The sequence below is a fragment of the Salvelinus fontinalis genome, chromosome 18 (assembly GCF_029448725.1).
Source record: "Salvelinus fontinalis isolate EN_2023a chromosome 18, ASM2944872v1, whole genome shotgun sequence".
Classification (NCBI taxonomy): domain Eukaryota; kingdom Metazoa; phylum Chordata; class Actinopteri; order Salmoniformes; family Salmonidae; genus Salvelinus; species Salvelinus fontinalis.
In genome coordinates this window covers 16,469,694-16,711,647 of record NC_074682.1, presented here as the reverse complement: position 1 = coordinate 16,711,647, position 241,954 = coordinate 16,469,694, and the positions used below count along the sequence as shown (strand labels likewise).

Sequence of the window (241,954 nt, the reverse complement as noted above, 5' to 3'; positions counted from 1 at the left end):
GGGACTCCCAACAAAATAATCCGTTTTTTTTTCACTACATTAATTTATCTGCATGTCTCACCCTTATATTTAGCCTCACAATGAAGTGTTTCACCATTTTATTTTCAGGACAACCAGGGCTACAAGTAGAACACAAAACGATTTAACATTAACATTGCCCTTCATGAGTTTTATTGACAAATGTGACCGACTGCCTTGATTTGGTCTTATGTAGCAACATTTGAAATTGTGTTTTTTTTTAATTTTTTACAATGTATAAAAGCAGACACACAGAGCTACAAAATGGTATATCATACACTGCATTTGAGGAACAATGGGAAAGTAATTCTGCTTTGAAAGTTGATAAACTTGTAACCTCAAACCTCAAAATGGCACACTTAGATGAGAGTGCTCTGAAATCGGAGTAGATGGCCAGACTGAATTTACGAACTAACCCGAAATGGTTACTTGCATAGTGGAGTCTTTTGTTAAGACATGTAGCTAGCTAGCTAGGTAAACAATTTACTATCATCCCAACTCAGATGTTACTACCCTGCATGAATCTGCAGGTAGCTAACCAATCAGGTTAAATGTTAGCTAGCTAACATTAGACTATAACTAGCAAAGCAAATGGCTCTGCGATACGAATAATAAGATCGTACACGTAGCGTTAGCTAGCGAGCCAGCCAGCTAACGTTAGCTAGCTAACAGTACACTAACTTGAAATGAGACCACTTTCTGTCAAAATTAGAAACGTGTAATCTCTGAAAATGTAGCTCGCTAGACTATCTTACACATATACATCAAGGATGGACGCATCTCCCTGTCACGGATGCCATGGTTGCCCTTAGTTTGAAGATGTAATCCAGAGACTGGTGTTTTCTCCATCTCCTTAGCTATGATACTTAAATTCCACTGATTTCAAAACTCGGTCCTCCAGAAAGTGAAGAGCAACACATCCAGTTTTACTACGCGATACATTTTTATAAAAAGCCACGTTAAACATGATTTCCTAGACATACTGACCAGCTCAAATAGACAGAAGTATGCTATATGGCAGACCAATCCAAATTCATCTCTCGGCATGTCCAGCCCACTCATTATCTCAGCCAATCATGGCTAGGGGGAAGGTTGCTAACTTTTCTGTGGCTAAACCAACTAGGCTCGTAATTTAACAATGCTATTAGTATTTACATATGGCATACTAGTTTGTTATTAAGGCACATGAAAGGTCACATGCATTTTTATTTAAAAAAATGGCTCTCCTGTGAAGTAGTGACCTGCGACATACACCTAGGTTCTTGAAACGAGTCACAAATGTCAAACAAAAACCAAATATAAAATGAATTTATAAGAATGCTGTAAGTACAGAAAAAGTTTGCTCAGTAGAAAATGAATATCCAACTAGTTAGTGACAACTGTGTGGTGTTTGTAACAGCACCTATGATATTCTATGTAGAAGAAACCTTACCTTCTAATGACTTGTTTGACTTGTGAACGTCATCGAACAAAACATTGAGCAAACATGCGCATTTGTGAGAGTCTCCGCTATTCATAGTGGGCTCATAATAGTATGTAGCTCAAACCATATGGATTTTACAGACATTTTTGTGAGAAGAACCGTTTTCGGGATCCGGCCTTATCTCACAATCCGCTCTAGCTCATCCCCTGTTAATCACACATAATAATGGTTGGTATCAGCTGAAGCAGAAGAACAGAAATAGACAAAACCAATGCGAAAAAAGAAGTCTGTAGCTCAAACACACACTGTTTAAGGGGTTGGAAGAACTAAATCACGCCGGTGTGATTGTGGGACTCAAAGTGTGCAGGCCAGGGCCACAGGAACTGTTTGCCAATATATCAAAGTAGCCTAACCCTTGAAGAAACCGAAGTAACCCTCCATTTGCACCATCATCTGAAGACAATTATTACTTTTTAATAGTTACTTGTGCAAAAGCAATGCCATTCACAGGTGATGGAATCTTCTTGTTAGTATGGTTGCTGTGCTTCACCGTATGAATGGAAGGATTCCTTATTAAATATCTCTCTCTCTCTTCTCTCTCTCTAGGGTTGGGTCTGAGTGGACCTGGGTCTAAAACAGGTTAAAAGAATAATATATATATATATCATTTCTCTCTCTGGGTGTCTCATTAAAGGCTCTCTATCTAATGAGATTAGGTCCTGGGGATTAATGGTGTGGCTAATTGATAGACACACAGCCGGGGAGGATTAAAATCCTTCCATTCCCCCGCCGCTTTTTGGGGCCTCAGCTGACTAATTGAAATCACAGGGATGGACCCAAATACACGTTGTGACCCAGCTCTGCAGTGTACAGGGAGTTAGAACCGTCAGGCCTTGACATCCAGCAAAAACACAAACAGAGAATAGTACAGTCAGTCATTTAGCGAGGGTGCAAAATAACCAATGGCCAAGTTTAAGATAAAAATAGTATCAAGAGTATATATTCCAGGAGGGTGTAATCTCAGAAAGTTGGAGTGAAGAACACTGATGGTTGAACAGGGTAGAAATAAGTAAGGTGCCACATTTTTAAAACATGTCTCATTTATTTTCTAAAGCACATATCCAGATCAATGAAGAAAATAATTCAGATACACTGAATAATAGAACAACTATCAGCAGGCTTGGCTGTTTAACCCTTGAACAGTTCCAACTTCAGAGGCCGACAGAAATGCGTTCATCAAAGACACATGAGAAGAGGGAGGGCTGCATTTGACATATTAAAAAAACTGAACTATAACAAAGCTTTCTTAATTCTTAAAAAAGAACCAACAATTTTTTTGTGTGAAAAAGATAAAGATAAACTGAAAGAAACCTACAGCATCTTGACCAAAATTAGAAAAGAAACACACGCACAAATTGAAAATGGCCGGGCTAAAATGTCATTCAGCCCATTGAAGAGCATCAACCTTTTGGTTGTTAATACTTCAAAAAATAGGTATCTTACAGCATTTTCTTTTTTGAATGTCTTTTTACAGAGTATATTCATATATTTTCAGCTTACTATTTTTTACATTCTCACCACATAAGAACAAGTGCGTTGAGTAAAACATTTTGGAAAAAAATCATGCACCTTTTAATAGTTTTGTTGACCTAAAAAATGGGAATGTTCAAGGCAAAAAAATCCTTATAACGCTTATTTTTCAGTGCCTTCTTTCCAAGCCATTTAAAGTCGTACTGTCTCATACTGTCTCACTACTCAGATCATGCCTATATAAGTTTTACAGTGTGGAAAGCAACACAAAACCGTACAGGGCAGGCAAGCGTCCAAACGTAAATGCTCCTAGACTGAGTTCACAGAGGAAAGGCAGGCATTCTCTGTTTGTTAGAAAACCCCCACATTTATAAAAACAACCACATACACTCACACACCCAATGTCAGTGTGTTGTTGTGTTGACCGGATGATGCTTGGGAAAGTCTTCGATCACCCTAGTGTGTATCAGGTCTCACTGACAGAGGGTTGCTTTAGTCGTACTTCCCCAAAATGCTCCAAAAGGTCAGAATTCAACTGATCTTAACCTGCAGCCAGCCCTCGTTGTGAGGATCACTTCTCTGTGTTGCTGCTGGGCACAGTAGTTCTTTCTACACCAGAGAGAAGAGGAGAGGGAGCCATATGAAGGTTGGGGGCATGGGGGTTACAAGGGAGTGTGCCGCTCGAAACCACTCCAATGGCAAACAACCCTGAGATAGCAGGAGTCCAATACAAAACACACCACAAAAGGCACTTTATAAAACGACAGTGCTTCTGTTCTAAGGAAATTCAAGTTGAGAGAGAAAGTGTCTTTCTGTACACTCTGTTCAGCGTTAAGCCAAAAAGAGACGGGTTTGTCCTGTTCCTTTTTATCATCCAAGCCAAACGAGCGTAATCACTCCTGTCTCTCAGAAGTGCCTTGTGTCCCCAGATAGCTTGAGGTTCAGTAGAGTGAGAAGCAAAACACACTAAAAACTTGCCACTAAAAAAGCCAGAATAGAGTAGCAGCAGAACCTGGTGAGGTCACAGGCCGTGTTCTAGAACAGTCTCTAACGTCCGTTCTGTCCTCACTGGTCTACTATGGAAATATCTAATGTGGTACTGCTTGGGCCCTGCCTGTGGTTTCGAGGAGCATCTGACCCCATCCCCAAACCCTCCCCCCGGACCCCCTCCGTACCCCACCCCTTTCTCAGTCGTCGTCTCCTCCGCCGTAGAGGTCTGCCAGCTTCTTGAAGCGGGGGCCCCAGTCGTTGAGGTAGTCGTAGTCCTGGTCCCCTGAGCTTGAGGAGTTGAGGGAGCTGACGGAGCCGGCCGTGGAGCCGCTGCCCTCGTAGTCAAACACCAGCAGGGAGTCATAGGGCGGAGCTGTGGGGTCGTTGTCTGCTGCCCTCAGACCCTGAGAGAGAAAGACAGAGGATTAGTTAACACTGAGGAGAGAAAACAGTGATAGCTTTTCAAAAGTTAAGTACAGGGACGTGAACATTAACACACTTGTATGATCTTTCGAGATGAACAATGTCTAATAGTTAACATACGTCGTTGATGAAGTCTCCGATATCTCCGGGATGAGGCAGGCTGGGTCTGACAGGGTACTGGGACTCAGCGATGACAGGCCTCTCGTCCACTCTGCGCACCCCCGTTGGTTTACAGATGATGTGGTCCAGAGCCTCGGGCTGCTGCAGCTGGCTTAGGTCATAGTCCTGCAACACCAGACAAGGAAGGGGACTCAGTGTAAGTGTAAGAATGGCGGAGAAAGTGTCTGGGTCCAATCACAGTATTTTTAAACATTACATCTTCATCATTGTTGTCGTCATCATCATTATCGTCGGCTTCATCATCCTCGGTGTGGTCATCATCAGGCTATAAGTATGGCTGCGTTGTTAAACGAAATCCTAGTGCATGTGTAATGTGTATATCACTGACCTGGTCCTCCTCTCCTCCTCCCTCCTCATCGTATTTCAGGATGTTGTCTCTGACGTCGTCCTCTGGGTCAATCAGCAGGGGCTTGGCCTGACGCTCCTTCTCCCTCCGCTTCATCCACATCACAAACACCAGTACCATTGCTGCAACAGACACAGCACATCAGCAGGGTAGACAGAGGAGGGCTGGGAGTAGTATGTTGACACAGACAATGACACCTACAGCACAGGTATGTGTGTGTATAAGTGTGTATTATACTCACTAAGCAGTATGATGATACAGATGAGTATGGCTATGATCGCTCCGGTCCCCAGTCCAGCGGCAGCTACAGCTCCGGTGGTAGTACAGTCTCCGTTGTCGTCACACGGACACACCTTGACCTTTATCATAGACCTGTTAGAGAGGGGCGGGTTCCCAGAGTCCGACACTATGATGGGAACATCATACACCCCTGCATCCAGGTAGGGAATCCTCAGTCTCAGCTGGGCATAGTCACCTGCACATAATCACAGAGACACAATGTCCCGTCACTGCGTGAAGCTCCCAGTATCCGATAGCAGTGGTGTAAAATATAAACAGTTGACCATTCTGGAGTTTTACTGTAGTCATCTATGGCCATGTGAGCAGTACTGCAGAGATACAATACATGCAAATGCATACTGAATAATACACAGGCAGTTACTGTAGCTAAATACACACGCAGCTACAGCACAGGATATCCAGTCAACCTAAAAGCAGAGTATCAGTTATGTTTTTTAATTGTTTTTCCACAGCACCCCACAACACAAAACGCACACTATACAACACATTCCCCGAGGTGATCAACATATGGTTTCCAAATTTCGTCAAATACTTCTGGTTTTTATTTCGCTTTATAATATATAAAATCCAACAGTATGTAGCCAGGTAGTTCAGTCCTCCAGTTTCTTATTGAGGGTGAATATGAGGCTTACTAATTCATGGCTATACATTTTCTTGCAGCAATTAGACCTAGATTACAAAACTTTCTCTGATATTGATCACCAATATTTACATTTCCCAACAGACATAAATGTATATAAATTCCTAGACACAATGAAATGATAGCACATACATTATCCCAAAACGGTGTCAGTTTATCACAGAACCACAGCATATGTAATAGGGTTCCTTTGTGCTTTTTGCATCTCCAACCAAAATGTGTCATTACATGAGTGCAGTCCTATGAATTATCTTAAATAATCATATGGTATTACATTTTTGTTTCAATACTCCTCCATACACAAGGATAGTCTGCTGTCCATTGTTTAAGTGAATACAGATGTGTTGCACAGTAATACATTTTCATATGAGGTAGTCCAAGACCCCCAGGCCATTTCATTTATTAAAAAGGTTGGATGAAATTGAAACTGTCAGGGCCTGGAATAAATACATCAATCTTGGTAATATATACATTTTTATTGTGTTGACTCTACCTACATGTAACATAGATATTGGGAGAGATTTCCATCTCTGAACATTGAATTCAATCGTATCTATTAAAGGAAAGTAATTGATTTTATATTTGCATGGTATCAGTACACCCAGGTATTTCATATGTGTCTTTGTATATTTCCACTTAAATGTACTTTCTAAGCTTGAGAAGTATAATCAGAAATGGGCATTATTTCAGTTTTCTCCCAATTCACTTTAAATAGAACACCATATGTGTCCAACAGTAGTAAAACAAAAGACAGATAAATAAAGTGAAATGTAATCCGCATACAATGACATTACATGTTGATCTCCACCAATCTCTATGCCCCAGATTGAGCCATGAGTTCTAATTACAGATGCTAGGGGTTCTGTGACTAAAGAAAATAAATAACTAGACAAAGGGCATCCTTGTCCCTCTTGATAACGGAAATGATGCATAGATCTGTAAATTTGTTCATATAGTTGCTTTGGGGGATTTGTACAATAGTTCAATCCAGGAAATAAATAATAGATCAAAATCAAACTATTTTTAAGACAGTCACCAAATATGCCCATTCCACTCTATCGGCTGCTTTTTCAGCATCTATTGATACTGCCACTTTTGGAGCATTCAAGTTCTTGGTATGATGAATTGTATAGAAAAAATATTGGAGATTGTCTAAAGAAATCCTGTTCTGTATACCCCCTGAGTAAATCAACTTGTGTGTTACTGTTTCTATGCGAAAACCCAATACTTTAGCAATGATTTTGTGATCCACATTCATGAGTGATAATAGGCAGACAGATCCACATGACAATGGATCCTTATCTTTCTGTTTAAATAGGGTAAATGTGGCCAAACATAGAGACTGGGGAAGTATGTTTTTCTCTAGATCTGCTGTGAGCATAAGTAATATAGGCTTTAGTCATTTGGAACGGAAGTGTCGAAATATTTCACTGGGAATCCATCATTACCAGGAGATTTCCTATTTTTTAGATTATTGATGGACTCCAACAATTCACCTGGGGTAATGTTTCTATCCATATTCATTTTCTCTGATTCACTTATAATTGGTAAAATGGCCTTATTAAGGAAATTGTCTATATCCTCCTTTTAACTTTTGTTTTAGGATTGATACAGTTTGTGATCAAATGTTTTAAAGACTGAGTGGATTTCAGAAGGATCCATTGTTATGCTACCTGGGGTTTGAATGCTATGGATGAAGCCTATTCCCCCTCAGGAAACTAAAAAGATTTGGCATGGATCCTGAGATCCTCAAAAGGTTCTACAGCTGCAACATCGAGAGCATCCTGACTGGTTGCATCACTGCCTGGTACGGCAATTGCTCGGCCTCCGATCGCAAGGCACTACAGAGGGTAGTGTGTACGGCCCAGTACATCACTGGGGCTAAGCTGCCTGCCATCCAGGACCTCTATACCAGGCGGTGTCAGAGGAAGGGCCTACAAATTGTCAAAGACCCCAGCCACCCCAGTCATAGACTGTTCTCTCTACTACCGCATGGCAAGCGGTATCGGAGTGCCAAGTCTAGGACAAAAAGTTTTTTACCCCCAAGCCATAAGACTCCTGAACAGGTAATCAAATGGCTACCCGGACTATTTACATTGTGTGCCCCCCCGACCCCTCTTTTTACGCTGCTGCTACTCTCTGTTTATTATATATGCATAGTTACTTTAACTATACATTCATGTACATACTACCTCAATTGGGCCGACCAACCAGTGCTCCCACACATCGGCTAACCGGGCTATCTGCATTGTGTCCCGCCACCCACCACACACCAACCCCTCTTTTACACTACTGCTACTCTCTGTTCATCATATATGCATAGTTACTTTAACCATATCTACATGTACATACTACCTCAATCAGCCTTACTAACCGGTGTCTGTATGTAGCCTCGCTACTTTTATAGCCTCACTACTGTATATAGCCTGTCTTTTTACTGTTGTTTTATTTCTCTACTATTGTTCACCTAATAACTTTTTTGCACTATTGGTTAAAGCCTGTAAGTAAGCATTTCACTGTAAGGTGAACTTTGTTTTGATACTGTATGTATCTCTTCCTCTTACTTAATTTACCAACAAGTATTTTCCCTGCACTTTCATCTTGCTCAACATATTGTTGCTTGGATTTCATGGCAGCAATCTCTGCAGATCAGGTGTTTATTGTGTTACATTCGAGCTTCAAAGTATTCAACTGTTGAATGGTGTTAAAATTTTGTGTTAAAATGTTTCTGTTCTCGTATTTCTAATTATTTTTCTTATGTGAAGAGTAAGACATGATACAACCTCTCGTATATGCTTTAAGAGCTTCCCAGACAACAGTTGGGCATACTTCATTATTTAAATGTATTTCCAAAAACAAGTATATCTGTGTGTTGAGCTATGAGGTAAACTTCTTATCTCCAAGTAACATTGTGTTGAATTGGGCATCCCGGGTGGCGCAGTGGTCTAGGGCACTGCATCGCAGTGCTAGCTGCGCCACCAGAGTCTCTGGGTTTGCGCCCAGGCTCTGTCGCAGCCGGCCGCGACCGGGAGGTCTGTGGGGCGACGCAAAATTGGGCTAGCGTTGTCCGGGTTAGGGAGGGTTTGGCCGGTAGGGATATCCTTGTCTCATCGCACTCCAGCGACTCCTGTGGTGGGTCGGGCGCAGTACGCGCTAACCAAGGGGGCCAGGTGCACGGTGTTTCCTCCGACACATTGGTGCGGCTGGCTTCCGGGTTGGAGGCGCGCTGTGTTAAGAAGCAGTGCGGCTTGGTTAGGTTGTGCTTCGGAGGACGCGTGGCTTTCGACCTTCGTCTCTCCCGAGCCCATACGGGAGTTGTAGCAATGAGACAAGATAGTAATTACTAGCGATTGGATACCACGAAAATTGGGGAGAAAAGGGGATAAAATGTATTTAAAAAAATAAAAATAAACATTGTGTTGAATTTCCATGTTTTTGCTATTGGCATAGGAGGTTTGAGCTTTAACGTAATTATTAATAGGAAGGTACTTTAGGTATATTAACCGTAATTATTCTAGGAAGGTATTTACATCCAGAAACACACGCAATTAAAGTAAAGTTAACTATAAAAAAAGTCAATTCTTGAATATGAGTTGTGGACGTGAGAGTATTCTCTTTCAGTTGGATGTTTATATCTCCACAGTTCACATAGACCCATCTCTTTGATGCTGTGGTTTAATACCTTACACATGTTAGAAAGAGGATATAGTTTAGTTGATGACATTTAAATAGTTTTAGTATAAGGTCATTAATGAACTTTGGGTCGTCTTCATGTGGGCAATAACAATTCAGTAAAGTGAATTTCCTTTTACCATAAAACATCCATCTGGTCTGTAATCATTTCTGTAGAGGTAAATGGGACTTTTTTAGCAATGAGAATTGATACCACTCTGGATCTTGCGAAGGAGGTGGAGGAGAATGCCAACCCATCCCAAGCTCGCTGTCACGCCCTGGCCTTAGTATTCTTTGTTTTCTTTATTATTTTAGTTAGGTCAGGGTGTGACATGGGGAATGTTTGTGTTTTGTCGGTTTTGGGTGGTTATATGGAAAAGGGGGTGTTGGGTGTAGTGTATGGGTTTGTGTTGAGTGAATGTGTCTAGCTGTGTCTATGGTTGAGTGGAGGTTCTAGGAAAGTCTATGGTTGCCTGAATTGGGTCTCAATTAGAGACAGCTGGTTATTGTTGTCTCTGACTGGGAGTCATATTTAAGGCAACCATAGGCTTTAGCTGTTTGTGGGGAATTGTCTATGTCGATGTTCTATGTTGCATGTATGCACTAGTTCATGCTTAGCTTCACGTTCGTCAGTTTTGTTATTTTGTTAAAGTGGTTTCGTTTTGTGTTTGTTCTCTTCTAAATAAAAGAAGATGTTCTTTTCACGCGCTGCGCCTTGGTCCTCACTCAGTCCATTTGACGATCGTGACACTCGCACAAACCTTTCACTTCCTTTTGCTGATAGGTGAGTTTCTTGTAAAAAACTGATGTTGGCGTTATTCTTTTTCAAATATGAAAGTAACTTAATTATTTTGGCTGGCTGCACAATTACATTGACATTCCATGTCACACATGTTAAGTATCATCCACAACACGTGATATTGAGATGGGTCTTTACATATTTTTGGTCTCATAGTGACTCCATACATTATGTAAGGTGTTGATACATAAACAGCTACAATGATAATATTGTTAAACAATCCTCAAGCTTCTTAATGGGCATGTATTCACAAGACATCATTATTTTTTTATATATATTTCTACAATAAATCCCGCATGATGCTTTTTCCCCTCCTCCCCTTTCCCCTTTGATGCTTCCCACATGAATCTGTCCTGTACTGTTGCTCAGGTGAGAGAGCGACCTTATTGGTGCCGCCATAATGGCCATTTCCTTTAATGCAGGTTATTGGTCAGTGACTATGTCTCTATGCATTACAAAAAAAATATATCAAATCACATCAAACCAAATTTTATTTGTGAAATTTTACCGTGAAATGCTTTCTTACAAGCCCTTAACCAACAACGCTGTTTTAAGAAAATAAGAGTTAAACTGAAGTAAAAAAAGTAACACAATAAAAGAACATTAACGAGACTATATACAGGGGGTACCGGTACAGAGTCAATGTGTGGGGGTACAAGTTAGTTGAGGTACTTGAGGTAATATGTACATGTAGATAGAGGTAAAGTGACAATGCATTGATAATAAACAGTGAGTAAAACGTGTAAAAACAAGAGAGGGGGGGGGGGGGGGTCAATGTAAATAGTCCGGGTGGCCATTTGATTAATTGTTCAGCAGTCTTATGGCTTGGGGGTAGAAGCTGTTAAGGAGCCTTTTGGATTTAGACTTGGCGCTCTGGTACCTCTTGCCGTGTGAGAAGTCTATGACTTGGGTGGCTGGAGTCATTGACAATTGACAATACAGTGGCATGTATTCATGGATGCCAAGGTAAGCCACGTTTACCCCAAAATATTGATCAATAAAAAAAGATATCTTTCTTATCTCTGTATCTCTCAATAACAAGAGAAAAACAACATAAAAAGCACTCTGTTAATTGAGAATAAAATTAATTTGATTATTTAGGCATTAGGCATCATTATAGTATATTAAATAGAAAAATGTGTTAAACTCCAATTAAATAAATGCAGGCCTATAACCACTGGAGTAGCCTGCAGTTCCGTTGTACTGCACAGAACCACATGTGGGGCTCACATGTCTTGACCCACCGGGGCACAGAGCTCTGGGCACTGGTAGAGGCAAAGCGAGTGCCAATTATTCACTTGTTTTTTCAGAGTTTATCAGCTACATGTTCAGTTGGCCTAGCTATATTTCTTGTACATTCTAGTTAATGAATTCATTTCGATATAATTGTCCAACAAAGAGCTGGAAATAATGATTGAAAGGTGCATAATTGTGGGCTTGGTGCACATAGCCTGCTTGTTTGTCACTCTCTTTTATAATCTCAGTAATTGTCCATGTTTCTTCAACATTCATTCAACCAATTCATTAACATTATTCATTGCACTTTCTATGGGAAAAGAAAAAAAGAAAAGGATAATCGACACGTGATGGTATCACGTTGCCCACATTGATAAGACATTTTCCAAATTTGCATATCAACTTCCCCGTTATGATGCCTAAATTCGGGCAAAAGTAAATTAAACGTGTTAAAAAAAAGGAAGGGAGAGTTAAAATAAAAGTATTGTGCGCTTACAATTTCAGTGTCTTCGGCTATATGATATTTAATCTCTCCCAGTCTTTTTTCCACATACGGGACATTTAATTTCTTCCCACCCACTCAGCCTATCGGCTGGGGACGAAAAATAAGTGTCCAGATCATAGCAATCATCATGTTGCCTTGTTCCCTTGTCAGTTCCTTTTTTAAACAAATAGTTCATGGCTACAGCCTACCAATTAATGGTTTGCCATTCATGCTGCGTAGTCAATTGTCATAAAAGTGTTATTCATTTAGACAGATGGTCTGAGCGGTGCTGTGCTTTGCTTTCCAATAGGCATGTGAGTGAAGGCCTTAACAACACATACTGTTCTCTTTTGTGTCTTTGATGTGGTGGGGTGTAAAAGTCCATCGTTCACCTCATTTCAGTAGCATCAAAAGTTCAATAGTCCCAGTGCCCCATCTGTCATACATCGTCTGTTGTAGAGGCTGTCCTGTAGTCCATACATTTCATTCATTGCCATTTCCACTGTTCTCCTTGTCCAGGTTATCCAGGAATCAGGTAGCTTCTTTTGCTGATTTCAGTGTGATGTCTCGTTCCTTCCGTTTTACCCGTAGTTGTGCGGGGTCATCGTTTTTCCCATAGCTTTTCTTTATAGGGTCAAATTCTCTGCGTTTGATGTAGAGGTGTCTGCTCATGTCGGCGTTGATAAAGGTTCGACTACTACTTTTGGCTTGGATGGTCAGCCGTACAGCTTTATCTTTGACCCTATAGTTAAGGAACTTTGTGATGATGCCCCTTGGTTTGCTGCTCGTGTCCTCTCTCGGGCCGCCTGTTCGATGTGCTCAATTGTGGGAGCCCGTGTGTAGTTCTCCTGGCCCAGTAGTTGTGGTATTACCTTTTCCAGGAATTCTTCCATTTCGGTTGTTGCACGACTTTCGGGGAAATATACGAAACAAAGACTTGAACGGCGTCTGAAGTCCTCCGTCCTGTTCATTAAGCCCCATAATTATGATTTTCTCCAGGGCTAACCCGGTTTCGGCATTCGCCACACATTGGCCAGTTAAGTCATATCAGCTCAGAGTTTTTGACATCATCTGATATTTTCTTCATCTTCTTGGACAGTTTGCCATTGCCGGTGCGAATTTCTGTTAGTAGTGTCTCTAAGCTCACTTAAGTCGAGTCGTCAGCTACTTGGTCCACGGTCACGTTGTTTCACTGTGTTTGTTTGTCGCCATTTCTTGATCTCGTATTTACCATAACATGCAGTTATTTCTTGACTTCAGAGTCGAGTTATTTTCTATTTAAGAGGCATATTTTGTGTAAAGAAAGGGAATGCCAAACGGATCACCTAGACCTCACGGTCGCATACTGGAAAACATAGCCCTCAGTAGTATCGGATTGTTAAAATAAATAGTGTCATAGATTAATCTGTAGGGGTGGCATCTTGTCTATCAGTGCAGAGAAATGAATGGATGTGATCTGTCACAAAGCACACAGCTCATACGTCAACATGAGACAGAGCCATTCTGGGAGAATAGTGTCATTTACTGTAAGACCTCCATTATACCACAGTCCATCAGCCTGAGACCACACCATTGTCATCTGTCACACAGCAGCAAACACACAGGGAGCGAGCATCCGCACACACACACACACACACACACATTAGACAATATAAAACAACAGAAAGCATTATACTGGGACTGTGTGGAGAAGGGGCTTCAGTATTTGAACTCTGACACATTACACCTCTGGTGGAGATCTCTTAATAGTGACCCAGGCTAGCCGTGTCTTACCGCTTATGCGGGAGGCGGTCCAGTTGCGTCGGACGCTAGGAGGGTAGGAGGGCAGCTCGAACACAAAAGGCCCCACGTGAGGGTCAGCGTCGGCGTCGGAGGCTGTGATGTTGACCCTGGAGCGGGGGCTGGCCCGTTCACACACCTGGGCCTCCTTGGGCAACAGCACTGGAGCGTTGTCATTCACATCTATCAGATGTATCTGTAGAGTACCTGTCCCACTGGCTGGGGGAGAGCCTGAGAGAGGGTGAAGGGGGTGGCAGAGGAGAGAGAAAGAGAGACAGATAGGGGAGGGGTGGGTGAGTGGGAGGAGAGAAATAGAGAGGGGAGAAGGGAGAGACAAATGTAATCAATCCGAGGAAGAGGGTAACTTCATGCGTATACAGTACCTAAAAACACTTTCATCTGAAGGGAGGAAATCTAATAAAAATGGAATACAGCAAAGGGACAGAGGGATGGGAAATGAAGGAGCTGAGAGAATATTGAGGGAGGGTTTGAGAGTGATGGAAGAATACAGCATACATTTGTTGTGAATGCTCCCAGTGATGACAGCCATAACAAATGAAACGGCACATAAATATTCCACTCTGTGTGAGTCTAGAGCTCAGCACTCTCAAAGGACACAGTTATGAAATGACTTTACTGGAAAGCACCACATATCCCCCTCACACAGCACACAGGGGCTGTTGTTAAAATGAGGAGAAACATACCTAAAACCTACGATATACTATGACAACAAACACATCCTAATGTACAGTCAGACTCTGACACTATAACAACGCACCCTAACCAACAGTCCGTGACCAACAGACTAACAGTCTTGTATAGCTGACTGATTACAATAGAGTATTTTCTGCTAAGTAACGGATGCTGCACTGTCTGCATGAATGGAGTTCAGCCAACAGATCCAACTGTTTCTCCTATTAGAGAGTAACACAATGCACGAGTTACAGCTCCAGTATGTGAAGCTCTACTGCCTCAGCACAGCAGAGCACCCCAATCGACTGCTTGTCTGTAATGATTGGCTTGGCGCTTTGTTGAGCTCCCTCCTTGGTGGAGCAGAATAAATAAAAGCAAAACTCAATCAAAGTGGAATATATCCCAGTGTCGACTGGTGTTTGAAATCAATAGGCCATCAACAGCTTGTTGGCCGAAACTCTGCATGCTCGAGAGCAACCCACCTCATTCCCGCAATCCAATCCTTCATATCTCTGAGGTACAACACCACCTGGGCCCTCCCTCTCAAACAGAGAGAGCACACACACCTCTATTTGTAATGGTTTGGGTCGATTGGTTTTAGAGTACTTCACCGATCGCTACAGCAGCTTTGAGAGCACACACCTTTGGCACATTTAGACAGATATTTCACTTCTCTCCACAGTACACAAGGGATGCATTGAGCAGGCAACACACTCACTCACTCACTCACTCACTCACTCACTCACTCACTCACTCACTTACCAGACTTACCATTGTCGGCAGCCAGGAAGGTGGCCTCATAGATGTTGTTCCTGACGTACATGGACTCCCTGTCCAGCACGGCCATGGTGGTGATCTGACCGTTGGTCCTGTTGATCCTCAGCCAGTTAGCTGGGTCAGACAGCTTCGAGTACCTGGAGACACACAGTAGAAACTGTTACAACATATATCATAGTGATAACCAATGTTACATCTAATTATTTCGGCACTAAGCAAATTTCAGGTCTGCTGAGAGCAAACTTGAATGTTGTGAAAATTCTGTGCAACTTCCAGCACGAGTTTACTGTGAACACTGAGGCTGTACCCGCTTTAACTTACAGTTTGAACAGTGGCCAAGTAAACTACTGTGACTATTTGATCACAATGCAGGCCTACCAAAAATGCACCCTATAAAATGTTAACATGGAAATAGCTGTTCTATCATTCAGCCTGCAGTAACAGCCAATGTGTGGTGTTCAATGTACGCCAACATTCCATGAGACTTTTGAAAAAAACATGCAGGGCTTGACATGAACCTGTTTATCCACTTGTTCTTCAGACAAGGAGGTGACTGAAAATGTTGTTGTGTTGTTTGATGCAAGAAACCACTTTACAAAATAAAATGCTTTATTATTCTCATACCATTATTACAGAGAAACAGACAAATTATGCTACCCTCTGCCTATTGGCTACTTAACTTATTCAAGCCTGTCTCAAAATACAACACTGCCCCTTTAAGACAAAAAAAAGCTCTTTACCTGACTGGCTTTTTTAAAGATGTCTAGAAATGTATGTTTTGTATACTTGTAGGAAGCAACCACTCCCCAATAGCTAACTACAAATCATCTATAACTGGGCTAATAACTCAATAACTAGCAAAGGATATTAACAAAATGTGCACACGTGGCTACATGCAGCTGTCGCTTTGATCTCAAAACAAGCACATCTACTCACGACCACAGCTGTAAACACAGTGCAATTCAAAGTAAATGGCACAGATCCATATATGGTAATGGCTATTTGCATATAAGCCTACTGCAGCTCTGATTGGTTATGCCGCACAGGTCTGTGAAGAGTATGGGCTGAGTCATGCATAATAGAATCCTACTCCAATGTGTTCTGCCTACAACAAAATCTCTTGCATAGTTTGTTTTGTTACGGTACTGTATGTTGCATTGAAAGTGGCTAATATTGCGTTAATTCGATCACAATTGCCACAGTAAAGGGAAACATTGACAGTGTTGTTAACTAACAGGGAAAAATCTAGAAAGTTCAATCTCGTGCTTCTCTCCATGGGCTGATAGTTGTTCTGCGCTCTGCGCGGCAGTCCCGGGGAGCTGCAAGGCAGTCCTGGGGCTACAGCACACCCCCACATGCACGCAGATTAGAGGGAACATTGGTAATAACGCCTTAATACCCTGTATTTAATCTTAACTTCCAGATAGGGTCACCTTTGCAACCATCTCCCCTGCAACAAGAAACAGTATGGTATTCTTGCAGCTTGGTTTTGTCATGTAAACAGTTGACAAGAGTAAACTGATCCAAATGAAATGCAATTTGCAGAAAGGAAACAAATGAGTATTTAAGTGGAGAGTGGAGAGGTTAATTACAGGTAAAGGACCTAACCTTCATGCAGGCAACACTGACACGCGAATGCAACTTAAGGTGTTCCTAAGTTTTGGTGTATATTCTTCTCAATAAAACAATGTAAATCAACATGATTAATCAGTTAAAATGTGTTTGTCACTGTGTGGAGAGATGGATATACAGCATATATGTATATACATATATATATAGAGAGAGAGCGAGAGCGAGCGAGAGAGTGACAGAGGTATAGCGAGATCAGATGCCTGGTGGGAGGAGGTTTGATGCTGCTGCTGATGATGATGAGAATAGGTCTAATTAGAGAACACGCTGGAGGATGACACAAGTTAGCGAGTGCCAATGAGATGTGTGGGAGATAATGGCAGCTAAGCAGCTAAATCTATCTCCCCTTAATGAAACACTCTGCCACATTTAGACTCCAAGGGACGGAGGGAGGTAAAGACTGAGAAATATATTGAGGTATCGATGTGGCGTTTCGTCGTGGGGAAATCAACCGATTAGAAGACAAAATAACAAGAAAGTGAGAGTCAGAACGTCACGCCAACAGACTTGGGTGTCAGTTTGGATTTGATGTCCCTTGGCAGGTGAAACAGAGGTCTCTAGTTGTTGTGAGAGGCTCTGTCATCTCTCTCCATGCCACGGTGGCAGCCCGGGGGCACTCACGCCTCTCTCTGACACCCAGCTGGCAAAGGCTGGCACATGGAGAAGGGCACACAGCTTGTGGTGCAGTTCTACGATCCACCCATGCACGCTACCACTTCCCCCAAGTCTGACAGTAAAACCAGCTGGCAAATCAGACCCTGTCTACCCCCTTTCTTCTCCTCTCTCCTCTCCACCGCTCTTCTTCCCCCTCCACATGAGAAAGCAGGGGGGAGGAGTGACAGGGAAGGAAGAGCAGTCTTCTGGTACACACACACTGCAGCTTCTCACGTCATCTGTCGGCAAGGTCACTAAAGTGAATCAGCCAGTGGTGATCAGGCTGTCCAAACATGAGCTGCCTGTCGGCCGCCATGACATCTCTGGAGAAGACGAAAGGGCTGAATTCCCATCAATGAAGGAGAAAAGAGACAGAGAGAGTGAAAGGAGTGAGAGAGAGGCTAGTGAGAGAGAAAGAGCAGTTCTGTGGCTCTCAGAAGACAAAACAACAGTGAAAGAGGAAGTTTGAGTGAATCCATTTATGAGAAGAACTTCTGTTTTTAGAGTTTATTTGTTTGCCTGCACTGCATCGATTCTTTAACGGGTGTCCGACTGAATTGAGAGTGGAATTGATTGGTGCTGAATCTGGGGATGGAGTGGCTCAATGACCTTTGACCCAGTGAGTATGTGGGAGAGGGGGAGAGAGGGAAAGAGTAGTTGGACACACAGTCCAGCTTATTACGATGTAACCTTTCCTCCTTCGTCGCTAGGCAACAGGGAAGTTAATGGACTTTGGTTTTGGGAGCAGGTCAGTTAAGAATGTCACAGAAGGCAGTTCAGCCTTATGACGGCGCAAATCCATGCAAAATACAATCAGCGTCTATCTGAAATGAAGCCTGTAGTTCCTAACAGTCTGTAGTTCCTAACATACCGGACAGTCTGATGGATGAAGAGGTCAGGGTCTTGGGCAGCAAACACGGTGAGTGTGGTGCCTGCAGGGACACCCTCCTCGAAACGGATGGACTTGGGGTTGGAAGGGAAGACAGGGGGTTCGTTGACATCCTGTACGGAGATGGTGACCCCCGCTGAAGACTGGAGAGAAGACTGGATCCCACTGGCCAGAGGGGCCTTGTTAGAGACTATCACCGTCAGCATGAAGGCCCTGTTCTGCTCATAGTCCACTGGCTGCAGGGAGGAGGAAGATATATAGTGAGGGAGGGAGGGAGGGAGAAAGAGGGAGAGAGAGAGACAGAGAGAGAGAAAGATGAAAGAGAAAGGAAAGAGAAATGAAACAACTCAAATGCACCCATATCAATATGGAACAAAAGTTAATCATAATTTAGCACTTGGAGTTGTTTATTTAAACAGTAAAGTAGTCCCCTACCTTGACCACAGTGACCATGCCGTCATTGTTGACAGGATTGGTGCGGATGAGGAAGTGACCCTGGGGGTCTCCGCTGGCGATGCGGTACTGGGCAGCCCAGTTGGGGCTGTGAGGCTGATCCCTGTCAATCACTGTCAGATTGGCCACCACCACATTCACCCTGTTCTCTGGGACCTCTCCCGAAAACTAGAGAGAGCGGGAGGGAGGGAAGGAAGGCAGGAAGGAGAGAGAGAAGGAGGGAGGGACGGAGGGAGTGAGAGAAGGTGAGATATTTCTATGACTTTAGATAATAGAGAAACCGTTTTTATAATAGTAATGCCTTTCCTTATACTGCTGAATGTCAATGTGTGGAAGTCTTTATACAAACCAGTGGATTTGTTCAATGAAGTGTTTATCCATTTACATCTAATGCTGCACATTTACCAATTAAGAAATTAAATAAGTACTGTAATTAAATGGATGGCACGAACCATCTTTGGGTAATGATCTTCATTATATTCCAATCTAAAACTATTCAGTCTCACTCAATGATACAGAAAACTCAGAGGTATAGTCAGAGCAAAAGCGGCATACACAAAAACCTACTGTACAGGAATTTAGTCCAAACAAAGTGAACACATTCTGCAGCGGTCTCTTTCATATTCAAGAGACACACACACACACACACACACAATACACACACACACACACAATACACACACACCACAGCTTTTATTGTCAGACAGTAATCCCTGCTTCCTCTTGTGATGCGTTAACCGGTTTATGGTGTGTGTCTGCCAGCTGCTGTTCACTCTAATGGCTTCATCATGGTGCTGGGGCTGTATCCAAACCCCCCTCTCCTCCTCCTCCTTCTCCTCCCCAGCCCCTGTCCCCTGCAGCATCGCCACGCCGATAAGCACAGAACAAATTAAATATGCACATTCTCTGTGGTGTGTCGGCTCCTCTATTTTATTTTCACTCCGAGCTTCAACACAGACAGGAAAAAAAAACTTCCAAGCTTGTATGGCAACGTTGGGAGAGAGGGGGAGAGAGGCAGAATGAGGTTTTTTAAAAACCTTATGGAACGGTTCTAACTGGATAATGGGCTCTGGGAAGATGTCCCCACCCTTGAAAGTAACAGGTAGTCCGTCTGATAAGCAACAAGAGAGCCTGATGGGAGCCTACGCTGGTTACTGGTTAGGGAGCTGGAGTGCCCATCAATGGGTTCTGATTGAAAAATGACCAAGGACAGGTTCAATTCAGAATATGGTCAACTCCAATTTCATTAATGCATCAACGTTTGACTTTGAAAGTCAAGAGGACTCAGATCCAGATCCTTACTGTGAATTCATTCCACTGAACTGCTACTAACCACCGAATTGGAGATTATATTGAGACTAACGGAATAGTATAAGAATTGAGCCTTGTGATGATGCAGCGTTTTAGATAGCCCTGCATTGTGTTTTCCCTCTCTCACGACGAGCGAGAGGGAAAGAGAATCAGCTACACAACTCAACATGGCTCTATGGGATATTTTACTGTTCTCAATAGAAGCATAGTCTTGGTTGAAAACAACAACAACAACAACAAAAGGGCAATAATGTTAGCAAGAAGTGGAAATAAAAATGCCCTTAAAAATAACTCTCACAATGTTTCTCTCTGAGTAGAAGGGTGAACAGTTAAATCAGTTTTAAGGGTGTTATTATATCCTCTTTGTGATGGTGATGGAGCCCTAGGCATTGGCAACCCACATCATTTCAGCCTTTTACATGTCACACTAGTGCCACATGCAGTGGCACATCTACTATCACTTACAGCTAATGAAGTCTGCTGTGCCAACAGATATAGCATCTTAATTTGATCACTAAATTGTTGCTGAGAATTTTCCTGCACCGCAGGAAATGCAGATGACCTTTGCGATTGACATAAATTCACTGAAAACCCACACTAAAACATGGTTATATTAACTGTATGGCACTTTTCATGTAGCCTACTTTTGGCCAACTAATAGTCTAACCACCGACCAAGAAACATTATGGACTAAACGTTCAAATCCTGTTGCTACAGGAGTATTTTGCTGTGACAATATACGTAGGTCAAATTAAGATCCTACATCTGTATGTCCCTGACTGTTCTTCAGTAATAAGCCTCAGCAAAACTCTACAATGTATGAGAGACAACTAGTCTGCTACAAACAGACGCTCTTCAGGTAGACCAGGAATAGCATGCTATTAAGGCCTACTGGAATCCAGCTGGCTGATATTTGAACATATGAAACTACAGACTACTGCTCCAAACACCGATCAATGTGGATGTGAATTGAAAACGTCGGCAGGAGTATAGAGTTTAGTTTGAGTGTGATGCACTTGATTAGATCTCATTACCATAACCCTAGGAGAGTGAGATTATACAGTCACTGAATGCAGCCTAATGAGTTGTGGCAAGTACCATTGTCTTTTTGTTTTTCACATAATGACGAACATCACACTCTCATATTCATGCCCATGTTCTCAAATGAATAAAACATTTGGCTTTTTTAATTTTTGGAAAATTAGAAGCAATATATCTGCTTGGTTTACACCCCTGCAAGCAATTTTACTTAATTAGTGTGCTTATGTTTTCTCTCCATCTCCCGTTGAGAGATGCACATGCTTTCCTGCGTCTGTCATACACAAATAATTACTGAACTGCTCCGAGTGGAGTTTGCTGTGTGGCAAAAGAAGAAAAGGAATTGACAAACAAAGCAACAGAGAAACTGGATAATACTGCAATCTTATAGGATAATGTGTATGTGTGCGCCTGCGGGTAAAGCTGTATGTGTGTGTGTGTGTGTCGAATACACAGCAGTAAGATACTAAGACAGCTGCCTCAATATGACTAACATGTCCTCTCCTTTCCCCATTCATCATCTCTTCCTCCCTCTCCTGTCCTCTGCACCACCATAACCACTGTCCCTCCACAACAGAGGCCCATCCATCTGTTACTGTTGGAACACGTAGTTTGACTCTTGTGTTCCAAACCATGTGTTCCAAACCATGTGTTCCAAACCATGTTGCCAGAGCTTTTCTCTTCTCCTTCTGTCATCCTGGTTGTTCTATAGCTGGTATAATTCATTATCTCTCCTCAAATGCCACATGGTTCTAAACTAAGTGAGGCAGTGAGGATACTCAACACTCTCCCTCCACACCAGTGCCTTAAAGTATTTAAGTAAAAATACATTAAAGTACTATTTATATTTTGTCAAATTTTACTTTTTCTTCACAAATTCCAGAAGAAAATATTGTACTTTTTACTCCATAAATTTTCCCTGACAACCAAAAGTACTCTTTTACTGTTTCCAATAGAAGCATAGTTTTGGTTGATAATAACAACAACAACAACAAAAGGGCAATAATGTTAGCAAGAAGTGGGAATAAAAAAGCAACTCTTACATTTGAATGCTTAGCAGGACAGGAAAATGGTCCAATTCACACACTTATCAATAAAACATCCTACTGCCTCTGATCTGGTTGACTCACTAAACACAAATGCTTCATTTGTAAATTATGTCTAAGTGTTGGAGTGTGCCCCTGGCTATCCGTAAATAAAGAAAAAAGTAAAACTGTGCCGTCTGGTTTGCTTGAAATAAGGAATTTGAAATGATTTATACTTTTACATTTAAAACCACATACAGTTGAAGTCGGAAGTTTACATTCACTTAGGTTGGAGTCATTAAAACACATTTTTTCAACCACTCCACAAATTTCTTGTTAACAAACTATAGTTTTGACAAGTCTGTTAGGACATCTACTTTGTGCATGACACAAGTCATTTTTACAACAATTGTTTACAGACAGATTATTTCACTTATAATTCACTGTGTCACACGTCCAGGGGGTCAGAAGTTTACATACACTAAGTTGACTGTGCCTTTAAACAGCTTGTAAAAATTCCAGAAAATTATGTCATGGCTTTAGCAGCTTCTGATAGGCTAATTGACATAATTTGAGTCAATTGGAGGTGTACATGTGGATGCATTTCAAGGCCTACCTTCAAACTCAGTGCCTCTTTGCTTGACATCATGGGAAGATCAAAAGAAATCAGCCAAGACCTCAGAAAAAATATTGTAGACTTCCACAAGTCTGGTTCATCCTTGGGAGCAATTTCCAAACGCCTGAAGGTACCACGTTCATCAGTACAAACAATAGTACGCAAGTATAAACACCATGGGACCACGCAGCCGTCATACCGCCCAGGAAGGAGACACGTTCTGTCTCCTAGAGATAAACATACTTTGGTGCGAAAAGTGCAAATCAATCCCAGAACAGTGTAACGGATGTGAAATGGCTAGCTAGTTAGCGGGTACGCGCTAATAGCGTTTCAATCAGTTACGTCACTTGCTCTGAAACCTAGAAGTAGTGTTTCTCCTTGCTCTGCAAGGGCCGCGGCTTTTGTGGAGCGATGGGTAACGATGCTTCGTGGGCGTCAGTTGTGGATGTGTGCAGAAGGTCCCTGGTTCGTGCCCGGGTCGGGGCGAGGGGAAGTACTAAAGTTATACTGTTACAACAGCAGCAAAGGACATTGTGAAGATGCTGGAAGAAACAGGTACAAAAGTATCTATATCCACAGTAAAACAAGTCCTATATTGACCTGAAAGGCCGCTCAGAAAGGAGGAAGCCACTGCTCCAAAACCGCCATAAAAAAGCCAGACTATGGTTTGCAACTACACATAGGGACAAATATTGTACTTTTTGGAGAAATGTCCTCTGGTCTGATGAAACAAAAATAGGACTGTTTGGCCATAGTGACTATCGTTATGTTTGGTGGAAAAAGGGAGATGCTTGCAAGCCGAAGAACACCATCCCAACCGTGAAGCACGAAGGTGGCAGCATCATGTTGTGGGGGTACTTTGCTGCAGGAGGGACTGGTGCACTTCACAAAATAGATGGCATGAAGAGGCAGGAAAATGATGTGGATATATTGAAGCAACATCTCAAGACATCAGTCAGAAATTTAAAGCTTGGTTGCAAATGGGTCTTCCAAATGGACAATGACCCCAAGCATACTTCCAAAGTTGGCAAAATGGCTTAAGGACAACAAAGTCAAGGTATTGGCCATAACAAAGCCCTGACCTCAATCCTATAGAAAATCTGTTGGCAGAACTGAAAAAGCGTGTGCGAGCAAGGAGGCCTACAAACCTGACTCAGTTACACCAGCTCTGTCAGGAGGAATGGACCAAAATTCACCCAACTTATTGTGGGAAGCTTGTGGAAGACTACCCAAAACGTTTGACCCAAGTCAAACAATTGAAAGGCAATGCTACCAAATACCAATTGAGTGTATATAAACATCTGACCCACTGGGAATGTGATGAAAGAAATAAAAGCTGAAATAAATAATTCTCTCAACTATTATTCTGACATTTCACATTCTTAAAATAAAGTGGTGATCCTAACTAACCTAAAACAGGGAATTTTTACGAGGATGAAATGTCAGGAATTGTGAAAAACTGAATTTAAATGTATTTGGCTAAGGTGTATGTAAACTTCCGACTTCAACTGTACCTTTAGACTTTTACTCAAGTAGTATTTTACCCTGGTGACTTTAACTTGAGTAATTTTCTATTAAGGTATCTTTACTTTAACTCAAGTATGACAATTGGGTACTTTTCCCACCACTGCCCAACACCATGTCTGATACACCAGCAAACAGCATACGGAGACTGAACAGTGGAGAGAGTAGAGACAGAGTAGAGCAGAGAGGAGTGTGGCTGTGTGGAGGTTTGAGTGTTCCCCTGTGAGAGAGGAGTGACAGAGACAGGACAGAGCAGTCTGAGGAGAGGCGTTGTTCAGTGGGTTAGTCTCTGACAGCTGGGGCCTCTTATCAGAGCAACCGGCTGGAACTACACAGCTGCCTGCCTGGCACACACAGTGATGATACCGCCGTGCCACCAAGAGATGGATCACACATCAGAGGAGGCAGCGTGTGACGTGGACACACTCCTCTCTCTGCAGATGGATGGACATACAGAAAAAGGAGAGAGGGAGAGAGAGAGAAGGAAAGACCAATGAAGGGAGAGACTACTCCTCCCTCGTGATGCACGCCCACACGCACTAAAGTGGGCCAGAAGAAGTCAGGCTGCCTCCAGTGCGGATGTGTATGGGACTGGGGCCAGATGCCTGCAGACAAACCATGGTCACCAGAGAGGCTGCTGGCAGAAAGAGTGGAGGGAGGGCTGCTCCCATCACCAAACAGCATGCCTATGATCTTTCTCTCTCATCCCTCTTTTTCTGTCCCTCCATATGTCGCTCCGACACACTCTCCCTTTACTTCAGTAGCTCCCTGTTTCCCTCTGACCCCTTTCTTCTCCGTGTTTTTGGTCCTCCTATTTGTCCTCGCCTGCTGTTTATCTCTCCACATGTCTCTGTCCCGCTCCTCTGTCCAGCTCTCTAGCCTCCTGTCAAAGAGCCATGAAATCGTGTTCTCTAAGATAGCATCAGACACATGGACTGCATCTACAACAGAGTTGGGGCACTGCCCTGGTGAATATCCATCAGCTCATGTTATCCTGTCATGAATACAGATGTGTGGCCCTACAGTAGAGGTCAGTCCTGGAGTGGAGAGGAGACTCACCGTCCTGGCGGTCAGCTCGGGAGGGTTGTCGTTGATGTCGGTCACAGAGATGAGGGCGGTGGCCGTGTTGGACAGGCCAAAGTTCAGGTTCCCCTCCATGTCCGTGGCCTGGACGATGATGGTGTACTGGGACACTTTCTGGAAAGACAAACCACATTCACGTTAGTTAAATAAGACGTCATAGAGGGTGAAGGTAGGTCTGAGCATACTATAGCTAGGTGGGCTGACTGACAAACAAACAAATGAATAACTAGCACAAATAGCTCTGAACCTGACACACACACTTATGTGCAAACTCATGAACACACACACACACACACACACACACACACACACAAAGGCTTAGGAAGTGAGGGCGCAACGGGTGCGAGTGAAAGGCTCATCCATTATAGCCTACAAGTCCCTGCTTTTAGCTCTCCGAGCAACCCTCATCATCACTCACTCTAATGGAGGTGCCATCACTTTAAGAAGAACCACTATGCTGCAAATATTAAAGAGAGTGAATGGACATTATTTAGGCCAGTTAGATGGGAGAGAATAGCTAGAGGCGGTGCTGCCGTACAGACCACCATTGAAAGAACAGTCAATCATGACGTCAGACAGTATAACATGCATTCACACTGAGAAGATACGGCAGAGATACTGTCTTCTCCTCTCTTTTCATCTCTCCCTCCTTCCCTCTCACAACAAGCACAGATGCACACACTGCACACACTGCACACACACTGCACACAGATGCACACACTGCACACACACTGCACACAGATGCACACACTGCATTATATATTATTTTTGACACTTTGCTGCTGTCCATGGTGTTGAAAGTTCACTGTGTCCAAACAGTGCAGCGATAGATTCGCCCCTCTCGCCAGTCCATCTCTCTCTCTCCAGTCTCACAGGCTCTCCCCTGGTCTCTCCCGGTAAGCCTCTCAGAGTCGCCGCTCCTCTCTGCTCTCATTAATCCGTTTGGCTAAACCTCCTATTGTGCTGGTGTCAAAAATGGACGTCAAGGACAGGTCAGTCAGTGTGAAGAGGAGAGGGAAGCCCAGCCTAGTCTCCTGCCATGTTCGGTCACACCATATTTGGATAGTCTGGATTTTCCATCGGTAGATGCTCTACAGATGGTCATAATATCAACAAACTATCTGTTGATAAGCAACTGCTTGCTATGGTTATGGCTACGGTTAGGTTTAGAATAAGGGTAGGAGTTAAGGTTAGGGCGAGGTTTAAAATAACGGGTAGGGTAAGGGCTAAGTTTATGGTTAGGATAAGGTTAGAGCCAGGGTTAGGGTTAGTAGTTACCTGAAATGGGCTGATTTCAAGGTTTTACTGCTAACCTACAAAGCATTACATGGGCTTCCTCCTACCTATCTTTCCGATTTGGTCCTGCCGTACATACCTACACGTACGCTACAGTCACAAGACGCAGGCCTCCTAACTGCCCCTAGAATTTCTAAGCAAACAGCTGGAGGCAGGGTTTTCTCCTATAGAGGTCCAGTTTTATGGAATAAAACATGCCTACCCATGTGAGAGACGCAGACTCGGTCTCAACCTTTAAGTCTTTATTGAAGACTCATCTCTTCAGTAGGTCCTATGATTGAGTGTAGTCTGGCCCAGGAGTGTGAAGGTGAACGGAAAGGCACTGGAGCAAGAACCGCCCTTGCTGTCTCTGCCTGGCCGGTTCCCCTCTCTCCACTGGGATTCTCTGCCTCTAACCCTATTACAGGGGCTGAGTCACTGGCTTACTGGTGCTCTTCCATGCCGTCCCTAAGAGGGGTGCATCACTTGAGTGGGTTGAGTCACTGATGTGATCTTCCTGTCTGGGTTGGCGCCCCCCCTTGGGTTGTGCCATGGCGGAGATCTCTGTGGGCTATACTCGGCCTTGTCTCAGGATGGTAAGTTGCTGGTTGAAGATATTCCTCTAGTGGTGTGGGGGCTGTATCCTGCCTGTTTGGCCCTGTCCAGGGATACCGTCGGATGGGGCCACAGTGTCTCCCGACCCCTCATGTCTCAGCCTCCAGTATTTATGCGTCGGGGGGGGGCTATGCTCTCTCTCTCTCTCTTTCTATCTCTCTTTCTACCTCTCTCTCTACCTCTCTCTCTACCTGAGCACGAGGACCATGCCTCAGGACTACCTGGCTCCTTGCTGTCCCCAGTCCAGTTTCAACTGTTCTGCCTGCGGCTATGGAACCCTGACCTGTTCACCGGACGTGCTACCTGTCCCAGACCTGCTGTTTTCAACTCTCTAGAGACAGCAGGAGCGGTAGAGATACTCTGAATGATCAGCTATGAAAAGCCAACTGACATTTACTCCTGAGGTGGTGACCTGTTGCACCCTCTTCCTAGGTTCTGGCCTTTCTAGGGAGTTTTTCCTAGCCACCGTGCTCCTACACCTGCATTGCCTGCTGGGCTGGGTTGGGCTTCTGTATAGCACTTTGAAATATCAGCTGATGTAAGAAGGGCTTTATAAATAAATTAGATTTGAAATGTTACTGATATTCTGTAGGTAGACTATTCAAATAAAGTGTTACCCTGTGTTCAGCTGAAAGGGCCTCTTTTCAAGCCTTTTACCATTCAGCAGCCCTGCTATCTGCTATGCCTGGGCCAGTTCTGCACGGTTGACCTCGATAACACGGCCTATAACAGCTCTGAGGTCAGGACCTGAATCTCAGACGCATTTAGGGTGGAACCCAGGTAGCTGACTAATGAACCTTGATGGAGGCCAGTAAAATGCTGGGGAAAGATCAGTGCTCTTTCTATTTTTCTTTCTCCATCTCGCTCTCTCTCCGTCTCTCTCTCTCCGTCTCTCTCTCTCTCCGTCTCTCTCTCTCTCCCTCTCTCCGTCTCTCTCTCTCTCTCTGTCTCTCTCTCTCTGTCTCTCTCTCTCTCCGTCTCTCTCTCTCTGTCTCTCTCTCCGTCTCTCTCTCTCTCCGTCTCTCTCTCTCTCCGTCTCTCTCTCTCTCCGTCTCTCTCTCTCTGTCTCTCTCTCTCTCTGCTCAAGGAGCAGTGTGTTTAATAGTCAGGTCAGTTGATCCAGCGAGGCTTTTTAAAACACTTGAACTCACCCAGAGTCATTTAAAGTTCTGCAGAGTCATTAGAACTCGCTCCACATGTTCATTTGAACTAGACCAGCTCTATGAATGAAAACTCAATATGGGCTGCGCTTTATTACAGTCATAATGAAATATCAATACCATCTCTTCTCATAGTGCACTGTAGTAAATATACCCTTTATTCAGCTACATCAGGGTAACATTAGTCCTGGATAGTTGCTGACCTGTGGCTAGCCTGACTCTGAGTAGCAGACGTGCATAGTCTGATCAAGCATGGAAAGGTGTGTTAAGCCCAACAGCAGGTGGCACTCTGACACAGTAGGGGGAAGGAGACATGCTGTCCTGCAGCACTTTGTTCCAATCCTGAGAGTTGATAGAAGTTTAACCCAGCACACACATACACACACTCTTCTAGCTACTTCCTCCCGTCAGTGTGTCTGCCCTAACAAGCCATTAATGGTGTCTCTAATGAGTCCTATAGATCTTTGAAAAGAAGTATCTCTGTTAGATTAGAGCCCAACTCTAGAAAGGAAATACGCCTTCTTCTTTCACCAAACAGAACAAAAGCAGCGCTTTTCCCACGGGCCTAAGCTCTTGGACTTTAATGGGAAGGGTTGAAAGGCATCTAGGGCCATAAGAACAGAACACTGCTGCAAACTCTGAGGTAAAATGAGATCCTTTACACAGGAACTGAACGAGACCAGAGAGGACAGAAAGCACAAAAGGCTACAGGCTAACAGAACTCTATAGCCAGTACTCCTTTTAAACCAAAAAGGTCAAATTACATCTTGAAATGGTTGCCTAATAGTCACTGTTTGGAGTTTGGAGTGGAGTTTGTTTTCAAATCTTAGTTAAAAAAAAGATGGGGAAAGACATTACTGACATTGATAGGAAAAATGCAAGGTACATTTTTTACTTACAAAACATTAAAGACATGCTCCGGAACGTTGGTGTTTTTTAAACCTCCCACTTTGGGCTGGATGTGTCAATGTGTAGTTCATACAAGCATAATCTATGAGTAGAATTACTGTCTTACCTCAATTAGCCACAAAATCCCTAGTTTGAAAGCAACAGTTTTTCTGTAAGCTGTGCTGCGCCATTTCCCATTACTTATTTATTATTTTCCCCCACGTGGGCCAACACCCTAGCAATTCGAGTTCAAACAATGAGCTCCAGCGCCTCGCCATATGAGTGACAGCTAGCAAGAAGCACATGATGCATTCACAGCAGAGCGAGAGAGAGAGCAATGATGTGTTGCACACACTGTATGTGACATAGTACGCAATTTTCGGGGACCACTACTGGCAAATAAAATATACAAAACTACCGGAGAATCCCTTTAATGGAGAATGCATTGAATCCGAGCTGTGTGTGTTTGTGCTTCGTGTGTTGGGCAGACTGAACATGTGACGAAGACAAAGCAAGCGTGAATGAGCACTGAACTAGCACTTTCCGTATTTGCTCTGTGGTTTGTGTTCCGGCCTGTCAGTTTGGTACTGACCACAGTGATTACCCTGTCACAAACAATCTACCTCAAACAGCCACTGACTCACATTTAACCCAGAGAGACTCCCTCTCTCCCATTCACTGCAGCTTTCTGAGGAAGATGGAGCACAGCGCTCCTGCTAAATACACTGTATGAAACACAAAGGCACATGGACATACAATATACATACACACCCAGACCAATATGATATACTCATGACACATGAAATACTGTCACACAAACACTCAGATACACCCATATGCACAAACACTTGCCCCCCAGACATGCCAAAAACAAACTTTTCTCCAGAGGGAGCCCATAATGGTTAACCACTTCCCCAGCTTGAAGGAGTAATACTCAGTCCCCTGGAGATGGCACCTCCAAGCCCCTGTAGATGCCCAGTGCCCTCCCTTATCCCCTGCCCAGCCTCTCCTCCCCCATGTGGACAGTCTGTAGCCACTCAGAAACACCGACTACAGTGTCAGATCAATGCCCTAATCAGGCAGAGCAGAGCTTACATGGTTCAACCTGGAGCTGACACGAGTCAGCCACGCCGCCCAGCATCGTGCCCAGCACCGTGCACAGCCAGGCTCCAGAGGGGCTGCAGTAGCCTGGGGGAATGAAAAGCAATGGAGCTGCCACTCCAGCCAGGCCTAGAGAGCACTGAGACAGCCCAGTCCATCTGTGGCACACAGTACAGGACACCATGACTCTTACACTCAGCAGCTCTGACACCCAGCAGGCTACCTCATACTGTACCTCACCGCTACACGCTCAGGACCAGGAATAACAAATGCTGCCCATTAGCCACCAGCACAAGAGAAAGACACAGTGGCTTGTTTATGTACAGTACCTCTGTTTCTCAGGCAGAGAACGAGGGACCCAGAGACAGCTTAGCCCTGCTTGTTAACCAGTGTGCTGAAACATGCAGTGGCACGAGGGCACAGAAGAGGTGAGGTCAGGGATGCAGTGAGTGGCAGGGTAATTGGCATTCAGGAGTGTTCAGGGCTGGGTGACACTGAAGTGCCCTTGCTGTTCCCCTGCTCTTCTCCACACTGAAGAGGCTCACTCACCCCTTAATTAACACATGAATATTCCATTTAGTCTCCAGTGCAACTGATGAAGAGGATTAGCTGCTGCATCGCAGTGTGCGTGTGTGTGTGTGTGTGTGCGTGTGTGTGTGTGCATGCAAACATGTGTGTTAATGCCTGAGAGTGTACTTATGCACGTGACCTTGAGCGTAGGTGGGTGAACACCCAGGTGTATCCCAGTTTTAGGGGAAGGAGCAGAGGGAGAGAGGCAGGTGGGACTGGGCTGCTGGAGTTGTTGCTCTACCTAGATTAATGAGGTTGACTCCCATCCATTCAGCTGTGGGGGAGACCAGGGGACAGTGAAACAGGCCCCTGCATTAACTGCAGATGATTACTACTGTCAACCCTTTACTGTTTAACATGCATACTTGAATGAGTAAAGTGCATGCATACATGCATACAGAACCTGGATGCAATTGTGATTGTTTATTTTCCTCAATATTCACACACAAATCAGATATTAAACAACTAAACCTGGTAGCCATACCAGTCTTTTGTTTCCAATATAGGTCAAATCCGTCTGGTTTCCACAGGATGGTCAGGATGAAGCTATTGCCAAGTGGGACTATTGGGAAATCTGCGAATATAAATGTTATGAGACTGACTCGTGTTGCCAGAGCTCAAAGGTTTAGACTCAGCACTTGTGCTTTTATGTCTGTGGTAAAATCACCAGACTAATAATATCATAATGATACAGTATGTTATAAATGTGTGTCTTTGGAACAATAGGAGTAGGACTGGCGGTCGTATTTCCCTCTGAATGTCAGGCCACAGAGGACTGTTAGGAGTGTGAGTCTGAGAGGCTGACTGTAAGAGGCTGACTGCAGGGTGAGCACAGCTTCTCATAAGACTCTGTTGGCAGCTTACTAATGCATTATGGGATAAACAGAGTTGACTCACCGTGACCTCCCTCATTAGTGATCTAAGAAGGGGGGGGGGGGCACAACACCTGCGGGAGTGCGACACAAGGAGGGTAGAGGATAAACCAGGTGAAATCCATTCCCATGACCCCCTTAAGGAGGGCCAGAACGTGTTGGTATTTTATAGCCATTAGCAGTGCTGTTCGCAGGGTCAGGGTTGGTTCCATTTCAACTCCTGTCAACTGAATTGGACATGAAAAGTCTCTACACATGAATAATTCAATTCAGTTCCTGAATAGACTGGAATATAGATAGGAATCAACCCTATATGACTATGTTGCTCATAAGGTTTAGTCTAGGGAGAGAGGGAATCCTGAGTTCGTTATTAAGGGCAGAAGGTGACTGACTGGTGTACAGGAGTGGTGACCTATAGGAATGGGAACAACACCCAGTGTCAGACTATATTTAATATAACGACTTAGTTTGACATGGTACCCCTGCCATGAGATGTGAGGTGACACAGTAGACACCATCAACATACCATAACCCTGTGGATGTGCAGTAACAGGCTGACATGAACACTGATCCAACAGGATGTCAATGCCCCTTCCTCCCCACTGTTCCCCCCCTGTGCCCCCTGACAGACAGTGTGACCTTGTTGTGTTACTGACCTCCCTGTCCAAGCCGGCGGCCACCGTGAAGATGTCTCCCGTCTCGCTGTTGATGGTGAACATATTGGGGATTGGCATGTGGGGGGTCTGGGATAGGATCCGGTACCGCACCATCCCATTGGCTGTGGTGTCGTCATCTGAGTCGTTGGCGGTCACCTGCATCACTAACGTGCCTGCCAACAGGGAGGAGGCAGAGCCAGCAACAGTTACAGAAACACAATGTGAATCACACAGCACAGGAAACACCTCCTCCTGGCAAAGACAGAGCCATGAACAGGCACACAAACACCAAGAGAGTTAACATATGTGTCCCACCATCATACACAAACACCAGGAGAGTTAACATATGTGTCCCACCATCATACACAAACACCAAGAGAGTTAACATATGTGTCCCACCATCATACACAAACACCAGGAGAGTTAACATATGTGTCCCACCATCATACACAAACACCAAGAGAGTTAACATATGTGTCCCACCATCATACACAAACACCAAGAGAGTTAACATATGTGTCCCACCATCATACACAAACACCAAGAGAGTTAACATATGTCCCACCATCATACACAAACACCAAGAGAGTTAACATATGTGTCCCACCATCATACACAAACACCAGGAGAGTTAACATATGTGTCCCACCATCATACACAAACACCAGGAGAGTTAACATATGTGTCCCACCATCATACATAAACACCAAGAGAGTTAACATATGTGTCCCACCATCATACACAAACACCAAGAGAGTTAACATATGTGTCCCACCATCATACACAAACACCAAGAGAGTTAACATATGTCCCACCATCATACACAAACACCAAGAGAGTTAACATATGTGTCCCACCATCATACACAAACACCAGGAGAGTTAACATATGTGTCCCACCATCATACACAAACACCAGGAGAGTTAACATATGTGTCCCACCATCATACATAAACACCAAGAGAGTTAACACATGTCCCACCATCATACACAAACACCAGGAGAGTTAACATATGTGTCCCACCATCATACACAAACGCATATTTAACATACAGTACACAGTATACACACACACTTCAAAACGTATTTCAAACCCATTCCCTGCATCTATGTCTTCAGCTAAGGGAAAATTCAAGGGGAAAATAAGCAGACAACAAACTCTGTGAAAAAGCCCCCATTCATCCCATCCCTGTATATACTAGGCTGGCAGGCTGGCAGGCTGGCAGGCAGGGTAAAGTTCCCCCCTACAGAGTCCATTTAGTAATGAGCAGCACTGGCTCTTCTGCCATTTCCACCATCCATTATTTCAGCCTTCAGCGGAACGGCTGCTGCCCTTAATGCTCCGATGCTCTCTCCCTATTTGTCTTGGAATCATGGGCAAAAAACACAGCCATTTAAGAATGATGGTGGGGGTGGTGTGTGACTGTGTACGTGTGTATAGAGGTAGAGGGGATGGGGGGGTGAAAGGCCTGTGCCCCCATCTCCCCTAGCAGAATTATTGATTTGTAAGAGCTTGTCAGCCAGGCTCACAAATGTGACCAGGCAATTAGGAGCACTCTGTCCAGGAAAAGGGAGAGATCTCCTCGTTCCTCTCCCCAGCTCAGGGAAAATGTCACTCTCCATCAGGCGACCATTTAAAGGCTGCTACTGCTGCTGCAGCAGGAAAGCTAGGGTCTTGTCAGCTTAGGGGGAGAGACGCAGGAGAACACACATGCTAGGGTTGTTGTACTGTATAAGGAGGTAGAAACAAAGAGAAAGAGACAGGGGGAGAGAGGAAGAGGAGAAGAGAGAAGCATATATAGAGAGACAGAGAGGAGTGTAGAGAGAGAGAGAGAGGGAGAGAGAGGGAGAGAGAGGGAGACAGAGAGAGAGAGAGAGAGAGAGAGAGAGAGAGACAGAGAGACAGAGAGACAGAGAGACAGAGAGACAGAGACAGAGAGAGAGAGACAGAGAGAGAGAGAGAGAGAGAGAGAGAGAGAGAGAGAGAGAGAGAGAGAGAGAGAGAAAACAGGGAGGAGTGAGAGACATTAGAGTTGATCTAGGGTCAGTTTTGCTGTAGATCAGAAGAAGGCGCATGGATAGTATTAGCTAGTATAGAAACATGTTGAATTTCAGACAGACAGGAGAAGAGACACAGAGTGGGTCCTCGCAGCTACAGGTGTCTGTTCTGCTGGCTCTCATAATTGGGCAGAGATAGCACCATAATTCCCGTGACAGCCAGAATCAACAGAATAATTGTAGCTGAGAATTCTATTTCAAACTTCATTAAGTTTCAAAGCAGGAGTTGTCACTTTGCCCATGGAGAGAAAACAACAGGGAGAGAGAGAGAGCCATGGAAGGGAGCGAGGAGAAAAACAATGACCCTTATTACAGAGAAGAGCATCAACATTTGATCAAATTTTCAGTCCGATGGGGGGGGGGGGGGGGGGGGGGGGGGATGTAGAGAATCATATGTCAACTCTGCCACTTTTAATTTCAATAATAGGGAATCCTTAATACGCTTAAAGAGTGCTCTTTGTCTAAGAGTGTGGGCATGCCTGAAAGAGTTAACCTCTGAGCCTGTTTAATTCTTCTTTAATTTGAAAATGAATTCTAAATCCTAATTGCTTTTCCGCCAAAACCGCTGGAGCTGAAAATTTCACTGGTGGCAGGCAAGGCAGGCATGTTGGCCATTTGGTTACATGGGAAAGAGAGCGGAAAGTTGAGATCCCTGCTGGGCTCCATCCACTGACTAAACATTACTGAGCTGGGGGTCAACACCTCCCAGCTAGCACATGTGGTTCCTTGGAAGTTGTGGGAACTTAAGTTTGAGATTTTCCATTGGTTCTGGGAACGAAGCCATACACTTCCTGACCAGTAAAACGGAATGTTTTTCAAACATTCTGAGAATGGAAGTGAACATTTCACATGTTCTGGGAAGGTTAATTATTAGGTTACAGGGTGGTTCTGAGAACATTTTGCTATGGTTCCTGAAAGTTTTCCTGGGAGGTTTTATTAACTTCTTATGGCTGAAGGGGCAGTATTGAGTAGCTTGGATGAAAGGTGCCCATATCAAACGGCCTGCTCCTCAGTCATAGTTCCTAATATTTGCATATTATTATTAGTATTGGATAGAAAACACTCTAAAGTTTCTAAAACTGTTTGAATTATGTCTGTAAGATTAACATAACTCATATTGGCAGGCAAAATCCTAAGTTGAAATCAAAACAGGAAGTCAGAAATCTGAGCCTGTATGTATTCACCAGAGTCCCTTAAGAAATCCACTTGAGTTATGAATGATGTTGCACTGCCTAGGGGTTCCACTAGATGTCAACCATCAATATAAATTACAATGAGACTTCTATGATGTTGTGGGAGAGAATGAGAGCAGAATCAGTCAGGTGTCCATCAAGCAGCCATTTTCTGATCATGCTTTTTTTTCATGTAAGTCACCTACGTTCCATTGCTCACGCAGACAAGAACGAATACTCTGGTTGGAACTATTGAAGCTATATGTTAAAAACATCCTAATGATTGATTCAGTACTTAGTTTGAAATGTTTCTTCGACCGGTAATATCACTTTTTTAAGTTTTTGTCTGATATAAAGCTGACCAGAATTAGCGTTTGGACATGTTTACCAAACGCGCTAACAATTGGACATAAATAACGGATTTTTTCGAACAAAACAAACATTTATTGTAGACCTGGGATTCCTGGTGTACTTTCTGATGTGGATCATCAAAGGTAAGGGAATATTTATCATGTATTTTCTTGTTTATGGTGACGCCATCTTTGCAGCTGTGGTACGTTACTTTTGAGCGCCGTCTCAGATTATCGCGTGCATTTCTTTTTCCGTAAAGTTTTTTTTAAATCTGACACAGCGGTTGCATTAAGGAGAGGTATATCTATAATTCAATGTGTATAACTTGTATTATAATCTATATTTATGATGAGTATTTCTGTTGAAACGATGTGCTATGCAAAGTCACTTGATGTTTTTGCAACTAGTGAATCTAGTCGCCTCAATGTAAACTCAGATTTTTTTATATAAATATGAATTTTAATCAAACAAAACATGCATGTATTGTGTAACATGAAGTCCTATGAGTGTCATCTGATGAAAATAATCGAAGGTTAGTGATGAATTTTATCTCTATTCTGGTTTTTGTGAAGCTATCTTTAGCTGGAAAAAATGGCTATGCTTATTGTGGTTTTGTGGTGACCTAACATAATCGTTTGTAGTGCTTTCGCTGTAAAGCCTATTTGAAATCGGACACTTTGGTGGGATTAACAACAAGATTACCTTTATGATTACCTAAATGATATAAGACACATGAATGTCTAAGGAATTTTAATTATGAGATTTCTGTTTTTTGAATTTGGCGCCCTGCACTTCAGCCATAAGAAGTTAACGTTCATAGAACAGAAATTATAGGTGATTTTGAGGTTTTGAAGAACTTCCTTAAAATTTCACTGAATGTTTCAATAAGACTTTTAATAACACTGCTAGCTTAGTTTGGGTTAACTGTTTTGAACTCCAAGCACAGATTGGACACATGGAAATTAATTTGCTTAGGTGTTAATCATGCAAACACATTTGTTTTTTATTTTGGCACGGCGTCAGTGAGATTCAAACCTACAATCTTCTGATCTCTAGTCATTAAATTAGTCCACTGCGTCACCAGAATTGAGCTAGCACACCATGTTTGTTTTACTCATTCAAAGCTGTTCAAAACAGACACTGAGAACGAAATAACAATCTTACAAAAATTATTTGAACGTTACTAATGTTTTCTTGTGGTTTTTATGGAATGTTTTCTTAATGTTTCCACGTTGTGGAAAGGTTTTATGCAGAATAACCATAGGACAAACACGCTCTCACCAAGCTCTAAGAAACATATGGTTTTCAGAACGTTATGTGCTAGCTGGGCTGCCTTCCAATTACAGATGAATTACAGATTATAGTAGCGGTGTGAGGGTAAAATCACTGGGGAAACCAAGCCAGAAAAAAAAATATATATTACAACCACTGTGTTGTGATAATTGCATTTTTTGCTCTATAACCTGTTAGTTCATTTGCCTTGACACCGTGATACTGTATATAAGCCTAAGGCCGAGACAATAAGGCGGCACAGTTGCAGAATAAATTCAACCACACCTTTGTTTCATCATAAAACCAGAGAGCAACCTCTGTCCAGTGAGGTCCACAAAACATATTGCATGTAACAAACAGTTATATGACCTACAGCATGGTCAAGCACATTTTTGGACTACTAAACAACTATTGATTTAGAGTCACCGCAAGTCGCAAAGAAAACAGGCGCTGCCTCCACTATTCCAGCACCATTTCAACGTCAACATTATCTAATCACATATGCTTAGTCAAAAACATTTATTGAACCTTTATTTAACTAGGCAAGTCAGTTAAGAACACATTCTTATTTACAATGACGGCATACCCCGGCCAAACCCAAACGACGCTGGGCCAATTGTGTGCCGCCCTATGGGACTCCCAATCACGGCCGGATGTGATAAAGCCTGGATTTCAACCAGGGACTCTTGCACTGAGATGCAGTGCCTTACACCGTTGCGACACTCGTGAGCCCTAATAGAGGGACAACTAAAAGATACCAAAAACGATTTAGTCCAATCAACATAAGGTAAATATGATGTGTCTGTCCATGGTACTGATTTCTCTGTGTGTGTGTGTGTGTGTGTGTGTGTGTGTGTGTGTGTGTGTGTGTGTGTGTGTGTGTGTGTGTGTGCGTGCGTGCGTGCGTGCGTGCGTGCGTGCGTGCGTGCGTGCGTGCGTGCGTGCGTGCGTGCGTGCGTGCGGGCGTGCGTGCGTGCGGGCGTATGTGCATGCAAGTAGGAAAAACATGTCGACTAACCCTACTTGTAGAGAAATGCCAATGCCATTCTCCTCTTTAATGTTGCCTGAATGGTCTATGACTGTCATACAGTACAAGCTTTTTGCTTTTGTCCTAGGCTACCTGGCTAAAATGCTTGCTTGCTAGCTTAATTTCCTTTCATGGGCAACGATGCGCCAGGCCAGCTTTTTAACATTAGCCAGTCAACTATATCTAGCTACATGTTGAACTTCCATCCTCTCAGTCCAGGGGCACAATGTATGAATTTATGGTTGGCTTAGAATTGCCGTTATAATCATTGGCCAGCACGGAGATTGAAGTAAAACCAAATCCCTATCTCCATCCATGGCTACTTTAGGAAAGGGACAATTTTAGCTAGCTAGCCACCGGAGAACAACGACACAATGAGATGCAACAAATCAAGTTCTGTCAATGATGTTTGGCTTCTAATGTGATATGACTGGTTTGAAGGCAAATCCACACTGGCTTCCCTTGACACTTTTTTTGGGGGGTGCAAGGACCATTCACAGCTGTGTTCTGTTTAGCTCAACGCTGATTGGCTATTATTATTTTATTTTTTTAATCAAGGGAAGCCAAATGCTCCCTGGCTTCCCTTTCATTCTATTATACGGGCGGCAATAATGTCATACTCTTTTTGACCAGACAGCATCAGATAGATGGGCTACAAATACAGAGACAGAGGGCGGTGTTTTGTTCACTTGGTTGCTTTCTCCAGTGAGATATTTTCAGCCTCATACAAATTGAACGACATTTATGATACACAGAAAGATGAAACATAAATGATTTTGTATGTTTTTTTCTTGGGGGAAGCCTGGCAGCCATGAATACACACCACTGGAGGATGTGGAAGAGAGGAAAAGGGGCAGAACAAGAGAGAGATGGACACAAGTATTATTACTGTTGGAGCTCAGAGCATAAGAATTTCACTGTCCTTGTGACTACATCTGCGACGCTGTGCATGTGATTAATAAACTCATCGAATCATCTAATCTAAAGCACAGATGCAGAAAGATAGCATGGCAAGACATTTCCGTGGATGAAAAGGGAAGGGAGAGAGAAGACAAGGCTGGAAAGGGCACTAAAATGGGTGTCAAGAGGGAGTGAGACAGGGGTAGGAAGAGGAAAGGACAAGAAAATGGGTGTCAAGAGGGAGTGAGATAGGGGTTGGAAGAGGAAAGGGCACTAAAATGGGTGTCAAGAGGGAGTGAGATAGGGGTAGGAAGAGGAAAGGACAAGAAAATGGGTGTCAAGAGGGAGTGAGATAGGGGTTGGAAGAGGAAAGGGCACTAAAATGGGTGTCAAGAGGGAGTGAGATAGGGGTTGGAAGAGGAAAGGGCACTAAAATGGGTGTCAAGAGGGAGTGAGATAGGGGTTGGAAGAGGAAAGGACAAGAAAATGAGGGCAAGAGGAGGATAAAAACAGGCATTGAGAGAGGGACAGGTAAAGTAGAGTACAATATTAATATGGGGATGCAGTAGTGGGTGAGAGACTGTGTGGAAGGGCAGGAGGAGAAGTATGAGGCCAAGGAGGAGAGGTGAGAAGGAGAGGGATGTGGCAGTCACTGTGTGTGTGTGTGTGTGTGTGTCTGGGGACACAAAGTGTGATAGTGATAAAGGGGACACAAATCACTGCGGTCACACAAAGTTGGCTCTAATGGCACTACTGGCTTTTAACAGACCACACTGCAGCTCCACCCACCACCATACACCACCCTGCCATGCCCGGAAGGGACCAATGAAAACCAGCCGCCAGAAAATTACCTCCAAATCTGAGCGCATTCACACCTAAATGCATGGGCAATCAGAACAATTTACTGCAATGTCTCTTCACATGTCTTCACAACTTCACATGCTGAAGGAATTATTAGAGAAGGACAGACTTGAGGGAGAAGAAATCTATTTTATACACTACATGAACAAAAGTATGTGGACACATCTCATTCCAAAATCATGGGCATTAATATAGAGTTGGTCCCCCCCTTTGATGCTATAACAGCCTCCACTCTTCTGGGAAGTTGGATGGATGTTGGAGTTGGATGGGTGTTGGCTGGATGTTGGAATATTCCTGCGGGGACTTTCTTCCATTCAGCCACCAGAGCATTAGTGAGGTGGGACACTGATGTTGGGCGATTAGGCCTGCCTCGCAGTTGGCGTTCCAATTCATCACAAAGGTGTTTGATGAGGTCAGGGCTCTGTGCAGGCCAGTCAAGTTCTTCCACACCGATCTCGATAAACCATTACTGTATGGACTCGCTTTGTGCACAGGGGAATTGTCATGCTGAAACAGAAAAGGGCCTTCCCCAAACTGTTGCCACAAAGTTTGTTAATAATGTCATTGTATGCTGTAGCATTAAGATTTCCCTTCACTGGAACTAAGGGGCCTAGTCCAAACCATGAAAAACAGCCCCAGACCATTATTCATCCTCCACCAAACTTTACAGTTGGCACTATGCATTGGGGCAGGTAGTGTTTTCCTGGCATCCGCCAAACCCAGATTCATCCGTCGGACTGCCAGATGGTGAAGCGTGATTCATCACTCCAGAGACCGCGTTAACTGATTCAGAGTCCAATGGCAGCGAACTTTACACCCCTCCAGCCAATGCTTGGCATTGTGCATGGTGATCTTCCTATGCTTGTGTGCGGCTGCTCGGCCATGGAAACACATTTTATGAAGCTCCCGACGTTCTTGTGCTTACGTTGCTTCCAGAGTCAGTTTGGAACTCGGTATTGAGCGTTACAGACGATTTTTACGCGCTACATGCTTCAGCACTCTGCGGTCCTGTTCTGTGAGCTTGTGTGGCCTACCACTTTGCGACTGAGCCGTTGTTGCTCCTAGATGTTTCCACTTCACAATAACAGCACTTACAGTTGACCGGGGCAGCTCTAGCAGGGCAAAAAATTGACGAATTGACTTGTTGGAAAGGTGGCATCCTATGACGGTGCCACGTTGAAAGTCACTAAGCTCTTCAGTACAGCCCATTCTACTGCCAATGTTTGTCTATGGACATTGCATGGCTGTTTGCTTGATTTTATACACCTGTCAGAAATGGGTGTGGCTGAAATAGCTGAATCCACTCATTTGAAAGGGTGTCCACATACTTTTGTATATACAGTGCATTCGGAAAGTATTCAGATGCCTTGACTTTTCTCACATTTTGTTACGTTACAGCCTTATTCTAAATTGGATTAAATAGTTTTTTCCCCCTCATGAATCTACACAAAATACCCCATTATGACAATGCAAAGACAGGTTTTTAGATTTTTTTAGGATAAAAATTACTGAAATATAACATTTACATAAGTATTCAGAGCCTTTACTAAGTAATTTGTTGATTCCCCTTTAGTAGCGATTACAGCCTCGAATCTTCTTGGGTATGGCGCTACAAGCTTGGAACACGTGTATTTGGGGAGTTTCTCCCATTGTTCTCTACAGATCCTCTCAAGCTCTATCAGGTTGGATGGGGAGAGTCGCTGCACAGCTATTTTTAGGTATCTCCAGAGATGTTCAATCGGGTTCAGGTCCGGGCTCTGGCTGGGAGACTCAAGGACATTCAGACACTTGTCCCAAAGCCACTCCTACTTTGTCTTGGCTGTGTGCTTAAGGTTGTTGTCCTGTTGGAAGGTGAACCTTCACCCCAGTCTGAGGTCCTGAGCACTCGAGCAGGTTTTCATCAAGGATCTCTTTGTACTTTGCTCCATTCATCTTTCCCTCGATCGTGACTATTCTCCCAGTCCGCTGCCGCTGAAAAACATCCCCACAGCATGATGCTGCCACCACCATGCTTCACCGTAGGGATGCTGCCAGGTTTCCTCCAGATGTGACGCTTGGCATTCAGGCCAAAGAGTTCAATCTTGGTTTCATCAGACCAGAGAATCTTGTTTCTCATGGTATGAGAGTCCTTTAGGTGCCTTTTGGCAAACTCCAAGCGGGCTGTCATGTGCCTTTTACTGAGAAGAGGCTTCCATCTGGCAACTCCCATAATGGCCTGATTGGTGGAGTGCTGCAGAGATGGTTGTCCTTCTGGAAAGTTCTCCCATCTCCACAGAGGAACCCTGGAGCTCTGTCAGAGTGAACATCCCCTGATTGTTCAGTTTGGCTGGGTGGACAGCTCTTGAAAGAGTCTTGATGGTTCAAAACTTCTACCATTTAAGAATGATGGAGGCCACTGTGTTCTTGGGGACCTTCAATGCTGCAGACATTTTGGTACCCTTCCTCAAATCTGTGCCTCGACACAATCCTGTCTCGGAGCTCTACGGACAATTCCTTTGACCTCATGGCTTGGTTTTTGCTCTGACATGCACTGTCAACTGTGGCACCTTATATAGACAGGAGTGTGGCTTACCAAAATCATGTCCAATCATTTGAATTTACCACAGTTGGACTCCAATGAAGTTGTAGAAAGTTATCAAGGATGATCAACGGAAACAGGATAAACCTGAGCTCAATGTCAAGTCTCTTAGCAAAGGGTCTGAATACTTATATAAATAAGTTATTTCTGTTTTTGTTTTTTAATAACTTTTCAAACGTTTCTAAAAACTGTTTTCACTTCGTCATTATGGGGTATTGTGTGTAGATTAATGAGGATGTTTATTTATTTAATCCATTTTAGAATATAGCTGTAAGGTAACAAAGTGTGTAAAAGGGTATACTGTATCTCTGGCTTGCAAACTTGATGAAGTCCCTAAGGAACCACAACTTGTTTACGATATTCATACCCGGGTGTGTATTTGTGAATGTAAGGCAGCAGAGTTTGTAACCAACCAAAGCACTCACTGCTGTCTGAAGGTCCTCCATCTCTGGGTGGCCTTTCCTGCTAAATACCCTCCCCAGCTCTGAGACTCCATCTATTTGGTCTTAAATCCTCTGTAAAGTATCACCCAGGAAAATGTATTCTCCTGCACACAGCACAGAACGAGCAGTCAGTCACAAATTCTGGGTCCATTACACTGATTGAAACATCCCTGCGTTCCTCCATCCCTCCATCTCTCCTCACCTGTGTACAGACGTTGGGGTCTAATAAGCCCCCCAGGCCAGGAGGAAGTGGAAACTCTTTTAAATCTTTCTATGACTGTTAGCAAACTCTTCAGGACAGACCCCCCCCCCCCCCCCTTGAGATGACAAATTGAGTGTATGAGAAAGCACTCCGCTGGATTTGTCTTTCGCTCTCATTTCAGAGTGTCTCTCTAAAAGGGCCATGAAAAGGAACTACTTCCTGTCTGTCCGCCACAGAGGGAGAAAGAGGGATAGAGTATAGAACTACGCTCTGAGGAAGGAGGGCTTCATTATACAATAAAATAGAGAAATCTTTTTACATCCCCGGCTCCATCACGTGGGTGTTTTCTCTGTGATCTCTTATGCACAAGGAGAGAGGGGTGGTGGTGAGGGTTCGGGGGTTCTTCTTCATCTCCTTCTTTTAAATACAATTCATGGGTTCACCAATTTGTCAATGAAACTTATCAGTTTACAATAACCATCCAATAACTTGAAGTGTCCAGCAAGCTCCCAGAATACCCTAATGATGACACGTGGATGGATACAACACTGGTCAGATCCCATTTGTTCCCTGTCTGAATCACAATAACAATTGGATTAGTTCATTCTCTAATTGCATCATTACTTACATGTAAGACCGATCCAATTCAATTCCATGCTTGTCTCTGTGTCTCCCGATGGAAGAACGCCAGTGGTGGCGGATGGCTAGCGTGACATTTCAAACCCAGTTCCACTGATGGATTGATTTGATACACAATGTTGCATCTGGCAACAGCGATAAGGGCAACTCCCCGCAGGTCTGTCTCTTTCAATGCTTTTATATAGCAACCAGAGTAGATGGAGGATAAGCCGCAATACTTCAGAGACACATTGATATCAGAGTCTTCTAGATACACTAGAGATGAACACATCACATCTCCCTTTGCTCTGAGCAGTTATAAAAACATTCAGTCTGATGGAACCAAAAGAGTTACGGGAGGCCCATTCTCATTACCAGCCTAAAGAAAGCAGCTTAGAGTTTAAGTGATAAGTTGGATAAAAATGGCGCTGAACTTCTTTGTGTCTTAAATGGCCCAGAAAAGTAAAACCGTCCCACGGAACATACACCAGTGATGAAAAATGGCCCCACTCTCATCTCCTTAAATAGCCAATTAGGCAACCATAGCTAAGCGGCACACTCTCTCATTTAAAATTCATGATTGCATACAATAGAGGGGAATAGATAGACAGAGAAGGGAGAGAGAAAAGCTCTATGGTCTATGTAAAAGTACTTGTCAGTGTGTTAACTCCATCATACAATAGTGGGACATTGGGTTCATATTCCACTAGCTAGCTATATGAGACAATTTCAGAATAATTAGCTAATAAGCTGTGCGACCTACGTTTTCTTCTTCAACACAATTGACAGTGTCGTAACCCCAACACACACTTTGTCCTCGTATACTAAAAATAACAGGTTTTTATAAGAGAGTACCAGTCAGTTGAAAAGGCAGACTTTTCAAATATGTTTGGTTCTTCTCGTTAATTAGCAGAGTTTGGTCTAAAACAGACAACAGATCCACGCTCCACTGAGGAGAGACCATTGTTGCAATGTGTGTGTGTGTGGGTGTGTGTGCTCTTCTCCCTCTCTCTGTCTCTCGCCTGCGTTGTTTCAAAATTCTCCTGAGATTAAACTTTGCAGCAGAACATTGTCTGAACACAAAGTAAACAAACATCGATGTCTGACTGGTAAAACAAGTGTTCCTCCAACAATGATACGTTGCTCCCTCTGCCTTTAAAATGACCATGCTTCTGTTCACTAGGTGTTCTCAGATACACTTGAAGAAGCAATACACTGTATTCAGTCATAGTGAATGTACCTGGTTTAGAGCCTTCAGCCACAGAGCCGTTGTAGACCTGGTTTTGGAACTCTGGCCGGTTGTCATTCATGTCGATGACGTAGATGTACAGGTCTATGGGGCTTTCCACCTTGTTCCCGTTCATGTCCACAGCATGGGCCCGCAGCTGCAAACAAAACAACGAAACCATACGAGCATTGTACGTCCTGTATATGCCACAGTAACTTTGACGATATATAATGCAGCACTGATCGACATGAAACATCACATAAGGCAAATTGACACAAACATGACAGCAGACAACGCATACAGGCTGGAATTCATCCTGTAACTGCAATTATTTCTGTCATTGCAGATCTCTTTCACAAGTATGTTTACTGTAATTGCACACTAGAGAGTCCATGAAAATCCACTATCTCTGACCATTGAATTCCTGCCATGCAACCTTGATTTTGATTGCTGGTTGTGAGAGGTTTGTTAATTGGAAGCTCCACGACTGAAGCAGTAATTCCAGTCTTTTATTTGTCGTGACAGAGAGAGCCTGCTGGAGTGCCTGTGCTGATAATTGCCAATAAGAGAAAGAGAATATAAGGTGTTGTCCAAACACAGATACAGCCTGAGGTGTGTACTGCTCAGCTCACACAGCAAGAGCCCCAGAGAACACCTATAGGCTCTATTCTATTCAACACAACTCATGTGGTGTCTGGCTTTTGTTCTCCTAGGGAAAATGACTGTCCTGGTTGGTTTGTGCAACAACGCCACTGATTGGCCACAATGTCTTTTACTGAGATAAGCAGATAAGCCATTCCACAAAAATTCCCTGTGAATCACAGTGTGAGAAAAGGAGAGCGAGAGAGATGGAAGGAGCATGCCTCGTGTAATACCAGTAATGAGTCAGATACACAGAGAGAATCACAAAGAAACAGTGGGGGACCCTAAGAGGAAAGAGTGACAATCAATACATACACTGCTAGGACTTCTTCTCCAACCCGGCTGTAACAATCCCATGTCTGAATATACCCATGTTGACTAAAGATGTCTCACAGCTCCAGACAACATTATGTTGGAGAGAAGCTTTGAAAGGCAAAGAACACCATCATTGTCTCTCCCAATAGCTCTGTAAAAACATAACAACATAAAAACCTGGACAGAGAGCCTGGAGTTGGAGGTTGTCGTTCTCAAACACCTTCACAGACATGTGGGCAGTGGACCCTTATATTACACTGAGTACAACATTGACTAATAGAATCTCTGTACTATTCACAGGAAGAGGCAATGTTCATTCGAGGACTGAATGGTACAGAGGAGCCTCAAGCTACAGCATCGATACCTGCCTTCCTGAAAAAAATGACTCATTTCGCTTCCGTATAGTGTGGAAACACACACACACACACACACACACACACACACACACACACACACACACACACACACACACACACACACACACACACACACACACACACGTACTCACACACATACACGTACTCACACACACACACACACACGTACTCACACACACACACACGTACTCACACTGTATAAACGCATTCAAACCCTGTTGCTTCAACCACTTAATATTCCCCCAGACGATGAGTTTCCATAGGCCAGAGCACAACAAACAAACATAGAGAGAAACACAAACAAACAAACAAGCCCAATCTGTTTTCTCAGCTGTGGGCTCTGCATGGTGAGTGGGGAAAGGGGGGGTGGGGGCTGACAGAGCCAATGGAAATTTGATCTGAGAGCCTGGAGGAGTGTGTGAAGAGTGTGTGAGCAGTGTGTGTGGACTGCTAATGTGTGGTTTTGGGCCTGTCATTAGCATGCTTGAGGGCGGGCCTGAAAAACACAACCACGGGGAGAAAACTCTACCAGAACCACAACAGCAACCACTGATGGGGTCTGTCCAGACACACACACAAACCCGCATGTAGCAACATGTTACGTACGCACACACACAGCTACCGGGTTGCAAAGCTACTGGTAATTTACCAAAGTTATCAGAATCTTTGGTAATTTAGGTAACTATTTACCAAATAATATTTTAGTGGATAGACCATATGGTTCAAGAGAAACTAGCCGAACTAATGAAAAAAGCATCTAATCAACAATGGCTTTCTTTTTAAATAACACTAAACTTTTTAACAACTGCCAACAGTTTGTCGCCAAAAACATTTACAACAAAGACAAATTGACGTAGTCAAATAAATTAAAGTGTGTAAAAACTATGAAGGATATGTCATGCTGTAACCCTCGTATTAAACACCAACGGTATTCACTAAGTTGCTGATTTATATTTAGGATAATGTTTCACAGCTTTATCATTATATACACTACAGTTCAAAAGTTTGGGGTCACTTAGAAATGTCTTTGAAAGCAGAACGCATTTTCTGTCCATTAAAATAACATCAAATTGATCAGAAATACAGTGTAGACATTGTTAATGTTATAAATGACTATTGTAGCTGGAAATGGCAGATATTATATGGAATATCTACATAGACGTACCGATGCCCATTATCAGCAACCATCACTCCTGTGTTCCAATGACACGTTGTGTTAGCTATAGCAAGTTTATCATTTTAAAAGGCTAATTGATCATTAGAAAACTCTTTTGCAATTATGTTAGCACAGCTGAAAACTGTTTTTCTGTTTAAAGAAGCAATAAAACGGGCCTTCTTTAGACTAGTTGAGTATCTTGAGCATCAGCATATGTGGGTTCGATTACATGCTCAAAATGTCCAGAAACAAAGAACTTTCTTCTGAAACTTGTCAGTCTATTCCTGTACTGAGAAATGAAGGCTATTCCATGCGAGAAATTGCCAATAAACTGAAAATCAGCATCCCGGAATCGCCTCTTCACTGTTGACGTTGAGACTGGTGTTTTGCGGGTACTATTTAATGAAGCTGCCAGTTGAGGACTTGTGAGGCGTCTGTTTCTCAAACTAGACACTCTAATGTACTTGTTGTCTTGCTCAGTTGTGCACCGGGGCCTCCCTCTCTTCTGGTTAGAGCCAGTTTGCACTGTTCTATGAAGGGAGTAGTACACAGCATTGTACGAGATCTTCAGTTTCTTGGCAATTTTTCTCATGGATTAGCCTTAATTTCTCAGATCAAGAATAGACTGACGAGTTTCAGAAGAAAGGTCTTTGATTCTGGCCTGTAATCGAACCCACAAATGCTGATGCTCAAGATACTCAACTAGTCTAAAGGACAGTTTTATTGCTTCTTTAATCAGCACAACAGTTTTCAGCTGTGCTAACATAATTGCAAAAGGGTTTTATAATGGTCAATTAGCCTTTTAAAATAATAAACCTGGATTAGCTAACACAACTTGCAATTGGAACACAGGAGTGATGGTTGCTGATAATGGGCCTCTGTACGCCTATGTAGATATTCCATAAAACATCTGCCGTTTCCAGGTACAATAGTAATTTACAACATTAACAATGTCTACACTGTATTTCTGATCAATTTGATGTTATTTTAATGGACAGAAAATGTGCTTTTCTTTCAAAAACAAGGATGTGACCCAAAACTTTTTAACGGTAGTGTATTTAAAAAATATATATAAATATATATATATACATATATCTTATTTGATTACTTTTTATAGTCTCCATGTGATAAGGCCACACAGATGGACGGATATAACTACAGACACCTTTTATAATCTGAAATACCCCAAAAGGCCACTAGACGTCATGTTATCATTTTTTTACTTCTAAGTTACCAACATTCTGGTAGTTTACTGGTAAACTTCAAAAGATTCCAGTAATATACCCTTCATCACACATGCACACATACACTTCTCCAGGCTGGCTCCCAGCTGCTCTCTCCTTACAGCTGTCTGTGGAGAAAAACTCAACTTCACCCACACGCTAACCTCAGAGTTCATCTTCCTCTGGTGGAAGTCTGTCAAAAACACCAGTCATGTCTTTCTTGTTGAATAACAGACCAGTTCATATAAAGTTATCTTCGTCAACCATGAGCAGTAAAACCCAAGAGCAGAGAAGGTTCTCAACAGGTAACTCATCAAGTGAGAGTCTAGTGCTAATTGACTTAACACTGACTGTGAGTGAAGATGCTCTCTCTATCTTAGCGGGTAGGTGACTAACACAAGGATCTTCTCAGGTTCCAACACCAGGATCCAACACCAGGCTCCAACGTCAGGTTCTAACGTCAGGTTCTAATGTCAGGTTCTAACACCAGGATCCAACGCCAGGATCTAACGCCAGGATCCACTCAGGCTCTAACACCAGTCTCTAACACCAGGCTCCTCTCAGGCCCTAATACCAGACTCTAACACCAAGCTCCTCTCAGACGTTAACATCAGGCTCTAACACAAGGCTCTTACACCAGGTTCTAACACCAGGCTCCTCTCAGGCTTTAACACCAGGCTCCTCTCAGGCTCTAATACCAGGTTCTAACACTACGCTCCTCTCAGACTTTAACAGCAGGCTCCTCTCAGGCTCGAACACCAGGCTCTAACACCAAGCTCCTCTCAGACTTTAACATCAGGCTCGTTTCAGGCTCTAACCCCAGGCTCCAATACCAGGTTCTAACACCAAGCTCCTCTCAGGCTCTAACAACAGGCTCTAACATTAGGCTCTAACATTAGGCTCCTCTCAGGCTTAATACCAGGTTCTAACGCTACTCTACTCTCAGGCTCTAACAACAGGCTCTAACATTAGGCTCCTCTCAGGCTTTAAAACCAGGCTCCTCTCAGGCTAACACCAGGCTCTAACATTAGGCTCCTCTCAGGTTCTAACACCAGGCTCTAACATTAGGCTCCTCTCAGGTTCTAACACCAGGCTCTTACACCAGGTTCTAATACCAGGTTCTAACACCACGCTCCTCTCAGACTTTAACACCAGGCTCCTCTCAGCCTCCAACACCAGGCTCCAACACCAGGCTCCAACACCAGGTTCCAACACCAGGTTCCAACACCAGGTTCCAACACCAGGTTCCAACGCCAGGTTCTAACGCCAGCATCTAATCAGGCTCTAACACCAGTCTCTAACACCAGTCTCTAACACCAGGCTCCTCTCAGGCCCTAATACCAGACTCTAACACCAAGCTCCTCTCAGACTTTAACACCAGGCTCCTCTCAGGCTCCAATACCAGGATCTAACACCAAGCTCCTCTCAGATTCTAACACCAGGCTCTAACATTAGGCTCCTCTCAGGCTCTAACACCAGGCTCTTACACCAGGTTCTAACACCAGGCTCTAACATTAGGCTCCTCTCAGGCTCTAACACCAGGCACCTCTCAGGCTTTAACATCAGGCTCCTCTCAGGCTTTAACACCAGGCTCGAACATTAGGCTCCTCTCAGGCCCTAAAACCAGGCTCTAACATTAGGCTCCTCTCAGGCTCTTACACCAGGTTCTAACACCAGGCTCTAACATTAGGCTCCTCTCAGGCTCTAACACCAGGCTCTTCTCAGGCTTTAACATCAGTCTCCTCTCAGGCTTTAACACCAGGCTCTTCTCAGGCTCGAACATTAGGCTCCTCTCAGGCCCTAAAACCAGGCTCTAACATTAGGCTCCTCTCAGACTTTAACACCAGGCTCCTCTCAGGCTCTAATACCAGGCTCCTCTCAGGTTCTAACACCAGGCTCTAACATTAGGCTCCTCTCAGGCTTTAACACCAGGCTCCAACACCAGGCTCCAACACCAGGCTCTAACATTAGGCTCTAACATTAGGCTCTAATATTAGGCTCCTCTCAGGCTTTAACACCAGGCTCCTCTCAGGCTCTAACACCAGGTTCTAACACCAGGCTCCTCTCAGGCTCTAACACCAGGTTCTAACACCAGGCTCCTCTCAGGCTCTAACACCAGGTTCTAACACCAGGCTCCTCTCAGGCTCTAACACCAGGTTCTAACACCAGGCTCCTCTCAGATTCTAACACCAGGCTCTAACATTAGGCTCCTATCAGGCTTTAACACCAGGCTCCTCTCAGGCTAACATCAGGCTCTAACACCAGGTTCTAACACCAGGTTTTAACACCAGGATCCTCTCAGGCTCTAACACCAGGCTCCACTCATGCTCTAATACCAGGTTCTAACATTAGGCTCCTCTCAGGCTCTAACACCAGGATCCTCTCAGGCTTTAACACCAGGCTCCTCTCTGGCTCTAATACCAGGTTCTAACATTAGGCTCCTCTCAGGCTCTAACACCAGGCTCTAACATTAGGCTCTAACATTAGGCTCCTCTCAGGCTCTAACATTAGGCTCCTCTCAGGCTCTAACACCAGGCTCCTCTCTGGCTCTAATACCAGGTTCTAACATTAGGCTCCTCTCAGGCTCTAACACCAGGCTCTAACATTAGGCTCCTCTCAGGCTCTAACATTAGGCTCCTCTCATGCTCTAACACCAGGCTCTAACACCAGGCTTCTCTCAGGCTTTAACACCAGGCTCTAACATTAGGCTCCTCTCAGGCTCTAACACCAGACTCCTCGCAGGCTCTATCACCAGGATCAAACACCAGGATCCTCTCAGGCACTAACACCAGGCTCTAACACTAGGCTCCTCTCAGGCTTTAACACCAGGCTCCTCACAGGCTCTAACACCAGGATCTAACACCAGGCTCCTCTCAGGTTCTAACACCAGGCTCCAACATTAGGCTCTAACATTAGGCTCCTCTCAGGCTTAATACCAGGTTCTAACGCTACTCTACTCTCAGGCTCTAACACCAGGCTCTAACATTAGGCTCCTCAGGCTTTAACACCAGGCTCCTCTCAGGCTCTAATACCAGGTTCTAACGCTACGCTTCTCTCAGACTTTAACATCAGGCTCCTCTCAGGATCTAACACCAGGTTCTAACACCAGGCTCTTCTCAGGTTCTAACACCAGGTTCCTCTCAGATTCTAATACCAGGCTCCTCTCAGGCTCTAACCAGGCTCCTCTCAAGCTCTAACACCAGGCTCTTCTCAAGCTCTAATACCAAGCTCTAACATTAGGCTCCTCTCAGGCTCTAACACCAGGCTCCTCTCAGGTTCTAACACCAGGTTCCTCTCAGGTTCTAACACCAGGTTCCTCTCAGGTTCTAACACCAGGCTCCTCTCAGGCTCTAACCAGGCTCCTCTCAAGCTCTAACATTAGGCTCCTCTCAGGCACTAACATTAGGCTCTAACATTAGGCTCCTCTCAGGCTTAATACCAGGTTCTAACACTACTCTACTCTCAGGCTCTAACACCAGGCTCTAACATTAGGCTCCTCAGGCTTTAACACCAGGCTCCTCTCAGGCTCTAATACCAGGTTCTAACGCTACGCTTCTCTCAGACTTTAACATCAGGCTCCTCTCAGGCTCTAACACCAGGCTCTTCTCAGGTTCTAACACCAGGTTCCTCTCAGATTCTAATACCAGGCTCCTCTCAGGCTCTAACCAGGTTCTAACCAGGCTCCTCTCAAGCTCTAACACCAGGCTCTTCTCAAGCTCTAATACCAAGCTCTAACATTAGGCTCCTCTCAGGCTCTAACACCAGGTTCTAACACCAGGCTCCTCTCAGGTTCTAACACCAGGTTCCTCTCAGGTTCTAACACCAGGTTCCTCTCATATTCTAATACCAGGCTCCTCTCAGGCTCTAACCAGGCTCCTCTCAAGCTCTAACATTAGGCTCCTCTCAGGCACTAACACCAGGCTCTAACATTAGGCTCCTCTCAGGCACTAACACCAGGCTCCTCTCAGGTTCTAACACCAGGTTCCTCTCAGGTTCTAATACCAGGCTCCATTCAGGCTCTAACCAGGCTCCTCTCAAGCTCTAACACCAGGTTCCAACACCAGGCTCCTCGCAGGTTCTAACACCAGGCTCCTCTCATGCTCTAACACCAGGCTCTAACACCTGGCACCTCTCAGGTTCTAACAACAGGCTCTAACACCAGGTTGTAACACCAGGCTCTAACACCAGGCGCCTCTCAGGGTCTAACACCAGGCTCCTCTCAGGGTCTAACACCAGGCTCCTCTCAGGGTCTAACACCAGGCGCCTCTCAGGGTCTAACACCAGGCTCCTCTCAGGGTCTAACACCAGGCTCCTCTCAGGGTCTAACACCAGGCTCCTCTCAAGTGGTAACACCAGGCTCTAACACCAGGCTCCTCTCAAGTGGTAACACCAGGCTCTAACACCAGGCTCCTCTCAAGTGGTAACACCAGGCTCTAACACCAGGCTCCTCTCAGGGTCTAACACCAGGCTCCTCTCAAGTGGTAACACCAGGCTCTAACACCAGGCTCCTCTCAGGCTCAGGGTTGTTTATAGTTGTTTACAGTTGCCAGTCCAGTCCACTAGACCTTAACAAGCACCCAAGGACATGTATGCCTTATAGATCCCTCCCATGCCAAGAGGTGTAGCAGCAGGTGTACTAACATCCACCAGCCTCATAAAGAGACCAGACACCACGGGGCCAGCCTGGCCAGGTTAGACCTCCACCTCCAACAGATGAGAGGCTCTGGAATAGTGACTGATACTGTCGGAGTAATGACAGACAGGACCTCATCTGGAACTAAGTGGACCAACAGGAACCCTGAGAGATGAGTGAGTCAGGCCAAGGAGAGATGAGAGAGAGCTGCAAAAAGCAGGGAGGGCCTTGGACTTACTGACTGACAGTATCTTAGAGTTGGCTGCTAATCTGTTATGGAGAACTGTGTGTTTTAAGTGTTTGTTATACAGCTAAATCTGTATTTAGGATTAACACATTTTTTTATGAGCTGGTTTACTAAGGTAACACAAACTTGATATTGTGTTATATAGGGTGGCAGGTAGCCTAGTGGTTAGAGCGTTGGGCCAGTTACCGAAAGGTTGCTAGATCAAATCTCGAGCTGACAAGATAAAAATCTGTCGTTCTGCCCCTGAACAAGGCACTGTTCCCCGGTAGGCTGTCATTGTAAATAAGAATTTGTTCTTAACTGACTTGCCTGGTTAAATAAATAAATAAGCCCATACGGACTGGGAACAAACAAAAATGTAAATCAAATCATGTAATATAATCATGTTTACAGTAGGGCTATCAGAACGTGATGTGGTAGTGGCATTGTTATGAGATGTTGTGAGCATGTCTGAATTGTGCAGTAAGAGTTCACGGGGTACATGTTCCAGTCTGATGGGGGTAAACAGGCAACTGTAGACAATCTGTTGATCCTCAAACAGAACACCCAGAACACCGCCTGTTCATTAGCAGTGGAAGACAAACACACTACTTTTCCAAGCCGTCTCTCTCTCTGCTGAAAAACCTCAATCTAGCCTAATTGACAGCTTGAGTGGCTGCAGAAATCTGTGCTTTGTCAAGGCAATTTTTCTTTCATTTCGCACAGAAAGGAAAGTCTGGCCCAAACAAGACTGTGTTGGTAAAGGGCAGTACTCAGAATCTGAGACAGCAGTACTCGTGATTCCCAGTCTTTTGCTGAGAATATGCACTTCGCGACTTCTAAAACCGCTCACATTTCGCGATTTCCTTGTCCCAAATCTTTCATTCCGTCCTCAACCACAGGAAGTGGGTGCTCACATTACACGATGATGCCCTAGTTGATCCTGCCCTGCATTTCCTGGTTGCTGTAGGAAAGAAATTCCGGTACGCAAACAGTGAGCTGCTTCATTAGTGTTTACATTATTATGTGTCGAAACATCAAAAAAGAGACGGAGGCGCAGAATATGGACTTAATATGAAATAATAATGATAACATGAAATTATCTTTTTGGTTTCTGTCATGGTAGGAGTTCTGGTAGGATGCAGATGTAATATTGGTGGAGTTTGTTTTGCATGGCCCGGTGCCCCAGGTGTGTGGCGATTTCAATTAAGGACCAATGGAATGGTCTAAAATATTCAAAAAGGAACTCGCCCATTGAAAAGGCAGCTGCGTTCTCTCCACAGCACCACCAATATGTCTTCCATCCCCTCGGTCCACACGGTGCATGTTGTTGTCACTTTCCTCTTCGCCATCATTGTTTTGGTCTAACGTGCTGAACCCTCATTGGCTATTGGCAGCAGTCCTTGCCCAATTGCGTGGTAGAACTGCTCATACTACAAGATGCATGACCAAAATATCAAAATATTGGACATGTCAGATATCCGACAGGAGTCTGGAGAACGGAACAGCCATCATCGGTGTGTCCTTGACCCGCTAAAACTACATGAGTCCCGACGTACTGATCCTAGCCCAAGTTCATAGAACATTTGTTGGAACATTTGTTTTGCAGTGGCAAAAATGTTGTCAATTCGTGGCAAAACTGTGTCGTGTTTGCCTGCCATTACTGTGTCACTGTGAATTACGGCTGCCACCCTGCACAGAAAGACGGACGGACAGACAGATGTGTGGAGGGACAGTAACAAGCACTGTAACTCACATGGTAGGAGGCCCTCTCCTCTCTGTCCAGGGGTCTGGTGACAAACATCTTGCCGTGCACAGGGTCGATGTTGTACACGTCAATGGGAGGCTGGTCCGCCCCTGCTCCAGTGATGCTGTAGCGGATCCCTTTCTCCAGGTCCTGGTCCGAGCGGATCTGGCAGAGGGAGATATAAACACTATGTATTACACGTTGTATGAGACAAGCACGGCTCAGAAAGGGTACAGGGCGATATTTGTGGTCCTTTGTAGCTCAGTTGGCAGAGCCTTTTGCTTGTAATGCCAGGGTAGTGGGATCGATTCCCGGGACAACCCATACGTAGAATGTTTGCACACATGACTGTAAGTCACATTGGATAAAAGCATCTGCAGCACGTCATAGAATATCACCCTGTGTTGTTTTGACTTATCCGACAGTTTAGATTGAATGAGAGCCTTAAGGTTCCAAGGTTGGTCATGAAGATTCAAGTGAGTCACAATCTAAAACTGTCAAGAGCACTTGACAGGGAATATGATGAAATGTATGATACTAAAGAAGATGTACGGTGACGCACATGCATCTGCTCTGATCAGCCTAACACTTCCTTACAAAGAAGCCCTTTGAGGACTGAACTCAAAGGAAGAGTTGGTAAATGTGCAAGTTAGAGCTAAAGTGCAAAAGAGAAATCTGTCTGCTTGTGATAATTGGTTCTGAGAGGTGTAGCGCAAGTGAGATGGCAGATTGAAGATTAGATTTCATTTACTTTTAAGTGGTGGAAAGTTTAGACAATTTTCTCTCAATTTGCATATGTTTTTTTTTAGGGCAAACTGTTTGTGTTTTTACCTTTAGAGAATCATTTTTTGTCTCTGAGGGGATTGAACCATCTCCACGGTAACAAGTCGGGAGGAGTAATCACACATTCAAATTGTAAAAATAAATCCTCTCTCTCCCTCCTATGCAATTTTCCTGGTCTGTGGGGCTGGAAATCATGCGTGAAAATGAAATTACTTCATCCGACGACCGGCAACTGGCTTTTGCATAAAACATTTCTCTGTTTGAACATGATACCCTTCTCTTAATTTCCTACACATCCATCCTAAACTCACTCACTACCTGCCACAGCAATCTCTTTTCCATGAGCTTCGACTGTCGTCTTTCCCATTTGCAATCAATTCAAATAGGAGACATAATGGCTAATATACAGGTAACTGCCAAAATAAAGGAAACACCAACATAAAGTGTCTTAATAGGGCGTTGGGCCACCACGAGCCAGAACATCTTCAATGCTCCTTGGTATAGATTCTACAAGTGTCTGGAACTCTATTGGAGGGATGTGACACCATTCTTCCAATATAAATTCCAACATTTGGTGTTTAACGGTGGTGGAAAACGCTGTTCCATAGAATCTCCTATAAGTGTTCCATTTGGTTGAGATCTGGTGACTGAGACGGCCATTGGCATATGGTTTACATTGTTTTCATGCTCATCCGGCATGTTTATACATGATGGGATGTTAATTGCTTACTAACTCAGGAACCACACCTGTGTGGAAGCATCTGCTTTCAATATACCTTGCATCCCACATTTACTCAAGTGTTTCCATTATTTTGGCAGTTACCTGTACATGTGTTGTGTGTAACACTTCAATCTTTCTGAGATCGTGTGTGGGCAGTAGGGCATTTTATCGCAGACGCTATCTATCAAAGCACTCAGGCAACTCTGATCAGTGTGACTGACTGACTGGAAGCACTGTTCTGTGATGATTACTCTCTCCATCTAATCAGACGTATTCCTCTCCACCCACAGACCCACATCTCTAGTCACACTGACTGGATGTGGCTACGCAACACTGGAATTTCAATCTCAAATGCGTTTCAGAGAGAGGATATGTAGAATAACAGATTGCTCACACATACTGCTTCCTTGAATTAATATCACCTCTATTAAGAGTTGAGCAATATGTGGAGGCTGTATATTCTTCCCTATCCCAAAAAATGTAAAGTCAAATATATTAGTAAAACACACATTCTAGTTGCGGAAAGGTACAGAATTCTTTAACAGAGCGGGAATGTCTACATACAACAGTATTTTCCCCCTGTGTACAAATGAGGCAGCTCTGTAGGCACCCATGTCTGTGTGTACTGAAATGTTTGACAGGTAAAGGATTCACTCTGCGGGCTCTAACGTGTGCATCAAAATGACTATTTCAGTTGAATCATTCAGGAGGCCGCCATGTGGAAAATACACATCTGAAATTTCCCCATGCCTTGGATCCGCATCCACAGATTCCACACCCAGGCATGCGGTCTCTTCATAGAACATCAAAGCCACGCTGTGTTGATGACATGTTAAGTTTAATAGACCCAAGAGGAAGGAAGCTTTCACATGTCACTTCGCCTCTGCTTCTAGCTGCTTAGAATTCCACTTTAAGGCCACTTGAGACCAGATGTCACATTCTTGGAGTGTCTCTTAATGAACACTCGTTGTATCGATAAATTGAATAAATGAAGAGGTGCGGAATCTCAGAGTCCTGGGACTCCCCTGAGTGACGACTGCTCAATTGAGTTGTTTGAATGGAGTGCTAATGATGAAAGGCAGCTTTCCTATCCTTCCGTCTCTCTCCCTCCCTCCCCTAGATGGGGTAGACTAGAAGATGTAAAGGACGGGTTGGTTCTGTGTCTGACAGAACAGATATCTGATAAGTGACACATTTGTAGTTCTTTAAGAGTGGCTGCCTTAATTACTGTCAACCGTGGACAGATGAAGAATCAGATGATAAATTAGCATTCTGTTTAACTCTCCGGGGAGAAAGAGAGGGAGAGGCAGCAAAACACAGACAGAATCTAAAGGAATACATTTCCATTTATTTAGCACTGCTGTGCCTCTAATTATTTCACTAGTGGGAACTTTCAGTCGGTCCATTTAATTGATTCAAGTGTTTATGATTGCGCCTGTCCATTTGATGTCTACACTGATAGGGAGTAGTTTGATGTCTACACTGATAGGGAGTAGTTTGATGTCTACACTGATAGGGAGTCATTTGATGTCTACATTGATAGGGAGTAGTTTGATGTCTACACTGATAGGGAGTAGTTTTATGTCTACACTGATAGGGAGTCATTTGATGTCTACATTGATAGGGAGTCATTTGATGTTTACACTGATAGGGAGTAGTTTGATGTCTACACTGATAGGGAGTCATTTGATGTCTACATTGATAGGGAGTAGTTTGATGTCTACACTGATAGGGAGTAGTTTGATGTCTACACTGATAGGGAGTCATTTGATGTCTATATTGATAGGGAGTAATTTGATGTCTACACTGATAGGGAGTAGTTTGATGTCTACACTGATAGGGAGTCATTTGATGTCTACACTGATAGGGAGTAATTTGATGTCTACACTGATAGGGAGTCATTTGATGTCTACACTGATAGGGAGTAATTTGATGTCTACACTGATAGGGAGTAGTTTGATGTCTACACTGATAGGGAGTCATTTGATGTCTACACTGATAGGGAGTAATTTGATGTCTACACTGATAGGGAGTAGTTTGATGTCTACACTGATAGGGAGTCATTTGATGTCTACATTGATAGGGAGTAATTTGATGTCTACACTGATAGGGAGTAGTTTGATGTCTACACTGATAGGGAGTCATTTGATGTCTACATTGATAGGGAGTAGTTTGATGTCTACATTGATAGGGAGTAGTTTGATGTCTACACTGATAGGGAGTAATTTGATGTCTACATTGATAGGGAGTCATTTGATGTCTACATTGATAGGGAGTAGTTTGATGTCTACACTGATAGGGAGTAGTTTGATGTCTACACTGATAGGGAGTAATTTGATGTCTACATTGATAGGGAGTAATTTGATGTCTACACTGATAGGGAGTAATTTGATGTTTAGTTGATGTTGGTCATCTTATTTCTTTCTCGTTCAACATTGGATTTTTCCATCCTCAAATTATTCGCAAGAACCCAGAAATAAATAAATCAACAAAGAAAGACCTTGTGGACAGATATATTTAGTAAGGTGTGCTACAGGCTCATATATAAATGGGAATCTGAGGTTCACACACTTTGATAGTTAAAAAAAAAAATGGTTGAAGGCCAGGCCGCACAAATTCCTTCATTCTATGACGGGGGGGGGGGGGGGGGGGGCAGAACCGAGTTTGGGAAACCCTGGTGTAAAGTGTAAATAGAAGGGAGATCGTTGTAACCCTTACTAGCTAACATTGTCATTAAAAGGCCACTACTTTGTACCACTCTCTATCGTGGAGAAAGATGAAGTAGCACTAGTCTGAGGTGGCACCTCAACAGTACATGTAGAGAGAGTCAGAGGGATAAGAAACAGTTACCATCAGCCCTGAGACATTGTGACCGTGCGTTGGATAGTAAGAGGGGGTGATGACAGACAGATCGGGCAATGCCAGCCAATCAGGAGACAGGAGATGACTAAGCCTTCTGGGAACCTCTCTGCCACACTGCAGCCGTCACAACTGTCACCCCTAATTAAGAGCTCTCTGCAAATATCTGCATGGCTTTAATGGGAATTATATGCGACCCCACCATTTATTCTCAATGTCTGACTGGTAAGTTAACGCTCTCTTTCCCTTTTCCCCCTTATTTTCTCAACTCCCCTCTGTCTCTCTGCAAGACTCTGCCTCTCTCTTAGATGCACATGCACACACAAACCAATGTCTAAAGTACTTGCTAAATAGATAGTTGTGTCAGCAGTCAGAATAGTGAGAATAAGATTGCTGTTCACAGGCTTTCCTTTAGGGGGCGCTACAGGCGATCATACAGGGCAGTGATCAGGATGGATACTTCCTCATAGGGGCGTTTAGTGTCTTTGATAACAAGAGGCTACATGATTGAAGTGATATTCAAAGACAGTATAGAGTATGAGAAAAATGAAATCCCAGAGAAGCACAGGAATCCCTGAATCATCTCTGTTTTGTGCGAAGCCAATTCATTCTGATGATGCATCCTTTTTTCATTCAGTATCTTTGTTCCTTTTGTTCAACATCAGGGAAATGGCAAAAGTACATGCTTTGTTTGACTCCCCCTAAATGTAAGTGTTGTCTTGCTGTGATCTTTTCTGCTGTATGCTTGTCTGTCTTCAAAGAGCTGACAGAAAATATATATCTGGTTTTGATGATAGAGAAATTCAGATTCTAGCATAGGGCATTTATTACAAACAAAGAGAGTGAGAGAGAGAGAGAGAGAGATCGAGAGAGAGAGGGATCGAGAGAGATCGAGAGAGAGATCGAGAGAGAGATCGAGAGAGAGATATCGAGAGAGAGAGAGAGAGATCGAGAGAGAGATATCGAGAGAGAGATCGAGAGAGAGAGAGATCGAGAGAGAGATCGAGAGAGAGATCGAGAGAGAGAGAGAGTGAGGTTGAGAGTGAGGTTGAGAGTGAGGTCGAGAGTGAGGTCGAGAGAGAGAGACTGAACAGACTGAAATAAAATACCAACTAGGCGATATTCAAAGCTCAAGTTTTTCCAGCCTTCAAAGTTTTCCGTCCTCATACAAAATAAAATAACAACCTTACATGCAAGAATGCAAGCATATAAAAACATGCCAGTTTAGTGGCACTGGAAAACAAAATGAATTGTTGAGATATTTTTTTAAATAGTCACAGTGGAGGTATGCCTGGAGAAGAAGCTGCACTGAGCTCAGGTTTAATATCTCTCAAGTGAAAGCCACTGACAGCCACAGTCGCACACAGTTATCCCTGATCCCATAAAGAACAGCTGTGTCTGCGGCTCTGCACACAGGGTACTCCATTATGGATCGGAAGCTGAATGGGAAATGAACAAAGCACAGTGCCAGGGCACTGAAATATGGATTTTAGTTTCTGCTCCCTCTCCTTCGTTACCCCCTCTCCTCTCTCTCCCCTCTGTTCCCTCTCTGCCCCCGCTCTCTCTCCCTCCCGCGCTGTCATTCCCTGAACAGGTACCACAGAGAGGAGCTCCATCAATATAAATGAGCAGTAGTAGCCACCTGAGGAGGAAGTATTCCTGGGCTGCTATTGACATTCACACTTAGACATTCTACTCCATTCTACTCCACACACAATGTCCTATTGAGCTAAATCCTCTCAGCCCACGGAGCAACTTGGCCTAATCCTCTACTGCAATAATTGGCCAAATATCCATTACTTTATCTCAGTGAAAAGTTGAAGAATATGTGAAAGATATGTGGGGACATGATGCATAGGTCTACTTCTTTGTGTGTTCAACTGCTCTCCCTAAGAGATGCTTTGATCTGGGGTAAGAGAAGAGAAGAAATACCCCAAAATACAGCAACAAATATGTATTGTCACAAACACCAGATGGGTGCAGTGAAATGTGTTGTTTTACAGGGTCAGCCATAGTAGTACGGCGTCCTTGGAACAAATTAGGGTTAAGTGCCTTGCTCAATGGCACATCAACAGGTTTTTCTACTTGTCGGCTCGGGTATTGAAACCAGTGACATTTCGGTTACTGACCCAACACACTAACCACTAGGGAGATAGTGTTAGGTAAGAAAACAAAGAGGTGAAGCAACAGGAGAGAAAACAACTTCAGAGAAAATAAATATACATCTGCAGAGACACATCTCCAACCTCATAGTCATATCACATAAACAGGCTACATTTACGCTTTACAGCGCCAGCAGCACTTTCCCAATACAAACAGCATCACATTAAAGACATGCTTTCAGAGAGACTTCATGTCTTCACCGAGAGGCTCTGAGCTTGAGAGTAACCTTGTTGCAAACAGATTTCTTGACACATACATTTTTTTCCACACCTGGTCTTACTCTGAAATATTCGACAAATTGGTGGTTTGGCCATTGTATCGCAGGCACAAACACACACGGACACACATATGCACGCAAGCACATGCACACAAACATATTATTACCCTGACGGAGGTGCAGCACGTGGGGTAGAGGGGATAATTAGAAAGAGTACAAATATTAATGGAAATTAAAAACAGACTAACAACCCCAGTTATTACATTAGCCGGCCAATTTAGATCAAAGCTCAGAGAAGCCAGCAAGCATTTGTTGAAATAGACCAGTGGCCTCTCTGCATTAACAATCATCCCCATCCAGGAAGAATAGAGTAGAAACAGCCACACATTCTGCCTGCAAGTCAGACTGCAGTATAACGCCAGCCACATTCCCTTGCTCTCCAGGCTGAATGGATGAGGCAGAGGGCAACACTGCTTTTTTCTCCACCCCATAAAGACAGAGGGCCCTGGAGACAGATGACTCGTTAAATGGCTGCTTTCTTCCCGGTCCCTGAGGTTTCTTAACACAAGGACAATAGGCAGATCCCAGGAGACGGCCGTACAGGGAAACACACTATGTATAATTAGAGTAAAGATGTTGCTGCTGCCGTTTGGTGGGGGAGGAGGAGGAAGAAGGGGAAGAGGAGTGGGGGGGGGGGGGGGCAGGTTGGGTTTGTGCTGCTGCTGCAGTTTTCCTCCACCGCTGCTTGCTAACCTCCCTCCCTTCTATTGCCCAATCTACTTCCACGACTCAATCTGCTTCCTCTAGCCTATTCCTGGGAGACCTGCAGAATGCACCAACACTTCCAATCCGGCCAATCACCAACACCCTGAGGCTACATTAGCGCCCTATTGGCAAGCTGTGGGCAACCATAGCCTGGCGAATCAGGTGGAGCCAGGAGCTGAATGGATTTTTTGGTTTGGCTGTGGGAGGTGCGAGGCCTGCCAATGAGGGCTCAGGAGTGGCATTGTGTGTCTCTGAGGGAGGCTGCCAGAGGGGTCAAGGCTGAGGACTGCAGGCTGACAGTTATTTAGTGAGGGGCAGAGCTCTCTGTCAGTCAGTGGAGGCAATGCCTTTGTACAGCTAGGTCCGCTGTAATGGGACTGTCACCCTCTAATTGTCCAACTGGGATGCTGCAAATACAGGCACAAGCACTTAGGACACAAACGTGCGGGCTCAAGCGGACACACACACACACACACACACACACACACACACACACACACACACACACACACACACACACACACACACACACACACACACACACACACACAGATCCTATACAAGTTTCCTAATGCATTTTAATGTTACGTTTTTAATAAAAACTAGCGGTAACATAGAGACATTATGCTCGACTAAAATAACAGTGGAATATGAATGTATTAATAAACCAATAAAGTGTTCCCATCTAGTTCTAAATAAACAGCATTACCATGCCACAGAGATGATTCTCTCCCACACATACACCAACTCCAGCTGCTGAACTGAACACCGGGTTTATTGAGGCGAGAGACAACAGGGTTTCATTTAGTGCCAAAAACGGGTTCCTGGAAATGGTGCACAGTTGTGTACAACGTCATCCATTTCTCATGATATGTTACGTCCTGCAAAGACGTACATTTTAGTTTCCTGCATTTCTCATGATATGTTACGTCCTGCAAAGACGTACATTTTAGTTTCCTGCATTTCTCATGATATGTTACGTCCTGCAAAGACGTACATTTTAGTTTCCTGCATTTCTCATGATATGTTACGTCCTGCAAAGACGTACATTTTAGTTTCCTGCATTTCTCTTGATATGTTACGTCCTGCAAAGACGTACATTTTAGTTTCCTGCATTTCTCATGATATGTTACGTCCTGCAAAGACGTACATTTTAGTTTCCTGCATTTCTCATGATATGTTACGTCCTGCAAAGACGTACATTTTAGTTTCCTGCATTTCTCATGATATGTTACGTCCTGCAAAGACGTACATTTTAGTTTCCTGCATTTCTCATGATATGTTACGTCCTGCAAAGACGTACATTTTAGTTTCCTGCATTTCTCATGATATGTTACGTCCTGCAAAGACGTACATTTTAGTTTCCTGCATTTCTCATGATATGTTACGTCCTGCAAAGACGTACATTTTAGTTTCCTGCATTTCTCATGATATGTTACGTCCTGCAAAGACGTACATTTTAGTTTCCTGCATTTCTCATGATATGTTACGTCCTGCAAAGACGCACATTTTAGTTTCCTGCATTTCTCATGATATGTTACGTCCTGCAAAGACGTACATTTTAGTTTCCTGCATTTCTCATGATATGTTACGTCCTGCAAAGACGTACATTTTAGTTTCCTGCATTTCTCATGATATGTTACGTCCTGCAAAGACGTACATTTTAGTTTCCTGCATTTCTCATGATATGTTACGTCCTGCAAAGACATACATTTTAGTTTCCTGCATTTCTCATGATATGTTACGTCCTGCAAAGACGTACATTTTAGTTTCCTGCATTTCTCATGATATGTTACGTCCTGCAAAGACGTACATTTTAGTTTCCTGCATTTCTCATGATATGTTACGTCCTGCAAAGACGTACATTTTAGTTTCCTGCATTTCTCATGATATGTTACGTCCTGCAAAGACGTACATTTTAGTTTCCTGCATTTCTCATGATATGTTACGTCCTGCAAAGACGTACATTTTAGTTTCCTGCATTTCTCATGATATGTTACGTCCTGCAAAGACGTACATTTTAGTTTCCTGCATTTCTCATGATATGTTACGTCCTGCAAAGACGTACATTTTAGTTTCCTGCATTTCTCATGATATGTTACGTCCTGCAAAGACGTACATTTTAGTTTCCTGCATTTCTCATGATATGTTACGTCCTGCAAAGACGTACATTTTAGTTTCCTGCATTTCTCATGATATGTTACGTCCTGCAAAGACGTACATTTTAGTTTCCTGCATTTCTCATGATATGTTACGTCCTGCAAAGACGTACATTTTAGTTTCCTGCATTTCTCATGATATGTTACGTCCTGCAAAGACGCACATTTTAGTTTCCTGCATTTCTCATGATATGTTACGTCCTGCAAAGACGTACATTTTAGTTTCCTGCATTTCTCATGATATGTTACGTCCTGCAAAGACGTACATTTTAGTTTCCTGCATTTCTCATGATATGTTACGTCCTGCAAAGACGTACATTTTAGTTTCCTGCATTTCTCATGATATGTTACGTCCTGCAAAGACGTACATTTTAGTTTCCTGCATTTCTCATGATATGTTACGTCCTGCAAAGACGTACATTTTAGTTTCCTGCATTTCTCATGATATGTTACGTCCTGCAAAGACGTACATTTTAGTTTCCTGCATTTCTCATGATATGTTACGTCCTGCAAAGACGTACATTTTAGTTTCCTGCAATTCGTATGATATGTTACAAATTCAAATTTCGTACAATATGTTACGAATTTGGAAGTGCTGAATCTCACCGGAGAAATCATCAGAGCGAGGGAAACAGCGCCCCCTGTCTCAGTATGTGTAGCCCATGTATCTGTTGCTGTCTGGACCAAAAGAGTACAACATGTTGCCGCCGTAGCATTTGATTGATCGATCCCAGCAAGCATTTGGCCAGTTTGGATTTGGCTTCAGATCACTCAACTCACTTCCTTTGCAAAACATCATTTTCAGAAAAACTTCTCAGTTTCTGGTCTGCTTGTGTTGATGTCCTGCAGTAGCTAGTGTGCTAAATCGTCCCTTTCCTAAGCCATGGATGGAGATGGGGATTTGGACTTGTAGTTTTGATGGCGATTCTGATCTAACCATAAATGAATATGTTGTGCCACTGGTCTGAGACGATTGAAGTTCAATATGTAGCCTAGTAGGCTCACATTAACCAGCTAGCTAGCTAATTTGGCTAACTAACGTTCCCATGGTTCATTGTTGACCATGGGAGGAAGTCAGTCTAGCAAGCATTTTAGCTAGGTAGCCTATGACAACAAAAACTAAAATTGTACTGTATGACAGAGTCATAGACCCATTGTGCCAACATAAAAGAGAGGAGGATGGCATTGACGTTCAACTAGTCTACAAGCAGGATGAAGCTCTACACCTGTTGTATTCGGCGCATGTGACAAATAACGTTTGATTTGTCATATGGCTTTTTACTGGCTTTGCTTGGCTTCCTCAGGGATTTTACCCACGCACCGCTACTGAACTTGATAACTCCATAACACCTATCCTGAGGTGAGGTCTCATATTAGGGATCATTGGTTGTCTTTAGTAAAGGAACTTCATGAGCCTAGTCTGATTGGTGTCTGCCTCATTGTCCTTGACATGGTGAAAAGAATGCCATAACTTTCCAAAGCACACCGTCCAGATTACAGCTCCAACCCACTTCAGAGTGGGCGTTCGCCTTCACATACCAGGACTTCAATCAAAGGCCCTCTCATTCCATTCTTCTGCTTTGCCCAAGGACTGTGTTTTTACAACCTTACCTCCTATTTCCATCCCTTCTTTTATCATGATTTTGTTCTTTGGTGTGTCTGTCTGACTGGCAGTCAGTGGTGAGGCTTGGTGGAGAGGAGAGAGCGAAGCAGAGAGGCTCATCTTACCTCGTTTGGACTGGTTTCCATCAGATGTGGCTCATTGGGTCCAGTCTTAGGTGCTGGAGGAGACAGTTGAGACGTGACTGCCACAAATGGCCTGAAACTAATGCTGCTCTCTCTCACCTCACAGATTTACTATGCTCTTCAAATGGCTTATATCTCCCTCTCTCCTCCTATCTCAACTGTCCCCTTTTCTCTCTTTCATTTATCTGCTCCCTCTATCTGCTATCTATTTAGGCCTAGCTGTTTTTCAATCTCTATTTCTATTCCTCTTCCCTCTGTCATGAGCAAAAATGTATTTGACAGTGAAGGCATCGGAAGCATATTGCATTCTACCACAATGGTAAACCATTGCCACCAAAGCAACACTTCTTGAGATTGATCATGAGTGAATTGCACATAAAACCTCTGCAGTGGAATGCTGGGGCTGTTAGTTTCACTCTGATAATTTCCCCTCTGTTCATAAGGGGAAGGGGTTTACTCAATGTGTCATGCAGTAATGTCCCTTATAAACGTGTTTAATAAACCGATCCTGGACCAACACACCACTGCAGCAGCAGCTGGACTGTCTAGGATTTTCAGCACTGCACAAAGGAGAGAGAGAAAGAGAGGAGATGGTGAATGGTGATGGTGGGCAGTGGTGGTGGTGGGTGGTGGAGGTGATGGGTGGCGGTGGTGGGATGTGGTGGTGGTGTGTGGTGGAGGTGGTGGATGGTGGATTGTGAGGGTGGTGATGGGTGGTGGAGGTGATGGGTGGCGGTGGTGGGATGTGGTGGTGGGTGGTGGTGTGTGGTGGAGGTGGTGGCTGGTGTGTGGTGGAGGTGGTGGTGGCTGGTGGGTGGCGGAGGTGGTGATGGTAGTGGTGGTGATGGTGGTGGGTGGCGGAGGTGGTGATGGTGGTGGTAGTGGGGGTGGTGGGTGGTGGTTGGTGGGATGTGATGGTGGTGGTGAGTGGTGGTGTGTGGTGGAGGTGGTGATGGTGGTGGTAGTGGTGGGTTGTAATGGTGGTGGTATTTGGTATTTTATTAGGATCCCCATTAGCTGTTGCAAAAGCAGCAGCTACTCTTCCTGGGGTCCACACAAAACATGACATAATACAGAATGACATAATACAGAACATCAATAGACAAGAACAGCTCAAGGACATAACTACAGTTGAAGTTGGAAGTTTACATAAACTTAGGTTGGAGTCATTAAAACTCGTTTTTCAACCACTCCACCAATTTGGGTGGATGGTGGTGGTGGTGGTGGTGGTGGTAGGTGAGGATAATGAGGATATGGCCGGAGCCAGACATCCCTGGAAAGAACAGTAAAATCAGATGATTAAAGTGAACATCAGACTCCCTCCACTCCAAGCCAGCACTAATGGACTTAAAACAGAGAACAGTCCCTCATTGGAAACCAACTGGCTGATCATGAATGTTGTGTGTTTATTGTTTATTATCCAGACTCTGTTTTAGATGTAATTGGGGTTAAACAAACCACAAACAATAACTCAGGCACATTTACCTCCTGCGGCCTCATATGACTTGTGTTGATGGAAACATTTCTCCATGTGTTCAACTAAATCAAACCGGCCAACCTGGTGAAGGTTTCTCAGATGAAAACAGGGAATTACTTTAAAGTTGTGAACCCTGGTGAATCTGGCTGTGTGGGACTTTCTCACCTCATAAAAGAGGTAGAGAGATAGTCTGAGAGTTTCTACAGCTCTGGACGTATGGGGGAATCAGTGTGCTGCTGTAGCCACAGAGGTTGTTCTCGGCCACCTCTAAGGCTGTTTTCACACTTGGTCCAGAGCACACTCAACTAATTTTTGTGCAGTGTGAACACTCCAAAGGAACTCAGACCCTTCAAAACGGCCACCGAAGCGAACCAAACTGAAGTGGTTTGAGTTCAGTTCGCTTGAATTCCTTAGTCCGGTTCCGTTTTTTAAGGCAATGTGAACACAAGGCTTGGGGACTGCAACACCGTTTCCCCTCCCATAACCCTCATATTGGTGCCACAAAAGAGAAATTATGATAATGTTCAGGTTTGCGGAAAAAACGTTTTGGGATATTGATTTAGAGATTGTCAAGCATTCACAGAAATTTTCAAATATGTGTGCATTTTATGTTCATATTATTTGTTTGCAATATGTGATCTACAGGCTAAGAGCACTTCATAAGCAGTTTATTTGATAGTGGGGTTTGAATAGTGTGAGAAGACACCAACATGTTGGGTGAGAATCATAACATAGGGTAGAAAATCTATTCTAGGTCTTAAAGGGGCAGTAGCCTCGTTGGGAGTACAATATTCAATTACAGCATTATTTAATCTGTAGTTCTTCTTCTGCTATTTATTCTGTTACCAATAATATTGATGTACATGTTAATAGTATCTTCTGATTACAATTATTAGGTCAAATCTTTTAACTAAATGCAATCTATTAGCTTCCAAAACGTAAGTACACTCCTAGAAAAAAAGGTTTCCAAAAGGATCCGCATAGGAGAACCCTTTTGGTTCCAGGTAGAATCATTTTTGGATTCAGGTTGAACCCTTTTGGGTTCCATATAGAACCCTCTGTGCAAAGGGTTATACATGGAACCTAAAAGAGTTCTACCTGGAACCAAAGGGGTTCGACCTGGAACCAAAAATGCTTCTTCAAAGGGAACCTTTTAGGTTGTAGATAGCAATTTTTTACTAAGTGTGTAGGTATATATAGCTGTTCTGATAAGTAATGGCTTGTCCTGTACTTTGTAAAAACCCAGAGTACATTGAATGAATGTTGGAAAAATATCCTGGATCCTTTCTAAACAGAGAAATGCGAATGCAAAGAGAACGCAGACCACAAAATAGGTGAAGTGAACTGGCAAAAGAGCTGAGTCCTAATTCAAATGCAAGGGCAGTGTGAATACAAAGATAACTGAGTTATTTAGCTTTTTTTTACCCCAGAGTTCACTTTAAAGAGGACTGAGATCGGTTATTTTAAAGAGGACTATATGTGAAAACCCCCTAAGACAAGAGAGATAAAGAACTAAATCCCTTCTTCTCTCTTCAAGGCTAGCTGTCACAATGGAACGGCCTAGTAGGCCAAGCGGTGTTGCAGGGAGAAGAGGGCATTTAATACCGCACTGGGCCACAGATGTGATGCACCCCTCCCCATGGTTAAGGAACAGAGCTATTTTACTACAGCTAAAGGCTATAACCGAAGCATGCACTTGCACACACGCACACGCACACACACACACACACACACACACACACACACACACACACACAAAGGAACCGCCGGGGTGTCAGTAAACCCAACCATCTGACGCTGAATATGAAGGAGATAAAAGGAGATGAAGGGGTGTTCATTTCTCCAGCAGGGTGGTACAATCCTACGCCTCCCCTCATCCACCCTGCTCCTGTAGTCTGTGTGTTTGTGTGGGTGAGTGAATGAGTGTTTTTTGCTTTGGTGGAAAATCTGCCCTCTTGCCGACTCGTTGGTGAAAGGCGATTTCAGTAATCCGGGAGTGTAAGCCGCGCGATACAAATGGGCGTGAGGGAGCTCTGTGTTGGCCCAGAGAAAGCTATCCCTGGCCTGGTCTGAACAGAGGCAGCACAGTTTCCAGGAGCATCTTGGAACCATGGAGCTAACAGAAAACTAACCACACTGGCAGAGCTGCCATATAATGCCAACAGGAATGGAGTTGGTTTGTCACTTCTAAGACAGTTATAGTAAAATCCCTGCTGTCTAATGAGCTAGTTTACGTCATTTAAACAACTCCTGCATGGCTGCATACATAAACACAAGCAACTGAAAGTGTGCTAAACACTCCTAAATTCATTAAACAACTGGTGAAGCAGCGCTGTGTGTGTGTCCATCTGTCTGTATCCTCTTGTCTGGGTTTCTGTCTGTGTAGAGTTTTAAGGCGTACCAGACCAATCACTTGGCGCTGCATCACCACTCAAATCATTCTCTTTACCTGCTGAAGGTCCTTGATAGAAACTACCAGTGTGGTGTTCTGTTCAGCCCTTCATAGTGATTGTATGAGATCTATTCTACCCTTCTCTTCAGTTGCCTAGGTGAGTGACCCTTAGACAAACGTGGGATGTCTGGCTTGAAGATGTCTCCGGCTTTGGCTCAAATAAAAGTTAAAAGCCTTATGATCCGCGGGAGCGAAAACAGAGCAAGATCGAGTTGTTGTTATCAGAATTGACGATTAACTAATTTCTAGTTTACAACACAGGCATAAGCAACTACCAACTGAGAATAGGATGATATATACAGTAGCTTTTTAACATTTCAAAAAGAGAACTTCAACTTAACTGCACATCAGTAGTTCTTGATAAGTGTGATAACTGTCACTCACTCTGACAAGCATTTGTGGGAAGGGTCCTCTAGAGTTTTCGGGCACATTGATTGGTGGGATGACCCAGTCTCGCTTCTGTCGTCTCAGACCATTGGCAGAAGAGCTTCTTTGATGTTTCCGTGGAAACTTGATAACCCTGGGATTAGAGTCCCAGGCCCTTGCAATCATATCCTCCACTCCAATCTGAAAAGACAAGAAATCAACACATACTGTACATTGGCTGACCTACCGTATTCAACAATAACTTGAGAGCCAACTACACAATGTAAAGTCTCAATAGAAAGGAGTAGTGTGTCAATTATTTGTAGTGTGTTAATTATTTGTTCATCTTCTAAAAGTCTAGAGTATGGAAAGTACAGGTGACTAATCCGTCATGAAAATCAACCTTGTCAGATGACAAGGAACAGAATAAAACACCTATTCACTGTTTATTGAAGATAATACAAAAATTAATGAAAATAAAAAGATTTCCAATTCAAATATAATCCACGCTTTTGACTCTTCACCTTAACACACTTGGCGTTAATCACCTAAGAGGACCCAGCCTTAGCATCAATTTCAGGCATTAGTCTTGCAGAAAGCTTACCAATTGCCTCTGCACAGTCCACAGAGGTTGACTTCTATGTCTTTATCCAGCAAAAACCTTCTCAGTCTGAAAAATCACAGTTGGATGTCTCCAACTTGACCTTCTGAGTCTCAGAACTATGCTGCTCCGTGTGACGCATTCCGTGACACATCCCCCTGAAAGAGGCCTTACTCCAAATGAAAAGGGATTGATGAAATATCACTTCAATAACAGCAAGATCAGAATGTTAGGAGGACCAACAGTGATCCTGCAGTGTGAGATCATTGCCATTCACTGCTATTATAAGCAAAGACTAGTTTCCCAGAGCATGTACGTATGTAAATACTGTTAGACAAAAGAGGAGAATAAAATACAAAAACTGAAAACATAAACATGTTTTTAATTATACTGAACAAAAATATAAACGCAACGTGCAACATTTTTAATTATTCTACTGAGTTACAGATCATATGAGCAAATCAGTCAATTTAAATTCATTAGGCCCTAATCTGTGGATTTTGCATGCATGGATGGGAGCACAGTTATGGTTGGGCCTGGGAGGGCAAAGGCCAAGCACACTCACTGGGGAGCAAGGCCCAGCCAATCAAAATGAGTTTTCCACCACAAAAGAGCTTTATTACAGACAGAAATACTCCTCAGTTTCATCAGCTGTCCGGGTGGCTGGTCTCAGATGATCCCACAGGTGAAGAAGCTGGATGTGGAGGTCCTGGGCTGGCGTGGTTACACCTGGTCTGCGGTTGTGAGGTCGGTTGGACGTACTAACAAATTCTCTAAAACGACGTTGGAGGTGGCTTATGGTAGAGAAAGTATCATTAAATTCTCTGGCAACAGCTCTGGTGGACATTCCTGCAGTAAGCATGCCAATTGGGGCGGCAGGTAGCCTAGTGGTTAGAGCGTTGGGCCAGTAACCGAAAGGTTGCTGGATCAAATCCGCCGAGCTGACAAGGTGAAATGTGTCGTTCTGCCCCTGAACAAGGCAGTTAACCCACTGTTCCCCAGTAGGCCACCATTGTAAATAAGAATTTGTTCTTAACTGACTTGTCTAGTTAAAAATAGGTTACATTTAAAAAATAATAATAATTGCACGCTCCCACAAAACTTAAGACATCTGTGGCAGTGTGTTGTGTGACAAAACTCCACATTTTAGAATGGCCTTTTACTGTCCCCAGCACAAGGGGGGATGACCATGCTGTTTAATCAGATTCTTGATATTCCACACCTGTCAGATGGATGGATTATCTTGGCATAGAAAGGCTCATTAACAGGGATGTAAACACATTTCTGCACAACATTTGAGAGACATAAGGTTTTTGGGTATGAAACATTTCTGGGATCTTTGATTTCAGATCATGAAACATTGGACCACGACTTTACATGTTGCGTTCATATTTTTGTTCAGTATACATTACCCCTTGCCATATTTCCCTAATCTTAATCCCTCATTTGACTTTCTTTCATGTTTTATCTCCTCATGTTAACAGGTACATCGCACACTGGTGTAAACACTTTGTAAATCTGTCCCTATGTGTTTATAAGACATACTGCATACATTGGTAGACCTCTGGAAAGTGTAAATGGTATCTATCCAGTGAGGGTTGATGTGTCCTCATGCCTGAGATGGTAGTGTTTGTGTAATCCAGTGATCCTGCTGTTTCTCCTGCTCCCCACAAACAGAGACATGCATGCTGCTGTAGACTTGAATCCAAGCAGAAATCCTTCTGTTAAACCTACTCAGAGGACACGCACATACCAAACTCAAACTTTAATCACCGGCGGGCAGGTTAGCCTATCCATACACATACGGTTTGTCAGACAGAGACACAGATGCAAGCTTAACCAGAGCAAACATACTGTATATTTCCCCCCCTTTGTTTTAATTCTTCACGGCTTAGTGGATTTGACTACAGGGCTTTACAGCAGGCCTCCTGATAGCAGCAGTGATGAAGGTAGCCGGGCAGGAGAGAGAGGGGAGAGAGTGAGGGATAGGGGACCAGATGTGGTGCCCAGATAAGATAACTCTCGCTTCAGCTCCGCTCATCCACAACACTCACAGGTACCAGCACAGGGGCAGTGGTGCGAGATGGGAGAGTGCCAGTACTTCCATGGGTGGCAGGTGGAAGTAGTATGTGCGCGTGCATGCGTGAATTTGTGTGTTTGACATAAACAAAGAGAAAGGAAATAGGGGGAAGAGAAAAACAGAGAAAAAGGAAATAAAATGTGAGATCCTATATTGATAGAAAGCAGACAGGGTGGAGTTGATATGTAAAGATGCTGATATGTGAGGATGAGTAAGGATGGTACCCATGATGCTCAAAAGCTTCCCTGCCTCTGCACAGAACCTCTGTTTCTACCCCATGTGCTCCCTCCCTGATAAAGTCCTTATCGGCACCTCTGATATCTGTTGAATAACTCACACAGTACTGCTGCTCGCCATCATTATCAGAACCGTAGTCTGCTGACGAATGCAGGACATCGGGGCCGCTGATAATGGGGTCGATGCATCCGATCGCTGTTGCATTGGCAAACTCCCACATTCCTCCAAACGCTGTGCCAGGCAGCCACAACAGAGCAAAGAGCCTGTCTATGGATGATACCACTGCAGTGTGTCCACGTGACTCACACTCCAAACAGCATGGCAAATTATAGCCCTGCGAAGCTGGCACAATGACAAACATCACCACAATTACAAAGAAAAAACGGGAAACTGGAACAGGCTCTTTGTGCTGTGAGAAAGGTGTGTGTGTGTGTGTGTGTGTGTGTGTGTGTGTGTGTGTGTGTGTGTGTGTGTGTGTGTGTGTGTGTGTGTGTGTGTGTGTGTGCGTGCGTGCGTGTAAAAGCAGGGATCTTTGAGTGTGAAATCAGTCCCAGAACCACCCGGAGCTCCCTAGGCCCAGAGCTAGCGGGCTGGCCAGCTGGCTGCTCTCTCCTCCCAGCCAGGCTGCATGTCGCTGGGGCATCAGTCAGCCTCGTAGCCCTGGAGCTGACATCTGGAGGTTGTCATTCTGAAGAGCAGGAGGCAACACTAAACAGGGCCTTTCAATTACACAATATCAAGTATGTGATTGTTTCCCATCCTCCATTCACTGTTGATCTTGAGCTGTTCTATCGCTCCGACATTCTCCCACGCTTATTCTCACCGACGAGGCCTGATCAGAGCAGTGGTCTGTGGTGAACGGGGGGGGGGGGGGGGGGCGACGGGCAGAACAATCAAGAGAGGACAGGTATCACAAATCTGACCTCTTATAGAATCAAGGGAATTAAAGAAGGCTGCTATGACTATTGATACACTCCTCTTGTGGATGTAGAACTGGGCCGCAATCACAACATAGACTAGTCATCATGACCTCACTCTCAGACCCTGTATTTCCACCTCACCGACCAATAAGACCCTAGGTCCTAAACCCCTCCCCACTACTGTATGGGTCTCTGCTCTCTAATCTAACACAAACAGGTATTCTGGTGAAGGGGGGATAAAAGTAAGACTCAGTGTACTGGTGCATAACGGACTCTCTGCCTCTAAGCTGCAGGAGAAGGCAGAGCAGAGCAGCATGAAATTAGCAGGGGGTATGTGCATACAGACTCAGTGGACATGTAGGGCACCATAGCCTGAGTACCTGGCAGCCAGAGTGACACTACTAATGCCTCATACTCTTAAACAGGAGGTAGACAAACTATGTTCACAGATATAAATGTACATCCAATATAAATAGATACGCTCTAATGCACACACCAACACATACCAAGCACGATGCACAGTTCATCTAGGAAGAGGTAAATCAAGCCAACTATTAATAGAACATAATAATAGGAGTCCAATGAGTCCCTGTACATATGTCTGCTCTGAAACGTAATATATGCAATTACCTGGTAATGGAGCCGCCTATCTTTTAAATCACCTAATATCTTTTGGCTGGTTAAGCACCTTTTAAAATTGTACTGTTGTCATTACATGTTGATTATATTTTGGTGTAATCTGATTGTTCTTCCCTCTCCATTTCAACACTATTGACTCAGAGATAGTGGCTCAAATGACACAACTCCGCCACAGCATTTCACACATTTCAATGTCTGTGCCCTCACAACATTCCTCTGTTTCAGTCAATACTTTTATAACCTCAATCTGCTCCTCACTGAGTAGGAGACATCTATTTTTGAAACTGGGAGCAAGCAATTCTGTATTATCGTTCCGTATACAATAATCTTTTAATCAATACTACAGAACCCTCAAACTCACCTCTGGACCTCGAAGCCAGTTCCACTCATTTCGTTTTTTCTTTGTTCCCCTCTCAGCAGTGACTGATTTAGACATAGGACACCAGGTGGGTGTAATTCATTATCAGGAAGAACAGAAAACCAGCAGGCTCTGGACCTCATAGGGTAATAGTTGAATACCCCTGCTATTGAACAACAGCATCCCCAAATGAAATGAGAAAACAGTTGGGTAGAATGCTGTTCCACAGTGGCTTTGTTGTTGTTGGTGAATTTGAGTTTTGAGAATTGCTTTACCTCTCCAAAGGAAACAGAGGAGGGAGTGAGGGATGTGAGGACAGGACATTAGGAGGGCCAGGGATGTGAGGACAGGACATTAGGAGGAACAGGGATGTGAGGACAGGACATTAGGAGGGCCAGGGATGTGAGGACAGGACATTAGGAGGGCCAGGGATGTGAGGACAGGACATTAGGAGGGCCAGGGATGTGAGGACAGGACATTAGGAGGGCCAGGGATGTGAGGACAGGACATTAGGAGGGCCAGGGATGTGAGGACAGGACATTAGGAGGGCCAGGGATGTGAGGACAGGACATTAGGAGGGCCAGGGATGTGAGGACAGGACATTAGGAGGGCCAGGGATGTGAGGACAGGACATTAGGAGGGCCAGGGATGTGAGGACAGGACATTAGGAGGGCCAGGGATGTGAGGACAGGACATTAGGAGGAACAGGGATGTGAGGACAGGACATTAGGACGGCCAGGGACATGCACGGCGCTACATCGGGGCTAGGACGGCTTTAGCCCCGTCACATCTGCGTAGCCCCAGTTAAGCCACCTCAAGCTTTAGTATTTTTACATTTTTACATAAAGAAATATGAAAAAGTTAATAACCAGCCATTTTGTTCCCAATCAGATCCCTGGCTGCGTGGGTGTGTACCCTATGATGTGTGTGTGTGTTTGTGGTGGGAGGGAGGGAGGGAAGTCTGGTGTGTGTGCTCGCGCACGTTAGGCTATGTTATGTGAGCTAACTTCTAGATAGCTAGTCGCCCATCTCGCCCAGTTGCAATGGACCGTTTTCTGATCAAGGGAAGAGTGCGGGTAGGAATTGAAAATCCAGACCCTGTCTCCGAGGGGGCCAAAGAAGAAGAGGAAGATAAGAAAGATGAGTCGGAGAGAGAAACTCGTGAGCCACGACGTGAGGGAGCACCAGAGCAGTTTGTCGCTGCTAGCTGCTCCACAGCCACCGTTAGCTGCACTGTTAGCACAGCCACCTCTCCCTCTGATTTAAGCCAGTCACATGTTGAAGAACCAAGGCGCCTTCTTCTTCGCCGTTATCCAGCCACAAAAGTTGGACAGCAAGATCGCTACTTCAATCGTAGATGGTATGAGGATTACAAATGGCTGGAATATTCTATTTCAAAGGACCGTGCTTTCTGCTTTGCATGCTGCCACTTTCAACGTCCAGAAAATCATGGCGGAGAGAAGGCGGTATTTACCCACGATGGCTACCAGAACTGGAAGAAGGCGACAAGTTCGTTCAAGACACACAATGCTAGTGTGGATTATAAATATACAATGACAGCGTGGAATGAGTGGACTATTCAGAAAGAGTCTGGCTCAACAATATGCAACACTCTAAGTGATGGACATTCAAAAATTAGTCTGAGAGAACAGAGAGTATATGAGAGTAGTTGTGGAGTCATTGTGTTACACTGCATACCAGGGACTTTCACAGAGAGGAGACATAGAAAACGACACGGCTGTCAACCAGGGAAACTTCCTTGAACTTTTACAGGTCATAGGAAAACTCGATAAAACAGTTGCACAGACAATCTCAGATGATACTAGAAACGCTAAGTACACGCATCATGATATACAGACCGAAACACTGGGCAAACTCTCAACTCAGCAACCTTTCCTTCCTGTCTACACACACAGAAAGAACCAAGGCCCTGGATGTCCAGAAGATTATAGACTAATTTGCACTGAACCACAACAGACGCATCGTCCTTCTATAAAACTACACTTGGTGAGTAACTGAAAGGCCTTATATTTATTGACAGAGCGCCTGTCCGGTGGTGGGAACATGAATCAATCTCGCTGATGTGGACGGAACAAGAAGACGCATGCATATTGTCGGCCTACAAGTATTTTTGCAATTGAAATATAATGGCTAAGATTGTGATGATAGCCAGCTCGTTTTACACCATGTGTGCACAGGTGACAGGCATATGGTAAACGCACTTCTCGATGTGGCTGCAGTGTAGATATTATTCCTTTCATTTCTGACGTTGTGATAAGACATTTCATGCGTAACATTATAACCAATGCACAGCAGGACGCATGTATATCGCCGGCCTACAAGTTATTTTTGTTTGCAATAGAAATATAATCACTAAGATTGTGATGATAGCCAGTTCGTTTTACAAGTGGGTGCGCAGTTAACAGGCATAGGCTAAATGCATTGCACTTCTCGTTGTGGCTGCACTTAGGATATTAATAATGTCATTTCTGACGTTGTGATAGCTATTTCTTTTTTTTTGTTGAAAAAATGGTCAAGCCCCCCCTTAGCCCCAGGAGAAAAAACATCCTGGCGCCGTGCCTGGACAGGTGTGTGAAGACAGGACATTAGGAGGGCCAGGTGTGTGAAGACAGGACATTAGGAGGGCCAGGGATGTGAGGACAGGACATTAGGAGGTCCAGGTGTGTGAAGACAGGACATTAGGAGGGCCAGGGATGTGAGGACAGGACATTAGGAGGAACAGGGATGTGAGGACAGGACATTAGGACGGCCAGGGATGTGAGGACAGGACATTAGGAGGGCCAGGGATGTGAGGACAGGACATTAGGAGGGCCAGGTGTGTGAGGACAGGACATTAGGAGGGCCAGGGATGTGAGGACAGGACATTAGGAGGAACATGGATGTGAGGACAGGACATTAGGACGGCCAGAGATGTGAGGACAGGACATTAGGAGGGCCAGGGATGTGAGGACAGGACATTAGGAGGGCCAGGGATGTGAGGACAGGACATTAGGAGGGCCAGGGATGTGAGGACAGGACATTAGGAGGGCCAGGGATGTGAGGACAGGACATTAGGAGGGCCAGGTGTGTGAAGACAGGACATTAGGAGGGCCAGGGATGTGAGGACAGGACATTAGGAGGGCCAGGTGTGTGAGGACAGGACATTAGGAGGGCCAGGGATGTGAGGACAGGACATTAGGAGGGCCAGGGATGTGAGGACAGGACATTAGGAGGGCCAGGGAAGTGAGGACAGGACATTAGGAGGGCCAGGGATGTGAGGACAGGACATTAGGAGGGCCAGGGATGTGAGGACAGGACATTAGGAGGGCCAGGGATGTGAGGACAGGACAATTGGAGGGCCAGGGATGTGAGGACAGGACAATTGGAGGGCCCTGTCTAGGAGGACAGGACATTAGGAGGGCCCTGTCTAGGAGTACAGGACATTAGGAGGGCCCTGTCTAGGAGGACAGGACATTAGGAGGGTCCTGTCTAGGAGGACAGGACATTAGGAGGGCCCTGTATAGGAGGACAGGACATTAGGAGGGCCCTGTATAGGAGGACAGGACATTAGGAGGGCCCTGTATAGGAGGACAGGACATTAGGAGGGTCCTGTCTAGGAGGACAGGACATTAGGAGGGCCCTGTATAAGAGGACAGGACATTAGGAGGGCCCTGTATAAGAGGACAGGACATTAGGAGGGCCCTGTATAGGAGGACAGGACATTAGGAGGGTCCTGTCTAGGAGGACAGGACATTAGGATGGTCCTGTATAGGAGGACAGGACATTTGGAGGGCCCTGTATAAGAGGACAGGACATTAGGAGGGCCCTGTATAAGAGGACAGGACATTAGGAGGGCCCTGTATAGGAGGACAGGACATTAGGAGGGTCCTGTCTAGAAGGACAGGACATTAGGAGGGCCCTGTATAAGAGGACAGGACATTAGGAGGGTCCTGTCTAGGAGGACAGGACATTAGGAGGGTCCTGTCTAGGAGGACAGGACATTAGGAGGGCCCTGTCTAGGAGGACAGGACATTAGGATGGCCCTGTATAAGAGGACAGGACATTAAGAGGGTCCTGTCTAGGAGGACAGGACATTCGGAGGGCCCTGTATAGGAGGACAGGACATTAGGAGGGCCCTGTATAGGAGGACAGGACATTAGGAGGGCCCTGTATAAGAGGACAGGACATTAGGAGGGTCCTGTCTAGGAGGACAGGACATTAGGAGGGCCCTGTATAGGAGGACAGGACATTAGGAGGGCCCTGTATAGGAGGACAGGACATTAGGAAGGCCCTGTATAGGAGGACAGGACATTAGGAGGGCCCTGTATAGGAGGACAGGACAGGGCTCTTCTAGGCCACATCCGTGTGTCCCGTGAGCCCCTGCCTGTCTGCAGTGCTGTTTGGGTCACACGGTAGGAGGAGGAAAGACTAATGCCAGCAGGAAGGACAAGCACACATACATGCTCTCTCTCTACCCTTCAGTAACCATTCACCTAGCTTTTCTTGGAATTAGAGTCTGTATGACCAAATACAGTGGCTAACCGACATCAAATAGCCATGGGTTTAGGGTTGTAAAGGGTTCTAATATATGGAGCAGACCAGAAAAAGAAGGAGTAGGACCATTTACTGCATGTCTTTTTTTGTTTCTGAAAACATTTTAGTGTTGGAGAAATCCCTTATCCTGAATTATACATTTCCACAAATTAGTTTTTCATGGCTACACATTTAATGAAACAATTTAAATTACTTATGACAACTTTTCTACAGGGGATACCAGCAATTTTCCACTTCGGAATCACCTGCTGACCAAAATTACACACTGCTGCCGGGAAGAAAAGTGTCCGGAAAGTACCTAACATAAGTTGTAAGCGATTCCCAACAAAAATGTATCAATTTAAAACATGTAACTGGTTTTAACATTTTCATTTGATTGCTCAAACATAATTATTTCTTGTTCTATTATTGAATCTCTTGCTCCCACGACGTGGGAACATAATTACAAAGTGCTGTTACCACATCACCTGGTTCCTGCATGCCTCCCTCAGAGTGGAACATTAGCTCAATCAATGTCAATTATTTCATGCCCTCCATTATTGTGCTGGGAGGAGTGGGCAGAATTTTAATCCCAGCTCTGCAATTGCTTTACACAATTCTTGGACGTTTTCTATGATTAAAAGCATGACCTGGAGGAAGCATTAAGCCTCCTACTATTCAACATCTTATTTGAAAAGCAGAACCTAACATGTGGTTTTATATAATGTACTTGAGGATCATTGAAAACTGATCTTACCTGAGAGGCTAGAGGTTTTCAAGTGTATAAATAATGTACGTGTCTCCATGCAATTGTACAACTGAGGTTCAGTACAGTCTGTCAGTAGCAGGGGTGTGTTGGTGTGTCTATACCTAAGGCAAACTTTATAACTTTAGCAGTGTATATATGTTTACCTGACTCACAGGAACAGAAGGCGGGTGGCCAGCCAAGGCCAGCTTGACCGTGGTCTCCCAGATATGAGGGTCATGACCTCCGCGGGCGGTCACCATGAACTGGACTGGTTCAGACAGGTTGGCCACCTCCTGCTCCACGTACACCGAGCCGTCAGGACGCACACTGAAGTTAGGGTCACTGCTCTCGAAGTCCACAGCCTTGCTGTGCTGACAGTCATCAAACTTCACTAGAGAGACACAGAGAGAGAGAGACAGAGAGAGAGAGGGAGCGAGAGAGAGAGGGAGGTAGGTAGGGATAAAGAGAAAGAGGATGAGGTGACAAATCTGGTGACGTGACTGCTGTGAAATACTGGCATAGCTTTTCCACCTCCCTAAAGACACATCTCTCCTCATCTTGTCCTCTGAGGTGAAGGCAACTTTTAATCTCCAGCGAAACCAAAATAGATGTATGAAACAAATCCTTATTTCCTTGCGTTTTTGAGGAGAGACAGGGGTACATGGAAGCTATGTCAAATTAGTGCAGCACACTCTGAAGCGCTTTGTCTCTCAGTCAAGTTTCCCCATTCAAGCAATTACAATGAGCAATAGCTCCTCCCGCCAGCCTCCACTGATTCCGAGAGAGAAAGAGAGAGAGAGAGAGAGAGAGAGAGAGAGAGAGAGAGAGAGAGAGAGAGAGAGAGAGAGAGAGAGAGAGGGAGAGAAGGGGTGGAGATGCCATGCAGCACTTTGATATAGACACTGCAATGACAGATGACATCAAGTTGCCAGCTCAACCACATCAAATCTGAGGGAAAACTCCAAAGCTATGCAGACTGAACATTCACTATCAATACCTTATCTTTTCATTCAGAGGAATAATCAAAGGTTTTATACTTTATTTTAGATTTGAGAATTTCAGGCAAAACACTCGGACATTAATGTCAAGTATCTTTACTTTTCAACAAGTTGTTGCTGCTCACACGGACTTGGCATATGCCACCTCCAGAATTGAGTGCTGAAGCATTCTGTCATCGCCAAGTGTCCCAACAGAGTGAGTCATGTGGGTAGTGGCTTGTCAGAGATGGAGGGAATGAAAACATTCTCTCCTGTGGCCGTGCCACTGACGAATGTCTAGGCGACTCTAGTTAGCAGATGGTGCCATCACTGACACCTGAGGGATGCTTCTAGAGCCCAGGTCTGTTTAGTGGAGCCCAGAGAGGGATAAGAAGCAAGCAGGAAAAGAAACCGGGTCTCACAGCAGCATTCATCGTATGGTATGACCAATCTGTAGCACTTTGTCTGAGAATGGAGGTGTGAACGCTGCCGAAGTAACTGATATAACACCAACAGAAAAGACACGCACACATACACACACAATAAATGCAATAACAAGGTCTTAAGAAGGGAATTAAGTGTCTGTAAATCACCAAGGTTAACCAGGCTCTGACTTATAATTACTGTTGGGCCAAATAACTGGTTGTCTTTATTTACTACTGTAACATTACTCCTGGTGGAATGGCTTTTATGATCATTATGATGTCTGCACATTGCTGGGGATAATAAGCAGCATTTTAGAAACTGTGGACTCTGGATGAATCAATTTAGACATTTCATTTTCTGTTGTATTTCCCTACTCAGTCCTAGTGCTGCGTTGTTGCAGGGTTATCTCAAGTTATCATATAGGAAAAATATACGTGCACACACAGGGCGCACACACAGGGCGCACACACAGGGCGCACACACAGGGCGCACACACAGGGCGCACACACAGGGCGCACACAGCTTCCATCCCCTTCTCCTTATGTTTAAAAAGGCTGTGCACCGATCTTATCTCTCAGTCACACTCCTGCTGCTGATAACAAGACACATTGATTTCATAAATCACCCAGGGAACAAATCGTCTGTTATGAGCTGGGGAGATGTCATTTTTCTAAATCCACCGTGAAGGATTCTGCACAACAAGGTTTTTATCAAGCCATCTATCCAATTTATCGCCCAGCTTCCTGTCAAAAGATGCACCAAACAACAGACTAATACAGCACAAAATATTTTAAACAACTGCGGCACCCATCACACAAATTAGGCTGCTATTTCACCCAGAGAGTAATTGTACGTGTAATGGAGGAACGGCAAACATCATTTTGACAATGTGTGCATCAATCTTACAGTAACAGACAAACATAATCCAATCCACCTTCTCTACCCTGGAAGGAAGCTATGCAGAGCACAGCAAGTCTCTTCCATGTGGAGAAATTCATATCCAACCAAGAAATGATTAACTGTTCACTCCTTCACTATTTTGAGGTTTCAAATGTAAGATCAGTCATGAGCAACGTCTCACAGTTTGCAGTAACACTCAGACAGAAACAACATGGTTCTATGTGAAAAACAACCAGTTTGGTGCCACAGCAAAGAACAGGCTGTATTGTGCCAATGGATGCAATGTGCTTAAACAGAACAGACTAAATGTTGTCATTTAAGCGAGTTTCTTGTGGCGTGTGACTTGTGAGGCTCACTGTAGGGGTGTGTGTTCTGAGGCTGTGTGTGTGCGCTAGTATAAGAAAAGGCACAGGGTTCTGAGGGCACGTCTGTACCCGTGGCCCTGTGCCCCTGTGACAGCGGGGTGGTTGGCATGGGAACACACGCATGGCCTTGGCGGTGGCGCTGTGGCGTGTCGTTGTGACAGGCAGGCTTGGTCTCTGAGGGCACTGGGCCAGCTCTCTGCCCACCTGCTGACATACCAGAGAGGAGGGGACACGCTGTGTTTACTGACACATCCAGTTAGCAGGGAACGCTACAAATACCATCCATTCAACTGTGACGGAAATAATCCAGGTACAGTGTAACAGATCTGGAACACAGTCAGATACAATGGAATAACCACCAATGCGCCTCATGCCATCACACCATAGTGGAGACAGTGCTAATTTACTAATACATCAAGCTGTGGGGGGAAAAGAGATAAAAGGATGATGAGAGAAATAAAACAGTGAAAAAAGTGAGCTTGAGAGACAAAGAGTGAGAGAGAGAGGGAGGAGGAGAGAGAGAAAGATGAGGAGAGAGAAAGATAGAGAGAGAGTAATGGAGCAAGAGAGAGAGGATGGGGAGAGTGGGGAGGGGGGAGAGAAAGAGAAAGAGAGAGAGAAAGCGAGCGAGAGGAGTGGAGAGAGAGAGGGTGGGGAGAGTGAGGAGGGGGGAGAGGGAGAGAGAGAGGGGGAGAGAGAGAAAGAGGGGAGAGAGAGATAGAGAGGAGGGGAGAGAGAGAGAGATAGAGAGGAGGGGAGAGAGAAAGAGGAGGAGAGAGGAGGGGAGAGAGGAGGGGAGAGAGAGAGAGATAGAGAGGAGGGGAGAGAGAAAGAGGAGGAGAGAGGAGGGGAGAGAGAAAGAGGGGAGAGAGAAAGAGGGGAGAGAGAAATAGAGAGGAGGGGAGAGAGAAAGAGATAGAGAGGAGGGGAGAGAGAAAGAGATAGAGAGGAGAGAGAAAGAGGAGGGGAGAGAGAGTTGGTGCATGAGAGGCAAAAGCATCTGTGGCTGGCCTAGCCAAGGTGTGAATTGAGCTGCTGCCAGGTGTGCTTTAAAACCTTTCAGAGCGTTCACGTTCAGAATGAATGAAGACAGGACTCAAGTGTTTGTTTTCTCAGCAGACGTCCCTGAAGGTCAGTGAACCCCATGCTCTCCAGAGGCCGGAGCTGCCTTTATTAAAACCCTGCCGTCCCTCAGGTTTAATCAATGCTGCCTCCGGCCCCACTTTATCACGCACACTGTTAATCTGATTAAAGAGGGAGAATGACTTAGCCAGAAGCTGAGGGGCATGAACTCACTGTGTGGAACCTATACAACAGCATAAAAGCCAACGAGATGAGATATACCATAGTCCATGTCTGCCCATTCTGCAGGGCTCTGTTATCTCAGTATGTAGGGCCTACTGTATGCACCTGGTGCTTTGATGTTGATCTCAGTGAGTTCCCAGCTGGCTGCTGTCAGGGTTGTTCTTCTCTATCAGTATGACATGTACAGTACAGTATGCATCTGAGGACGAAGGGCATCGCCATGGTTGCTGCTCCGCTAAGCCCCGGTAGACATCATGGTGTATGTCCAAGTCTCCACCAGTCACCTCACACTTGACAGGCTCCACCTGCACTGGCTACGTTTGGCTCGGGTCGATGGAGCAGGGCCTTTAGGGCTATTGAGCCACGGTCTGCTCAGATTTGGACGTGTTCGCACGCACATGTGAGCGTGTAGAGGTTCATTGGGTTGGCGCCAAGTATAACTCCTGGGCACAGTGCAGCATCTACATGTATATTTGTGTGTGTGTGTGTGTCTTCACATAGACTAGGACGTTTGGCAGGGTATGGAGGGCTGGTGCTGCGGGGGCAGTGCCATTCTGCTCTGATGCTCACGGTGTGTACCGGCACTGAACATTCTGTCCGACAGACAGAGCGGCCAGTGTGTCACAACGGCAGGACAGGACAGAGGGCGCAGGCAGCCGTGACCCCCCAAACCCCCCTGACCTCTGGAGTAGTCTGTCACCACTGACAATGGCAGTCACGCTCTGTGGAGCAATCCGTTCTATACCACACTGAAACACTGTTATGCACTACCTGATATACACTACCGTTCAAAGGTTTGGGGTCCCTTAGAAATGTCCTTGTTTTCAAAGCAACCATCACTCCTGTGTTCCAATGGCACGTTGTGTTAGCTAACTCAAGTTGATCATTATAAAAGGCTAATTGATAATTAGAAAACCACTTTGCAAATATGTTAGCACAGCTGAAAACTGTTAAAGAGGAAACTGGCCTTCTTTAGACTAGTTGAGTATCTGGAGCGTCAACATTTGTGGTTTCGATTACAGGCTCAAAATGACCAGAAACAAATAACTTTATTCTGAAACTCGTCAGTCGATTCTTGTTCTGAGAAATGAAGGCTTTCCATGCGAGAAATTGCCAAGAAACTAAAGATCTCGTACAACGCTGTGTACTACTCCCTTCACAGAACAGCGCAAACTGGCACTAACCAGAATAGAAAGAGGAATGGGAGGCCCCGGTGCACAACTGAGCAAGAGGACAAGTACATTAGAATGTCTAGTTTGAGAAACAGACGCCTCACAAGTCCTCAACTGGCAGCTTCATTAAACTGTAACCACAAATCACCAGTCTCAACATCAACGGTGAAGAAGCGACTCCGTGATGCTGGCCTTTTGCCCATCTTAAAATTTTTATTTTATTGGCCAGTCTGAGATATTGCTTTTTCTTTGTAACTCTGCCTAGAAAACCAGCATCCTGGAGTTGCCTCTTCACTGTTGACGTTGAGACTGGTTTCTGCCAGTTGAGGACTTGTAGAGTGTCTGTTTCTCAAACTAGACACTATTGTACTTGTCCTCTTGCTCAGTTGTGCACCAGGGCCTCCCACTCATCTTTCTCGCATGGAATAGCCTTCATTTCTCAGAATAAGAATAGACTGTTGAGTTTCAGAAGAAAGTACTTTGTTTCTGGCCATTTTGAGCCTGTAATCAAACAAACAAATGCTGATGCTCCAGATACTCAAATAGTCTAAAGAAGGCCCGTTTTATTGCTTCTTTAAATCAGGACAACAGTTTTCAGCTGTGCTAACATAATTGCAAAATGGCTTTCTAATGATCAATTAGCCTTTTAAAATGATAAACTTGGATTAGCTAACACAACGTGCCACTAGAACACAGGAGTTATGGTTGGTGATAATGGGCCTCTGTACTCCTACGTAGATATTCCATTAAAAATCTGCCATTTCCAGCTGCAATAGTCATTTACAACATTAACAATGTCTACACTGTATTTCTGATCAATTTGATGTTATTTTAATGGACTTTTTTTTTCTTCTGCCCCTGTATGGAATATTAGACGTACATAATATTAGATGTACATAATGTCAGATGTACATAATATTATATGTACATAATATTATATGTACATAATATTATATGTACATAATGTTAGATGTACATAATATTAGACATACATAATGTTAGACGTACATAATATTAGACGTACATAATATTAGACGTACATAATATTAGACGTACATAATGTTAGACGTACATAATGTTAGACGTACACAATGTTAGACGTACATAATATATGTACATAATATTAGACGTAGATAATATATGTACATAATATTAGACGTACATAATATATGTACATAATATTAGACGTACATAATGTTAGACGTACATAATGTTAGACGTACATAATATATGTACATAATGTTAGACGTACATAATATTAGACGTACATAATATATGTACATAATATTAGACGTACATAATATTAGACGTACATAATATATGTACATAATGTTAGACATACATCATATATGTACATAATATTAGACGTACATAATATTAGACGTACATAATGTTAGACGTACATAATGTTAGACGTACATAATGTTAGATGTACATAATGTTAGACGTACATAATATATGTACATAATGTTAGACGTACATCATATATGTACATAATATTAGACGTACATAATATTAGACGTACATAATATATGTACATAATGTTAGACGTACATAATGTTAGACGTACATCATGTATATACATAATATTAGACGTACATAATATTAGACGTACATAATATATGTACATAATATTAGACATACATAGTATATGTACATAATGTTAGACGTACATAATATATGTACATAATATTAGACATACATTATATATGTACATAATGTTAGACGTACATAATGTTAGACGTACATAATATATGTACATAATATTAGACGTACATAATATATGTACATAATATTAGACGTGCATAATATATGTACATAATATTAGACGTACATAATATTAGATGTACATAACATTAAATGCACATACTATTAGATGTACATAATATTAGACGTACATCATATTAGACGTACATAGACGTACAAAATATTAGACGTACATAATATTAGATGTACATAATAGATGTACATAATATTAGACTTACATTATATTAGATGTACATAATAGATGTACATTATATTAGATGTACATAATAGATGTACATAATATTAGATGTACATAATAGATGTACATAATATTAGACGTACATAATACACTGCTCAAAAAAATAAAGGGAACACTTAAACAACACAATGTAACTCCAAGTCAATCACACTTCTGTAAAATCAAACTGTCCACTTAGGAAGCAACACTGATTGACAATAAATTTCACATGCTGTTGTGCAAATGGAATAGACAAAAGGTGGAAATTATAGGCAATTAGCAAGACACCCCCCAAAACAGGAGTGATTCTGCAGGTGGTGACCACAGACCACTTCTCAGTTCCTATGCTTCCTGGCTGATGTTTTGGTCACTTTTGAATGCTGGCGGTGCTCTCACTCTAGTGGTAGCATGAGACGGAGTCTAAAACCCACACAAGTGGCTCAGGTAGTGCAGTTCATCCAGGATGGCACATCAATGCGAACTGTGGCAAAAAGGTTTGCTGTGTCTGTCTGCGTAGTGTCCAGAGCATGCAGGCGCTACCAGGAGACAGGCCAGTACATCAGGAGACGTGGAGGAAGCCGTAGGAGGGCAACAACCAAGTAGAAGGACCGCTACCTCCGCCTTAGTGCAAGGAGGTGCACTGCCAGAGCCCTGCAAAATGACCTCCAGCAGGCCACAAATGTGCATTTTGAATTTTAGACATACATAATATATGTACTTAATATTAGACGTACATAATATATGTACTTAATATTAGACGTACATAATAGATGTACATACTATTAGACGTACATAATGGATGTACATAATATTAGATATACATAATATTAGACATACATAATATTAGATGTACATATGTACATAATATTAGACGTACATAATGTTAGACGTACATAATGTTAGATGTACATATTAGATGTACATAATATTAGATGTAATTAATAGATGTACATAATATTAGATGTACATAATATTAGACATACATCATATTAGACGTACATAATGTTAGTGGCATGTGCTAACACTGCTCAGGCTGCTGTTGTGTGTTTGTTTTCACCTCAACACAACCTTCCCTGTCCTCCCTCTCCCTCATCCACTCTGCTGCATTCTGCTATACCCTCCCTCGCTTTTTTCTCCTCTCCTATTCCCTTCTCTTAGCCACATCTCCCTCTCCTATCCCTCGCCTACATAATTAACCCCACATCCCCCTATCCTCCTCTCCTTTTCCCCACAGACTGACTGTCACTGCCGCTCAGACATGCTTTAATGCAAACAGGCTGGCAGGACAAAGGCATTAGCCAGCCACAAACGGCAGCTACGTTAGATTCTCTCTTCACAGCTCACACCCAACCACTAACACACAAATAGGTCCCTTTCCATCTCAATGTACTAGAGGGCATCTTATCCCAGAGATGTAACAGGATCCTTCCTGTGTCTCCCAGTCCTTCAGATGTTAGATGGTAAAGCAGGGTCCCTTTCCATCGCAATGTACTAGAGGGCATCTTATCCCAGAGATGTAACAGGATCCTTCCTGTGTCTCCCAGTCCTTCAGATGTTAGATGGTAAACCAGGGTCACACAGGAAGCAGGGTGAGACCAGTGTGATGCTGCAGCCAGACGGTAGTCCCAGGTTGCAGCCCTAGTTGAGCCAACCATGGCATGTTCTGGTGTCTGAGGGGTATAGAGAAGGCCTGAGAAAAGCCTCAGATCCAGCCTTGCGCTCCTTTGTTTGGGCTGTGTTTATCTCGGCGGTGGAGCGGAGCTAAGTTAACATTTCGACTGCCACCCTGCCGCTTCCTTCAACCCAACAGGCCAATCAGCGCCTCCCACTAAATGTGCAAATAACAGTGTTTGACTGGCTGAGAACAGAGGAGAAGGAGAACAACACAGGGCCTGGTGATAAATCAGACACACTGTGACCAATGCAACACATTAACAGTAGTGGGATTAGTAGAACTGGGAGGGCGGAGTTGCAGGTTAACACCATCAGGCTTGTACTGGAGCTACAGCACTTAGTATGGTCAGACTTGAAGAGGGAAAGTGCATGGCTGGAGACACAACATATCTATCTGTCCTCCCGCAGTGTTTGGCACTGTGTTTGATGGCAGAGTTGGTGCATCCTGAAGAATGCATCTCATGAAATAATGTTTCTAGATCCTTCGCCTCCCTTCTACAACCCACCAGAGTTGAATCCATCTGGATCTACTTTGATCAGAATGATGTATTGTGCTAAAGGGGAGGTTAAATCCCTCCATTTACATGCTGCTGTGTTTAGGCACTGCAGGTACCTTTGCAATGTGACTTTTCTCAAAGTGTTTTGCGTTGCCTTAGGAAATGAAATAAATTCCTCTGCCTCTCGTTCCCTATTGCTTAACTAAAAGCTCACACTTTCCCCTCTGACAGCTCTGCCCATGACAATGGAACCAACTGTGACTCAAGAGCTTTGGCAAGCTGATATGTGTGTGCATGTATGTATGTATGTATGTATGTATGTATGTATGTATGTATGTATGTATGTATGTATGTATGTATGTATGTATGTATGTATGTATCTGTGTATGTATGTGTGTGTATATGTATGTATGTATGTGTATATGTATGTATGTATGTATGTATGTGTATATGTATGTATGTATGTGTATATGTATGTATGTATGTATGTATGTACCTGTGTATGTATGTATGTACCTGTGTATGTATGTGTGTGTATATGTATGTATGTGTGTGTATGCTTGAGTGCAGTATTGTTATGGGAGATGTACAGTATGTGATATAACCAGAACTTTCTGTCAACAGCACCTTTAACAGAAATGGAATGTAGAGAGCAGACAGAAAGTTTAAAGCATCTGAGATCATATCCCATATTGCTCCCAATCGAACATGTTATTCATATTGGCAAGATTCCAGAGTGTTCTATGAAGGCACCAGAACCATTGTGTCACCATACTGAGTGTCAGGATTGACACAGTGCCTGAGTGGACACAGACGGTGTCATTAATCAAAGTGTGTTTCAGCAGAGTCCGTTCAGTCTGTGCTGCCGGCCTATCAGGAGGTGTCTTCACCGGGCCCGCGGGTAGAGTGGTAAAGGTCCACAGATCTAGTCTCCTCTCTTATCTCTGCATTAGAGCCTCTCATGGGTACGGCTGGACGGAATTCGGGGAACGAGGTAAAGAATGAGTATGGGAGGAAGGCAGAACGGATGCAATTAAAAGACTGGGTCACAGATCACAGTGCGAAGCGTCAATGTGATTTATACACCTCCATCCAGCCCAGGGAGCTTTCTGAGTGTGTGATTGTGTTTGTGTGTGTGTGTGTGTGTGTGTGTGATTGTGTTTGTGTGTGTGTGTGTGTGTGTGTGTGTGTGTGTGTGTGTGTGTGTGTGTGTGTGTGTGTGTGTGTGTGTGCGTGCGTGTGTTTGTGTGTGTTGTCTCTTATGAGCCATCCACAGCTAGGGGGCGTCAGTGTGTCTCCTGGGCCCATACACACACTATCCATCAGGCGCATTAGTGACATCTTCAAGGTTATGCTAAGAACTACTGATGCCCCACACCCAGCCCGACAGTTCAAAAGAATGATCTACCTCTGCCTGGACCAACTTCAAGCACTGCAAAATCCAACTTGAACCTGACCCCAACCTGCTGAAAATACACACACCGTTTATCAATCCCATTCGCTGGTATTTATGGTCCAATTAAGATAGAACCAGAAGGGAATCTTAGGAAAATAGATGCACAGTAGTACCAGTATTATCCCCCCCCCCCACCCCACCCCCCCAAGTCCCTAACGAACATGATGACAATATTAACCTGCACCCACTGGATCCTACATCCATGAATTATCTACATTTGTGAGACTCGTATAGCTCTCAGGTCAGACTGAGCATCACAACTGAGAATTAACACTAGATATAACTGAATGTGGTTTTACAAACTCCACCCTAATTTCAGTCTGTGTCAAGTGAATTTGGCATCGTATTTGCATTAGGGAAGTAACCAACGGAAAGAGCTGCCCTGATTGGACTGAGAGTCCCTTTAAAATGCTATCTTAAGACATGCATTCCCCTCTGACACAGTGCATACTGGACAAACAGAACTGTTCTTTTATTCCTTTCATCTGACTCCCACAGAACTTGCCTCCAAGGCTTCCCCTTCAATTCAGCAGCACAGAGAAGTGCTTTATCAGAGCAATATCTTCCTTAAGAAGACAGAGCACATAACTACCTCAAGGCTACATCACACTGTCTGTTATCTCAAAGTACAATATAATAATATCACATAGCCATCAGCTATACACTAGGAACAGACTGGGAGGGGGAGGGGGGGGGGGGGGGGTGATCAGGGGAAACAGAGAGAGGAACTGAGATACATTTACAGATAAAAAGTTGACTATCTGTAGTGCAAACAGCCACCAATGTGACGACACCTTTCTAAACGTAAGATGCAGATACAGTGTACAAAAAGGTACAATCAGCATTTAACTTTCCTTACTGGCTATAAAGATGTTGGCCAATGTGCATGAAGGAAGACATCAGGAAGACATCAGCACAGACTAGAACGTGTATAGTGTTATTGTCTAGTCCTCCTCCAATGGGTATTTTTAGCCAATCCTGATTACCCTGGAGGCAGGCTTAATAAATACTAGAAGACTAAAAATGGTCTCTTCTCCCTCCCTGGAGGGGAACTGGAACAGTCTTTAGAAGGTAATCAGCATCTCTGTGTTTCTCTTTCATTTTCTCTCCATCCCTCTCTTCCTAGCGTAGCGCTTAACCCCCTCCTCTCCCTGAAACCCAACAGCCTTTTCTCACTCTCTGATTATTAGCATGACGTGTTCCCAGACATCCCTGGTGATTGTTTAGCTGCCGTGTTCAGCATCTTGATTTGATTTTGTACAATTAGCCTAATTAGCATTACAAATACCCACTGAGACAGAGAAACAAAAATGTCTGTATTCATTGAAGAACATATTAAAATGAAAGGCAAATAACGTAGAGAGGAAATGAATAAATACATAACCGATGAATCATGATGTGTGCAACTACGGTGGTGCATTAATCTAGAAACAACAGCAACATACAGGTGGGGTATACCTAACATGACCGCAATAGCAGATTGCAATGCCATGGGTGGGACTATGTCCTCAGCAACACTAACCCCTCAAAATATTGATGTTTGAGTGAATTGTAGAATATCTGAGCACCTACAGTATGTACTAGGAAGTGGGTTCCTATGTTGAGCTGTAGAATATCTACTGGGTATCACTGTTACGATGTACAGTACCTGTGCAGTATCTGATGAATAGTGACTGGCTGTGAGTAGAGTAATCAGACCAGGCAGACAGCCCCCTCTCTCTCTCTCTCTCTCTCTCTCTCTCTGACCAGATCATGTCTCCTTAAACCAGTGATTAGACTTAAGACAGATCTCCTTCATTATCCCTCACTCTCATCCATTATGCTCTAATCCTCCACTGGTCCCCCAGGGCAACCCATAGACACGGGCCAACTATTTGTTTGAAACCCCTCGCTCTGGACTGGACGAGGAGAGACAGTCGTTTGTATTCTGCATTCAAGGAGATCAAGGCCACCTGGAGTCACCTACAGCAAATTGACTACTTGTCATTGACATCTACCTACAACTGTCCCCATTGTATGTTTTTATGTCTTAAGGATGTTACTGATGATATTACATCAAGGGGACTCAATTTGCTTTGTGTCACTCTCTCCCAGCGGAAGTGCATCAGGTCTGTGGAGGAAAATGACACTTGTGTAAATGAATGTCAAAGTAATATTTCCCTGCGATTCACACGTCCTTTTGTCATTTGGAGTTCCCATCTAGATGCTCACAATACATGTCAGCCCATTGATTCAGTGTATCATTATTATCCTCATGATCCTGGTACAGTCTTTAATGGGCACACAAAGAGGTCCCCCCCCCAGGATGCCAAGTCTACAAACAACCATTACATGTGCTTATGTAGGCACCACAAATATACAGAGACAATATGGACATAGATTGTTGGAAGCCGGTTGCAGACGTTGCCATTATAAGGATAATTACGCTCTAACCAGTGGTATTGAACCGGTAAGCTTTGTTCAAGTAAAAGCAGGAATCGATGCGGACTGATCTTCACCCGATGAAAAGGTTTTTTTACATTCAGAGCCAGCCTTGTAGTGTATACATTAAAGTGGACAAAGACATGCAGTCATGCACGTGCACACACATAACACCGAATGAAATGGACCAGATTATGGTCTAAACAAATAGAACTATGTACAATGTCACAGCCAGGGACAAGGTAACAACATACAAGTTTGTGATCACTTAGAAATGTCCTTGTTTTTGAAAGAAAAACACATTTTTTGTCCATTAAAATAACATCAAATTGATCAGAAATACAGTGTAGACATTGTTAATGTTGTAAATGACTATTGTAGCTAGAAATGGCAGATTTTTTATGGAATATCTACATATGCATACATAGGCCCATTATCAGCAACCATCACTCCTGTGTTCCAATGGCACGTTGTGTTAGCTAATCCAAGTTTATCATTTTAAAAGCCTAATTGATCACTAGAAAAATATTTTTCAATTATGTTAGCACTGCTGAAAACTGTTGTCCTGATTAAAGAAGCATTAAAACTGGACTTCTTTAGACTATTTGAGTATCTAGAGCATCAGCATTTGTGGGTTGGATTACAGGCTCAAAATGGCCAGAAACAAAGACCTTTCTTCTGAAACTCATCAGTCTATTCTTGTTCTGAGAAATGAAGGCTATTTTGAAGTTTGAAAGAAGTTGCTAAGTTGCGTTAGTGCAATTGCTAACTAGCATTAGCATAATGACTGGAAGTCTATGGGAACAGCTAGCATGGTGTTAGCATTGTCTTGCAAAACTACCTCTACTACCTCACTTCCTTTATACCGGACTGGACGCAGAGACATACAAATGGAATCCACGAGGTTATCTGACTCTGCCAAAATCCCAAACTACCCTTTTAATGTGATGGCTAGATGAATCTAAGAACATTCAATAGAGTCATACCATTTTACTCTTAACACTAGCTGACTGTCTAAACTACCCTTAAACAACCCTTAATCTCGGTCTGTATAAGCAGATATTTGATCACGTAAACCGACATTTTAAGAAAAGAAAAAAAGGTCATACAAAGTACTTGACTCGCAGCAAAAAATCAGAATTTATTTTTACATCAATTTACTTTGAAGTCAATGAGGACCGTTCCATAAAATCCAGACTAATACATTTGCAGCGTGCTTTCTACATATCTTCTTCAGAGTGTTTGATCTCTCCCTCTGACAAACACTGAGAAAATGTTGAGATCACAGAGATAATGAAAGGAGAGGATTTCGACAAGGCCCTCTTCTAAGTTCACTTTGGTGTCTCAAGTGAAAGTTATCAATGGAATGCAATGTTACACTGCTCTTTTAGCCATTCACATATCACGGGCCATCTCAGACCAGCTTTAAAAGCATAGAACCCAGGTACTGAATTTAATGCAGTACAGAAAGCATAGTCTTTAATATATTCCTATGCATGTCTTTATTATGCATGTCATGGCTATGGAGGCAAACCAATTTCCCTGTGACATTAATAGAGTATGATCTCCTCCAATCATTCCTTACCCTCCAAACCCGGTTCCCCTTCTCTCCCATGAGAGCCAACCCACCTCCCAGTCTATTATCATAATGATCTGATACACTCCTGTGTGCTGGTGTGTGTTTTCCCCTCAGTGCTCTGGTCTACAGTGTGGCTTATTTTCTTCTTCAAATGCACAGGCACAATAGGAGGGGCTTGGCTGCTCTGGTCAGCTATCTCCTGCCTGGGAATAGGAGACCTGTCTCCCTGGGCTATGGCGCCAAAACCAATATTCTTATCACCACTGGACTCTTACCGCAGTATGGAAAACCCTTCAAAAGGTCAAACGTGTGTATCTGTGTGCATGTTTACCCCGCCTCTCTCTCTCTCTCTGTATTTTTTATTAACTGATAAGAAATCACTTTTGTAGACCTTCTGAAAAAAATATATTAGCTACTAATGATTGGTGAAGTCAAAGGGATCAGGTCAAGTTCGGAAGGTTATGCTTGTTCTGCTATCATACGACCAATACTGAGCAATTGCTTGGTGTTTTTGTATCTGATGGTACATAGTCATGAACTTAGAATGCTCATTACTGTAGTGTCATGGCTTTAATATCAACATGCACTTTGAACCGTTACCAAAACTACGGCCGTAATCTGAAAGAACAAATACAGCCATACAGCATTGAGCATCGCAATAGGCAATAAGTCTGCCTCAGCTCCATCTGCAGTATGTCTCATGTAGAATGGCTATGCATAAATCTTTCTCCTGCATCGGGCCGAGATTTGACAGAGAGGTAGATGAGGACATAGAGTACGTTATGAGGGATGGTGGCAGCAGTTCCCGCAGGCCATGCCGCCGTGGTACTGCATCGATCCAGCCACCCGAGTGCACAGCCTTTTGGCTTTGTCAGCACTGTTCAGCACACCTCAAACTCTGAACGCTTCAAAAGCTCAAAGGAGAGAACGTTTAGGAAAGAAATGCAGTCAGGGTGTGGATTCACACACCACCTATCTCACATAGGCTCTCATTTTGTTTTACTGTAAAAGTAGCCTTGTTTTGAGGGTTCAAAAGGAAGGCAGTATTCAGAACCTCTCCTTTCCCTCCAGACATCCCATCTGAATCTGCTAATCAACTGAGCTCACCAAATGAGCTTCCAGGGGAAACAATCCCTTCTAATCCAAAGATATGTTGATTCAGGTGGCATCATAGTGGATGGCTCCCGTGAAAGCATTCATGCCAAACACTGTGGTCTCACAGGGGCTCTACATATCTATAATAGAGATTCACAACTAGTAGTTTCCTACACCCCTGCTAGTCACTCATTGGCTTTATTTATAAAGTCCCACCCACCTGCTTGAAATCAAATACAAAAAGGTAAACAAAAATCATAATCAGATGGCAGGATCAGGGTAGCCTATACTCGTAATACGCTTCACAAAGAGACTGGAAGGCCGTGGCCTATTTGCTTGGAACCAGAATCTAATTCAGAAATGGAGCAATAGACCCTTATAAAAATGTATGTGTGTGAGAACGTAAACAGTAGCATTTTCCTTCTCAACTCTGCAAAACTTCCCTTTCACTCCCCACTGTGTAAGAAAAAAGCCTTTGTTCCTGCCATAACTATTTGTGTGTTCAGCAATAACCGGGTACAGAAAATCCATTAGGCACGATTGCTGTGCTGGCATGGTAACTGTTTAGGAGGCTAAGCAAATTCCCGCTTATATGAGACTGAAATTTGCAAGGTTGTCAAATGTGAAAAGACATAATAATACCACCCTCATAAGTTAGGGCTCAATACAACAAGCCTGGCCTTTCTCAGGTTACACACACTTCCCTCCTCAGTCATCTCACTTTCCCAGAGGAGAATCTGCTAAGGCTCTTAGATATCTGCTATCATATTCAATCTGTTTCTCATCCAAATCTCATTTGATCAAAATCGTGTTGGTAAATCTCTTTTCAGACCTTCAAAAGGTTAATAAATAAACAGTTTTAAACCACAAAAAAATGCGGTGAAAGGACGGAACCACTCTTTCTAAACCAGTCAATATAAATATGATAAAACTGGAACCAGAGCACACTATAGCATCACACAGTAGAATGACATGGCATTTTTCTCTGGTGGAGAATAATAAACATTCGGGATGAGTATTTCCGATGAAAAAGATTGGTAGGAAATGTCAAGTCGACTGTCATTAAAGATACACTGACATTTTTATTCCGTCTTTTAAGGCAGCGATTCCATTTCTCCTAACAGAGGCCCTAATCGCTCTCCCTCCTCAAAAGACTGAAAGAAGACAGATTAACTCCATTACTCTTTGACTTTACTGAATAAAGGAAACAATACATTTCTCATTTAACTCTAATCCTGTGCCAGGGCTCTGGGGGAGGAATAATGCTGGCGGAAGGAGAGATGGAGAGATGGAAAGGCTCTGAATATGAATTCTGGAGGCAGCCTCCATGTTTGCTCATCTTTTTTTTTTAAGTGCAGCAGTGGAGCGAGAGAGAGGAAGGAGGGAGATGGAGAGGAAAAGCAAAAAAGAGAGACACCGAGAGAGACATATAAGAGACATGATGGAGTGACAGATAGAGAGAGCGAGAGAAAGGGAAAGTGGAAGAGAGGAAGAGAGAAATGAGAGAGACAGAATGATGTTTACAGCTACAATATATCAGAGTCAATATGCAGGGCAAAGCTCGAAAATCAGGAGGCTGCAGAGAAGCGGCTTCAAAGCCAATATACAGCACAGAGCATCAGAGCCAGCCTAGTGGATGAAACACGCACTGACACATGCAGACCCAGTGTTGTTCACGCATCTATCAAGACATGGAGTGCACAAACGCAAGAGTGAGAAGGAGGCAGCTAGTGCATAGCCGTATACTGAGGGCAGGCGTGTGTGTCTGCAGCAGGATTGGAGAACACAGTGAACCCCTGGAGCTCCTCCAGTGAGACCCTAAACAAAGAGCTGTCAGAATGCAGGAGAGAGCTGTCAGAGCCAGGCCCCAATCCTTTAAGCGCTGAGCCTCAGTCCCTTCTACCCCCCTCTCACTGCAAGACTATGACTAACTGTGTCAACTCCTCAAAGTCTCCACACTCTCTCCCCTTGTCTCTGATGCCCTCAGCCAGATATAGACATGAGAGAAAGTTTATGTCCAGTTTTTGCTTTTGTAAACAAGGAGAAGAAATCCCTCGTAACTTATGTGTTCCCCAGGATTTCTCAACATCCCTGACACATGACAGACTTAGCTTTAGCTTTCTTTCTCATTCTTTTACTTTCTGCAGAGTGAACGAGGAAAGGAGGGGAGGGAGGAAAAGAGGAAGACACGAGGAGAACAGTGTGAAAGAGAGATACAGGGATATTGGAATTGACTTGACGGTCTGAGCACCATTCCCGCTTTTCATTCTGTTGTGTTACGGACTCATTAAACATGCAGGTTCCTCTGATGAGAAGAGCAGACATGGCATTTTGACTGAGGTGGAAAGGAGCCTCGTATCCATGGCTTCCATGCGTGCTGTAGCTGCAGAGGTGGTGAGAGTGATGAGTACAATAAACAGAGAAGCCTGAATTACCAGGAAATGTCAGCATGGTGAAGGGATGCATTTAATATGATTTTACTGAGTTACAGTTCATATTAGGAAATCAGTCAATTTAAATAAATGCATTAGGCTCTATAATATGGATTTCACATTACTGGGAATACAGATATGCATCTGTTGGTCACAGATACCTTAAAAGAAATGGGCCTCACAATGGGCATCAGGATCTCGTCACGGTATTTATGTGCATTCAAATTGTCATCAATAAAATGAAATTGTGTTCGTTGTCCGTAGCTTATGCCTGCCCAAACCATAACCCCACCTCCATCATGGGGCACTCTGTTCACAACGTTGACATCAGCAAACTGGTCGCCCACACAACGCCATACACGTGGTCTGCTGTTGTTTTTGCTTCATAATGCGGTATTGTGCGTAGATTGATGAGGGAAAAAAACAATTTCATCTATTTTAAGTCAAGGGGTCTGAATACTTTCCGAAGGCACTGTACCTCAGATCATTGAGGACAAAAGTGGTCAGGACAAAGTTGAGTAAAATGTGAGTTTTGTATGTGTTTACATACAGAACATCCGTGTATATAGAACATCCATATACGGTCGCTAGTCTACACACCCCTTGCACAGTCTTCACATTTTGTTGCCTTAAAATTCGATCTTAAAAAGAGAATACAAAATAGATTTCCCCTGTACCGATCTATACAACCTACTTGACATTTTAAAAATGACAAATATTTTCCACAAAAAATAAATAAATAAATGTCTTGATTGCGCATTTCTTCACGCCCCAGAGTTAATACTTGTTGGAAGCTGATTTGGCAATGATTTTTTTATTTTACTATTATTATTATTTTTAATTTTATCCTCTTTTCTCCCCAATTTTTCGTGGTATCCAATCGCTAGTAATTACTATATTGTCTCATCGCTACAACTCCCGTACGGCCTCGGGAGAGACGAAGGTCGAAAGCCATGCGTCCTCCGAGGCACAACCCAACCAAGCCGCTGCTTCTTTTAACACAGCGCGCCTCCAACCCGGAAGCCAGCCGCACCAATGTGTTGGAGGAAACACCGTGCACCTGGCCCCCTTGGCTAGCGCGCACTGCGCCCAGCCCGCCACAGGAGTCGCTGGAGCGCGATGAGACAAGGAAATCCCTACCGGCCATACCCTCCCTAACCCGGACGACGCTAGCCCAATTGTGCGTCGCCCCACGGACCTCCCAGTCGCGGCCGGCTGCGACAGAGCCTGGGGGCAAACCCAGAGACTCTGGTGGCGCAGTTAGCACTGCGATGCAGTGCCCTAGACCAATGCGCCACCCGGGAGGCCCCTTGATTTGGCAATCATTTTGAATAAGATTCTACCAACTTTGCACAACTCTTAGTTCATTGTTTTTGTCAAAATTGCTTTTGTCAAAAAAATGTGTCAAAGTTCAGTAAATGTGTCATTGATACACAGCAATATTCAAACCTTGTCTCTGATCATCAAGCAAATTTAAGTCAGGAATGAGGCTGGACCACTCTGGAACGCCAAACACCTCTTGGAAAAGCCATTCTGGTGTGTCTTTGGCATACAACATACACTATTGTCAAGTATATGTTGCCCTAAGAGTTGTGCAAAGTTTGTAGAATCTTATTCAGAATGATTCACAGCTGTAATGGCTGCCAAAGGTGCTTCCGCCAAGTATTAACTCTGGGTTGTGAAGACATACGCAATCAAGACATCTTTGTTTTTTATTTTTATTCATTTGTTAAACCTTTCTATAATTTGTATTGCACGTTGGAAATGTGGAATGGGATTTGTACATTTGCAGAGGGGTGTGTAGACTTTCACTAAGCACTGTACAGCAACATGTCCTCAAACTACTATTTAAGTCACATTATGGGGGAAGCCATACGTACCACGCTATATGTTCTCCTTCCCTGTTATTGACTTTCATGGCGTAAGCCAGTGTAAAACTGCATAAGCCCCATATGAATGGGATTCTGTGCTGTAATACAACAGGCTCCAGCGGATTTGTGGAAATAATCTACTTGCACAGTATTGGAATAACACATTGAGCTTCATCTCCTAGCCCGTCTCCCCAGTGCACATCTTATTTGCGGGGTAGATACACATGGTTTAGGCATGTAAATTGAATGAGCCTGTGAATCCATCTAGTAGTAGATCAGACCAAGGCTTTGTGTGGCCTGTTGAAATCATCAAAAAATATTGGAGAGATAGCTGATGTTGTTTATCCTGGAAATGTAATGTAGAATGGCACAGAGACTGCTGTTGACCTCTGCTAAGCTAAATAAAGTAAATAGTGCATTGAGGAGAATTGTAAAATGGAGGTTGTGTCTGTGCTATGGGCCTGCATAATACAAACCATTGATGTAGACCCATTAAATGGTTCTAATTCAAAGGGAATCAAAACCACTGAACATTGTGGAGAGTTGCGTGCTCACCTCAGGGTTGGTAAACACTTATGTTGAATCACACTGGTACATTATGCAGATGCACTGGTGCACTGCTGGAGGTTTTTCTGAAACCACCATTCAATAACTGAGCACTCAAACGTAATTGCAACTAAAATACCTGTAAATGCCAAGGGAACGGGTGATGCTGCTGGGCCAATGGAGACAGCAGTGGAGACAGCAGTTTTCCTCTCAGACACATTGACATCCAGCTCTGTGAAATGTTCCTCTAATATGTACGAATGTCAGTGTCCATTTTCTCCCCCTGTTGCTTTTTCTCCAGCATAACCTTTTAATAAAGCAATAACGTGACCTTAACAGGAGAGACAACCCAGTCAGGGACAGGGACACTGCCTGTCTGCCACTACTGCTTTCATTCCCTGACAGGGCAAGAGGGAGCGACAGCATGTATAATTTACTGACAAGTGGTTCTCCTCTGAGACATCACTGTCAGTTAATAGGTCATCGTTATTAATGCAAGAAACTATCAGGAGCCTGCTGTACGGCACGTTACAGTGTTTTGGGAGACAGAGAAAACAAGAGACAGAATGAGAAGCGAGGTATAGAGAGAGAGAGGAGAAAAATGAAATAAATGGGAAAGAATGAGAAAGTGAGAGGGGGGGTGTTACATGCTAAGGGAGGGAGGGATGAAAGACTGAGATAAACAACATGGAGTGCTCCTCTAGCTCTAACAAGTAGCAATATGCAGTACAGTGACAATCACTTCAGATGCACCTGCAATGTCACACTTCAGAAGAATGAACCCTCTCTATCACAGAAGCAAACAAAGTAAACAAAGAAACAAACCCTGTCTCACTTCAAAGACAGTATTTAACGTCTACATTCACAAACTAATTCACAGGAGAATGCTCTCAATGTCCAGGTGGCATGCAATGAACGTACAATTTTGAAGGGTACTTCATGTGCAGTACACCATGAGTTATGTCCAAGTATGTGTCTGATACTTTACCTAAACATTCTTGTGTAGCGGACATTACACACGTTGCTTTGTGGTCACTGACAGAGCCTTGAGACTTAAGGAGACACTCAGCTGTCATACAGGAAACGTTTCAAGTGGTTCCCCTGCACTGTAAGTCTCATTCTTTGTCATTGAATCAAACCCTACAATACATTTCCACACAAAAGAAATTCACCTTTATTTAACCAGGTAGGCCAGTTGAGAACAAGTTCTAATTTACAACTGCGACCTGGCAAAGATAAAGCAAAGCAGTTTGACAAAACAACAACACAGAGTTACACATGGGACAAAAAAATGTACAGTCAATAACACAATAGAAAAATAAAATAATAAAAAAAATCTGTGAGCAAATGTAGTAAGAATAGGGAGGTAAGGCAATTAATAGGCCAAAGTGGCGAAATAATTACAATTTAGCAATAACACTGGGCTGATGTGCAGATGATGATGTGCAAGTAGGGATACTGGGGTGCAAAAGAGCAAAAATAAATAACAATATGGGGATGAGGTAGTTGGGTGGGCTATTTACAGATAGGCTGTGTACAGATGCAGTGATCGGTAAGCTGCTCTGACAGCTGATGCTTAAAGTTAGTGAGGGAGATATACGTCTCCAGCTTCAGTGATTTTTGCAATTCGTTCCAGTCATTGGCAGCAGAGAACTGGAAGGAAAGGCAGCCAAAGGAGGTGTTGGCTTTGGGGATGACCAGTGAAATATACCTGCTGGAGCACGTGCTACGGGTGGGTGCTGCTATGGTGGCCAGTGAGCTGAGATAAGGCGGGGCTTAACCCAGCAGAGACTTATAGATGACCTGGAGCCAGTGGGTTTGGCAACGAGTATTAAGCAAGGGCCAGCCAACAAGGGCAGTGGGTAGTATATGGGGCTGGGTAGTATATATAGCAGGTGGGTAGTATATGGGGCTTTGGTGACAAAACGGATGGCACTGTGATAGACTGCATTCAATTTGCTGAGTAGAGTGTTGGAAGCTATTTTGTAAATGACATCGCCAAAGTCAAGGATCGGTAGGAGAGTCAGTTTAAGGAGGGTATGTTAAGCAACATGAATGAAGGAGGCTTGGTTGTGAAATAGGAAGCCGATTCTAGATTTAATTTTGGATTGGAGATGCTTAATGCGAGTCTGGAAGGAGAGTTTACAGCCTAACCAGACACCTAGGTATTTGTAGTTGTCCACATATTCTAAGTCAGAACCGCTCAGAGTAGTGATGCTAGTCGGGCGGGCGGGTGCGGGGAGCGATCGGTTGAAGAGCATGCATTTAGTTTTACTTGCATTTAAGAGCAGTTGGAGGCCACGGAATGACAGTTATATTGCATTGAAGCTCGTTTTGGAGGTTTGTTAACACAGTGTCCAAAGAAGGGCCCGAAGTATACAGAATGGTGTAGTCTCCGTAGAGGTGGATCAGAGAATCACCAGCAGCAAGAGCGACATCATTGACGTATACAGATTAAAGAGTCGGCCTGAGAATTGAACCCTGTGGAACCCGGAGCGGGACTAGGGGCTCTACAGTGAAATAAAACAATAACTACTAACCGAGACAGCAGTAGACAAGGCATATTGACATTAGAGAGAAGCATAAAGCAATCACGGGTGTTGATCGGAAGAGCTAAGACAACAACGGGTAAATGGCGATGAAAGGGCAGAGAGGTTCAGTTAGGTACGCACAGGACCTGAGTTCGATGCTGGGGCCGACAGATAAACAAAAAGAGGTACCGCGTTAGTGAACAGTCCAGCAGGCATCAGCTGTGTAGCCGAATGATCACAGGGTCCAATGAGCAGCAATAGGTGAGTCAGGGAGCCGTTTGGTAGTCATTACTACGCTAGGCGAGCGGGAGACAATGGCGTTCAGAAAGTTAGCCGGCCGGGGCTAGCGGATGTGTCTTCAGCAAAATCGCAACGGAAAAGCAAGTTGAAACCACATCGGACGATTACGTCGGAAGACCAGTCATGATGAATCGGCGGGGCTCCGTGTCGACAATAAAGGGTCCAGGCCAATTGGCAAAAGAGGTACTGTAGCCCAAGAAGTTAGCTGGTATATGGGCCTAGCTCGAGGCTAGCACAAGGCTAACTGGTGCTTGCTTCGGGACAGAGGCGTTAGCTAAGAGTAGCCACTCGATTGCAGCTAGCTAGCTGCGATGGTCCGGTGTAATGGTCCAGAGCTTGCGTCAGTAATCCGGTGATGTGGTAGAGAGAAGCAGTCCGATTTGCTCTGGGTTGATTTCACGCTGTGCAGACTGGTAGGTATTGTCCGAGCTAAAACTGTCTGGTGTCCGAGCTATAAAGGTGGAGACCGCTAGCCATGGCTAACAAAGACTGATAGCTAGTAGCTAGTTTGTTGGCTAGCTCTTGATGGAGGTTCCATTTATAAGGAATAAAAATAGCAGATCCGTACCACATTGGGTGAGGCGGGTTGCAGGAAAGCATATTTAGTTCGTAGATAGAAAGTGAGATTAAAATATATACGAAAAAAAACAGACTATTTAAACGGGATAAGACAAAGACAAACACACGTCCGACTCTACGCCATCTTGTTGTTGGAAAGGTCGCCAATGCTTTCCTATTCCAAATGGGCAATCACTGAGCTATCATTCAAAACGCATGCACGTGCACACGCACGCATGCACAAAGGCACACACACACACACCTGGAACAGAGTGACCTGGTTCTGCCACAGTCATCCTTCGTGAACACACACACACAGAATTCTAATTTCTATCCATCTCTCTCCATCCCTCCCTTCTCCTGTCTCTCCCTCTCTCTCTCTCTCTCTCTCTCTCTCTCTCTCTTTCTCTCTCTCCCAACTGTGTGGATAGAAGACTCCCAGTGAGTATCTCCTCTCAGTGGGCCTGTTAAGTTATTAGCGCAACACTGCACACCACTGAGCACACAGGCGTATGCTGCGCTCACATGTCATATAGCATATCCTACTGCTCCGATGAGCTGGAGATTAGCCAAATGCTACAGCAGCTAATTGGCAGACACTGCTAATGATCTCATCATTGAAAGTTTGAGATGACATGCTTGGGGTCAGAAACACACCCAGAGCTTGGAGAGATATTTTTGGTCCCAAAAGGTATGAATGAACAGCTGACTGAACAGGTGACAGAACACATATGTCTTTTACAATTTTATGTGTGTGTGTGTGTGTGCGCGCAACTCCGTGTATGTGCATGTGTAGTTTTGGTCTCCATAGTCTCAGTGCGGTGTCTAAGAGTTGTGTACGGCTGATGCATCCTAGTGCATGCTGTTGTTCTAATGAGTGTCTCAGGAGATGGCAGGTGCATGTCGAGCCGTCCCTTAACTAGACCCAGAGCAGTGCTTCCACTCTCAGCATCATTAATTCATACATTAACATGGCTAATGGCAACAACGGCAGCATAATGAGGCTAAGTGACATCATTATGTGGGATTACAATAAATGTCAACTCATATTTCTATGTCAACACAAACAGTATAAAGAAACAAGGCGGACAAGAAGTCTCTTATCATCTTAATTAAAGCTGAGAATCTTCAATTGGCACGGGAGACATTTTTCAAACAGTAAGTAGCTGCCGGTGTTTAAAAGCAATCGCACTGGTATACATTATGAGTACAGTACAGGAATTGAATCTACACTACTGTATCGGACCTAATACAATCTACATTCTGGTTACAGACTTGACAGCAGTCCAAGCCTAGCAATGCTGATGTCATTGTGTGTACTTTGATTGTCGTTCAATAAATCGTGGCTGCCTGCGTTTCAGCAGTGGCCGTTCAGGCAGCGTGAGCCTCGAGAGGCGGCCATTTGCTGTTTGATTAATCAGATCTGAGACGGCTGGAACTCCTGTTTATATTTGTTATCCTTTAGGGTGTGCTTTATTTCCTGCTTCAGACAAACACAGATTCATTTATCACGTCCTCCCTGGAAAAGACACCTGTCGCCACGCTGCCAATAGACAGAGGAGAGAAAAGGCCTGAGGGAAAACGAGATGCAGCGCAGCAGATGCTCCTCATCCTCAATATTTATCACACACTTTCACCCCTCCCCAAAAAACTGCTGATGCCAGCAGCAGCCACTTATAGTAGTGAGGGTGCATCAGTAAGCCTAGACCTCTGTGGAGGGAGGGAGGCATGGCCTACTTGTACAGAGGTGACCCCCATGTGTCTGCATGGCCCTCCCATTCACCATTGTTATTTATGAGCTTGTAAAGGTGTCCTTTTCCAAGGCGAATCGTGGGGCTAGCATGCCACCTGTTTGAACAGCGGGATATGTACCAGGTAAATCGTAACTGTACCCCACTCTACCATCCTGCAAAAGCTTTAAACAGCCAGTCCTGTAATGGTAACTTCTATAGCTGGGCTGTCAGGGCCACTTACAACAGAGAAGAGTTTGGGCCCACCTCTGGCTCCGTAAAATTGGTCTCAAAATGCCTCCTTTGGTGCGTTTAAGGACAGACACATCTCTAGAGTTAAGCCGGGGCAAATACTTTAGTGCTGATTTCCCTATTTCCTCATCACAGGAGGTTGATGGCACCTTAATTGGGGAGAACGGGCTTGTGGTAATGACTGGAGCAGAATAGGTGGAATGGTATCAAATACATGGTTTCCAGGTGTTTGATGCCATTCCAATTGCTACGTTCTGGCCATTATTAAGAGCCGTTCTCCCAATCAACAGCCTCCAGTGTTCCTCATGGATATAAAGCAGCCATTTAGGGCACCAGTCAAGCAATGAAATAAGGGCGTAATCAAAGGGGAAGATACTAATCTTGAGCTATTTGTGATTAAACAGAGGGTATAGGTTTGGAATTTCCTTATTAAGCGCAGTTATGCTGAATAAGTGCCTTTGGGGTTCATTATCTGTTCTTTAAAATGCATGACATTGGGGAGAGTTAACACAGAGCAGACGTCAGGCTGACAGGAGCACCGCAGCACCGTACTGTTTAACAGGGCTCTGCTAGCTCCTACCCATCATGCACTGGGGTGGATGCCGATTACTGTGTTGACTCTCTTGGAATTTGAGAAGCTCCACTGGGAAATCTTTTCTCCTCTGACTCCCTATCTGTAAGAAGGATAATAAGGAGTGCTGTCGAGCACTTTTAATACACACACTCTTTAATTTACATTTACACACCCACATGCACACACACGCGCACGCACAAGCACAGGGGGGCTAAGAACAAACAGACACGGTCAATGGATGCAGGTGAACATTTGCACCACTTCAAAGCATCAAGGTTGAGCAGAGGGCTCCGTTTCCCATAATGAAGTGGAGACACTCAATGTAGTATTAACGCCTGGCTTCCCTTGAGGAGCTGCGAGGAATCTGGGAGGTGAGGAGAGGTCCTCAATATGCACACAGCCTATCTCCCTCGCAACACTGATAAAGACACACCACACGGGGGGCTTGAATGAAAGGGGCTGCAAATGGCCATTGATTTTTAATGGAGGATTTTCCGGATCACCATGGGGCTGTCTGGGCCACGGCTCAGCCTTGGTCTATCACTCAAGGACATGATAGAGGATAGCATCGACCAGACCTTTCTCTCCACCAGACACCTGAGGGACCAACACACAGACCAAAGACTGGAGAGCAGAGGAGCCTGCTCACATCTCAGGGGAACATCTCCCAGGAGGGTATGTCCTGTAATGGTAACTTCTATAGCTGGGCTGTCAGGACCACTTACAACAGAGAAGAGTTTGGGCCCACCTCTGGCTCCGTAAAAAATTGGTCTCAAAATGCCTCCTTTGGTGCGTTTAAGGACAGACACATCGCTAGAGTTGAGCCGGGGCAAATACTTTAGTGCTGATTTCCCTATTTCCCCATGGATATAAAGCAGACCACCAGTCAGCCAAGCAATAAGGGTGTAAGGGTGTAATCAAAGGGTAAGATATTCATCTTGAGCTATTTGTGATTATTAAAACAGAGGGTATAGGTTTTGAATTTCCTTATTAAGCGCAGTATTGCTGAATAAGTGCCCTTGGGGTTCATTATCAGTTTTTTTTAAATTCATGACATTGAGGAGAGTTAACACAGAGCAGACGTCAGGCTGACAGGAGCACCGCAGCACCGTACTGTTTAACAGGGCTTCACTAACTCCTACCCATCATGCATCAGCGCTTCTAGTAGCTAGTGATAATGCAGGAAAACTGAAATCCATCTTACCTCATTTCTACCAGCATGTCACCTGGGCAACTAGAGGGGAAAAAACCTTTAGATCAGGGTTTACCATATTCGGTCCTGCCCCCCCCCCCCCCCCCACCTGGGTGCACATTTCAGTTTTTTTCTCTAGAACTACACAGCAGATTAAAATAACTAACTCATCATCAAGCTTTGATAATTTGAATCCGCTGTGTGTGTGTGTGGGGTGGGCTGCTCTAGATCATCTTTACTCCACGTACAGAGATGTATACAAAGCGCTCCCTCGTCCTCCATTTGGCAAATCTGACCATAACTCTTATCCTCCTGATTCCTGCTTACAAGCAAAAACTCAAACAGGAAGTACCAGTGACATGTTCAATTCGGAAGTGAACGATGAAGCGGATGCTAAGCTACAGGACTGTTTCGCTAGCTCAGACTGGAATGTGTTCTGGGATTCATCTGATGGCATTGAGTTTACCACATCAGTCCCCGGCTTCATTAATAAGTGCATCTACTGCGTGGGCAGTAGTTTGCAAAAAAGGCAATGAGCAAACCTAATGATGGTTCAAACCTAATGATGGTTCAAACCTAATGATGGTTCAAACCTAATGATGGTTCAAACCTAATGATGGTTCAAACCTAATGATGGTTCAAACCTTATGATGGTTCAAACCTTATGATGGTTCAAACCTAATGATGGTTCAAACCTGATGATGGTTCAAACCTGATGATGGTTCAAACCTAATGATGGTTCAAACCTGATGATGGTTCAAACCTAATGATGGTTCAAACCTATTGTATCTTAAGCCTTGAGGCACCACTTAAGCTCTCCCAAAACGTACAACAATGCTGCCGCTGCATGTTACTGTTTACTGATTAGGTTAAAATATTAAGAGTAAAAAAGTTGTTGGAAGGCCTTCTGTGCTCAGAATGGTGAACGTTTGTGTCGCTCTCAGCAGAAGAGCAACCGAGATTAGCACGTGAGAAACACGGCCCTACAGCATAGCACAGAGTGCCATGTGTGATCGTTCCTGCACTTCTCAGCAACAAACACGCATGGAAACCCTGAGGCATACTAGTGTCAGGGGAGCTTCTCCTCTCACTATCCCCAGTGCACGTGAAAGACCTTCTGAGAGAGAGTAGCTGAGGCAGGAACACCACACAATCAACTGGGCTACAGGGTTGCGTGACTCAGTGTGGGATCCTATAACATCAACGACTTCACACTTAGCACCACCTTTAGAGCCTTGACACACACCTCGTCTTACAGCTACTCTTCACACAGTGCTCGCCATCCTCCTCACCTAGCGTGGGAGGGAGCACTTCTCCTCCATGACGCCAGGACGCAGAAACAGAATGGCTGTAATTGCTCTCTCTGCTCTGGCCTTAGTTGAACCACTAACTGCAGTAGGCTTCAGAGAAGGTACTTACCCAAGTGACAATTAACGTAGATCTATGCTGTATTACATCTAGATCTATTATGTGATATTTTCCATTCACCATAAAAATGTGACATCTAATAGCACATAGAATTTTGTATTATCTGGACAAGTGACCCTCCGGTCACCATCTCAATGGCAATATCCCCCTACAGCTGATCGTAGAGCTAATGTAGTGTAGCATACGTCACCCTAGTTATGAGCGTCAACTCGTCTAATATGGTTGAGGTCCTTCCTCTCGTAGCAGAAGTGTATCAGAACCAACCACAGCACGGACAATACCAGAGACCAGCTCACTGTTTAAGAGGTTGGCCCTGTCACTCCTGGCTATCCTGGCACACACGCCCTCCACCTGCAGGGGTAGGCCTAGGCAGCCACATTAACATCTGGAGGTAGACCAGGTGGGAGAAGAGGAAGGGGGTCACCCTGCCTGTCTTATAAAAACAGCAGCTGATTAATGTTTGATTCCTCCAGCATCATTCCACTGCTATTACAGAACAGGCCAAAAGAGGTAGGGTGTGAGTGGGGGGGATGAAGAAAATATTTGATACAACCACTGTGATAAAGGAGAGGTCAAACATTCAGAGCATTCTACTTTACTCCTGCTTGGCATCCAAAACAGGCAGTAGGCTATTATGTCTACCTGACATAATGCATGGTAACCATCCTGCCAAATGACATGTTCTCATCACTGGCTTTTTTCATGATCTTGACAGTGGAGCGAAAGGAGTGGAGTGCTCTATAATGTGTCATCATCTTCAGTACATGGCCTCATTGAGTTCAATTCAGAACATTAAAAAAAAACTCACATACTGTAGATTCACCCATTTGTTGAAAGTGGTACAATTCAGAGAACGTGATAAACATCAAACTCATAAGGCTCATCTCTATAATCAGATCACATTATATCACCATGATCTTCCTGTGTGTCATACGGTAGCCTGCTGCCTGCCTGTACAATACACTGCAGTAGTGAGGCCGCTTTCAGAAATGAGGATTGCCGAAAATGGCGATGGTAATTCAGGCAGAATGGTGTGATGCTGCTAGTTGTGCGTGACTGGGGAGAGAAAAGGCAGACTAAGGTGAGGAGAATATTGTTTCTCTGTTTCTCAGACTTCACAGGAGCTGAATTAAGATGCAGGATGTTTTTCTAGACTCAATCTGGATGTGCGGTGACTGCAGCCAGCAGCATTTCACAAGCCTGCTTCTATTTTTAACATGGTACTATTTAACAACGTTTCACATTATTATAATTCTGAATCTATTTTGGTGACAAAGTCCTTCAAGATTAAGTGAAATGGAGCAGTAACTAAAGATCCATGTTATTTATTGTAATAGAACATGTCCCTCTGAGACTTACACTGTTCTACATATTTTCTTAAGAATGAAAATGATGTATTAGTGCAGTTTAACTGACATTAATGTGCCAATTTAGGGTCAATTAATGTGATATTAGACCATGGCGGGAGGGCTCCAGTCTTCACGGGACACAGTTCTCTCAGCTTCTGACAGCTAGGACCCTGACATGCACTGCATGAAATCAGCCCTCACTGTAATGTCAAATAAATGACAGATTACACAAACAACAGTAGAGCAGTTGCACACACACAGTCCAACACCTCCGTAGCATACAGCAGAACAGTAATCTGTGAGTATAGGGAACACACTCTGAGCAGGAGTTTTGATTGACAGGGAAAGCACTCCCGCTGCTTTACCCATTTGACAGACAAAAGCATTGAAAAGCAGGAGAATTTATAGTAAAGCAGAGAAATTGCTCCGGAACGTTCAAACATGAAAGCAAACTTGGAGGATTGTGGATGCCTCTGACAAGCTGGAGTGTCGAGGCGAAGTGTGTGAAAAATAAGCTTTTCAAATTGGGGAACTTAATCCTCTTTGTGTTAGTGAAACTCGATGCCGATCATGAGCCAGCCTCTAGCAGGGCCTGCCTCCCATGAGTGGCAGCTCCTCCCGAACACATCATAATTCCACACCCAATCTAGGGAAACGACATGGCTTTAAAGCTCTACGTTCCGTTGCTCCGCTCGATCGCGGTGGGAAAAGAGGGTCATAAAAAGGGGGTTTCTTTTTGTTCTAGAGACATGAGCAGGAGGGGAAAGGTTGTAATTTAACTGTTGGGGAACTACAAGGAGCGATTGGCTTTAATAATGTCTCTACACTTTAATTTGAGTAGGGATTTGCCTGGATGAGGCCGTCTCAGTGGGCCCGTAATGCTACAGTGCCTTTCAAATGATTCAGGGTGGGAGAAGAGAGGAGAGAAGAGAATAGGAGGAGAAGGTAGAGAGGAGGACAGGATGAGAGGGAGATCGGATCATAGTGGGAGATAAAAGGGAGGGGAGGAAATTAAAGGTGTTAACATTGAGATTTGACCAGGGATGTTTTCTTGATAAGTGCATGAATTGGACCATTTTCCTTTCCTGCTAAGCATTCAAAATGTAACGAGCACTTTTGGGTGTCATGGAAAATGTATGGAATAAAAAGTACCTTATTTACTTTAGGAATGTAGTGAAGGAAATGTAAATTTAATTAGTAAAGTACAGACACCCCAAAAAACAAGTTAAGTAGTACTTTAAAGTATTTTGACATACGTACTTTACACTACTTATGAGGGGAAATTGAATATAGTGCAATAGGAATAGCCACTGTGGAGGATTTGTTGTGTTTCTGGTTTGTGTGTGATCTCTCTTTATGATTTGAACCTAGAGACAAATCCACATGGCTGAGAGAATGCCCTAGTCCTCCCGATCTCCTGTCCTCTCTCGTCTGAATAAGAAAAGGGGGTTACACACTTCTTGGAAAACTGATCAAACTTCTCTGGGTCCAATTTAATACTGCCAGCCTGCTGGGATGTTGAAGCTTGAGGCCATTCGGCTTTCTCCTCATGTGTCTCACCTCTCTTTGAGTCTCCTGTCTTTGTCAATGGACCCATAGTACAGCTGATCCCTTTTCAGTGAGGACCCAGAGCTGAGAGCTGAGGGCTAAGCTATGGGATCAAGTTGACGCTGCAGCTTTTCTCGTAGAAATGCTTTGTATTGTCTCAATACTTTTATAGGTGGGATTGATGGGTGGAAAACCTATATGGCATTTTCAGCACCATATCTTATGCCTCTGAAGAAGCTATGGCTGGAGGTTTGACAGTATGTTACACTTTATTTACTTAACCTTTATTTAACTAGGTTACATTTTAAATTGGGCTGGAAATAGGTGCTTTCCGTTGTTGGAAATAGGTGCTTTCCGTTTCTATTTGCAAATTCCAAGCCTACCCAGCTAGCACATTTGGTTCCTTAGAAGTGGGAACGTAGATTTTTGGTTTCCCATTGGTTCTGAGAATGAAGCCATAAGTTTCCTGACCGGTAAAATGGAATGTTTTTTTTTAAATGATGGAAGTGAAAATTTCACCTGTTCAAGGAACATTAATTGTTAGGTTACAGGGAGGTTGTGAGAACATTTTACTATGGTTCCTGAATGTTTTCCTGGGAGGTTTAATTAACGTTCTGAGAACGAAAATTATAGGTGATTTGAAGGTATTTAAATAACATTCTGAGAACAGCTTAGTTTAACTGCTTTGAACTCCAAGCTCAGATTGGACACATGGAAATAAACATTTTTTTTTAGCTCATACAAAGCTGCTCATTTTAGTTTATTCAAACAGACCCTGGGAAACAGGCACTCATTAAGATCAGGTGTGGCAAATTAGTGGGTGCGGCCAACACCTGATCACACTAAACAAGATAGGGGATAGAGAGAGTTTTGTTGAGGCTGAGAATGGAATTTCAACACACCTGGTCTTCCTGGTCGATTAAATAAAAAACTGCGTAACTCCAGGGCCAGGGTTGCCTACCCCTGGAATATGTTTTTAAATAACATTCTTGGAACGTTCTTTGAACGTTACTAATGTGTTTTTATGGACAGTTTTCTTAATGTTCTGAGAACATAACTTTAAATAGAACCTTGAGGAAACCTGCAGAAAACATTATGCTAAAGTACTGAAATTCCCACAGAAGAACATTGTTTCTTAACCTTCTGAGAATAATACTTTAAAAAGAACCATGAGGAAACCTGTATAAAGCGTTATGCTGAAGTACTGAAATTCCCACCTACAAAACATATGGTTCTCAGAATGGTATCTGCTAGCTGAGTATCCTGCACCATTCCCAGAACGTTGTGGCAAGGTTATATGCAAAATAACCATAGGACAACCATGCTCTCACCAACCTCTAAGAAACATATGGTTCTCAGAACATGATGTGCTAGCTGGGTAACCATCTGCCATATGTCTTGAGTGACTTCACTTCAACTGTCTTCAGGAGCTCCAAATCATGCTTGAAAAAAACACTTTTAATTGGCATTGAGGGGGAAGAGGGGCAGAAGGCCTCCCAATCCACCACATTTCAGAGAAAGCCTGCGCAAAAGATCAAACAATGTATCCTCTGCTTGGAGAGTGCCAAAAGACAGCCCACACAAACCCATAGTCAGTGTGAGATATGCACTGCGAAATGTTCAAACCAAAATAAAATGTAAAGAGTGTCATTACAGTGTGCATTTAGAACATGTGTGTGTTAAAAGTGTGTATGTAAAAAAATCCCTGCACTCTGCTCTGGAGTTCTGGAGGTAGATATAGTACTTCTAAATCACTAGAGAGCTGTATTAGAGATCCACCAACCTGTTTTTCACAGCAGGGCCCTGAGCCAGCAACCTGGAGCTACTGTAGTACCCTCCAGCAGGCAATAAGGCTATTTCAGCAGGCCACTTGGAGAGCAAAGCAGCGCCTCAATTAGGCTGACAGAAATGGCCTTCCTGAGACATGAAGGTAAAGCAGGACCAGGGGTTTTCTCCTTTCAGTGCATCGGCTCCTGGACATTGTGTTGTGCCGTGTGTCTGCAGACATTAGCTTATGTTTTTGCAGTAGGTTTACAGACATTTCTCAGCCCATTAGCTGCTCTTTCAGCCCAAACCGCTACTCAAAGCTACAGTGAGAAGAACAGAACTTTCAAGGCTGCTGAGGAGCTGATGAAAGAGAATTTCTGTGTTCAAATGATTCCACATTGCTCTCAAGGATACATACAGAATTAAGCAGGGAGCCTTGGGGAAAATCGGTGCAATACAGCAACACCTTTAATCAGGACACAATACTGTTTAATTTTGAAAATGGATAGTCCCCTTTCGGTCAGTCAACTTCGGTACAACATAATATGTGGAGTCGCACTCTCAAAGGATCTACAATCCCGCCTGACAAGGCCAATGAAATCCACTCCTCTCTGGAGGCCCTTCCTTCCACAGGTGATAAGCGTGAGGCTCGGATTCATTCCTTCAAATATTCCGCTCTTCACCTCGGTTTGAACAGGAACAATTCACGCTACTAAAACAAACAACTGAAACATGAGACTGTCTTAATAACCTCTTTGGGCTGCAGGGGCAGTATTGAGTAGCCTGGATAAAAGGTGCCCATTTCAAACGGCCTCGTACTCAATTCTTGCTCGTACAATATGCATATTATTATTACTATTGGATAGAAAACACTCTCTAGTTTCTAAAACCGTTTGAATTATATCTGTGAGTAAAACAGAACTCATTTTGCAGCAAACTTCCTGACAGGAAGTGGAAAATCTGAAATCGATGCTCTGTTCTAGGGCCTGCCTATAAATGTGCTTGATATGTATTAGTATACATGCACTTCATACGCCTTCCACTAGATTTCAACAGGCAGTGAGAGAAGAAATGGAGTGTATAACATCATCTGAGGTCGAATAAAAGCTCTTGGCATGACGTGACCCCAATTTCCTGTTTTCTGGAACGCGCGAGAAGTGACCTGGTATTGCCTTCTGTAAAGCTGTCGTTATAGATGACTAATATCTCCGGTTTTGATTTTATTTGATACATGTGACAATATCATCGTAAAGTATGTTTTTTCAATATAGTTTTATTAGATTATTGACATTTTTTCGGGACGTTAGGCGTGTTGCTTTGTCTGCGTATGTTCAGGAAGGAGAGCTTCGCGCCACTTTGCTAGCTTTCCGTGCTAATTGACTGGAGAAGAGGACATTCTAAATCCAAACAACGATTGTTCTGGACAAAAGACCCCTTGTACAACATTCTGATGGAAGATCATCAAAAGTAAGACCCATTTTATGATGCTATTTCATATATCTGTCGAACATGTGAACTAGTAGTTTGCGCCCAGATTTTGGGCACGCTCTCGCCATAACGTAAACTGCATGCCGTAATGAAGTTATTTTTAGAATTCTAACACGGCGATTGCATTAAGAACTAGTGTATCTATCATTTCCTATACAACATGTATTTTTTAGTAATGTTTATGAATAGTTATTCGGTCAGAATATGTGTCAGAAAAATATCCGGACGTTGTGGGGAAAAGATGCTACGTTAGCACAATGTATAACCACTGATTTCAGCTCTAAATATGCACATTTTCGAACAAAACATAAGTGTATGTATAACCTGATGTTATAGGACTGTCATCTGATGAAGCTTATCAAGGTTAGTCAAAAATTATATATCTTTTGCTGGTTTGTTACGATCGCTAACTTTTGCTGCTGGTAAATGGCTTGTGTTTCTGGTTATTGTGGTAAGCTAATATAATGCTATATTGTGTTTTCGCTGTAAAACACTTAAGAAATCGGAAATTGGCTGGAATCACAAGATGCCTGTCTTTCATTTGCTGTACACCATGTATTTAGGTATTTGACGTTGGTGTCTGTAATTACTCTGGCTGCTTCAGTGCTATTTCTGACGGTAGCTGTGATGGTAGCTGCAATGTAAAACTGATTTATAGCTCAAATATGCACATTTTTCGAACAAAACATAGATTTATTGAATAACATGTTATAAGACTGTCATCTGATGAAGTTGTTTCTTGGTTAGTTTGGTTGGTTCTTGGTTAGTTAGGTTGGTTTTGTGCATGCTACCTGTGCTGTGAAAAATGTCTGTCTTTTTTGTATTTGGTGGTGAGCTAACATAAATATACGTGGTGTTTTCGCTGTAAAACATTTTTAAAAAATCGGACATGTTGGCTAGATTCACAGGATGTTTATCTTTCATATGCTGTATTGGACTTGTTAATGTGTGAAAGTTAAATATTAAAAAAATATATATTTTGAATTTCGCGCCCTGCACTTGAAGTGGCTGTTGTCATATTGTGCCCGGCTTCGGGCTTGCAGCCCAAAGAAGTTTTAAGTTGCGCCAACTAAATTGTCCCTTAGTGGTAGAGCATGCTCACCTCTGGTCGTTGTGTGCTGAAGTTTGTCTAGTTCTCATAAGTTTCCTAACCATGAACAATTAGACAATTATTTTAATTGCTTGGCCTGGCTTTAGCAATAACTAAGATGGCTAACGTGACCAAAATGACGAAGGCTAACAAGCCGGGTTCGGGTTCGCTACAATGCCCCAATGAATTAAAAGTAACTCAAGTTGGTTGTCTTGTATATTTCAGGTCGGTGCATGCTCAGGCTGCCCTCGCTCGAATCAGTTTGTTTGCGAGACTAGGGGACAGCTGGCACTGTTCTCCTACTAGTCTGGGGCACATGTTCTCTTGACAATCGTGTACCATTCTTTAGGTGTTTCCGATAGTGGCTCCCTCTCCCAGGTGCCCGTACCTCTGTCTGAGTTGTGGGACGCAGAGATGATTTGGGTAATTGGTCGGGTCAAATGTCTCCCGGCTCCTGTGTGCTCGGTCTCCGGTAACGGGAGGCTACTCGAAGACAGAGGGAGACCAGGTTCTGTGTGTATCCCCCCGCCACCTGTGTCGTCCTTGTTTGACCACCGCTTGCCTCTCTTCTCAGAAGGGTACGCGTCCCACTTCGGCAATCCGCTCCTACGTAGACTTTCAAGACCAGGCTAGCTAACACGCGTTGTATAACGTGCTAGTGGGGTTAGCTAACTAGCCGAGGAAAGATAGCTACTACTGGCTATTCCTGCCTCCCCACCGCGGAGTTGCTTTTCAAACAAAATCAAATTGTATTTGTCACATGCGCCGAATACAACAGGTATTGAGTTTACCGTGAAAAGCTTACTTACGAGCCCTTTCCCAACAATGCAGAGTTAAAAAGTAAGAAAAATGTGCATAAAATGTCAAAGGAAGTAGTAACTCAATAAAATAACAATACCAGTACTGAGTCAATGTGTAGTGGTACGAGGTAGTTGAGGTAATTGACGTTATATGTACATGTAGGTAGGGGTAAAAGTGAATTAGGCAATCAGGATAGATAATAAACAGAATAGCAGCAGTGTCTGTGAAGACTGTGAAAGTGTGTCTGTGTGTGAGTGTATGTGTGTGGTCAATATGCATTTGTGTTTTTTGTGTTTGAGCGTATCTAGTATGTCTGTGTGTGTGTGTGTGTGTGTGTGTGTTTGTCAGAGTATCAGTGATTGTGAATAGAGCCGGTACAAGAGTCATTTGAATAACTGTTCAGCAGTCTTACGGCTTTGCGGGTAGAAGCTGTTCAGGAGCCTTTTGAGCCTTGTACCAAGAGTGGGCCGGGCTTTAGGCAAACCTTGGCACATAAACACCGTTTTTTTCAACCCCAAGATCCACATTGTTCACGGGGTGTCAAAAGTGTTGTATCTCCCGCTTGGGATTTCAATAAAAAGTGTCGCTTCTCCACATTCAGACACACGGTTGTCAAGGGTGGTGGAAATGAAAGAAGAACCAACCTCTCCCTGCCCCTTCAGATGGCACCTCACGGGGTTCGCTGTCTGCTCCGACCAATGGAGCGCATGCGCAGTGTTGCCCGGGATCATGCGAACAGTGGCATCAGGGTAGAAGCTACCTTTTGTTGTGCTTCCCGCACACTTCTGCAGCGTCATCACTTCGACTGTTCCTGAGGCCTCAGCACCCGTTTTGAGGGAGGGAATATCCTCTAGTCTCCAGAAGCAGACAATCTGAGTGGTTCCTATTTCAAAGATCCAGGATGGCTGGAACAGTTGGTATTTTCTGGCTCCGAAAAGGAACGGAACTTTGCATCCCATTCTAGACCTTTTGTACACACCCTCAGCAAGCACCTCAGAGTCTACAAACTCTAAGAAACCAGAAAAAGAGCTGTCTTACTCCATCTCAGCCCATTTTGTTTCTGTGTTTCGAGCTAGATTCACTTGCTTATCGCTCTTTTATATCCACACGGAGGTTGTCAGGGTTCCGACTCTGCTTTCGGCTGGGTCACACAGTGTATTTTTGACTACGCCTATTGGAGCTGATGGCTTCTGTGATGGAAGTCGTTCCCGTGGGGCTATTGTTTATGAGGCCCTTCCAGGGCTGAGTGCTAGACACTCACCTGGACGCATCTCGCAACCTAAGCCAGTCGCATTGGGTGTCCCTGTCAGGGCCATGGGGCTGAGTTGGGGCTCCACTGGGCCGAGTTGTATGCCGCAAGGTTACCACAACAGGAGCATCCCCCAATTTGGGGGGTATGGACACTGGTGCGAAGCGCACCTCATATCAATTAGCCGGAGCTCCTAACTGTATCTGGTACTCAGGCACTTCCCCCTGCTTTTGTCGGGCCAGCTTGTGCAGGTCAGAACTGACATTATGCCGGTGATGGCGTGTATCAACAAACGGGGAGACCATCTCTCTCCCTCCTAACCTTGGCACGCTCCCTATTGCTGGGAAGCAGTGCGAGATATTTTATCCAGCTGGGACCCTCTCTCTCAAGAGTGGAGGCTACACCCCTGGGTGGTCTCCAGCGATGAGACATTTTCAGCAGGGCCGACGTAGATATTGACGCATTGCAGTGTCGTTTATTTTTCTCGATGAGGCACCCGAGTGCCCTGTTGGGAACAGACGCTCTGGCGCACCATTGGCATCGGGCCCTCCTTTATGCATTTCTGTCAGTGGTTCGGATTCAGCCCATGGAGAGGGCGAGCCGGGAGGGCTTATCGTTGATTCTTTTGGCTCCTCGTTGGCCCAGGCAACCTTGGTACGCATAGATCATTTGCCTTTTAGATGGGGACCCGTGGCAACTCCCATTGGCAGGGACCTGTTGTCCCAGGCGCACGGCCTGGCCCCTTAGAAGGCCAATCTGAAGGCTAGAGGTTAACCTCCAAATGTTATTGCTACCATTCAGTAGGCTAGGGCGCCCTCCATGAGAGGGCTGTATGCGTTTGAGCTCTGATGCCAAGATAAAGGACTTGTTCCTTTCAGTGCTCTGTGTGGGACATCCTTATGTTCCTTTAAGAGCTTTTCGAGCAGGGGCAAGCATTTTCCGCGTTAAAAGTGTACATGGCCGCTATCTCAGTGTTTCATATGGAAATTGACGGAGCCTCACCGGGGCCCCACCCCATGGGTGTGCGGGTCCTGAAAGGTGTACATCGTCTTAGACCTTAGCCTCCAAACCTATTGGGCCCACATGGGACTTGGCACTGGTTTTGGAGCCACTGTGTTCCACTCCCTTTGAGCCACTGGAGTTGGTGGATCTGATGATCCTCTCCTACAAGACCCCCTGCTAATGGTTTCGGCCTCAGCTTAAGGTGTTGGGGATGTCCACGCATTATTTGGTACTCAGTTCACCCCAGGCGACTCTAAGGTGAGGTTGCGTCCAATTGAAGGAATGAATAAGAGCCTCACGCTTATCACCTGTGGATTATGGGGTTTTCAGTGGGCGAGGATTTCAATGGCCTTGTCAGGCGTGATTTTAGATCTTTCAACTTAAGTCGCGAGAGTGCGACTCCCCATAGTATGTTGTACATTGTTTCCCTCCTTCAGGGAACAGTAGCTATAGTCATAATGTTACGTTCATGTATTGCATCAGCCGGGAAAGAACATTTGCAGTGTTCAACATCCCTTGCATTACTCTCCAAATAAAAGACAATTACTAAGGAATTTCTAATGTATCTCAATGTACTATATGGCCTTTATAGCTGAACATCAAGCACTTAGAGAACATACAGGTAACTGAGGGGGGAATAAATGTAGCCTCTCGGCTGTTTTGTATTGCAATAAGCAATATATGACTCCATATTTTATGCGTTTGCCGATGTGTTCTGCTCCCCTATTTGGTCCTGACACAGTTAAGGCAGTTTCCAGTGCAATTGATGGGGCTGAACAATTTGCTTGACTGGCAGAAAAACCATAATCAATCCGGAGATTACAGATAAAGGCACTAAAACCAGCCAGGCACAGCATTTTCTCTTATCGCAATTACACCTAGGCATCCTGTCTCAGGTACAGACAATTAAGCCGAGAGAGAAAGCTCCCAGCCACTTGACATTGAGGGTGCTATCTGGCACACCAGAACACGGGGCTGAAAGAGCCTTTTTGAGGACAGGGCGAAAGGGGGGTGACTGTAACCCCCTTTTTTATTTTTATTACACACATTGGCTGCGTTTACAAATGCAGCCCAATTATTGCCCGGATAAGAGTCTGCGGTAGGGTATGTGCTTTAGTCATTATAAACTGTGATAAGCGCAGCCCCCCCCCCCCCCCCCCTCCTAGCAGTAGTGTACAAAGGGGCAAGGGCACAGAGATCTTGCACTAACTCTCCCTCCTCTCACTTATTCATCTGCCTTTCACTCCTTACTTCATACTCCCCCCCCTCTGAAATAGCATTCACATTATGTCATGATTTTCCAACATAGGACCTAGTAGTGATGGGTGATGGAAAGGCAAGAGAGAATGCATGCCCTATCCCCTTTGCCTCCCTCCCCCTCTCAGAGATTACATGGCTAGCATGACACCGTATTACTACTTACTAATAATAAGTAATAATTCCATGTCTCATTTACGAGCACTACAATATTTCCCTCCATATATCCCCCCCAATGTCACCTCAACCTACAGGGTATGATTTGCCCATTCATGGGATGCACATACTGTATGAGTTCCACAGACAAATGCTGGTGCATTGGTGTGTGGGGAAACCACATTCTGTCAAAGACCTGTGCATGCATTCTTCAAACACAAAGCTTTATCATTGCTGCTTTGTCTGTTCACCCGTCCTAAACCCATCTCTGATAACGCAGCCAGGCTGTTTGAGGCTGTTTGCAGAGTGAGAGAAGGCAGCTCTAAGCAGATGCAACAGACTGCACCAACAGTAGGGCACAGGTGTTTTATGCATGCCTGCCTGGTCCCTGGGATCTGCAGGTAGAACAGTCCAGACTCAATAGGCTCTTATTACAGCCCGTACATAGACCGTACCTCAGATGATTTTATATCTTGATTTGAGTGGAAATGGGTGATCACTATGCTCCTCCAAGCACGAAACAGCAGCACAGAGGAAGCCTATGTGGGGAGTCAAATGTAAAATGAAAATCGAGAGACAGGCTCTGGAGAAGACGGTGTTCATCTGCTCCTTCTATGGGCCATGTGGAGATGAACTGAAGCCCATTATAGTCAGCTGTATGAAGACAAAGAGACAGTGGGCAGGAGATACAGCAGGCTACTATAAATATGATATCATTAGAGACACAGAGGGCCAATTGGCTAAATAGGACAGAGTGAATATATACAATATACGCCAAATTCAAACTCTGATTGGCCACATGGGTCCAGTGATGCTGTTTTGGTAATTACATTGGGTAGATGTTTTTCCCTTTCCAACATTGCTGTGATATGAAATGTGGTGAAGAGGAAAATAGCTTCGTGGCTGATGCAAACGACGTTCTGTGCTCATGGCATCAAACTCCCCCTGAGACAAACATCTGAGATGACTCTCTACACACTCATCCACACAAACATCTCCAATCTGGCTCAGTCAAATCAGCCGTCTCTAAATCAGGGAAACGTGCCTCTGCAGTACTTACCACGTTCACTCGACAGGGTGGTGTCTGTCAGGGAGAGAGGGAGGGTGCGAGATAGAGAGAAGAGAGGGAGGGAGGGAGGAAAGAGGGGAGGGAGGGAGAATACAACGATTAGAACACAACATGCAAGCTCTCAAGCTGCCATACAATACTTTTGTCATTTAACAATAGAGAGTGATTAAGGAAAACAGAAACAACTGAGGAAATGTGATCACACAATAAAAACAAACACACATTCTACTTAGTAAGTTGCTGAGCAGACCTCCATCACCTCTATCACGAGTAAAGAAAAAGGCGTTCACATACTGTCATCCTCTCCAAAGAAAGACGTTCTTGTTCGACAGCAACATGACCTTGTTAAAATATTCTACATCTCTTCAAATACAGAGAGCAGTTGTGCATTGATTATAGTCTGTTGTGTACTGCACACACTGCAATTCAACTGGAACACTTCTCGCTACTCTCCCCTTTCCGTACATTTTGCCTCAAGCACTTAGATGCTTTAAGTGGAACACACCCCAGTTGTTGTGATGTCTATAATGCAATATTGCTCAAACGGAATGAACTCTGCACAACGCTCTGTTGATGTACATCTTTATTTAGATAGAAGTATCACAGCTGGATAAGGAGCGAAGCAGCAAGGACTCTGTGTTTCTAGAGACAGCTGCTCTCGGTGCCACCTACCCCTCCAACGCCATCGAACGGAGACGCTGCACACAGATTTGATGAGAGACCATTTCAATGGCTCCGTTTAACATTCATTGCCCTCATTTCGGCACCGGGCGTCACAGGAAGTCGAACGTTGACAACAACACCCCCTGCCAAGTCACCCCCCCTGCTCACCAACATGACCCTCAAATTGTTGTTCTATCACAGCAAACCACTTTGTAGCACAATGGAGCACACTGGTAACTGAGTCAGGCATGTGTGCAGAATCTGAACGAGCCTCAGAGAGAGCGAAGGTTGCCAGGCTCTCTCGGAGGGCCCCCCAAAAAGTCATTGTCTTGGCTGAGGGGAAATATGGCCCATAATATACTGTACTTTCTCTCTCTCACTTCGTTTGTCAGGTTGTTTCTAAATACTGGGGGAAAGGATTTGTAGACCATCTATTGACTTTGCGTAGAGTAAGCGTCAAATAAGTTAACGCATTAACACGGTTAGCAGACGAAGCATGAGAATTACTATTCACTTCTTCAATACTGTCTGTTAACTCCCATTCTAAATCTGTAGAACATATTGCTATATGGTATTTCTGTAGAACCCAATAAGCAACAACATCCAAACACAGTACAAACCCGTCAATATTTTAAGCGTCGTGGAATGCCTCGAGTGCAAGTAAAGGAATCTCTCGATCCGCCCCCTACACAACGGCGAGCAATGTTTCAATAATTCATCTCCCTATGTCAAGGATTCAGCCTGCGCTGCACTTGCCAGTATCCCCACAAATTGGCAGGCAGACTCACATTTGGCACACGTGCAGCAGCCTAGCGCCACTCTCTCTCCTCTGTGGGCCTTGTAGCCCTCCCCACGACTACACTAATACTGACTGTCCTGCTCTCAGTCTCCCAGGGTGAGTCCAGGGCTGCCTGTCCTCTATGTAAGGAAGGAATTAGGCACACTTCCTCTCATTACAGCTCTAGGGAAAAATGTCACAGTTGTTCATTTCCTCCTCAATTATAGACACACACCTTTGTGCCTCTCTGAAAGGATTGCATGTGCATTTGCTGTGTGATTTCCTGTCTGTGCATGGTTGGTCTGAGAGGTTGATGGCCACCCAAAGACTTGGGCAGAGTGAATGTGCCTGGGATTAATAACAGGTGTGAACTGTAAGGATGCAGAGCAGTGTCTCTTGAGTGACGGAAAAAAAGCACCATTCAGTTCTCACTAAAGAGAGAGGACCTCTACAACTCTACTACCCTGATGTACTACAGTATATTACTTGAAAGCTTGACTGACATCCCACTGACACAGAAGATAACAGGTCGTCTGCTTCACTGGAAGCTTCTCCACACCATATATCCCTAAACCACTAGGGCAAATGGGTTAGCACATGGGAGCTAGCACCTGGTGCCCTGTGTCAGTGTGTGTGTGTTTCCTCATGCGTAACAAATCTGGGTTTGACAGAAACCCTTCAAAACCCTAGTGTTGCCTAATTGCCAGAGAGTGTTCAGCTAATAGATGAATTAAAAAATCTAATCAAATTTAGCAAATGAATATGTCTAGAAAACAATTAATCAGACACCAAAAGTGTATTTACAAACAAAATACTCGCATAAACAATCAATTATTCATCAAGTGAATGCTGGGTAAGTGGGCTCCTTTCCCGGGTGAGATGCTGCCATAATTGGAGTGGGACTACAGGATAGCCGGGTGGTGTATGTGTGGGAGTGTGTGTGGGAGTGTGTGTGTGTGTGTGTGTGTGTGTGTGTGTGTGTGTGTGTGTGTGTGTGTGTGTGTGTGTGTGTGTGTGTGTGTGTGTGTGTGTGTGTGTGTGTGTGTGTGTGTGTGTGTGTGTGTGTGTGTGTGTGTGTGTGTGTGTGTGTGTGCGCGCATGTTCACTCACCACGCTCCCAACCTCCCCCCAAACAAGAAGAGCAACAAAGGAGTTAGTTCATTACTGCCTAATGAGTTGTCTGGTTCATACGGAAAATAAAAGCCTTATTGTTGTGCGCTGTGTGTTGATTGGTGTACTAAAGTGGCTGAATAGAAGCACAAAAGCACAAGACATTTACATGTCTTCTAATATGGTAATAAGGCCCTAGAGGAGAGAATCAGGGCTGTCAAGTACAGTGAAGACCACTTCCAGTACATAGGATACAACATGTCTAAACGTGTTGATGTGGAGATATGTATCTGTTTACAGTATGTACTCAGTCAGCACGCGACATGTAATCTAGCAGTTCTAAACCTCTCTGATGATGGGTTATGTACTGAGTGATCTCTGAAACAGAATCCATTGTTACTGGGGAATAAACACTGCTCTCCTAGGCTGCTGATGCTGGAGAGGGATGGTCTTGTCAACTCTCATTGATTATCTCTCTCTCTCTCTCTCTCTCTCTCTCCCTTTCCCCTTCTCTCTTTTTCTCCTTCCATCCCTCTCTGTTCCTTTGTCTTTCTCTTCCCATCTATCTTTCTCACTTGTTCTCTCTCAGTTTTACTCTTCCCATCCCTGATCTCTCTCTCTCTCTCTCTCCATCCTTCTGTGTCTCTCTCTCCATCTCCTATGCTGTACATCCCCAGAATATGGAGGTTGTTGTGAGCACAGTGGTGGACCCTTGCCTGTGCTCTGTCTACAGCACAGATAATAGGGCTCTCCAGTGGGCCACAGCAATAAGCAGACCTCCCGAATAATCACGTCCATGCAACAGCTCTTCCACAATGTCCTACCAAGACCCCATGCTGCCACAGCATCATAGACTGTACTGGATGAATGAAAGTGTATCAAAAATATATAAAGGATATTTCATGCTGAAACGCTTATATTAAACACCAACGGAATTCAGGAATTCACTAAGTTCATGGTTTATGGGAAGGGTTGAGTGGAGCTGAAGGGTGGGACTAATAACAAGATAAACAATGTAGGGCATACGGGATCTGTGAAATGTGTATAGGTGCGGAGCTTTTGTGAAATAGCACAGTTACAAGTGGAAATCAAACTGGATGGACAACAGAAATAGAGGAAGGACTAAGAACAAACAAGAGAGAACTATTATAAAGTAGACTGTGTCTGTAAAATGTGTATAAGATGTATAAATTGAAGGTAAAAACAGAAATGTTTATCAGTTTACTCCAGTTGGGGGATCGGTGGTAGGGTTTGCGGGGAATAATAATAAAGGTATACTCTTTAAAAAAGTATGTATGTCTATATAGGTATGTGTATGTATATATGTGCATATGTATGCATACGTGTATGGATATATTTACCCCCAAAAATATGGGGGATTGGAAATGATGCAGACAATTACATTGGAAGCAACATTCTTTCCGCAATATTAAGCTGATCCACCCCTAATAAAAAAATATTAAAAAATAAAAAAAAGTTCATGGTTTATATTTAGGATCATTTTTACAGCTTTGCCATTCAAATGTTTTTATTTATCAGAGGTCCAGAGATAATTACAGCCATGTAATGGCCAAATAGGCCACTAGATGTCATGTGATAAAAAATTAAATAAAGTTACCAAAGTTCTGGTAGTTTACTGGTAAACATAAAAAGTTAACAGTAATATACCCTCCTTTTGCATCCCTAAAGTCGAAAGAGGGAGATGAACGATAAACGGAGTAAACTATCAAAACGGACGTTACAAGCGACTGAGTGACATTTCAAAATATTGCATGCGATATGGATCTCTTGATATATGGATCGGCCTATTGCACATGCCAATATTGCGATTTCGATGTGAATTCGATTGTGCAGCCCTAACACACACAGACACACACAGACACGGCATCGTCTCTCCATCTTATTCATCCCTTAAGCTGTTGTGTAGAGAAGAAAAAAAAGCCAACAAATTGTGACTGTAATTTAATTTCCTCCAGCAACGTTGGCTTCCAAATGGTCTCCATCAGTGTGCCAATCAGCAGCTGATTCAGTGATTTCCCCAGCTGGGCTTCCTCTTAGACAGGAAACCAGAGAATTTCAGGCTCAGAGAGAGAAACCCAATGACAGGTCTGCTGGATCACTGGTTCAGCACCAATGGATTGAATGAATTGCATTTCTAAGCCTTCTCCAGTCGACGGCAGGGACAGGACTCACTGGAATAGCTGTGATACATATTTGACAATATCCATTATGACATGAGTTCATGCATGTGCGTACATTTGTCCATTGATGACGAAGCATATGTGTGCATATTTATTACCACGTATGCAATGCACATAGACTCTGGACATGTGTCTCCAGACAACTCTAAAGTAATAGCTATGACGTATCGGATAGCTTCTCACAGATACCAGACCACATTCACTCCAATGCACAGTGAGAGACCAGAGTGTGTTAAAGACCCAGCTGTGATTAACTGGTTCTGACGGAGTCAGATGTTTTCTTAAAATGCAGAAAGCCCAAAGTGGAGCTCAGGTTGGGGGGAGACGCGCGCTCCCAGCCTCCCCTCCGGTTTCAGGCAGCCAAGTGTTCCTCCATAAACACCCCAGATCACTTAAGGCAGAGCGGGGGAGAGCAGAGAGAGCTAAAGAGAGCATATGTCTAGGCAAATGTCTCCCATCGCTGCTCACTCTATAGAAGGAGGATGACATCAAAGAACAAGGACTGGAGGGCTAGTGGAAGGCCCATTCCTGAGTCAATGCTTCACCCTCAACAGAAGCATGTTCATTCTGAGGCATGTTGCTCTGGTTGGGTGACACTCTCTCCTTTAGCAGAGACACTGTAATGAGGAGTATAAAGTTAAAATGGTTAGCCTACTAGACAACCTCTTGTTCATATCATCATCAGAATCATCATCATCCTCCTCATTCAGACTGGATGTCATTAGCTGTGGTGATGAAGATGAGAGGAATGATGACTCACCCCGCGTCTCTATGATTCTACTACACAGCCTCAGGGAGATACTCTCTCTGTGTGTCGCTGTCTCTCGCTCTCTCTCTCCATTTTCCTCTCGCTCTCCCTCACTCTCACTTCTTTCTTCCTCTCACCGTCTTTCTCTCGCTCTCCACTTTCCCCTCTCACACGCTCTCTCTCTCTCCATTTTCCTCTCACTGTCCACACCCTAAATCTCATTTTCCCACCAGCTCGTATTAAATAAATGTTTGTCATTATGGCTGCTGGAGAGTGGCGGGAGTAAGGGGTGAAATGAAAGGAGGAGAAAGGTCCCCTGGTCACACCACATCCATGGAAGGACATAGTGAGAGAAACAGAAGAACAGACAGGCAGGGATGGGAGGGAGGGAGGGAGGCAGAGGTATGTGTAGACAGTGAGGGAGAACACAGCTTCCATCCTCCCTCTATCTGAGCGTGTACTCCACAGTCTCTCCTGCTCCACACTTCCTCTGCAGATAAACAAGGCCAAAGCCAGGGTGAGGTAAACCTGAATATGTGTGTGCGCTTCCGTGCGTGCATACGGCATGTATGTGTATATGTATACGTGAGCGTATGTGTGTTTGAGAGAGAGAGGAGAGAAATAGAGAAATAGAGGGGAAAAAGCAATGGAAACTAGAAACGTGTAGGAAAGGAGAAAAGTGCATCTCTGCTAGAGGTGTTTTGTATCAGGCTGGCAGTCTTCCTGCACCGTGTCAGCAGATCCTAGTCCCTATCCCTTTTTTAGCCCACCGAGTGCAGCTTTCCCCACAAAGACCACAGTGACAACAGAGACAGTCTCAGAACGCAGTGCACACCCAGCTGCCGTCTACTCCAGGTCTAGACAGGAGTGCTCTTCTACACCCCATGGGCTCCATGCAAAACCAGCAAACGAGTACTGTGTCAATCCCCCGGGGACTTATCTCAGCAGCAGAGCAGTAATATTCATCCACCATGTGTCTAATAGAGGAGCTAAGGGCTGTCATCAATCCCCCAGGTGTCCATTCCTGATCGTGACATGGAACTCTCCCCTCCGCTGCGGCTGGTCTAACCTGCCATGCTGCTTTGGCAGTTTCTCGGAGGTCCATTAGAGTGAAAGTGTGTCTCAAAGATGCTCTGTACCAGTTAACTGACAGTGTCGTGGAGGCTACTCTGAAAATATAGTTGACCAAGCTACTTCACACAAGTTAAGCTAAACTAAAGCTACCCGTAATAAAAAATATAGTTACTTTGAAAAAGTAGTTCACTACATCTAACCTCCCTCGTGAAAAATTATCACATGAATATCTGAAACGTCATAGACTACAAATTGCAAGAACAGATCACATTTGGGTCATAAATCAAATCTAATTTTATTTGTCACATACACATGGTTAGCAGATGTTAATACGAGTATAGCGAAATGCTTGTGCTTCTAGTTCCGACCATGCAGTAATATCTAACAAGTAATTTAACAATTTCACAACAACTACCTTATACACACACAAGTGTAAAGTAATGAATAAGAATATGTACATAAAAATATATGGATGAGCGATGGCCGAACGGCATAGGCAAGATGCAGTAGATGGTATAGAGTACAGTATATACATATGAGATGAGTAATGTAGGGTATGTAAACATTATATAAAGTGGCTTTATTACATCCAATTTATAATTATTAAAGTGGCTAGAGATTCGAGTCAGTATGTTGGCAGCAGCCACACAATGTTAGTGATGGTTGTTTTAACAGTCTGATGGCCTTGAGATAGAATCTGTTTTTCAGTCTCTCGGTCCCAGCTTTGATGCACCTGTACTGACCTTGCCTTCTGGATGGTAGCGGGGTGAACAGGCAGTGGCTCGAGTGATTGTTGTCCTTGATGATCGTTTTGGCCTTCCTGTGACATCGGGTGGTGTAGGTGTCCTGGAGGGCAGGTAGTTTGCCCCCGGTGATGCGTTGTGCAGACCTCACTACCCTCTGGAGAGCCTTACGGTTGTGGGCAGAGCAGTTGCCGTACCAGGCGGTGATACAGCCCGACAGGATGCTCTCGATTGTGATGCAGGATGCTCTCGAGTGTTTTTGGTAATAAACCACATTTCTTCAGCCTCAGGAGGTTGAAGAGACGCTGCTGCGCCTTCTTCACAACGCTGTCTGTGTGGGTGAACCATTTCAGTTTGTCCATGATGTGTACGCCGAGGAACTTAAAACTTTCCACCTTCTCCACTATTGTCTCGTCGATGTGGATAGGGGGGTGCTCCCTCTGCTGTTTCCTGAAGTCCACAATCATCTCCTTTGTTTTGTTGACGTTGAGTGTGAGGTTATTTTCCTGACACCACACTCCGAGGGCCCTCACCTCCTCCCTGTAGGCCGTCTCGTCATTGTTGGTAATCAAGCCTACCACTGTAGTGTCGTCTGCAAACTTGATGATTGAGTTGGAGGCGAGGGGTGCATGGCCACGCAGTCATGGGTGAACAGGGAGTACTGAGAACACACCCTTGTGAGGCCCCAGTGTTGAGGATCAGCGGGGTGGAGATGTTTCCTACCCTCACTACCTGGGGGCAGCCCATCAGGAAGTCCAGGACCCAGTTGCCCAGGGCGGGGTCTCGAGCTTAATGACGAGTTTGGAGGGTACTATGGTGTTAAATGCTGAGCTGTAGTCAATGAACAGTATTCTTACATAGGTATTCCTCTTGTCCAGGTGGGTTAGGGCAGTGTGCAGTGTGATTGCGATTGCGTCGTCTGTGGACCTATTACGGCGGTAAGCAAATTGGAGTGGGTCTATGGTGTCAGGTAGGGTGGAGGTGATATGGTCCTTGACTAGTCTCTCAAAGCACTTCATGATGACGGAAGTGAATGCTACGGGGCGATAGTCATTTAGCTCAGTTACCATTGTTCCTGTACCCAAGAAAGCTAAGGTATGTCAACAGAATGTGTCATTTAGTCTACTAAACACAAAAAACAACGTTTCAAGTGAGAATTAGGCAGGTCTGATGCCGAAAAAGAAAAACACAATTATTGCCTACGTCACCCATATTATATTGTAAAAGTAGTGTGTAGTTCCAGTAGTTAGCTATACCACTACATGGCAATTTTTTTTATTAACTACTGAAAACACTACCTAGATTTGAAATTAGTTCAACTACCACCAATCTACTCCAAAATGTAGTTTAATTACTAGTTGAACTACATGTAGTTCACTACTCTCCAACACTGATAACTGATGGGATTTAGTCACGTAGATAGAAGTTGCAGTCAGTATGTTTAACTGAAAGAGTGCTTGTCTGTGACTCATCAGTGATACATACATCTACAGAGTAGCCAATCTCTACTGAAAATAACCCAATCACGTAGAGATAATGTTTAAATTGACAGACATTTCCTCTTGTGGCAATACGTTGGTGTTGGCTAAGAGAACCATCCACCACTGACTGACTAGGTGCAAATGTCCATGTGAGTGAACATGGCATATCCATATCTCCATGAAAACATTGAACAACATATTCAACATATTTCAAACTGGGGCTTTAAATTGAGCAAATAATTGGTTGTGATTCCTTCCTGATTCCAGGCTCCCTAAAGACTCTGTTCTCACACAGACTGTTCTAATGAAGAGGGGTGTGCTGTGGGCTTCCCTTCGCGTGGACCAATGAGAGGCCAGATGATACAGCAAAAGGAGGCTGGGCCTGGGAGGATTGTTATCACTCAAAGTACAGAGGCAGGATCTCATTCCCGTTCCAGACCCTCCATTGATTTTTTTTTTTTGTAGTCACACTCACAGAGACCATCTCTGTTAACAGTTATTAAAGGGAAATGGGAAGCAACAAAGACAATGGGGGAGATTAGGGAACAATAAATGGATGACAAGGGAGGTGATGAGCTCAACACTGTGTAAAGACCTTGTAGAGGTCAGAGATGGCTCTCAAACCATCAAAGACATGAAATGAGAAGAGAAACAACACTTAGAAGTGGTCTTATGAAGACAGCTGCTACACCACACTCCAATGGAGGTGTATGTTTGGGATGCTCTGTGAGTGTCCCTAAAATGAAGGGACAACAATGAGATCTGAAGAGAATGGGGGAGATGAGAGAGGTGTATTCCAGGCTGGTTGGCATTTATTGTCATGAATCTTGCCCTGGAGGCAGCTCAGCCACAAAGTCAGAAAATCTGGTTTTAAACCTAACCTTAACCACACCGCTTAACCCAAGCACATTTTTGTTTTTATGGATTTTTACGATATAGAAAATTTGACTTTGCAGCAGGCCCATGTAGCGGAATTCAGTTCTGCCTCCAGGGCAAGATTCATGAAAATAAATGTAAACTTGCGTACTTAAGAGGACAATAGAGGAGTGGCATGGATTGTGTGTTGAGAGGGTGGTGGCCAGCTAGGAGAGGGGCAGTCCAAGGACATCACCTTGCTGAAAGGGGAGAGCACTTGTGGCTGTGAAGTAAGTGTCACTGTTCTGGGAAAACACTTTGGACTCCTCTCCCCATCTTTCTCCCCCTCATCTCCCACTTTCTCTTTCACTACAGTAGCCCACCCCCCTCCCTCCCCATATTGTATGATGCTTCTCTCCCTCTTGCTCTGCCATGTTTCATAAGCTCTATATTTACATGTTAATGAGATGACAATTGACTCAAACAAGGAAAACAAAACAACGGTACAATTCCCACATCTAGTAAAGCCTGGGTAACGAGCAGATGGTGATGCTGCACATGATATATTGAGGTCTGTCTGGATAACCCCTGCAAAGAGGTTTACATAAAACCACCCTCTGTGATTCAAATAGATTTAAATGATTAGAAAAAACGAGAAGGGATGTGAAATCCAGTGGTATAAAGTACTTAAGTTGGGTTTTTTTGGGGGGGGGGGTATATGTAATTTACTTAACTATTTATATTTGACAACTTTTGCTTCATTACATCCTGAAAGAAAAGAATGTACTTTTTACTCCATACATTTTCCCTGACACCCAAAAGTACTCGATACATTTTGAATGCTTAGCAGGACAGACAAAATTGTCCAATTCACGCACTTATCAAGAGAACATCCCATCCCTGGTCATCCTTTCTGCCTCAGATCTGGCGGACTCACTAAACACAAAGGCTTTGATTGTAAATTATGTCTAAGTCTTGGAGTGTGCCCCTGGCTATCCATACAATTAAAAAACAAGAAAATGGTGCCATCTGGTTTGCTTAGTATAAGGATTTTTTTATTATACATACTTTGATACTTAAGTATATTATAGCAAATACATGTTTTATATTTATGTATATTTAAAACCAAATACTTTTAGACTTTCCCTCAAGTAGAATTTTACTGCATGACTTTCACTTGAGTCATTTTCTATTAAGGTATCTTTACTTTTACTCAAGTATGACAATACAGTACTTTTTCCACCACTGGTCAAATCTAAATGAAACCCTGTATTATTACCATCCAACTCCACTGATGGAGCCTGGGAAACACACGTCACTCATTCAGGATGTCACACAATGTATAAATGTGTCTCTCAGTTATTTTTAATTGTGATGTTTATAGAGTTGAAATTATGGTGAATTGGTTTAATGTGCTTTCCTTCAAGCTAGTTTGACAGGGATTTGATGAAAAACATTTTCTTCTCAAAAGGACATTCTCATTGATGGGGCTGTAGTGGAGCGGGTTGGGAGCTTCAAGTTCCTTGGTGTCCACATCACGAACAAACTAACATGGTCTAAGCACACCAAGACAGTTGTGAAGATGGCATGACAAAACCTATTCCCCCTCAGGAGACTGAAAAGATTTGGCATGGATCCTCAGATCCTCAAAAGGTTCTACAGCTGCACCATCGAGAGCATCCTGACGGGTTGCATCACTGCCTGGTATGGCAACTGCTCAGCCTCCGACAGCAAGGCACTACAGAGGGTAGTGTGTACGGCCCAGTACATCACCGGGGCCAAGCTTCCTGCCATCCAGGACCTCTATACCAGGCAGTGTCAGAGGAAGGTCCTAAAAATTGTCAAAGACCACAGCCACCCCAGTCATAGATAGTTCTCTATGCTACCGCACGGCAAGTGGTACCGGAGTGCTAAGTCTAGCTCCAAGAGACAGCTTCTACCTACCCAGACTATTTGCATTGCCCCCCTACCCTCGCTGCTGCTACTCTCTGTTATTATCTATGCATGGCCACTTTAGTAACTCTACGTACATGTACAGTTGAAGTCGGAAGTTTACATACACTTAGGTTGGAGTCATTAAAACTTGTTTTTCAACCACTGAACAAATTTCTTGTTAAAAAGCTATAGTTTTGGTAAGTCAGTTAGGACATCTACTAAGTCATTTTTCAAACAATTGTTAACAGACAGATTTTTTCACTGTATCACAATTCCAGTGGGTCAGAAGCTTACATACACTAAGTTGACTGTGCCTTTAAACAGCTTGGAAAATTCCAGAAAATGATTTCATGGCTTTAGAAGCTTCTGATAGGCTAATTGACATCATTTGAGTCAATTGGAGGTGTACCTGTGGATGTATTTTAAGGCGTACCTTCAAACTCAGTGCCTCTTTGCTTGACATCGTGGGAAAATCAAAAGAAATCAGCCAAGACCTCAGAAAAAGAAATGGTAGACCTCCACAATTCTGGTTCATCCTTGAGCAATTTCCAAACGACTTGAAGGTGCCATTTTCATCTGTACAAACAATAGTACGCAAGTATAAACACCATGGGACAACGCAGCCGTCATACCGCTCATGAAGGAGACGCATTCTGTTTCCTAGAGATGAACGTACTTTGGTGCGAAAAGTGCAAATCAATCCCAGAAGATGGCCGTACTGTGTTTTTCTGTGGCTATGTACTGACCTAACATAATCGCAAGGTGTGCTTTCACCGTAAATCCTTTTTGAAATCAGACATGTTGGCTGGATTCACAACAAGTGTAGCTTTAATTTGGTGTCTTATGTGTGATTTCATGAAAGTTAGATTTTTATAGTAATTTATTTGAATTTGGCGCTCTGCATTTTTACTGGCTTTTGGCCAAGTGGGACGTTAGCGTCCCACATATCCCAGAGAAGTTAAGGATTTGTAAGTAAGAATTTCACAGTAAGTTCTACACCTGTTGTATTCGGCGCATGTGACAAATAACATTTGAGTTGATTTGTGTGTCAAGAAACATTTTATTTATTTATTTTTACCCCTTTTTCGTGGTATCCAATTGGTAGTTACAGTCTTGTGTCATCACTGCAACTCCCGTACAGACTCCCGTACAGCCATGCGTCCTCCAAAACACAACCCAACCAAGCTGTACTGCTTCTTGACACAATGCCCACTTAACCCGGAAGCCAGCCGCACCAATGTGTCAGAGGAAACACTGAACACCTGGCGACCATGTCAGTGTGCACTGCACCTGGCCCACCACAGGAGTCACTATTACGCGACGGGACATCCCTGCTGACCAAACCCTCCCCTAACCCAGTCGACGTTGGGCCAATTGTGCGCCGCCCCATGGGTCTCCCGGTCGTGGCCGGCTGCGGCAGAGCCTGGACTCGAACCCAGAATCTCTTGTGGCACAGCTAGCAGTGCCTTCGACCACTGTGCCACTCGGCAGGCATAAGAAATGTTTAAACAAATTTGATATTATTTTTTCTATTTTCTTAGAACACCCCCATTGTGGGTGCTAGCAGCACACAGCAATATGCATCAGCAGCGAGTGCAGGACCAAATAAGCAAGGCAAACAAAGCCCATCTAAAAACACACAGACTTATCTGCCAGTTGTGCCAGGTTTAATTTCCATCAGTTCTGACAAGCTCATTAAATAAATCTGGCCAAAAATAAACATGTTTGTGCTGAACTGATATGACAGGCTATGATCACACCTCCCAATGTTGGGGAGAGATACGGCTGGCTTTTAATTAAAAAAGCCAAGGACTATACAGCACTTTCACCTCCAGCAAACAAACTGTTCAGCCGGAACGCACATTACCATTTGAACACCTGCAAGGAAGAACCATATATGTGCGTTTTGAAAAATTCTGATATTGTCCAATATTTATATTTTCTTTGGGAACGTGTAGACTATTCCACCATCAAGTGTCAACATTGAACGAGCGTGACATCACACTTCTGTCCTTCAATTATACTTGCTACTTTTTGATTTCGTACTTCTTTTCCTTACTTGTTATCAAGATTCGTGAAGTCAATTTATTTTTCAAAATGCACATATGGTTCTTTCTATAAACTGTCATACTACACTTTAACATACAGTATGGGGGGGGGGGGGTCATAGCTACAGTATATTCAATAAAATTCACGAGTTGATTTAAAACCTGTATAAATCCTGGATCTAGCTGTCTGACAGTTTTTTTGTATAGAGATCTCAGAAATGCAGTGTAACTACGTAACATTTCGTGACTCCTTATGGTTATATGGGGTGGCAAAAAAATTCATGCGCACACAAATCCAAAATGATGTATGCGATTGCAAAATGGATACTTCTAACCGAAAGAGTCACCTTACCTTGATACTTAAAACCTAAATCGATTCTGTCATTAATGTGGTTTATTGCATAATACTTGTTATATGCACATTTGGTGTCCAGCTGATTAGCTATGCTGTTATATTTGCACATACCATCATCTGATCCAGGAAGGAATTTTCAGAATAACAGTCATGTGACGAACAGCTGTTGTGACAGCGCATGCAATGCAACAACGAGGAATGTCCACAATATTTTGGTGTCTCATTCATTACACTGGTGAAGACAGTTGTGCCTGGATCCTCGTTGGATCTAATATCCCTAGCCAATTGATCATCTGTTGTTGTCTGCTTGATTTACAGCAGGGTCTCGTTAGATTTAACAGAGAAATCATTGAGGTAATGAGTTCATGTTTTCATATGTTTTTGTGCCTCGGATTGGACACAGAGTCTACTGTGAACAACTGTATAGGATAAAATATTGCGCAACACCCAACTTTATTCCTATTAATTATTCTGGATATAATGACAAATTACATAGCCTAGTGGGCTTATTCACAACATGATCTGGTAATGAAATAACATGACAAATACATTTTGCTTTCCATGTTACACCTGCAATTTTAAACAATGCAAGGTGCTTGAAGTAGCATACTTGAATTTGAGGCTCAGAAATTCAAGTACTGGTATAGGCCTACCTTGAAACTCCTACCTTGAAAATGTCCTCAATTTGGTGCTTGAAATGTCCTTGTAAATATTGCAGCCAATTTAGAAGTTATCAGGCTCCTATAATTATCCGTGATTTGTGTTTCCCACCGCTTCGATTGAAGGGTGTTGCACTACTCTGTTGCTGTAAAACCATTTGTGGTTATTATAAGGACGACAACATCTAATGCTGCTTTCAACTTGGCTTTCCATACAAATCCTTCCATTAAAAAAGAAACCTGTTTTTTGGTTGGCATGCATGCATCCAATCTATTCATCAGGCAGTGTCCACATTGTTCTCACATATTTTAGAATGTAATAATAATGAATTTCAATGCATTGGCAAGGCCTGAAAATCTATTGTTCTTAAAATGTTAATGTGGTAGTGAGCTACATTTGACACTTTTTGCATGCTTAAAAAAAATAAAAGTATAACATTGAGGTCATTGAAAATGACAATTAAGTGCTTGAGAAAGTACCTGAAAGTCCTTGAATTTGACTTGCCAATGTCTCTATGAACCCTGCTTAAAGGATGTTTAGCCCTAGGGCTATGTTGTTGTATACACTAGGTGCAGTTATGGGTCAATTTGCATATATTCACTTATTCCTCTACATACACATATGGAACTGCATGGAAATCCTTTTTTATTTTTGGTTCAAACCATTTTGCCATTTTTGATCCCAATGTCACACATTGGCCCCATTTATTTATAGAACCACCCATATATGGTTCTTTGTCTGTAGGATGTACTTTACTAAACCATTACACCAGACAGCACACAACTGCTGGTAATATAAAACACAGAATATTTAAGATGTACTGTATTTTTGGGTAGCAGGCATTATAGTGATACGTAATGCTAATCCAATTTTGATCAGCATGAGAACAGAGACGGTTCAAAGCCAAGGTAAACATTCAACATTTTTGAGGTGGTGCTGCTGGATTTGCCTCAAACTCATGTTTTTTCTTCTTCAGAAATTCATATTGAGGGACCTCCCGAGTGTCCCATCGCGCTCTATCAGCTCCTTGTGGCGGGCCGGACGTCTGCAAACTGACTTCGGTCGCCAGGTCGACGGTGTTTTCTCCGACACATTGGTGCGGATGGCTTCCGGGTTAAGCGAGCAGTGTGTCAAGAAGCAGTGTGGCTTGGCAGGGTCGTGTTTCGGAGGACGCATGGCTCTCGACCTTCGCCTCTCCCGAGTCCGTTGGGGAGTTGTAGTGATGGGACAAGACTGTAACTACCAATCGGATATCACAAAAAGTGGTAAAAGTACCAAAAAAAGGAATACATATTGAAAATGAAAATCTACAAAACAAAACCTGCCACTAAACACAGGAGTGTCACGGCTTGGTCCCAACACTGTCTTATTATGCTTTCTTAAACAGGTCCTGAGGGATATTTATAACATTGAGATAAACACATGAGACTGGAGAACATCAGTTTGAATTCTCAGAGGGCTGCACATGACAAAAACCCTATACAGGAGCAATTTCACCACTCCAGCGCTCTGATGTGAGGCCCAGATGTTATTCTTCATAATGACATCTTTATCGGTGTGCACTGTCGTCTGAAGGAAGGTCAAAAAGACCCCCGCCTCACTACATTGCCAAATTCTGTTTCCATGGTGACCACAGAGTCCAAACTTCCCTGTCACGCACACTGACAGCAGGTAAGCTATTATCACTATCTCTTTTCCCCTGCTTTTAAACGATTCTTTTTTTAATCCACGACTACTACTAACCTTTTTCCCACCCTAAAATGTCTCCATTTTCTTTGCTTCTCAACAACATAACCCAGCGTTAAGCTAGCCCACAGAAACCATTGTCGGTGGAATCTAAAGTGCATATTTTCCTAAAAAGATTGGATCCTTTTTGGAGGCATGCCCAACTCTGAGGCAATTCATCAACAAGATTTCACTGATGAATTATTAACTGAGTAATGAATATGTTGTCTTGTGATTATGCCAACACTGTGTTAGGCCTGGGCCAGACCGATCACGCTGCTCTGCAGCCTAATGGTGTTCAGTGAAATGCATGCGGCTTTCTCCTTTTCATCTCTATGGATGACGAGCTTCTTATTCCATGAGGGGTAAGAGAGGGAACGTTTTACCTGGAAAACTGAGGGAAAATGTAGCTGGTCCTTGGGAAAATGTTCTTGAAAGAAATCGGAATAAATATCAGACTGTGGTAGATGCTGGAAGGGTCAAATCAAATCAAATTGTATTTTATCTTACTCATTAAACGAATGAACACATTTACTACTGTGTTGTCTCTTCCTTCATGTACACTAACATAGTATACATCAGAAACCACGTTTCAAATGCAGTCCAAAAACAGTGCCAAGAGTAAATCCCTCCTGTTTCTATATTTCCTATTGTGACAGTCTGTCCATGACTTTGAAGAGGGAGGGTTTGTTGCCCTGTAACTGAAACCTGAAATTGCAACCGCTTCTCTTACACAATAAACTGAATGAGTATGGCATAAAGAACACAGTCTGGTCTGTTCCCAGCCAGCTCCTCTATAGGAACTGGTTTGCGATTGCATTAGCAGATAGACTGCATTTAATCAACAGCCCACTTTCAGCTTTCAGACCACGCCGTTCAACCGCTTGAGGAATACAAGAGATCAATATGGATAAATTAATTACCATGGAGCCAAATGGGGATTCTGCCTCTGAGTAGCTGTGGAGCTGAAATTACTACAGAAACAAACAGTAAGCGCTCGGCGAGGTATCAACACCGGAGTTACTGCAAGTGATCCCCAACATGCTTGAGTAGCCCATGGCGCACAACACATTAAGCAGCCCTGAGATGGAGGAAATGTAGAAACACAGCAGGGCTGAGTTGCATGGACGTCATTATAAAAATACACATCAATAGACCTAATGTGATGCTGATGGTCACTCCTTTCTAACGGGAATGTGACTCACAGTGTGAGGGATACTTCTGGTGAGAGAGAGAGCGAGAGAAAAAACAAGAGAGAAAAAAGAGAGCCTCTGCCTTCTCAATCAGCTGCTGCTGTCACCTCCAGGTTGCTCCGTGTCCACAGTTGCCCGGCCTGCCGGGCAACCAATGAGCTCCCACTTGGCATGAACATCTAGAAAGAGCATGCCACGACCCACTGCCTAGGTTCTACATTCACTACAACCCTAATATCACACAGGAAACCAATGAATTCCTAACAAGTACAATCAAAAGAGAAACAACCCCCACCACGGCCACCACCCTCGCACTTGCCTCCCCTTTCCTACTTACACAAGCAATATTCCAAGCTGTTGTTTTGTTTCCATCACATTTTCCATTAAAACTGACATTTCATCTAAATCAAGCCCTTGGGGCCGAAACTCAGACATGAGCAGGGGAGGTACTAGATGGGAGAATTCTTAAGTGTGAGGGGTGTATGTGCGCATGCAGGTGTGTGTGTGAGCGCGTGCAGGTGTGTGTGCGCTTGCATGTGTGTGTGCCTCCACCCTGCGGCACATAACAGTCTTCTCTACGTGACCAGGGACCATGTCATTATTTGTAGCCATCAGAGAGACATCAACCCACTTACATGTGTCTGCGTTCACTGTGGTTACTAATGTACAGCACGGTCATTTATGTTAGAGAGACATAATACCACTTACATGTGTCTGCGTTCACTGTGGTTATTAATGTACAGCATGGTCATTTATGTTAGAGAGACATAATACCACTTACATGTGTCTGCGTTCACTGTGGTTCTTAATGTACAGCACGGTCATTCATGTTAGAGAGACATAATACCACTTACATGTGTCTGCGTTCACTGTGGTTATTAATGTACAGCACAGTCATTTATGTTAGAGAGACATAATACCACTTACATGTGTCTGCGTTCACTGTGGTTATTAATGTACAGCACAGTCATTCATGTTAGAGAGACATAATACCACTTACATGTGTCTGCGTTCACTGTGGTTATTAATGTACAGCACAGTCATTTATGTTAGAGAGACATTAACCTCAACTACTGTCTCTGTCTGTCCCTTTCTGTTCCTCTCTGCTACACACTCACACAACCATGGACGGACACACACACTACACCCACACCGTGTATTCCTGTAGTCAAGACAGTGTTGTTTTCAGTAAAAGTGTTAATGAATTAGATTTTCACCTTGTCATCAGAGGGTGAGAGACATTGAGAGAAGAGGGAATTGATGGAGCCCCAGGCACCTGCACTCTTGAGCCATTGGGGGCCTTGACTTTAACAGTCTGCAATACATTGGTCTCCCTGGAGAACAACACTGGGTCTTTACCAGGGCGGAGGTGACCTGCCCCATCAGACACACTCCATCAAACTGTGTGAAAGTCACATTTTGGTCAAGGAAATGAATAGAAAACCACTGATTATAACAATAAGCATTGTGCATATACAGTGAGTTCGGAAAGTATTCAGACCATTTGACTTTTTCCACATTTTGTTATATTATAGCCTTATTCTAAAATTGATTAAATCATGTTCCGCCCCTCATCTATACAAAATACCCCTTAAATGACAAAGCAAAACATTTGGTATGCGTCCCCAGATCTGTGCCTCAACACAATCCTGTCTCGGAGCTCTACGGACAATTCCTTAGACCTCACGGCTTGGTTTTTGCTCTGAAATGCACTGTCTACTGTGGGACCTTATATAGACAGGTGTGTGTGTCTTTCCAAATCATGTCCAATCAATTGAATTTACCACAAGTGGACTCCAATCAAGTTGTAGAAACATCTCAAGCATGATCAATGGAAACAGGATGCACATGAGCAAAACTTTGAGTCTCACAGCAAAAGGGTCTGAATACTTATGTAAATAAGGTATCTGTTTTTTATTATTAATACATTTGCAAACATTTCTAAAAACCTGTTTTTGCTTTGTCATTATAGGATATTGTGTGTAGATTGGTAAGGACAACAATTAATTTAATCAATTTTAGAATAAGACTAACGTAACAAAATGAGGAAAAAGTCAAAGGGTGTGAATAGTTCCCGAATGCCCTGTATGTATGTATGTATGTATGTATGTATGTATGTATGTATGTATGTATGTATGTATGTATATATAAAAAGAGTGAGCAACTGTGCAGATATTGATTGTTTTATGTACTGATCAATATGAGCTGTCTATCCCTCTTCAGATCAAGACCGTTTTCAGAGAGCAATTATTATTTTCAATTTGGGGAATATTGTGAGAGGGCTTTCTTTTTCAAGTTGCTATCTGTACAGAATATCAGGTCCTTTTCATTAAACAAGGACAACTCCATCTCTGAGTCTAGGTTCGCATTTTCATGTGGTTGGTGGGAGTAGTGAGTGTGGGGAGAGGGACTAGTTCATACAGGCCTCTTGCATTATTATCCTGCGATGGAGTTAAAACCAACAGGGCATGTGTTTACACATCTGCTGTGACTTTTACCGTCTCTCTTAATGAGATTTCCATCGATTCACTTTCGCTAAGAAATAAATCAAATCGGTAACTCTATAAAAAATTACACAACCAATTCTCAATGCACCATGTCCACCCTGAACCTGGCATTAGCAGGTAATGAAACACCCTATACAACAGTATGCTTGTTGTTGGTTGTTAGGAGATATGAGGGGAAATGACAGGTGGGAACCGTTTGTAGCACTGACTCTATTGGTGCAGATTACTGATAGAGAAGGCTGACATCTTGCGAGTTCCAACCCGACTTTGCTATTAAGTGACTTTTTCTGTACAGTGACTGCCAAGCACTTTTGGCCATCGACAGTTACTAACGTCAGATCGACAATTACTAACCTCGATATCAAATCTGACTTCAACTCTGACTCGGCTTTTCCCTTCACACTGGACGCTATATTCCTTTGTTTCACGGGCTACCAAAACGCTGCAGACGTAGATTAAATGAAAACATTCCCCTCATAAATCTACACACAACATACCCCAAAATGACAAAGCAAAAACAGGTTATAACATTTTGAAAAATGTACTACGAATAAAAACACAAATACCTTATTTACATAAGTATTCAGACCCTTTGCCATGTGATTCGAAATTGAGCTCAGGTGCATCCTGTTTCCATGTATCACCCTTGAGATGTTTCTACAACTTGATTGTGTTAAATTCAATTGGTTGGAAATGGTTTGGAAAGGCACACACCTGGTTTGGAAATGGTTTGGAATGGTTTGGAAAGGCACATAATGTCCCACAGTTGACAATGCATGTCAGAGCAAAAACAAAGCCATGAGGTCGAATGAATTGCCCGTAGAGCTCCGAGACAGGATTGTGTCGAGGCATAGATCTGCGGAAAGGTACCAAAACATTTCTGCAGCATTGAAGGTCCCAAAAAACACAGTGGCCTCCATCATTCTTAAATTGAAGAGGTTTGGAACCACTGAGACTCTTCCTAGAATTGGCACCCCGGCCAAACTGAGCAATCGGGGGAGCAGGGCCTTGGTCAGGGAGGTGACCAAGAACCCGATGGTCACTCTGACAGAGCTCCAGAGTTCCTCTGTGGAGATTAGAGAACTTGCAGAAGGACAACTATCTCTGCAGCACTCCACCAATCAGGCCTTTACGGTAGAGTGGCAAGACAGAAGCCACTTCTCAGTAAAAAGGCACATGATCGACCGCTTGAAGTATGCCAAAAGGCACCTAAAGTACTCTCAGACAATGAGTAACAAGATTCTCTGGTCTGATGAAACCAGGATTGAACTCTTTGGCCTGAATGCCAACCGTCACGTCTGGAGAAATCCTGGCATCATCCCTACGGTGAAGCATGGCGTTGGCAGCATCATGCTGTGGGAATGTACTTCAGAGGCAGGGACCCGGGAGACTAGTCAGGATCGAGGGAAAGATGAACCGAGCAAAGTGCATGGAGATCCTTGATGAAAACCTGTTCCAGAGCGCTCAGGACCTCAGACTGGGTCGAAAGGTTCACCTTCCAACAGGATAACGACTCTAAGCACACAACCAAGACAACACAGGAGTGGCTTCGGGACACGTCTCTGAATGTCCTTGAGTTGCCCAGCCAGAACCCGGACTTGAACCTAATCAAACATGTCTGGAGAGACCTGAAAATAGCTGTACAGCAACGCTCCCCATCCAACCTGACAGAGCTTGAGAGGATCTGCAGAGAAGAATGGCCAAATGCAGAGAAGAATGTGCCGAGCTAGTAGCTTCATACCCAAGAAGACTGGAGGCTGTAATCGCTGCCAAAGGTGCTTCAACAAAGTACTGAATAAAGGGTCTGAATACTTCATATGACTGGACCACAATCACGATAAGACATGCGTGACTTTCTTTGTGGAGTGATGTGTCAAAAAACCAGAGCATCTCTTTATTAAGGGCAGACCCATCCCCACTTTTACAACCATTGAATCTATATGTTTTGACCATGAAAATGTACAATCTAAGGTAACACCAAGTAATTTAGTCTCCTCAACTTGTTCAGCAGCCACACCATTCATTGTCAGATTCAGCTGAGGTCTAGATTTTATGGAATAATTTGTGCCAAATACAATGCTCTTAGTTTTATAGATGTACAGAACCAGTTTATTACTGGCCACCCATTCCTAAACTAACTGCAACTCTTTGTTAAGGGTTTCAGTGACTTCATTAGCTGTGGTTGCTGATGTGTATATGGTTGAATCATCAGCATACATGGACACACGTGCTTTGTTTAATGCCAGTGGCAGGTCATTGATAAAAATAGAAAAGAGGGCCAAGACAAAGATAACATTTTATTGAAAAATGTCCAGTCACTTGAGAAGATGGATGAGCTTCGTTTGAGAGTCACCTATCAGAGAGACTAGAAAAGCTGCAATATTATATGCCTTGCAGAAACTTGGCTGGCTCAATCTATGAACATAGAACTCTGTGGTTTCTCCATGGAGCGACACGATCAGACGGCGGTAGCCACAGGCAAGTCCGAAGGGAGAGGGGTGTGTCTCATTGTAAACAACAACTGGTGTGCTGCTTCCAGTTGGAAAGAAATATTGAGCTTTTGCTCACCTGATATACCTCATGGTAAGCTGCAGAAATGTTTGTCTACCAAGAGAGTTCTCATCCAAAATGATCATGCCTGTTTACATCTCTACACAAGCCAACACAACTTTGGCACTCAATTAACTGTATGGGGCCATAAACAAACAAGAAACCACACACCTTGAATGCCCGCTAAGACCTCTGACGAGATATTAAACATGTAAAAGGACAATATAGGAGGAAGTGGAAACCTATCACACCAGCTCACACACTTGTCGGATGTGGAAGGGCTTGCAGACGATAACGGATTACTGTCCCAGTATGTATTCCCAACATGTTTCAAGCTGACCGCCATTGTCCCTGTTCCCAAAAACTCCAGGGTAACCTGCCTAAATGGCTATCACCCTGTAGGACTCACATCTGTAATTTTGAAGTGCTCATTCCTGACACCCTGGACTCCAATTCCGATACCACCAACAGATCCACAGATGACGCAATCTCAATTGCACTTCACAGTGCCCTCTCCCACCTGAACAAGAGAGGGAAAAATGTGAGAATGCAGTTCATAGACAACAGCTCAGCGTTCAACACCATAGTCCCCTGCAAGCTCATCACGAAGCTTGTGCTGACGACACGACGGTGGTAGGCCTGATCACCGACGGCGATGAGACAGCCTACAGGGAGGAGGTCAGAGATAAACACCTCTCTGGGAAGAAGAAGGGCGGGGGTGTATGCTTCATGATTAATGACTCACAGTGTAATCATAACAACATACAGGAACTCAAGTCCTTCTGCTCACCCGACTTAGAATTCCTTACAATCAAATGCCGGCAATATTATCTGCCAAGAGAATTCTCATTGGTTATCGTCACAGCTGTTTCTATACCTCCTCAAGCAGACACCACGATGGCCCTCATGGAACTTCACTGGACTCTATGTAAACTGGAAACCATATATCCTGAGGCTGCATTTATTGTAGCTGGTGATTTTAACGAAGCAAATTTGAGGACACGGCTACCTAATTTCTATCAGCATATTGATTGCAGCACTCGCGTGGGCAATACACTCGGTCACTGCTACTCTTTGTCCCCATGTGCAGTTGAGAACCATAGTCTGGCTTTTTATGCAGCAAAGCACCCCCACAACATGATACTGCCATGGTGTTCTTCGGCTTGCAAGCATCCCTCTTTTTCCTCCAAACATAACGATGGTCATTATGACCAAACAGTTCTATTTCTGTTTCATCAGACCAGAGGACATTTTTCCAAAAAGTACGATCTTTGTCCCCATGTGCAGTTGCAAACCGTAGTCTGGCTTTTTTATGGCGGTTTTGGAGCAGTGGCTTCTTCCTTGCTGAGCGGCCTTTCAGGTTATGTCAATATAGGACTCGTTTTACTGTGGATATAGATACATTTGTACCTGTTTCCTCCAGCATCTTCACAAGGTCATTTGCTGTTCTAGGATTGATTTGCACTTTTCGCACCAAAGTACGTTCATCTCTAGGAGACAGAACGCGTCTCCTTCCTGAGTGGTATGAAGGCTGCGTGGTCCCATGGTGTTTATACTTGCGTACTATTGTTTGTACAGATGAACGTTTTGGAAATTTGGAAATTGCTCCCAAGGATGAACCAGACTTGTGGAGGTCTATATCGTTTTTTCTGAGGTCTTGGATAATTTCCCCCCCCCCCCCTCCCCCATGATGTCAAGCTAAGAAGCAGTGAGTTGGAAGGTAGGCCTTGAAATACATCCACAGGTACACCTCCAATTGACTCAAATGATGTCAATTGGCCTATCAGAAACTTTTAAAGCCATGACATAATTTTCTGGAATCTTCCAAGCTGTTTAAAGGCACAGTCAACTCAGTGTATGTAAACTTCTGACCCACTGGAATTGTGATACATTGAATTATCTGTGAAATAATCTGTCTGTAAACAATTGTTGGAAAAATGACTTGTGTCATGCACAAAGTAGATGTCCTAACCGACTTGCCAAAACTATAGTTTGTTAACAAGAAATTTGTGGAGTGGTTGAAAAACGAGTTTTAATGACTCCAACCTAAGTGTATGTAAACTTCCAACTTCAACTGTAGCTTCATTCTTGTGTATTTTATTCCTTTTGTGTTACTATTTTTATTTTGTATTATTATTTTTTAGCTCTGAATCATTGGGAAGTCTACACCTGTTGTATACAGCACATGACCAAAACATTTTTATTTTAATTTTATTTGAGCATCCAGGCAGCACTTCTCCAAAATTAGCTTAATCTTCATTTGGTTCATTAAGTAGCGGGGTGCATGTGTAGAGATGGAGGATGAAGGCAATCAATAAGAGCATAAGGCTCAGGAGGCTGGAGACTGAGAAGAGGGCCCTTTTTAAAGCCTTGATCCAATAAGGGAGATGTCAGTAATGTTCAGAGATGACAGGATGTGAAATATTCAATGTTCCGCATTAATTACCTCCCACCGGGGCACAGGGAGCATTTTTTTGTTTTCCAGAGGGTGAAATGAGGAGAGGGTGCAGCGGAGGGGGTAGGGCCAGGGTCGCTATGGGGTCTGGGTTCATTGGGTGGATTGCTAGGCAGAAATTGACTCAGAACTCAAAGTGACATGTGGATGAATTGGTGTGTGTGAGAGTGAGAGGAGAGTATGTGTGTGTGTGTGTGTGTGTGTGTGTGTGTGTGTGTGTGTGTGTGTGTGTGTGTGTGTGTGTGTGTGTGTGTGTGTGTGTGTGTGTGTGTGTGTGTGTGTGTGTGTGTGTGTGGACAGACAATGGCTGTTTTGAGAGGCGAATGACCAGGAGCTCAGCAATTAAGTGTCTCAATTGCACTGATTGAGGATGACAGGAGAGCACAGTACCCACACATTACAGAGACGACACTTTGTTGCATTTACTGGGTTTATAAATTGGATCTGATAAGCAATTAATCGTCTAATTGGCCGTTGGAGAGCCTGTCGTTTCCCCTGGAGTCTCTCTCGCTACGGTCGGCGGACAATTGGAGAACACTGCCGATAAGACACCGATAGTGCTGGGTCATTGAAAAAACATCACAAAACTATTCCGTACAGAAAAGTAACCAATAGGCTGAGTTTGAGACGATGAGAAGAGCCACGTTGTTATTAGACATCAAAGTTAAAACTCTAAACTAAAGGGAATAGGGATTAACACAGAGGAGGGGAATACACACTCACCCTTGTAAACAGGAACAGAACGATGGTATTAGGGTGAACACGTTAACAAAGAAAGGAAGTATGCATCATATTCTTTGTCTCTGTTCTCTTACAATCCTTTCTTCCTCTCTCACTCAAATCAGATGGAGACTGAGAAATGTCTCTGGGGAAGCCATACAACACGGTGTTTGATCTGAGCATGCTGTGTTTGGTTCCTATCTACCTCCGCTGCAGCTGAGCTGTCAGTCAATCACAACATAAATGTGGAGATAATCAAATGAGCTTCCTTTGGTTTGCAGTGAACCGTCCGACACATAAGGAACATGATGGATGGATCAGAACAGCACACAGGCCGAGGGGGACTGAGCCATGCGTTCACTGGGAGTGATTCTTGATGGAATTGACCCTGTAATAACCTCACCTCCCTCTTTCTCTCCTTTTATTCTCTCCATTCCCATGCCGCACACCCAAGAACAGGGCTTTTGTGAAAAGAGGTCCGTTCTGTACACCAGACTGCCGCAGCTGCAATGTTTGCCTTGCCTCTGTACTGTATTTCAATGAGTCAGCAGAATTCAGAATGTAGCAATTCATTATTAATCTGGTCCCAGGCGCGAATCCAACGGGGCAAAATGCTTCCCTCTCGTTCACGGTGGCACCATCAGGAAATCACTCTCTCTTTAATTATCTATGTAGAGCCCCCACACAGGTGATCTCCACTCCTGCTGGTCCACCTACACAGTGTCTGGCTAGCTTTGTGCTGTTGGTAGGTAAGGGGGGAACTGGTAGGTAGGTAGGTAGGCTTAAATCAGTGGGACTTTGGGTGGGACTGAAGATAATTAAGATCAACGTCTAGCAACGTTGAATTTCCAAACACACAGTATACAGTGCAAATATATACACACACACACAGATTGGCTGGAAGTAGTGTGGATGTGTAGTGTGCGTTACTGTGCTATAATGTCTTAATGGACATACTGTAGTTGTCCAAGAAAACAGCATCCCCTGTCTTATCACATAAGAGGAAATGTGAATCCTCCCATAGATTGAAATCCAAAATGTCTATTTCATATCGCTCAAACCTGCTGTAGAAAGGAAGATTGAGATGACCCTCATGATGTGCAGAACAATTTCCCTGCCGCCTCTGTCTGCTAAAAAATAGGACAACCAGCCAGGGAACACCATGTCCATGACAACCATCGCTCTTGGGACAGAGGGGCAGTAATTTAGTCATAAGTAAACCCACACCCTCACCACCACCACCACCACCACTACTACCCCTACTACCACACGCAACAGTTTCCCGTGTGTTTCAAGAATGGTCCACCACCCAAAGGACATCCAGCCAACTTGACCCAACTGTGGGAAGCATTGGAGTCAACATGGGCCAGCATCTCTGTGGAATGCTTTCGACACCTTGTAGAGTCCATGAGACCGGACGACTTGAGGCTGTTCTGAGTAGAGATTTTTTTTGCTAGCTTAGTTAGCTTCTCCAAGTCAAAACAGGTACTACGTAAACATATTGGATGATAAATAACCCAGCTATGGAAGCGATTAGTCTACCATAACGCTAGTCGGCTTGGTAGGTTGCTGTCCCTCTTCTCTGCCTCCCTCCTCCCTGTGTCACTCACTCACACTAGCCTACAAACACAGCACAGCCTCTGCTAGAGCGTCACCTCTCTCTACCTCCTCTCCTTCGTGTTATATCAACTCTGGTTAATAAAATAGCTTAAAAATTGACTTTTCTGCTGCTTCCCTCACTAGGATCGGATTGGACTGGGTCTGGATCCGACCATGTCTATACAGAGCGGGTCTAGTTGTACTCGGGTATGTTTGGAACGGGTCTCTCTCTCTATATATAAAAAATGCAAAAACTATGTACAGTTGAAGTCAGAAGTTTACATACACCTTAGCCAAATACATTTAAACTCAGTTTCACAATTCCTGACATTTAATCCCAGTAAAAATTCCCTGTCTTAGGTCAGTTAGCATCACCACTTTATTTTAAGAATGTGAAATGTCAGAATAATAGTAGAGAGAATTATTTATTTCAGCTTTTATTTCTTTCATCACATTACCAGTGGGTGAGAAGTGTACATACACTCAATTAGTATTTGGTAGCATTACCTTTAAAATTGTTTAACTTGGGTCAAACATTTCAGGTAGCCTTCCACAAGCTTCCCACAATAAGTACCTCCTGACAGATCTGGTGTACTGAGTCAGGTTTTAGGCCTCCTTGCTCGCACACGCCGTTTCAGTTCTGCCCACACATTTTCTGGGATTGAGGTCAGGGCTTTGTAAAGGCCACTCCAATAGCTAGACTTTGTTGTCCTTAAGCCATTTTGCCACAACTTTGGAAGTATGATTTGGGTCAGTCCATTTGTAAGACCCATTTGCGACCATTTGCGACTTCCTGACTGATGTCTTGAGATGTTGCTTCAATATATCCACATAATTTCAAATTCCTCTTGGTGACATCTATTTTGTGAAGTGCACCAGTCCCTCCTGCAGCAAAGCACCCCCACAACATGATGCTGCCACCCCCGTGCTTCACGGTTGGGATGGTGTTCTTCGGCTTGCAAGCCTCCCCCTTTTTCCTCCAAACATGACGATGGTCAATATGGCCAAACAGTTCTATTTCTGTTTCATCAGACCAGAGGACATTTCTCCAAAAAGTACGATCTTTGTCCCCATGTGCAGTTGCAAACTGTAGTCTGGCTTTTTTTATGGCGGTTTTGGAGCAGTGGCTTCTTCCTTGCTGAGCGGCCTTTCAGTTTATGTTGATATAGGACTCGTTTTACAGTGGATATAGATACTTTTGTACCTGTTTCCTCCAGCATCTTCACAAGGTCATTTGCTGCTGTTCTGGGATTGATTTGCACTTTTCGCACCAAAGTACGTTCATCTCTAGGAGACAGAACGCGTCACCTTTCTGAGGTATGAACGCTGCGTGGTCCCATGGTGTTTATACTTGCGTACTATTGTTTTTTACAGGTGAACGTGGTACCTTCAGGCGTTTGGAAATTGCTCCCAAGGATGAACCAGACTTGTGGAGGTCTACAATTTTTTGGCTGATTTCTTTTGAATTTCCCATGATGTCAAGCAAAGAGGCAGTGAGTTGGAAGGTAGGCCTTGAAATACATCCACAGGTACACCTTCAATTGACTCAAATTATGTCAATTAGCCTATCAGAAGCTTCTAAACCCATGACATAATTTTCTGGAATTTTCCAAGCTGTTTAAAGGCACAGTCAACTTACTATTTGCAAACTTCTGACCCACTGGAATTGTGATACAGTGAATTATAAGTGAAATAATCTGTCTGTAAACAATTGTTGGGAAAATTACTTGTGTCATGCACAAAGTAGATGTCCTAACCGACTTGCCAAAACTATAGTTTGTTAACAAGAAATTTGTGGAGTGGTTGAAAAACGAGTTTTAATGACTCCAACCTAAGTGTATGTAAACCTCCGACTTCAACTGTATATCGGGTCCAGATGGGAAAGCCCCAGGTCCATTTTGCAACGGGTCCCGCTTTTGTACCCATGAAGGCCTCTAGTTCTGAGGGCAAAAGGGGGTGCAACTCAATATTAGGAATGCGTTCCTAATGTTTTGTAAACTCAGTGTACATGAATGCACTGAGACATGGATGTCCAGAGTGAATTCCTTAAATGCTTGTTGGGTGTGTAATAACACAGTATGTCAGCTGATTATGTGGCACACCATACGGCAGGGATCATCAACTAGATTCAGCTCTGCGACAATTTATTTCTTGAGCGGATGGTCAGGGGGACGGAAAATAATTACAAGTCATTTGTAGACTGCAAATTGACCAACAGAATCCCAAAACAGATATATTTGACTAAAACAGAATAATTTAAAACCTTACATTTGTATACGATCATAGAAATGTACACTGTACACTAAACAAAAATATAAAGGCAACATGTAAAGTGTTGGTCCCATGTTAAATAAGCTGAAATAAGAGATCCCAGAAATGTTCCATACGCACAAAAATATAATTTCTCCAACTCTGTTTTAGAGAATTTGGCAGTACGTCCAACCGGCCTCACAACAGCAGACCAGGTGTAAACACGCCAGCCCAGGACCTCCACATCCAGCTTTTTCAACTGCGGGATCGTCTGAGACCAGCCACCCGGACAGCTGATGAAACTGTGGGTTTGCACAACCAAAGAATTCCCGCACAAACTGTTCTTCACAGATAAATCCCGGTTTTAATTGTACCAGGCAGATGGAAGACAGCTTGTTCAGCGTTATGAACAGAGTGCGAACAGAGTGCCCCATGGTGGCGGTGTGGTTATGGTATGGGCAGGCATAAGCTATGGACAACAACTGTATTTTATCGATGGCAATTGAATACACAGAGATACCGTGACGAGATCCTGAGGCCCATTGTCGTGTCATTTATCCACCGCCATCACCATGATAATGCACGGCCTCATGTCGCAAGGATCTGTAAACAATTCCTGGAAGCTGGAAATGTCCCAGTTCTTCCATGGCCTGCATACTCACCAGACATGTCACCCATTGAGCATGTTTGTGATTCTCTGGATCAACGTGTACGACAGCGTGTTCCAGTTCCCACCAATATCCAGCAACTTCGCACAGCCATTGAAGATCAGTGGGACAACATTCCACAGGCCACAATCAACAGGCGGATCAACTCTATGCGAAGGAGACGTGTTGCGCTGAAAATGGTGTTCACACCAGATACTGACTGGTTTTCTGATCCATGACTCTACCTTTTTTTAAAGGTATCTGTGACCAACTGATGCACATCTGTATTCCTAGTTATGTGAAATCTTTAGATTAGTTTATTTAAATTGACTGATTTCCTTATATGAACTGTAGCTCAGTAGAATCTTTGAAATTGTTGCGTTTATATTTTTGTTCAGTATATATATTTTTCGGGGAAACTTGGGGAAGGGGGGGGGGGGGGCAAATAACATCACCTCCAGTTGGTGAACTCTGCCATAAGAGAGATGTAAGGGATTCCATCTGGCATTGACACTATCAACACGACTCCCTCGTGCATCACAAAGTCAAACAGCTTCACTTTATTACCCCCCCCCCCCAAAAAAATCTCCCTTTAAACCCGTCGTTGATCCAGAGAAGCCTGCCTGAGCACCACCAAGTGCTTTTCCTCCCTTTGTCACTCTCTCTCTCTTTCACGCTCTTTTCTTTTTTCCCCTTCTCCCAGACATCTGAGTCAACAATCAATGCCATTTCATTCCAGTGAAGGAACAAATGGAATTCCAGCTGAGAGAGCGTAGCAGCGGTGAACAAAGCCTTTCTGTGACGCTGCTCGCTCTCTGTCCTACAACAGGGACAAAGTGTGAGCATCAGAGAGAATGCATGGTCCTCTGGGCCCCTGCCACCTCCACACACACGCACACACCCCCGGCAGGTGAAACATGGCAGGTAAAATACATGCAAATACTACTTTATTAGCTTTTTATGCATGTGGCGTATACTGTGACATTTCAACATGTCTGAATAGCATTGAGTATTGGAATCCCAGTTCCCAGTATTTCTCTTTCAAGCTATTTTCTGAATCAATTTGTGTAATCATTTTAAATGAGCTAATGCTGTCTGTTTTCCACAACAACCACCATGAGCACTGTAACTACGAGCACCATAGAACCACCAGCTACTGCTAATGTGCAATGTAAGCCATATTACTCAATACATACTACTACTAGTAGTACTACTACTACTGTTAATTCTTATATACTACTACTACTAGTAGTACTACTACTACTGTTAAATCGTATATACTACTACTAGTAATACTACTACTACTGTTAATTCTTATATACTACTAGTGAGAAGTAGGCTAGTATAATATTCTTGATGGGTATAACGTACTTAAGCATGCATTTGTGACATTTAGATCAAGCGAAGAAGACATTAATGTAATGCGATGGACGTTTTCAATTGACGAAACAGGTGATTATTGTCTGTGTTATGGCTGTGCTTCTGCATTGACCCACACTGTTTCTCTAATGACCACTACTAGCTGCTGACGTTGATGTTGTTTTTCCCACTCTGTCATTGGACGGTCATTGCCGTTGCTAGGACTTCAGAATTGAAAAATACATGAATGTGTAGCGAGCTACCTCTCAGCTTCACAGCACATAGAGAAGTGTTTCATTAAAATCTGATAGGGATGTGCCAGTGAGGAAGGAAACTAAATGGAAAGAATATATCAGCTCTCTCAAAAATAGGGCCACTAAGAGGAAAAATGTAGTGCACTGTACATAATGTGGTATACATAAGGAATGTTGAATATAGAAAGGGTTTGCTGCACCACTATATAGAGTATGGTACACATGTATAGTGTTTTGAATGAGTACTGCTATCTTACCTGGACAGCTTTACCCACCATACATACACTGGTCCGTCATATGTAGCATTGTTGGAAAGGTGACAACTGTACGCCAAAGAAGATTTGTTTTGTCTAGTTTTCCAATTCATACATATTGCCATGAAACATGAATGGAAATACATTGGACCCACCAACTACCCAGTGGCTGATCAAAGCAGCCCTGTAGGACTGTGCTGCAACCACCCCTCCCAACTCGCCCACCCCTGGCCTCGCTAGCTGCCAGCTGCATGTGTTCGCCTCAGGCATAGCCCTGCCTAGCCGTCTGACCAGCTGTGGCCTCCCCCCTAGGCAAGGGAGATGTATGGAAAGAGAGAGAGAAGGAGAAACAGAGAAACAGAAAGAGAGACACGCACACGACTGACCAATAGACAATCTATTTTCCCACATTCTTACGGATGTTCTTTGTCCATATTCCATGTCTGTCCTTGAGAATGTGAAATTAATAGATTGGTAAGATTAACATGGCCACACACACACACACACACACACAAACACAGTTATGGTGTGTGCTATATTGGCATAGTGGAGGTTAGAAGATGCCCGATATAACTGAATAGGCACAGCAAGCCCAGCTAGGCTCTGCAGATTTCCTAATGAATGCACTGACATTTCTTTTAATCGCCCCGACCCATTGTTAGATTTTGTCAGACACAGCGGGAGGTTGGAGGGAAGGAGGAAAAAAGAAGTGTGGTCATAACTAATGAAAAACATAAATCGCTAGAGTACAACAGATTGTGCACAAGATGGCAGAAATAATCGTGTCCTCCCGGGGGAATGGAGCTCTGTGTAGAACACCACTCTCTATGCCCAGCCAACATTAACACGCATTACACGACCAAACAATTACACCATCAAGGTGATAACGCGCTGCTCTTTTCCTTAACCATTTGTTTATTGGAATTCATTTCTATTGATTTCTTATAACACAATGTCTGACATATGCAGATTCAGCCTCAATGCAAAACAACATTGAAACTCTTCATGATACAGTAATAGTGCAGAAACGCACAGAACCACAGTCATTGTGCACTGCGTTCTCTAAACAGTCATTGTGCACGGCGTTCTCTAAACAGTCATTGTGCACTGCGTTCTCTAAACAGTCATTGTGCACTGCGTTTTCTGAACAGTCATTGTGCACTGCACTGCGTTCTCTAAACAGTTATTGTGCACTGCACTGCGTTCTCTAAACAGTTATTGTGCACTGCACTGCGTTCTCTAAACAGTCATTGTGCACTGCACTGCGTTCTCTAAACAGTTATTGTGCACTGCACTGCGTTCTCTAAACAGTCATTGTGCACTGCACTGCGTTCTCTAAACAGTTATTGTGCACTGCACTGCGTTCTCTAAACAGTTATTGTGCACTGCACTGCGTTCTCTAAACAGTTATTGTGCACTGCACTGCGTTCTCTAAACAGTTATTGTGCACTGCACTGCGTTCTCTAAACAGTTATTGTGCACTGCACTGCGTTCTCTAAACAGTCATTGTGCACTGCACTGCGTTCTCTAAACAGTTATTGTGCACTGCACTGCGTTCTCTAAACAGTCATTAAGGCACTGGGTTCCATTTTCTACCACTTAAGATAGAGAGACTTATTGGCATTCTAATTAATGAGAGAATTTAATGATATTTGCATAATATATTACAATGGTGGAGGACTAATCTGTTACTTGATTTATATTAATTACATTCGGCAAGTTGATTAAATCACTATCATTTTGTGGTTTCACTAAAAGCAATCAACAAGGGAAATGTTGAATTACATTTACTTTAACAAAATTGACATATTATATTGGCAATGCATTATGCCGACTTCAGAGGAATACATTGCCCTTGAGGTCAGACAGGACCCGAGGCAGACATTACTGCGACTGAACAATTCTGAATTAGACATTTCTAGTTTCTGTATTCTTCAAATGCATTCTTCTACATTTCTTGAGGGGATAATGTATCTTAGAAGATACGAGAGACACCATACAAGTTATTTTATGTACAACAAATCATTATGCATTCTTGCATAAATGCGCTGAACGTTGTTTTTTCGTGTTCGGTCACACATATTTATGCTATGACACTGAAATGTGTAAGCCGCTTTGTATCCACACTTCAGTGTCAGATATGAAAACACAAACACACAGCATTGTGTGCTGCCTGAAGGCTGGATTTACAGAGCTCTCGCTGTCTGTCTGTTTCTCACACACACACACACACACACACGAGAAAGGGATGGGCTCATGTGTGACGTCTCCAAACAAAGTGACACATTCTTCATAGGCATTTTAATATGCAACGATGGAAACAAGCTCAAGGAAAAATGGCTCTAACGTGACGTCTGTACTGATTACATTACCAGTTCCTAAACTGCATATTCCACTGCAACTCCTTTCTCTCCTAGAATGTTTTAGTCTGTCAGTAGAATATCCCTACTATCTGAATGAGTACTTGAAAGTCCCCTAAAATGACCCTAACTATCCTACCCTTCTCAATGCAAACAATCTCTTAATAACTCAATTGCTTTTTTATGCTCAGTATTGAGCCCAAAGATCTCCTTGCCAAACCCCCAGCCCTCCACGGCTCTGTAATAGACAGTGGAGCTGAAATTAAGGGAGATGGATTTTCTCTCAATCCGCTTAAGACATCAGACGCTGAGTGAGTTTGTTTCATTTTTTTAAAGAAGCATTTTAATACAGCTCCTTTCATGTGTGAGTGCCTTCCCACTGTTAAAGACCTGAGTCAAGAGACCACAGTTAGGCTTAGACGTCATTGGAGAACGACAGCGACTCACTCAGTCATCAGGACTAAATGGTTCTCTGCTCTCTGAGTCTACATCACAGTAGATCACAACCAGAGGGTATAGTACAGTCTCTCTCATGGTGCTAGCTGGTAGACTAGAATAGCACATATTTGAGTAGTGTGGGTTATGTTGGTTAAGTGCATCAAACAGCAGAAATCTATAAACGCAACATGTAAAGTGTTGGTTCCATGTTTCATGACCTGAAATAAAAGATGCCAGAAATTGTTCATATGCACAAAAAGCTCTCAAATTTTGTTTACAAATTTGTTTGCATCCATGTAAACCAATTAGTGAGCATTTCTCCATTGCCAAAATAATCCATCCACCTGACAGGTGTGGCATATCAAGAAGCTGATTGTGCTCCCTAGTGGCGCAGCGGTCTAAAGCACTGGATCTCAGTGCTAGACGTATCATTACAGATCCTGGTTTGATTCCAGGCTGTATCACAACTGGCTGTGATTTGGAGTCCCATAGGGCGACGCGCAATTGGCCCAGCGTAGTTCGGGTTGCAGTCAGTCTCTCCTCAACTATTAGCCAAGAGAGACTGGCGTGCATAGTATGATTACAATTAAGAACTAGGTATTGACACCTTAACTAGGTATTTCCTTGCAGCACTGGACCACAGGACTGGACCATAATCAAGATTAGACTAAACTAGAGCCTGCAGAACTTGCTTTTTGGAGTGGTGTCAAAAAAGCAGACCATCTCTTTATTTCGGGCTAGACCTCTCCCCATCTTTACAACCATTGAATCTATATGTTTTGACTATGACAGTTTACAATCTAAGGAAATGCCAAGTAATTTAGTCTCCTCAATATGTTCAACAGCCACACCATTCATTACCAGATTCAGCTGAGGTCTAGCACTTAAGGAATGATTTGTACCGAATACAATGTTCTTAGTTTTAGAGATGTTCCATCCATTCCAAAACAGATTGCAACTCTTTGTTAAGAGTTTCGGTGACTTCATTAGCTGTGGATGCCTATGCGTATATGGTTGAATTATCAGCATACACGGACACACATGCTTTGTTTAATGCCAGTGGCAGGTCATAGGTAAAACTAGAAAAGAGTAGAGGGCCTAGAGAGCTGCCCTGCAGTACACCACACTTTACATGTTTGTTATTAGAGAAGCTTCCATTAAAAGAAAACTCTGAGTTCTATTAGATATATAGCTCTGAATCCACGATTTGGCAGAGTTTGAAAAGCCATGGCACATAAGTTTTTTCAACAACAGTTTATCACTGAAATGTAACAGTACAGCTCCCACAATCTTCTTATTATCAATGTCTTTCAACCAATCATCAGTCATTTGTGTCAGTGCAGGTACATGTTGAGTGCCCTTCTCTATAAGTATACTGAAAGTCTGTTAATTTGTTTACAGAGAAATAGCATTGTATTTGCTCAAACACAATTGTTTCCAACAGTTTGCTAAGAGCTGGCAGCAAGCTTATAGGTCTGCTGTTAGAACCAGTAAAGGCTGCTTTACCACTCTTGGGTAGCGGATTTACTTGCTTCCCTCCAGTCCTGAGGACAAAGACTTTCCTCTAGGCTCAGATTAAAAATGACAGATAGGAGTGGCTATAGAGTCAGCTACCATCCTCAGTAGCTTTCCATCTAAGTTGTCAATGCCAGGAGATTTGTTATTATTGATCGATAACAATAATTTTCCCACCTCTCCCATACTAACTTTACAAAATTCAAACTTTCATTATTAGTTTTTTTATGTTGGAATACAATTGCTCACTGTTCGTTGTTGGCATTTCCTGCCTAAGTTAGCCCACTTTGCCAATGAAATAATCATGAAAATAATTGGCAACATCAAATGGTTTTGTGATGAATTAGCCATCTGATTCGATGAAAGATGGAGTTGAATTTGTCTTTCTGCCCATAATTTCATTTAAAGTACTCCAAAGTTTTTTCCATCATTCTTTATATCATTGATCTTGGCTTCATAATAAAGTATCTTATTCTTTTTGCTGAGTTTACTCACATAATTTCTCAATTTGCAGTAAGTAAGCCTGTCAGATGTGCAGCCAGACTTATTAGCAACTCCTTTTGCCCCATCTCTTTCAACCATACAATTTTTCAATTCCTCATCAATCCATGGAGCCTTAACAGTTCTAACAGTCAGGTTCTTAATTAACAGGTGCATGTTTATCAGTAATTGAAAGAAGCAATTTCATAAATTCATCAAGTGCAGCGTCTGGATGCTTCTCGTTAATCACATCAGACCAACAAATATTTTTAACATCGTCCACATAAGAGTCACAACAAAATATTTTGTATGATCTCTAATACACTACATTTCTCCAAAAAGTACGATATTTGTCCCCATGTACAAACCGTAGTCTGGATTTTTTATGACGGTTTTGGAGCTGTTGTTTCTTCCTTGCTGAGCGGCCTTTCAGGTTATGTCGATATAGCATAACCTACGTCGCTAGCTACCATGACATAGACCAAAGCCGGCGGGAGAACCGTTGAGGACAGTGGTGTCTCTCTATCACATGTGAAGGATCTTTCAAACAAAAAGAGACCTACATGCAGTTGTTACCAGAACAATAAAATAGCTTCAAGTGTTTTTTCCAAATACTTGTGGATTCTACTAATAAAAGAATGGACGACCTGACCCGATACTTTGTCATGGTAGCTAGCAACGTAGGTTACGCTGTTACTCCTCGCAGTTCCAGACAGGGCAGGTCACGGGGAAAATTGAAAACAACAAACAGCAGGGATCTAGACAGCCACAAACCTGGGCTGCGTTCAAGAAAACCCTGCTAGCTTAATATGCAGCTAGCTGTGACGCCAAATAGCTCCTCAGACCCATCCTTGGTCGGCAGGATCACTGGAAAAAACTGTGGGATCGTGCATCGTGGGATCCAAACTAAGAAGCTAGCTAGCTACCAAGAATTTCCCAATACACTTTCAAACAGCAAACTATTTAAACAAACAAAACCGAGCTCTTCCTCGTTCAACGGGAAGTGATGTCTGTAGGAGGGATGCAATTGGCATTCTGACTGCAGGAATATCCACCAGAGCTGTTGGCAGAGAATTGAATGTTCATTTCTCTACCATAAGCCACCTCCAATGTCGTTTTAGAAAATTTGGCAGTAAGTCCAACCGGCCCACAACCGCATACCATGTGTAACCATGCCAGCCCAGGACCTCCACATCCGGATTTTTCACCTGCAGGATCGTCTGAGACCAGACACCTGGACAACTGATGATATGTTGGTTTGCACAACCAAAGAATTTCTGTACAAAACTGTCAGAAACCATCTCAGGGAAGCTCAACTGCGTGCCTGTCGTCCTCACCAGGGTCTTGACCTTACTGCAGTTTGGCATCGTAACCGACTTCAGTGGGCAAATGCTCACCTTCGATGGCCACTGGCACACTGGAGAAGTGTGCTCTTCATGGATGAATCCCAGTTTCAACTGTACTGGGCAGATGGATTCTACTTTACCAGGCAGATGGCAGAAAGCGTGTAAAGCGTTGTGTGGGCGAGCGGTTTTCTGATGTCAATGTTGTGAACAGAGTGCTTCATGATGGCAGTGGGATTATGGTTTGAGAAGGCATAAGCTACGGACAATGAACACAATTGCATTTTATAGATGACAATTTGAATGCACAGAGATATCATTGCAAGATCCTGAGGCCCATTCTTCCGCCGCCATCATCTCATGTTTCAGCATGACAATGCCCGGCCCCAAGATCTGTACACAATTCCTGGAAGCTGAAAATGTCACAGTTCTTCCATGGCCTGCATAGGCACCAGATATGTCACCCATTGAGCATGTTTGGGATGCTCTGGATCGACATTTATGATAGTGTGTTCCAGTTTTAGCCAACATCCAGCAACTTCACACAGCCATTGAAGAGGTGTGGGACACCATTCTACAGGCTACAATCAACAGCCTGATCAAACTCTATGTGAAGATGTGTCGCGCTGCATGAGGCAAATGGTGGTCACACCAGATACTGACTGATCCATGCCCATACTTTAAAAAAAAAGGTATCTGTGACCAACATATTGACTGATTTCCTTATGAACTGTAACTCAATAAAATCTTTGAAATTGTAATTCCATCGATGCTATAGACTCTGAAACTTCAGGATCCAAACTTGTCAATCTCCAACTGGTTGTTTAAAGGGAAAAGAGAGAGATAGTGGAAGCCCAGTTCAGACTAAAGTGAATGTTCAGTGTGTTATGTGGCGGACTTCCTCTGCTAGCCTGATAACAGGGCCTCTACCTACAATGGCACACTGAGGATGTCATTTGTGTCAACCCAACAGATTTTATTCGGATTCCCATCAGCCGTTGCCAATGGTGGCAGCTAGTCTTACTGCGGTCTGACGCATAACGAAAAAGGCATTACAGACAAAAGACTAAATGTTTTTCGAGAGGGTCAAGTCACGTAGTGTCCTCACAGGTCACAGGTCCTGCATCCTTCTCTCTGTTATCTCCAATGGCTTTCCTACTATAGTATACACCTCTATAGTGCATCACATCAGATGCAAGGAGCTACATGAGGTGGGTGTGAGAAGATCATAGCGCTACAGAAGGTGGTCAGTGCTACATCTAGAGAAAGCTGAAATATGGAGCATTTGGGTGATAGGAACAATGAAGATAAAGATTATTACCTGTTTTGAGGAGGTTATACAGCAGGACCGGAGAACATGGAAAGAAAAAGAGAGAAAACAATAATTAGAAAGTGAAATATAGATGAATCAATAGGACATTTTCTGTGTATAGGAAATAGACAAACACACACACACACCAGCTAGCACATAATGTTCTGAAAACTATATGTTTCTTAGAGCTTGATGAGATTGTGGTTGTGTTATTTGGTAATGTTCTAGGAATGTTTTACAACTGGTTTGATAAGGGAATGTTCTCAAATTGTTAGTTAGTCCAAAATAAGACAGCAGTGTTATTAAAAGTCTTATTGATACATTCAGTGAAAGTTAAGGAAGTTATTAAAAAAACTAAAAATAACCTATAACTTCTGTTCTCAGAGCATTAATAAAACTGCCCAAGGAACCAGATTAAAACGTTCTCAGAACCTCCCTGCAACCTAAAAAGAAACATTCCCAGAACACGCCAAATGTTCACTTCTGTTCTCAGAATATTTAAAAACGTTTAAGTTTTACTGGTCAGGAAATGGCTTCGTTTCCACAACCAATGTAAAAAAACAACCAATGTAAAAAAGAAAAAGAAAACATATCACAACTTCCAAGGAATTAAATGTGGTAACTGGGACAGTGATTTAAATCAGAGTATTTTTGCATGGATCTAAGGCTCAAGGGGTTTTTGGGTCTCTCCACCGGCTGGTTTAATTGACAGAGAGAGAATATCCCGTGTGCAGAGAATTAAAGCCTCTTTCATTGGAGTGCAGTCCATTACATCAATACGAGTGACACGGGGTGGGATCTCCAAGAGAGTGATATATACAGCCAAGACCTTTCAGTACTCCCCCAGCCTTCAATCAATCTGAGCGACATGAGTAAATAAAATGTATGGCTTAGCCATAGCATAGTGGACCATACTCAACATTGCCCAGCCAATGAGCATGCAACAAACAGAACACATGTGGAATAGAAGAGAGGTTGAATACATCTTACAACATTAACTCTCTTGAGAGAATGAAAGCACAGAACGGAAAAATGTATAGAACATAAAATAATGTAAGAATAGAGCAGATAATCACTCAAATAGATTGGAAATACTGTAAATGAAAAACGCCAATACCCCCGTCAACTGCTGCATGCTGAGGTAGGAAGTGTGCAGTGTAAGCATGTGATTGGCTACAGCGGGGGGTCTGCCAGAGCCAGGCAGCGCTGCAGTTGGTCCCATGTCGTAAATCATTGTCCCTGCTCCTCCAGATTGGTTTAAATTGGACCTCTCTTTTGGAGCCTGCCTGCATTGCAGGGCTTATTAAAGACTCACAATGAGAGGCTGCAGGAGAGGAGACACAGGCCTGCTATTCATCAGGTCCGGCTTAGAACAGAAACCTCTTTACATTCATACTGGCCATCAATTTACCTTCATAATCTGTATAAAAGTCAAATAACAGTGGACATTTCTGACACAATACCACTTCTATTGGAAGGATTTAAGAAAGATGACTATTATAAGACAAAGTGAATGATAATTTTGAATGGCTTTTTGTGATAGATTAGGAAGTTTAGAGAACCACTCAGATTTATGTTACTCTGTGGGTAAAGAGAGTAACATCTCCTTACCAAAACAAAACATGCAGACACACAATACATGTGCCTCTTTCTCACATATACCAACAATGCTTCCTTTTCACCTTGATAATATAATCAGCTGTATATCAGCTGTATTGTTAAAAGCCAAACATAAAGTGTCTTAATAGGGCGTTGGGCCACCACGAGCCAGAACAACTTCAATGCTCCTTGGTATAGATTCTACAAGTGTCTGGAACTCTATTGGAGGGATGTGATACAATTCTTCCACAAAGAATTCCATTATTTTTTGTTTTGTTGATGGTGGTGGAAAAGGCTGTCTCAGGCACCACTCCAGAATCTCCCATAATTGTTCAATTGGGTTAAGATCTGGTGACTGACACACACACACACACACACACACCCTTTAAACCCCTATGCTCCTTTGAGACCCCTCTTAAAGTCACTGAGATCTCTTCTTCTAGCCATGGTAGCCAAAATAATGGGCAACTGGGTATTTTTATACATGACCCTAAGCATGATTGGATGTTAATTGCTTAATTAACTCAGGAACCACACCGGTGTGGAAGCACTGATTTTCAATATACTTTGTATCCCTCATTTACTCAAGTGTTCATTTATTTTGGTTGTTACCTGTAGCTCTGTGCAATCTACCATCCATGGAAAACAACACTGGCTGTATTTGCTAAAACTCACAGCACAACAGGCATTTTCTTTGAAGGAGCACAATCAATGTACACAAACCAACAACGAAAATGGTGGTAAGCAATTACAGAGGAAAGAAATCAAAATGTTCTGTGTGTAACGGGGGGGGGGAACTAAGTTCAGCATTGAAGAAAACACATGTAATGTCTGTGTTGTGGAAGGCAGCGATTTAAACGGTCTGAATCCACTTAGGGAGTAACAATAGTTAAGGAACCTAAATTCAAACTTGAGTCTTCTTAAATATGGGCTATTTTATCAGGTCAAAACAGTGGGTGTTTACAAAAGCATCCATTCTCACTGGCCACGTCAAGGCAGACAACCCATGGGGAGCTTCTGAAGAAAAGGCCCTCCCGCTCTCCCCTCTTGTTAAGTTCAGCCATGTACCATTTCCCCATACAGACTGCTCAGTGCCTAGAGGGGAAAGAGAGGTTTTTCCTCTATTGGAATCAGAACAAAAGCTCCAACAAAAGCCTGGTGACGATAATGTGTCAAAAAAAGGGAGAACATCTCCATCTAAAAACAGTGCTAATTTCAGACCATCTTCCTCCCATGCTAGTAATGTATTTTAATTCCCTTCAGACTGCGGTGGGATAATGGCCGATACAAAAAGCTGTAAAGCTCGATGGGGTTCAATAGATACAAGAACAGCTCTTCCCTTTTATTCGGCGGTGAAATTCAATAGTCTTAAATATCTGATAGCTCATCATGTAGTGTGTCTTATCGGCTGAGGCAATATAAACAGACAGGCAGGCAGCAGCCTCAGCAGAGTCCTGCCCTGTCAGCAGCTATAGCACAGACTCATACAGTACAACACCGTACAGTACACTGCTGCAGTGCCTCTGCCTCAGCTCAATGTCATACAAAGTACTCTGGCGTGAGCGAGAAGAATAAAGTTAAGGTAAAGGTGCCCTCTCAAACCACTGAGGCTGTTCTATTGAAACCGAGTCCACTTTTACCTGACATCTGGCCTGGGCTTATCATTTATTGGTGCAACTTCCCATTTGGAATGGAATGCTAGTGGAGGGAGCGATGTCGCAAAGCAGATTACATATCACACTCTTTAGATAAAGCACTAAAGATCAAATTGAAAGTGACAAAGGTTGACATCAATTAATAACCATAATCAGCTAAAAAAAAGAGAACTGCTGTAAAAGTGCACTGGGCAAATTGACGCAGAGCATATTGATTTATTATGTTCCTGTGTGCCGAGTCGTCCCCTTCTAACCTGCAGCGGCTGATAAACACATCAATGTGGCAGGATTAGCCTGGGACATCCTTCAAAGCCCAGCTCAGGTCCTGCTCTGCCTCACAGGGTAAAGGTCATTCTGGGCTGGGGACATTGAAGTCGTCCATCTCCCAGACAAATTGGACAGGTGGCGAGGCACAGTGATAATCCCTGTGAGAAGGGCATGCATGCAACTGTGTTGTCAGAGATAATGGGTTCAAAAGGTACCACAAAGGTCAAAGACAGACCTATATGCACATACGTGTAAGGTGAAGTGCACACAGTGGCAGAAACATACACACGTTTTATAGGTGTTGTCACTGCCAGAAAACCAGAAAAGAATATCAAGTCATTTTCCCACCAATTTTTATAAGATGGATGCATACTGCATAATCGAAGCCAATATGAAATAATGCATTCAGATCCACAAACAAATCAACATCAACGTCAGCTCAGCGCTGAGGAAGAAATAAACAAAGCATATTGCTTTTTCAATAAAATCTTCATAGGCAGATATGCACTGATTTAAACTAGCATGCCAATCTGTTTGTGTTTTCAATTAAGGGTGTTGGCATGGTTAGCCTCGTAAATACCAGACTGGTTCATCTGTGCAGCAACATTCATGTATGCTTGCAGGATCAGGTGGCTTTGCGAGGCTAGGGCATGGTATAGGCAATGTGCCTCCACCTGTAATTATGGCTGTCTATATCAGAGAATTCACTTTCAGGTAATGGCAGACCTGTCAAAGTTTCAGCTCTGACGATACAGCACACCCTCATCAGAGACAATGATATCAGTCTGAAAACACACGGAACTCAACCTCTCACAATGCTGCCACTCTTTTAACAATGGTGAAACCACAAGCAAGGGATGCAGATAGAGATGTTGATCATGAAAATCAAGAGAAGATCAGTTAAGATACGATGTAAAGTGAAGTATTCATCTTTGATATGAAGGTGATCTGCATGGTAGGTGATCCCTTTGAGGTCAGAACAGGGGGTTTTCTTCAATGGACCCGTCTATGAATTCCATCTATATCGAGCTATCATTTGAAGTCAACTCAATGTTGATTTGTGCGTAAACACCTGATCTGACTGAAGTGTTCTAAAAAGGACATCTGTCTTAACTCCTCATTTGGATAAAATACCACTTCATTTCTCATTTCTTTCCTCTCCTAATGCCAGCCCTATAAGACAGACTGTTCGGTATGTGGCTAGATTTCCTCATTTAAGTGTCTCCACTACTTCCAGACTGCAGCTAGCTCAGACTCCACAGAGCCCCAGTGTGATGGGGCCACAGGCTACATCTGATCCTTCTCCCAGGGTCTATCAGCATGGGGTTAGCTACATCAGCAGCAGCAGCATACTAACATCAGGAGTCCCACTGGTTAAGATGGATGAATCTACACACACACACACTATAGGATTACAACAGAACCCTGGCTAGTTCTGATCCAGCTCTTTCTTTTTCATTGGCTGCTTCCGAATAGATATTCCAATGGTATACTATACTCTCTACCACCTAAAATAAATATAGCAAGAAGGGATCAAATAAAAATGTAAAATCGGTGAGAGTCAGGGCCCGCTTGTCCCGGTGGAATCAGAAGCACTTTAAAGTGTTGAGCAGAAGTGGTGATTCTCCCAGCCGGGCGATTTGAGAACAATCAGAGTGAATTGTCGTGGTGCTCCCTCCAGCGAGGCGGTGATGACTGTGCCATTGATCATGTCAGCAGCACTAACACGCGAACATGGTTCTCTCCTGGAAAGGAAAGCAGAGGCACCAGGTCATACACTCCACCCAAAGCATTAATATACAGCCAGTATAATTCCAACAGTACATTAGGACTCACAACACAGGGGTCATATGTAATAAGCTCAGAGTACATCTCCTACAGTGGCAGTCACAGATCCCCAATTAACCAGCACAGTTGAAACCTTTTAAAGCTACCAGCACAGAGGCCCTGCTGAGAATAGCTTTGAATTAACCAGACCCATTACCCCATGCCCAGCTCCCCAGCTTTAAGATGCAGTGTGAGGTAAAGGCCAAGAGAAATATCACTGGCTTCAGGAAACTCCTCTCCTTATCACCCAGCCTCTCCCTAGCCCCTAGACCTCCACCAGCCTGGGTACTGGGCAGAATATTAGAGTCTGTCAGGCTGTTTAACTTGAACAGTTATCCGTCTGCACAGCGGGGGCTACCTCATTTCATCCATGAGTGGACAGGCAGAGGGAGAGAGAGACTTGAGGCAGAAAAGGGGAGAGGAGACGGAGGGGTTTCAGGGGGTGTGCTTGTCCTCTCCCGGCCTCCTCTCTTTCCCTGAGTTAATTCCATCCGTGGAGAGGAGAGCCTGCAGGTCAGGAGGAGAGGTTGAAGATTGGTCTTTGATTTTAATTTAGACAGGGAAGACGGAGGTAAACGAACATTAAAGCCTTAGGCAGGCGGCGAAAACATACATATGGATCTCTCTGGACTGACTATCTCTCTCCCTCACACTCTCTCTCTCTCTCTGTGCATGTGAAAACAATGAGAGAAAGAGAGACATGCAGTACCGGTCAAAAATCGATTTGAGATTCTTCAAAGTAGCCACCCTTTGACTTTATGACAGCTTTGCACACTCTTGGCATTCTCTCAAGCAGCTTCATGAGTAATGCTTTTCCAACAGTCTTGAAGGAGATCCCACATATGGTGAGCACTTGTTGGCTACTTTTCCTTCACTCTGTAGTCCAACTCATCCCAAACCATCTCAATTGAGTTGAGGTCGGGTGATTGTGGAGGCCAGGTCATCTGATGCAGCACTCCATCACTCTCTTTCTTGGTCAAATAGCCCTTACACAGCCTGGAGGTGTGTTGGGTCATTGTCCTGTTGAAAAACAAATAATAGTCCCACTAAGCGCAAACCAGATGGGATGGCGTATCACTGCAGAATGCTGTGATGGCCGGTTAAGTGTGCTGTGATGGCTGGTTAAGTGTGCCTTGAATTTTAAATAAATCACAGACAGTGTCACCAGCAAAGCACCCCTACATCATCACACCTCCTCCTCCATGCTTCATGGTGGGAACCACACATGGGGAGATCATCCGTTCACCTACTCTGCGTCTCACAGAGACACAACGGTTGGAACCAAAATTCTCTAATTCGGACTAATCAGACAAAAGGACAGATTTTCTCAGGTCTAATGTCCTTTACTACTTTTCTTATCTTCTGCAGCAGAGGTAACTAGATCTTCCTTTCCTCTGGTGGTCCTCATGAGAGCCAGTTTCATCATAGCCCTTGATGGTTTTTGCGACTGCACTTGAAACGCTCAAAGTTCTTGAAATGTCCCGCATTGACTGACCTTCATGTCTTAAAGAAATGATGGACTGTCATTTCTCTTTACTTATATGAGCTGTTCCTGCCATGACATGGACGTGGTCTTTCACCAGATAGGGCAATCTTCTGTATACACCCCCCCGCCCCCATGTCACAACACAACTGATTGGCTCAAACACATTCAGAAGGAATGCGTTTGAGCTTTTCTGCTACATATACAGTTGAAGTCAGAAGTTTACATACACCTTACCCAAATACATTTAACCTCAGTTTTTCACAATTCCTGACATTGAATCCTAGTAAACATTCCCTGTCTTAGGTCAGTTAGGTTCACCACTTTATTTTAAGAATGTGAAATGTCAGAATAATAGTAGAGAGAATTATTTATTTCAGCTTTTATTTCTTTCATCACATTCCCAGTGAGTCAGAAGTTTACAAACACTCAATTAGTATTTTGTAGCATTGCCTTAACTTTGGTCAAATGTTTCCTTCCACAAGCTTCCCACAATAAGTTGGGTGAATTTTGGCCCATTCCTTCTGACAGAGCTGGTGTAACTGAGTCAGGTTTGTAGGCCTCCTTGCTCGCACACGCTTTTTCAGTTCTGCCCACAAATATTCTATAGGATTGAGGTCAGGGCTTTGTAATGTCCATTCCAATACCTTGACTTTGTTGTCCTTAAGCCATTTTGCCACAACTTTGGAAGTTTGCTTGGGGTCAGTCCATTTGTAAGACCCATTTGCAACCAAGCTATAACTTCCTGATTGATGTCTTCAGATATTGCTTCAATATATCCACATAATTTTCCTACCTCATGATGCCATCTATTTTGTGAAGTGCACCAGACCCTCCTGCAGCAAAGCACCCCCACAACATGATGCTGCCACCCCTGTGCTTCACGGTTGGGATAGTGTACTTCGGCTTGCAAGCCTCCCCCTTTTTCCTCCAAACATAACGATGGTCATTATGGCCAAACAGTTCTATTTTATTTCATCAGACCAGAGGACATTTCTCCAAAAAGTACGATCTTTGTCCCCATGTGCAGTTGCAAACCGTAGTCCGGCTTTTTATGGCGGTTTTGGAGCAGTGGGTTCTTCCTTGCAGCGTGGCCTTTGAGGTTATGTCGATATAGGACTCGTTTTACTGTGGATATAGATACTTCTGTGCCTGTTTCCTCCAGAATCTTCACAAGGTCCTTTGCTGTTGTTCTGGGATTGATTTGCACTTTTCGCACCAAAGTACGTTCATCTCTAGGAGACAGAATGCGTCTCTTTCCTGAGCGGTATGACGGCTGCGTGGTTCCATGGGGTTTATACTTGCGTACTATTGTTTGTACAGATGAACGTGGTACCTTCAGGAGTTTGGAAATTGCTCCCAAGGATGAACCAGACTTGTGGAGGTCTACAATTTGTTTTCTGAGGTATTGGCTGATTTCTTTTGATTTTCCCATGATGTCAAGCAAAGAGGCACTGAGTTTGAAGGTAGGCCTTGAAATACATCCACAGGTACACCACCAATTGACTCAAATGAAGTCAATAAAGAGGTTCCTGTACAGTTTCTGTTCTAAGCCGGACCTGATGTCAATTAGAAAAACAAGTTTTAATGACTCCAACATAAGTGTATGTAAACTTCCGACTTCAACTGTACATACATTTTACATATACATTTTACAAACATGGTACAAATGTTAATTGAAATTCCATTTCATGAAGTTGGTTTAGAGAATGCCAAGAGTGTGCAAAGCTGTCATCAAGGCAAAGGTCGCCTACTTTGAAGAAACGCAAATATACAATATATTTGGATTTAGTTTTAACACTTTTTTGGTTACTACATGATTCCATATGTGTTATTTCACAGTTGTGATGTTTTCACTATTATTCTACAATGTAGAAAATAGTACAAATAAAGAAAATCCCTAGAATGAGTAGGTTTGTCCAAACTTTTGACTGGTACTATATACTTATTTACAGAAAAATATTTATATATGTAATTACACTGTATAAACCTTGGTTAACGTTGGGTCACAACACTTAGCTTCACACCAATTATAACTTGTACTGTATGTAGCAGATGAGACAGTGCTGTTGCACCTTGAGAAAAAATGGTCAGATGGACCAATTAAAATCCCTAACACTTCATTGTTTAACATTTAGAATCACATATTCATCCAATTAAATGTGTTAATGTCGCACAAAGCCCAATACTCCATTGGACCAGCCGATAAAAGGGTGAATCTTCAGACTAAAGAGAAAATAGGTGATTAGTCCACCATGACTCCAATGCATCACTAATCATCATGTATTTGCAAATTGCAAGTAAAACATGGGACAATCCATAGACAGGGTTACTTCAACTAGTGACACAAGTGTACAGTACTATTGTTCTACTTTGGATTTGGACTGTTTAACCCAAATGCACCACTGATTAATTCATAACGTATGTCACATCCGACCCATTGAACGGACTATCAAACTATACCAAAGATTGAGAAAAATATGTCATTCACCATGGCTACATATGACATTTCTTTGTCAGGTTTTATTTGGTGGTTTCCCCTACAGTACAGCATGTCCCTTCTATCCGTCTGGAGCAGACATCAACATGACAGCCACTTAAACTGTAACCTATTCTCCCTCCGTCGGGAAGGCTAAAGGCAGATCAGAGCAGGTGATCATTCTTTGCGCTACGTCTCATTCTCTTTTCATTTTTCTGCCTGTGTGCACTTCACATTTTCTGACCTTCTAAGTTTGTCCCTTTAGGCCTCAAACTCCACTTCAGAGAAGCAGGGGGACGGTTACAGTCTAACTCAGGCAGGCCATGCAATGGTCATGGGTGAACTTCAGTCACCAATCAACTTTTATCCATTGAAGAATTAGAGTAGCAGGCCTAGGTGTTGATCAAGGGTGAGAGAATGCTTGCCATGGTTGTCCAAATGTACAATACAACCCCCCCCCCCCCCCCCCCCCCGTTAGTCAATTACACTGGCCATTTTCAGTGTAGAGAATCATTTTTCCTGAAAGAGCAAGTCTATATGCTGTCTAGTCTGGTTCAACAAGAAGGATGAAAAGAGTGTCTCAGTGTCATCATCCCTTACTCCTCTCTGACAGGGATGTCTACATACGGTAAAATATTTCTGTAGTTATTTTATGTAGACACACATGGGCAGTTGCTCCGCTTGAGTACGTCTCTGCTAGCTGCTAAGCTCTCGTCACTCTCAGCCTTCCAGGGATGAAATTGGTCCGTTAGCAGGTACAAGCTCCTCACTTTTCGTCTCTCTCCCTTTGAATGGAAGATTTGTCTGTTAATGACACGGACATGCATGGACAGGAACAGCCATTAAATAAATGGTTGTGATAGGCCCAGGAGAGAGAGAGGAATGATGGGAAGCTGAACAAATAGATGAAATGAGAGAGCCATCCGGGTCAGATCTCGCAACGCTGCTCAGCAGCAGCATCGAAACCATGCAGACGTGATCTGCATCTCAAATTAGGGCTGGATGATATGGCCTAAAAATCATATCTGGATATTTTTCAAACTTATGGCCAATTCACGATATATACAGTGGGGAGAACAAGTATTTGATAACCTGCAAAATCGGCAGTGTTTCCTACTTACAAAGCATGTAGAGGTCTGTAATTTTTATCATAGGTACACTTCAACTGTGAGAGACGGAATCTAAAACAAAAATCCAGAAAATCACATTGTATGATTTTTAAGTAATTAATTTGCATTTTATTGCATGACATCAGTATTTGTTCACCTACCAACCAGTATGAATTCCAGCTCTCACAGACCTGTTAGTCTTTCTTTAAGAAGCCCTCCTGTTCTCCACTCATTACCTGTATTAACTGCACCTGTTTTAACTCGTTACCTGTATAAAAGACACCTGTTGTAACGGCTTTCCTCCTCCTCGTCATCCGAAGAGGAGGAGCAGGGATTGAACCAAAATGCAGCGTTTGAAGTCGACATAATATTTATTTACAAAACGGAAAACACGACAACACTTTAACAAACTACAAAAACAATAAACGACGTAGACAGACCTGGACGACGAACTTACATGAAACACGAAGAACGCATGAACAGGGAAACTGACTACATAAAAGAACGAACATACAAACAAACCGAAAACAGTCCCGTGTGGAGCAACGACATACACAGACACAGGAGACAACCACCCACAACAAACAGTGTGAAAACACCTACCTTAATATGACTCTCAATCAGAGGAAATGAAAACCACCTGCCTCTAATTGAGAGCCATATCAGGTCACCCTTTAAACCAACATAGAAACAGAAAACATAGACTGCCCACCCAAACTCACGTCCTGACCAACTAACACATACAAAAACGAACAGAAAACAGGTCAGGAACGTGACACCTGTCCACACACTCAATCAAACAGACTCCAACCTCTCCACAATGGCCAAGACCAGAGAGCTGTGTAAGGACATCAGGGATAAAAGTATAGACCTGCACAAGGCTGGGATGGGATACAGGACAGTAGGCAAGCAGCTTGGTGAGAAGGCAACAACTGTTGGCGTAATTATTAGAAAATGGAAGAAGTTCAAGATGACGGTCAATCACCCTCGGTCTGGGGCTCCATGCAAGATCTCACCTCGTGGTGCATCAATGATCATGACGAAGGTGAGGGATCAGCCCAGAACTACACGGCAGGACCTGGTCAATGACCTGAAGAGAACTGGGACCACAGTCTCAAAGAAAACCATTAGTAACACACTACGCCGTCATGGATTAAAATCCTGCAGCGCACGCAAGGTCCCCCTGCTCAAGCCAGCGCATGTCCAGGCCCATCTGAAGTTTGCCAATGACCATCTGGATGATCCAGAGGAGGAATGGGAGAAGGTCATGTGGTCTGGTGAGACAAAAATAGAGCTTTTTGGTCTAAACTCCACTCGCTGTGTTTGGAGGAAGAAGAAGGATGAGTACAACCCCAAGAACACCATCCCAACAGTGAAGCATGGAGGTGGAAACATCATTCTTTGGGGATGCTTTTCTGCAAAGGGGACAGGACGACAGCACCGTATTGAGGGGAGGATGGATGGGGCCATGTATCGCGAGATCTTGGCCAACAACCTCCTTCCCTCAGTACGAGCATTGAAGATGGGTCGTGGCTGGGTCTTCCAGCATGACAACGACCCGAAACACACAGCCAGGGCAACTAAGGAGGGGCTCCGTAGGAAGCATCTCAAAGTCCTGGAGTGGCCTAGCCAGTCTCCAGACCTGAACCCAATAGAAAATCTTTGGAGGGAGCTGAAAGTCCGTCTTGCCCAGCGACAGCCCCGAAACCTGAAGGATCTGGAGAAGGTCTGTATGGAGGAGTGAGCCAAAATCCCTGCTGCAGTGTGTTCAAACCTGGTCAAGAACTGGTAACCGCCTTCATTCTTGTGATACGGGCATTTTGAATATCACACAAAAACATACATTCAAATTAATTTGATACATCGTCCAGCCCCATCTCAAATGGAGAAATTATACTAAAGACTTTCTCTGGCACTACATCGCACTTTCAAAAGAAAGGAATAGGTGCCAATAAATAGATTGGGTAAGGCATGAAGGTTAAATATTGGCGCTACACTGTACATTAAACTGTTTCAATGGAGCATTTTTCAATTATAGACAAAGGAACGTGCCTTTTTCAAAGCTGATTGAGTGTGAATTGTAGCTGCTCCATTGCATTATTAGACATGACAGGCTTTTATAAGATGTAACTAATGCTGTGAGTCGCTCTGGATGAGAGCATCTGCTAAATTACTGAGATGTCAAATGTAAACGTTTTACATACAGATCTAATGATACTGTATTGATTAATTGATGTATTTATTTATTGATGTCACAAATGTATAATTTGTACAGTTCTTTATAAATGTATTTTGGTGTTTGTTACATTTGACTGCGTAAAGCCTAGCAGTACTACTTACCTCTCTGAGAGTGAGGCGGATATACATACACTATATTGTTTTACAAAAAAACATTATTATTTGTCTCTATGAAATTAAACCATCCCGGGATACATGTCTGTCATTGTACAACCCCATTCCAAGATTAGATTGTGAAAAAAACAGTCATCTCCATAATAATAAAAGCTCATTTAACCAACATTCCTGAAAAGGGATGTATAGTTTTTTGTAAAGAAAAACACTATATCATCGTCATCATCAAATCCTATTTCCACTGAATTCAGTCTCCACCCACATTATTGCACGCTCCTCCACCCATGTTATCTACATGATTAAATGTCCATGTGGGCTGTGTTATGTAGCGAAAACCTCTTGTACTCTCAAACAGAGAATTAGGGAACATAAAAGTTCAAATCACGAGAAACAACAGGGATTATTCAGTCGCAGTATTAATGACCAAAAACATGACATTTTTACCTTTTAGATTTTGTGGCATAGGGAAAGTCAAGATATCAGACAGGGGAGGGATATAAATAATAATCTGAGCAAAAGATAATGTTTTGGGATTTTCACCCTCCAGACATTATTCCCCAAAGGTCTTACTGATGAAATGCCCATGCATGTAATGTTGTAAATGTTAACATGAATTAATGTCACCACTTCAGCCTACTCGTCACACCCTGATCCGTTTCACCTGTCCTCGTTAATGTCTCCACCTCCTCCAGGTGTCGCTTGTTTTCCCCAGTGTATTTATCCCTGTGTTTCATGTCTCTCTGGGCCAGTGTATTTATCCCTGTGTTTCCTGGCTCTCTGTGCCAGTGTGTCTTGTATGTCCAAGGCTAAGAGCGGTTTTTCCCGTTTTCCTGCTTTGCTTTTTCTCCTTTTTCTAGTCCTCCTGGTTTTGACCCTTGCCTGTTTCTGGACTTTGTACCCGCCTGCCTGACCATTCTGCCTGCCCTGGCCACGAGCCTGTCTGCCACTCTGTACCTCCTGGACTCTGATCTGGTTATAACTTCTTGCCTGTCCACGACCATTCTCTTGCCTATTCCCTTTGGATTTATTAAACATCTTAAACTCCAACCATCTGCTTCCTGTGTCTGCATTTGGGTCTCGCCTTGTGTCATGATACTCTGTTTTTTTTATTGCTCTGTACCTAATGAATTATGAAAACTGACTTGATAGGCCGATGTCCTCATTGTGGTTTTACAGACGTTTTTAATACGTTTTATGTACACACTTTATTTGAATACTTATGAAATGCACATAGTTATAATCGGTAACACATGTTTATTTTCCCTCGCCTCCCACCCCATTTGATGCGTTGAACGGATGTGGGTGGAGCAATGTCTACATAAGGGTGCAAATTAAAAACACTGTGACAAAGGCTTTGAGGCCGATACGTAAAGCTTAATGAAGGGCAGTGATACTAGCAAGCACAGTGTGCCGGTTTATAATTTCTTCTCATGTTATTACGCACCTGCAACAAAGATAGCTCAGATGTGCGAGTGCCTTTTGAATTTTAAGATTAGATAGTGAAAAATATACTAATCTCTATAATAACAATAAAAGCTAATTTACCAACATTTCTGAAAAAGGATATATAGTGTTTTGGAAAGAAACTCTTCATGTGTTCATTATAAAACGCAACGACAAATAAATTACGAAGCATCATCATCAAATCCTATTTCCACTGAACTCAGTCACCATTTGAAAAATAAAACTTCAAAACATGAAGAGAGCAGAGAAGAGTACAGTGTAACTGGATTGACCAATCATTCTGTCTCAAAGCCATAAAAGGGCGGAAGTTTCCAAATCGATGGAAATCTTATCATTATCTATATTAGATGACTCAACAGGTAAACACTGTATAAAAATCCCATGATTGTGTAATACAGTGAAAACCAGTCAGTGCAGTAAACAGTTCTGAAATAAACACTTCCTCCAAAACAACTGAAGGCCTCCCTGTTCTCAACTTTAAACATACCCACACTCTTAATGTCATCTCTGGATACCTAACTTTTGCATTCATATTCAGTTTGAGCAGATTGTCCCAAGCCCAACCGTTAAAAGTACCAGCAGCTCTAACAAACATTTCCAGGAAAAAGCTGGGTCTGTTTTTCTGGCATGGAGAGCGGAGAACAATCCGCCAGCAGACTCAGCATTCTGAGATGCATACAATACAGTCAACATAATACTGTCCTAGCAGAAAGACTGCTTTTGGGGGACACATTTTATATTATAGTTCCATAGTTCCACTCACTGCTGCCCTTTGGATGAATCACCTCAGCTCTACACTCTAACATAAGCAACAGAGGTGGTCAGAGTGGGTTAAAGTCATGTACACCATCTCTCCCACTCCCTCTCCTTTCTCTTTGTTCTTTCCTCCTCTTTCTCTCTCTCTCTCTCTCTTGTAATTCCAAGGCTGCAGCTCTGACATTGGCTTAGACTGTCTCCAACCCCCCCCCCCCCGCTATAAATACAGTCTGACAGAGCGTAAAATGGCCAGTAAAAGCCAACAATTAGTAAACCCATTTCCCTTAGGGCCCAGGAGGCCTCAGATGTACTCAAGCCTATCCACCAGATATCTGTGCTACTGTGACAGTGTGTTGGCAATGTGCATGCTACACATGCATATGTGTGTGTGTGCGCGTATGTGCATGTGTGTGTTTGTCTGTGTGGGTGTGTGTGTGTGTGTGTGTGTACATAACTCGTGTGTATCAGTATCCTCCCACATGCACATGAATGAATAGTGATCTCTGACCGTCAGTCTCAGGGGGGTGTGCTCCTGCAGTCAGATCTGTGATCAGTTCTCTAGTCCATTATGAGGCCAGACAGGTCTGGCAGGGGCACAAGAAGCTGTATGCTGCTGTCCGCACACACTGGGACACACATTCTACAGAGATACCCACATAGATCTGTTCACATCAAAGGTTGTCCTAACAGAGGACGTTTGGAATATTATGAAGATAGTCGTGTCAAACTAGAAAACAAAAACATTTTGAATGATTGTGATAATGTGTGTAATAAGTAGAAAAAAGCTTTCAGTGTTAATGTTTTAAATCCTTGAAGCCTTAATTCATCCAGATTAACAGTGCAGCAGATCAACAATTTGGTCATTAAAACCTAACCTTCAAAGTTAATAAATATACGTTAGTGTCAATATTATGCATATTATGCTGACCTGCAGAAATGTAATCTCTATATATATATAAAAAAAACATTTTTCCAACAACAATTATGTGCGCAGTAGCATTCAAACTGCAGTGGTTACCACCCACAGAAACATTCCAGTGGGTATTTAAAATGGAGATATATTCACAGGGCAGACATGGCATTGATCCGCTCCACTAGCTCTGACTAATGCATAAACATGTCTGTGTGAAATTATAGGTAATTTTCAGTTTTGTTCCTCATGAATTGATAAATCAGACATTCATTTTCAGAGAGTGAGGCAGTAGCTCTGTACAAAACTAAGAATTCCTCTATAACAAACATCTCTGTCCAAGCAGAGAAGACTCCAAATATTATAATTTCAGACACAAATTGGAGTCTAACAATCCAATTGTCAAAACGAACGCCCAATTTACAATATTATGCTCCTGAACGATCAAAATGGGAGATGTCATTCCCCAGACATGTAAGTGTTTCTGTATCAGATAAAGCACCACTTTCCTCAGTCCAACTAGCATGATCCTTAAAGGAGGATCCTTATTCTGAATTTTTGCATTGTAATTTCAAAACATGAAAAAAGCCTAACTAGCTCTGCTAGGGCGAGTAAAATGGTCAGAGTGGGGTGTTCTCTCATTATGTGTCTGGAAGTAGCTGTCAATGTTAGCTTGGGTGCTTGACTGTAGATGTGAGGTCAGAGCTTTCGAAACAATCCTACATATTGGCCAGAGCGTCCAGTGTGCGCTCTGAACTCGAAACCACAGATAGAGCGATAGGGTGAGGAATGTATAGCCCTTGGTTCACAGATATAGCCCTTGTTTCACTCCAGAACTGACTGCCCTTGACCAGTACAAAAACATCCTGTGGCGTACTGCATTAGCATCGGATAGCCCCCACGATATGCAACTTTTCAGGGAAGTTAGAAAGCAACATACACATGCAGTTAGGAAAGCAAAGGCTAGCTGTTTCAAACAGAAAATTGCATGCTGAAGCACAAATTCCAAAAAGTTCTGGGACACTAAAGTTCATGGAGAATAAGAGCACCTCCTCCCAGCTGCCCACTGCACTGAGGCTAGGAAACACTGTCACCACCGATAAACCCACGATAATTGAGAATTTCAATAAGCATTTTTCTATGGCTGGCCATGCCCCAGTCTACAGCCCTGCACCCCCCACAGCAACTTACCCAAGCCTCCCCCATTTCTCCTTCACCCAAATCCAGATAGCTGATGTTCTGAAAGACCCCTACAAATCAGCCGGGCTAGACAATCTGGATCCTCTCTTTCTAAAATTAACTGCCGAAATTGTTGCAACCACTATTATTAGCCTGTTCAACCTCTTTTGTATCGTCTGAGATCCCTAAAGATTGGAAAACTGCCGCGGTCATACCCCTCTTCAAAGGGGGAGACACTCTGGACCCAAACTGCTACAGACCTATATCTATCCTACCCTGCCTTTCTAAGGTCTTCGAAAGCCAAATAAACAAACAGATCACCGACCATTTCGAATCCTACCGTACCTTCTCCACTCTGCAATCTGGTTTCCGAGCTGGTCATGGGTGCACCTCAGCCACGCTCAAGGTCCTAAACGATATCCTAACCGCCATCGATAAGAAACAATACTGTGCAGCTGTATCATCGACCTGGGCAAGGCTTTCAACTCTGTCAATCACCAAATTCTTATCGGCAGACTCAACAGCCTTGGTTTCTCAAATTACTTCCTCGCCTGGTTCACCAACTACTTCTTAGACAGAGTTCAGTGTGTCAAATCGGAGGGCCTGTTGTCCGGACCTCTGGCAGTCTCTATGGGGGTGCCACAGGGTTCAATACCTCGGGCCGACTCTTTTCTCTGTATACATCAATGATGTCGCTCTTGCTGCTGGTGATTCTCTGATCCACCTCTACGCAGACGACACCATTCTGTATACTTCGGGCCCTTCTTTGGACACTGTGTTAACTAACCTCCAGACGAGGTTCAATGCCATGCAACTCTCCTTCCGTGGCCTCCAACTGCTCTTAAATGCAAGTTCTTCAACAGATCGCTGCCCACACCTGCCCGCCTTCCACCATCACTACTCTGGACAGTTCTGACTTAGAATATGTGGACAACTACAAATACCTAGGTGTCTGGTTACACTGTAAACTCTCCTTCCAGACTCACATTAAGCATCTCCAGTCCAAAATTAAATCTAGAATCGGCTTCCTATTTCGCAACAAAGCATCCTTCACTCATGCTCCCAAACATACCCTCGTAAAACTGACTATCCTACCAATCCTTGACTTCGGCAATGTCATTTACAAAATAGCCTCCAACACTCTACTCAACAAATTGAATGCAGTCTATCACAGTGCCATCCGTTTTGTCACCAAAGCCCCATATACTACCCACCACTGCGACCTGTATGCTCTCGTTGGCTGGCCCTCGCTTCATATTCGTTGCCAAACCCACTGGCTCCAGGTCATCTATAAGTCTTTGCTAGGTAAAGCCCCGCCTTATCTCAGCTCACTGGTCACCATAGCAGCACACGCTCCAGCAGGTATATTTCACTGGTCACCCCCAAAGCCAATTCCTCCGTTGGCCGCCTTTCCTTCAAGTTCTCTGCTGCCAATGACTGGAACGAACTGCAAAAATCACTGAAGCTGGAGACTCATATCTCCCTCACTAACTTTAAGCACCAGCTGTCAGAGCAGCTCACAGATCACTGCACCTGTACATAGCCCAACCAACTACCTCATCCCCATACTGTTATTTACTTAGCTCCTTTGCACCCAGTATCTCTACTTGCACACTGATCTTCTGCACATCTATCACTCCAGTGTTTAATTGCTATTTTGTAATTATTCCACCACTATGGCCAATTTATTGCCTTACCTCCCTTACCCTACCTCATTTGCAGACACTGTATACAGACTGCTATTGTATTATTGACAGTGTGTTTGTTTTTTCCATGTGTAACTCTGTGTTGTTGTTTGTGTCGCACTGCTTTGCTTTATCTTGGCCAGGTTGCAGTTGTATATGAGAACTTGTTCTCAACTAGCCTACCTGGTTAAATAAAGGTGAAATCAATAAATTAAATAAATAAATAAAATGTTCAGTGAGCTTTTCTCTCTCAGATGTCTGGAAGTAGCTGGCAAGTTAGTACAGAACGGTTGGATCAACCCTTTAAGAGATGGGTGGGGCTAAGGCTTAAGAGGGTGTGAACAATGCTGAATGGGTGTAGAAAAAGAAGGGCTCTCCAATAGTAGTACCAAAACATGAAAGACAGTTTTCTCAAAAGTGAGTTTACAAGTTGATCAACTTTCATAGCAGAATTACTTTCCCATTGTTTCCTCAACTGTAGTGTATGATACACCATTTTGTGGCTCTGAGGCTCTACTTTTATCCAATGTAAAAAAAAAAATCTGAAATTCAAATGTTGCTATATACGACCGAATCCAGGTGGTGAGTCACAATTATAGTGTTTAACAGGATTTTTGAATGACTACCTCATCTCTGTACCCCCACACATACAGATAATTGTAAGGTCCCTCAATCAAGCAGTGAATTTCAAACACAGGTTCAACCACAAAGACCAGGGAGGTTTTCCAATGCCTCGCAAAGCAGGGAGATGGGTAAAAATAAAATAAGTTATTCGTTACACTTTGGATGGTGTATCAATACACCCAGTCCCTACAAAGATACAGGCGTCCTTTCTAACTCAGTTGCCAGAAAGAAAGGAAACCACTCAGGGATTTTACTGTGAGGCCAATGGTAACTTTAAAACAGTTACATAATTTAATGGCTGTGATAGGAGAAAACTGAGATGTTTGTAGTTATTACTCAATACTACCCTAACTGACAGAGTGAAAATAAGGAAGCCTGTACAGAATACAAATATTCCAAAACATGCATCCTGTTTGCAACAAGGCACTAAAGTAATACTCCAAAAAACATGGCAAAACAATTAACTTTTCGTCTTGAATACAAAGTGTTATGTTTGGGGCAAATCCAATACAACACATTACTGAGAACCACTCTCCATATTTTCAAGCAAAGTGGTGGCTGCATCATGTTATGGGTATGTTTGTAATCGTTAAGGACTGGGGAGTTTTTCAGGATAAAAAAAGAAACAGAATGGAGTAATGCACAGGCAAAATCCTAGAGGTTACCCTGGTTCAGTCTGCTTTCCAACAGACAGTGGCCAAGTTACAGTTCGACTTAAAATCTACTTGAAAATGTGGCAAGACCTGAAAATGGTTGTCTAACAATGATCCACAACCAATTTGACAGAGTTTGAAGAATTTCAAAAATAATAAATGGGAACATTTTTCACAATCCAGGTGTTGAAAGCTCTTTAAGAGACTTACCCAGAAAGACTCACAGCTGTAATCGCTGTGAAAGGGTGTGAATACTTATGTAAATGAGATATTTCTGTATTTCATTATTATTAATAGATTTGCAAAAATGTCAAACAATATGTTTTCACTTTGTCATTATAGGGTATTGTGTAGATGATTTAAAAAAATCTATTTTGAATTCAGGCTGTAACAACAAAATGTGGAATAAGTCAAGGGCTGCGAATACTTTCTGAAGGCACTGTATCTGCAGTAATAGTGGAATGATAGTGTTTCACAATATGTTTTCACAACAAAATTACATTGGGCCTATACAAAATCTCACTTTAATAATGCAGCCTTCCTATTTAACAACAAAAGACGGTCTTTAATGTAAAATGGAAAGCTGCACCTTTTCTCTCTTCCATCAGCGTCACTCAGAGGCGTGATCATCTCCTCATGAGCAGAATCAACAATAGGAGACATGGGCAGTACATTTCGCTCTGTAATTACATTACAATGTTCGCTTAATTTCAGTTTCTGAGAAAACAACCAATACATAGTGTAGGGAATCATTGTACCATTTATATCGCTGTGATACATATTTTCAATGACCAAAAATATTTACAAAGACAAAAGTAAAAAGAGGCACAAAATTTAAGGAGGGGTTGGGTAGAGGGGATGGGGAATACAGCCAGGAGGGGGAAGAGGTGTTTGAATTCAGGGTAAATCCTGTTGCAATTCACTTAGTTTCCAAGAGGGGGCTGCATTTCACATATAACCCAGTTACAGCCAACCAATCAGAATGCAAGGAGAAGAGTCTCTAACCAGATCCCCCCAATCCCCTGAAGGGAGCATTGCATCCATTTCCTCTCTGGAGGGTTCATCACAGTGGGCCATGGATTGTCAAAAACAATTACCTCCTCTGGTCTCTCTCAGTGCTCCTCTTAATTTGAACTGATAACCATCTCCTTGCATATATTAGCACTGAGGCCCAGCAGTCTGCCTGCTCCCAAGAGATAATGGACCAGCCTGGCAAACAGCATTTGTCAGGCACAGCCACTTACCTTCGCTGTGGATGACATACTGACTGGCGCTAATAATAGCCACGCACCAGGCTAGCAGTTAGCAGGCCACAGACCCCAGCTCTCCAACTGGCCAATCAATAGTCATTTACTCTCACTCCATTTCTGGAGAATGGCTTGGAGAAAAAAAGTGAGCCTTGGTGAGCCTTTTTCATATTGTTCAGGTTTGATGGAAGAGTTTTGTAAATGCCTTGTTTGGTATCTATCCATTCAAATGTTATTCTAGTTGTAAGCTAGGCCAACCTTGTATGGAAAATGAGCATACTATAGGACTGATTCCAATAGCCTGTTCTATTACTGAAACCTGTCTTGCAACCGAAAACGAGAATTACCAACTGATGTCCCCTTTGATATTCTCTCAGTGTGTATTTAATACAGGTTTGCAGGAGCAAAATGAGAGAAGGAGCGAGGGGAGATATCACAATTGTACCATTACCTCTTCTCAACTGATGCCAGTTTGTTTACTGTGTTTGGGGTGTAATATTCTGATAACAAATGCCTGTCTCTAATTCAGATAATTTATTCTCATTCTGTCTCTTCCCGTCCCCTACGCCACAGGGGCAGCGGGCCTGAATTGGATAACCAGGATGGATGGATGGAGGATGAAGGTAGCCTGGACATTCTGTTTTCTAGATAAAGGACAGCTAGAGAGAGAGAGAGAGAGAGAGAGAGAGAGAGAGAGAGAGAGGTGGCCCTGGGACCCTGTGGAGCTGAATCACATCACACCACAGCCAAGACACAGTGACATCTCGCCTGGACACAACTACAGAGAGAGAGAACGAGAGAGAGAGAGAGAGAGAGAGAGCGAGAGAGAGAACAAGAGAGAGAGAGAGAACGAGAGAGAGAGAGAGAACGAGAGAGAGAGAGAGAACGAGAGAGAGAGAGAGAGAGAGAACGAGAGAGAGAGAACGAGAGAGAGAGAGAGAACGAGAGAGAGAGAGAGAACGAGAGAGAGAGAACGAGAGAGAGAACGAGAGAGAGAACGAGAGAACGAGAGAACGAGAGAGAGAGAGAGAGAGAGAGAGAGAGAGAGAGAGAGAGAGAGAGAGCGAGAGAGAGAACGAGAGCGAGAACGAGAGAGAGAACGAGAGAACGAGAGAGAGAGGGGAGTAGGAACTGAGGAAGAGAGGCTGAGAAGAGAATAATACTGAGGGAGTGAAGGACAGGAAAACAAGAGGGATAGAGTGGGAGGAGTGAGAGGGGAGAAGGAATAGAAGCAGAGAGGGAGAGGAAACATGAAGACAATGAGAAAAGAGTGAAAGAGAGAGGTAGCGATGGAGTGAGGAGGACCGAGAAAGCTGGCCTGCTGAAGATGACTGTGTGATTCATTCCTGCTTGTCATCTCCACTCAACCAGCGCACGGCCAATAATGGTGTTCATTTGGCTCGCAGACATTACAGTGAGGAGCCTGAGTGAGATGTCGTCTCCATATGGCCGTGGTTGGCCAGAGTCCAAAACACTACATCATTAAATCACTCATTAGCAGCGAAAAATGGCCTAATTCTATTTGAAACCCAGCATCATTCCTCCAGCAAACAAGTAAGTAGCACAAATACAATTACACGGCGACAATGACTTCATGATTGGAGGAAATATGTTACCACTGTAATGGCAACGTGAAATAAGTACCTGCCAACGGCATTAGAGGAAAAAGTAACAAATTGTCATACTAAAAGTAAAGATACCGCGGGCCTCCCGAGTGGTGCAGCGGTCTAAGGCACTGTTCGCACTGCTAGCTGTGCCACAAGAGATCCTGTGTTCGAGTCCAGGAACTGTCGCAGCTTGCCGTAACCAGGAGACCCATGGGAGCGGCGCACAATTGGCTCAGCGTCGCCCGGGTTAGGGGAGGGTTTGGCCAGCAGGGATGTCCTTGTCCCATTGCGCACTAGCGACTCCTGTGGCGGGCCGGGTGCAGTGCACGCTGACATGGTCGCCAGGTGCATGGTGTTTCCTCTGACGCATTGGTGTGGCTGGCTTCCGGGTTAAGTGAGCATTGTGTCAAGAAGCAGTGCAGGCTTGGTTGGGTTGTGTTTTGGAGGACGCACGGCTCTCGACCTTCGCCTCTCCCGAGTCCGTACGGGAGTTGCAGCGATGACACAAGACTGTAACTACCAATTGGATACCACGGAATTGGGTAAAAAATAAATAAATAAAAAGATACCTTAACAGAAAATGACTCAAGTTCAGGTGAAAGTCACCCAGTAAAATACTAATTGAGTAAAAGTCTAAAAGTATTTGGTTTTAAATATACTTAAGTGTCAAAAGTTAATGTAATTGCTAAAATATACTTAAGTGTCAAAAGTAAAAGTGAAAGTATGAATAATAAAAAAATTATTTTATTAAGCAAACCAGACAGCACAATTTTCTTGTTTTGTAAACGTATGGATAGCCAGGGGCACACTCCAACACATTATTTACAAAACAAAGCATTTGTGTTTCGTGAGTCCACCAGATAGGAGGCATTAGGAATGACCAGGGATGTTCTCTTGACAAATGTGTTTATTGGACCATTTTCTGTCCTGCTAAGCATTCAAAATGTAACTAGTAATTTGGGTGTCAGGAAAAATGTATGGAGTAAAAAGTACATTATTTTCTTTCGGAATGTAGTGAAGTAAAAGTTGTCAAAAATATAAATAATAAAGTACAGATACCCAAAAAAACTAAAGTAGCACTTTAAAGTATCTTTACTTAAGTACTTTACACCACTGCAGTAAAGCGTAACAGGCCGATGGTATCTTAAATGCTTATTGACATTTAGAGCAATCCAGGCTATACGTTTGTTTTATCCTCAATGCTACAATGTAGTCTTTTTCACTATTGTATGACTACGCTCAGCTGAAACTGAAAGAGACGCTGAAAGACACTAGATGAAAAACAAGGACAACAAAAGTGATTACTGCAGATTGACTTGCTAAACAGAGGTGCATTAACAACTGAGATGAAGGACGAACAGTCTGCAGGTGCACACTGCATCTCTCTGAGGATCCCTAATGCCACTGCACTACTACACTGCACTCAAAACGGACTGTGTAACATTTCCTCGGAGTGCTTCAGAAAACCCATTTGCCAGAGCCGGAGAGATCAAAGGCAACAGAGCTGATCTCGCAGGCACCCTGAGCTACGACAGAGCAGAGCAGAGCCCCATGAACCAACACTTCCTTAACAGCGTTTGGGTTTGCACAGTGCTTGCTTTGCATCACACTGCATAACAGTCTTCTAAATATACATGTATCTAAATATATTGATAGGCATAGAGCATACAGATGTAGGCCTACATGTACTTTACATAGATCTATTTGCTGTGTGTTTAAATGTTTGTATTACATACATGTAACTGCCAAAATAAAGGAAACACTAACATAAAGTGTCTTAATAGGGCGTTGGGCCACCACGAGCCAGAACATCTTCAACGCTCCTTGGTATAGATTCTACAAGTGTCTGGAACTCTATTGGAGGGATGTGACACCTTCCTTCCACAAGAAATTCCATAATTTGGTGATATGGTGATGGTGGTGGAAAACATTGTCTCAGGCGCCACTCCAGAATCTCCCATAAATGTTAAATTGGGTGGAGATCTGGTGACTGACACACACACACACTTGCTTATGGTAGTCCATCATATCCATTTACATTACATTTAAGTCATTTAGCAGACGCTCTTATCCAGAGCGACTTACAAATTGGATATCCGATGAGGACTTCTACTTCTGAGATAACAGTGAACTATTTGGTGGCTGTAGAGTCCAATCCGAGATCCACAAACTGTATTGCAGGTGGGGCATGTGTAGCCTGTGTTGGTGGGGCAGGCATGGTTGTGTGACTCCTGAGCTTGCTGTCTCATTGTGTTCCTCTCCTCCTCCCACCTCTGTACACCGCTCTGACAGAGCTGCCACCAGGTGGGACGGTCGGCAGCAGCGTCCTCCAGGGTCTGTGGGTTTGATGTTTCACTTCTTCAGCAATGTTTTCAGCTGGTCCTCGAGAATGCCAAGAGTGTGGAAAGCTGTCATCAAGGCAAAGGGTGGCTACTTTGAAGAATCTCAAATATAAAATATATTAAGATTTGTTTAACACTTTTTTGGTTACTACATGATTCCATATGTGTTATTTCATAGTTTTGAGGGCTTCACTATTATTCTACAATGTAGAAATTAGTAAAAAAGAAAAGAAAAACCCTGGAATGAGTAAGTGTGTCCAAACTTTTGACTGGTACTTTTTTTTTACCGGTACATGTTACCTTCAGACCAGTCCTGTGACACTTGTGGGGGTCATAGCGCAAAACAGAGAACACCATTGTGTTTGTGAGAATCTCCCCTTTCCACCGTAGGAAAGAGGAGATTAGTTTGTAGCCAAAACAGTGCAGACGCTACACATTTGGTACGCTACACATCTTCTGTGGGCTATATTGAGGCTTAAATCTAAGAATGATGTTACAAGCAACAACAATAGGAATTTGCATTTTAATAGTTCCACAAGTTCCTGGCACATCTACTCAAACACTTTCCTTGCTTGTTATTCTATAAAAATCCCTCTCTCTGCTCGAAAATACTTGTCCACATTAGCATGGTAAGTACGCTGAAACAAATAACAGGCTCGCATGAATTGATACACAAATAATATGCAAAAACTTTTCAACACAGAGAAACATGAACAAGGCCACATGAACCGAGTACAGCTGGAGGAAGCCTTTTAATACCTGTATTTCATCCCGTCCTGAGGGGCATTTGCCTTCCCGCTGTGTAAGCAAAACTGACATCCTTTATAAAAGATTTATGAGGCAAAGATGCAAACGATAGAGCATGAAGTCCCACAGGAGCAGCCACTTCCATCTGTGAAGTATCACCTGTTCTTAGGTGGACTTAGGAGCTTGTTCCCAGCCTGTGTACAAACAGTGGACCAGGCCAGGTAGAGTGGAGAGAAGGCTGAATATGAGGCTTTATGAGTTAACCACTTCCTACCCTTAGCATGGAGCACCATGAATAATGCTGCTGGAATGACAGGATGATCTCATGAAGTCCTGTCTGTCTGTGGTGTGTGAGTGGCTGTGGGGTTCATTAAACACATGGCCAGAAGTTATTCAAAAGTAAATTGATAAAATGCTCTTTGATGTTAAGGAGTTGGAGAGAGAATAACTCATTTATTTCACCTAGGTTTAACCAAGTGCTCCCGTGGGATCTGCTTAAAAAAAAGAAAAAAAGAGGGGTTTCAAAAGGAACGCAAGCAAAGCTTTAAAAATAATGCTACTAATAAGGTCATGGCAGACAAAGAATCATCCAAATCACATGGATAGTGTGAGGGTGGAAGAGTCAGTGTGTGGAGGATCATCAAATCAAATCAAGTTCATTTTATATAGCCCTTCGTACATCAGCTAATATCTCGAAGTGCTGTACAGAAACCCAGCCTAAAACCCCAAAACAGCAAGCAATGCAGGTGTAGAAGCACGGCGGCTAGGAAAAACTCCCTAGAAAGGCCAAAACCTAGGAAGAAACCTAGAGAGGAACCAGGCTATGAGGGGTGGCCAGTCCTCTTCTGGCTGTGCCGGGTGGAGATTATAACAGAACAAGGCCACATCTTGGATGAGGATGAGGATGGTGAAGGGAACAGCTGTTAGAGCAATGCGGCGGCTGCACCAGGAGACTAGAGGGACTAGCTGAGCTAGGAGACTAGCGGGACTAGCTGAGCCAGGAGACTAGCTGAGCCAGGAGACTAGCGGGACTAGCTGAGCCAGGAGACTAGCGGGACTAGCTGAGCCAGGAGACTAGCGGGACTAGCTGAGCCAGGAGACTAGAGGGACTAGCTGAGCCAGGAGACTAGAGGGACTAGCTGAGCCAGGAGACTAGCGGGACTAGCTGAGCCAGGAGACTAGCGGGACTAGCTGAGCCAGGAGACTAGCGGGACTAGCTGAGCCAGGAGAGTAGCGGGACTAGCTGAGCCAGGAGACTAGAGGGACTAGCTGAGCCAGGAGACTAGCGGGACTAGCTGAGCCAGGAGACTAGCGGGACTAGCTGAGCCAGGAGACTAGCGGGACTAGCTGAGCCAGGAGACTAGCGGGACTAGCTGAGCCAGGAGACTAGCGGGACTAGCTGAGCCAGGAGACTAGCGGGACTAGCTGAGCCAGGAGGCTAGCTGAGCCAGGAGGCTAGCTGAGCCAGGAGGCTAGCTGAGCCAGGAGGCTAGCTGAGCCAGGAGACTAGCGGGACTAGCTGAGCCAGGAGACTAGCGGGACTAGCTGAGCCAGGAGACTAGCGGGACTAGCTGAGCCAGGAGACTAACGGGACTAGCTGAGCCAGGAGACTAGCGGGACTAGCTGAGCCAGGAGCCTAGCGGGACTAGCTGAGCCAGGAGCCTAGAGGGACTAGCTGAGCCAGGAGCCTAGAGGGACTAACTGAGCCAGGAGCCTAGAGGGACTAGCTGAGCCAGGAGACTAGAGGGACTAGCTGAGCCAGGAGACTAGCGGGGCTAGCTGAGCCAGGAGCCTAGCGGGACTAGCTGAGCCAGGAGACTAGCGGGACTAGCTGAGCCAGGAGACTAGAGGGACTAGCTGAGCCAGGAGTATAGAGGGACTAGCTGAGCCAGGAGACTCGAGGGACTAGCTGAGCCAGGAGACTCGAGGGACTAGCTGAGCCAGGAGACTCGAGGGACTAGCTGAGCCAGGAGACTCGAGGGACTAGCTGAGCCAGGAGACTCGAGGGACTAGCTGAGCCAGGAGACTAGCGGGACTAGCTGAGCCAGGAGACTAGCGGGACTAGCTGAGCCAGGAGACTAGAGGGACTAGCTGAGCCAGGAGACTAGCGGGACTAGCTGAGCCAGGAGTATAGAGGGACTAGCTGAGCCAGGAGTATAGAGGGACTAGCTGAGCCAGGAAACTCGAGGGACTAGCTGAGCCAGGAGACTAGCGGGACTAGCTGAGCCAGGAGACTAGCGGGACTAGCTGAGCCAGGAGACTAGCGGGACTAGCTGAGCCAGGAGACTAGAGGGACTAGCTGAGCCAGGAGACTAGAGGGACTAGCTGAGCCAGGAGACTAGAGGGACTAGCTGAGCCAGGAGGCTAGAGGGACTAGCTGAGCCAGGAGACTAGAGGGACTAGCTGAGCCAGGAGACTAGCGGGACTAGCTGAGCCAGGAGACTAGCGGGACTAGCTGAGCCAGGAGGCTAGTGGGACTAGCTGAGCCAGGAGACTAGAGGGACTAGCTGAGCCAGGAGGCTAGAGGGACTAGCTGAGCCAGGAGACTAGAGGGACTAGCTGAGCCAGGAGGCTAGCGGGACTAGCTGAGCCAGGAGACTAGCGGGACTAGCTGAGCCAGGAGACTAGCGGGACTAGCTGAGCCAGGAGACTAGAGGGACTAGCTGAGCCAGGAGGCTAGAGGGACTAGCTGAGCCAGGAGACTAGCGGGACTAGCTGAGCCAGGAGACTAGCGGGACTAGCTGAGCCAGGAGGCTAGCGGGACTAGCTGAGCCAGGAGGCTAGCGGGACTAGCTGAGCAAGGAGACTAGAGGGACTAGCTGAGCCAGGAGACTAGAGGGACTAGCTGAGCCAGGAGACTAGAGGGACTAGCTGAGCCAGGAGACTAGCCAGGAGACTAGCGGGACTAGCTGAGCCAGGAGACTAGAGGGACTAGCTGAGCCAGGAGGCTAGAGGGACTAGCTGAGCCAGGAGGCTAGAGGGACTAGCTGAGCCAGGAGACTAGAGGGACTAGCTGAGCCAGGAGGCTAGCGGGACTAGCTGAGCCAGGAGACTAGAGGGACTAGCTGAGCCAGGAGACTAGAGGGACTAGCTGAGCCAGGAGACTAGCTGAGCCAGGAGACTAGCGGGACTAGCTAAGCCAGGAGACTAGAGGGACTAGCTGAGCCAGGAGACTAGCTGAGCCAGGAGACTAGCGGGACTAGCTGAGCCAGGAGACTAGCAGGACTAGCTGAGCCAGGAGACTAGCGGGACTAGCTGAGCCAGGAGACTAGCTGAGCCAGGAGACTAGCGGGACTAGCTAAGCCAGGAGACTAGAGGGACTAGCTGAGCCAGGAGACTAGCTGAGCCAGGAGACTAGCGGGACTAGCTGAGCCAGGAGACTAGCGGGACTAGCTGAGCCAGGAGACTAGAGGGACTAGCTGAGCCAGGAGGCTAAAACAATTTGCAACATCAACGGGATCTCCAGTAAAAGATGAGTGCAGAGGAAACCTCTTACATCACATCCTGCAGACTCACAACAGGATTACTGCTGGATGCTCCTCTCCCTCAGTCACACATCTGTACCCTGGCCTGCACTAGGTGGGTGCGTACCCTCCATGTCACCCAATGAGTAATATGGTGTTGTGTGTGAGTGAGTGAGTGAGTGAGTGAGTGAGTGAGTGAGTGAGTGAGTGAGTGAGTGATGAATTAGTGAGTGAATAAATGGGTCTTAAGTAGGGTTGCAAAATTCTGGGAACTTTCAATTTATTCCCTGATTTTCCAGAAATCCTGGCTGGAGGGTTCTCTGCTTATTCCCTCCTGATTCCGGGAATCCTCCAACCAGGTATTCTGGAAAACCAGAGAATTTTGCAACCCTAGTCCAAAGACTTAGAGACAGTCCCATCAACTGATTCTGTTCATTTTTTCTTTCCCATTCACTTGTTATTCAAATAAATGAATAGCTGAACAGAGTTGCCTTGACTGAGGAGCCCTGCTCCTGGAAAGCCTCATTCAAGTCTCCCAGACTATAGAGACTGAAATAATGGGGGCTTTGTGTGTACTGGGACCCTGCATCACCCCGCCTCGTCCACTCTCCCAGCCCCCAGAGAACCTCTCATAACCTTCTCCCATCATCCCAGGACACAACCGTGCCCAGGTTCAAAGAGGGGTCACACTTGTTGCATTTGTATATTTTTCTATTCATCACTATAAAAACACAACACTCACTATGATTCACCAACCACCCTCCCATGGGGCCGCTCTCAGCTGAAACAAAGCTCTCCACTGTCTCCCAGGACAACACGCATATATAGCAAACAGACTTTTGTCTAGTCAGACACAGGGAAGCCAGGGGGTGCTAAACTGCTGACCTCATTTATGTGCCACATCGTAGAGCTACTTAGACCACCATTCAGTTTATTTGAATGCCTTTAGAAAGATAATACTTCATAAAGAGATAATTGCTCTGGGGATGTAGTGAATGCTGATCTGAATACAAAAACCACCTGTCCTTTGGTTTTAAATTAGCTATTGCAAAATGAGGCAAATGGCTTGAGGAGCTTCAAATGTAACAAAGAGGCCTTGAGAATCTAAGTAAATCAACAAACCTAGCTTTAGGGTAGATCAAATCACAATACCGTATAATCATGTTTGACCGTCGACTGAAATGCTTTCTCAGGCGAAAATGAAACAAGTATCATTACCAAATCATCCCTCTGAAAAGCCATCAGACAAGGAGAGGTGGGAGGTGAGAACCATTACTTTGCAGTTAATTGCGTCAAACAGTCATTACGCCGTTGACCTCTGACCTATACGTTTCTGTTAAAGAATTCAGTCGTTCAATGCCTCCTCTCCTCACCTCTCTCCCTCTCTAAACCACCCCCCTCTCCTCCCAGATCTAACGTTCCCCTTCTTACATAATAATAATCCCCTTCTAATAAACCTTCTACTCTCATTCTAACCTCCTTACCTCTCCTAACCCTACTCTTAATCACCTTCCCCCTCCATGACACCTTCCTCTTCCTACCTCTCCTAACCCCTGACCTCCTCTACCCCTTCCTTGCCTCTGTGTATTTGACAGGAGCCCAGAGAGAGAGACAGAGGGGTTGAAGCAGAGAGTAATAAAAGTGGGGGTAATGACTAAGCTAATGAAACGCTGTCTCTCAGCTTATCTCTTTCTCTTTGTTCCTCGCCAGCTGCTGACTCAACGGCTCTGGCCACCAATCCCTCTCTCTCTATGCCTGCCTTCCCGACTCCCCTCCCAGGGCCCACCTTAAGGTGCTGCACTTCTTCACACAGAACACATTAGAGGTGTCGCCATGTATCAGAGGTTCTTTTCAGTGAGAAGCACACACATGCACATAGCCAAAGGGTCGGTAAGAGCCATCTCTGGATTTAGCAAGAGAGATGTGTGTCTAGATCCTTACTTACAATCACTATCTCTTTTTCTCAATCTCCCAGTCTCTCAATCAGATTACTATACTCTCTAAATTGGTAAATCATCTCACCCAAACCCAATTTGAAAGTATAACCCATGCCCTTGTAGCCTGTCTCAGGGGAAATCAAATTGTATTTGTCACATGCGCCGAATACAACAGGTGTAGACCTTACAGTGAAATGCTTGCTTACAAGCCCTTAACCAACAATGCAGTTTTAATACCTTAAAAAAAAGTAATAGATGAGAATAACAAATGATTAAAGAGCAGCAGTGAATAACAATAGCGGGGCTATATACAGGGGGTGCCGGTACAGAGTCAACGTGCGGGGGCAACAGTGTCGAGGTAATATGTACATGTAGGTAGAGTTATTAGTGACCATGCATAGATAATAACAGAGAGTAGCAGCAGCGTTCCATTTGAATAAATGTTCAGGAGTCTTATGGCTTGGGGGTAGAAGCTGTTAAGGAGCCTCATGGACCTAGACTTCTTGCAAACTCTGGTACCGCTTGCCACGCGTCTATGACTGGGGTGGCTGGAGTCTTTGACAATTTTTAGGGCCTTCCTTTGACACCGCCTGGTATAGAGGTCCTGGATGGCAGGAAGCTTGAACCCGGTGATGTACTAGGCCGTACTCACTACCCTCTGTAGTGCCTTGCGGTCGGAGGCCGAGCAGTTGCCATACCAGGCAGTGATGCAACCCGTCAGGATGCTCTCGATGGTGCCGCTGTAAAACCTTTTGAGGATCTGCCAAATCTTTTCAGTCTCCTGAGGGGGAATAGGTTTTGTTGTGCCCTCTTCACGACAAATGAGAAAGGGGTTGAGTGGTGAGACCATTCAACTAGCAGTACATTAGCAGGACAGGTACTGCCGGGTAATTACAAACACAGCAAGCTTTTAATTACCTTCTCTACTATCAACTGTTAATTAATGTAAATCCCCTGCAAAATGGCACTGTGGCACCATTACACACACACACACACGCACGCACATAGCCTGTTAAAAGAGTTGGAGTGGCATCAAAAAACCGCAGTGCAGAGGCCCCCATGGTTCAGCTACTCTACCTCTCACCTCTCAATCCCTTCTGCTGCTAATGACAGAAAGGCTAGTTATAAGCTGTGCTGAGCTTCCACACAAAGCCTTACCTGAAGAGCCTAATTTAATCTGCAGTTATCAACTTAACCGCCACAGTGGCACATACAATAGGACCTAAAGGGGTATTAAAGGAAGCGCTCACTGAAGGGGGGGCCTGTCTGTGAGAGGGGCCTGTCTGTGAGAGCGGCCTGTCTGTGAGAGGGGCCTGAATATTGTTGATGGTCCTTCCCTGTTCGTGTCTTATCTCTTAACACTCCCCTTTTCAGGTGGTGGTCATCACTCATTTCACTCTGTCTTGTTCTACGCTGTAGTGTCTAATCCCTCTCTCTCACCTCTAGGCACAATCAAGCCTGACAGTTATGAGAACACTGGAACTGTAGACAGATGGAAACACTGTTAATTGATTTGCTGGAAAATCCCTGGTATGTTTTATTTGTGTTGCGTGGTATTGTTCGTTGCGTGGTATTGTTCGTTGCGTGGTATTGTTCGTTGCGTGGTATTGTTCGCTGCGTGGTATTGTTCGCTACGTGGTATTGTTCGCTGCGTGGTATTGTTCGTTGCGTGGTATTGTTCGTTGCGTGGTATTGTTCGCTGCGTGGTATTGTTCGTTGCGTGGTATTGTTCGTTGCGTGGTATTGTTCGTTGCGTGGTATTGTTCGTTGCGTGGTATTGTTCGTTGCGTGGTATTGTTCGTTGCGTGGTATTGTTCGTTGCGTGGTATTGTTCGTTGCGTGGTATTGTTCGCTGCGTGGTATTGTTCGTTGCGTGGTATTGTTCGTTGCGTGGTATTGTTCGTTGCGTGGTATTGTTCGCTGCGTGGTATTGTTCGTTGCGTGGTATTGTTCGCTGCGTGGTATTGTTCGCTGCGTGGTATTGTTCGCTGCGTGGTATTGTTCGTTGCGTGGTATTGTTCGTTGCGTGGTATTGTTCGTTGCGTGGTATTGTTCGTTGCAGTGTTTTGCTTCATCTCAACACAGTGGACAGGCTGAAAGGAGAGAAATTAGGGACAGAGCTAAGCCAACCATGGACATGTTGGAATAATACAGCCGAGAGGATGACTGGGATGAGATACTCAGCAGAGCTCATCTCTCTGTTGGTCTGCCTATCCAATGATCTTATCTCCTGGTCTCAGAGATCGGGTGTGCAGGGAAGGTTATCCAGCAAGCCATGCCAAACAGCAGCCTTAACACTTACATGAAGGCACATAAATAGGCTGTAAATCGGATTAGGGTGGGGGAACTATTTCCTTAGTGATAACACCTTGAGGATATGGTGGACATTGTGTGCAATTGTAAAGATGCATAGTTGTCTTCGCTCCGTGATGAGCAAAGAGAATGCGTCTAATTTTACAGTATATAAATGATTTCACTGAGACCTCAAAGGAGACGTATTTCATATTTGCAAAGCACAAGAGTGAGAGAACGAGAGCGAGAGAGAGAGTGAGGTAGAGAAAGAAATACAGAGAGAGTGGGGTGATAGGGGAGAGAGAGAAAGACAGAGTGTGAGAAGAGAGAGTGACAGAGATAGAGCGAGAGAAAGAGAGAGATTCATTTAGCCAAGGAAGTGGCAGTGTCTGATTCTGACGCATGGCCTCTGTCTGGCTTAGTCTTGGCCCTGTCCTTGTAGCTATGAAGGGTATTATACTAATAGGGAGTGAATGCAATGAGATACAGTATGTGGGCAGACTAGGAAGAAAATCTGACAAAGGGAGATTTTCATTGAACATAATGTGTCAGACAGAATATGACGGTTCGGTTTTCTGAAGATATCACTTTGTAAGTGTTGAAAAGTATGGCTATAACAGGAGAGAGTGAAATAGGATGACTTTAACTTCTTCTGGCTGCAAGCCCGAGGCCGGCCACAATATGACAACAGCCACTTCAAGTGCAGGGCGCGAAATTCAAAATATATTTTTTAGAAATATTTAACTTTCACACATTAACAAGTCCAATACAGCAAATGAAAAGGTACACATCTTGTGAATCCAGCCAACATGTCCGATTTTTTTAATGTTTTACAGCGAAAACAGCACGTATATTTATCTTAGCTCACCACCAAATACAAAAAAGGACAGACATTTTTCACAGCACAGGTAGCATGCAAAGCCAACCTAACTAACCAAGAACCAACCAAACTAACCAACAAACAACTTCATCAGATGACAGTCTTATAACATGTTATTCAATAAATCTATGTTTTGTTTGAAAAATTTGCATATTTCAGGTATTTACATTGCCGCTACAATCAGAAATTGCACCGAAAGCAGCCAGAATAATTAGACACCAACATCAAATACCTAAATACTCATCATAAAACATTTCTGAAAAATACATAGTGTACAGCAAATGAAAGACAAGCATCTTGTGAATCCAGCCAATATTTCATTTTTCTTAAGTGTTTTACAGCGAAAACACAATATAGCGTTATATTAGCTTACCACAATAGCCAGAAACACAAGCCATTCCCCAGTAGCAAAAGTTAGCGATCGTAACAAACCAGCAAAAGATATATAATTTTTGACTAACCTTGATAAGCTTCATCAGATGACAGTCCTATAACATCAGGTTATACATACACTTGTGTTTTGTTCGAAAATGTGCATATTTAGAGCTGAAATCAGTGGTTATACATTGTGCTAACGTAGCATATTTTTCCCACAACGTCCGGATATTTTTCTGACACTTTTTCTGACACACATATTCTGACCAAATAACTATTCATAAACATAACTAAAAAATACATCTTGTATAGGAAATGATAGATACACTAGTTCCCTTGACGCGCTCTCGAGAAAACAGGAAACTGGTGACACGTCATACAAAGAGCATTTATTCGAGCCCAGATCAAGTTACACACTCCATTTCTTCTCTCACTGCTTGTCGACATCTAGTGGAAGACGTATGAAGTGCATCTAAACGAATAAATATCAAGGACTTTAATAGGCAGGCCCTAGAAGAGAGCATCGGTTTCAGATTTTCCACTTCCTGTCAGGAAGTTTGCTGCAAAAGGAGTTCTGTTTTACTCACAGATGTAATTCAAACGGTTTTAGAAACTAGAGAGTGTTTTCTATCCAATAGTAATAATAATATGCATATTATTGGGCACCTTTTATCCGGCTACTCAATACTGCCCCTGCAGCCCAAACAGGTTAAACTGGCCTAACCAGGAGAGAACACAACATGTTTTTTGGGGCAGAAATGCCTTCTGGAACATGTGAACTTTCATGTGCCTTAATAATAAACTTGTATTCCATCTGTAAAAAAAAAAAAGATTGAATTAAGAGCCTAGTTGCTTTAGCCACGGAAAATGAGAGGAACCTTCCCGCTAGTCATGATTGGCTGAGATAATAGATGGGCTGGACATGCCGGGAGATGAGTTTGGATTGGTCTACCATGTAGCATGCTTCTGCCTATAATGTGAGTAGGTGTTGATAGTCCTTTCGACCGCTGCGTTTTTGAAAGATATTATGTTAGCCATCGAGAACTACAAAAGTTGTCTACTTTTCTCAAAAACATTGATGCCCTGAATTTAGCAGGCGCTGTTAACAGATCAGGAAAAAGGTGTGATGGGCTACTTTCTGCACACGCCACAGTCAGTGTGAACTGGAATGACTTGACACAAAGCTGGCCAAACAAGTAGCTAGAACAAAAACAGACTTAAATGGTTCCAGTCTGCCGTAAATATTTTATAGTTATTAGATGACGCTTACCCAGACACACTTGTCTAAATTGATGGGTCATGTGAAAGAAATGCAATAACTACCCCCCAGCCACATCTAGCTAAGTGGATGGGTCACTATTATCTAGACATGTACACATGTTCATCAAATACAGTAGTTGGCAGTAATAACCCCCAGACACTCCTGGCTAACTGGATGGGTCATGTAATCATCTGGCGAAGTGGGGTCTTTTGTTTGGACATGTAGCTAGCTAGCTAAACAATGAACGAGCATAATCCCAACTCATACTACTACCAATACAAACATTGTCATAGCTGTAGTATGAATCGTTCATCCATGTATACAGGTAAGAGTCTAGCTACATTTTCAGATATTATAAGTTTCTAATTTTGTCAGAAAGCCGTTTTCATTGCAAGTTAAAGCGTGCTGTTACCTAGCTAACCAACGTTAGCTTGCTGGCTCGCTAGCTAACGTTACGTGTATGATCTGTGTAGTAATATTATTTGACTCAGAAAACCATTTGCATTGCTAGTTATAGCCTAATGTTACCTAGCTCCTGTAACATTGAACCTAGTTGGTTAGCTTTAACAACCTGCAGATTCATACTACAGCTATGACAATGTTTGTATTGGTAGTAGTATGAGTTGGGATTATGCTCGTTCATTGTTTAGCTAGCTAGCTACATGTCCAAACAAAAGACCCCACTTCGCCAGATGATTACATGACCCATCCAGTTAGCCAGGAGTGTCTGGGGGTTATTACTGCCAACTACTGTATTTGATGAACATGTGTACATGTCTAGATAATAGTGACCATCCACTTAGCTAGATGTGGCTGGGGGGTAGTTATTGCATTTCTTTCACATGACCCATCAATTTAGACAAGTGTGTCTGGATAAGCGTCATCTAATAACTATAAAATATTTATATTTGGACACTTCCTGTTTTTGATATTGATACTATGCAAGTAACCACTTCACTCTACCGTTTACACCTTCTGTATCCTGTGCATGTGACAAATAAACTTAGATTTTATATAGTGGGTATTTACCAGAGACGGTAATGTGAAGAACAACATGACCTGCACCAAAGTCAGATTAGGATATAGGCCAAGTACTAGAGAAAGGGTATTTTTACCTATTGAAAGGGTATTTTTACCTATTTCTCTTATTGTAAGCTACTACTTTTAGTCTTGAAATCTTACTACACTACTCACTCTGTTTAGCACATGGCCTCACATGTGAATCTTTAAAGAGATGGGTGGGGTTAAGGCTTAAGAGGGTGTAAACGATGCTGAATGGGTGTAGACAAAGAGCTCTCCAGTAGGTGTAACAAAAAATTCAAGTGCCATTTTCTCAAAAGTCGGGTTACAAGTTTATCAACTTCCAAAGCTGAGTTACTTTCCTGTTGCTCCTCAACTGCAGTGTACGATAGACCATTTTGTAGCTATGAGTCTGTACCAATGTAAAAAACACAATAATATTTGTTTTGCTACATAGGACCGAATCCAGGGGGTGGGTCACAAATGATTGATAGCCAATGCTTGTTTGCTAAACTAGGAGAGAACATAAGGTTGGAGCCAGCAAGAGATCTGTATAACTACTCTAAACTTTCTCCATTCAAACGGTTGACAGTTTGCAGCATCTGGGGAAGCATGGTTGCGCCCCTGAAGTGGAGCAGCAGAGCAGACTCCAGTTGATAATCATCTGATTTGTGGCGGGGAAGTCGGAGAGATGAAGCAGATGGTAGTGTACATAGTTTAGTTGTGAATGCTTTTGCTGAATAAGGAACGCTCTGCTGAATGCCAAGCTCCACGGGAGAGGAGGGAAATTGAAGGCCCCCTGCTCCGAGCTCGTCTGGGAGAGGCCATTGTTCTGTGCGTGCTCCAATTCCAGAGTGACAGGCGAATTCCGCTCACTCATTAACGTTTCGAGTGGAGGACAAGCAGCGCTGGAATTCCATTCACTCACTCACTGGCCAACATACTCAGGCTGATGAGAAGTGATTCAGTTGTTTCAGCAAATAACCAAGAAAAACAGTACAACTCACATCCAATTAGAGTGTAATGATTTAGAGTTGCAGTAACCCAGGACATTCTGTCTCTGTGCACAGTGTAATTGAGGTTTCACACATAGCAGTAGTGTGCTGATGTGATGCTTCTCGCTGAGTTAGAGGTCAATATGAGTGATAGATAGCATCAACATGTGCAGTGAGGATCCTGAGAATTACTGTTGCTGTTGAAGCGAATCACAACACATGCCAGTTAAGCCATAATTGACACACTTTGTGGCTTACACACCGGATTCCTAAGCAATTTAGGATGGATAACACTGCATATGTAAATCATAAACAATAGCACAGTATAATATAGTAGTTCAAATAAGGACATATAAATATTCCATACTATTCAGAGGAAATTACACAGTACAGAAGTAGCATAATGCAAACCCAACTGTTGACCATACTGCCTTGAGTCATCTATTTACCCCCTTACTTTATTTATTTATTTTTTATTTTACCATTATTTTACCAGGTAAGTTGACTGAACACGTTCTCATTTGCAGCAACGACCTGGGGAATAGTTACAGGGGAGAGGAGGGGAATGAATGAGCCAATTGTAAACTGGGGATTATTACACAGTAACATGTTTATTCTAAATATCTCATATAGAAGGAGAACAATAGAGATAGAGAGATGCAGGCCCAGTGCTCTCAGAGGGGGCAGTAATCAGCAGAAATAACACCCCTCACACAGTTAATACATCTGTTGATCTGTTGGCCATACATCCCCCCCTGCCTCCCCAACCAGAGTACCATATCTCCCCCCTGCCTCCCCAACCAGAGTACCATACATCCCCCCCTGCCTCCCCAACCAGAGTACCATACATCCCCCCCTGCCTCCCCAACCAGAGTACCATACATCCCCCCTGCCTCCCCAACCAGAGTACCATACATCCCCCCCTGCCTCCCCAACCAGAGTACCATACGTCCCCCCTGCCTCCCCAACCAGAGTACCATATCTCCCCCCTGCCTCCCCAACCAGAGTACCATACATCCCCCCCTGCCTCCCCAACCAGAGTACCATACATCCCCCCCTGCCTCCCCAACCAGAGTACCATACATCCCCCCCTGCCTCCCCAACCAGAGTACCATACATCCCCCCCTGCCTCCCCAACCAGAGTACCATACGTCCCCCCTGCCTCCCCAACCAGAGTACCATACGTCCCCCCTGCCTCCCCAACCAGAGTACCATACGTCCCCCCCTGCCTCCCCAACCAGAGTACCATACGTCCCCCCTGCCTCCCCAACCAGAGTACCATATCTCCCCCCTGCCTCCCCAACCAGAGTACCATATCTCCCCCCTGCCTCCCCAACCAGAGTACCATATCTCCCCCCTGCCTCTCCAACCAGAGTACCATACGTCCCCCCCTGCCTCCCCAACCAGAGTACCATACGTCCCCCCTGCCTCCCCAACCAGAGTACCATACGTCCCCCCTGCCTCCCCAACCAGAGTACCATACGTCCCCCCCTGCCTCCCCCAACCAGAGTACCATACGTCCCCCCCTGCCTCCCCAACCAGAGTACCATACGTCCCCCCTGCCTCCCCAACCAGAGTACCATACGTCCCCCCTGCCTCCCCAACCAGAGTACCATACATCCCCCCTGCCTCCCCAACCAGAGTACCATACGACCCCACCTGCCTCCCCAACCAGAGTACCATACGTCCCCCCCTGCCTCCCCAACCAGAGTACCATACGTCCCCCCTGCCTCCCCAACCAGAGTACCATACGTCCCCCCTGCCTCCCCAACCAGAGTACCATACGACCCCACCTGCCTCCCCAACCAGAGTACCATACGTCCCCCCTGCCTCCCCAACCAGAGTACCATACGTCCCCCCTGCCTCCCCAACCAGAGTACCATACGTCCCCCCTGCCTCCCCAACCAGAGTACCATACGTCCCCCCTGCCTCCCCAACCAGAGTACCATACGTCCCACCTGCCTCCCCAACCAGAGTACCATACGTCCCCCCTGCCTCCCCAACCAGAGTACCATACGTCCCCCCTGCCTCCCCAACCAGAGTACCATACGTCCCCCCTGCCTCCCCAACCAGAGTACCATATGTCCCACCTGCCTCCCCAACCAGAGTACCATACGTCCCCCCTGCCTCCCCAACCAGAGTACCATATCTCCCCCCTGCCTCCCCAACCAGAGTACCATACGTCCCCCCTGCCTCCCCAACCAGAGTACCATACGTCCCCCCTGCCTCCCCAACCAGAGTACCATACGTCCCCCCCTGCCTCCCCAACCAGAGTACCATACGTCCCCACCTGCCTCCCCAACCAGAGTACCATACGCCCCCCCCCCTGCCTCCCCAACCAGAGTACCATACGTCCCCCCTGCCTCCCCAACCAGAGTACCATACATCCCCCCTGCCTCCCCAACCAGAGTACCATACGACCCCACCTGCCTCCCCAACCAGAGTACCATACGTCCCCCCCTGCCTCCCCAACCAGAGTACCATACGTCCCCCCTGCCTCCCCAACCAGAGTACCATACGTCCCCCCTGCCTCCCCAACCAGAGTACCATACGACCCCACCTGCCTCCCCAACCAGAGTACCATACGTCCCCCCTGCCTCCCCAACCAGAGTACCATACGTCCCCCCTGCCTCCCCAACCAGAGTACCATACGTCCCCCCTGCCTCCCCAACCAGAGTACCATACGTCCCCCCTGCCTCCCCAACCAGAGTACCATACGTCCCACCTGCCTCCCCAACCAGAGTACCATACGTCCCCCCTGCCTCCCCAACCAGAGTACCATACGTCCCCCCTGCCTCCCCAACCAGAGTACCATACGTCCCCCCTGCCTCCCCAACCAGAGTACCATATGTCCCACCTGCCTCCCCAACCAGAGTACCATACGTCCCCCCTGCCTCCCCAACCAGAGTACCATATCTCCCCCCTGCCTCCCCAACCAGAGTACCATACGTCCCCCCTGCCTCCCCAACCAGAGTACCATACGTCCCCCCTGCCTCCCCAACCAGAGTACCATACGTCCCCCCCTGCCTCCCCAACCAGAGTACCATACGTCCCCACCTGCCTCCCCAACCAGAGTACCATACGCCCCCCCCCCTGCCTCCCCAACCAGAGTACCATACGTCCCCCACTGCCTCCCCAACCAGAGTACCATACGTCCCCCCTGCCTCCCCAACCAGAGTACCATACGTCCCCCACTGCCTCCCCAACCAGAGTACCATACGTCCCCCACTGCCTCCCCAACCAGAGTACCATACGTCCCCCACTGCCTCCCCAACCAGAGTACCATACGTCCCCCACTCCCTCCCCAACCAGAGTACCATATCTCCCCCCTGCCTCCCCAACCAGAGTACCATACGTCCCCCCTGCCTCCCCAACCAGAGTACCATACGCCCCCCCTGCCTCCCCAACCAGAGTACCATACGTCCCCCCTGCCTCCCCAACCAGAGTACCATACATCCCCCCTGCCTCCCCAACCAGAGTACCATACGTCCCCCCTGCCTCCCCAACCAGAGTACCATACGTCCCCCCTGCCTCCCCAACCAGAGTACTATACGTCCCCCCTGCCTCCCCAACCAGAGTACCATACGTCCCCCACTGCCTCCCCAACCAGAGTACCATATGTCCCCCCTGCCTCCCCAACCAGAGTACCATACGTCCCCCACTGCCTCCCCAACCAGAGTACCTCAGTGGGGTGTTTAGGACGGACTCTGGAGCTATGATGCACCCTCTTCTCACTCTCAGGTCCAAAGCAACTTTAACTCCAGCCCTGCATGATTGGTTGTGCCACATTGAGATCTATAACATAGTACTGCCCAGTCATTTCAGTTTAGGCTAGCCTCCTTGGGAATGGATTGTACAGTACCAGTACTATTAGTGTAGAGTGGAATGTAAATCACACTGTGACATGTCTATCGAGCAGCAGTAAGGTTTATGTTCGTATCTTATTGTATCCCATTCGAACTCTAATAAAAACAGCACTCAACATGTATGGACATTAACCAAGTTGTAACAGGAACATGTATACTACACGGACATCTGTTCATGAATTGTATTAATGTGTTGCATCACAATAAGACATATATTCAGTCCAACATGTTTAGAGTGCTGCAGGGCTGGCAACCATGCTTTAGCCCCAGTGCCTGCCATCCCTCTGTCCTGGGTACTGGGTACTGGCAGGCCCAGTCTAAATGATTGAGTTGGATGTCAGGAGCAGAGTTTTTGCCAAGGGCCACAGCAGCCGTGCTAATTGGCGGATGGAGGCTAATCTAAATAAGTATGGATAAGAGAGATTTACTGTACGTGTGCAAATCTAAATCAGGGAGATGTGCCGAAAATGTGTTCCATTATAATTGAATGTTGGGTAAAAAAAAAATCTGAATTTTGCCATGGGCAGGGCTTGACACATTAACACAAGCCAAGTATGTGTGCGTGTCTGTATGTGTGTATGTGTGTGTGTGTGTGTGTATATATGTGTGTAAGTACTGTGTGCCCACTCTGTATTGTGTACATGTTTGTTTTGGAGCCTCCTTGAAGCTAAAACAAGCCAACTGAGCCCATCTCAGATCAATCACAGGCCCAAGCATGATGGAGAGGGCTGTCAACACGGGCTGCTGTGACCTTGATTCAATAAAAAATAAATAACAAGCAGAAACAACGCATGCAGGCCCTCTAAAGCCGAGACATGAGACCACACCACAGAGCATGAGAGAGGGAAAAACAGAGAGCTTGAAAGAGAAACGCGAGAGGTTGAGCGAGACGGACAGAGAACTGATCGAGGGAAAGAGACAGAGAGAGAGGGAGATTGGAGGGCGAGAGGAAAGCCAAAGAGGCACAGCACTGCTCTGCTGTCTGAGGAAGTTAACTTTACTGAGATCCTCTTTCCTCTCCTCTCCCCTCTTGCCGCCTGTCCTATCGACAGCGTGTCATCAAAGGAGCAGCAGTGTCCTGGTTAGCCCCTGCTGTGAGTGCTGAGGAGTAGGGCCATGAGATAACTGAGTAGGGCCATGAGATAACTGAGTAGGGCCATGAGATAACTGAGTAGGGCCATGAAAACATACCACCCTGCATCCATTTGCTGGCTTGCTTCTGAAGCTAAACAGGGTTTGTGCTGGTTGGTCCCTCGATGTAAGACCAGATGCTGCTGGAAGTGGTGTTGGAGGGCCAGTAGGAGACACTCTAAAAAAAAGAAAATCCCAATTCCCCAGGGCAGTGATTGGGGACATTACCATTTGTAGGGTGCTTTCTGGTGGAATGTTAAACGGGTGATATGACTCTCTGTGGTCACTAAAGATCCCATTGCACTTATTGTAAGAGTGTTAACCCTGGTGTCCTGGCTAAAATCCAAATCTGGCCCTCATACCATCACGGTCACCTAATAATCACCAGTATACAATTGGCTCATTCATCTCCCCTGTAACTATTCCCCAGGTTGTTGCTGTAAATGAGAATGTGTTCAGTCAACTTACCTGGATAAATAAATGTGATAACTGATGGGGCATGTGGGAACCATCCTTTCACTCTCCTCATACAGTACAATACGTATCACTTAGCCAGGCTGGAGCTAAGGCCTCCTTCCTGCTCCACATAACCTGGGGAACACATTACGTGTGCCTGTCAACACTTAACCTTCCCATCCAGGATCTCCCTGCCTTGAGATAGAGCCCCTGAGGGAGTCAGTGCTGGAACGCACCCTGCAGTCATCAGAGAGCAGTACAGGGCCAGGGAGCCAAGTGAACAACTTCCCATGGTTTCATTTTACTTCATCCTCTACAGAATATGGTGGTGGTGGATGGCAAATGCCTGGGTTTCTGGAGAAGGTGATGAAAGTTAGAGGAAGGTTTGTGACACAGAAGCTGAAAAAGTGGAGGTTGGTGGCAGGAGCTATAGGAGGACAGGCTCATTGTAATGGCTGGAATGGAACGATATCAAACACATCAAACATATGGAAACCAGGTTTGTTCCATTCATTCCATTGCAACAATTATAAAGAGCCCGTCTTCCTATAGCACAGGCTCCACTAATGTGAAACATACAGTACCAGTCAGAAGTTTGGACACAGCTACTCATTCAAGGGATTTTCTTAATTTTTAACTTTTTTCTACATTGTAGCATAATAGTGAAGACATCAAAACTATGAAGTAACACATATGGAATCATGTAGTAACCAAAAAAAGTGTTAAACAAATCTTGATAGATTTTAGATTTTAGATTCTTCAAATAGCCACCCTTTACCTTGATCACAACTTTACACACTCTTGGCATTCTCTCAACCAGCTTCATGAGGTAGTCTCCTGGAATGCATTTCAATTAACAGGTGTGCCTTGTTAAAAAGGTTAATTTGTGGAATTTCTTTCCTTCTTAATGCGTTTGAGCCAATCAGTTGTGTTGTGACAAGGTAGGGGTGGTAAACAGAAGATAGCCCTATTTGGTAAAATACCAAGTTCATATTATGGCAAGAACAGCTCAAATAAGCAAAGGGAGACGATAGTCCATCATTACTTTAAGACATGAAGGTCAGTCAATACGGAACATTTCAAGTTTCTTAACGTGCATTTGCAAAAACCATCAAGCACCATGATGAAACTGGCTCTCATGAGGACCGCCACAGGAAATGAATACCCAGAGTTACCTCTGTTGCAGAGGATAAGTTCATTAGAGTTAACTGCCTCATGAATTGCAGCTCAAATAAATGCTTAAAAAAGTTAAATTAACAGACACATCTCAACATCAACTGTTCAGAGGAGACTGCGTGAATCAGGCCTTCATGGTCGAATTGATACAAAGAAACCACTACTAAAGGACATCAATAATAAGAAGAGACTTGCTGGTGCCAAGAAACACGAGCAATGGATATTAGAATGATTGAAATCTGTACTTTGGTCTGATGAGTCCATATTATTTATTTTTGGTTCCAACCGCCGTGTCTTTTTGAGATGCAGAGTAGGTGAACGGATGATCTCCGCATGTGTGGTTCAAACTGTGAAGCATGGAGGAGGAGGTGTTATGGTGTGGGGGTGCTTTGCTGGTAACACTGTCTGCGATTTATTTAGAATTCAAGGCACACTTATCCTGCATGGCTACCACAGCATTCTGCAGCGATACAGGTTCAGGAATTCCTATTGCTTTAATCATATGTATTTTCCTCAATCAGGATCGGGAATTTCAGTCTCTTTCTAATTTGACCTCAGGGTCAAGGTTGTAAGCAGAGAATTCAGTTGAACTTTCTCCTTGACAGTCAGATCGTGCGTTTCCATTCAGATGAGAAGTGTACAAATACAGTGCCAATATCGGTTGTCAGTCAGAATAGATTCTGAGTAAGTACACGATAATATTTTCCTTCTTGAGCTGACGTCTGTGCAATCAAATGAGCTTAGGGAAAGGATACAAAACTGGATTTGTGTGCAACCGCTGTGCAGTTCTACTGCCATCTAAAAGCCCATAGCTGCTCCCCAGGAGCCTGGCTGACACTACCCACGTGACTCACAATGCACGGAGAGCTGTGACCACACTGGTCTGGAAAGGACGCCGTTTGCTAATTCAATATTTGCTCAGAAATTGTGCAACGAGTTTGATTGGTTCTCTCAAAATGTTGAGGCCCCTCGTCGTTTGGATTTGAAAATCTAACCATCGTAATGGAAGGGGGCGGTGCTCGGGAGCTGTGTGTGGATGTGTGTGTGTGGGTGTTAAGAGTGAAAAAGACAGAGGAGAGCCAACCAGTAAAAGCACAACCCCATTCATTATCGACACATTGTGCCGACATCATCAAAGAGCCTTCCAGACTCTGAAGTCAGGAGGACTTCTTAGAGAGTTAGGTGTTAGAACAACCTGTACACGCAGCAGAGTAATAATACTTAACGGCATTGATTACGCCTCCAGGGTCCAATTATTTGCAGATGAGAGGCTTATACCAAATACTTATAGTCCCCCAGTTTTATCACACATCCACTATGGGGAATGGTTATGGTGCAATTAGCAATCCAAGTCGTATTTAATACAAATATATAATGATATTTACCATCATCTGTATCGCTAGTATTCTCCCCATTCTCCTGTTTTTCCATCAGCATTACACACACACACAAAATTAAACCATCTGATTGAAAATCCATACACTGTAAAGACAAACATTTCAGGAATAATATCACAGCATTGACAAAAGAACACACACATCACATGGCTTGATACAGTACTGCATCTCATTCTCAAACAACCTATCGCTTTAGACATCACTGTGTTGACAGCCACTGCAGTATTGAGGTTATGAGATGCAGTGCGCTGAGTAAGATATGTAGAATGTGATGTAGTGTACGGAGTGGTGACTGTGAAAAAGCCTTCCTGATTACACAGAGCCGTTCTCTCAGAAATCTGCTTGGGATATTAGCACAATGTTCTTCGTCTTAACGGATGGACGGCTCATCTGCAGGCAGTCAGACCTCTGCTATCTTATTCATCCCATTCTCCCACAGCCAACACACACACACACACACACACACACAGAGAGAGTATACGGCCTCAGCACATCCCGTACAGGATCCACTCTACACAATGTCATCAACTACAACCTCCATTTACTGTCATTGGTGATATGTTCCTAACATAAAGGTAATACCCGAATGAATTCATACAGTGTAAAACCTTAAAATAAAACCGTCTAGTCTGAGATTGATGTACAGTACTAAACTCTTATCGCCAGTCAGTGGGGAATAGCATTTGAATTCTGCCGGTTTGTTTCCCCAAGGTTTACGATTTAGAGAGAATAGTCTAAACCTGACATGCTTATGAAAATACTCAGCATTATAAGTAAATTATGTATCAAAATGTGACAAAAGTTCAAGAAATGCAATGTAGATTCACCAGTTAGGCGGTTTAGGGTGCTGAGGAAGTAAATAAATAATCCTATTGAATAATTCATATAAATTCATGTTGCATTGCTTCCAGCCTTGAGTGTGTTTAGAATTCAGATTGTGAGGTCCTTGAGTCTTTGAGTTGTGTTGGCTTGAGCTACAATAGGTAGGCTTCCTCAGAAAAACAACAACATTTCATAACATTTACAAATCCGCTATGAAAACATGATAGAAGAGAAGGGCAGCCATCTTTTCCCCCATGCTTACTGAACACCAGATAAAGTCCACTGAGTGTGAAAATGAGTTCACACACAGCAAAAGGCTGCCAGATCCACAGACAGAGAGACAGAGAGACAGAGAGACAGAGACCGGAGAGGACTGCAAATTGGATCTAAAAGTCTTCCAAGAAAAAAAAAAGAGAGAAAGAGAGAGAGAAAGAGAGAGAAAGAGAAAGAGAGAGATCGAAATAGAAATAGAGAGAGAGAAAGAGAGATTGAAATAGAAAGAGAGAGAGTGAAAGAGAGAGAGAGAGAAAAAAAAGAGAAAGAGAAATAGAGAGAGCACAAGGCGAGTGATCCGTGTAACCCCATCCTGATGATGTCGTCTTTTATGGCATTACACCAACAAATGAAATGATCTCTCCTATTAGGGCCAATACAGCCCTGTGACTCACCATCTACTGTTTGGAGAGAGATGGAATATCGGTGTATTTAAAAATATATATATATATATTTCCAAGGTCTTTCTGACTTTATTGAACAGACAGAGAAAGAGAATGAAAGTGGGAAAAGATAGACAGAGGTTGTGTCAAAGGGCAGTAGGCCGGATTCCAACCTACTGTATGCCGACCCCATGTGCCGGAGGCTGCAGCATTACCGCTAGACCAGTCTCTTGAGTCAGACGTCTTACGTTCAGCAATCTTTGAATGCAACAGTTTAAAATGGCTGTACCAGTTTCGGCGTAAGTACGGATGTGGGGACATGCGGGAAATGGGAAACGTGTCACCGGTAACATCACTGCCGTATCCGCTTGCCACCTTAGCTAAACATGACCACAATTTCCGCCTGCATTTTTAGTCCCACCTATCCAAATTCGTGATTTAGTCAGAGAGTTGAGGAGCCTCCCCAGATTTTCCCCCCTTTTCAAAATGTCAGAGAAGCTGACATTCTCCCCAGACCTTGTGCCGCTGCCAATATAGGCTTACGTACTAGTAGCTCCAAGGTCTGGGATTACCTAGACGACACAGAATGTGGGTGTATGTGTGGGCACAAAAACAGGTGTCCTATGGTGAGGCCCATCTCAATGAAAGACTCTCAAACTGTCAAATACTTGGACATAAGCAGCGTTTCAGAACAGTAACAACGCTTAGATTGAGGAATATTTCAATATCACACTATAATCATTTTCACACAAGTGAACAAGAACAACCATCGGTTGTGGCATCTTGAGAAGAGAACATCTGTATGGCTGGAGGGAAGACAGACTGACAATACTGTGAAACACATAGCAGCTGTGAACTAAACTAAAATAGCCTGTGGCTTTCAATGGTGACTTAATAATTCATGAAGCAATTTAGTATAGGGAAAATATACAGTATAAGATACATTTAGAAAAATATAAATAGTATATAGAGAATAAAAAAACGGCAGCATAAACTCAAAGATATTCGAAGTGAACTGCAACTTAACACTTAAAATCCCATCTGTTATATACGGAAACATGCCACAGCTATTGAATACTCCGTTTAACTGGTATTAGCGTTTGTGGAATAGGTCAAAATGATATTCATGACTAGTCTAGAGGTCGACCGATTATGATTTTTCAATGCCGATACCGATTATTGGAGGACAAAAAAGCCGATACCGATTAAATCGGCCGATTTAAAAAATATATATATTTTATATATATATCATACACACACACATTTTTGTAATAATGACAATTGCAACAATACTGAATGAACAATGGACACTTTTTTTAACTTAATATAATAGATAAATACACACACACAGCTCTGAAGTGACAATGATCTGCTTAGGAGAAAAATACTCTCAACTGTTTGAATAAAAATAGAGTTTAAGTTACCTGTGATGAATGTTGAAAACAAAAACCTTAATTTCTATATGCAGGAAATCCTATTTTAATCATGGGCATGGTAAGAATTGACAACCAAAGTGCGAGTCATAATTCCCATGACACCTAGCCAAATCTGAAAAGCGGTTCCTTCATTTATTGCATAGGATATTTTTAGATTCACTTAAAATAAGGTCTGTGTTTCGTGTAGGCTTACATCACCATGCCAATTTTATAACTGTGTAGATATCCATAGGACAAGGTAACTCTGATCAATATTGGCTAAATATAAGCGAAGATAAAAAAAAAATGTAGAGTGGATTTATGAAAATATGTTGACAAACGTTACCTTATCCTAGTGAGATTTACACGGGTATCAAAACGTTGAGGCGGTTTAAGCCTGCACGAAACACGGACCTTATTTGAAGTAGATCAAGACATTCTCTATGGAAGACATGAACGGTAAAATACCGAAGGAACCCCTTTCAAATTCAGCCGCAAGTTATTACAACGCGTCGACTATTTCTCTCTAAACCATATACCTTTGACTAATCCGGAAACTATCACCTCGAAAACAAAACGTTTATTCCGTTCCGTATTTTATCTAACGGGTGGCATCCATGAGTCTAAATATTCCTGTTACATTGCACAACCTTCAATGTTGTCATAATTACGTAAAATTCTGGCAAATTAGTTCGCAAAGATCCAGGCGGCCCAAACTGTTGCATATACCCTGACTCTGCGTGCAATGAACTCAAGAGAAATGACACAATTTCACCTGGTTAATATTGCCTGCTAACCTGGATTTCTATTAGCTAAATATGCAGGTTTAAAAATATATACTTGTGTATTGATTTTAAGAAAGGCATTGATGTTTATGGTTAAGTACACATTGGAACAATGACAGTCATTGATTGATTGTTTTTTATAAGATAAGTGTAATGCTAGCTAGCAACTTACCTTAGCTTACTGCATTCGCCAACAGGCAGGCTCCTCGTGGAGTGCAATGTAATCAGGTGTTAGAGCATTGGACTAGTTAACTGTAAGGTTGCAAGATTGAATCCCCCGAGCTGACAAGGTTAAAAATCTGTCGTTCTGCCCCTGAATGAGGCAGAACGTTCCTAGGCCGTCATTGAAAATAAGAATGTGTTCTTAACTGACTTGCCTAGTTAAATAAAGATTAAATAAAGGTGTACAAAAATAATAATAAATAGGCAAATCGGCGCCCAAAAATACCGATTTCCGATTGTTATGAAAACTTGAAATCGGCCCCGATTAATCGACCATTCCGATTAATCGGTCGACCTCTCATGACTACCATGAATAGCGGCTTGTTTCTCATTGTGATCTCCACTGATGCACAGAAACACTTTACGACTGAACATATTCCAATATTTCTATATGGTTCACGTTCCTTACAATCGTATACAGTATATTCTAATCATTCATTCATTCATTCATTCATTCATTCATTCATTCATTTGGGAAGCAACCAAACACACCTACTGTGAGCATTAACGATGCCTGCGAGTATAGAACTCACAACCTCTGCAACAACCTCTGGAACGACTTGCCAAAATCGGTGAAGCTGGAGACTTATATTTCCCCCACTTACTTGTAAAATCAGCTATCCGAGCAGCTAACCAATCGCTGCAGCTGTACATAGTCCATCTGTAAATAGCCCACCCAATCTACCTACCTCATCCCCATATTGTTCTTCTGAACTTTTCTGCTCTTTTGCACACCAGTATTTCTACTTGCACATCATCTGCTCATCTATCACTCCAGTGTTAATTTGCTAAATTGTAATTACTTCGCTACTATGGCCTATTTATTGCCTTACCTCCTCACGCCATTTGCACACACTGTATATAGACTTTCTTTTTTCTATTGTGTTATTAACTTTACGCTTGTTTATTCCATGTGTAACTCTGTGTTGTTGTTTGTGTCCCACTACTTTGCTTAATCTTGGCCAGGTCGCAGTTGTAAATGAGAACTTGTTCTCAACTGGCCTACCTGGTTAAATAAAGGTGAAATAAATTAAATTGAATTCAAAAGTGGCACCATATTCCAACAAACAAAGCTGATATGAAAATGACTATGTACTGTATTTTCACTCACAAACACAGAATTGTGAGAACAGACATCCTTTCCATCCTCCTCACATATTAGGCAAGCAGAACCTCTAAGCCTGTGAAGTGATGGAGATGTTTAACTGGTTGCCAATATCCTTTTCAGCTCAACAGCAATGAAGAGAGGCCCTGGCTCATCATGAAGACCCATCAGTTCAAAATAACAGTCCAACACAAAAGTCAAGGGATCACCGAATATTTCAAACAGTGTGTTGGAGATGTCAGAGGACCAGTAGAATCGCAAATTGCTGTAACACACACGTCGGTTTGTGAATAACCATAGTAGAACTTCACAAATCCCATTAGGTTGTCATGGAGGAGTAGTTGGTTATAAATATCAATAGCCGGTAAACGCTGCACAACAGACCTATGAGACGGAGGGCAGGAGCCATCGTTCAACTAGCAAGAAACTAGTGTCTTCATAATGAAATACTAAGTCTCACCATTCCTTCTGGTGAGAATAAGTTGGTGCATACCAAATCACAGGAAAGCTGTTTGAAAAAGATGACATGGCAAACCTGAGCACAACAGTGTTATTTCTATGTTGTGGTTCGTGAACCATGCTTCACTAAACTGAGATGTTGACCTATAATCATATGAAAAGAGGTTATATACTGTATATATATATATATATATATATATATATATATATATATATATATATATATATTGAAATCAAACAGGCATAGAGTGCGGCTCAAACCCTCCACCTTCTGGCCTGAAGCACAGCACGCCATTGAATGTGCCACAAAAGCACTCTCTAGTGGCAGAGTTGATATCCGCGCTTATAAACCAGAGTCGCTACAATATCATAAAATCACTCTCCATTTCAGTATGAGTACACTACACAAAAACTATTCCTCTCTTCACCACTGCCCTGTGGTTCAGTAGCTGTAATCATGGTGAAATGGATATGACCGCCTGTGGGGTTTTTCCACTGACCAAAATAGCTGTTTATGGCAATAAGAAGGGTTGTATTCCCAGAGGCAACACAAACCCAGACTGCATCCCTCTCATTGTCTTATTGTTAGGTTGCGACAGAGAGCAAACAGTGCCAGGCCCCCGTACATACCCCTCTGATTCCCTGAGCTATTATTTATATCTGAAAAAACATGGTTACATACAGTGTGGAGAGGGAGAGGGAGAGAGAGATTGAAGCAGTGGTTGAAGCAGAAAATGAAAACGTACGTGATTCTTCTGAAGATGTGCTCAATGCTAGCAGTCAGTCTATGTGTTATACTCCCAGCATTGTGTAGGGCTGTATTGATTCTCTCCAATATTTCTGTCATGGGGTAGCTACCGTACCCTAGGAACTTGTGTTGTTTGTCTGTGTGTACAATGATTGACTAAATAAAGACATTAATGACAAATGTCAAGCCTAAGAATATTAAAGAAAGAAAGCTAATACTCGTCTTCTAGCACATCTGATAAATACATGTATGTTTGAATAGGAATGGGGGAATCTTTCGCATGGTTTCAAGTTTTGTTAGTCGTATGAACAGGACAGACATGATATACACTGTCCAACTAAATGCTTACTTGCAGGTTCCTTGACAATGCCACAACAATAAGAAATAAGAAAAGATAAGAATACGAACATAAAGTAAATAGCTCAGTAGACTAGAATAGACATTTTAGAGTAAGTATAATACCAGAAGGTAGTGCTGTTTCTGTGTAAAATCTCTTTGGTTGCTGTTCCAGTACAGATGTAGGGTCTTAATTTGAGCCACCTTGCCACAGCAGGAAAATAATCCTGCAGCTACAGGACATGTGCATTATTATAATTAATGGCCATTTTTGTATGGGTTGATACATTTTTCATAAGGGAAAATCAAGTGTGAAATATACATTTTAATTGGAAATTCCAAATGTCAGAAGCCTTTTTAAACCTCAAATACACTACAGGTTTTAAATATCCTGCAAAGTTCTCCTGCAACAGGGTGATCAAATGCGAATATGTTAAGACGCACCAGAAAATAGGAGCCACAATCACAAACAAATCTTAATCTGCAGCATTGTTGTTTGGTTGTGAGCAACAATATGGAATTGAACAAGAAGATGATCACCAGAGGAAGCCCATTTGGAGGACAAAGCCACACAGTATATTCTGATATTGAACATTGGAATACTGTAGCAAAGGGGCAACTGATCCCATGTGTAACCTCGGTGTACTGTATGTACTGCACAGTGTGTGAAATGGGTGAGGCAAAGTGTTTTTCCCGTAAATACATCAGTCGGCTATGGTTTGTTTGGCTCTCATTTAGTCAAGGAAATAGCTTCACATGGGAGCATGGGAGTCAGGGATAGAGTCATGGGCTCAGACCAATTCTAAATCAAACAAAGAGAATTAATGAGGAATGTGTTATTATCACTCCATCCAGTGTTGGTGTGAGTGAACGAAAGGGAGAGAGAGGGAGAGAGGGAGAGAGAGAGAGGTGTCTGCGTGGGTGAAAGGACACAATTATTGAGTTAGATTGGAACAGAAAAAGAAGGGGTCAAGTATGAGAAAAGCATTCAGACACTGAAGGCTACCAAAGAACTCATCTCCCCACACATTCCACTCAGTAACTGATAGAACTTCTGCCGCCAATAGAAAAACAACCAATGAACGTCTGAATGCAGAATGCTGGGGAAGAAAGCCGCTGTACAAATGTTTGTCTATGAAAGATATACTGTATTTTACATGGGATAGAATTGTATCTTCTACACACTGCTAAATGTTCTGGTATTATTCTTCACGTACAATTCTGAACAAATATTTTTTTTTTTATAAAACATTTCCAACATGTGACCATATCAAGATTAAAACCACCTGCTCCTTCTAAATCCAAATTGGAGCTTTGGATGGTGACTAAAGAAAGCCCAAACCAAACAGTACACATCAATGGGCGGAGCAGAGCACATGAATAATGCAGAAGAGAGGAAGAGAAATTCAAATTTAACGGTGAGCGACGAGAAGTCCAAGAAATTGTTCTCAGCAGTGGGCATCCACATTCCACTCCCTGCCTGCCAAGTATGTGAGCAAATAACACACGGCCTGCTTTAAAAACTTAGAATAGACCGCGAATGGATACAATCAAATCCCAAAAACACATAGCTATGGGAGATGCAATTTCCTTATTTAATGGTCCTACTATTCACCCAAAATAGTTATTTTATGCTCCTAAAAGCTCAGTAAGACACTGGGAGATGAGTGGCGTTGAACATTTGAACATCAAGGCTAATCTGATTATATAAGACTGCTGGCCAACACCAACAGCTGCTGTAATTGTGAAATCAACTAATTGAATATCTCAAATATGTAATTTGCTCAAATCTGGAGCTGCAGTGGAGAGAAATCAGTAGTTTATGGGGGATAGGACCGCCACATGCATAGTCACTATGGGGGTAAACCAGTATAGACCGAGGTACTTCTTGTTGGAGACAAAGCACAGAGAGAGAATCTGGCCACACATTTTAATTCACGGGCAATAAAGATAAAACACCAGGTAAAAAACATAAGTGTTATTTTAGATTCTGAACCAAAATAGCCTTTTCCACCTGAGGAACATTGCCAAGGTGCGTCCGTTTCTCTCTCAGGCTGATACAGAGAGACTCATCCATGCTTTTATTACAAGCAGGCTTGACTACTATAATGCTCTCCTGTCTGGTCTACCCAAGAAAGCCATTGGTCAACTGCAAAACATACAGAATGCTGCAGCACGGGTACTGACCAAGACCAGACGAAGAGCACACAATACACAGGTTTAAGGTCTCTGCACTGGCTGCCTGTGAATTTTAGAATTCATTTTAAGATTATTCAATTGGTTTTTAAATCAATCCACGATTGTGTACCTCAATACATGTTAGACATGATTTTAAGTTATGTACCCAGTAGGTCCCTCACGTCCTCTGGCACTGGCCTTTTAACTTTCCCAAAGCCTAGGACCAAGAGGCATGGGGAGGCGGCCTTTAGTTATTATGCTCCCAGCCTCTGGAATAGCCTGCCAGAGAACCTGAGAGGGGCTGAAACTGTGGAATTATTTAAAAGAAATCTTAACATATATTTTGAGCTTTACTTTTCCTTAGGGTGCTTTTAAGTTTGTGTCATTTATCTAATGTTTGTTGTATAGTAAATATTTCAGCTTTTATTTTCATTGTCTATTTGTTTTTTCCTGTAAAGCATATTGCGTTGAATTCCATGTCTGAAATGTGCTGTATAAATAATGCTTGATTTGATACTGTGTTTAATGTGAAGTGCATTGATTTTTTCCTCCATTTATTGTATCTATTCTTGTGCAATTTTCCTTAAACGCTTGTATACCGTGACATCAATTTCATTTATATACTTAACAGTCACCCCAATCCATGGCAAACTAGCATGCTTTACACAGAAGTAATTGCCTTATTGTTATGTTGCAACACAATCCATTGTAAAGCTCCACCACCTTACTCTAGCTTTAAATATGTACAGTAGCCTACCACCTGATTTAGCCTACTAATTAACTTCCCCACCTTCAGGTGTAGGCTGTGGGCGTTGTGCCTGCTCTGACAAAGGGTACAATGGTTTGCATTCAATAATGATCCAGTAAAGAGAAATCGTGGACCATGGCAAGGGAGCTATTGTAGACAATTGTGTCTCTAAGTTGTCACCAGCCATCTTTTACCGTAAAGCCCAGTCGTTGTATAGTGAGCATAATGCAAATGACTATTTCAAATATCGAATCAAATTTAATTTGTCACGTGCGTTGTAAACAACAGGTGTAGACTAACAATGAAATACTTACTTACGGGCCTTTCATGACAAATATTGTCCACCTGCCAAAATGTGCTATTATTAACTATTATGTGCCTGTGTGGGGTGTGGGGGAGAGAGAGAGAGAGTTAATATTGGGATCGGGTAAGGGGGTTCAAAGGTGGGCCTGCAAAACGATGACGTATGTCATGCAGCTGAGAGGTAAGTGAACCAAACCACTCAGGGTTGTGACAGCTGAGGACGGTGTTGTTGCCGTTCATGCTCTCCCCATCGAGTAGACTGTACCACGATGACATCTTGATAGCTACCAATATTAGTTATTTATTGTGTAGGCTGCTATCCTACCTGAAATATAAGCCTGGGAGAGAAAAAAAATTGTCAATTTTACTAGCTACCACCAGCCACACTGAGGTACAGCTGCCCTGTGGCAAGCACCCTATAGGTCGGCTCGATACCACACCGGTGCACTGGTCATTCGCGAGTAGTTTAACAGTGTAACAGTATAAACTGCAGCCTGTCAATACGAAAAATATGAGTAATATCTTTTGAACTGCTAGAAACAAGCCATTTTCTCTGTAGTAATGGTGAAAACATAATGGTTACGAATTTGCTCTCAGTTCATTCTCTATGACACAGAGGCTGCTGTTCAACGAAGCTGTAACGTCCTGACCAGAGTTCTTATGTGTTTTGCTTGTTTAGTGTTGGTCAGGACGTGAGCTGGGTGGGAATTCTATGTTGTGTGTCTAGTTTGTTTGTTTCTGTGTCCAGCCTAATATGGTTCTCAATCAGAGGCAGCTGTCAATCGTTGTCCCTGATTGAGAATCATATATAGGAGGCTTGTTTTGTGTTGGGAATTTGTGGGTGGTTGATTCCTGTGTCAGTGTTTGTGCCACACAGGACTGTGACGGTTAGTTTGTTTGTTATTTTGTATAGTGTCTATGTCTAACGTTAGTAGCTTGTGTATTGCACTTTCGTTTGTAGCTTCACGTTCGTTTGTTGTTTTGTATTAGTTTGTCAGTATCTTGTCTTTGTGTTAATTAAATTCATGGAAAATTACCACGCAGAACATTGGTCCTCCGATCCTTCTCTCCTCTCCTCGTCCGAGGAGGAGGAAGAGCTAGACTGCCGTTACAGAATCACCCACCAAACTCGGACCAAGCAGCGTGAGTACTGGCAGCAGCAGCGGCCCACTACACAGGAATCCTGGACATGGGAGGAAATTCTGGAGGGTAAAGGACACTGGGCTCACATTGGAGAATATCGCCGCTCTCGGGAAGAGATGGAGGCAGCGAAAGCCCAGGAGCGGTGGTATGAGGAGGCAGCACGGAAGCGTGGCTGGAAGCCCGTGAAGAAACCCCAAACATTTCTTGGGGGGGGGGGGCTAAAGGGTAGTGTGGCGAAGGCAGGTAGGAAACCTGCGCCCACTTCCCATGCTTACCGCGGAGAGCGGGAGTACGGGCAGACACCGTGTTATGCGGAAGAGCGCACGGTGTCTCCTGTACGTGTGCATAGCCCGGTGCGGGTTATTCCACCTCCCCGCACTGGGCGGGCTAGATTGAGCATTGAGCCAAGTGCCATGAAGCCGGCTCAACATATCTGGCCTCCAGTACGTCTCCTCGGGCCGGTGTACATGGCACCAGCCTTACGAATGGTGTCCCTGGTTCGCCTACACAGCCCAGTGCGGGTTATTCCACCTCCCCGCATTGGACGGGCTACGGGGAGCATTCAACCAGGTAAGGTTGGGCAGGCTCAGTGCTCAAGGGAGCCAGTACGCCTGCACGGTCCGGTATATCCGGCGCCACCTTCCCGCCCAAGCCCAGTACCACCAGTGCCTACACCACGCACCAGGCTTCCAGTGCGTCTCCAGAGCCCTGTTCCTCCTCCACGCACACTCCCTGTGGTGCGTGTCTCCAGCCCAGTACCTCCAGTTCCGGCACCACGCACCAAGCCTCCTGTGCGTCTCCAGATCCCTGTACGCAGTGTTCCTTCTCCCCGCACTCGCCCTGAGGTGCGTACCCTCAGCCCGGTACCACCAGTGCCGGTACCACGCACCAGGCCTATAGTGCGCCTCGAGAGTCCAGTGTGCCCTGTTCCTGCTTCCCACACTAGCCTTGAGGTGCGTGTCTCCAGTCCGGTACCACCAGTTCCGACACCACGCACCAGGCCTACTGTGCGCCTCTGCAGGTCAGAGTCGGCCGTCTGCCCAACGCCGCCTGCACTGCTCGTCTGCCTAGCGCCGTCTGAGCCGACTGCCTGCCCAGCGCCGTCTGAGCCATCCGTCTGCCCAGCGCCGTCTGAGCCATCCGTCTGCCCAGCGCCGTCGGAGCCGTCCGTCTGCCCCGAGCCGTCGGAGCCGTCCGTCTGCCCCGAGCCGTCGGAGCCGTCGGAGCCGTCCGTCTGCCCCGAGCCGTCAGAGCCGCCCGTCTGCCCCGAGCCGTCAGAGCCGCCCGTCTGCCCCGAGCCGTCAGAGCCGCCCGTCTGCCCCGAGCCGTCAGAGCCGCCCGTCTGCCCCGAGCCGCCAGAGCCGTCCGTCAGTCAGGAGCACCCAGAGCCGTCCGTCAGTCAGGAGCCGCCAGAGCCGCCAGCCAGTCAGAAGCCGCCAGAGCCGCTAGCCAGTCAGAAGCCGCCAGAGCCGCCTGAAAAGTCAGTGTACTGCACTACTATCACAGACTCATACAGCTGAAAAGCAAATTACAGCTGTTGAAGATACTTCAATTAAATTCACTAATCGTTGCCATTAATTAATAAGGATATTGCAAGACACCTCGAAACACGTTTGCTAGTGATTTCATTTTCCCACGCCAAAAGCCCAGGAAGTAAAAGCTTAACAGAGCCTAAACCTCCCAGTGCCACTCTGCCTCTACTCTGTCTCTACCCGTCTGTTTCTCTCAATCTACTCTCTTTCTCTCCGTCTTTTCTTCTCCCTCTCTCCCTCTTTTTCCCTGTCTCCCACCCACACCCATGCCTATCCTGTTGCTTGCTAATGAGCCATGAGATTGACAGCTGGATTACTTGGCTGGTTTGTAATCCTTTAATTTCTCCATTTAAGATAATCACCCTGTGGATGGAGCAGTGCCTCCTCTTCCCCCCCCCCCACACACCCCAGGCTGTAGTATAATAGTTACTTAACACTACAGATAAACACCATGACAGGAAAACAAACATACATATTCCACATTTTGCTAGTTTACAGCCTTATTCTAAAATGTATTAAATTGTTTTTTCCCCTCATCAAACTACACACAGCACAAATAATGACAAAGCAAAAACAGGTTTAGACATTTTTGCAAATATATTACAAATAAAAAAACATATATCAGACCCTTTAGTCAGTACTTTGTTGAAGCATCTTTCAGGTCTCTCTGGAGATGTTCGATCGGGTTCAAGTCCGGGCTCCGGCTAGGCCACTCAAGGACATTCAAAGACTTGTCCAGAAGCCACTCCTCCTGCGTTGTCTTGGCTGTGTGCTTATGGTCCTGAGTGCTCTGGAGCAGGTTTTTATCAAGGATCTCTCTGTACTTTGTTCCGTTCATCTTTCCCTCGATCCTGACTAGTCTCCCAGTCCCTGCCGCTGAAAAACATCCCCACAGCATGATGCTAACACCATCATGCTTCACCGTAGGGATGGTGCCAGGTTTCCTCCAGATGTGACACTTGTCATTCAGGCCAAAGAGTTCCATCTTGGTTTCACCAGACCATAGAATCTTGTTTATCATGGTCCGAGTCATTTAGGTGCCTTTTGCAAAATCAAAGCGAGCTGTCATGTGCCTTACTGAGAAGTGGCTTCCGTCTGGCGACTCTACCATAAAGACCTGATTGTTGGAGTGCTGCAGAGATGGTTGTCCTTCTAGAAGATTCTCCCATCCTCACAGAGGAACTCTAGAACTCTGTCAGAGTGAGCATGGGTGTCTTGGTCATCTCCTTGACCAAGGCCCTTCTCCCCCAATTGGTCAGGGTGGTTCCACACTTCTTCCATTTAAGAATGATGGAGGCCAGTGTGTTCTTGGGGACCTCCAATGCTGCAGAATTTATTTTGTACCCTTCCCCAGATCTGTGCTTCGACACAATCCTGTCTCAGGGCTCTACCGACAATTCCTTCGACCTCATGGCTTGGTTTTTGCTCTGACATACACTGTCAACTGTGGGACCTTATATAGACAGGTGTGTACCTTTCCAAATCATGTCCAATCAATTGAATTTACCGCAGGTGGACTCCAATCAAGTTGTAGAAACATCTCAAGGATGATCAATGGAAACAGGATGCACCTGAACTCAATTTCGAGTCTGAATACTTATGTAAATAAGGTATTTCAGTTTAAAAAATATATATAAATGAGAAAAATTCTAAAAACCTGTTTTTGCTTTGTCATCATGGGGTATTGTGTGTAGATTATTGAGACTTTTTTATATCAATTTTAGAATAAGGCTGTAAAGTAACAAAATGTGGAAAAAGTAAAGGGGTCTGAATACTTTCCGAATGCACTGTACATTCTACATAGCAAACACACAGAGACATAACATTAAAACAAACACACTCCGTAAAAGTCTTATACCAACACACCCACAACACAGAACACAGTCTGCTTGCTAGGATGTGGGAAAACAAAATTAAAGAGGTAAGAGCATAGGAACATAAATACTGTACCATGACTAGAGATACAGAAGAACATGGTTGAATGAGACACCAAAAGACTAAACACAGTGATTTCTGTGGCTAGGACCTTAGTGATGTTCGACTTTAAAGCACAAACGGAAGTGAAACCTTTTAATTACAAAGATAGAAACCCTGTGGTTACAGAAATGGATGCAGCCTACAGTACACAGGGGCCCTAAAGATAGATGTGTATAGCTGCGGCTCGGAGGAATATATGAGTTGGGCGCAGCATGGCGTAAATCACTTTGATTGTACCATGTTTTTCAGCTCGTCCAGTGATGGTGACTGAGGATAGGAACACTGGGGAACATGGGTGTAAAGTGGCAGCACAAGGTCAATTCGCTTCACCATAACGTATCAATAAAGTAAGACGCCATCTAAAGTCCCTGGCTCAGGAGAGAGGAAGGAGGGGGAGAGAAAGATACGGAGGGAAGAGTGAGGAGGAGTGAAATGGTCCCAATCCATAAGCTCCTTAATGTAACAGCATCATTCAGACTAACTGCCTCAGATTATGATTATTCATGGTGAATAATGACTAGGATGATGGCCTGTAGTAAATGGATGGGCTGACTGACATTTATTTAGGAGGGGATATATTTCGCCCATTAATCATCGAACAGATATAGCTCTCCAGGAACCCCATTTGACATAAATGTACAGATACTGCCATATTGTAGCATCATACGTAGTACTAATATACACAAACAGCATGCACTATGCATCTCTAGCAACACAGTGAGTGAATCAAACCGATGCACATTGGAACATTCTGATGGATGTAGAGAAAGGACGAAGACGGAAAAGCTCTGACAAAACCTTTCATAAAAGAGCCATGTAGTCCATGGTATTTGTGTTTCGAGGATAAACAATTTCGGTTGGGCAAAGGAAAGCAACATTTGCTCATTCATTTTATTATAGACATGCTCGGGAACTTTGGCGACTACTAAGTCTTTTTTAAACCTCCCGCTTTGAGCGGTGTAGTTCATACAAGCATAATCTATGAGCCGAATTACTGTTTTACCTCAATTAGCCACAAAATCCCTGGTTTGAAAGCAACTGTTTTCTGAAAGCTGTGCTGCACCATCTTCCCTACATTTTCCCCTATGTGGGCCAGCCCCCTGGCAAATTGAGTTCAACCAATGACTGACAGCTAGCAAGATGCACATGATGCACCCACAGTGGAGCGAGAGAGAGAGAGCAATGATGTGGTGCACATATCTGCACATGACATAGTATGCAATTTTCAGGGATCACTTTAAGCTTGTGAAGTATACAAAAGTACAGGAGAATCACTACGTTTATTTGGCAGGGACAATATACAAGAAAACAAGTCTCAGAATATGAGAAGTGACGTGGTGCACCAGAATTAGCTGACAGCTAATTTACATCTGCAGTCCCCTGGCAGGTAAACGTATAAACATGAAAATATTATGTACAAACAGACATTTTCAAAACAGAGATCAGGACACACAGACACATTTCAACACAGAAAATGAACACATTTCACATTAGTGTTGCACGGTATACCAAAACTTCAGTACTTTTTTGATACTAGAACATGAAAAAACGTTTCTTTACTAGCATTGCTGCTGACACAGCGCAAACCACTTTGAGAAGCAAGTGAGATGAGAGAAAATGCTGACAGCATGGCTTCTTCAAACGAAAACATCATACCTCCACACCCGCAGCTTGTTGCCAAAACTGGCTGCAGAAGCAAACTATGGGAATACTTTGACTATAGAGAAGATGAGGGCCAGCCCACCAAAACAACTAAGCAAAAGGTGTTACAAAGCAATGTAAGTGAGGTTTACGACATAAAACGACATTAACTATTTTAACCATAACATTTGCATTGTAAGTTGTCATTATTGTACTAGCAAATTAATTAATTATTTTTGCGTGACAGTGACATGAACATATATTCAACATGACATTTATGTGAGCATTATAATATTATTAGAACCCAAAAGTAATGCAAAATGCACTCATTACAGGACAACAATATGTAGAATACTTCACATTTGTCTAGGCTTGCTAGCAGTAGCCAGCCAGCAGCTCTGGGCAGAGTATTGCACACTGGGAAGTGAAATGCACTCTGGGAATCGTAGTACGCTGTGTAAAATCCATTGTATTTCTATGGTGTGTATACTATTGCAATATAGAAACTTCAAAAATTAGCTTCAAATTGTTTTTTGTCGTTTTGGTACTAAACTATGAATTTAATAGATTACATGATTTAGCTGTACTGAATAATGAATCATATGTCTAATGAATGTCATTTGACCAAATATTATGGCCATAACCTTGATATGTATCAAATGACATTTTAAAACAGTTTACTGTAGATGTAATTGTACAATTATTTTGTCTGCTCTGAGTCTCAGACAATTTATTATCACTATGGTTAAGTGATAATGCCCTCGAAGCCGGTGTTTGGAGGATATATTGGCATGGGTGTTGTTAGGCCCGAGCCAAAGTCGAGGGCCGGCAAACCTTGCCAATATATCCTCCAAACACCGGCTTCGAGGGCATTATCACTTTATACAACGGGTTACCAACATATTAAAATAATGATTTACATATTTTCATTAATAACTTTATTTTGATTCATTTATTCATACTATTTCATACTATAGCCCCGACATAAATCTAGGATTGCTACCGAAAAAGGCTGGTCGTTCGTTCTACTGGTTCGGTTGCCAGAGATGCAACCCAGTCGTTCAGTGTTTTTGTTCTGTATCTATGGACGCGACCCAGTCGTTTGCATAAGCTGTTTTCTAATGACATGTATTTGGATACATTATTTAAATGATTTCACCTGGCATAGAAAATGTGCTCTCTCATCAGGACACTGTTGTTCAGAGGAGCCAACAACACAGCTAACAATCACTTCAAACTGAAGCTGGAAAGACTTCAAACTAGCTGCACTTCGTCTTGTTTTACCTGTTTTCTATTGATAGTTCTTTGTATATATCAATAAAAATGATGCTGATTCATGATTTCGACTAGCTGAGAAAAGCTGCCTACCTGTCTGTCTCATAGTGACTCCCGACATGTTCCTTACTATGGGACAGCTGGAGATCTAATTTGAATATTGAAACAATGTTGCAAATATCGCAGATACAGACCGCAAGGTTTATACAAATCTCCGCTGTTCAAAATGAAATGTTAGTCTAAAGGAAATGTGAGATAATGTCTAGATGCTTTTTATAGTGGAGATGAAGTGCATACATTTCCTGGCTGGGCTGATGAGACAGTGGATTGCACAGTCAGATGGAACAGAGTAAATAAGCATTTTAACATCATATATTTAGCTGGTGGTAACTTCTGGAATAGACAGCGACTGGAATGCGGTTTTAACCAATCAGCATTAGACCCATCCGTTGTATAATTTTTCATAAGGAACACTTGAAGTTATTATTCTGTTATTTATTATGTTTTATTTTAGCAAGAAATTGAATATAGAATTTGTTATTTTATTTGTTCTACCAGTTATCAACATATTGTTCAATGTGACTTTAGCTAATACATTGTTGTTGTTGTTTTTTTTGCAGTGGCATCGTTTCGGTGTCGAGTATCGGTTTGGAATTGAGTATTATTGAGTATTATGATACTAAACCTGGTATCGGTATCAAAGTCAAAAATCTGGTATCGTGACAATAGTATTAGAAACAACATTGCTGTGGGACCTGATTTGAAAAGCATCTACTGAAAAAAGAATTGCACATAGCCCAGGTATAGCAACAAAGCCCACTACTTTCTCTTCCTCCCTCGACCTCCTCCTGTTTTCTTGAGGAGGGGAGTGAATGGAGCCACTCTGGGCTGAATCACATCCCTCGTCCCCCAGGCTGAGACAGACCTCCAGAACTAATCCACTCCACTCAGTCCACACAGTAATTAAAGCACTACCAGAGGGCTTCTAACCATGGAGGCTGCAGCTGAGAGAGATCAGGGTTAACACACTGACACAGGTAGGTGGGAGGTATACAAGAAGACAAGGATGCAGATTTCATATTTCATCTCAAAGCTTGAGAGGATACTCAAGAGGATACTCAAGCCATGCAAAGAAGTATCATTGAAAGACCACTATTATAAAAAGGTGAAAGTGAGGGTAAGACATAATCCAAATGGTATCTCAAGCACAATGCTCTCAGGATACACATTTAACCTTGTATTATGCTGGGTTACCATGGTAGACCTCTAGTACTATTTCATGTCTTGGTCCTATTAGTTGGATCTGGGACGATAAACCAAAAGGTATTGACACCGACCATACCGATCACTTAACGCAGGAGTTTCGCTGATATCGTTCATTACGATAAGAAGCCTATACTAGAGTTTGAAATTAAATAAGTTTGCTAATATGGGCGATTGTTAACCAATAAGAGTCTAATCCCTGTCTAAGCCACGGGATGGTGGGGGGGGGGGGGGGGGGGGGTTCTACTAAGCTATATGGAATTGTTTTAAGAAGGTCATACCAATGATCATTTAGCTTTTTGATTTTGATTTTTTCACCTATGAAAAATAAATATTGGCCTTACTGCTATTAGCCCATACAACCTCATTGAATAACAGATTCACTACATGGAACAACAGATAGTCCCCCCTCAAAAAATCGAAAAGGAAGTTTGCTCTGAAGTGTCTGTTCTATATCTGAAAGATATAAGTAAGATCAGGAAACATTTTTATTTTACATCTATTTAACCCTTTATTTTTGGCACTAAACAGTGTCCTAATTTACTTCCATAAATATTTTCAACTAGTTCTGGGGGACCTTCAAACGAGTCTTTTCCTAGAGCAAAACAACCAACATATATGTGTCCGCGAGACTCTCATCTTTCCATAGAGGGGTCATAATAGTTTCTAGGCCAAACTGTTCAGACGCTACAGACGATTTTGTGAGAAGACCGATTTTCGGGATGTCAACCCCCCTAGCTCTGTCACCTTTCACCGCTGATGCAGAAGTGTGCCATAGATGTATGCGGTTGAGATGCACCCAATGCAAAAAAATCTGACATCTCTAGCTTAAACTGACAGATATTTATGGGGATTTTTGTATTATGCTAATTCGATTTCTGCGAGGGTGCGGATATCGACCTTAGGGTGCTTAATGGAACAACTGGTGGCTACAACCATCAAACTAGTAGTAATAGTTTAAATGATAATAAATAAATACAACTGTGGAGCACATTAATGTTATAAACTTATTGTGCTATTTATCGTTATCAGATCAATTCAGGTAATTCCTCACAATATGGATTTTGTCCATCATTGCCCAGCTCTACTATTAATAATTAAAATCATAATCTGCTTAATAACCCAACAAATGTTATGACATGAAAACATATCTGTAGCAAAGATCCAAACAAATAAGATAACAAGTGAATGAATAGTCTAAAGTCAGCTGAACCTCACTTGAACACAGAAGCCCGATTTGTATTCAGACGCATGTATATCCTGGGGCTTAGGGGAGGGAGAAAACCTTGGTAATGAACTGGTTGATGCAGGGTTACACCAGACAATTACAAAGTGAAACTGAGGCTTCCTACAGAGAAAAATCACCTATTTCTGAAACACAACAAAAGATAGCATCCTCATCAGGGTCTCGAATCATTAGAGAGCACGAAGATGTAAAGCACTAAAGCATATTGATTAAGAGAGGGTGACTGATTAAGAGAAGATCTTGATTAACGATGCAAATTGCATTCATAGAACACAAATGTCTCTCTTTGGAAGAGATCAGGGGTTACATGGGGATTATGTAGCTGGTGGAACTATCCTTGAAATTGGTTGCTTTCCGTAGCCATTTTTTTAACTGAAATTCTCAATATGCGGCATCCCACACTAAAACAGTGAACTTCTACCAACTCTGTCCCCGCAAATTAATCTCCTGGCCAGGACTATTTTGAGAAAAACATATTATATGCCCTTTCTCTCTCGCTCCTTTACCTTTCTGTTAGTGCTTTGACTGGTTGGCTGCCGCTGGCTTTAGAATATCCAATCTCAGGTCTGATAATATCATGATTACCCCATTCTGAAGGTCAGACTTTTGGACACCTTTTGCTCATCTCTTAATTTTTCAATGCATTTAGGTCTATTGCATAACCTTCCCCGGCCGACTACTGAGGCACAGGGCTTGGAAATGGATTGCAGCAGGAGTCCAGGATAGAACAATGCAACATGTTTCTTTGTCTCTCTTCAGCTAAGGCTGAGCTAGCTATATGAATGGAGGGCAGTTGGGTCGGAACATATCCTTAACTCTATTTTCATACTCTTAACTCTAAAACACAGACAATAGAGGCCGCTATACTACCTATTGGACTGAACCACTGACACTTGGTTTGTTATCTAGACTGTAAACTCTCCTTCCAGACTCACATTAAGCATCTCCAATTCAAAATGAAATCTAGAATCGGCATCCTATTTCGCAACAAAGCCCCCTTCACTTATGAGGCCAAACATACCCTCGTAAAACTGACTATCCTACCGATCCTTGACTTCGACGATGTCATTTACAAAATAGCCTTCAACACTCTACTCAGCAAAGTTGGATGTAGTCTATCACAGTGCCATCTGTTTTGTCACTAAAGCCCCATATACTACCCACTACTGCGACCTGTATGCTCTCGTTGGCTGGCCCTCGCTACATATCCGTCGCCAAACCCACTGGCTCTAGGTCATCTATACGTCTTTGCTTGGTAAAGCCCTGCCTTATCTCAGCTCACTGGTCACCATAGCAACACCCACCCGTAGCACGCGCTCCACCAGGTATATTTCACTGGTCATCCCCAAAGCCAACACCTACTTTGGCCGCCTTTCCTTCAAGTTCTGCTGCCAATGACTGGAACAAATTGCAAAAGTCACTGAAGCTGGAGTCTTATATCTCCCTCACTAACTATAATCATCAGCTGTCAGAGCAGCTTACCAATCACTGCACCTGTACACAGCACATCTGTAAATAGCCCACCCAACTACCTTATCCCCATATTGTTATTTTTTATGCTCATTTGCACCCCAGTATCTCTACTTGCACATCATCATCTGCACATCTATCACTCCAGTGTTAATGCTTAATTGTAATTATTCCACCACTATGGCCTATTTATTGCCTTACCTCCCTAATCTTACTACATTTGCTCACACTGTATATAGATTTTTCTATTGTGTTATTGACTGTACGTTTGTCTATCCCATGTGTAAGTCTGTGTTGTTGTTCGTGTCGCACTGCTTTGCTTTATCTTGGCCAGGTCGCAGTTGTAAATGAGAACTTGTTCTTGACTGGCCTACCTGGTTAAATAAAAGGTGAAATAAATCAAATGAAAATAAAATCTACTGAGCAAAAGGTCAAAGCGCAAAGATCCTGAACCCCACAAGTCACTGTAACAGTCACTGACAACCATTATTTCTGCTAACAGTTTGCTATCCTTCCAACAGCTCTTTACAGTACGTCACCCACTATAGAGGGGACGACCAACAATAAATGGAAAACATTGTATTGTACCATATATGTACCTTGGGTGGTTAGGGTTGAATGGGCTAGCAGTGGATGTCATGTTGTAGGTGGTTTGAGGGATATAGGGCCATACCTTGTGTTGTGTGTGAAGGGAAGAGGAGATAAAGAGAAATGATGTGGCTCATCCACACTACCTGTATTCTATCAGCACACCACAGACTCTGTGTCCTGTGTGGAGAGAAGAAAGGCTCTCGAGGACAAGAGAGACGGAGTGAGTCTGAGGGAAAATGGCATCCTGCTTATCAAAACGGCTGAAATCGTAATCCCTTTCCCTGGGTTTGGACATACTTATGAAAGCAGAGCTGCCTGACTTGGAGAGAAGCATGACGAGGTGTCTGAGGTTCTGCAGAGCAGAGCACACACCAGACAGGCTGTTTAATCCAAGATCCCACTGAGCAAAAACTGGTCCAATCAACGTTGTTTCCATGTCATTTAAACAAACAAGAAATCTATGTGATGACGTGCCCAGTGGGATATTACTATAATTGTCAGATATTTTCAAATGTCATTTGTTTCGGGTTACATGTCATTCCACACAAGCGACTTCTAAAGTTGTGGGTTAACAGTCAGTAAAGTGCTGATAGTTGAAGGCATCTGGTTAAGTTATATGAAACACATCTTGCCTAGCTCCCAGTCAGATAAAATCATAAGAATGCGTGAAACACTGATATTATCTAGCGACATCGAACAAAGTATAAAATGCAGGAGGAGAAGCCAAACCACCTGTTAATCAACAGCCGGAACGCAAAGAGAATGAATCACATATTGAAAGAATATGAGGGGAGTGAAAAGGTAACTCAAGTAAGCAACAAAAGGAGAGATCAAATCCCATGTTTCTCATAGTAAGGCAGAGGGTTCAGATTCCTTGAAAATACAAAAAATACATGTGAAACAAAGTTTGGACATCAAAACAAGTCCATTCTGTTTGAAAGTGGATGGAAGTATGTGCTGCGGTTCACAAAGCACACGCTTCAATTAAAGATGCATTTGTCCACAGAACTGATACTACACTAGTGTTGCTGTCACCATGAAGACCACATTTTCATTGTATTATGTCCCTCCTGAACCGCCATGCAGTATACTTTTACTAGCTGCCTTGACTCCATTCCTTTAGAGAGAGAATCAAAAGCATCCCAAAACAACATTGCTATTCATATTAAAATTGGCATTGTACATTTGCTTGACACATTAAGCCATAGAGCCATAACAGAAAACACAAATATGCACTCTACAAAACCCACCGTGCCCTTCTCACCCCTGCCGTGGTGGATGGTGAAGAGCGAGGGGTGAAACTCATCACGGATGTCTTTTTGAATATGTACCGACAGCGACTTTAAAAGCCACTATCCTGAAGAAACTGCAGTTCAAATCTATTTATTTTGTGGTCTGCCCCTGCTCCTGCCCACGTTCCGAGGTGTCTGTTCCAGGTCTTAGGCCGACGTGATGGTTTACACTGCGATGCACAATCACCAGAATATCCCTTTTCATGGCCTTTCTGGCCACAGCAGGAATCTACATGGAATGAGCGCTATGCCTCTTTAGGCTCACTGCCATAATCTCTCCAACTCCTCCTCTACAGAGACAATCAGCTACATAGCATGTGTTATTTCACTCTGTTCAACTTAAGGGCAGCCAATAGATTTGTGATGATAAACAAAGGTATTTTGTGTTACCATAAACCAATATAAGCCTGTTTAACATATAGGGATATGGAAGCATGGCCAGCTGAGACTGGATAATAGCAGCTAGAAGAGTGCTGTACTCACAAATTGACCACAACTAAGCCCAAAAGGCTTGGATTTGAAAATAACATCACTTCATACCTTGATTACATTTAGACACGTTGACATATCTCTATTTGTATTTGTGGGAATACTTGGGAACAGATTTCCTATATATATATTTTTTTTTTTGCTGAATTCCTGGTGATTTTATGGACTTTTTTGACCAAGCACTAAAATCCTTACAAAAACTGTCCCTCTGTTGCCGATCCCTGCATTAAGGCCACAGATGTGAAAAAGGCCCTGAGGTGGGAGGCTAAGAAGAAACAATTTGCATTTGTGCCATTAGGCAATGGTCTAAGATCTACCCACACACCCTCCAAACAGTCAATATGACAAATACTGTCTAACAGCTTTTCCTTCCCACCACCTTAAAGACTGGATGAATGGTGTGGGATTAGAACATGGAAATGGCTGAGGTTCACTGTCCAGCTAACAGCATAGAACCCATTGTCAGGTTGCACCTGGCTGGTTGCTAAAACAGTATTCTGTGACGCTGGGTCTATTGCTCAGTGTCTTCCTCTCACAGGATGCAGTGGCTATAGAACTTAAAATTGTCCAGCAACCTTACCACTGTAGCACCTCAGCCCCTCCCTCTTCTCTGCCTCACCATTAAAGTATTAGATGATGGTTCTGGGTTACACATACAGTATTGTTAGTATTAAAGTCATCTTCCTTTTCTCCATGTTGCATTGTGTTGTGAAGAAAACAAACCCTCAGTCAGGCCAGATGCAGCACATTCATCATAGCAAGAGGACTTAGCAAGCTCCTCCAGACAATATTCCTCAGAGTGGCCAGTAGGACAGCACAACTCAAAGATTGATCTTCACAGAGCAAACTGAGTGAGAGGGTACAGAGAGAATATTGTATCGAAGCAATGGATGCTGTACAGTAAAGACCAAACCCAAATGATCTAGCACAAGTGGTGCATGATTTCTGCTGAAAGGTGCAGGCAGCAGTGTTTCTCTCTCAGAAACACACACACATACATACATACACACACAGGCCCACTATGTCGTACAACCTGTCCAAATGCATCAGATTCTGTCAACATTGTTTTTGGCGAGGGTCACTGAGGACACCTCAGCCAATTTCCAGGTCCCTTCAACCCTAAGCCTCCAGGCAAAGTAGCTCCCTATTGACTTAATGTGTCCTTCTAAATAACCTCCGCAATAATTAAATTGCTTTCGTTTTAAGCTGGTGACATGTCCCAACAACCATTAAAACAAGAGCTCCATTTCATTCTAGCAAATAACCTAAACTTTGCCTGCAGAAAAGATACGTGTCTGGGGAGTGTCGGGCTCATATTTCTCTGGTGTTAAACTACTGAGAAGAGTCATAGGGGCTAACATGCTGACTAGACCGCTCTGAACCAACTATATTAATTTGGGGACAGGTCCAAAAGCATTAAACATTTATGGCAATTTAGCTAGCTAGCTTGCTGTTGCTAGCTAATTTTGTGGGATTTAAACATTGGGTTGGTATTTTACCTGAAATGCACAAGGTCCTCTACTCCGACAATTAATCCACAGATAAAAGGGTACTTCTTCGATGAGGTTTAACGGCAGTTGGAATCCAATATATGTTGCATTACCGCCACCTACTAGACTAGAAAAAACAAATAAACAAATACCCTACCATCTAACACTACACTCACAATTTTTAATTTTTAATTATACCACCCAGCTCCACTATTTAAATCCATTTAGTCCTACCTCAGGTCAACAATCTGAAAGGATGGGACATCACCACTTAAGACACCCTGTAACTCTTCTGATGTCAAAGTCTCGCACACCCAAATACCTCTCTGCAGCTGCCACCACAACCTCAATTTTCTGCGACTTTGGTTCCATCCCTGCAGTAGTTGATAACCATTGGTATAAATGCAAAAAATCTAATTTACTGAAACACGTATCACTTGTTGGCCTGACCCTCTGTACTGGTATAGATCTACTACTCTCACCACTCCTCTCAGGATCCCTCCCCCTTGACCCATCTTCCTCTACCTCAGCATATGGCAACTTCTGCACATGCTAACCCTGGAAACCTCAACCTGCATCTCTCGCACGGGACATTTCCGATCCCCAGCCCCATGGGCACCCCTACAATTAACACATACCACTACTTTCCCCAACGCTACACATTCCTTTGTCTCATGCCCTTCTACACACTTCTCACACCTAGGAACCTCCCTCCTAAACACTGCTGCCACATGCCCATAAGCTTGACACCTGTAACAACGTAATGTATTCGGCACAAACGTTTTTGCAGGATAACTTATATATCCTAACATCACTTTGTCGGGCAAAAACTCAACATCAAAACTCAAAATTCAGACAATGACTCGTCTGTTTCACCACTCGACACCCTGTCTGCGTTGCACCAAATGACGAGCATTACAAACACTGGGAATCTTCCCTTTCAGTTGGTCAACTTTTACATTTACTGCTACCCCAGTAATCACTCTTTTCAATGGCGCCCTTTTCTTGACAGCGAAACAATTCACATTTCTTGCCCTCATTCGTTTAATGCAGAAAACCTTCTCCCTCTGACCAGCAGAAACACAATTATCACAAGACCACTTCTGGTTACCCTCACTGATTCCACAGTACCCAACTCTGTTTTCACCCACCCCAAAACCACAAATGGATCAGCCAAAAGGCAAGGGTCCACTTTTTCCAAAAACTTCACTCCTACTGTAACGGGCTCATCTTTATCCTGACCCTCGGTGCAAGCCTCGGGCTCCGAGAACTTCACCACACCCACCACCTCCAATACTTAGACCTGATTCACTTCCATTTCTCCTCACTCTGATTACACTTTCTACCATTCTTCTTTGACAACTTCTTATTTTTTCCACCATTTTTAACCAACTCAAGCTCACCGTCTTCCTCTCTCTCTCTCTCTTACACCTGCTCTGGCTCTCTTTTTCCCTCCATTCCTCCTCCATATTCCAAGTATACATCTCCTTATGATAATGCTGCACTTCTCTTGCTTTCTCAAGGGACGCCATTTAACCGGCTGTCACAATCTCCGTACAATCAGCACGAACCCCTCGGGACGTAGCGCTCAACAGTGCATCCCACTTATAAAGCAGCTGCTTCGTCTTGATGTTATACTTTATCAAAAGCTACCGCGACACTTTCCATTTCCATACCATGTAAAGCTAGCTACTACGCAGGTCACGGCCAGATAAAAGGGTAAACTGAGTTTGTTTCGAGTAATGTAATCTCTCCTCCTTCAGGCTTCTTCTTCTTCTTCTTTGGACTTTATATGGCGGTTGGCAACCAACTTTAAGGTGCATTACCACCACCAACTGGACTGGAGTGTGGACTTCAGTTCATCTTTCAATCACCCATGTGGGTATATGCTCCTAAAAACCAATGAGGAGATGGGAGAGGCGGGACTTGCAGCACGTCAAGTGTCACAAATAGAACCAAGTTCTATTTTAGCGCCTGGCTGCGCAGACGCTTGTTGACGCGCACGACCAGTGTGGGTGCAACGATTGAATAATAAGTATGTGTACACCAACGCAAGTGGTGTGGTCAGCATGTAAGGTCAGTTTTAGGAGTTAAAACCCTGCCCTCATCCCTAAGCCCTGCTGAGTTCCCAAAGTTCTTAATGTACTACACCTAACCAGGATGTTTTCATTTAATCAATATCAAATTTACAATTCTAAGATAAATACGCAATACAAGCAACTAGAATGGTCAATTAACAAGAATGAGAAAAGAATCTGCCAGTGAGGTTTGTTTTTGCAATATTAGAAGTGACTTCAAGACAAAAAGATGAGGCATTCTGAGAAAATTCTGCATAATTTCATGTTTTGGAGAGGGACCTCACAATAGATGTGATGAGCTGAAAATAAACGGAGCACATGAAAGGAGAATTATATTTCCTCTGAAAAATAAGGAGAATAAATTGAAAAATGTATTACATTGAATACAGGGAATACAATAAAAGCTGTGAGTTTCCAGCAGTAAACACACACAGCAGGAGATAGATGGGTGATTTAAATGAGCCTGCTTTGGTAATTCTGATGCTGAAGTGATCATTTAGGAAAGGATAAATTCAATGTTTTCAATGTGAACACTCTTTTATGTTTGCTTGGAAATTCTGTTCATGTGATAAGAATGAATAGATTTGTATGTTGCAAACCTCTTATCAAATCAGAAACAGTTATCTTTAGGGCCAGGACAATACCAGTATCGTGATATTTTTTCCATGACAAAAATGAAAACACGACGCAAACTCTTTGGTCCTTTAAAAACCTGCTGTATGTTAAATATGGTGTGCTAGATCTTGGAAAATAAAAAGATGTGACTCTGGATGACAAAATAATGATTTCTGTTTGCAACATTACAGCTGTTTTCCTAAAGACGTTAAATCTGCTTTATGATTTGTTTATGATTTTTGATTTTCCTTGACACAATACTAACAAGTATTACGATGCTGGTATAGGCCCGGCCCTAGTTATCATGCAGACTCAAACCACATAGTGTACATTCCAACCAACTTTAGCTGCATCAACACATGTATGCTTGTTCTGCGTGTTTCACCAGAACTGCATGTTATACCGCAGTGTACCTTCTTACGTCATGATGGAATGCTGCATATACACCCCCCCCCCCCCCCCCCCCCCCCACACACACACACACACACACACACACACACACACACACACACACACACACACACACACACACACACTCTATCACTCTCTGGTTGGGATCTACTGTAGCTATGGAGAAGAGGGGGACAAACAGTCAATACATGAGATCCAGCGCCACCACAACCACAGTGCTTACCTTTGAGAATGCTCTGGCCTCGCAGTAGATCTCTAGAGACAAACACTGTGTAGAAGCTCTCGGAAAAGCCTGGTCTGCATGGGGGTTTAGGTGGTTGGTCTGCCTTGGTCGCCTAGGGAGAAAACAAGACAGCCTATAAGCATTGGAGAATTGACTTGTGGCCAGAGGGTCGCAGGCTGATCTTGTAGGTGTTGAGACTGATATTGAACCTTCGGACAGATTAACGACTGGTAGGGTTGGGCGGTATACCGTATATACCGTATCCCTGGGTATTTCAAGATTTTCCAATCGTGTCAATACATTTTTTTTATACATTTGAATATTTGTACTTCTTAAATAAATACCTGCAGTCAACTTGTGCATTAGGTAATAGATAAAGCAGATCACGTTTATCATCTAGGCCAGCGATGACGCCTCTCATTGAGTAACTCAAATTGAATGCCGACCGGGGTACTGCACACTGCCAATAGCAACTAAATTATCCTTAACTTCTTCTTTGAGCGATTTTAAAATAATCGGTTCAAGGACATACATCTGGTGTATTAGGAACAATTATCATCGCCATGATTGTCTTTGAAACATTTTCTTATTTACACGAGTATTGACATTTTTCCATTCACTATAATTTGAGATGCCTGCAGTACCGCGGGCAGCCTTGAACTTTGAGGCTTCAATCGTTGTCCCCTGGCTTCATGAGATGAGTCACCTCTGCAGCGCAACTTATGTGAAGTGATCAAGTAGTGAAATTCACTACTAATGTTTGCCAGCTATATATTTTATAACAATTAAGTTAACTATCTAAGATGTGCCAAAAAAATTATCTCCAGCTGGGTTTTGATAACTTGCCAAAGTTAGCTAAGTGGCTAACGTTAGCTCGCTAGATCAAGCTTCTTGGTAACAGCAGCAGAAACAACCCCCTGCTGGATTAAGATACCTGATGTCTAATATTTGTTTTCTGCGTTCTGCAAACTGCATTTTGAGGATAGTTGCATAACTTTGAGGTGGGCTGTCTGTTTTAGAAATACATGTTTGAATGCGCGTGTTAGCATTTACCTAGCATCCGCTATAGAGATTCCTTAGTACTTGTTAGAATTGTGTAAGCATTCTGGTAAGTGACGTTTAAAAAAAAAAAAAAACCTTGTGTGCAGTGCCGGTAATACAGTATATCCCGGGATGGCATAGGCACAGTATGTAGGTATATAAAGCTGGATACCGCCCAACTGGTGTTGCTGATCTGCTTCAGTCCATAGCTTGCTGTTTAAATGCCAACATTTGCAAGTGAATCATCAATACCAGATACACCAGCGGGTTCATTGGACACCTTTTTTAAAATGTTGTCCATCGTAAGCTACCTTAAACCTAATGGATTTATGGGGAAGGGGGAAAGGGAGAAGGAGGAGAGAGGGGAAGAGTAGGCCTAATCCATGTGTATATATGATGATGATGATGATGATGATGATGGGCAACAGAAATATGCATATTAGATCATAGACCTACTGAGGTCATGTGCATAGTCTCAATGCAGTAAGCGTATAGTAAAAAGAGAGACAACCTATACAAAATGTCTAACTTATTGTTATAATTATCAGTATTGTGTCTGCAGTTTTCTACTCTTTCTTATCCGTCTTCACTCTCTACTTTGCTGCAGCAAAGGTGCTATCCAGGGGACAAATGTATATCTTTCAGGCATGAGTAGAATATTTAAAAAATCTAACTGGCCGTCATTCAGATAAGTTTTAAAATGTAAATGCAATCAAATTATAAGAATAGTGAATTTGATATTATATCGAGAGATAGGCTATAATATGGTATAACGAGCAATGGGCTAGTGCTGATCTAATCAAAAGAAATATGACAGTCCATATTGTAAACGGCAATGAAGTTCGTAGCCTCGTATAGCCTATATAATTTATGAAACCAAAGGCTTCTGCATCCTCTGCAATTGACATATAACACACTAGTAGACTATTGCAGTTCATTCAGTAGACTAAAGTCACCTAAATGAGTAAAAAAGGCGCTCAAAATTAATAGCCGATTGGTTTATTCAGGCACCTGTCATTCAATACGGATGTAGCTTTTCGTGACCAAACCCGAAAAGACTGCTGCCTACAAAATAATTTTGAAGAAACGTTTGAAAGTATCATGACATTATACGTAATTTAAACGCATTATGTTCCCTATTGCGCAAAATTCTACTGCAAGGAAAAGTCGCTCATCGCCACAATTCAGCACCACATGCACTGCGCTGCAAAGCTCGTGTATGCCAAACGGGCACAGCAGTGCAGTAGACTACTTCTAACGTATTTCGAAAATAAATAAATATATCTTACCCAAGATGTGTCCACAAGTAAGGTGCACGTCAGTATAAGAACGGAGCCTAAATTCATCTTTGCCAGAGCGCTGTAAAATCAAGGGACAGAGATTGGCCCGACTCGCCTTCTTCGAATAAATTGTATAATTCCCGGAGCTCTCTTCTTGGATGCAGTTCTGAGCGCAATAAGAAGCTCTGTGAGAAATTGTCCCGACTTGTCTAGAGCAAAACTGCCGCTGAGGAGAGCGATGCCGATGCTGCTTCTGTACGAAGGAGCCGCTCGCTTATTGGTTGGAAACGTCACTACAACCCATCCTACCCGAACAGAATGCACCGTAGTCTAATGTGACTGTAAAACAGGTATCAACTAGATTCAGCCACGGGCCGATTTTTTTCTTGATTGGTGGAACATAATTACAAATAATTTGTGGACTGCAAATTGACTGCAAGAAGCCCCAACATATATAATATTTGACTAAAACATAAACATTCCAAACCTTCATTAGATTTTCTTAAATGATTTGTCACGTGGTTCTCTACTACGCATGGGAATACATTTTTTTTGCTCAGAAAAGATTTGGCGGAGGTGCAAATAAAACCATGCCCACAGGCTGACAGTTGGGGAACACTTTACATTTTATCCTCTGATGTATTATAACTTGTACATGTGTACAAGGAAGACACGTCAACGAGAAATAGGCCTACCGTGTAATAAAGAATAAAGTAGCCCATAAGACTATGTATTAATTATTTGCTTTATGGAGTAATATTCTTGCTTGAAACTTCTTGGTTTGAGTGAATCCATCAACCCTTATTCTTATGTGTCCATTACCACGTGGGAGTCTATTTCACACCACAGTTACCTGCTCTTCTCTTGATATAAAGTGAAATAGAGTGAAACCCGCATTTATAAACAATTTTGTCATGACATTGTACATTTTTTACACCTAGACCAAACCATTGCAGTTGGCTATAGAATTGATCATTGAAATAATAATAATCGTATTGTCATAGTCTCAAAACAACAGTATGGGTCAGCATGAAGACAAAGCTTAGACTACCATTTGACCTTTTTGCAAGTTCTGAAATGTTTGGTTAGAATGGGCCAGCATATGAATAATAGGCTACTGGAATTTTCCAAATCAAATACAATTTTATTTATTACATGTGCAGAATACGCTGTTTGGGGTTTTAGGCTGGGTTTCTGTACAGCACTTTGTGGCATCAGCTGATGTAAGAAGGGCCATATAAATACATTTGGTGTAGACTCTGGTGTAGACTTTACAGTGAAACGCTTGCTTACAAACCTTTCCCAACGATGCAGAGTTTAAAAGTAATACGAAATGTAATAGTAACTAATGCACAAGGAATAATAAAATGCACAAGAATGGACCTATATACAGGGAGAACTAATACCAGATCAATGTGCAGAGAGGTATGAGGTACTTGAGGTAGATATGTACATGAATGCAGGGTAAAGTGACTAGGCATCCAGATATATAATAAGAGTAAAATAAAGAACAGAGTACCAGCAGCAAATGATGAGTGTGCGTGTGTGTCTGGATGTTTGTGTTGTGTAGGTATTCGTGTGTGTTGCGTGTATGTGTGTGCGTATGTACAGTGCATTCGGAAAGTATTCAGGTGTGGCATATGAAGTAGCTGATTAAACAGCATGATCATTACACAGGTGCACCTTGTGCTGGGAACAATAAAGGGCTTCTCTAAAATATGCAGCTTTGTG

General features: G+C 43.6%; 1 protein-coding gene across 1 annotated transcript; it reads right to left on the bottom strand.

Annotated features, from left to right (window-relative positions):
- Positions 1 to 2,523: 2,523 nt before the first annotated feature.
- Positions 2,524 to 240,516, bottom strand: LOC129815066 (cadherin-4-like). Its single transcript, XM_055868398.1, has 17 exons — positions 240,233 to 240,516; positions 237,903 to 238,014; positions 123,534 to 123,557; positions 81,666 to 81,892; positions 71,404 to 71,586; positions 55,687 to 55,842; positions 45,371 to 45,515; positions 32,650 to 32,822; positions 25,489 to 25,626; positions 18,898 to 19,083; positions 18,445 to 18,698; positions 15,285 to 15,427; positions 13,815 to 14,051; positions 5,152 to 5,385; positions 4,893 to 5,032; positions 4,505 to 4,669; positions 2,524 to 4,365 (listed from the first exon to the last, which is right to left on the bottom strand). Exons 1-17 carry the CDS (start codon positions 240,287 to 240,289, stop codon positions 4,159 to 4,161), a joined length of 2,781 nt encoding a protein of 926 aa, XP_055724373.1. The 5' UTR covers positions 240,290 to 240,516; the 3' UTR covers positions 2,524 to 4,158.
- Positions 240,517 to 241,954: the final 1,438 nt, after the last annotated feature.

Coding starts and splice junctions, on each gene's coding strand:
- LOC129815066 (XM_055868398.1), bottom strand. CDS start 240,289: ATGAATTTAGGCTCCGTTCTTATACTGACGTGCACCTTACTTGTGGAC. Junction 123,558..237,902: donor AGGCCAGAGCATTCTCAAAG/GTAAGCACTGTG, acceptor TCTCCCTGACAG/ACACCACCCTGTCGAGTGAA. Junction 81,893..123,533: donor CACCCTGTCGAGTGAACGTG/GTAAGTACTGCA, acceptor GTGTCTCTCTAG/TGAAGTTTGATGACTGTCAG.